This window comes from Filicampus tigris, chromosome 13 (genome assembly GCF_054856515.1).
Source record: "Filicampus tigris isolate MCC_2025a chromosome 13, RoL_Ftig_1.0, whole genome shotgun sequence".
In the NCBI taxonomy this organism is placed as follows: Eukaryota; Metazoa; Chordata; class Actinopteri; order Syngnathiformes; family Syngnathidae; genus Filicampus; species Filicampus tigris.
The window spans coordinates 3227986-3515506 of NC_141229.1; the positions used below are offsets into that span (position 1 = coordinate 3227986).

At 42.7% G+C, this 287521-nt stretch overlaps 9 protein-coding genes and 2 long non-coding RNA genes across 32 annotated transcripts in view; 3 read left to right on the forward strand and 8 right to left on the reverse strand.

The window, feature by feature from the left end:
- Window positions 1–8287: 8287 nt before the first annotated feature.
- Window positions 8288–24869, reverse strand: plppr3a (phospholipid phosphatase related 3a). Of its 2 annotated transcripts, none has more exons than XM_086050157.1 (9): window positions 24378–24869; window positions 20417–20520; window positions 20063–20248; window positions 19364–19493; window positions 18240–18435; window positions 17551–17608; window positions 16160–16333; window positions 13105–13932; window positions 8288–12830 (listed from the first exon to the last, which is right to left on the reverse strand). In XM_086050157.1, exons 2-9 carry the CDS (start codon window positions 20495–20497, stop codon window positions 12063–12065), a joined length of 2421 nt encoding a protein of 806 aa, XP_085906283.1. In that variant the 5' UTR covers window positions 20498–20520; window positions 24378–24869; the 3' UTR covers window positions 8288–12062. The 2 variants fall into 2 exon arrangements, with proteins under 2 accessions (XP_085906283.1, XP_085906285.1); XM_086050159.1 differs by lacking the exon at window positions 24378–24869 and adding an exon at window positions 20605–24357.
- A 4952-nt stretch (window positions 24870–29821) lies between these two features.
- grin3ba (glutamate receptor, ionotropic, N-methyl-D-aspartate 3Ba) lies at window positions 29822–153637 on the reverse strand. Of its 2 annotated transcripts, XM_086049372.1 has the most exons (14): window positions 153407–153637; window positions 152981–153061; window positions 119882–120645; window positions 65422–66122; window positions 59021–59517; window positions 57874–58145; window positions 56599–56835; window positions 51814–51960; window positions 51195–51340; window positions 46290–46405; window positions 37256–37407; window positions 34881–35045; window positions 32659–32726; window positions 29822–32134 (listed from the first exon to the last, which is right to left on the reverse strand). In XM_086049372.1, exons 3-14 carry the CDS (start codon window positions 120458–120460, stop codon window positions 31198–31200), a joined length of 4017 nt encoding a protein of 1338 aa, XP_085905498.1. In that variant the 5' UTR covers window positions 120461–120645; window positions 152981–153061; window positions 153407–153637; the 3' UTR covers window positions 29822–31197. The 2 variants fall into 2 exon arrangements, with proteins under 2 accessions (XP_085905498.1, XP_085905499.1); XM_086049373.1 differs by lacking the exon at window positions 119882–120645.
- On the forward strand, window positions 61521–64682 carry LOC147137163 (uncharacterized). Of its 2 annotated transcripts, none has more exons than XR_015089284.1 (3): window positions 61521–61564; window positions 62005–62145; window positions 63834–64682. It is a non-coding gene; the product is annotated as an uncharacterized LOC147137163 (long non-coding RNA). The 2 variants fall into 2 exon arrangements; XR_015089283.1 differs by having other exon boundaries at window positions 61537–61564; window positions 61989–62145.
- A 13295-nt stretch (window positions 153638–166932) lies between the features above and the next one.
- Window positions 166933–178850, reverse strand: LOC147137164 (B-cell receptor CD22-like). Of its 4 annotated transcripts, none has more exons than XM_086049443.1 (15): window positions 178700–178850; window positions 176800–176873; window positions 176250–176645; window positions 175067–175339; window positions 173302–173562; window positions 172857–173120; window positions 172493–172789; window positions 171567–171854; window positions 170456–170713; window positions 169901–170188; window positions 168817–169086; window positions 168322–168360; window positions 168074–168152; window positions 167931–167979; window positions 166933–167615 (listed from the first exon to the last, which is right to left on the reverse strand). In XM_086049443.1, the coding sequence occupies exons 2-15, from the start codon at window positions 176846–176848 to the stop codon at window positions 167484–167486; spliced, it is 2943 nt and encodes a 980-aa protein (XP_085905569.1). In that variant the 5' UTR covers window positions 176849–176873; window positions 178700–178850; the 3' UTR covers window positions 166933–167483. The 4 variants fall into 4 exon arrangements, with proteins under 4 accessions (XP_085905569.1, XP_085905567.1, XP_085905570.1 ...); XM_086049441.1 differs by lacking the exon at window positions 178700–178850 and adding an exon at window positions 177207–177365; XM_086049444.1 differs by lacking the exon at window positions 178700–178850 and adding an exon at window positions 177082–177204.
- LOC147137165 (claudin-11-like) lies at window positions 178270–180324 on the reverse strand. The gene is made up of 3 exons (XM_086049446.1): window positions 180093–180324; window positions 179372–179548; window positions 178270–178965 (listed from the first exon to the last, which is right to left on the reverse strand). The coding sequence occupies exons 1-3, from the start codon at window positions 180307–180309 to the stop codon at window positions 178685–178687; spliced, it is 675 nt and encodes a 224-aa protein (XP_085905572.1). The 5' UTR covers window positions 180310–180324; the 3' UTR covers window positions 178270–178684.
- Window positions 180325–183345: 3021 nt separating this feature from the next.
- Window positions 183346–185448, forward strand: LOC147137166 (claudin-11-like). Its single transcript, XM_086048882.1, has 3 exons — window positions 183346–183698; window positions 184447–184611; window positions 184858–185448. Exons 1-3 carry the CDS (start codon window positions 183467–183469, stop codon window positions 185142–185144), a joined length of 684 nt encoding a protein of 227 aa, XP_085905008.1. The 5' UTR covers window positions 183346–183466; the 3' UTR covers window positions 185145–185448.
- A 2300-nt stretch (window positions 185449–187748) lies between these two features.
- Window positions 187749–215335, reverse strand: slc7a14a (solute carrier family 7 member 14a). Of its 5 annotated transcripts, XM_086048879.1 has the most exons (12): window positions 215246–215335; window positions 214988–215169; window positions 211126–211272; window positions 197435–197874; window positions 196751–196987; window positions 195212–195429; window positions 194295–194441; window positions 193847–194055; window positions 192971–193118; window positions 192115–192601; window positions 191765–192001; window positions 187749–190858 (listed from the first exon to the last, which is right to left on the reverse strand). In XM_086048879.1, the coding sequence occupies exons 4-12, from the start codon at window positions 197739–197741 to the stop codon at window positions 190593–190595; spliced, it is 2256 nt and encodes a 751-aa protein (XP_085905005.1). In that variant the 5' UTR covers window positions 197742–197874; window positions 211126–211272; window positions 214988–215169; window positions 215246–215335; the 3' UTR covers window positions 187749–190592. The 5 variants fall into 5 exon arrangements, with proteins under 5 accessions (XP_085905005.1, XP_085905006.1, XP_085905004.1 ...); XM_086048880.1 differs by lacking the exons at window positions 214988–215169; window positions 215246–215335 and adding an exon at window positions 214314–214422 and having other exon boundaries at window positions 211164–211272; XM_086048878.1 differs by lacking the exons at window positions 214988–215169; window positions 215246–215335 and adding an exon at window positions 214314–214422.
- Window positions 215336–219033: 3698 nt separating this feature from the next.
- On the reverse strand, window positions 219034–226051 carry LOC147137168 (eukaryotic translation initiation factor 5A-1-like). 3 transcript variants are annotated; one of them, XM_086049902.1, is made up of 5 exons: window positions 225932–226051; window positions 223466–223634; window positions 223236–223340; window positions 222046–222177; window positions 219034–221851 (listed from the first exon to the last, which is right to left on the reverse strand). In XM_086049902.1, exons 2-5 carry the CDS (start codon window positions 223625–223627, stop codon window positions 221789–221791), a joined length of 462 nt encoding a protein of 153 aa, XP_085906028.1. In that variant the 5' UTR covers window positions 223628–223634; window positions 225932–226051; the 3' UTR covers window positions 219034–221788. The 3 variants fall into 3 exon arrangements, with proteins under 3 accessions (XP_085906028.1, XP_085906029.1, XP_085906030.1); XM_086049903.1 differs by having other exon boundaries at window positions 223466–223637; window positions 225932–226012; XM_086049904.1 differs by having other exon boundaries at window positions 223466–223661; window positions 225932–225953.
- A 269-nt stretch (window positions 226052–226320) lies between these two features.
- slc2a2 (solute carrier family 2 member 2) lies at window positions 226321–235893 on the reverse strand. Its single transcript, XM_086049324.1, has 12 exons — window positions 235821–235893; window positions 235656–235751; window positions 234712–234920; window positions 233534–233658; window positions 232403–232518; window positions 231617–231779; window positions 230557–230663; window positions 230396–230476; window positions 229368–229472; window positions 228604–228705; window positions 228335–228538; window positions 226321–227804 (listed from the first exon to the last, which is right to left on the reverse strand). The coding sequence occupies exons 1-12, from the start codon at window positions 235833–235835 to the stop codon at window positions 227598–227600; spliced, it is 1530 nt and encodes a 509-aa protein (XP_085905450.1). The 5' UTR covers window positions 235836–235893; the 3' UTR covers window positions 226321–227597.
- A 1985-nt stretch (window positions 235894–237878) lies between these two features.
- Window positions 237879–287521, reverse strand: part of tnika (TRAF2 and NCK interacting kinase a) — a 60185-nt gene continuing 10542 nt past the window's right edge. Inside the window, exons 2-36 of one of the 9 annotated variants that reach the window (XM_086049563.1) lie at window positions 287063–287128; window positions 270700–270756; window positions 269159–269284; window positions 267404–267514; window positions 266512–266602; window positions 266019–266149; window positions 265885–265939; window positions 264490–264568; window positions 264033–264208; window positions 261165–261231; window positions 260878–261076; window positions 259347–259463; window positions 258282–258368; window positions 255962–256150; window positions 254317–254823; window positions 251633–251800; window positions 250673–250918; window positions 250458–250564; window positions 249596–249711; window positions 248947–249044; window positions 248814–248837; window positions 248334–248402; window positions 248062–248168; window positions 247782–247887; window positions 247565–247711; window positions 247202–247298; window positions 246945–247115; window positions 246718–246861; window positions 245667–245801; window positions 245470–245570; window positions 244067–244216; window positions 242568–242585; window positions 241252–241411; window positions 240650–240789; window positions 237879–240193 (exon numbers count right to left, since the gene is read on the reverse strand). In XM_086049563.1, coding sequence (XP_085905689.1) covers window positions 240110–240193; window positions 240650–240789; window positions 241252–241411; window positions 242568–242585; window positions 244067–244216; window positions 245470–245570; window positions 245667–245801; window positions 246718–246861; window positions 246945–247115; window positions 247202–247298; window positions 247565–247711; window positions 247782–247887; window positions 248062–248168; window positions 248334–248402; window positions 248814–248837; window positions 248947–249044; window positions 249596–249711; window positions 250458–250564; window positions 250673–250918; window positions 251633–251800; window positions 254317–254823; window positions 255962–256150; window positions 258282–258368; window positions 259347–259463; window positions 260878–261076; window positions 261165–261231; window positions 264033–264208; window positions 264490–264568; window positions 265885–265939; window positions 266019–266149; window positions 266512–266602; window positions 267404–267514; window positions 269159–269284; window positions 270700–270756; window positions 287063–287128 — 4446 coding nt within the window. In that variant the 3' untranslated portion in view covers window positions 237879–240109. The remainder of the gene's footprint in view (window positions 240194–240649; window positions 240790–241251; window positions 241412–242567; window positions 242586–244066; window positions 244217–245469; window positions 245571–245666; window positions 245802–246717; window positions 246862–246944; window positions 247116–247201; window positions 247299–247564; window positions 247712–247781; window positions 247888–248061; window positions 248169–248333; window positions 248403–248813; window positions 248838–248946; window positions 249045–249595; window positions 249712–250457; window positions 250565–250672; window positions 250919–251632; window positions 251801–254316; window positions 254824–255961; window positions 256151–258281; window positions 258369–259346; window positions 259464–260877; window positions 261077–261164; window positions 261232–264032; window positions 264209–264489; window positions 264569–265884; window positions 265940–266018; window positions 266150–266511; window positions 266603–267403; window positions 267515–269158; window positions 269285–270699; window positions 270757–287062; window positions 287129–287521) is intronic. The other 8 variants (XM_086049564.1, XM_086049565.1, XM_086049568.1 and 5 more) reach the window with 8 other exon arrangements.
- LOC147137171 (uncharacterized) overlaps window positions 257148–287521 on the forward strand; it is a 49472-nt gene continuing 19098 nt past the window's right edge. Inside the window, exons 1-3 of one of the 2 annotated variants that reach the window (XR_015089296.1) lie at window positions 257148–257542; window positions 257881–257980; window positions 263919–264661. This is a non-coding gene — a long non-coding RNA (uncharacterized LOC147137171). Of the gene's footprint in view, window positions 257543–257880; window positions 257981–263918; window positions 264662–287521 lie in introns of those variants that run through there. The other variant, XR_015089297.1, reaches the window with a different exon arrangement.

The window sequence follows — 287521 nt, forward strand, 5'->3', positions numbered from 1 at the left end:
GTAAATTGGAGGCGGCCTTCCACCCACACTCCTGAATCTGTGTGTGGCAAACAGCCCCCCACCCAACACACGGGGAGGGAGTGCTTTTAAAAATAGCAATAGCACTATTAAAAATAACAATGTATTCAATTATTTGATTTCTACAATGATTCGGAGAGTTTGATGTAATATTTATGAATGAAATACAACGACATCCACCACACACGTTCACAGAGCTTTAATTTGCCCTGGGCCTCACCAAAATAAACTTGCACCACCTGCGCCACAACTTAGACTTGCTTTCACCTGGTCTAAAGTCTAGTCTATGTTCTGTCACCAAATTGTCAGGCATAGCAGAAAACACACTCAGTCCACCAGAGCACCGAGCGAGGCGCAACGCAATGTGCCAAATTACATATACAGTATGTATGTACCGTATGTATCTAGTCAAAGTTAAAGCATTTACTATGGAGATTAATTTAAATTGTATAAGGCACTGAAAAAAATAACTTAGTTAACTTAGTTTTATTTACTTGCCGTAGCAGCTGACCTCTGCTCACGGTGCAGCCAAACTTAGAAGAGAGTCATTGTTGCAAAGACAGACTTTTACGTAATTGTACTTAAAGTTGCTCGACGGCTCATGGGAAAAATCCCAAATACTTTGCACACTTCGCAAAGCCAAATTCAAATACCACATTAGCCGTACGTCTTTGGTGTTTCGTTCAACTGTTGTATTTTACGGGAAAAGAATCGTATTCAAGGATAAATGAAAGTCTTTTTTTTTCCACATTAATTCCAAAATTTTTCTCAGGTAAATACCATTTCCAAGCTTCGTAAAAAAAAATGTAGTTATAAAATACGATTAATCGCGATCAATTATGGAAAATGTTGCGATTAATTCGTTAAAAAATTTGAATCGCTTGACAGCGCTAATCCATACATGTTTTTGAAGCACCGGCGCAATGTGCCAGAATCAAGTTGACCTTTTTAACTGTCAGGGCGGCCACAGATCTCTCTTAAAGTGGAGAGTGGGAAAGTGAAGTTCCAAGTCTGGTCTCATGAAATTTGAATATTTGGCTCAGACAAAAGGGAGTCTTTGGGGTTGGCGGGAGCTAGGCACGGCGGAGGAGAAGGCTGGTATGCATTGTGCAGGGGATTTACGGATGTTTCCATATGGGAACTTGATTTGGGAGCGCCGCGTATCAGAGACATGCACATCATCACACGCCCTTCGGCCATTTTCACTGCACATACGAGTCTTTTTTTTTTTTTTTTTTTTTTGCCTTCACAATCATGATAAACACTGTTGACAGATGAGGGTCAGACATGCTTTTTGACAAACAGTGCAGCGAGGTCGTACGTGACGAGAAAGAGGTATTTGGTGCTTTTTTTTTTCCAAATGTGTTTATGTCTCGATTATATACGGCCCCCGACCGGCAGCCCTCGGGCCCAGCTCAGCAACTCGGCTTCTTATCTCCCTCTCAGAAGCCTCTGTGCATATGAATAAGCATTGAAGAAAAAAGATGAAAATGCCCCCTCCCAAAATAAAAATAGCTGAGAGAAAATTGAAGGGGGCGGGTGTGAAGTGTCAGAAGGGTTGGGAGGATGGTGGGTTGAGATAGGACCCAGAAAAATGACAAAATCTCTGCTGCTTTGCTGTCGGCAACACCTTAACTAACAAGTTGGATTTGTTTGGTGACCATGATCATAACTTTTCCCACTTGAATTGAATCCAGCGCCCCATTTTTTTTTAAACAGAAAAACAAATAGCACTGAACATACAGTAGTAACATGAAAGGTGAATTCAGAGATTGATTTCTCAATATATCTTTGAAGATAATTGCTTAACATCAAAGCCCCCCCACCCTGAAAACATATTTATAACGTGTTTTAAAATACAGAAAATAGCACTCTATAATATCATATTTTATAAAAACGTATAGAAGGAACATTATGAAAAAAAATGAAATGATTAGTTCATTGCGGCTCATTCTGCTGTGTGTGACCTGGCCATTGGGGGCAGTAGAATGCAGACACGCACACGCAATCCAAGAAGAGTTTCACATCTACTTTAAGAGAATATAGTATATAGTCATTCGTTGCAGAGCACAAAGAACATCCAATGAACACCCTTATATAAGTGGTTTGGCACACATGGATTTACATTTGTGGCCCCCCACCCCCCATACTTTATAAAATATTTTTTGAATTTTTTGGGGGCGGGGGGCACTTATTAGAGGTTTATCCCTGCTTATTCAAGTTATTTTTTAGGTTCGAAAACATTTTTTTTTGCAGTGCAATTATATCAGGTGTCATGATATGCATATTTTCGCTATTTGTGGGCCGGCCCAGTTCTATCCTCTGCAAATAGCGGTGGTATACTGTATGCCTGTGATTATTATCAAACTGTCTGTCTACACGTGTTATCTACATGTGTTAATGCAATGTTGATGTGATGATGTTCCAACATCCATCGCTCAAAGGTTATAAACAACACAGCAATCCATGCTATCCGTTAGCCTGTCTTTAGCGTTGTGCATTGTGTGTTAGCATTAAGCTAGCGTAAGGTAAAGCTGTGTGGCCACTTGTTAGGACTTAACTTGAGTTCCATTCATTTTGCTCAAAAACTATTTTGTGGATTCAATCAACCGAACTTGCATATTGGTGTGAATATCAAACACAATTTAGTCATTTGCCATTCTTCTGTCTTAGTGATGCTTTTCTGCCACCGCATGCGAATGCCAAAAAAGTACAAAGGGAAGAAGATGGAGAATAGAGAGGCTTTATCCTGCCGTGTACACATGAAGCAGCTCATTACTAAAAGTGCACAATCCTCCAGTTCCCACACAAAAACACACCCACACGAGCGACTGGAAAAATAATAATAATTTGAGATGATCCGCACACAGCTGACATTTTACACCCAGCAGGTTGACAGCAAACAAGGAGACATTTTAGCATTTTCTGCTGGATGCCGTCCGTGACACTTCACACACATCTCCTTCAATGTTTAACGAAGGGAAAATAAATGTCGGGTCAATTTGAAAAAAATGGAATTATTAATCGGCAAGTATATAAAATGAGGCTTCAAAGGCATCACAAATCAAGCCATTGTCTCCGCTCTCAAATGCTGCGGGGGCGTTTGCTGAATGCGCAAAACCAATGCCTGCAAAAAAAAAAAAAAAAAAAAAGGATGGTGTTTGAGATGCGAAAATGTCCACTTAAAGCCTCTGGTGGCTGGAATATATTCCATTGGGTCATTGAGAAGCGCTAGCAACTAGCTAGCTTAGGAGCTAACAGCTAATGACTGCTAAGTACCTAACAGTTACGATGGATAACCACAGCTGAAGTTCTTATATAAAGGGGAGGTATCGTGCAAGGTATCGTTTTGGCCACGCCCCCCCCGCCCCAAAAAAAAACAAATCAGGGAAACGGAAATGATGAAAGCAGTTTTTAACACTACATCTCATCTGATCTTCATTTCAATGCAATTACTCTATATTTTTGTGGTTAACATTTTTTGCACAGACAAATTCCTGGCGTGTTTTAGCATTTTTGGCCTAAAAAGGTGATTGTGACTCATTCCTTTCTTTCCTTCCACCTCCCCGTTTTCAACGTGCAGCCATCTTCTGCTTAGTCCCGTCTGTTGTTTGCATTTTGTCTTTGCTCAAGCGCCTCGCTGCTCATCAGCCTCAATGAGTCAGTGCAAGCGTCTGCTCCAATTATCTCTTTTTTTTTTTTTTTTTTTTTTCTTTCGGAAATCCTACAAGAGTCGGATACATCGAGCCATCTCCCGTTTGTCACACATACGAGATGGATCACACGCTCCGATTTGCTTGTTAAAACGACGCTCCCTTGCCAAGCACGAGTATAAAAGTCTCGAGTGTCGTTTGCGTTCATGCGACGACTCCTTGTCGTTTTGATGGCGACATGACGACGACGTCTCCACCCCCCCCCCCCCCCCCCCCAATGTCTTGATGGCGCGGAGCGAAAGTGGGTCAGATGATTTTTAAGCGAGAGCGTAAACCTTTGCCAAGAGCTTCCGTGGAGACGTCTGGTCTATCTGACACCCTTCCTAGACAGGAGCCAGGCGAGTAAGTCCAGGAGAACAGCATGGCGAGATGTAAACAATCTTCCATTTTTCTTCCGATTCAACCTTCTGGACTTTTGGAGTTCAGTGGAGCTCCGTCAAACTTGGCTGCCATGAGCAAAACTCAAATGATTTGCAATCAATCGCAGTCCGTCTTTCTTGCATATGAGGTTCAAGTTTGCTAACAATCGGACAAAATCTAGTTAGGAGAAGGATGGCCAAAATGACCCTAAAATGCCTGCTTTCAAGCAAGTATGACAGATTTGCGGTGTCTTTTCAGGCTTGGCTTCTTGAGACGCGCCTACCAGAGGTGTCAAATCCGGGGCCAGAAGGTAAAAACCGTGCCGCAGTTTGGCTGTCGCCACAGGTGCTTCGGGTTAACCGGCAGGTAAAAGAGCTCTCCGGAAGACTCGTTCACCGAGTTTGCAGAGTCGTCAAACTTTGCTGTCATGCTCCACCCACACATGACAAAAAGTAAAATATTTCATAATTTACCCTCACACATCCGTCAAGTATACGAGGTTGATAGCGATGGCAAAAAAATGTCATTGATTGTTTAGAAGGACCCCTGAAATTTTCCCAAATTACCATATGGTTAAAGCCAAAATGGCAGACTTGGTTCTTTTGATGCATGACTTTTGGATACATTTTTGACACACATTTGTAGGTCTACTCGTGATAGCCATGCCTACCAATTTTCATGATGCCAAGTGAAATTATTATCAGAGTTCATTTTTGACCAGTCATCGTACTTATAATGAAACCCAAAATAAACAAAAACCAAAATATTTCACAATTTAGCATCACCCGTCCGTCTCGTGGCCTATACGTGGTTCAAATTTGGGAGTGATCAGGCAACACCTTTAGGAGTCTAAAAATACTTTTTCCCTCTGTCTTTTTAGGCAAGGATTATTGCGACTTTTTTTTGTGGTGCTACTCATGATAGACTTGCCTACCAAATTTCAATTTATCATATGTAACAAGCATTGAGGGCTGAAATGGCTAAATATGTCCCGAGGAATAGTTGCTTCAAACCAAAACAGCAGACCCCTCGTGGTGTTTTCAGGCGTGAATTTTTGAGACATTTTTGTGGGTCTACTCATGGTAGGCTTGCCTACCAAATGTCATGTTGCTATGGGAAACAGGCTTTGAGGACTGAATTTCCCCCCAAAATCCAGAGGGGGGCTGAAGGCACTCTTTGCTATCTTCCATCCGCTGTAACATGAATAGGTGAGGCGGGATAAGCAGTGCATGAACGAGGTCATAGACATGATACACACCCGCATATCGGGGCCCGGGCCCAATTAGTTTGCTCTGATAACTGTGTCAGTGTATTACTACGCACTGTAAGGCCTTGAGGGCATTGAAGTCAAGCACTGTACAGTCTTACTCATGCATGTGAGGCCACAGTCGCATCAGACCAATCAAGCTGAAATGCAATAGAACTCTTCTCTTCATGTATGTGTGACTTGAAAGATCAAACATTGAATACTTTTTGGTAGAAACGTCCACATTTTGCAACGTATAGAACTCAAAAATGATCTTTGACTTGGGTTTCTCAGTAGGTCTGCTCGGCTCGTTTTTCAGAACTGTCATTGGGCGGAACGGGTTGCTGGCGAATACATTTCAGTTATTCGTCATTTTGTTTTGTTTTCAGTTTGTTTGTGGCTAGGTGGGATATTTATTGACATCATACCCGTCGAGTTGTACGCTTACGCCGTCATTTGTACAGGTGGAAACGACTCGACAGGTGTGATATTTCCATAAGCTAGCACGATTAGCTTGCTGAAATAAAACCGGAGATTTGCTGTTTGGTGTAAATCTGCAGGGTTTGAAACTCCTTGAAAGGAGCAAGGTGCCTCGCAGGGTGAAGAGCGGCCCATAAAAGAGGCTCCCAGATGGACCGTAACAGCCTCAATAGGACATTTATCACCTGCGCCCGTGTCGGGTGAGTGCGCCGGCTTTTACTCAAGAGCGCAAGCATTTGACATTATTGTCGGCAAAATTGCAGACGGGGAAAAATGTAGCGCTCATAGTGCTAATTTTGAAGAACTGCTTCTGTTTGTAATGAATGATGACAAAGCATGTACTAACAATATCTCATTAAAATCATTTTTTGTGTTAATCGTGCTGACATACAGAGCAGGACATGAATGAAGAAATTATTCGATTCAATTTGATCATTAAAACAATCGAATGAATGGATATGGCTAGCATTCATCAATTCTTTCGATTGGCTACAATTGACCCCAATGAATTCTGCCCAGCAACACGGCAGCCAATAGATGGCTAGTATTTTTGCTTATTATTTGGCTTTTTCGTGGGCGTGATGTCATCGCACATTATATTCGAAATAGGGAGGAAAAAAATGCTCAGGTTTAGCTTTTAGACTTTACAGATCAAAACCTTCCTGAGATGCTCATGGAAAACGCTAAATTTAAGGGGTTGGCGTCCAGTTGTGTTCATTTCAGAAATAATTCAAGTTTTTAAAATCAGACATTATTCAAGTAACCCCAAAATAAATGTGGTTACTCTTTGTTAAGCGCAGTTTATTTGCATGAAAAAAAAAAGAAAAATCCCAGCGAGAACAAGCTAACATGTAAGGTAAAAGAAAATGAATTCCTTCTTGTGCAAAATGGTGCGAGGGATTGTTAACGCGTGTCTGTAGTAACAAGAATGTGGAATAAAAGTGAATGCAAAATTTTGACATTAAAATTCAATATGTTATGATTTTTTTTTTTTTTTTTTTTTTACAGGACAAGGTTAAGAGATTGAGGTCATGTCATTCTTATTTTTCATAAATATTTCATGTTTAAACAACGTGTTCTCTCAAAATACAAATCGTGTACATTTTTTGCGCAAATCCTACAAAAAATCCACACCTGAGAACATGCTCACATATAACACAATACAACATTTGTTCCGAACTGTACAAAATAGCTTCCATGGATGAAAATTGTGCGTGAAAATATAAAAGCACTTGACGGTATATGTTGCACATCGTATCATATTGGATATAAGAAGAAAAACAGCGCATCAATGTCTTTGTTCCCCGTGCTAAAAATACTCCCCCAGCCCCAAGATAAATAAATAAACCAAGAAATAAATGCAAAAATGACTCCTTGCATTGATTGCGCCGACGGTAAGAAGGACGGCGGTGACCCACTTTGTATCGCCTTTCCTCACTTGGGAAATGACGAACGGGAAGCAAAACGAGACACGGGACTTTACGATCATCTCTTCAACAGGCCGACACCCAAAAACCCCCAACGCTTGTTCTGCACACCTGAAATGATTATCGGTGTACACACACACACATGCGTGCGCGTGCACACACACACACACCCACGCACACGCACAAATGAGTCATGGCGGGGCCGTCTGACCTCATCCTCAGGCCTCCGTCCTGCACACCATCTGCACCGTTGGCTCTTTGCTTCCGAGCCCTGAGCACACAGTGTTGCATACACACGCGCGCACACACACACGCGCGCGCGTATGTGCACACATGCAGAAATAAAATCTGTGAAATCTGCATGCGCGGAGCAGCAAAAAAATCCACCCGACTGACTGCTGTCACGAGCCAAACAATGACACACATCCGAGTTGACACAGCTGGAGTGCACACATGATGGATGGATGGATGGATGATAGAGAATGGATGGATCGATAGATGATGGATTGATAGATGATGGATGATGGATTATAGCCGGATGGATGATAGACAGGATGTGTAGGTAGATAGATCGATCGGTCGATCGATACATCGATAGATAGATAATCAGACAGATGGAGCGATAGATGGATTTCTTTGTTTTGAAGAAACATATTTATTCCTATTTTACATTAGATTTGTATTCATTTTGAATTGTTTTATTATTATATACTCACATGTATACTTTATTATTATTATTATCATCATTATTATCACTATCAATATGTTTTTGTATCAAACTCATTTTCAACACAAACGATCATCCTTCCTTCCATTAGGTTTTCTATGCATTACAAAATAATTTAGTTGCCAAGGAAAGGTCATTTGGAAATGCGTATTAAAAAAACAAAAAAAAAACCACCACTTAATGATTTCTTTGTTTAGGAAATTGAAAAAAAAATAAAATAAATAAAAAAGATTGACATGTACGACCAGCCGAAGATTACAAAATGTAAATGACAAAGTAAGACAAAGGTGGAGTCCGAGTTAAGAAGTCGTTCCGTTTTATTCAACAGGATTATTATTATTGTCACACATCAACACATATAGAAAATTTAGCCCGTAAGAAAAAGGGCTGAAAAGGATCAATAACAGTAGTCATAATATTAAGCACGGTTTTTTTTTACACTCAAAAATGGGACGTACGATACTCAATAGCACTAAAAAAAATGCAGCAATGGCTTGTTAAATAAGGTAAGGGTGAAGACCTGAAGAAAAACACGCACGCTACGCAAAGTGAGGCGCTCTCGTGAGAATTTAGTAGGAAATAGTCCAAAAAAGTTAAGCAGTGCATTATGTTCGAACTGGATGATTTTGGAACAAGGTGACTGTCGCACAAACCACGAAAAAACACAACAAAATGCAAAATTAAAAAAAAAAAAAAAACTATATGTGCTATCTCAAGGAATTTAGAATTAAGTCAGATTCACTTCTTACAAATAATGTAATTGTAAAAAAAAACAAAAACTCAAAAACGGCTTTTTCAAGTGACCTCCAAAATACGTCTGTTTTCCGCTATGTGCAATTTTTGTGCACAATCCGACTAAAAAGACCCAGCGAGAGCAGGCTCACATGTAACGCCATCCAAAATGCATTTCATTCATACCCATTTGTACAAAATGGCTTCAGGGGATCGGTAAAAAATGTTTTTGTGTCCACTGTTCATGAAAATATCCCAAAAATAAAGCACTTGTCGACGGATGTTGGATGAAACAATTCGCACGAAGTGAGCTAAAGAGTTAACTTTATACAACAAAGTTGAAACGCAAAGAATGGTCGTCCAGCAGGAGGCCGATTAATCGTCATCTTCTAGATAATGTATTACCATAATCTACTGGAAATATAGTTGTTGTTTTTTTTTACATGAAATAATGTAAATTATCGAATTTGATATCACAGTTGATTTTAACATTAGTTTGCATGAATTTGGCTTTAAATTGATTGTGTTTGTTTTTTAGCACCACTTTCCAATCAAAGCAGCTTTAGTTAATGATGTTTTCTTGGTATAACTACAATGGCCAAGGTTTGCTGGAATAAAAAATTGTTTTTCCTTGAAACACGCAAGTTGTTTGGCGTGATACGTTTGTATGGATGAAAGTCTAAAATCTGGACAAATATTGAATGAATTGGACGAATCGGGACTAGTAATGAGTCGCTTTGCCCAAATCAATAAAATGACTCAAATACACGCAAAATAATTTTGTCGTTTTTCTACTCAGTCTAGTGAGGAGAATTATGCCTGTCATAATAAGTGTGTTGACTGATGTTGTGCTCACACTTGCAATTCAGGTTTAAGGTTAAGGTTAGAGTTCGATGTTCAAGGTTGGAGTTAGACGTTCAGGGTTAGGAGATCAGGATTGGGAGTTCAGGTTGGTGTTTGATTATGAGTAAGGGTTAGCGTTTATAGTACAGTTTTAAGGATTAGGGTCGAGTGTTCAGGTTAGGATTTAGGGTTTAAGGTTTAGGATTGGGTTTTAGGTTAGATTTTTAGTTTACAGGTTGGAGGTTTAGGGTTTGAGATTTGGGTATAAATTATTTGGTTTATTATGTAGGTTTAGGGGAAGGGTTCAAGGTCATGGGGTTTTGATTGGGTTTCAAGTTAGATTGAAAGGTTAGTGTCAGGGTTAGGGTATAAGGTTTAGGTGTTTAGGGTTTAGGATTGGATTTAGGGTTTAAAGGCTAGGATCAAGTTTGCAGTTAGGGTATATGGCTTTGGAGTTTAGAGTTAGGATTAGGAAGAGTTAGGAAGTTTTGGGTTAAAGTTGTATTTCGTTTTGCAGGTAGAGTTTTAGGTTGCAAAGTTTAGGGGCTAGGGTTAGGGTTTTGGTTAGATTGGGGTTAAGGATGATTTTCAGGTTAGGCTTTAAGAAATTGGAGTATAGGTTTAAAAGGGATTAGGAGCTAGGGTTGGGGTTAGGCTGATCCATCTGGATTCAGTTGATAATAGCTTAGGTTGAGTTTCAGGGTAGGAGTTAAAGTTTAAGATGTTGGAGTTTAGGTTAAATAGTTTTGTTTAAGGTAGCATCTACTGTTAATGTTTTGAGGGTTAAGGGCGAGGGTCTAGGGGTGGGGATTAGGCTAATCCATCTGGATTCAGTTGATAGCATCCACATTTATGGTGAGGATAAGGGTCTTGAGGTCTTGGGTTGGTCTTATATACCTGGATTCAGATGATAGCACACTTGGCCAAACAAACTATACTCTCCCGGCAATCTTACCGGAGAGGTTTCTAGCCGAACCACAAGTGAAGTGTGAACACGGCCCTAAAACCCTCTACATAAGACTCAAAGACCCGGGCCGAGGCAACCAGCTGAAGCTAGATGGTTGCATTCGGTGAGCAAGGTGGTTGGTTTGAGGCCATAAGCCACTCCAGGATGCCTGGATTGTGATGTGCAGCTTTCTTTCTCCTCCTCGCACCCGCATTAGCATGGCTCAAGCTTCGCAGTTTGAGTGAGACGACTCCCCAGAAGGATTGCAGGCTCGGAAGTTAAAGATCCACAGCAAAAACTCGTTACGGGAGCAAACAAAAGCTGTCAGCCAACAGAAAGCTGCAGTCGTCTTTAGGAACGCTGGCGTTGCCCGCGGTTGTTTTGTTTTCCTCGTCCTTCTTCGCCCTCTCAGAGGAAAACAGATTGAGCAAATCTGAGGCCTTTTCGGAGTCCTATCTCCTCCTTCAGCTACAGACGCTTTTCCCTCTCTGGCGGCGACCAGGCGGGAATTCTTGTTCTCTCTTTTTCCTCCTTGTGTTTGATCTCCTTTCCCTTCTGACAGCTGACAGACGGAATAACATCGAGTCGCTTTAGCTGAAGTGTTCCCATGGATTTAAATCAAAGATGCCATCCTGGATAGGAAGTCCTTTAAAAAAAATGTCCACACCCTTCACAATTTGACCTGTTTTCTTTTTTTTTTTTGGAGTCCTCGAAATAAGAGCCGTCCGATATAACAGCGGTCCCCAACCAGCAGTCCATTGGCTATTTGATACCAGGTTGAACAGAGAGGCCGAACAAAAATATTTTTGGGATGACCGCAGTTTGAAAGAACCTCTCGTTTCAGATATATTAAAAAAAGTCGGTCCACAAATGAGCAAAAATCTGTCCAGTACAAACGTCTTTGGAGAGCTTCTTCGGAAAGGGAAAAAGACCAAATGATGAGACAGGAGAAGACCCTACAACTTCCAAGAAAACGAAAGCTGCTGTCTGACTGAGCGGCGAACATTTGCCAGTGTTTGCGAAGGTAGGGATGTTGCGTTCTCATTAGGGTTCATTCAAGGTCGCAAACGTTCGCCAGACGGTTGCCAGACATTCGGCGGATGTTCGCCTGTACTTTTAGAACCACTAAAACAGTTGGTGAACAACTGGCAAGCCTTTGGCGAACGTTTTGCGAACATTTGTGACCTTGAACAAACCCTGCTGTGAACGCGCATTTTGCTACCTTTGCCAGCAGTCGCTAATGTTCGCCTCTGAGTGGGAAAAGGGATTAATAGACAATATCAGGCTTTCCTACTTTTAAAAAAATGTGTTTATTCGTACAGAAGATAACCCTAACCCCTAACCTCTGTGAATCGTGATTTCCTGCAATGCCGGCGACCGAAACAAAGTGACTGAGTAGATTGGACAGAGAGAAAGTAACACACTTTCAGTGTCATTGTCCCCCAAAACTGCAAGATGGGAACAGCTAATTGGTTTGACTTGTATATTCAATAGCTTGATTTTGTTTGTTTCTATGCGGATCGGTCCAAATATTGCTTTACGCGAAACCCTCCTGTTAGCGAACACGGCACTATAGCATCCGCTCATTCTGCAGTGCCTTGTAGTAGTGCTCCTGCTCTGCATGGCTGCGAGCTGACACGGAGGGCCGGCGGGGCAGCGTGGACGAGCGGGACAGCATCTGGTCGTCCATCAGCAGGTCGGGGTGAGGCGGGGGCGGGAGCATGGCTGAGCACGAGGGGTGGGGAGGGGGCGGCGGCGGCATGGAAGAGGCCGGGAGTGGAGGAGGGGGCAAGGGGGATGAGGAGCTTAGCGGGGACACCTGAGAAGGCGGGTGGGACAGGAGGGACGTGTGAGGGGGCGGTGGCGGAAGATGGGGCGATGACAGCTGGGGTGGGGGCGGCAGAGGGGAGGAGGAGGTAGGGTGCGGCGGGGGCGGGAGCTCCGGACTTCCGCCGCCCTGCGACTCCTTTTTTACCGGGAGCGTCCGGTAGTCGCGGTAGAGCGGGGCGCTGTCCTGCCCTCGCAGCACTCCGCGGTGCTTATCCAACGCCGCTGTGTCGCCGGCCATCAGGTTGCCGCTGATGGTGTTCCTCCACTCCCACGGCTTGCCGTTGGAGGCCGTCACCCGCACCACTGGGTGGTGGGGTGCGTGGGCGTCGATGGTGACGATGCTGCCGCTGCCGGCAATGCTGCCCGGGTTGCTGCCCATGCAGCTGTCCCGGTCGGAGGGGATCCGGTAGTAGGGCGACTCGGAGCAGTTGGAGCCTCCGCCGGAAGAGGAGCCGCCGCCCTCCAGGGGGGATCCGCCGTGACTTGGCTGCTTGGACATTGCCATCACCTGCAAGGGAACATCAGGAAGGAGAACACTAATGAGATGTTGTTGAGTTTGTTTTTGGATCATCTGGAGTCTATCCCAGGGGGGATTTGAGTGAGGGGTAGGGTACACCCTGCACTTGTCAGCAGTCATTCGCAGGACATTTTACACTCTCATTCTCATTCACACTTCTGGACGATTTAGAGTCCTAGCGACCTGGAGAAAACCCACATGAGTACATGGAGAAGAAACTCACAAGAAACACTGATCTGATTGTGATTTCGCAACTCAACCTCACCTGAGTGACCCTTTGCTGAGCGGGTGGCTGAGCAGGCTGCGCGTTGGGCACCCTGGGCGTGGACACGGCAATGGGCCCCACGCTGGGCTCCTTTGCGCCGCTCCTCTCCGCCTCGGTGAGCGACAGCCACTTGGCGCGGGTCTTGGCGCTCTTGGGGGAGACGGGCGGCGGGCGCGTGGCCTCCTCGGGGATGTGGACCAGCGGAGGAGACACAACCATCCGGACCCCGGTGGGCGTCGCCGTGCCTTTGTTGGCTTGCACTTTGGGGTAGAGAGAGGACGGCACCCCCATGTCGCCCGTCTCATCCGTCGCCTCTGCCACCTCCGTCCCTTCCTCGTCCTCATTCTCATCCCGGGAGCTTTGACTCCTCAGCTCCAAAGAGCGCTGCTTCCACTCCGACGCCAGCTGCCGGGATCTTTGCGGGTCCAGGGGCACGTGGAAGGTCATGTGGCGCTGCGAGGCGGGCGGCTCGTCGGAGGGCGAGATGGGGCTGTTGCCGTTGGCCACCCGGGGCAGAGTGTTGCTGAACGTCACCATGGTCTCCTTGCCCATGGGCCCGCGGGTGGCCAGGAGCTCCACGTCGGCACTGGCTCGCTTAAGGGAGGCCAGGGAGGCTTTCTCCCGCCTCACCTTGCTGCGCGTCCCCGAACCCATGGCCACGGCCAGCTCCTCGCGGCTCTCCGATACCCGCGGCGTCTTCCTGTAGAGGGAGTCGTGACTGCGCTGACTCAGCACCCTCAGGGTGTCCTTGTGCGGCGCCGCCGACAATTTGGGATGAGGCGATGCGTCTTCTTCGGATGCTTTGAAGTTTGCTACTGCGTACACGGCCTGGAGGGAGATGGGCATGGCATCAAGGGCAAGGTCAAATATTTGCTGAATATGTGCTTTGCATTTAATACAGAGCAGTGATTGTATTACAGTTTGGTTATTGGGCTACGGGGCAGGGCTCAATGAGCCCTATGAAGTCTGCCTAGCGACATGAACTCGTGCAATTCTGTTGTGTCATTTTTGGAATTGTAATTTTTTTAAAGGAAGAAAATTTTGTGTAATTTAAAAAGCACTTTCAAGGATCAAGGAGTTCTGTAATTTTCATTTGAGTGGTGGAGGGCTCACCATTTTTCACACGGTATTAACACACATTTTTTGAAAATAGTTTTCATCTTCTTAATTATATTATTTCATATGTAAAAGAAATTGAATGCTTTATTTGTGCAGTTTAGTCATTGCTGGTACCTTATTTATTTTTAAAAATATAGAATACAAACCCAATGGAATAAAATTTGCTAGTTTAAAAAATAATTGTAAAAATGTGCAGTTTTGCATTGAATGTGAAATATTTTTTTTTCCCAATGTAAATATTTATTTAAATGTATATTTAAAAAACCCATAGGTCACTATTTGTACTATTGTACCAATTGTTCACTTATTTATTTTTTTTTAACAAAATAGAACAAATAAAACGAAAAAAGGAACAAAATGTGGAAGTTTAAACAAAATCACATTTCTTTTTATAAAACTAAAATTAGAAAAATGAAGGAAATTTATACCCTACAATAAACGCTGATGTCACCATGATTTCATTTTTCCTTAAGGGGAAGCGAAAAGTTCCTTTGCCTCAAAATGTGGAGGACAAGAGGGAAAATCTGCAACAACAACTCCTTTTTTCTTCTCCTTCTTCCGTTTCTCCTCCCTAAACTCCAGTGTGAAATTGCTGCGGCGAATTCTTATCCGATTACTGCTTCTCTCTCTGTCGCTCTCGTAATAAGGAAGGCTAAATATAGCTTGCCGGGAGAGAAAAAGAAAGAGGAGGTGACGAATAAAAGAGTTTGTGTTGGCGCACACAATAGGACAAAATACAACTTAAAGCGCTTTCTTTAAAGAGATGGCGTCCTTATACATCTGCCAAACGCTGGCTCGCCTGACCATCCCCGTGACATGTGACACAAGCTGCATCACAAATGGACATGTAGACTACCTCAGTGTAAGTCTTGCTGGGTTTTTTTTTCGTCAGGTATCGGAAAGGCAAAAACAGCATAGGCAATTATGCTAACAGGCTAACGAATAATAGCTAACGTGAATAATGAAACGGTGACACTGAACGGAAATGATGAGAAATTTGTTGATTTTTTTTTTCAAATGTTCACACGAATGTCTGTATTCAATTTGAGATGTTCTTATGGAAAATATGGAACTGCGCCAAGAATGGGGAATTCTTGGAATAGCACATATTGTAGCATGAGTAAAATCATAAAACGGCTACAGTAATTTGGGAATTTTGGAATGTGGGCAAAAAGAGTTGCTGAAATGACCTGAATGACTTCATCATTTTTAAGCAGTCTGATTGTAAAATTTTGCCATTATTTTAGGAATTTTGTAATGCAAAATGTGGGAATTTGTAGGAATGTGTTTCAATTCCATACACAGTAAACTGATAGAGGCCGAATCCTACCCTCAATAAAATGTGATTAATTGATGCCCAAATTGATGCAAATGTTTATAAATCTCCAAAAGTAATAGTTTAAAACATAAATTCAGCACAAATAGGATACCAAAAGATTTTATTAAAAAAAAAAAAAAACGAAGTGGAAGTGTGGCAAACACTGTTCGTAACGTTCACTAACAACCCAGCCTAAACCCGACAAACTACGCTCGTCTCTTATTGAGACGTATCCCTTCAACATACTTCCTTGACACTAATTATTGCACTACTTTCCAATTTAGACAGGAGGTTTTTTTTGGGGGGGGGGGGGTGGCAAACTGAACTGTAAGCACGGTGGCAAAAAATAATATTTCTGGAATATTTTGGGAAATTTTCAGATGGTTGCGAATAGGTGAGTTTTTTTTTTTTAGATTTCACAGAAAAATTTGCAACCGCGTGAGAATGTGAGCCGGCCATTCTGCGAGAGGCAGGGCTGCGCCACTGTGGGAGTGGTGACAGCCAACTTTAGTCATGGCCAATCAAAGCGGAAAATTGTAAAAAGAGCCTATTGTGTCGTAGTGGATTTCAAACCAGCTGTGCAGTGGAACGAGCGAGTTAGCTTCTGCACTGACTGACCAGGTAGACGCCGATGCCGGCTCCGATCAGGTAGCCCACGTAGACGTCGATGGGGTGGCTCCGGTGCTGGGTGATCTGCGTGAGGCCGGCCAGGCCTGCCGCCATGCAGAAGGCGAACACCAGCAGCGGCTTCAGCAACTTCGTGGTGGCGCCGATGCTGGCGTTGAAGTACATCTGAAGGCACGCACGCGAATACCAGGACGTACAAGATCACAGTCATAAAATACAATAAAGTACGGTGCTGCCAGAATGTTTAAAAAAAAACGCAAGGAAATCAAATATAAATTCAATTCGGTTATCTATCCATTCTCTGAAACACGGGTGTGCTGGCAATGAATTAAATCAAAACGAATAAAATTAATACAAATACAAAACCACCATAGTGAAATGTGAAAATGTGCAAATGAAATGACTAAATGCAAGTGGAGTAAAATGAATAATAAAAAAATAAGCAAAATAATCAAAAATAAATATGACTGCGTATTAAAACTAAATTGAATAAGAAATAACTAATCCAAGATTTAAAAAAAAAAAAGAAGCTAAAAATCGATGAATAAAATGAAATAAAATAAAACAAAAAGATGATCAAAGAAATGAAAGGGGTAAAACATTCCACAAAAATAAGAAAAGCAAATATGTCAGAAAATATGGAAATATGACAAAATAAAAGTTAAGAAAATACATACAGATACATAAATTATAAAATAATAAATAAATAGAGAAATAAAAATAAATACAATACCATCACACATCATGAAATATAAAAAAATAATAAAGTGAAATAAATAACTAAATAAATCACTTATTTCCTTGTTGAGCTGAAAAATGTGCAAACTTACATCGATAATTGTACTCAAGTCGTGTATGCCATTTCCCAAACATGACTGCTTGTTTGTTTGCTATTAAAAATCATCAACAATAGATTCAACTAAATAATTCAACAGCAGCAACCACCAAAAAGCCAAACGAAGAATTAAGTCAAACTGTCGTCTATTGCAAAAATGTTTCCGCAATGACTGCACGTCTGTGCTGCGCTTCCGAGAAATAAAATACAATCCAAACGATGTCAAATGATTTCGCGTTGACGTTCGCATTGTGTTGACAATAAGCATGCGAGTGTTTGCCGTTGCATCTACACTTCTACTGGAACGCAAATGGTTTGCTGACTGAAAGAACGCTGACTTTGCAGAAACTTCAAGCTGCCGTTTCAGCACTTTTGCAACACAGCACACACAACAAAATCCTCTAGGATCATTTATCTTTTGCCACGCAGTTTGAGCAAAAATCAGCAACGCCTTACCGAATGACAAACTACATTCAATTCCTCACGTGATGCAAATTGATAAAAGTAGAAGAAAAAAAAAAAAACAACAAAAAAAAAAGAGACTTACGGAAATGTAGACGGCGGCAAAGCCAGAGAGTGTCGCATGCTGGGATGGGAAAGTTTTCCTGCAAGAGGTAAAAAAAAAAAAAAAAAAAAAAAAAGAGAGTGTATTAGCAGTTAATGAAAAACCAGGTTGTGCAAAGTCAAACATGATCAGTGGGATTGTTGCAGTGTAATAAGGGCGCAGTGCATTTTTTGCAGGATCGGATTAGCCCGCTATCCGCCTGCATTAGCAATAATCTTCATTGTTGCGTTACACAGGAAGCAACACGCATTCGAAAATACACGTTTGCTTTTCTGTCTTCTTACGATGACAAAATGAATCAGGTGACAGGACGTTATGTCCGTAATGCAAAAATACGGAGGAGTTGTATTATCGTAATACGTACTGATCATTTTTGAATCTAAATCTTGGTAATGTGAACCTAGGGGTAGGACTTCTTTCCTACTCCTTTTCAGACTAGCAGTACAAGTGTTTGTTTTTTGTTTTATTTTTTGGGGTAGGAATACTTATACTGTGGATTTTTGTTCTGTTTTGTATATATTTTTTTTTTTATTGGACTGCATGTTCGAAATAAATTTAAAAAAAAACAAATTCAAATTCAAATGGTGGTTTGCTGTCCAGTAGTTTTGTGCCATCCTTGAATGGTCATTTTTATGCACATGAGCCTTTTGCACTGCTGGTTTTCGTCCTACCTTGCGGACATGATGGCGTACTGGTCTTTGCCCATGCAGATGTCCTGCGTGACGTAGGTGTTGTTGTCGCAGGCCACGCCCGGCGCCGTATAATTGGGCTGGCAGACGGTGAGGAAGAAGGGGGCGTGGTAGCCGGTGGCCAGCTGGATGACATCTGTCACCAGCGCCGTTGCTAGGAGACCGAACACGTGAACACCTGAGCGGTAGAAAGGAAAGGAGGGAGGTGTCAAGGTCATCACTGACTTACACAGTGCTCGAGTAAAAAAAAAAAAACAAAAAAAAAAAAAAACAACAAAAAAAGCGTCTTCTGTTGTTTTATCACCTGAATGCACAGACAAAAGCAAACTAATGAAGCAAATCCATTTGCACTCCAAAGCGCCAAAGTGGGCCTGCAGATATTTACCATCATATCACGCCTCTTTAGCACTTGGTCACCCTTCATTTAACGCGTCTAATTAGTTCATTACCCGACTCCCAAAAACAGGTTAAGTGAGCCTACCTTGACACTTTATTAGGGACGTCAGTGCATATCTTTTCTGACGACTTTTTAAAAAATTGAATACAAAATATTTTGAAATATATATATATATATATATATATACACACATAAAATAACGTGCCTATTTCTTTTCACAGGTCTTGCCCTCCAGGAAGGAGTTAAAAAAATAGATTAAAAAATGTCCCCACACCAAAAAATAAAACTACTATTAAATGCAGTACAATTAAATCGAAATAATCAAATTACATGTATTAAAATGTATTATAAAAAAAATGAAATCATCCTTTTAACATTTTTTTGTAATTCATGAATTGTTAAATTAATACTACTCCTACAACAACAAATTCTACTACTAAAAATAAATTAATACAAATGAAAAAATACATGAATACAAATGAAAAAAAATAAAAACAAAAAATGAAATAAATAAATAAAACAACAATAAATAAAAAGAGACCAATACAAAAAGAAATTGAATTATTATTATTATTATTATTATTAAGCTGCTGCGACCCGACCCCGGAGAAGTGGCAGATAATGGATGGATGGATGGATTATTATTATTGGTAAAAAAAAAAAAAAAAAAAAGAAACAAAAGAAATGTTTCAGATGGCATATTACTGACCCACAAAGCGCACGGTCCTGCGCAAGAAGGAGTTGAAGCTGCATCCGCCAGCGTTGATGCTGCCCTCCGTCTTGGGGCAGCTCTTGAGTTTGGACTGCATGCAGTACATGAGACCCTCGCCCATCATGATCTGTGGTGAAAAGCCGGCAAATAAACGGGAAGCGTTAAAAAAAAAAAAAAAAAAAAGTAATAATAATAAAGTCAAAAAGCCAAACATCCATTTTAAAAGTAGGGCTGATGGAGAACGACGGCTAAAACGCTATTGATGTCGCTGATCGCTTCCAATCAGGGTGATAGATGACTTTGCTGCTTCTTTCCATGCTGCAGACGGATTAACATTGTGCGCGTGTGTATTGACTGAGGCCTACAGTGTGTGCAAAAGTGTAACAAGTTTGCATTCAGCAAATGCCATCCATTGATTGTGTATTTCTTGTAGGGGTTGAATTGTTGCCTCTGCGCAGCTTCGCTATTATCATTGTCTATTTTCTGCTTCTCATTCCATTTCCACACAGGGATGTTAGCATGCTAGCATAGCATAGCGTAGCTGAATGTGAAGGGAAAAATGTGATGCAAGACTAGAGTGAGATGAAAAGTACAAAGGGTGGGTATTGAACAGACAATTGCGAAAAATAGCACACAAATTATTATTTTTTTTTGTAATGAAAATGTGTTTTTCTTTTTTTGCGAAGCTCTTCTTACCGACGCGGCGGGTCCAGCGAAAGCCAAACTGAGCAGCATGAGCAGCGGGATGAGCTCGTCGCCCGTCTCCACGTAGGGCATGGAGAGGTCGCGGTCGTAGCAGCGGAAGCCCACCACGGCGGGAGACAACACGTCCGTCAACTCCAGGAAGTACAGCGACACCAACGACGACAGCACGATGGGGAGCTGCGCCGCACAAGCAAAGTGACTTTGCGACGCGCTTGAATTGCTTTCCCTCCGACGATAATTCAGTCAACGTTTCCATCTCAGAAATACTTCAACCAATAATAATTTAAAAAAAAAAAAAACGAAATGAAACGATGACTCATTAAACCACGAGCGCGCTGAGGTTACCTCCACAAAATAGAAACATGGTAGCAGGGTCATGCTGTCTTTAGGGGGTTTCTTCTTGGTTCGGTTTTTGGGGGACGTCATCTTGGGGTGGGACCACTCGCAAGCTGGTTTGGACAGGACACGAAGGGAAGTGTTAGTAGAAATACACGTGCGTGGTTGCGTGTTGAGGCTGTGGGCGGTCACCTGACCTCAGGAAGGAATCCCAGCCAAAGACACACATGGAAGATGGAAAACACGTTTAAATATTTACAAACACACACAGACTGGAGTGATCCTGACATCTTCTTCCCTATGTCCTCTTCTGACTTCCTATCACTTTACTTTCTGTCCTTCTTTCCCGCTGAAAGATCCTTTCCGAACATTGTCTTCCCTATCTTTTCCTAATATCCCCTTCCTTGTCTTTCCTAATGTCTCTTTCCGTAGGATCCCTCTCCAAATAAGAATAAGAATAAGAATGCCTTTATTGATCCCACAGTGGGGAAATTTTCATTGTTACAGTAGCAAAGATATAGGTCACACAGGGGCGGCGGCATAATGTGGCCATTAATGTATAACATTGACGGCAAACATTTAGAATCAAACCTATGTAGATATACGCAGTAACATGTGTATATACACATGTGTATACACACCAACCTACATCTACATAAAAAATATGAGGAACACTCATTTCGGCCTGTACATAGTACAGAGGAAAAAATACTCTAAGTGACAGTGCTGCAGTGCTGTAGTGAAATGTAAGGAACAGCATTGGATAAAAATAAAACTAGACTAACAGTAGTGGGGAATGTTGAGTATTGCACGGTATTACAGTAGTGGGGAATATTGGGTATTGCACGATACGAGCTCAAATGTTTCCTTCCCTACGGTGCGTTCCTAATGTCTCCTTCGCTGCAATCTCGTTGAGTGTTTCATTCCTACGATGCCTTTCCTGATGTCTCATTCCTAGAGTTGCCTAACGTTGGCTTCCCTTTGATGCCGTTCCTATGGTTAACGTCCCTACAATCTCTTTCCTAATGTTTCCTTCTCATGGCTGGCAACGTGTTCAGGGCGTACCCCGCCTACTGCCCGAAGACTGCTGGGATCGGCTCCAGTACGCCCGCGACCCTCGTGAGGATAAGCGGTTCGGATAATGGATGGATGGAAGTTTGATCCCTTTCCTAATGTCTCTTTCCCGATGATCCCTTTCTTCATATCTCCTTCCCTACAGTACCTTTCCTAATGTCTCCTTACCTGGGTAGGCTTAAGTTTGGTACGTCTCATGACTTAAGATCTCTCTCCTAATGTTTCTTTCACTGTGGTCCCTTTCCTAATGTCTCTTTTCCTACTATCTCATTCTTAATGTCTCGTTCCCTACAGTACTTTTCCGAACATCTCCTTTGCTACAATCCCGTTCCTAATGTTTCTTTCCTTACCATCCCTTTCCTAATGCCTCTTTTCCTACTATCTCATTCTTAATGTCTCGTTGCCTACAATACTTTTCCGAACGTCACCTTTGCTACAATCTCGTTCCTAATGTCTCTTTCCTTACTATCCCTTTCCTGCGGTGCCCTATCGTTGTTTCCTTTCCTCTGCTCCCTTTCCTAATGTCTCCTTCCCTGCGATCTCTTTCTCTACAACCAGTTTCCTTCCCTACAATCTGTCTCCCAATGTTTGTTTCCATATGGACCCTTTCCTAATCTCTCTTTTCCTACAATCCCATGTCTCCTTCCCTACAGTACTTTTCCTAACGTTTCTTTCGCTATGATCTAGTTCCTAATGTCTCTCTCTTTACCATCCCTTTCCTAATGTCTGTTTCCTACGATGCCCTCTCGCTGTCTCCATTCCTGTGCTCCCTTTCCCAATGTCTCCTTTCCTGCAATGTCTTTCCTGATGTCTCTTTCCCTACAACCCCTTTCGTAACGTGTCCTTCCCTAAAACCTCTCTCCTAATGTTTGTTTCCCTGTGGTCCCTTTCCTACTACCCCTTTCCTAATGTCGGTTTCCTTTCCTATGCTCCCTTTCCTAATGTCTCCTTCGCTGTGATCTCTTTCCTGATGTCTCTTTCCCTACAATCGCTTTATTAATGGATCCTTCCCTGTCATCCATTTTCAAATGTCTCTTCCCTTATTTTTTCCCCAATGTCTCCTTCCCATTGATCCCTTTCTAACATCGTCTTCCCCAAGGTGTCCTTCCTTACCTTTCCTAATATCTCTTTCCCTACGCTCCGTCTCCCAATGTCCCGTTCCTTATGAGCCCTTTCCCAACATCTCCTTTACCACAATCCCTTTCCGAATCACTACATAAATATTGTGTTCTTGCATTTCCAATAAATAATAATAAAAAACAAAGTCTCCTTCCCTATGATTCCCTCTACCTCTCCATCCTTCTCTCCTCTTTCCTTCCCGATGTCCAGTGAGCAAACATATCGGCAAGAAGAGGATGCCGAGATGGATGGATGGTCTCCAGTGTGGCGGAAAAGCTGCTTAGTAGCAGCCAAGCCCCCTCCCCAGTCTCATCTCAGTGACCTGCTCCACTCACACACACACTTAAACCTGCCCCGCTTTAAATCACATCACACACACACTGTCACACAATGTGCCTTTCTCGCAGAAGAGGGGCGGCTTGTTTATTTCCCAAAACAGCATTTGTTTCTCAGAGGCTCTTTGCATGAATGTGACAGCAAAATGTCGGTCGGCCGCTTCCTGCAAGACTTCAACCTTATGTGTGTTTGTATGCGTGTGTGTGTGTGTGTGTGTGTGTGCGTGGTGGACAGCATCACAGTATGTCAGTGTGCCAGGCAGCCCGAAAGACCACCAACCTGAGTGGGGGGTGGGTTTATTTTAGAAACCGACAGTGGAAGAATAGCATGCAAAAAAGCATTGCACTGCTGAAGACCAGACTGGCGTGGAAACAGGAGTTCAGAACAGTGGCATGAAACATATTAAAAGGTGATCGGTTCTGTATAGATGACTAAAATAATGATATCAATTAATTGATCAAGTCTATATTCTGAATGTCTTGATCCACTAACAAACTGGACAGTCAAAAAGTAAAGATGGTCACCATGTAAAGATATAGAACGTTTTTTTTTTGGTTTTCACGTAATTGAGTTATTTCACCATTTTATATATATATAATACAGCACACTTGACCATCTGTACCGTTGGTTGCAGGAGAGTTGAATAGACACTTTAAAAAAAGGGACTTCAACTGCACAATCAAGCTTTGTCAACAGTGCAGGTGGATATTACCGTAAATCATTCAGCACTTCAAAAATGTCCCATTAGCGTTGATATCAGGTTTAATCCACATGGAACGTTCATTTTTTTTCGCTAGCTCAACTCTATTCATGGGTCAGTTTGACCCGCTCTATGTTTAGTCATCCATAAACATGATTGAAAAAGATGCTCATTTAAATTTCTATCCTTCAAGGACTTTAATTAGCAATTAACATCGCATTTATTACCCATGTTGTGTCTGCTTCTTAGCGGCATCATAAATATTCCAAAGTCATTTTGACCTGCCTAATGTTTAATCATCCAAAAATATCACCCCAAAAACGCTGATTTTTTAATTTTTTTTTTAATTGTCATTAACATTAAGTCAATGATCACATCAGGGCCGTTCTGTTATGAGGGCTTTTGTACACCAGCAATGTTCACGGGTCAATGTGACCCGCTGTTCAATCTGCAGAAATATATGTAAATAATCACAATGCAAATTAAAAATAAGGCCAACAGAATTGAGTGCAATCCTATTCTTCCCCCAATTTTTTTTTTTTGTCCGATTTTTCCAACTTTAAAAACGTCATTTTGAGCCGCAGCATCACCCGGAGTGTTACAATTCCATATTGTGTAAATTACAATGGCAATGAGCCTCATTGAAGGCTAGCTAATGAAAGGCATCACGCAAGTTGCCAATGAGATCATCAATTATGGAAATGTGCACACACACGCGCACACGCACATACAGACGCTCACCTCTATCCCGGGGGCTCCGTGAATTCACCGAGTCCCGTCGCCCCCTTCCCCCCCGGCGTGCTCTGGCGTGCTGCTCCAGTTTGGCGGCTCTCTGCCCGTCCGTCCCTTTAATCCATATCCATGTCCCCTACAAAAACCCAGTTGAGGAGGGCGCTGGATTGGGATTAATCTTGGCTGGGATGTGAGGATGGTGTAAAAGGATGCTGATGGTGGAAAAGTCCCCAAAATGTGGTCCGATTGTGGAGTAAAATCTTCACGTGCTTCCACCGTGGTGGTGGTGGTGCAGGCAAGGGGGGGGGGGGGGGAATGGGGGGTTCTGGATCCTCCCCTTCTTCTTCTTCTATTATCATCCGGCGGTATTCCCAATCTTCCTGAGAATTCCAAATAGCAGGTTTAAAAAAAAAAACGAAAAAAAAAAACAAAAAACACACACAACAAAATTCAAGGAGGAATCTTCGGATGAGCTTTTTTTCAGCCGAGCGCCCCGGTGTCAGCTTTATTCGGGTGCGCAGTCACAAAGGCAGGCACGAGATGGGGGGGGGGGCGGTAGGGGAGGAGAGAGCGGTGCGCTGATGGTGGGGGGAGGAGACAGTCTGCTCCACACTTCTTCCATGAGACAAAAGGGGGCCGAGGGGGGGCGGGGTTCGGCGGAAGGAGGCTTGCGCGTGCATGTGCGCACAAGCATGGGATGAAGAGGAAGAGGAGGAGGAAGAAGCCGAGCTCCCGTCAATGAAGAAGCAACGCACGTGCATGTGTGGGTGTGGGTGTGTATGCGTGTGCCTTTTTCGACACCTGAAGGGCGTGTCCACGTGCACCACAGTGGACCCCCCCACCCCCCCTTTCTGCAAGAATCGTCAGGAAAGGTCACACTAAGGGGAAGTCTGCTAGTCCCTACGTAGGTTTTTGGGGGGGGTCTGGTAGGGCTGCTCGATTAAGCGATTTTGAACCGTAACCGAATTCTCTGGATAAAACGATGTTAATAACGTTCAAATCGGTACCTTCGATTTTTAGTTTTGGTGTATCCATGCCACCGTAGTTTCCTCTGCATTTCCGCCTCCTGCCACGAGCGCGCAGTCCGAAACAACAACATCCATGGCGACCGGCGATTCTGCTACGTTTGCTTAGGCAAGTGAGCATTTAGTTAATAAATCGGCCAAAAATTGATCCGTAGTATTTCTTCTTTCATTATTGGTTTAATTGAGAACATATCTGAAGTCGATTGTGTACGTAAAATGCTGTTGTTAAATTGACTGGCATTATGAGTTCAAAGAAAGAATTTAAATGAAAGACATTCAAAATACTTCATTTTTCATGATTTGTATTTTACAAAGAAATCGTAATTGTTATCGGAAAATCGGGTTTGAGAGAAAATAATCGGGATTTTTTTTTGTTAGGCCAAATCGAACAGCCCTAGGGTCTATTATGAGTTTTATATTTAATACAGAGCAGTGATTCAATTAAAATTGAGTATATGAGGGAGAGAGAGAAACTATAGATACAGGATGGATGGATTTTTCCAAGTTTTAGCGCAGTCATCAAGGGACCATTTTTAATCCTTTTGGGCCACCATATTCCAAGCTAACGTTAAACAATGCTGGACTGAGGAGGTGGTAACAGCAATCTTGTCAGTTTACGTCACAGTCACGATCAAGAGGGACTCTCAAGGGATGCCAAGACACCAATAGTGTGGCTTGAAATTCAGATTGGGAAAATAAACGCGTCCCTCGAATCCAATCTATAAACTTTCTGCCAATTAATTGAGCCTTTTGGGCAATCTTACTCAAAGCTCACGTTCGATAAAACAGACCGGTTTTGTAATGTTCGCGCTTTTCTATGACCAACAGCAAAACTCGAGATTCACATTAGGTAAATAAAAACGTCCATATGTTTAAAACTACACGTGATTTTCCATTTATCAGCGCAGTTAAGGACTAAGCCTTTTTGAATTTTTTGGGCCACCGTACTTCAAGCTCACTATCGACAATACTAGAGTTTGTCGCATCACTCTTTGTGTTTATACTACGGCAGTGACCAACAGGGACTCTTAATTGGGTGCTACGCCACTTGAAAGCGTACATCAACAGAAAAGCTTTGTACTTCCTGGTTTTGTTGCTAGGCAGAATTAACTGGCCAATGGCAAAATCCCTTTATGTCACGCATTGCCTTTTTCACCCATTTGGGCCACCACACAAAGCTCTTGCCCGACTGCCAACTACCACCATGACCAACAGGAACTCTTAAATGGGCTGTGACTTGTTACATCACTCGTTGCTAGGCAGAATTCGCTGTCCAATGGCAAAATCTGCTTAGGTCACGAATTTCACTTGTTCACTTGAATTTCGCGAGGCAGTTTTGAGGGGTCGAGTGCTAAGTCATGACTGCCCAATTGGCCGATTAAAATTAGCTGATCTCAACGCAGCTTAAGATAATGAGAGCAAAACATCGCCGTGTAGGCTTACGAGACACATTTTGCCATGAAACCACTGCTCTGTATGAAACATAAAATAGGCAGCGACCACCTATTCTTTGTGATTAAAAAAAAACAACAAAAAAAACACATTTCTAAAGAAATGGTCGCTACCCTCGGTGTCACAACTGGAGTGTGTGTGTGTGACATTCCCACGTGCACACACACACACCCTCCCGGACGGGATGCTAATATCTGCACATTCCCAAGTGCTTCAACACACCACCCAAAAATAAAGCACCCCCACACTATGAATGGGGGCGCCACATTTATCCCGCCTGTGGTTGCCAGGGAGTTTCTCTGTGAAGGGGGGCGGGGGGATGTGGTCTCCGTGGGCTCATACACACCCTCGCAGCCCCCACCCTAACAAACACACACACACACACCACATCCAATAAGGGCCTATGCTTGGTCACAGCTGGTCAGCGCTAATAAACTCATCACTCCTGTTTACCTAGCAGACAAAGCACATTAGAGGCCAACATATGAGAAGTGGCAGTGCTTCTAAATGCCAATCAAAAGTGAGCGTCGCCATCTTTGCGAAGGAGATTTTTTTTTTTGGCTATTGGATGTCATGAGCCGCTGTACCTAATAAAGTGTCCGGTTGCCAGAGCTGCCGCCTTTTCCCGTTGAGCCCATTTCAAGAGTAATTGGTTGGTTTCCTTGTGGATGGGGGTTTTCCGGGCGGGAGGCGGAGGGTGTACATTGGAGGATTCATGAATTTAATTAAAATTATTCACGACTGCGGCTCACACATGTGATCCAATTACATCGCCGAAGCGTTCTCACGTCCTTAGCAAGTAACTGAAATTTTATGACTGGGTACCAGATATAAAACACAAAGGGTTGTTTTTACCTGGTGTGTGTGGTCCCCACACCGTCATAGGTCCCGCAACGTGGCTGTGTAAAACATTTGTCCCCACCAATTGAGGAAAACAAGAATACGCACACACTTCACAGATACAAAAACACACTCATGCATGCGCAATCTTCACAGGGAATCTCCCGGTTCCATAATATCTGATGCCAGATTTGTGGTCCCCACTCCACGATCGATTGCATCAACATGTCCTCCCCCAAAACACACAGAGAATCAAAAACTTCCCAGAATAGCTAACGCATTCATAATATTGCGTGCCTGATTTGTGGTCCCCACACCACGTGACCGTCAACAAATGTTCGTCCCCAACAAGTGGAAAACCAAAACACACCTATCGCAGACACCGCCAGAATCGCTTGCGCATTCATGAATTGGGTTATGACTGATTTGCGGTCCCCACCCACTAGCGACCAGTGATGTGACTTTGTAAACAAACATTTGAGGCTCTACACACATGCGTAGCATTGGAAGTATTGCCTGACAGCACACCTCAAGCGCAGCTGACACATTTAACCGACCGCCAGTGAACACACGCACACAAACCAACACGTACACACAATTGTGCGATTGCTTGGCGACTGATTTCCCCTTTTTAGGGCCACCCAGCACATTTTCAAACAACAACAGCACGACGTTTGTTACATCACGACAAGCACAACACAATAGGGATGCGGGAGCAGCGACTGATGGGCCATATCGGCGAATAAACATCTGCACGTCAAATGTAGAACGGGACACTAAATCACATGCATGCTTGCTCTCTGTCCCGATGCACCGCACGCACTCCGGTCTCACATTACGGGAGAATCACTGCAAGGTGAAGAGAAGAAACATTGCTCGGGCGACACTCGGTGGTAAAAAGATGTCATTACAACATCATGATACCCTACAGAAGGACCTTGCTTCACATTTTGGCTTGCCTGATTTGTGGTCCCCACACCACCATTGGTCTCTGTGACATGAGTGTGTAAATAAGTGTTTGTTCCTACACAGAAGTGAATACCAGGACACAAAACCCCCTCACAAATCTACACCTTTAAAATAGAATTTATGTTATAGGTCGCCTGATTTGTGGTCCCCATGCCACAATAGGTGCATGACATGACTGTGGAAACAGATGCGTTCATTGTGTTTCATTCAGCTATGAATACAAGAACCTGCAAATAGACAAACTTCATAGATACCTTCAGAATAGCATCAGTAGCTACAATAATGATGCTCATTACTTGATGCATAATTTATGGTCCCCACAATGAAAAATGTCCCTATAAAGTGACTGCGCAAACAAACTTATGTCCTCACCAATTGATCAGTAATAGAAAACACATACATACAGACTTGTACCTTAAAAGTAGCATCACACCCGCCTGATTTGTGGTCCCCAATCTGCAATATGTCCCTTTGACAAGACTGCAGAGAAACTTTTATCCTAGTATAGCCATAAATAACAGCACACACGTATGTACAAAGCTCACAGTATTGCCCTCGCTATCATATTATGGATTGCCTGGTTTGTGGTCACCACGACATAACTGTGTAAACAAAGTCTTGTCTTCACACGGCCATGAATACCAGAACACACATTTTACAGAATACCTCCCAAATGAATACTATGTGCCCCCTGATTTGTGGTCCCCACGCTGCAATGAGTCCCAATGATGTGAAATTATGTAAATAAAACTCACCAAGCGGCGAATACCCGACAGACACACACCAGATTAGCCCCTGCACTCATATTATAGGTCACCTGATTTACGGTCCCCCAAACCACTTGTCCCCATGATATGAACGTGTAAATGAACTTTTGTACTCACATGGCCATGAATACCTGAACACACACCTCATCAAATATCTCGTGTATTTCATGTGTCGCCTGATTTGTGGTCCCCACGCTTCGACGGGATCCAATGACATGAGTGTGTAAAATGTTGTCCTCATCAGGTGACGAATACAAAAAACACACATACGACACTTTCGTAATAGCGCCTTCGATGGCATCGTGGAGACATGATTTGTGGTCACCCTCACCATATCCTTGGGCAGAATTTAATTGGGCATCGTGCAGATGGAGCAAATACAAGGATGAATGCTTAGAAGTGAGATATCACCTTTCGTATGTATAGAAATGTTTATTTCAAAACATGGAATGGCCCATCGCATAAAATCTCCATAAACGTGGTTACAATTTTCTCTATATTCCATTGATGAAACGTGTTTTTCGTCGACGTTGTTGCACGGCGCGCTTTTATCGTTGAATGCTAAAATAGGTTCTCATCCTTGTCAGTTATGAGCTGCGCTGTTCTCCCGTGTTTAAAAGCCATCAGGCGATGTCCTCGGGTCCAAACATGGTCGTAGTAGTACTGCAGTAGTATTGCACATGGTCAGCAGAAAATGGACCGAAGGAATCCACAAAGGCCTTCAAACGTCTCACTTTTTTTTTTTTCACCCCCCTTGAAAAATAGATTACTTCACAAAATGTCCTCCGTCACTTTGCAAGGCCTCCATAGCGGCGGGAAGAAGGGCAAGGGCGCCTTCTAGTGGTCAAATGCAGAATGACAATACTGTATTACCTCTGATAGCAAAGTATGTATATAACCCCCCCCCCAAAAAAAATTCTACGAGAAGAGAGGCATATGTTGCATTCAGGGACATGGTACAAATGATAAAAATCATAAATCATAATACACTCTATATCATTCTATTAAATATTTTGAATAAATATATAATAAACCCATCAAAAATGAATACAAAATTCATCCAGTGTAATTACTTTGATCATTTATGTAATTACATATGTTATTTGCAAAATTTCAAGATTTTTATCTGGTTAAAAATTCATCATAAAATATCATTCTAGGCTTCTTCATTTTTATTATTCTAATATTATTATTATTATCATTATTTGTTTTAATGGATTTGGGTTGGGAGAAGACATTATTTTTTGGTCTTTACTTTCCCACCCAAACAAAATCGTGTTAAAAATTAATCATTTGTGAACTTGGGAAATTTTCAGCACAATTTATTTCATTTATTTTCATGTTTCCAATCGGCAAAAGGGAAATTTTGCTAAATTGGTCAAATAAATACAAACTTGCATGAAAGCATCATTAGTTCAATTAATGATGTAACCATTTAAATTATTCAACAGTTCACATTATGGGAGGAAAAATAGGAATGTGATGATTATATTGGTCGAACTTCAAAATATATAATCAATAAATAAAATGAATTTAATACAAATTATTGTCATTTGTATTCACCAAGTCGCTATTAGCATTTTATTAGGTTGTGTGCTCCAGCTGCTGTGCTTCTCAAAGCTGGTGAAAAATTTGGGCGCATTATAGTCGATTTTTGGACTAAAACGCAGAAACGAGTCTGCTGTTCATAATTTTCTGTAACAACTAATAATGCCCGTCTTCCCGCGGCTACGCATTCATTCCCCCCCTCCCCACGAGAGAGCGCCTCAAATCAAATCAAGCCCCGCCCCCTGCGTCTGATTGGCTGGCTCTCGTCCTCTCCAAAGTGTTGAGAACGCGCGTCAGGCTGGCCTTCTGCCGGTCGAGGCTCAGAGTGTTCCTAGCCGACTGGACGGCGCCGGGCTGGCCGAGCCGACTTCGGTCCAGACCGGCGGGAGGAGCGCCGCGCGACTGGCCGGTCCGGTCGTCCGTCGGCGGGGGCGCCGAGCCCGGCGGGGGCGCCGAGCCCGGCGGGGGCGCCCGCCCTCGGTCCAGGCTGTTGATCGTGTTCAGCGGGGCGCTTCTCCCGAGCGCGGCGTTCCCGGGAATGGCCCGCTGAGGCTGGTTGTTGAGAGCCTGTCCGCTTCTGTCGGGCTGAGCGGCGCTGCTCTTGTCCGTGCTGATGGTTTGGACCCGCTCCCGCTCCCGCTCCAGGCCGCTGTCCCGGCGCAACGCCCCGCCGCGCTCCCTCTCCAGGCTGGTCTGGATCTCCGCCCTCCTGGCCAGGGCCTCCCTCAGCTGATTGCGGAAGATCTCGATCTTTTCCTGAAGCTCCTGGAGCTCCCCTTCCCACAGGCTGGTCTGGCCGCCCCTCCCCCCCGGGGCAGAGAGTACCAAACCCGAGGACGCCAGCGCCGAGACGGGACCCCCGTTGGCTTGGAGGCTCAGATTCCCCAGGCTGGGGAGACCCAATCCGCCGAGGCCCAGCCCGGGTCGGCCCACCATGCCGGGGCGTCCCCGCACCGAGGCGGTGTGGGTCCGCAGCCGGTAGCTGTGGAGGGTGTCCAGGTCAAAGTGCACCCGCTTCTCCTTGGGCTCGTGGGACGGCGACGAGGAGCTGCCGCTGTCCGCCGCCGAACTGGAGGCGGGGAGGGATTTGGGCGGGGACGGCGGGGGAGGCTGATGATGCCGCTTCCTGTGCAGGCTGCAGTTGTCCGAGATGCAAGACGAGGCGCTGGCGGACGACGGGAGGAGTCAAAAGTTAGATATACGGAACATATCGCCGCACATTTGCCGCTCGGGCCAAAGCAATGAGGGCTTTTCGCACTGCACTTAGCACCCGGCAACATCGTGGGAGGACGCAAGCCGATGTCAGGCGGGCCCGTCCAAAAGGTGCTGACAGAAATTGAGCAACCAGGAAACATAAGTGCAGTGTGAAAAGGCCCATTAGAAGCTGAGGTGCGCCGCTTCAACAGAGCAGTGCCTAGCCACCATCTTGTGGCATCTTGATGGCAAGAAACTAGGTTCAAAGTGAGCCCAGGAGCTTAATTTAGACAAAAGAAGTGCTTTGCCGCAATCTTGTGGCGTCTGGGGTCCAAGGAACTGTGCTGAAGTGAGTCGAGGCACTTCATTTAGAGAAAAGTAGTGCTTTGCTATCATCTTGCGGTATCCTGATGTCAAAATTGATTGAGATAATCCACCAACGATATTTCGATGTTTGTGAGGTTTCCAAATGCACCAAAGCAGGAAGCTACTTACTTTTGTTCCAGACCCGTCAGCTCTTTACCATCGTCCTCATACGCAGTGTGGAGAGCTCGGTGAATTTTCTGGAAAACGATAACACATTTTTTTTAAAAAAAGGACTCAAAACCGAGCACAATAATAAACTCGTCTGACTGACTGATTGATTTTTTGGTGTCTGCCTTGCTTACGTACGCCCGCACACAATGACAAAATAAACCTGACTCGGGATTTGGTAGCTCGAGGACAAGCCCGTTTTTGCAGGACCTCAGGAATGAAAAATGGCCTAAACCGAATCGCACAAATCATTATGATATCTAAAATGTCAATAAACACAACGGCAGATAATCGTGTCACGCCACCACGTTGCAACGCCGAAATACTGGCGAGGAGGACTTACTCAACGTGAGATTTTTTTGCTGGGTATCCGTGGCTGGTATCGGCACCCTTCAAAAGTAACCCGATACCTTGAAATAAAGGCGGCACGGGCCCGATACTTGCCACCGATACTCGGCCACCCCTAGCCAAGGCCATGACTGACCTTTCACCAGGATGAGCGCAGGTGCAAGAAATTGCAGAGTTTTTCAACGCGTTCTCCGAATAGAAATTTCAAGAGGGGCTTAACAATAGGAGACCGATCACTTCATCAGCTCCGAGATGAATCGAGAGATGAATTTATGAATTATGGAGAGCCATTATTCTCCTCGCGCGGCCTTTGAATGTGACGGCTCATAAAGCCTGCTTTACATTTTAATCAAATTATCCGGCGAGATCATTTGAGCTTAAACGCGCCAAGATGTGACGTAGCAGCTTAAAAACCTTTTTCTCGACGATGCAGCACGGAAGGGAGACGTGGCGCTTTGATATCGGAGCCGATTATGGGATGGATGCTGCAGGCCACCCTGAGGGGTTGCCCTTCTTTTGGGGGGGGCGGCGGTCGGGGCGAAAAGCAAGAAGCCTTGATGTTGTTGCCACCGCAAAATTTCTAATTATAACTCAAACCTACTGCCAAAGGCTTCTCATTTAATGGCGGGGCATGCGTGACTTTTACAACCTCCATTTTGTTGACTTTTTGTTGATGTGGCACACCATCAGCGCGGATCATTTCTCAATAAAAGCCTGCGCTGAAAGCTAGCACTTGAATAAGAAAATAAAATACCGCAATATTAGGTAGTCCTCACCCCCACCGTACAACACGATCAGACACAGGTGCACCGACGTCATGTTTGTAACTGTGATGTCGTAGTTTGCATTATTTTGGATTCGCTGGTAGGCGATCGCCAAAAGGAGCAGCCCTGGAACATTGCTGTCCAACCTCATTTACAGACAGTTTAAATGTCTTTCGATCCAAAATGTTAAGAATAGAAAATAATGAGCTACTGAATATTGTGTCATGGCATTACATAGTCATTACATTGTTATTACAACTGTTTTGGTGCATAATGAGTATGATGAGCGTACACAGTAAATGACTTCATCTTTAATCGTATCCATGAATAAAAGTATTGGAAATCATACTGAGCTAATGCATCAAGAAACTGCTTAGTTATTAGTGTTATTACAACAGCCAAGTAGGAAAAGTATATTATGACTAAACAAATGGTAAAAACACAGACAGCAAAGTAATTGTCTCCATACTTAAAATATTGGAAATCACACTGATTTAATGCATCAATATACTACATAGTTATTACAGTGTTATTACAACAGCCAAGTAGCAAAAGTATATTATGACTAAACAAATGGTAAAAACACAGACAGCAAAGTAATTGTCTCCATACTTAAAATATTGGAAATCACACTGATTTAATGCATCAATGTACTACATAGTTATTACAGTGTTATTACAACAGCTTGGTAGCGCTGGTACAACACGACTAACCACAGAGTAGATAATTTTGTCATTCGATTTTTTAATATGATATTCTATCTTTTATTGTGTAATAAGTGCCAAGGGACTGTTCTTAGCAGGGCTCGGTCCCTCTCGCCAAATAGTGAGAAACATAGCGTTAGACTAATTCAATGTCAAACATCTTCATACTTAAAAGTATAGGAAATAATAATGATCTAATACCCATAGTATCACATTATTATATTTTTTTTATTTCAGGATAAAAAAGAAAATTTCTGCTAAAAACTGTGAAGTAAAACCTGCACTGACAGGTTTAGGACAGTAGAGGGCGCACCTTACCTTCAAGAATAACAGCAGAGGCTGATGTAGTACACAAGTGTGTGCTCACCTGGCTGGTGTGCAGCCAGTACTGCAGCGTGTGTCTGCGGCGGAGGCGCGGGATGACCAGGTGGTAGAAGGTGTGCTCGCCCGCCAAGGTCAGCAAGGCTCCACCCACTCCCATGCACAGCAGCACAAATAGGCCCGAGAAGTGCTGGATGCCCATCTGGAGCGTCTGGAGAGAGGGTTGGGGGGGGGGGGGGCGGCCGGGTTGGCGGGGGTCGGCGGAGGGACAAGCGCACTTAAAATGGAGCTCGGCGCATGAATGAGCATAAACGAGAGCTGAGAGGGAACAAAAGGAAGCAGTCAGCGGGGAGGCGCTAAAAAGGAAAGTGATTAAAAGTTTGAGGAACGTTTGCGTTGGTCGTACTCTCCACATGACTTTTCTTAGTCGATACCAAAGACTGCAGCGGGTCGAGACTATGTCTCACCCCTCCCTGGTTTGGACTTGCTTTGGTTTTAGTCTTGACCCGCCTTGGTTTTCATTTTGGATTTAGGTTCAACCGGCTTAGTGTCTTGACTCGACCTGCTGTGGTCTTGGTCTTCACTCATCTTAGTCGCCACTTGGTTTTGATTGTCCTTGGTCTTCATTTCGAGTCAATCTCAACCTGCTTTGGTCTTAGACATGACACGCTCTCAACATGCCTTGATGTTAGCCTGGTCTCGGGTCTTGACTTGATCTCAATCCACCTTGGTCTTTTGTCTAAATTGATGTGGTCTCAACACACCTCGGTCCCTTGGTTCTTAGCCTGGACTGTTTTCAGTCTTAGACTCCACTAGTTCTTAGTCTTGACAGGCTTGGTCCCCTGACTCGTTCTCAAGATGCGTAATGTAATCTTAGCCTCAAATCATATCATACCGACGTGGTCTTGACTCGACCACTCACTCACTTTTCTTGGACTCACTCTTGACTCGACATGCCTTGGTCTGAGATTCAATTTGCTCCCCTTACCCTTGGCCTTAGTTTTTTTGTGCGTCCAACCCACGTTGATCCAAGTCTCAACTTGATGTCAAGACTCTGGCCTCGGCTTGGATTGGGTTTCGACACGCCATGGACGGGACGACATCATCCCGCCTTGATCTGAAGCTCAACTTGATCCCAATCCACCGCGGTCTTAGTCTGAATTTGGTTTCGGCACTCCTTCAACTACTTAGATTAGGTCTCATGCTGTCTTGTGGACTTGGTCTTGACTCACTTTGGTCTTACTCACAACTTGGTCCGAACACACTCTGGTCTCAGTCACGACTCGACTCGGTCTTAGCCTCGACCCGACTTAGTCTTGTTCTCAACTCCTCTTAGTCTCGGCAGAAAACCTGACTTTGTCTCAAGCCATTCCCAGACACACAAAAACAGAGACACACGCACACACCTGTCTGCCTTCTGTGACATCTTTATGGGTCGTGGGAGGGGAGGCAGCATCCTCTAAAGTGCTCTCATCAGGTTCCCGTCACCGAGCTAATAATAATAATATGTGCGACGCCCCTGTGATGCTGGCTGTGCAATTAGCCACGCGCTGACTCGGCGATTTTGTCCGCCAGGTGCTTAGCGTTTTCGACATCCAAAGGGCAATGTGGCACTAAATCCCAAATTGTTCCTAAATTAGCCCAAACAACAACCTTAACCCCCAAAGGAAGGAGAGAGCCGCGAGTTGTTGTTCAAGGTTCAGTTATCAAAGTCGAGTGCAGTAGCTCAGCAGATCCGGCGGATGACTTGACTATACTGCTAATATGATTTAAGAATCTATGCTAATAATAGAATACACGAATAATAAAGTGGATCAAATATCTAACTATACAAATCATTAAATCATCAAGATTACAGTTCCTCACTAGATCAGCAGATGGCACTATGGTGGAAAAAGTTAAATAATTAAAACACACTGAAGGCCCAAGCCTCAAAATAAAATAATCGCTCAAACTAAACAGTATTTTTAATAACTAAATATAATATAATAGCTTTATTATCAAATAAAAATAAAATAAAATAAAAACTATTTAAAAAAACGGTACTTTGACAAATAAACATTACAGTGATATAATAATCATAATATAAAATACCATAAATGACAGAACAATAAAATCTAAAATACATAAGCTAATATAGACTATTATTTATTCAAATAATTCTATGAATATAAATAAATACAAATGTATAAAATATTAAAACACTGTTGCCGAAAGAGTGCAGGAAAAAACGGACTGGACAAACACAAACAAAATGTTGCCTGCATCCGCGCGCGTCTACGCGTCCGTCTCTGTAATTGCGTGCGACAGTTAGCCAGAGGGAGCATTCTTTCGAGGAGTGTCGCTTTTAAACCCGGCGCACGAAGACGAGGGCTGAAGTCCCGGCGGCGTCCCCCAGCGCCCCGCCATCCCGTCACTCACCTCGGTCACGGCGAAGACGCGCTTCCCGCAGGGCACCACCTTGTACCATTTGTCGTGCAGCATGTCCATGAAGCCGTCCGACTTGTAGCGGCTCACGAACTCGGACACGTTGCGGGTCAGAGGCGAGCCTTGCGGCAGGCCTATGCCGTAACCTGGAAGAGACGGCCAACAAAACGGTCTTGGGAAAAACACAGTGCACGGACTTGTAGTTTTCCCAGGAAATGATGTACGGGCTGAGGATTTGTGGTAGGAATCTAAGCGCACTTGGGAGTGTTCTGCGATCAAGCAAAAAAAAACCCAAAAGCATCATGACCACAACTTTTGTCTTGGTCTTGGTCGAGTCTTGGTTTTTAATTGGTCTCAGCCCCTTAAAGTTTTGCTCTTCTCAATCCTTCAAAGTTTTTGCCTCGGCCTTGATTTGGTCTCAACCTGCCCTGCTCTTAGATTTGATTCCGTCTCAACCTCTTGAAGTCTTGGTCTTGACTGATTTTCAAACCCTGAAAGTGTTGGTCTTGACTTGGACACAATCCCAATCCCTTAGGTTATTGATGTGTACTTGGTCTCCACCCTACCCATGTTTTGCTCTTCACTTGGTCTGGCCTCTTAAAATCTTCATCTTGACTTGGTCTCAACTGGTCTTGGTCTTACCCTCAATTTGGTCTTAACCTCGTCTTGACTCCGTATCAGCCGCTCAAAGCCTTGGTCTTGACTTTTCAAAGACTTGGATTTGATTTGGCGTCATCGCCTTAATCTTAATCTTAATCTTGTTTTAACCTTAACTCGGTCCAAACCCTCAAAGCCCTGGTCTTGACTCAGTTCCACGCCCTTTAAGTCTTGCCCTTGCGTCCATGAAGTCTTCGTCTTGCGTCCGTCTCAAGCCTTCAAAGTCTTGGATTTCAAAATTATGCTTTGATTTGGTCTTGACTCCCCCAAAGTCTTTGCCTGGACTAGGTCTCGCCGTGTCACAAAGTATTCCTCCTATTTTAACAGTTCAACCTTGTCAAATGACTTTTCTCTCCTGAGTCCTACTTATGTGTGCTTATTATAACATTGCTAAAACCAAATAAAGTAACGGTGACCTAAGACTTTTGCACTACACACTATGAGAGAATTGTTGAGCCTTGGCGGAGGTCGATTGTGCTTGTGTGTGGCCAGCCATGCACTTTGACCATTTCCCGCCAGCGTGTGACAGCGAGGTTGTCATGTCGAAAGCAGCTGAGGCCTGCTGTGGTAGTTCCTGTGGAACAAAACCAGTCAGTCGGTCGGCCTCAATTAGCTAAAGGGCAGATGCTCTCTGAAATAAGATTTATTGGCTCACGAGGCTTCAGCTAGAATCCAAATCAAGCACTTTGCAGCCAAGTGTGGTGGGCACACACACGCACATGAGCGCGCACACTCACACACACAGTAGGTCAGTGCAACATGGTGGCCTTTTCTCAAAGCATGCTGGGCGGATAAAACACGCTGCAATATTCCAGCGCCAAGCACTACCGCCATTTTTGTTTTTCCACTACTACGGTTGTTCTCTGAAGATAATCTGTGCTTAAAAAAAATCTAATAAAAATACTGCTTGGTCATAGTCTCGGCTCTGTTTAACCTGCAATTGGGATCAATTCGCATCTGTTGTCTGTAGTCTCGACCCGCCTCGTTCTAAAGTCCTGACTTAACACCTCAAAGTCTTGGTCTTGGCTATTTAAAGTCTTGGGACTGACTCAGGCCTTGTCTACACGTAGCCGGGGTTTTCTAACAACCGTATATTCCTCCCCGCCTGCGTTGGAATACACATAAAAAAAAAACGCATCCGCACGTAACCGCGGAAGTGCGTTTTCAAACGCACGCCAAGCCTCTCGGCGGCAGCAGTTAGCCAAATACTGTCCATTCGGAAGAACGTCCGCCCTTTGACGTCACTTCTACGAAACCAAAACGCGGGGCGCCAAACCCGTTCAGGAGAACCGACAAGAGGTAAGAATTGCTTTTAAATTTTTCGCCGAGAAGCAAATAAGTAGGCAAAAAGCGCATCGAGAATGGCTATAACCAACGCAGCGCTGTGAGAATCCATGTTGACTCTGATGAAAACACAAGTCGCACCGTGACGACGTAAATCTCCGGGTCTAACTGTCTACACCAAAACGCGGATCCGAAGATTTCCGGAGATATCCGCAAATCTCCACTGCGGCCGGAGTTTTGCGTTTTCACTGAAAAAACTCCGGGGACGTGTGGATGATAGGGCTAACCGCAGACTTGTATCCGGCGTTTTCAAAAACCCCCGGCTACGTGTAGGCAGGGCCTCAATGTCATCCCCTCAAAGTATTGGTTTTGGCTCCAGTCTAATTCATAACTTGTTAGCTCTTTAAAGTCTCAGAAGTGACTCTGTCTCCTCCCTTCATAGTCTAGGTGTTGTTAATTGGTGTTTGGGCTTATCTAAGTGTTTGTCTTGACTCCATCCCGTCTCCTTAAAGTATTGGCCTTGACTTCATCCTGACTCCTAAAGTCGTAGTCTGGACTTTGTGTCAGCTTGTAAATGTCTCGGTCTAGCATGGATCTCTGCTCCTTCAAGTCTTGGTTCTAGACTTGTCAGTTCCCCCAACTCTTGGTCACGACTTGGTCTCAACTCCTTTAACGTCTTTGTCTTGATTGAGTCTCAACCCTTCCCTGTCTTTGTCTTGACTCAGTCTGGGATGAAGTGGTCATTTGGAGTAGTCCAACCCGAGTACTTATGCGAAGGACAAAGATGCCACGCTGGGAGACCGCCCTCTTTCTCTGACACAAACAACTGCAGGATGACCTTTGAGCGATGGTCCAATGATGAATGGCTATTCAAGTACGTAGACATCTGGCATGGACGTCAACACGTGTGCGGCACGAGAGATAAAATATTAAATAATTAGCAGATGTTCAGTTCCTCTAGTCTGCTGGATCGGAACACTTTTTGGCAGCTTGTTGTAATGCTGTCTTAAAGCAACAATGTACAGTGTCCTCTGACGCAATTACCGCTTGTATCTTCCCCATTTCAGTCTACTGTTTATCTCCATCATTCCTTTGCTTCCTCCCCCCCCACTCCCCCTCCTCGCTCTCTTATCTCCCGCTCGCTTTGTCTCATCCCGTCTCCTCCTCCCGCATCGTCACAGCAGACGGACGTCACGGTAACGGTCGTCAGCCTCGGTGTGCCCATTTATTGAACAAATGATGGAACGCGGGCAGGCTGACACTTATCATTCCTTATGGACTATAAAAGCCACACAAATCTCCCCGATGGCTACGCACACACTTCGGGTTTCAATATGTAAGACTTCTCAGCGGGCCCACTAATGGGAAAGAACATTAGGTAGACTTGCACGATCAAATAATGGTGCTCAGGTTTGACTGCCACTGTTAAAGACATGTTTATTGTTGGGATCATCATTTTGACCCCTTATGTGAAATCATTATTAGGAATACCTCTCAAGTCTGACGTAGTGCAATTCTACTCAGGACATATTGTATTTTTCAAACTGTATTCGAACACCCGTGTCTTTGAAGTCACAAATGTGCATTCTGTATATCTTTTTTTTTAATGCATTGCTTGTGCGTAGGGACATTTTAAGCTCGAAAGGTCACTAAAACAGATTTGGCTAAGGGTTGTTACAAGTGGTGTCACGAGCAAGTCCGGAGGAAGGAAACTGATCCATTTTGTTGGACAAAGAGCAGGGACAGAGATCACTCCTAAAAGCTCTATGTGCCTGGAATATAAGAGCAAAATCTTGATCGGCAGCTCTAGTTCCTGCCGGAGATAGAAGCAACATTTCTGAGACCAGACATCATCCTGTGGGTCCCCTCTGTCCAAGTCAGGGATCACCAACTCCGGTCCTCGAGGGCACCAGCAGGTTTTCCCATCTCCCCCTGCTGTAACACACCTGATTCAAATGTTCAGCTCATCCGCAAGCTCTCGAGAAGCCTGATAACGATCCTGATCATTTTAACAGGTGTGTTACAGCAGGGAGAGATGGAAAACCTGCAGGACAGGTGGCCTAAAGGACCGGAGTTGGTGACCCCTGGTCTAAGTGGTCATCATGGCGGAGAGCACCGTCCCCCTCGGGTGTGAGAAATGAAAACAGCTTACAAATGAAAAGGGACAAATACACCGGCCGGATGATCAATCATCATCGGGCACTGCGGAGGTCAGCCGCACGGGGTTCAATCGAGCTTCTATCCAGCGCGTTCCGAGGAACGTGGGAGTGACCGGGACAAAGGTGAAGCCGGCATCCGAGGGTTTGACGGAGGAGGCGGAAAAAAAAAATGTTACTGTGTGGGGAAAACAAGGATCCAAGATGTATCTGTCGGTAGAGAAACATCCCTACCATTGGTTTCTCCACCACAAGATGTGCTAGGAATAATTTAGCGAAACATCAGTCAAAGGTGTCTCCCGACTGGTGATCCTAAATAGTATTGTCGGAGGCGCGTAGGCAAAAAAAAACTAACTTTGCAGTTAGCCCTTACCGCTGCTTAAATCTATGTTTATATATAATTTACAGTATTTTTAATGGTGTCATTTATTTTCAGTGATTATTTTTTAATTCATACTTAAAAAAAAAAACAAGAGGTCCGCTGTACTGATAATACGTTTGTTTTATAGAACCTAAGTACATAGTTCATATACAGTATCCTAAAACACACAAGTTGGTTTGGTGCCTCGTCCAACAACGTGTCAATCAACACGAGGATAATTATTCCTGTCAAAACAGATTGTTCGATTCCGTTCAGTCTAATGGATCTCATCAGACGGTGCAGTTGTCCCCAATGAAGTGTCCAGCGGCATCTGGCAAAGACGGCTGTACGTAAACAAGCGCGGCCACCGGGACCCGACGTTGTGCTTCTCCTCACGTCGCCGGCAGCTTATCGACGACTCCGAAGCATCAGGAAGCACTTAAAAAGCAAGCCGCTGACGGCCAGACAGCGCCATCCATTTGACTTTTTTTTTTTTTATCTCCGAACGGGGCGTGGCGATGATTCATTGCGACCATCAACATGCAGAGCAACATTTCCGCCATACTTCTTCATATCGTCTTATATTATCTCATAATTGTTTTGGGAATGCAGACCATATCAGTCTCTTGGGTTTTAGGCATCCATTCACGCGTCCATTTTTTTTTAAAGCACTTGTCTGAGTTCGTCTTGAAGGTGAGCTGGACTAGAGGCTCCTGGCTGACTCGGAGGCTGGACCGGTTTCCAGCTGGTGCGCAGGTAACATAACGACAATCTGTCACATTCACACTACCACCTATAGACGATTTAAGGTCTAGAAACACTGAAGATTCGAAATTGTCCAGAAGGTATAATTGTACGGACGCATACTGCTGGCACACCGTAAAGGAAAACATTCAATATCATGTTATTACATTTATGTAAGTATGACTGCTTTATTTCTAAACCTTTGTAAACACTTGGACTCATTTTCTGACAGAATTATACAAGAGTACTACGATTTACGTAGAGACCTGAACCGGAAGTCAAACTGATCAGGTTTTAACGTGGAAATTTATCATGTTATATATCGTGATATTGAATTTTTCCCTTGTAATCATTTTCACGTCTTAAAGTTTCATGTTTCAAAGTGAGAAGTTTGCCATTCAAACATAATTTTCACATTGGAACGTGATCATTTTCAGGTGCCGAAGATAATTCTGACTTTTTAGCGTTGATAAGCTTCGCGATTTTGTGCGATCATTTTCACGATTTAACGTCACAGTTTTCACATTTTAATGTGATAATTTTCTCATTTTAAACGTGAAAATGATTACGTTAAAACATGGAAATGTTCACGTTAAAGCGTGCCAATTATGTTAGAGCGTGAAACTTAGCACTTTGAAACGAGAAACTTGTCGCGTTAAAATGTGAACGGATCACATTAAAATGATCAATTTCACATTATGTGATTAAATCTGACTTCCGGTTCGGACGTTTTGCGTCTTATAAAATCAATGTGACTAGCAACGTAACGACACTGCTTTTCTATAATACTGTTTAAAAACATAAGGACAAGAATTTAAAAGCAATCTAAGATTTCTAAAGTTTCATTTCGTTGAATGTGGAATCCAAACTTATCACGTTAAAACCTAGCTAGGGGCTATAAGAAGCCCCCGGCCTCGTTGGGGTACCGGCACGTTCGGGAGTCCATTGAAAATGAACGGAAAACAGCATTAATACATTGTGATAGTGATTCTTTTTTTTTTTCCTTACGCTTCCGTATAATTATGAGTGGTTGTTTGTCTATACGTCCCTTGCGAGTGTCTGTCACCCAAAGATTTGCTCCAGCTCACCTGCGACCCTAATGAGGATAAGCACTATCGAAAAAAATATGAATGGATCCAATACGTCTTGGCGCTTATATAAAAGTTAAGCGGGCAAAACTTTGTGTGGGCTTTAGATGTGCGAAAGGAGTCTCTAGACAGGCCCCCTCGTCTGATGGATGACTCCCTCGCAGCACAAACAAGTGTGACAATAACATTTCAAAGGTTCATATTTCATTTGTTTACACGGTGCGGATGCAACAAACAAAGTCAAATGGCCCGATCCACGTCACCTTTAAAGTCGAGGTTTTCAAACATTTTGAGTCCAGGGACCCTTTCAGAGGATACATTTTCCCCAAGCACCCCCCCCCCCCCCATTAATTCAACAACATAACTATCATATTATTAGCATAACAGAGCATAGTTGCCGAAATCAGGACTGAATGTTCTCAGAAATCAAAAACTAATTCGACAAAAAAGAAGAGAAAAAAAAATCCACTTTAGGAATGACTTCCTCAAATATTGGGACGCATCCTACACGGCTTCCCTCCTTTCACCAAAGTAGTTACCAAGAGGCTAAATTGCATTTCATTCAACTTTTCCCATTAAAAGTCGTCAGCAGGCGAGACGTGAGCGGCCTGATCAACAGCGGCATTTGTCGGAAAGATACCCCCCCCCCCCCCCAAAAAAAAAAAAAAAACCCAACAAAAAGGGCGCTGATCGTCTGTTTATTGCAATATAATTAATGGGCCTGCTGTCAGAGTGGTCTCCCCCTTGCACCTTTTCAGCATCGAGGAGCCATCGTCGGCCGTCTTTTCGCGGCACAAATCATTGCATTAATTCCGGCCGCGTCCTCACCTTCTGCGCTCTCCCTTCTCCCGCTCGAGGTGAAGGTTTGTCTTGATTAGGCGACTCCGTCGGCCGCCTCTTTTATCACTCAAATGAAAGGCGGCCCGTATCTCCACCGCCTTGGCCACGTTTGCACTTTATTGTTCTCCAGCTCGTGTTTACCGCCTAATCCTCGCCGTCCCGTCCTCGTCTGCCTTTTCGAGCCGGTCATCGAGCCCGCGGCCAGCGAGTGGCGCTCGCTTGCAAAAGCCGGACGGTCCTTGAGGGACGGCGAGAGTCGGGGTCTTTCCCAGTCCACGCTTTGATCGACGCAGTGATGTGTGGTCACCCAACGCTCGGGATCCCGCATTGATAAAAACTCATTCGATGCCAGCCCTTTTAGAGCATTTCGACATTTTCAAGATCCACTGAATATTATGTCCCATGTTTAAATCGAATCTAGCAAATGAAAGAATCAACTCTCTCCTTCCACCAGGAAAAAAAAATGATGCTACCTTTTTCTGTTCTTTTATAAACAGCCGTAGAAAAAAAAAAAAAAAGGTAGGTGGCACAAAATGTGCTGATCTCGTATCTGAGATGGGGCAACGATGCCCTCTACTGGTGGTTGTGCATCAGTGAAGTTGTTGCCTGGTTTGAGATTTGCAGTGGAGCAGCATCAGACGCTCCCACACCCACCCCCCTTGAAAAAATACGGAACTGACTGGTATGCTCGTCAATGGCAGTGGATGTTCTCAGGCTTCCTACATTTTTTTAAAAAGAGCATTGCATCTAGTGTATACTGCGAGACACACACACACACGAAAACAAAAAAAAAAAAAAGAAAATGGGACGGCGGGCCGCAAATGGCTCTAGTTGGGACACCACAGCTTTAAGCGATATATTTTTGTGGCTCAAATATGTGGTTATGAAAGATATGAGACAAAGTAGCATCTATTTTTCCAGGTTGTAGCAATGATTGAAAGTTGAGCTGGGCGGAGTTTCAGCGCATTCAATGGACACGCCCACTGCAATCGAGAATGGAGAGAATGGCTTGATTTTTTTTTTTTTTTACTATTTTGAAGCCTCATTTTACTATATTATTATTATTATTATTTTTTTTTTAAATCATTCAAATGTAGCAGAGTTGTTAACCATTCATACTGCGTTTATTTTCACTCAGGGACTTAAAAAGGAATATACATTTGATTAAAAAAATATTTTTTCCCTAAAAAGTTTTTTAAAATGATTTTTTTTTTTTACTATATTTTCATACTGAACCCAATGCTAACATTATTAGCATCACTTTCCTTTACTTCCAACATTTTCCTGTGTCGAAAAAAAAAAAAAAGCCGAAATTACCTCACCCTATGGTGGTGGATGACCCCGAAAACAAATTCACAGTTCGCTGTGCACGGACGCCGGATGTTTGCGCGTTTGTGACTCGTGTGCGAATGTTCCGGACGTTGCCGATGAATAATAGATAACGACTGCGTACTTTTAGCCCGCAGTGCAAGTTCATGCGGTGAATCACTGCTGCCAGTCATGGATATAATACACTATTTGATTCCCATACACCCCCCCCCCCTTCTACCATCTCTCTCACCGCGTGTGTACGTCAAGATGTGTGTTGCGCGACAGAGGCGGCCTGTGGTCTTCCAACACGATGTTGGTGAATAATGTACAGGTCATTCCACTATCCAGGGACATTACTTACCGTGTGTGTGCGTGTGTGTGTGTGTGCGAGACCCACATCATCCCGTATAATTCCATATGGTTACATATACTGAAGGGGTAGGATGGTAAATTTTGGGATGTTTTTTGTAGAGATGATTTTGTTTAAAAAAAAAAAAGCAAAGCATATTGTAGTTATAGAAAATAAGATACGGTATTTTTTTATATAGTGTTTTCATGTGTTGTGTTACGAGTGTGTTGAAGCACACCTTCAATGGCGAACGGCTTGCCCACCGTCAGCAGCTTGCAGTCTGCGTCGATGGACACCTCGAAATCCAGCAGGGCTTTGTCCATGATGAAGGCATCGAGAGCAGGAGGATTTGTCCTTCACCAACAACACGCGCACACACGCGCGCGCACACACACGTCATACGCGTTAGACAGGGGCGTGTCACGGATTTAGCTTGATTTCAATTTGAAATACTGAACCAGCCAATATTTTAATGACATTTCTAAAAATAAAGAAAATAAAAAAGTGTTTTCTTCCAATCACAGTTTTTCTTGAACCATTTTTTTTACAATTCAAATTCAAGATTTTTCCCAAAAAAAAAAAAAATAATAATAATAATATTCAACTTTCTGTGGTTAGTTGAATAAAAATGTAAAAAAGAGCGTTTTCAGCATTTTTTAAAAGAAATTTTGGGGTTCACAATTTTTTTTCGGGTACTCATAGAGGCTGCCGATACCAGCCACCGATACTTAAAGTAAATAAAATTTGACAAGTCTTCCTCGGCGGTAGTTTGCGCTACGCTGCAGCCGTTTGACACTTTGGCGAATCATCATCTGTGAAGGATTTTTTCCACAATTTTTTCGTGATTGTCTTAAATGTAATTTTACATATTAGAAGAACTTGAGTTATTCATACTCTGTATCAGTGAGTACTCAAAGAGTGAATACTCACCCTGGTATTGGTGTGAAAAAAAGTGGTATCAAACATCACCCAAAAAAAAAAAAAAAAAAAAAAAAAAAAAAATCTAATCAGCCCGTGCTGAAGGAATCTAGCGAGGCCAACACACACACACACGCGCACGCATCATATGAATGTGACATCCCAGAATGTCAAAACACAGCTTCACTAAAGCGTAAATATAAAGTAGACGCCATTAAGTGCATCCTAGTGTAAACACATATATCATTTAGTTAAGCCGACAGCCTCTGTGGCAGGCCGATAAGACTTTGGACACACTGCCAAAGACTCTTCTTCTTCTTCTCCTATTGATCGGGCTGAACCTAATTGACCTCTAATTATAGAGCGCTCCTCTTTGCCGCCGAACAACGGGCGGCTGGAGATAAGTGTCAGCGCAACAAAGTGGATTTAAAGCGTCTAAACGCGGCACAGACGTCGGGTTAGGGGAAAACAATCATGTTTTGGAAGGACAACGACATGAAACACACGTTTACATTTCTTATAAGCCCGCTAAGCGCTCTTCTTTGTGTGTCGGCAGGATTATGTCATGGCTACTAAATGAATTACAGAACGCATCAAAACATGATGAACATGAAAAAAAAAAAAAAAAAAAAATCAATTTCAATGAAGTGGTGGAGCACATCTGGACAAGTGTTAATATTTATTTTTTTTATTTTTTATCATTTTCTCCCTAAAAGTTTTATGAATTATTATATTTTGCAAAATAAATAAATACATTTTTTTTGTTTATTTAATATGTCGCTGGTGTCAGACGGGAACCTGCTTATGTCACAATTTAGTATTTTTTTCACAAATCGATACTATCGGTCAGTCCACACGTGTGGCTGTTATTTTTACCGATTATCGACCACTCTAAAGTGTTGAAAATGGCTTGCGCTCTTTGACGTTGTCATGGTAATGGTTGAACAAACATGCTGTTTTGGGGGTCTCCTGAAAAGTCAGGATTTCGCCTGACCCCAGTGAAATACGTATTTTAAAAATGTACCTTGTGTTTGAAATTTGGAAAATATTGTAGCAAAAATTTCTCGTGACTTTTTAAAAGCTGATTTTTGGTTGTTCTTCATCGAGGATCGAATCAATATTATTTTTAGTTTTTGTGTGACAGTTTAAGAAACAAAATTTTCTAAAACTGGTCATAGATGGTTTTGAAATTTTGTCATTTAAAACAACTCCGATTTTTACATTTCTTTTGACATAAATAAAAGAAAGATTTTTTTTATACATTTTATTTCAAATATTGCATTTTTTTTTTTTTACATTTTAAAAAGTAAAAGTAAGTTATAATTATTTCCATTTGCAATTTCTTTTTCTTTATTTGTTCCGCTCCGACTCACATTCTTCTTTCTTTCCCCTTTGTTGTATTTCCCCGCCATTTTCTCTTTTTCTTAAAAAAATCTTTGAATCCAAGAAGTATTGGCAGAGACTATCGAAGCAATCAAGACTTTTATTTCCGCTTGTTTACAATGCTTCACCTACAAGTGCGAGGAGCTACTGCCTTCTTCGCCGCCCGGCGTCTGCTGGGCGAAGAATGCTTCCCGGAGGAGATATGGAGAGGAAGGAAAAGTGAAGCCAAGTGAGAGAGAAGACTGAACTGAATTGCAGATTTGAACCGTTTACTTCCATCTTACGGGAAAGTGAGATGACCCGCTACTGGATGAAGTGATGGCGATTTGAAAAGCGAACTTGTTTACATTCCACGCGAGTGACGACACGCACGCTGTGACAGAAATAAAGCGGTGCCTTGAGATACGAGATTAGTTCCTTCTGCAAGCATGCTTGTATATCAAATACGCCCCATTTTAAAAAAATAATAAAAAAAATTAAAAGCATTTTCGTTTTTTATTCTATGTCGCTCACAAACATTTTTTTTTCAATTCCAGTTATTTCGTTAGATTTCGTTAACTACAATAACCTGGATTATAACCGTGTCAGAAAATGTTATCAAGTACTCATCAATTTTGTTTTTTTGTTTTTTTGTTGGTTATCAGGATCACGTCACAATTCACGGGGGTGGCGCGTGGGTCGAGGAGAAAGCCAGAAAATCCGAAAACAGTCATTTCAATCATCAAGTTTGGCAATGTTTACAGCCAGACAAAAGGCTGACTTTCCAGAGTTGGTTTTTTTCCCTTCTTTTTTTTTTTGCTGCGCTAGCAGAGCAGCGGTGTTTTATTGTTTACCTCTAGCGAGGCCTGTCAGGCACAAAGAAACATGGGGGAGGGAAGAGGAGGGATTCTTCTAGGACATAAACAAACTGACGTTAGCCGATGCGCCACCTGGGTGACGCGCATCGCAATGCGCACGCTTGACTGGAGGATGGAAGCCTTTGTGTGGTTTTTTTTTTCCTCCAGGCGGACGCACGCTCGTTTGATGGCAGTCTTAAGGTCCAGACCGGGGGACATGTTGTCCTCTAAGATCCGATTGTGTTGTCGTCGTCGTCGTTTCCATTTTCCAACTCACGGTCGCTCGCGCGGCCTTTGTCGCCTTTCGCCCGTGTCAACAAGTCGCTACGTCCGTCTGCGACATTTTTTTACTCAGTTAGTCCAAGTTACAGCAACATACGACGACATAAGGCAAAGATAATCCCATTCAAACATGCCCCACCCTCCCAAAAATCGGCAGATTTTGGTCGATTTTTCTCTCTGTCGTAAAGTTAAATAAAGTAGGAGAGTATTGTAAAACAGCCCAATGTTGTGCTTGTAATTCATATCGTTGTTGTTACGTGCGTTTAAAAAAAAAAAAAGTTATTTTACTCATAATTATTTTTAATCGGATGATTAATCGGTTCGCATAATTTTATTCTGTCGAATATCGGAATCAGCGTCGGCCTGAAACTATCCATAATAGTCTGGCCAAAGATTTAAAAAACAAAAGAAAAATAAAATAGAAAATACAAGTTTTAATTGCCAACAGGTTTGAGTTGTTACCAAGTTTATAACCATTTTGGATTTTTCATTATCCGGTTAGTTTTTTTTTTTCTTCATTTTTGTGTATTAAATTCAGTTAGTTTTAATTCGTTTTTACAGCAAGTTTGTTAGTTTTTTTTAATTTATTTATTTTTATTTTTAACCAAAAAGGCTTCATTTCAGCTGAGTTATGAGTTGTTAAAGTTGAAAAAAAAAAAACAAACAAAAAAAAAAGGTCACAATAAGTATTGTGTAATAAAGTGATGTAAACTCCAATTCCAAAATGACTGTATGGCCAAACACTAATATTGAAAAACAGGTTGATTTATCTTATTGACCCATCTAATGGAATTAATAATAAATAGATGATGATGATGAACAGAAGAAATAAAAACAACTCGTTCACCCCGAAGCAGTCCAGACCTTTTGCTCATCTGGCGGCCTTCAAAAGTTCCCCTTGTAGCTTGAACCTTCCGATAATTGCTTGTGGCTTTTTTTTTTTTTTTTTTTTTGGGGAGGTCCGTTATCATTCCAGTGGGGGCGTCTCAATTAATGCAGTAAACCTGAAATAATTTCATTTAACCATTTGCGTGAACCGCGATAACCTTTTTTTTTTTTTTTTTCTTAATTTATTTTTTTTTTATTAAGGCAAGCGTCTGAGTTTATCATTTGTCCCGCGCGCACACACATCTGGTCTTCACCTTGTCCCTTACTTGAAGGTGAGATTTGTGTTTGCTGGCTTTTCTTCGTCTTGTGTGTTTCGGGGGGCAATCGGAGGGCTCATCTGTACACAAATTTGCGATTGTGCGTGCGTGCATGCATCCTGGATGAAAGGGCAAAACGTGGCACAAGCTTTTGTTATGCGCCTGTTGCTTTTTTTTTTTTTTTTTAAATACAGATTTCCATTAAGGAGGCGTGACATCTTTGTTTGTTTGTTTGTTTGCCGGCCGATAAAAACGGGAACGCGCTGTGAATTGTTATGCAGGAGCAAAGCTGATCTTGCACTCCAAAAACAACAACGGCAATCAAGGTTGGAGTCATGGCTGGGTTTTTTTACACTTGCTAACTAGTTCAAGTTATTGGTCAATCTAATAGACTTACTAACAGATTTGTATCGTATTGTATTTATTTATACATTTATATCGAATATGTTGAAGTTATTGGTCAGCGTAACGTTTGCAATTTGAAACCGTTTGCAGTTATTGTTCGGTCCCGCGCGCGTAGTGTAGATCGCAAGGCCCGTTGTGAGTTTTTTTGGGGTTTTTTTTTTCGGGGTGTCTCACTTGAGCATGTGCACGCCCTCGGGGGTGGTGGGCTGGTTGAAGCGCCGCATGTAGTCGTGCATCTCGGGGAAGCTCTTCTTCATGTAATCCTCGGCGCTGCTCTCGCGCACCGTGCCGAATCGGAAGCCCAGCGACGGGTGGTGCAGCTGCCGCGCCGAGACGCCGGAAGAGGCGGAAGAGGAGGAGGAGGAGGAGGAGGAGGAGGCAGGATGGCACAGCAAATCAAAAAAAAAAAAAAAAAAAAAAAAAAAAAAAATCAAAGCACATCTGGAAAGTTTTCACCGCACACTTTGTTTTGTTGTACCAGATTCAAGTTATGTTTTTGTCTATTAGATTTCCTAAAAGAGTTATTGGTCAGTCCAAAACAATTAGACACAGGTTGGAGTTATTGGTCTAATATACTTTCCAGCTACTGGTTAGCATAATTGGATGCTAACTCAATAGCTTAAAAGTTATTGGTCAGTCTACTGCCCTTTTACTTAAAACATATTTGAGTTAGTGGTCAGTCTAACGCTATTGGTTAGTCTACACTACACTTAAAAACAGGTTCAAGTTATTCCTATTTTTATTATTATCAATATACTTAGAAAAAAAGGTTTGCGTGGGTCACTAGTCTAACCTTATCGTCGTGGATTCCCGACACCTGCTCGAAGGTCTTTTCGCCAACCATGACGGCGGCCAGGTTGGCCGTGTAGCTGGACAGCACCAGGAGGCAAAAGATGGCCCACAGGTTCATCAGGAAGCGGCCCGTCCAGCATTTGGGAGTCTGAAGAGGGGAGGTGACAGCAAAAGCCTCACGAGGGCCCAGGACTTTTCTCCTTGACCGTCGTCATCATCCATCGCCTAGATCGGTGTTTTTCAAACTGTGTGCCGCGGCACATGAGATGTTGTCAGGTGTGCCGTGGGAAATGATCTAATTTGTGCGGTCTGGCGCCCGGCAGCGTAATCCTGTCTTTACTACGTTGTAGTACTCTTCCATACCAGCAGGCGGCAGCAGCAGAAGCCGGTGGACGATTGTCTTTGTTTAGAGACAAGCGAATTAGTCACGCATGTTTATCCAAACAGGCCCATGTTTCACACTGAGTAAGTATCAATATGAAACATTATAAAATACTTTTTTCTTTGTGTTTATATAATTCCTATTCAAGACGATATAATATGACGTCATTCTTCAATGTTAAAAAATGCTTATATAAACAATATAACACTTCTGTTAAAATTAGCTTTTTTTTTTTTTTTTTCTCAAATTCAGCTGCCGGTGTGCCGCGGAATTTTTTTTCAATGAAATAAATGTGCCTTGACTCAAAAAAGTTTGAAAAACACTGGCCTAGATCGCCAATAACTGGCAATAGGAGACATGATATAAAGTATGCTGTGGATTATTTCTAGGGGTTCGCCCTGTTTTTCTATTGTTTGAAAGTGATGATCGTGAATTACTGGTTGAGAGGATGACAAGTCTTGACTCCAGTCCGAAAGACTTTACACTGGCTCCCAGTTAGTTGTAGAACCCATTTTAAAATGATTCTACTGGTCTATAAATCACCCAGTGGTTTGGGTCCTGAATACATGAAAGAAATGCTCATGGAATATAAACCTCGCAGGGTTCTGAGGGTCAGCAGACTCGGGTCAATTAGTGGAGCAAAATGTCCAAAGTCAACATGGTGCATCGGCAGTTTGCGGTTGTGCTGCACGCAAATGGACTAAGGTGTCAATAGAAGTGAAGTTAGCCCCAAGTGTAAATGCTTTTAAGTCTTTTAAGGTTAAAAACAATGCTCCCCCCCTCCCATACCTATGATTAAGGTCTTTAAGAGCACTTCGATAATCCATTTTTCCAAAATCATGCTCTTGTGCTTTACCTTCTTTTAGTCATTTTAATAACTACTTTTTATTTCTCCACTGTATTTTGTTTTTCAATGTCTTCAATTTGTTTGACTTTAAATGTTGTTTTGTACCCGTGAAGCACATTGAGTTATCTTGTGTATAAAGTGCGCTGCCTTACCGAGAAGAGTGGAAAAAGTAAGGACAGAGTTTTCTTGTTCGAAGGACACTTTTTTTTGTTGTTTTTTTTTGTCAGGGAACCTTGCAGGTATTGACACAAGTTCAGTTCCACACTTAAACCTCCCTATCCTCTTTACAAATCCCACATTAGCAGCCAATTAAGTTAATTGAAAAAAGATGGCCTGGCATATTAAAGGAACTCCAGCAAAGGGGAGCTGTTTGGAAGGCACCTCGGAAACATCTCTCCATGAAATTGTCAGCCTCGGGGATAGAACTGGGCTCCACTTTACGCCGCCCCCAGCCCACCCCTGAGAGCCAATAATTTATTCCACCAATTAAAATCCACCTCGCGTAAGAAACGACGGGACAACTTTCTCTCGTTGTAAAGACTCAACACTTCGGCGTAAACCCGGGTCGTAAGCGCTTATTACAAGGTGAAATGATGGGAAATTTCTCTGAACAGCAGAACATTAATCAGCCCCTGACCTCCATGGTGGCCTTATTGTAGTGATGTAACAACAAAGGTCACCTTATCTTAAAGTAGACGGGGGAATTCACGTTTGTTTCTTTCGTCCTCCAGGCTTCCCCTGCAGCAAATACACTTAAAGAGGGAACTACACACAAACATTTTCTTAGCAGGAATACTTTTCATGAGCCCTTACTAGTCTAAAAACTTGAAGCGGATTACTATTGCTTTATTGGAATAAGATTTAAGCAGGTAATCTATTTTCATCCACCTATTATGGCCAATATTGCCCTCTACTGGCAACTGAAATTGACAAAAAAAAAGTGCCCTTGGGTTCGCATTCCGAACATCGGGGCTCACCTGGTTTCGGTCACGTGACGTTTGCAATGCGAACCCGAGGGCATTTGTGACATCAATTTTAGTCGGCGGCTAATGGTGGTATTAGCCAAAATGATGGATGAAACTGAAGATGGACGAAAACGGATGGATTCATCTGCCTAATTTTTATTCCACTAACACAATATTAACTCATTCACTGCCAGATATTTTCAGACCTTCTTTTACCCTAACGTTTGAAAAAAATATGAAAAAAAATATGTAAACAAATTCCTGGGACTGAATGGCTGGACGATGAAAAGACAAATAAATACGTCAATGGCAGTGAATGAGTTCGGCTCGGCCTCGATAAGAAAGCGACTGTTTGGCTCAGATGCAGTGCAAGCGACGCTCCGATGAGATCGCTTTCACGGGTGGCGGGATTGCTAATGGGGGGGCAAATCTGTTCATCGGCGAGGATCAAAGGCACGACCTTTCAATTAGGCGAAGGTCTCCCTAATAACTCGGCCTCTGTTGTCGCTCATCCCCGAGTCATGCGCAAGGCTTTCTCTTGGGACGCGGGGGGGGGGGGGGGGGGAGGGATTGCGTGTTTATTATGATGGCTTGCCAACTCACGGCAGGGCGTTCGGGTGAATGACATTGATGCTGCAAATGTGGATTTGAGAGTGTGCAACAGACATAAAGTGGATAGGAATTGAAAATGACCTTGCGTTCGGCAATATGGAGGCCAAGACGGGAGTGACAACATTTGGACTCCAATTATCCGTTTTATCCACCAACTTAACCTAGTAAGAGACATAGGGAAGAAGTCTCTGGAGGGTACCGAGGTGTCCCTAGACCAGTTGACAGGCACGGTCCCTCCAGAGAGTCCAGGGTTTACGCTGACCGGTTGAACATGCCTGGTTGAACACAGCTCCCTCTGGAGGATAATATTGAGACTGATGATTAAAAACTACAATTATGAGGATGCAGAGGTGTTTCCAGGCCTATTGAGAGGCACGTTCCCTCCAGAGAGACTATTTGGATATGCCCAGAACACATAACCAGGGAAGTGACCCGTCTCTGGACAACTTCACCAGTTTCATTGGGAGGATAAGACTGCAAGATTTGAACCAGAACTATCTATTTTCCTTTGCTTATAATTGTTGTAGTCACGGGTGTTCCCAGGCCAACTCAGGGACATGATTCCTCCAGAGAATCCTAGGACCATGCCAACATCTCCTACCCGTTAGACAATCCGAAACACATAACCACAGAGGCGGCTTGGCTTCGGTCAGCGCCATTAGTAGGATAACATTAAGATTGACTAGATTCAATTACGCATTCCTCAATCCATTCTCTTTTATACTGGTCGGAGTCATGGGGGAAGAAGTCTTGGGAGGATTTCAGGCAAATTGAGATACACAGCTCCTTCTGAGAGGCTCCTACGATTTGGATATGCACAGAATACATAACCAGTGAGGCAAATTGTCTCCGGGCAACTTTTTCCAGCTCTACTGGTAGGAGAACATTCACAAGATTTGAAGTAGAATTATCCATTTTCCATTCCATTTCTTACTTATGCTGGTCATGACATTATGGGGCAAGAAGTAGCGGGAGGATACTGAGCGTTTTTAAGGGCCATCGAGGGCGATAATCCCTGAAGAGAGTCGTAGGTCTAGGCCTGCGTCCCCTACGAGTTGGACCTGCCTTGAAAACCTCCCGAGGGAGGCATCTGCAGAGGACAGATTCGTGAGATGCACCGATCCACATTGATTCATTCTAAATCTACCTTTAGACTTCCTTCCCGGTTGACATGCCCCGGAGACCTTCGCCAGACAGATGACTGGGCCACGTCAAAAGGTCTCTCTCAATGTGGACAGAGTCCAAATTGAGGATCGCTGCGATTCACATTTGATAGTCAGCACTGGGCCAAGCGACCTTTTGAGGGACTGAAGTGCATAAAGTTTTACATTACCCACGTTCCTCAGAAGCACATTCTTTTAGGAACTGCAAGGTTTTATTCACTTCGGCCTCAAATCTGTCAGGGAACCTTACGGCCTGCTCGTAAATTATAACAGTGATACATTTCCCAACGACAAAGTGGGAAGAGAACATTGGTCTGTCCCGTTGACACGACCATGACCACCCTCCTGGTCACCCTGGGCCAATTCAGTTTCTCATCTCCGCTTACTCGATTAACCTCTAAACCCATTGTGGACAGCCTTTTGTCAGCGCTCGCCTTGTTTCTTTCTGGACTCTCACCTGTCTCAAACTTTGCGCGACTCTCTAGGAGTGTTGACCTCCACTCCGTTTTCCCCCCCACCCCAACTTCATCCAGCCCAATCATGCCGGTCATAACTCTTCCAATCCCCGTCGAGACACTTACCCTTGCATTATCCTCCCCGTGGCTCCCTACTTCATCACTGTCTCACGTCTAACCTCGCCCTCAATCAATCTTCTTTGCTCCCCGGTTTATATTTTTGAGTCATTTTGTTGCAAAACCCTTTTAAATCCTCTTCTGAATTACCTTAACTACTTTTGCCCTGTTGCCATTCTTCCATATTTTATCCCACCCGCTTTAAACAAAATGCCCATCGATCAAGGAGATGATTGCAATGTTACCTTGGTGGCGACGGTGCGGCCGAACAGGATGGCGTAGCAGAGGTTGAGGGCGGAGGAATAGGAGAACACGCGCACCCTGTTCCGCCCGTGGGGGGTCATGCCGAAGGGGCTGTTCCACTCATACAAGGTGAGGAAAAGTGCGGTGAGGTGCAGCGTGACGAAGATGCCCACCCACATGGACCAGTGCAGGGGCCACATGAATGCGCCGATGGGGGCTGCGGTGTCCCGACTGCGGACCTGGGAGCCAACAACAACTGTTTTGTAGCATGTGTCCAAAAAGTGCACTGCGGTTACGCATTTGTGGTCATTACGTAAAAAATAAGAAGCTCTCGTGACTTTTTTTTATCATGTTTTAACTCATTCTTTGGCAGCGATTCCATTTTGGAAGCGCAATTGCAAGCCCAGTAGTGCTCACTGTGCCGTAAAATAGTCCAGTTACACGCCTAACTTTGTGCACCATTTTACCCTGAAATCCTTGAGAGAGCTGTTTCAGTATCTGCATCATATTTTTACCACCAGCCTGAGGTGTCTTGTCGGTAAACACAGCCAGCCGTAATTAGCTTGTAAAACCCATCCACATAGTTTTCCATTTTACACAATTTCTCTACTCGGGAAGGGCAAGGGAGTTTTTTCCTTTTCTTACAGACAGATGAGCCTTTATTCTGAAATGGGACCCTACTGTCGCATCGTATTATACATCGCAGTGTGTCAGCCGCACGGGGGGGGATGTTAACAAATCAAATGAATAACGGCAGCGTGTCTCGGGGCTCCGCTCAGACGTCTCCTCCCGTCCGCCGCTCCGAGACGTTACGGCGTCTTAAACTGCTGCTCGTTTTTTGGAATTTCCATAATTAATAGGCCCGGCGTAAAGCGAAACTAATTATTCACTCGCTAATGAACTCCTGTTGGTGGATGAGAGGGGCCAAAGGGTGAAATCAAGCGGCGGGGGTAGCGGATCGCATTCGCAGAAATGACTGAATGTTGACGAGGGGTTCAGAAATACACTACTGTATTATTTTCATTCATAAAGGTAAAAGAAAAAACAAAAACAGACTCTGGAAAGTACTTAATTAAAAAGAATTATTTCGATACAGCAAGGAGTAGGATGAATGGAAGAGTCGGAGTGAAACAACCACATCGCTGGCCGAATCAAAGCAGGACAGAGGGCTGACTGGAGATGTTAGCACATTGTAAGACATGCCCTGGATTCCCCGTCATCATTAGTATGCCAAAAATACCACAAATTGAATTAATGATGACCCCGAGCCACTGTACCAGGATGCCCAGGCTGGTGGAGTAGAAGGGCGAAGTGAAGTCAATGACTCTGCTCCGGGCCGAGTTGATGGAAAACGAGGTGACCGCCATGTCCGCCGTGCCGCTCCTCAGGTCGCCCACCAGGCCGGTCCAGCGGCCGCTGCCGCTCATCGCCCCGTACTTCCCGTCGCCGACGATGTAGAGGTCAAAGGTGAAGCCCATGTCCTCCGCCAGTTTCTCCAGCAGGTCGATGCAGTAGCCGTAGCAGCACTTGCGCAGGTCCTCCGGAAGGCCTGCAATGGGAAGACGGTGATGTGAACTGAATTCCGATGAAGCTCTGAACAGTGAGATTAATGCTGACTCTCATGTTACACCCTTTTCACACTGAGCTGGTGCTGGTTTGTTGCGGCACTTGCAGCCTTGCAAACATGGTGCCAGACTACCACTACCTCAACGCAGGTCTCGAGTGAAGGCTCGTAGGTCAAAGAGGCGAGGGGTTAGGATTCAAAGGTTGGTGAAAGGGTTAAAGGTTCCGTGTTGGGTGTAAGGGTTAGCGTGAACAACCCAATAAAAAGTGTCCCGTGAAGGTTAGGGTTTGGTGTTGGGTAAAAGGATCATGGTTTCAGGATAATGATAGGGTTAAGAATAAATTAAGTGGTTGAGTGGTATGGATTCGGTTTCAGGGTTAGTAATAGGGGTTAGGATTAGGATTAAAGATTTTGGTTTGAGGTCGAATTTTAGGGGTTAATGATAAGAGTTAAGGTTGAGTAGGTTTAGGGGTTGGGTGTTAGTGGTACAGTTTAGGGTTTGTGGTTGGGTGTTCGGGTTAAGGTTCAGGGCTGGAAAAAGTGTTAAGAGTTTTGGTGTTAATGTTTAGAGTTAAGGATTAGGGTTAAGAATTAAAAATAGGATACGGGTTTGGATATGAAGGTTTAGGGTTGGGGTTAGCATCCGCGATCTTGGTCCAGACCCTCAGTTCGGGAAACTTTAAAAAAAAATCGAGTGAAAGTGAAAAAAAAACAACAAATGGAATTGATTTGGACCAGCAAGGGGGCACTCTAATGAAAATTCAGGGGTCAAATCTTATGAGGTATTTGGACCCAGATCTGTCAAGTCTATCGGTGTGTGGTCAATAACGGCTAAGGAATGAAATTGAAAGCAAATTTACCGTTGCCTTCCCAGTCTGCTGCTGTTGCATTGGGGTTATGCAGCTGGTTGAAGAGTCCTTGTATCACTTCCGATCTGTTGGTCCTGGGGTCCAGGCAGAGCTGTCCGGCAGGACACAGCCCATCCTCGTCCACCTCACGAGTGAACACAAACGGGTGCTCCACCAGGGTCACCACCCGCAGACGGTGCCCCTCCACTGAAAGCCCGGGCCTCCAGCGACCCCCAGCGTTAAAGTCCCCTTGACCGTCACCTCCCCTCACGCCGGCGCCGAGACCTTGACCCTGGCTGCTGCTGAAGCCTCCCACCAGCCCATGGACACCACCCTCCAACTCCAGCCTGCCCCGGGACCACTGGCCCACAGTGACCCATGCCGGCTGGCCCAGGGCGCCCCTCTTGAGGCTCCAGACGTGGAAGAGCTGTGAGGAAAGTATTCTGGAGAGGTCAGCGTCCACCTGGATCAGGCCTGTGGCCCCAGTGAAGGAGGTGTTGGGGAAAAACCTACAGTAGACAGATACAGTAGATATAGAGACAATACAAAAAATACATTTTTAACACATTAAAATGTATTAAAACACATTTACATTTATTACACTTGTGAACACAAAACAACCGTCATAAAGACGCTGTAAACATATCTGAAAAAAATGCAAGTATATATTGTATTGAAAATACCGTACATAATGGCGTTTGTGTTTTAGTGTCCTCCGGTCATTCAATAACCGGCAGAAAAACGCACACGGCGAGTGTGGCTCTCATTCCCCACACGTGCCGGCATTACTGGTAGTAAGTTTACTGGAAAAAAAAAAACAACCCAAAAAGGATCACTCTGAATTTTTTCAATGTAGCGGGGTCATGAGCGACGAATCGTGATATAATGGGTTAAGACTGTACTTTATTTATCGTCATGGGAAAAATTCACTCGTCCTTTCAATAGCTCAGATTGCTCACATATCCATAAAAATACACTGGGAAAAAAACCTTAAAAACAGGTTTGGGTTAAAGTGCCACTGGAGAATAAACATCCATTTATTTTTTTGGTCGCCACTCACTCACAGGTCACATATACAAACCGTTCACGGTCACATTCACGTGGGTTGGCAATTTAGAGTCTTTAATGATGCTAATATGCACGTTTTGGGAATGTGAGAGGAAGCCGTAGTACCTGATAAGAGAGAATACGCACACTACACAGGAGCCAAGATTAAAATCCCGAACCTCTGAACAATGAGGCAAAGGTGCTAACCACGACACCGCCATCATCGTCAAAAGCATCTCTGTCTTCTAAAATCAATTGCAAGAACCTCGTTTGACCACCCTGTCGGTTGTGATGAATAGCAACTTATTGGTATGTGGGAGGAAGCCAGGCTACCTTGGGAAAGACGATGCGATTGCGCACGGGAAGACCGGAGCCGATATTCGAACCCCAGAACCACAGAACTGAGACAGTCGTGCTAAACACTTGCGCTGCCAGGAGAATAAACAGGCTGACGTTAACCAAATGAAGGAATGGAAAAATGGGGAAGAGGCAATCAAAAGGTTAAACCGGATATTGCAGTGGGCCACGCTCTGATAGCGGAGCTTTAGCGAGTCATCTCAGTTGGGGGAATTGCATCTCCCGGAAAGTCATAATTAAAAGTTAATGTGGAGCAGCGCGGGGTCTTCTCCGAATTGGAATAGTCCGTACCAACAGGACATTGCTATGCGCCTCACTCATCCCGGTGGTTTGCACACGGGGCTCTTTACAGGGAAATACATTCGGATGAGCAATTCTGGTGGGCACACGAATCTGCGTATGGCCTCTTGAACCGGGTGGGCAATGTTAGCTCGCGTCTTAGCGTTTCATCTGCCAGGCGGCGTCTTGGCGTGAACACGTATGAGTAATGTTTGATCCCATCTTGATTGGTGTTGGGTCACTGGAAACGGTGCGCCGGGTTGTTTAAATGCTAAAGAATGCAGGGATCACCGCGTCGGATATCTGCGGTGAACCGTGCGCGGACTGGCGATGATCTCCGGCTGGAGATTACCTCGTCTTTCCTCGTTTTAGACTCCCCCATCGCGGGCTCAACGCGGGACTCGACGTGCGTCGAATGTAATCCCCTCCCCATTAAGTATGAGATATGCTTTGTGAAATAAAAAGATTAGATTGATCACACGGGTCATTAACCTCAGCTCCGAGTCTTCTTCCGTTTGCGAATTCCGCCGGTTGCTTTCTCGCACCCGGCGTCGTTATTTACTTCAACAGTGCAATAATCAATTTATATAATCTGTCTCCCGCAAAAACCTTATTCCAAATGCACCTGGTGTCATCGCCGTCGCCTGCCGCTTATGTTTCCTCATCAGCCGCCTTGACAATAAAAGTGCGAGTGCTCCCCTGCTCCGGGATGCTGAAATCACTCATGGTAATAGCACGGCTGAATCATCATATAGCAAAAGACAGATGATTCATCAAGGCGGGCCACACTGCTGTCCCGCATGCGACAAAGAAATTAAATCTCACATCTCTTCAAAGTCCCATTTCTTCACTTTGCGAGATTCATGTGTAGAGGTAAGTGTGGAGCCCTGTTTTTTTTCAGGATGCTTCTGTGCCGGGACGCAGGCAGCACTCTTGTCCCGTACATGACAAAGAGACTTATATCCACTTTTGGAGATTTATGTGAAGAGACGGGTAGAATCTTTTTTTCCCCCTCCCAAGTGTGTTTTTGTTCCAGGTCGCACATCTGGTCTCTTGTCCCATATGCGAAAAAGAAATTAGAGCTCCCGTCTCTGATCAAAGACCGTTTTTTTTTCTCCACTTTTTGAGATCCAGGTGTCAGGATAAGAGTTGAATCCTTTTTTTTTTCCAGTTTGCTTTTGTGCAAAGTCACGGACAACACTGGCCCCATATGTGACAAAGAAATGAAAAGACATCTTATTTCTCCACTTTTTGCGATTCAAGTGTCAGGATAAGCGTTGAATCCTTTTTCCCACAGTATGTTTTTGTGCCAGGACACCTCTAATGGATGAGTGCATGCGCCGGGGCATGTTGATAAGTGTCCCCGGCAGTGTCGGAGAGGGATGGCTGCCTGTCAACGACACCTGGCCGGCCCGTTGCCACGCTCAAGAGTGAATGTCAACAAAGCGGCCCTGGTAAGTAATGACTCTATAAGAGAGTCTCGGGCATTCGTCTCGCCTTCTTATCGCTCAATCTTCCTCCGGAGGGAAAGTTTACTTCCCTCTGGGATGATGCCCGACCGAGCTTGCTTTCGGGGCTTTTAATCTCTGGCAGGGATGGAATCCGTGTCCGGCGAGATGGCAACGATTTCGGATTCCCCTCCATCAAGACATTTTTCTTTTTTTCCCAGGGCTGCTTCAACTTCATTGTGCCTTAATTTGTGTTTTTCTTCCTCCCCTTCCGGCTTGCCGTGTCCTCCGTGTGTGTATTTTCTCTTTAATGCTCTCTTGGGAATAAGCAACGGCGTATTTTATGATTATTACAGGCGGCTGAAATAGAACCGCAGCCAAACTTTTTCCACTTTTTAAGACTATAAATTTATTCTTGGCGCGGTGACTCAGTGCGCCCCCACCGTACCTCGCGCCCCCCTGCCTTCAAATTACCTTCTTCTCTAGCTTTATCGTTGTCTTCCTCCCCGCCCGGGATGTCCGATACCACTTTTTTTCCCCCGATTTTGACTGCTCACGGATACCGGGGCCGATATCACTCGTACTTTGGATGCATACATTTTCAATGATCACAATGACAGACGATCGCGACCAAAGATTTTTTTCTGACGCATATGATGATTCGAAGGGAGGTTAAACTGCAGTACAGTGCCAACCACTGGTGACGAGGACTGACCTGATGTCAAATTTGCTTTAAGTATCGGCAGTACCTGATAATTTTGAAATAAAGGCTGGCATCGGCTCGACGCTAATACCTGGTGTCCTAGGACTGGAATGGTACGTCAAAATACCACGGGTCAGTATGTACCACGGTTTTAAGGTCACTTCATAGAAAGGAACATGATGCATCATTAATCATAGTTTCTCTCCTAATGAAGAAATAAGCAATGCAGTCCCTTCGGCGAATAGTTAGCTTCCATAGAGTAGTCGCGAGTAGGTGCGTTTTGGGTGAATTGCAACTTCACCGTATTCCCTTTCACACAGCCACCGTCGCCACCTTTTGATTCTACTTCTGTAGCCTGGAAAGTTTGCAGGACAACTCCTAAACGTCATTTCCCCGTTATTTTGTCGACAGCTTGACCGACTACTTCCTCCACCTCTGGCAACGGAGTCATCCGCTCATATTGCTGTGTAACCCTCAACACTCTCTTGACTCGTTCTAGCCCGTGGCCTCCTACTCTAAATTGTTTTGCCGCGGCCCGCGCTCACTTTAACTGCAGACGACGGGGACTCTCCGGTTAGCGATTATGTTGTTGATGGTGGCGCTCAGCTGTCGTTCGCATCGCCACTGATGCAAATCCTTCATCCCTCACCACCCGAGAATGAGAGCGAGAGGAAAAAAAAAAAAAGTGGATGGGATGCACGCCGTTTCATCCATTGTGACTTCTTAAGAATAACCCTCCCGTCAACTGTCAGAGCGGCGGAGCTGGTCCGCGCGGTGTCACGTCGACGTTTCCGCGCAGCGCTCAACGGCACCGGGAGCTGTGTAAACATGACAGGGTGGCAGCTTTGTTCGGCTTTAAGTGGAAAATGTTAATGGCTTAATAGGTGGCTCAAAATGCGCCCGCGCCTATGCGTGCGTGTGTGCGTGTCAAAAGACGGCAGCCCGTCAGAAACCCCTGGAAGCTGTCAGAGGCTGTCTTTTACATCTGCAGGAAGTGAAGGAAAAGCGGCAGAAGCAGTGACAATGACACCCCAGCGTCTCCCTGACACCCACCCGTCCCACACTACCATTGAGCCCACGCCGCTGTGGAAAAATCGGGGTTCGGAAATGGAGCCAGCAGCAGCAGCCGCACACCAAACCTGTCGCTCAAAAAGCTAATAGGCCTCGACACATTTACGCCGTATGCCACTTAGAGCAAAACAATTTAAAAACATTGTTTTTTTGGGAGTGTTTTAGACATGTGGGATAGGATGTTATATTTTGGTGCATGTTTGAATAATAATGATATCATACAATTTGTCATAAAAGTCCTTTTCATTTTCATATACTCATTGCCCCCAAAATGAGACTTTCCATAAAAATACATGAACTGACGGCGTCATTAGAATATTTAAATACCTTCTAAAGTCAATTTTCATGAAATCAATTTGAAATTTCACATTTTGAAAACTAGATAATGAAACTCCTATTCTAATATAATTTTCATATAATTTTGGTGGGGGTTGATGTAAACAAACAAAAAAATCATACACTAATAACATACACTACAAATAACGTGTTTTCTTTTTGTGTTTAAATCAAGAATCTCTTCCATTTTGATCAGATTTCATATTATTGTCCTTAGAAATAATTTAGTGTACATTTTAAAGTCAAGTTTCATCCAGCCATTATATTAGAGAAATCAAGCCTTTTGGGTGTAAAAATAACCATTACATTTTGATAAAACATGATGCGTAATTATGTCATAAAAATAATTAAAAACAGTTTTATTTACGTTTAAAAAAACAAAATGAAATTAACTTTGCATGATGATCATGCGCATTCACATTGCACTAACCTTTTGATAAAATTTTACATACTGATGATGTTTTAATTCAATTTCAATTTGATAAAGGTAAAATAAAAAAAAACATTTAATTTGAAGAAAATCATGATGACAATCTATGCATGGATCACACAAATATTGTATTCCTTTCCATACATTTGAAAAAATATACATCAAATTTGCATTACTTTTTGATATTATTTCACATATTGATGACAGGATTATTTTTTAAAGTGAACTTAATTTCATATTGAAAGATTTCTTTATAAAGCCAGCTTAATTATTTTTCCCGCTATTTAGTTTCATGGGAATTTTTCACCATGTATTTATGACATCATTAAAGCGCAAGTCAACCCAAACATATTTTTTTCAAGAAAATGTTTCCAGCCGGCCCACGAGTTGAAACGCGGCATTCTGATTCATTTTGCGTTTGCGGAATATAAATTAAACAGCAAAATGCACTCGTTTTTAGCCATCTCCGGGGGCGGCCATTTTGTCTTCTGTCGACTGAAAATGACATCGCGACCGCTCACGACGACCAATCACGGCTCGATTATGTTTTGGTCAAAATACACGCACTGGTAATCCCATATAACTCTTTTAAAATAATAATAAAATGAATTTATATTGATGATATAAAAACGGGTAAATAATTCATTCAAGATGAATGAATAATCATGGACTCATTCAATAATAAAACAATTAGTCATGAGTTTTCCCCTGTCCTCTGATGTGTGCGCGTGCGTGCATTTACCTGGACAGATAACGTCCCGACGAAGGCGGTTCCCGTCGCGTTGGTCCGTCGTAACAGTTAACCGTGTTCTGCAGCAGCGCCAAGTCGGGCCTGGCCACGGCCGCCACGGTGACGGCTCGGCCGATCAGCTGCAGCGCATCGCGGATGTAGAAGCTGACGGGCTTGCGTCCCACTTCCCCGTACGCCAGCAGGCCGAGGGGACCCCCCAAGGTGTGCAGGGAGTCCGGCGACAGCGGGTAGCCCATGATCCACTGCAGGGCCGGCAGCGACGGGGCGAGCCGCTGCGCCGCCCGCAGCACCGAGGAGAGACACTCCGGGTCCGAGCCCAGCAGGAGGACGCTGGAGACGGGCGCGGCGGCCCGCAGTAAGCGCGCGGAGAGGATCCTCAGGACCTCATCCTCCCTCTGGTCCTCCCGCCGCTCCTCGCTGGCTTCGCCCCGCCCTCCTCCGCCAGCCGAGACGTGGGTGAGATTGACCACGTCCCGCAGGTGCCAGGCGGCCCCGCTGTGGGTCTGCAGGTGGGACAGCAGACCGTCGCTGCCCTCCTCCCAGCCGGGACACAGCACGGCCGCGCCGCCCCAGCTGCCCTCCTCCGCGCCGCCCCGGTCCCTGTCCCCGTTGCCCCCCCGCAGGACGGCCAGAAGCAGGCCGCCCAGGGAGGACGGGGGCACGCGGGCCGACATCTGCAGGTGGAACGCGTTCTGTCGGAGAAGGACAGGAAAGAGAAATATGAACACGGGTCTTCCTCCTGTTCTTGCTATGGTATCTTTTTAGTGTCAATCTGCAATACGTGTGAAAATGTCATTTTTCACGCAATAATAACCCCCCAAAATCGGATTCCAGTTTGTGTTGCGTGACTGTACATCAGTACAATCTCGCTCCTCTGAGTCTACTTTCCTGTCAAACTATCGTTCGGATTCTCATTCACACCCATGCGGACGACTCAAAAGACGCCAACAGTCCCGATTTTGGAATATGCGGGAAAACCGGAGAAAAGGATTTCCCTGGATGAGGCCATCCGAAACATCATTTCAGGTTATGGCTGGAACACATCTGACATGACAACTGTTATTATCTGGAGAGCGTTGATTCACTCGAGTGTCATTTTAAAATGCAGTTGCGGTGTGACGCAGAATCAGAATCAGTCACTCGTAAAACCGTGAAGATTTTCCTTCCTACTGCAAAGGCGTCGATGCAATTTTGCGCATTTTCAAACAGTTAAGTGACGTTACTTTTGTAACCAAGCACGTCTGATTTAATCAGAAAGAAAACATCTTCAACGTTTTTTTTGTCTTAACGGCGCGGACCAAAACGGGCCGTCAAAATGTGAGGATTCATGTTGCTGATGAGACGCCATCATTTGCCAGGTGCGAACCTTGCAAGGCTGCTGAAATGGAGTGGATCAGCAAAGTCTTAACCGTCATTAGGCATGAGATTTTCCCTCATGTAACATTTGCCTCGCCTAATTTCGATTTTTTTTGTGTCTTTCCAAAGAGGTCCGCTCACATGTAGCAGCCTGCTGTGGTAAATTTCCGTTGCGGACTTGGGAGGACGAATATACGAAGCAGGTTCCAAAGACAAAGACAAAGCGATGGATTGAAGAGAGTGAAAGGAGGCCCGAAGAGAGACAGATTCATAGATAAGCAAGCAGACACATTGCGAGCTGAATGACATCAAATCACATTAACCGTGCCGTTTATGAGCACGGGTGGGGGGGGGGGGGGGAGCAAACAAATCGACACTTGCCGCAGTTGTTTGTCACAAGGACTGGCGCAAAAACAAACAAAGTCAAATGACTCAAATGAGGAGTTAGTGACCCATACTGAATGTTTCACATGCTAAACCAGGGGAGCCCAAATCCGGTCCTCGAGAGACCTTATACAGACGGTTTTTAGATGTCGCCCTCCTCCAACACGCCTGATTCCAATCATCAGGATCATTATCAGGCTTTTCAGAGCTTGCTGATGAAGGGCCTATCTGAGAATGATTTCAATTTAAGGAAAATGCTCAAATTCGACCCGATTGTCGGTATGTGTGTAAGATTCCGCACTTTGTTGTAAGCGCGCCTTTTACGGAAAATGCGGAAATAACTTCCTTCGGTTGACCCCGCTCAATCGTTTATCGTCAATCGTCTTGGCCGAATTTGGTGTTGAGCGCACACATAACGATTTGCCATTATAAATATCAGACATTTGTCATTTAGGATTGGCGTCCCGGACTGTTTTTTGATCAGCTTGGGTAGGCGAAGTAAAAAAAAAAACAAAAAAAAAAAACTTACACACCCCACACCAAAAGATAATCACTCAGGATCATCTTGAGACATCCCACAATGGGGCCTCAAAGAGGGAAAATGTTCATATTTGGTCCAATTGCCAACGCCCTTTTTTTTCACAAAACAAACTTGAGCAAAAGCCAATCAGTCAAAGGGTTGAAGTGAAATGAAATCATGAAAAGAAAAACAACCACAGTGTGTGTGTGTACTCCGCTTCATCGTCACTTATTCCAATTCCCTGTCACAGCCGTACTAATTTGTCATCGTAAATATTGATCAGCATTAACATTTATAACTGTTGGCTCTGATTGTTTTCCAAACAAATAAAAGTGGGGTATAAAAAAAAAAAACAAAAAAAACTCCCACAACACAGGATAATCGGTCCTTCCGACGATCAGATGGAGGGAAAATGCTGAAATTCAGCCCGATCGCTATGCGTGTACCCCGCTTAATCCGCCGCATCGCACGCGGCTTGGCAGGGTGACAATCGCGTCCACAGTTCTACACCCCAGCGACAACACTGGCTCGTTTCATACGCTTCCAAACTGGATAACACTGTTGTCCTTGAACGCAGCACACAGATGGAAGTCCTCCCCCCCCCCCCCCCTCACTGCCAACAACGCCTTCCTTTGGGGATACTGACAATATCTCATCCTATCAGCGCTCCGGGCAAGGTTGATCTTTCATATATAGAAGAAGTCCAAAGTTCATCTTTTTGAAGCCCCTCGCTGACGGGATTAGCATGCGGCCGACGCACAACAACAAACGTCGGCAAACACATTCGCCCATAAGTGTCCGTGTAAAAAGGCGTGATTGAACGCCCGTTGTGTAGATTTGCGCCGCTTGCATAAACACCGTACACACACACGCGCGCACACACACACACTACTCATATACTCATATGTCACCTGTGAGTCTTTAAAGATGAAATATTCACACAAAAGTGCAGATTGGACACATTCATTCAAATGGAAATGTCCCACCCGGGAGTAAACAAAAGCAGCCCGCCGCCGAGTCTCTTAAGAGGGAAAAAAAAAAAAAGTGACTGAAGTGTGCCGAGACATGCTTGATTGAATGCAAAGGTACGAATTTATCCTCGCCGGGTGTGTGAATAGAACGGGACGGGAGACAAGATGGACGTCTTTCAACTGAGAACACCACCAGTGCTTCCAGCATCACCGGTGCTGCAATCATCAAATGAAGGTGGAGGTGCCGGATCCCGGAATAACATTTATGCCCCACGTGCTGATTTACGGCGCTCGATGAAATTCTCGCAAAACATGGCCAAATCTCACAGCTGCCGTGTAAAAAGTTAGACCTTTTAACTACATATATACAGTAAGCTGTTAAAATGAATGGAGCGAGATGAGATGAGATGAGATTTCCGGACCATATCAAATATTTGAAGATGGCACTAAAAAAAAAAAAAAAAAATATTGAAAATGACACAATACTTAACAGTAAAGTGCAAGACCTCCGGCAAGGTATAAAAAAAAAAAAAAAAAATCAATGGAAAAATCACATCTAAAGCCACAATTGCTCCAGTCTATCTGCTGGATCTGTAACTGTAACAAAAAGTTATTTAGAATACATTTACCCTTTTTTTGTTTCTTTTTTTTCAAAACTAATATAGAATAAATATTCTTTTGGCTTTTGATTTTCTTCTGTGAAGATTTTTCTTCACTTTTTTTTTTGCCAATCTAGCAATTTTTATTTTTTGTTTATTTTCATACTGCAAATTAATCCAGATTTTTTTTCATGGCAATGTGAACAGTACAATTCTGATTATTTTAAAATCTGGCTCAGGCCTTTTTTTCGTATGTGGGTGTAATCCGAACTGCAGTCTGGTCACGCCTTATCCGACTACGTCATGAAAAGGCGACCGACGTCGTTTAATACATATTAAGTTTTGAAAATCGATGAACAACCGTGTATGTGATTTCAAGATCAATCGTGATTTGTTCCATAATCGCCCAGCCCTACCATAGCATAAGAAAACACCTCAGGACAACACATCCATCCATTCTCGAAATTCAACTTGGCATAAAGGCTAATTTACTGTATGTGAAAATTGTACAACAACAAAAAAAAAACAAATGTGAATAGTTTACTCCAAACTGTGGCAAAAAGTTAGCATCCAAGCAAGCTGGTAGACGCTGTCTAAGAGTGTTAAATGTCCCTGACCTCTGAGCATCTGTATGCACGCTAGCCCTCATTTCTTTTTTTTTTTTTTTTTTTTGCCGTTCTCAGGTAAAAGTTTCATCCGCAAGCGCAAAGGCTCCAAAGGAAGAATGCAAGATAAGCAAGTGAGGGGGAACGTCAGCATTATTCCGGTGTAAAATCAAGCGCAACGCCCTTTTCTCACGCAAATTAGCAGCCTTGGATGCAAGCCGTTATTCTGATGAGCTGGACTTCAGGCAAGGTCCTCGGCATGAGGGAGGCAGCAGCTTAACAAACACGCACACGCGCACAATTAAGACATTTTATGTGTTGGCTATGTCAAAATGTTCATTTCCAAAAAAAAAAAAAATCAATTTACAGAATACATATTTGGCCGAACAAAACGTCCGATAACCGATTCATCAGCCGATTATTGAACCCTCCTATTATATTGCGGGTCAAACTGACCAACCCTAACCCTGAAAAGAACACAAACTGCTTTTTCCTAAAAAGAAAAGAGAAAGGACCTTACGTTTTAATTGTACTGTGAACACAGTTTTATCAATTCAATTCATTAAAGATATTACTCAGAGCGGTTTGCAATTTCTTTACGATTCATTTCCAAAAAAAACTCCTGTTCCAGTTTATACAAAGGAAGAGCACCTGCATGACTTGCATTTTTTTTTTTTTTTTTTTAACCAAACCGTGACCTTAAAACCAAGCTATGCACCAACCCTGATTTTTGGCGGACCGTTACAACCTCGGGAGGTTAAGAAAGTCTCATACACAAGCCCCGCCCCCCCCTCCCAGTGTGAGCACGGTAAACCCACGAGGATCTCCGGGCTACATGGAGCAAGCAGCCCGACACGGGTGCGGCGGATCACGACACGAGGGAGCAGCTCACGGTTACTAAGCTCATTCCTTATTTAGGCGCGGGCGCGTGAAGCTTCAACCCGATGCACGCGCACACACAAATAGGTTCCCGAACACCGCCACACAAAGCAACCCCGCAGCACCTGCACTTTGAGAGCTTATTAAAGGTATGAAGTGGAGGCTTAGCCTTAAGATGTGGCGAGTGGACGCGGAGGGCAAAGGCAGGCCTCAGGTGTGCATCAAGCTGGGGATCACTTCAAGACGCTGACCGCAGCTTTGCTTCATTCCAGACACACACACACACACACACACACACACACACACACACACACACACCAGAGACGGCAAAAGTGCTCAATGTACTTAGAGCAGATACGAAAATTTGAAAAAAATCATCTCGACTCATCAGGAGGGGGCAATAAGACAGCAAATAAGCAGTTGTTTTCTTGGCTTTATAACGTAGACGCCAGTTCAACTGTTTGGCATCACACTATTCTTAACGCGTTTTGTTATTTTCAAATTGAAATAAAGCTGAGCCGTTGCTCCCTACACTGATGAGATGATAGAGAAAGTCATTGAGGTCTGAAATAAAGTAAATTTTCTTTCTATTTTTGCCAGTTATTACGTCTATTATTTTTATATAAATTAGCCTACTGACATTTAAAAAATATTTTTGGGTATTTTTGGGGGGGCGTACAAAACGGCATTTTAATGGAAAATGCATACTGGAGGTTTACCACATTTTTGGGTCATATTTTTTTTGTAAAAATAAAATTATACATATTTTTTTAAGTGCATTTCAATGGGCGTCAATTATGTATATGGAAATTTTTTGCTATTCGCGTGCCGGCCCGGTTCCTTTCCACGCGAATAGCGGGGGTCCACTGTACTCAAGTTAAGTACGGATACCTGAAAATTTTATTTACAGTAGGGCAGTTCCGATCAGTGTTATATTGCCAATCGTAATAACAATCATCCCTGAGATTGGCCAATACCGATCACCTGGATTAGGTGCACATTTTCAAGCTTTTCACCAAAGATGATTTTCAAAAATCAATTAATCTGCCAATTCTTTATTCGATCAATTGATGAATCAGATTAAAATCAAAACATTCCATCCAAATGACCATCCCTCTTCTATATAGAAACAGCACATTAAAAAAAAAAAAACGTATACATTATGACTCAGTGACTGGTTTGTGTAGCGTGCAGTATTAAGGAAAGGGGAAGGGGACGCTACATTGCACACGGGCTGATGCCTAGTTGGCTGCAGAATGCAAAGTACGAGCTGTGGGCGATCGTTTTTTTCGTCGTCGGCAACGGAGGGCATTGATCGACGTATGCCGATCACGTCCTTTGCCACGGAAATCCGCCGATCGCGATCGGTGGCCGATCAATCGAGGAGCCGCTGCTTTACAGTGACAAAATATTTGCACTTCATTACTTCTCACCACACACACACACAAAATAAACACACACACACACACCGCTGGCACGAAGAGTATGGATGGCTGCCCGAGCCTGTGAATAGCTGCTCGGCTTCCTCCTCGGACCACAAACAAAGCCCGTGATGAGGAATGAAGGGCTCGGGATTGAAAGGGTGGAGGCAGCATTCCAAAACAACACTCCGGCGAACACATTCATATTTCAGCAGGTGTACATGCGGCGGCGGGACGCACAAGATAGCGGCTGTAAATATATGTTGGAGATGAAAGACGGACGGCCAAGACTGATAGGTGAGGTTTAATATCCGCACTTGTGAAAAAAAAAACGGGGCTGATACTTTGCAGCTTGAATGACAAGGAGAAGTGTTTGCGTGCGTGTGTGTGTGTGTGTTTTCGCAGCAGGGTGCGAAATCTGATTTCAAACACCATAAACTTAAGATAATGCAACACGGGCCACAGTGTGAGTGCTACTTTTTTTTTTTTATTTTTTATTTTTTTTAATAAAGTAAACATAGAAAACAAACTTTCAAGCACTCAAGCTTTTCAGGTGGTGTTAGGACAACAACATATTATCACACTTTAGCCAATCAGAAACACCAAAAAGTCATTTTTGGAATTAGATAAGTGAGGTACAGGTGAAAATTTGGGAATTTTTCTTCCCTTGTTCTAAAAATCAGAAAAGGGTTAGATTGTCGGATGTTTCTGAAAGATGATCCTGAGCAATTATCCTTTGGTGAGGGTTGCGTTAAGGAGGCTACACACATGCCAACAATCGGGTTGAATTTGAACAATTTCCCTCCCTTATCATTAATGTCAGCAAAGGCCTAATTCCCAGACGTCTCAAAGATTATCCTGAGTGATGATCCTGTGGTGTATAAAGCGAGGTACACACTTACCGATAATCAGGCTAAATTTGAGGATTTTTACAACTTTGTGATGAAAGGGAGGTAAAGGTCTGATTCATAGGATGACCCCCAAAAGATGATCCTGAGTGATTATCCTGTGGTGTGTGGTGTGAAAAGCGGGGTACACCCATTATGAAAATCGGGCCAAATTTGAGGATTTTTCTACCCTTATGATCAAGGTCTTAGAAGGCCTAATTCTCAGATGTCTCAAAGATTATCCCGAGTGATTATTTTGTGGTGTGGGATGTATGAAGCGGGGTACACCAACAATCGAGACAAATTCAAACATTTTCCCTCCCTTGTGATTCTTCGTCTAATGTCTCTGAAAGATTATCCTTGGGGATTATTAAGAGTGATTTTTCATATCTGTGAGCTGTTTGGAAAACTTTACAGCACTTACATTCAAATCGTGAGTGTTAAATGTGTTCAGCATTTCAGATAAGTCTTGTGTGTGGTCAACACACCGTGATTGTTTTTTTTTTTTTTTTCCAGATTGATGTTCGACTGAACGATAGACAATGAAGCTTGCTGAGCACAAAATTTGAGCTTTGTCCCTCTCTTGTGATCAGTCAGCAAAGGCCCGATCCAAAGATGTCTTGAAAAGATTATCTGAGCAATCATTCTGTGGTGTGGGGTAGTGTTCAGCAGTGATATTTTTTCCTCTTCCCTGATCAACTCAGAAAGCAATCAGAAAGGCAAGTGGAATCTGATCCAACCTGCAGACCACAAGAGGATATTTGACAAAACAATCAGCACACTTGTGGAATAACAATCCATTGAAGGGGTGCATTGTTTTGTCCCCATCCCAATAAACAGCCATGATTAAGCACAACCTGACTTGCTCGCGCCGTTGACGCCGCCGCAGTGAGGAGGACGCCTCAGTTGACCAGACAGTTATTTGGTGTAATGGCATGCAAATAACAATGTTGTTTATTAATTAGTCGACATCTCCTCGGTGCTGGAGTTGAATACTGAAAACTTTTTTGTGCAACAGACACGCCAGCCAATTACCTGAACGAAAGGCTCTTTTTATGGAACGACAATATATTATGTGTCGACGTTGCCCATTTTCACCTCATGATGTATTCATTCAAATCCTGGAACGCAACACGTCATGAAGTTTACAGAATTTTGTAAAAAAAAAAAAATAAAAAAAAAAGTGCTGACGTTGCATCAGTTATGAAGAAAATGTAATAAAATGCTGCAAGGTAAAAAGAAAAAAAAAGGTCACAACAGGTGTTGTGTAATAAAAACAACAAAAGATATCCATTTTTAAAAATGTCAACTTGCATCAGGGAAGCCATCCATCATAAAAAGAAATATCCCAGACAAATCATGTCAGTGACTCGAGAATCAAAAGTCAAAAGAAAACAGAATTATTTTTTTTCCCCCTTTCCGAAAATGCCACAAAGACGCTGCCAAAACTTTGTCAAAATAGTAATTGGTGTCGAAGAAGTCCTGCATGTTGAAGTGATGCATCTCGACTGCGAGACATGCTTTGTATGTTGGGGAGGAGCCAAGTTTAGCCTGGGTTATAAGGAAGTGGTGGAGAATCTTCACCATGTGGAAGTACAAATAAACGTATTTCCGGTGCTCAAATTTTCATTCAGTCATTTTTAAGCAAAATGTATTAAAATGAGCTTGAAATTACGTTTGACTATTTAGGGATCAGAGTTTGTGGTTTATGAATGGTTCAAACTATTAAAGGGGGCGTTTTACTAATTTAAAAAAAAAAAACCACTTAGTGTCTTCAACAGTATTTTGTGCAAAGTTGTTGTCAGCAAGACCTGACAGACGTACACGAGTAAAATGATCTGTGATTAAAAAATGATCCATCTCTGGCTACATCTTGCGCCTTTAATTACACTTGCAAGGAAACCACCACGCCCGAGGAAAAGCAATTGAGTAGAGACGGACAGCATGACTGACAAGGTGTCATCATTTGCCACGCTCTTGAAAGGCACACTCACCGTGGGCATATCCACCAGCAAAAAAAAGCTAACAACTGGGAACAAGACTAGCACATTTTGAGGGGGGTGTCAATTACCTTTTTTGTTTTTTTTTTAACCACTATTCATGGCAGGGGATCTGTAACTGAATAATTATATTCAATATATCAGAAAATGAGCTTGAAAGCTGAACTAAATGAGTTTTACTGACAATAAGTGGCCTCCTTTTCATACGGCGAAAATGTATTACGTTACATAATACAACGTTATTAAATAATGAGGTGCTACACACAGCAAAACAAAAACAAGTATGATTTACACTATTTGGCACCAGACAAAAAAAAAAAAAAAAATCCAAACGGCATATGCAAAAAATCTCGACTTCGCCAGCCATGCGTCGATGGGACGCTGAAAACGATGAGGAGCAGATTGCGGCGTCTGGTGCGCGTGAGGTGGCTGTTAGAGGACGGAAAACAGCAGGCGGAGAGCGTTAACGCACGCTCTGAATTACGTTTGATTGGACCGAATGGACGCCCGGCGCTCAGGCTGCCCGGGACAATTTGGCGGCGGCTGGCGGGTATGAGCGCATAGAGTCCATTAAAGGTAAGGAGCCTGTATGGCGGAGGAAGATGCGATTGCCTTGTAAAAATAAATAAATAAATAAATAAATACACACACACACACACACACACACAAACAGCGCTACTGAGTGATGGCGGGTAAAGCCGTAAAATGGCAACGGGCTCTCGTTTGCCCCTCCGGGCTCATATTTTACACGGGAGCACTTCAAATTGTGAGAAAGGGTGAGTGTAATGCTTGCAATCCAGTCACAAGAATCTACTGTGACTAAAACTACGCCTTAATAATTGTAATCAAGGCATGCATGTAATTGGGAAAGTATTTCAGGCACTTTAGTTTCACATTAATCAAATTATATCCAACAGCTAGAGAATGCACTTGGTGAAAAATAGCGCATGAATGCAAGTGAGATGACACTTATCCATAGAATGTATCGAATTTTTTTTTTTTTTTTTTTTTTGGTTGTAAGCTTTTTGGTTCCATTGTAAGCTGAAAAACTCAACTATTCACTGTTTTTGTGCTCGGGCCATTTGGCGCCATCTGGTGGCATCTTAGCTCACAGCTAGCATAGCTGGTCAAACATGAATTTAACGTCATGTCGTTTAGGTGTTCAATTGAGTCAAGTAATTGACAATAAAGAGAATGGTCTTCGAACCATTAAAACATGATGTGATTGTGAATGTATTAGTTTAGCTAGCTAACACAAGTACAGCTAGCGTGCGAATACGTTGTGACTGAGCAGGACTGTATGACTTGATGAACAAGTTGCTTAACCCAAATGATGACTCGACTCGCTTGAAACTTGAGACTTACTTATGACTTTCACATATGTGACTCACTCCCAAAGCTATTTCCGATGAGAGTCGAGCATATGCTAACATGCTAACAGTTGGTATGCTAAAACATAACAAGATTGCAACTTTTCTCAGAAAAAAAAAACAACAAAAAAAACATTTCACATCTAGTTTCAATGTCAAGATTTCAACATTCATCAGTTGAACTGAATGAATACACCCAAAAAAACAAAAACATGATGTGCTCATGATGGGCGGACTGGCTTTTAATGAGCCTCCCAATGTCAAGAGAGTGACTGAGTTCGTCAGCCGACATTAGTGCTGAGTGCACAGCCGGCGTCGGTGAGATGCTTGTCATCTCATCAAGATGTCTCGCCGTCGCTTTTGTCAGGGGCTCCTTTGATCGTCCCATTCGCCGAGATACGAGCCCGCAGCTAAAAAAAAAAAAAAAAAAAATTGCTGAATGGATCTGCATCAGCAAGCAGCCTCTGACTACGCTATTTATGCTCATAATAGCTCCTGTTATTTATTCAATCAGGTTGTGTACATTGTTCTATTAGCACAGGTGATTGTGCCAAAAATTACTCTGGCAGAAGAACTCGAAGACTGCAGACTCTGAAATGTATTAAAGTAAAACCTATTGTTTATTGATAGTTAAATGCAATCCCTCTATTTGATAAATTATTGGCACAAGAGGAAAAAAAAACTAAACGGGAACAAAAAAAAGTTTCCTTTTTTTATTAACTTGCATGGTGCTCATACTGAGCAGAAAAAAAGCCTGGAAACTAAATGACCTGTATGTGTTTTTTTCAGATACGATGGCAAATTTTTGAACACCAGAAGCCGGTTGTTTTTAGGCTGGAGCTAGGCAACATTTTCGCCGCAAATCGCTCTTGGAGCCGCCACCATCAAAAAACTCGCGAACATCACGCTTCTCCAAATCGTTACGTCATGATCGTTGCTCCCTGATTTACGTTCCTCCGTGTTGCTACTGGCCCTCTTTTTTGCCGCCTCTCAATCGATCAGATCTCGACCGTGGTTTTGGGGTTTAAGGCACCAACAAGATTGCTCCAACCAGGCCAGTTCTGTTAACATTTCTTCCGCCCCAGGTACCGCCCAACATTCGGACGCCAGCCTCTAGGTCTCGTTGCCCGATATTTCTTGCACGGTCCCGATTCCTCCTGGCTCAAGCTGAGTGCTACCCTTGTAAGTTACTTTGGGGGCTGACTTTTTGTTTTTTGGAGTTATGTCCAGTAGGCTACATACACCTGAAAAATCTACTTAAGTATGGAAGGAGTGGAGCACTCACGTCCGGACATGACACGTTTACATGACACGTTTTTGTTGTCGACTCTTACTCCTTGGCATTTGACTCGGACTTGTTTCGGACTCCGCAAATGGCCTCGCACAATATTTTTATCGACTCAACCGGGTCCAACTAAGTTTTCATTCCTGAAAATGAACGTCCTCCTTCAAAAGAAACTTGAAATCAGGTTTTTCAGATGATCAGATTATTATAGCCACCTCTCACAGTTTGGTGCAGTTCTCCTCCCCGCTCCCCGCTGCCCGATCCCCCCCCCCCCCCCCCCCCCGTCTCTCCACCCAGAAGTCGACCACCATTAATAAATCAAAGGATTCCACGTTATCTAAGAGCGTTGAGCATAATGAAATTCCTGCAATTTTGTGGTTGTGAAAATAGTACTTTTTCTGTCTTGGGTTTAACTTTTGATTTCATCTGGACTTGGACCTTTGAAGACTCGAACTTGACTCGGATTCGATAAAAGGTGGATTACCACAGCCCTGAAGTACGGTTAAAAAAATGCATTTCTACTTCGTTCCTCCCCCTCACTATTAGCGAGTGATGGGAAGCCGAGTGATTGATTCCGGTGTACAGAGGAAGGCTAATCTGACTTATGATTGCCATGCGTTAATCGCATTTTCGCTCCAGATTCATCCAAGCGCTGCGCAGCGCCGGCGTCCGATTACGTCGTACATCTGTCAATAACAGCCGCCGCACGGTGGACGTCCTCAAGACCCTCCGACGGGGCTTCCAATTTTCCAGATCATAACTCCCCACTGGCAGTGAAGATGAGCTTTGAGCATTGGCAGTAATCATCACAACATCGTGTTAAGGGGGCAGGGGTGGGGAAGCAAAAATAAGCTGTTTTGGGTGTTTCCTGGCTGCTGCCAGGATTGTCAGGGTGGAAAATAGCCTCTTGCTGGGTTGGAACGGCGAGGACCAGCGAGATGACAACATGATTTAGTTTAGCAAGGAGGATGATACAGAGCTCGGATGCAAAGTGACGCCATGTCAAGAACAGTCAGCCTACAGGGAATGGAACGGGAAGGCGCATCATGCTTGTAATGGGATGTTGAGAGCTTCGGGGGGGGGGGGTTATTGGCGGTGGCACTTGCAGCCCATTTTTAGGGCAGGGTTGGGCACACGTGGCTACCTAATGGGCGACTCGTAAAAAAATAAATAAATAAATAAAAATAGATGAGAGCTAACGTCATCAAAATAGCAACAGTTGATAACAGCTCCGTTCAAGACCGTGAGACATATAGCGTTAAAAACTGTTTTTCACCGTTTACATTTTCCCTTCCCCCCTGAATTTATAAGAACGGAGCGCCTTGGTTTGCGTCAGCAGTTATCCGGTGCAATTATATATTACTTAGTTCTAATTACTTGGCCTATTTGTACCACTAGAGCATGCAGTTAGCAAGCTAGCTATGTCCCCGCCGCGGAAATGAATATTTCCTGGACGCCACAATTTACAGAATAGCTCAGTGTTGTTATTTATATTCCCTAGCGTTATGGAGTTTGTGTTAATTTATTTAATGTGTTGTGGGTCTACGTTTCACTGGCAGGAAGTATGTGCTCAAACGTCATGTGAGAGCCCCAAGTGAAAATAACGTGCGCTGCCGTGTTTTAATAAACACTCTCCGACGTGTTTAAGTGGACGCACACACCGTCACAACACCGAGCGAGGAGGCGACGCCACGTATCAACCCGCCGCCGCCCGTCGAGAGGGGCCTCCTGCCGGGGGTCAGCTAGGATAGTCTCCGGCAAACCCGCAAATTTAATGAGGATAAGCGGCATACAAAATGGATGGGTGAGTGGTTTTACCGTTATGTAAAACTACTCCAAGTCTATCCCACCCTTTAAAGGGCAAGTCAACCCAAACATATTTGTTTCAAGAATATGTTTTATGGAGGACCACTATTAAAACAAGGCAATATGATTAATATGAAATATGAATTAAGCAGCAAAATCCATCCGTTTTTTTATCCATCTCAGGGGGCGGCCATTTTGACACTTCTGTCGACTGAAAATGACATCACAGATTCTCAGGGCTCAGATAACGACCAATCATAGCTCATCCTAAAAAAAACAAAAAAAAAAACAGGTGAGCCGCGATTGGTCGTTATCTGAGCCCTGAGGATCTGTGATGTCATTTTCAGTCGACAGAAGTGTCAAAATGGCCACCCCCTGAGATGGCTAAAAACGGGTGGATTTTGTTGACACAAACACAATATTAATCAGAATGCTGTGTTTTAACTAGTGGCCCTGCATAGAACATATTCTTAAAAAAATATATGTTTGGGTTGACTTGCGCTTTAATAAAAGTGGCTATTTGACCCATTTTAAAATGCCTAATTCTTCATTTGAACAAAAATATTATTTGACCATTCCACCTCCTTATGCTTGTATTTTTTTCTTTTGTTGTTGTCCTGTGCTTTCTATTAATTGCCTTATGCACGGTACGAGTTGTGTCAAATTAATTGCCCCTCTGGAGGAGCAGAAATAGTTTGAACCAAACTGAATTGAAACAATGTACCAACTGCAACTCACAGCTATTCACATTTTCGTTCAAGACACACATTTTCGTACAAGAAGTGACTTGGTCCAAATCTTCTATTTAGCAGGGAAAATGCATGCTTTATGCTTTAAGGGTTTTCTACACTGGTCTGGTTGCATAGTCTATCCCTAGTTTAATTAAGCTAACACAGTCGTAGTAAAGTCAAAATTAAATATTTGTCTAAAACACATTTGTAGCTCATAAATACAAAACAATACAAAAAAAAAAAAAAAACAGTAAGCACAGTGCTAACTTAGCGTGCCTTTTTGAGACGCAAGGCTACATATACCGTATTAGATAAAGTACCCCGCTTTCTGTAATAAAACCAGGCTGTTTTGCTCAATTCAATCACTGTATTTTTCATGGTAAAAGGCTTTTCAAAACGCAAACAAATTGGACGTCAAGCCAGAGTTTTTATTGTCCAACAGTGAATTTTCTCAAGCGTCACCCCTTTTATCCGCCAGCCGCCCATATGTGACCACCACGCTCTTCCCATTCATTCTAATAAAAACACACCGAAGAAAGCAGTACAGTTGAGTGACTACGGAGTGGAAGGGATAATGTGGCAGGCTCTGGGTTTAAGAGTCTCGCAGCCCGGGGACGGACTCGGACCAGTGAAATAAGACAAGCGAGCGATGGAAGTCATTTAGCGGCGGCGTGTTCGCGCCCAGTCGAGGATGATTGCGACGCGGGGCTATGACCCAGGATGGATGATCCGGCCGTGACTAAACGACCCGACACCTCGATATTTGCGACCACCCACACGCTCTCCGCCGAAGAGGCCTTTCATCCATCTCCATGAGCCCGGCGAATGACGGAAGAAGTGGAGTGGCTGGCGGTGGACGGAGAAGAGTGAACCATTTCACGTACAAAGCGGGACATAAAAAGGGGGCTAATTAGGGACGTGGCGGGAAAAAAAAAAAAATTGGGAGTGAGAGTGACAGAGACGGAATAAAAAAAAAAAAAAAAAAGTCTATTAGACGCTAATCTGAATGCAAGGCCGTAAGACGTTTGACAAATGGCACCCTGTTAGCGGCGGAATTGTCTGGCTAATGTGACGGCCGGTTCAGCCAGCTGAAGGGGCCGTCTGGGGTGAATTTATCCGGCCTTGCGAAAACATCCAAATGCCTTATCTCCATTGTTATGTTAATTAGGGTTAAAACCCAGATTGGCGCACATTTGTTTCAAGATTGATTCCACTGCATCGTTTCAGTTTACTGGTTGAAGCAATCAACCAGTGCAAGTCCATATTTCCATCAAGCCACTTTCTCCATCGGGGGGCTATCTAAGATGACTTGGAGGCAGATTATAACACGGACTGGTCGGCAGTCAATTAAAGGCTACATAGAGACAAACAACTATCCAGACTCTCACTTACGCCATCGCTGAGTAGGAACTGGGCACACACACTCTTGATGACTATGAATGATTTACAAGCCTTAATAGCATTTTTCAGGTTTAATACATCCAAACCATCTACTTCCGTGCTAACAAATCAAGCCTGGATTCGCCTTTGGAAATCTTTTTAATCTTCCTTCAATCTTAATTCAGGATTACGTGCGTGTTCCACTGGCGTCTGATAAGCATGTTGCAGGCCTTTGGTTATGATGCGACACGATATATCACCTGCGAGAGTAGCCACCGACATAAAGTTTAATTTCACCCCGCCTACGAAAATGATTCAGGGCATCAACTTATTACCTAGCCTGTCCTTACCCTAGGAAAATTGTTTTGTGTGGTGCATAAAACACATGCAAAGGAAATAAAATCCAGCATGTAAATGTCCTTGGGGGGTCTGCTACAGTACGTGTCTGTGTTTTTTTTTTTTTTTTTTTTTTTCTCTAAGCAAACCAATCTGTTCTTGCGCAATTTCTCATTTGTTCTTGACACCAGGGTTCCGTTTTCGTCAGAGAAAGGAGAAAATGGGGCCGACAAGGTGATTTAAAACAGATGCGGGGGAAAAAAAAAAACCCTGAAGATTCAAGTCCTTCTGGTAGGAGACAAATTTAAATAGGAAGCTCTCGTTTGTCATTGGAACGACCGCCAACATGGTGATGTTGGTTTAACACTGGCGAGGCGAGAAACGACAACAACAAAAAAAGACCATCAGATAGAAATATCCCAACAGTGCATAATTGATGGGGACCTGTCCTAATTGCATTTTAACATATATCCCCCCCCTGTTTGGGCTCGGCGTGCCCATTAAATCAGAGCATCTGCAAAACAACGTCAAAACAGATCAGGAGACAAAACACCAGGGAGGTGTGGAAGACGTTATGGGCCAAAAACAACAGTCAGGCCCTTCTGGCAGATGTTAGGGGTTGCAAAAAAACAAACTAACACGGCACCTGCTTCCGCAGCTGTGGCCCACCATGCTGACGGTAGGCACTGCGAGAAAGACAACCAAATGAAGGCTGTGGGCATAAAAGACGAATAACAGTAAACTTTCACTAAGAATTTTTTCCCCGGCGCTGCTAGTTTTCTTGGGCGGAGTATTAAACTCTGGTTGGCAACAAAAGTTAAAAAGAAGAAATTGGACAGCCTTCGGGACAAAAATAGGGCCTGGAAAACCACCACCAAAGACACGTTAGCAGTAGCTTACAATAGTGACGCTAGCGTCATTACGAATCCAATTGGAGGACACGCCCCGCTGCAATATGATTGGCTGCTGCGTTGCTGGAAGGATATGACGTGTTGTGTGGAGAACTCGAGTGTGTGTCGCCATCTTAGCTTACCGCTCACGAGGAACGACCGGAATGCAGACGAACCGAACCAGAACTGCTGAACCAAACGATTGGGACGGTTTGCAAAAACGGTTCCATCCCTAAAGTAAAGTTATCACCTCAAGAAATACTTAGTTCTCCAACTACCAAGTACCACCGTCATGACCAACATTAAAATACAGTAGGGTAGAAAGCCTTAGCGTTCATCAAAAACAAGGGCTTCTTTCTCTAAAAAGTATGCTTCGCATTATTTTAAGCCACTGTAACATTATGGTCGGTTTGACCAAGAGAAATGTGTCATAGGCATATTTTTTTGGTTAATGTTCAAATTCTTGGTTTTATCACTTCGTTGGTATTCCGCTATTGGTGTACAAGCGCATTTTATGACATAAAAAAACACGTTTGGTTTGGTTAATTCATCATAGTTGTCCTTTGCTGGCTCCCCGTAGCACAAAGGCGAGGCAAACATCCATCTTGCGGATCTGCCATTAGCAGAGTTTGTTATTAAACTGTGAATAAACCGGGCTAATGTTGTTCCGATGATTAACTTTCAGTGTGGGATTACTTTCAGGGATGGTCTCGGCACAAATTAAAGCTAGTTGGGCTTCTGTTACAGCCACGGTTGTAAAACAAAAGCAAAAAAAAAAAACCCCAAAACAGACCACCCAAAAAAAAAAAAAAACAATAAAGGGGGAAATATACAGTTTATTTATCCTCCGGTGATTTGCAGAGAGCGTGTGTGTGTTTTTCTTTTATGCAACACGTAGTCTGACATTTAAACATTTACAAATATATCAGGGCACCGCTGCACTCGTGTTTACTGCGGCGGGTTTCAAACCGGTGACCTTCACGTCACGCTGTGCTTTTCATCACAGCTGCGCATAAAGCAAAAGCTGCATGCTAATAGCTAGTTGGCGGTAAATAGCTCTCGGGAGGCAAATGTTTTGTCCTCCATCGTTGGATAACATAACAGCCATTTTTTTTTCCACGGGTGGCGCCGTGGTTCCCTCGCAAGTCGCCTTATGTTTGGATGTCTTCTTTTTTGGAGCGTGTCAGTGTGAGAGGCTGGAAGAAAACAAGCATGCCAGTCAACTTTTTTCCAACCTTCGGTTTGATGTCCTTCATCGTCAGAATAAGACTGCTGTTTTTCCCCCCCCTAAAAATACAAGATTTGCCTGCGTATAAATGACCGAAATAAGCAGAGGATAATAAGCTGTCGCTCCGCTCACTTAAGGAATCCATTAAATAAACAATTTTTGCGGGCTTGCGTGTGTGTGCGTGCGCTTGTGAGTTAAAGTGCCATGCTTACCATACTCGTGGGGAATTAGCTTGATGGAAAAAAAAACAAAAAAACAAAAGTATGATTACTCCCCCAGTAAAAAAAAATGCACTTAGCGTAGCCCGTGAGCCTGTGTCTCCTCCTCAAAGCGTCATTAGTCATTTTGATGACTCATCTCACTCACAGAGGTCTAATCGAATTGTTTACAGCGCACTCTCTGCCTTAACATAGCCGCAAGCAGGAACTTATGCAAACAGGTAAAAAATACGCTATTGTTTCATTAGTCTTGTCCCCGACCGAATCGAAAACAAGCTCATTGAATTAGTGGAAATTCAACCTCTTGCAAGATATGTTATTACTATTTCTATTAACTGCAATGGTTCGAAGGCCACAAAAAAAAAAAAAAAAAAAAGACAATTCTTTCTCATAGAAGACCCAAAACATGGGAGAGACAAGCGGCGCGAGAGTTATTTAAGTTCACTTATTTGAATATTATTCATATAACTACAAGGAATGTATCTTTGTTCACCTATGCTAGTGACGTATAATGACAGGCACAACAAATAAATAAGGTACGGTTAGGTACAACTAACCTGTGTATCCATCGATATTTAGGTATATACAGTGGTGCTTTGAGTTACAAGTTCAATTCACTCTGTGATCGTACGCTTAACTCAAATCATATGTTCCAATTGAAATGAATGGAAATGCCATTAATCTGCTCCCGCCGCACTCAACAAACAACAAAAAATTGGTAATGAAGTTTTTTTTAATAAGGACAATTGCATTCTATAATTTTGCACTTTATAAAAACAGAGTGACGTAAAAAAGGTTAAGTTATTGAAACAGTTTGCGCATCATGATTTAACGCTTCACTTGAGTTCATTGTGCAGCTGATAGTAAACGTCAACTGGGATTGATATTAAACAACTGGAAAATTATGCACGTTATTCTTAGTCCTTGGGGTATTTTGAGGGAAGCGTGACACAGACATGTTATTGTTAAGACACCTGGAACGGAGGGGAAAAAAATGCATAATATGCCTTTAAGTGGACTCACAACAACGTGACGCTTCTCGGTTGAGAAGTGTCGTGCCTCAACTAACTGCCTCTTTGGAGTCTGAAATAACAACAGAGACCCCCCTCCCCCAGAAAATGCCATCACATATTTGTGATACCTTGTTTTTTGCACCGTCAAGTGGGAAAGTTGGACGAGCCCTGACGATAAATGAGACTCCACGGGCAGGCGCAAGACCCCCCATTTCTGCAGAAATGTAATCACAACACCATCATTGGCCATTTGGCCTCCTCCCTTTGGGATACGGGGAAAATTAAGTCTCTAATCTGGCTTTCTGGTACCTCGGCTTCCGTATTAATTGCGGCATCAAGTAAATGGGGCAAATCTCCGCATTAGGTCCTAATCACTTATCTGCTATTAAAAGCTTCTAGCCAGAGGGTATAATTGGAGGAGTTCATAGTGGTGGGAAAATAACTTGGTGTTATCATCAACAAAGGCGCAAAGGGTGGCCCATATAGAGCGGGGAGGAAGCGATTGCCATTTTGGAGCTAAATAAAGGGATTAGATAGAAGCTTATCAGCTGCTGGATGTTGACTGTATGCAAGCACGCATGTAAACGTGCATGGATGTGGAGCAAAAACGGGGATGGAGTGTGATCTGAGCTCAGTACAATTTGGCACAGTTTAAGCACTCATGTTCATACCTGAGGTAGACTCAATTCCCGCTCGCAGAATTGATAATAAAACTGCATGCAAGAGTCATGCTCAAGGCTTCACATTGTCTATTAATTAGTTTGTTAGCAATCTGTTCAGGCCAAACATTGAGCACTCATTTTGCTCTACTGCATTCCCCTCAGATTAGAGTAGCAGCAGTTTACTAACCAAAGCTGTGTGAACAGTTGTGAGTCTTATTAAACATTTACAAAGCTTCGTTTGTAAATGTTTACATGCACTTTAAAATGGCAGCCTTGTTGTAAATACAGTTTGCAAATACAAACACAAACCAACTAGCAATCCTAACCTATCCCTAAACATAAAATCAGAACCCTAAACCTGAACCCTAACCCTAACCACGTCCTAAACCAGAAATTTAACATAAACCTTACCCTAACCAACACCAGAACAAAATTAACTACTTCCCCCCTTGGGATTGAGTTCATTCAAAATTAATGCTCAATGTAAACACTGAATTTATGGGGAAAAAATACAGCCAGGGAGAGCCTCAGAGAGGCTGTTAAAAAACGTAGACGTTGCGTTTGTATCTTTCTTTTAAAACCAATGGCTAGCCATGACATCTGCTAGCCAGCAGCTAACGTATATTGTGTTGGATTACAGAATAGGCAAGCGCTTTTTGTCCCTCATCTTTCAAATTCGAATGTGTTCTGTGCGGGAAACCCAATAGTCACAAATGAGATTGTATTCCAAGTGCCTCTTCTACTAGCCAATTCTGACACAAAAGTACATTTTGATATACTTCCTCTACCAAGCCACGGTACCTGAATTTTCCCCTGCGAAAATGTCATACCGCTCATGAAGCCATTGCTTTTTTGAAACCATTACTTACGGTATGCCTTGAAACCGTTCACCGGCCCGTAGCCTACTTAGTGTGGATATATCAATCATTCGAAGTATGATCGTGTTTGGCTCGCGTTCATTTCCGTTGCCCAGTGACATTTGGCCCTGCATGCTTCTGACAACATGAAGAGTAATGATCGCCAATCTGTAAACGTACCCCCCACCCTCGCCTCTTTATCACCGCCCCTCTTGCATATTTCGCTCGCAATCAAACATGAAGAGCTACCATTGTAAACATTGATTGATGCTGATTGAAACATGTAAAGGGCATCAAAGAGCGGCGAGCGCTGGCTTGTCAGCGAATGCAAATTGGCTTCGCAGCACGTGTGTGTCCGTGTGTGTGTGTGTGTGCGTGTGTGTGTGTCCTCTCAGATAAGGAGGATCACATCACTCACAAAATATCATAGATAATCACGTCCAGATTAACGACCCCGCTGTGATTAACGCGCGCTGTTTAATTAACTCCACTTTAGGTCACGGGAGCTGGCTGGACGTCCCCCCCCTGCATTGTAAACGAGGAACAGGTGCATCATGGGAAATAGTCCGGGAAGGAAGTGGGTTACGTTTCGTATTAATCTCCCGCGATGCAATTTGCAGGCTTCCAAAAAGGGATGAATTATTAAGGATGTACCCTCCCAAAAAATGAAGACTATCAAAATAATAAATGGGGAGGATGCGTGTACTACTGTATCCATGTACAATAAAAGTGTGTGTGTTTTTGTGTGTGCGTGTGTAAGCAGTTTGCCGAAGCAGCAGCAGATTATGCCAACACTGCTTATAATATGCATGAGCATGCGTGAGCTGGTATTATGTTAGCGATTATACGCTCCTCTCACTATCGGTGGCATTTCTTTTGAAGCTTACTTTTTTTTTTTTTTTTGTCTCGCGCGTGAAATTGGACACCCTATCGCGCCGGCCGGCACGTCCGCAACCAAACAGACCATTTCAACGTAAAGAATGGCTTACTTTCGTGTAATTGTTTGTCAATAGTACACTAATCGGCCTCTCGGCTTGTTATTAGAGTGTTCAATGAGGAATATAAATAAACCGGCACTTCATCTTGTCATTTTCAAATTAGCGTTGTCAGTACATTCCAACACGCAATCGATCCGATATTTTGCGCACGTTCATGTTTGTGTTGCGGGGAATCTTGTTTTTCCACATCTGGACGAAAGAACGGGTTATAACTTTAATCGTATCAATTCGTAGCTGCTATTGTTCAGTGTAGTGAAATTGCTGAATTGATAACCAAAACAGCAGCACCTACAGAAGTATGATTTCGAAAGTGAAGACTTGTCACATTTCTTGATGAGTTCCCTTTGCAGTATTAAACACGATGTTACCTTACGTGGCGATGGTGTTTATGACGGGCTATAGTGAGGCAATACACGTACACAAACATTTCTTTTATAGTTTGAGCCTCACACTATCACTTATCCATGCTGCGATCACACTGAAACTTGTTTAGGCACACTTTTAAACACATTGTAAATCTGCGATGTAGGGGCCACGCGATAGATGAACCGTGATACAGCCGAGCATTATTGTGGTCGAATTGTTGTAGTCGAGTCGTCTCGGAAAGTGGGCTTTGATTTGTTGCGAGGCAATCTTCAGCGTTTCAAATCCGAGCCAACCATTCAAACATAAAGATGATGCAGCATGTTATGATATTGTCGGAGCACTTGCTCCTGTCACTCACATTTCCCGGAGCGTTCTGACAAAGTCGGACCCTCCTCCCAACTGCAATCTTCGCATCACACTCAATCCTAACTCGACGCCAACAGCAGCCATTTCTCTTAGCGTCTCCCGGCCGCTACCACGGGTTGACATTTGTAAGGAGGCCGCTCAGAGGAGGGGAGTATGGGGAGTCTATGGAAGACGCTTTGGGCCATCCGTCAGGTTTCGAGAGCGAGGCAGGGAAATCAATGTCTTTGGCGAGCTTGTCCTCATGTTTAAAAAGCTGAGAGGGGGGGGGGGGGAAGAGAGTGGGGGCATCTCACTGGCAGGTGGGGATGCGTCTGGGAGGTCAATGGAAGCTAGGAAGCATTTGGAGGCTCGCTTACAATCAGATTAAGCGTCGGAGCTAAGAGGGCGCCTGGAAAAATGACACCCTCCAAAGACATGTGGAGCCAAGATGGAATTCTGAAAGATGGCCAGAAGATAAAATGACATTTACGGATCACAACTTCACACATCTTTCATTATTGAACACAAGGCGGTCGATGCCTGGCTGCCTTGGTACTGATACGTTTGCTCAGCCAGATGGAAAAAAAAGAACAACCACAAACCAGGAGATCAGCTTCTTCGTCTTGTTCGACGAGTTTCATCTTTCATCAAATAGGGGCACTCCTTCCTAATATTAAATAAACCCCTCATCCATAGATGCCTCCCTTTTTATCATCAGGGGAAACGGGTAGTACTTTGGGGAAAAATGAAATCCTTTCTAGATGCTGTTATTCTAACCCTAGCCTAAATGGCAACTCCTTATTCGAAACCAGAATGCCAACTCTTGACCCACAACCCTGACATTAAACCTAACAGAACCCGAAAATCCTAATCCTTTCACTAAATCTAAACTTGACCAGAACCAGAACCTTAACCAGAATCCTAATTTAACACAAATTCTATTACTGAATCCTAAACTAAATGACACCCTACCCGACTAACAGACACCCAACTTTTTATAATGAGAAAAACTAAACCGGTAGCAACTTATGACATTTTATTGTTCTAACCCCTTAACACAAACCGGTGCCAGATTCCTATCCTCTAACCCATAACCTGAACCCAACCTAAGTCTAACACGGAGGAGAATCCAAAACTATCCATAACCTTGATCAGAACCAAAATCTGAACCTTAACCTGGACCCATAACCCTCAAACTAACCCGAACGCGAATCAAATTCTAACCCAGACACCTAACCAGAACCCTAAACCAGAATTCTAAACCCAGAACAGTAATTTAGCAGAGGTGGGTGCTTCGAAACCCATGACAAAACCGGATCAATGTTTGGCTGTTTGATTACTGCGCACCGAAGTGTCAAACCCTCCACTCCTGTAGGTGACACTGTCGCACATTCCCCCGAATATGGTAGTGGCAAAAAGAACTTCCCTGAGGGCTCATTGGAGTACATAAAGTCAAAACAATAATCATAAAAAACACAATGGCAGAGGCAGCAAACAGATTTCCTGCTCGGGGAAAAAAAAAAAAAAAATGACCCGATGCCATCTGCAGTCGCAATAGAGATGCTCTGCTCATGTGGACGTCTGGTGGTCAGCTTTTTACAGGGACTAAAAATAGTCCCACAGCAGAGTGTCATAAATGCTAAGCAGGAACACTAAAGGAACACGAAAGAGAATCATGCGCACGACAGTGAACAGTGATTTCCATTTCCCAGCCTGTCATGGTGTAGCTACATTACTCTGGGAAAAGAGGGAGCATTACTCGCGGCCGGCCCTCCGCCGGCTCTCAGCAGCCATCCCATGCAGGTGGGGAAATGAGCAGCAGCGAAGCGATAATAGGAAACGAGAGAGGGCGAGCACTATAAAACCCACAAAAATGGAATAGCAGGCGGGCACAGAGAGAGTAAGAGCGCGAGGAGAATGGAGTAACAACAAAGGCGAGGGAGAGACAAGAAGAGGCGGAGGACAAGGCTTGATAAGAGAGAAGAAGGATGGCAATGAGTCTGGAAGGGGGCCCACTGTGCTCGGCCAAGAAATCTGGAAAGATGACATCTCTCACCTTCAAAAAGGGAAGAGGCTGTTGTTGTTGTTGTTGTATTGCTGGATGCAATTCAGGACAGTCTGTTCACAACTCTGGCCAGCAAACCTCATGGAGATGGCAGTGGTCAAAGTTAACAGCTGATCAGCTGCTAACGGCTAAAAATTCGTATTTCTATTCGCATCAGGGTTTGGTCTCTAACCTACGTGGGTATTGAGGCTTCACTATACATCAAATTTTCCAAGCAATTACCCGGCCTACCTGGTTTTACAGTCCACCAAGAGAATGCTAACTGCAAAGCTAACAAACTTTAAGTAGCTGGCTGGCTAACGATCACGGCTTGAGTCCATATTGGCAAATAAACTTCACTTATTACAAGGGCAGTGTATCAGGCAAGTTACAGGAAAAGTAAGTGACTCTTGCTTTAGCCGAACGTCTACCCCGTAAACACAGTGCAGCTTCTGGAGTCATAGCTTAGCAATTTGCTTATGGCGGTACATTTAACTTACAAACGGCTACCATGGCTAAAGGTCATAAGGAATAAACTGCATTTATGACATGTATGATTATGGTTACTTTATCAATGTTTGGTCATAAATATGCTCTAAACATAAGGAAGGGCAGGAGAGGACGGATAATCCATGCGAATCGCTAAGCTAACTTAAATGTAAAGCAGCACATCAAGAGAAAATGAGCGCTTAGGTGATACACGTTAACGGGAGTCTGGCTGGAAACCTCGTTACAGCTGGGTACAAACGGTATATTAGAATGCAGGTAGCCTTGGCATTGCTCCACTGGCTCCCGTCGGCAATCCCATTCCTTATTTAATGGTCTGCGCGCCTCTAATGAACCACATTTAGACCACACTTTATGGTCTACGCTTTCCGCTGTAGTTTTGATGGCCCACGACATTACGTGCGCCGTTTGGGAATACCCGTAGGATCGGCGCATTTTTGATCCGTAAGAGGCCTTTTCAAGGTCAAGTTTGGAGAACATGCATTCATAGCATTAGCGTTGAGACTATAAAATGCAAGATCTGGATTATTCGAGAATCCACACTGTTGGACCAAACCCATCTACAATTCATCAACAAGTCTGCCTACTCTGTGATTGACGCGCAACCAGTTCAGAGGGTACCCCGCCTACTGCCCGAAGACAGCTGGGATAGGCTCCAGCACGCCCGCGACCCTCGTGAGGATCCGCGGCTTGGATAATGGATGGATGGAAGTCAGCTACCTTTCACATTTTTCAGACACCCTGCAAATCTTGCATTGACTCTGTCGATCATGCCCTAATCACTTCGCGACTGGACTACTGTTGCTACAGTAAAATTTTTCCAGGGCAGAAAGTAAAGCAGCACAGGCTTTCCTTTTCATGTTCATCTTTTCATTCAATCTTGCTTGTAATCACAAGTTTTCATTTTTTTTTTGCCTTGTGTATGAATGCTAACATACAAATAAGCTTGCATAGCCTTCAGTGCCACAGCCCCCCTTCGTCTGAAACGCTTTCCCCCCCACTCAAATCCGCTATGCCGCTTCCCTGGACACGTTTTAAAAAGTCCTCGAGCCAATAACATAAACACACATAGAGAAACATACGGTATGTAGATACATTTTAATCCCCCCCACAAGTACTGTTGAGCACCCTAGGGGCCCTTGAAAGGCCCTACACAAATCAACATTATTATTATATATATATATATATATATATATATTTTTTTTATTCCAATACAAGGATATCCAATTCAATGGGATTCCTCCCTCTCCTTACATTGCCATGACTCGTATCAGTTGTTGCAACTTGTCTCACCGCAATCAGATTAAAACTGGGCCTTAGTAGAGGTCCGTTTTTCCCTTCGGCGAGCGTCAAGCTCTTCTTGTTGTGCAGAGGCTAATTAGAATCTTTACTCGGAGTCAACACAGTGAAACCAGCCTTGGAAATATGACAGATTTTCCTCTCTTGACCATGTTATTTTCTTCCTTTTATAAAAATCCCTAATAATGTAATTCTCCACCAAAACAATCTGTTGCGCTTTTGTGAGCAAAACACAATTCAAAAAACCACATTGCTAATCGAAACACATTCAGCTTGTGGCTTTTGCCAAATGTACCTGCGGTGTCCGCGTTGCTACGAAGCAATGTCACTATTCTAGCCTTTGCTAAGACGTTAAGAGCTTTGCCTTGCTGGATTTGGTGACAACATGTGCTACAAGGATTTTTTTTTTTTTTGCGGGGGGTAGCAACAAGCTGAGAGAATGTGACTTCTTGCTGCATGTTGTAAAGAAAAATGCAAATTACCCTGGAGACTCAGATAAACAACAGGCAAAAGATTCGATGGATGCATCTGGCCCACGGGGATGATGTCAACTGCATACACAACTGACATCGCTGTTGGACGCTTTCCATTACCAAATATTCCACTCAGTGCAGTTCAGCAATCAGAGTCAATCGTGCTGAACATGGCCAAAGCCGTTGTGCCCATTTATATGTTGCAAAAGCACTGATTTGTGAGCATGTGGGAAACTTTTGACCTGAATGTGTTGGTTCATTTTATGATGTTAAATTGTTGGACATGTAAAATGTTAATTTATTAAGAGCCGTGTTAACAAAAGGGGCATTTCCAAAAGGAAGGATTTATTTTAGCGAATGTGAAAGTTAATGCTGGAAAAAATGCTTTGGAGCTCATTTCGTTTCATAGATATAAAGCAAATCCAAGAAGAGGGAAAAAAACACCTTTCAAATTTTAAATCTTTTTTTTGGGGGGGGATAATTTTAATCTTGAGGCCATATAGCCCAGCCCTACTTTCCCTGGTCCAAATCAGTTTATGGGTTTGAAAACCCGAACCGGATTCAGTTCATTTTTTCACAAATGCTCACAAATGCCAAGTCTGATTCGGTTAAAACAAACTCCGGTGCAATAGTGATTTTAGGACTGAGGACTGAGATCATTTCTGGAAGTTGGTCTCAGTCCAGTTCAGTTCCAGTGTGACCAAAAACAAGGACCTGCATTAGTAGTAAGTAGTAAGTGGTAAGTATAAATTGGTGGTTTGGTGATGAAGTGCTGCCTCCACGAGAGAAAATATACCCTATACTTTTAGTGTCCCTACTGGGAGCTTGCATTTACATTTGTAGACTCAGGGCTCAAACAGTAGCCTAATCCGGTGCTTTACCCAGTTGCCATAGTAATGGAAGCTGTACACTCATTGGCCCCACAGCAGAGGACCTAAAAACGGGCTAGGTTTGGGTAGTAATCAAAATGGTGGGGGTAAGGTGTGCTGTGATTCTTGATCCTTGGGCTATTTTGTGAAACAAATGTCACACACACACCTGGGAACTGATTTAAACTTTAAATAAACTTAAAAAAAAAAAAAAAAGCCCCTAGTATGGAGCCCCTAGTCATTGAAGCTTTCAAGCACACACACAGAGAGCGCATCCTAGCGTGGCAGATCACTACACGCACACTTACAGACACTTTACTTGCGACGCACACAAAAGTCACGGTCGACTTTACAAAGCGAGGCATCTCTGGGCAAGGTTACTTGTACAATGCATTCACGCTCTTGTCAATAGCAACACAGAAAGAGACAGACAAAAAAAAAAAAAAAACCCTAAGACATATAGATACGGTTTGAAAGATTCCAATGCGCATCACCGCTCTGTGCGCAAAGGGGAAGGAAAGGGCAAAAGAAACTGCAGTTTGTTGATTTCCTTTCTGCGGTTCCTTTGAGGACACAGGAATCACAATTGGAGCGCCGACCAAAACAACCATAGCGCGACTTTGTTAAAGAGTTGGTCTCGAATAGCGGGTAAACAGAGAGAGAGAATGTCATCTTTGTTATCTCTTATCATACAGTGGTTATTAAAAGAAAGAAAGAAAGAAAGAAAGAAAGAAAAAAAATCACAGTTGGGCAAGGGTGAGGCTCACATTGGGTGCAGTATGGGAATAAAAAGCCAAATTCGAAAACTGCTCACAGGACATTGCTATATAGAAGATTGCGAAAAAAGTTAAAATAACAAATAGCAGGTAAACGCACATTCAGTCTATTCTGATTCTGATTAAAAGTATGCTCTTAATGTCGGAAACAAGTGCCAAAGCGACAGTTTGAACTGTTGTATATAACAGGTAAATATTTTGAGATAATCATGATCTGTGTTTTTGTTCTATTTAGTTTTGTTTCAGGTTATCTTGTTGCATGTGCATGGCTTGACTTGCTCGTTCGGTTTTCATTTCCCCCTGTGCCTCGTTGTCTTGCATTTAGTTTCCTGGTTTCTTTGAGTTGTTAGGCACATTTATCTACAAAATATGTTTCATACTTTTTGTGCTGCATTTTAACTGTCATCAAACCTGTACCTGTCTACACAAAGTCAAACCAACTTGATGTTTTGGCATTTTGGCACCAAGGTGCGCAATGTGATTATTGCCAAACAGCCCCAGTAATCCTGATGCGTCTTAACCCATTAAGGCCAAAAGCGCCTGGCTCAACAGCTCCCCAAAACCGTCGGTCGTCTTTGGAATTACCCTTGAAAACCTGACGTTTTCCCAGAAATTCAACACCTACAAAATAATTAATACCTCAGCCCCTATAGCAGACAGAAACACAATTCCAAAAGAATTTGAGAGCTTAGACGCGGCTTTCACACAGACTCGAGTTTATTCATCTTTACTGTTTCAATCGAAGAGGTAAAAATAAACTGTCAGTGCAAGACAAGCACTACGTTTAATTTAAGAAAAAAAAAATCGAGTTGTAACTACAATCCCCTTTTTTCTTTTACAAAGACGTCGATATTGTCATTATCTATAAACATATCTTAACCATATATCAGGTTTGACTGGTTCAGTGCACAAACGCGTCGTCTATATCAGTGCTGTTACCCATTTAAGAACTCCCGCGGCCTTCGCCATTATCACTCAAACGAATTCCGGAACATCCTCCTTGGGCTTACGACACCGTCACGTGTATATCCTGGTGCATTTCATTGGTTAAGAGACAGAGAAATAAATAATAAATAGAAAATGACGTATACGCTCTCCCGGCTTTAAGGGTAGAAAGACGCAACAGCGCTCCCGGCTCTAGCGGTAGAAACGCGGTTATGCGTTCCCGTCCTTAATGGGTTAAATGATCACTGTTGGCAAACTCTGAGGACTGGGCAATTCCCACCCCTACTGAACACCCGAGCAGGCCTGGAGCGCAGTAGATGAACAACAATAAAGCAGAAGCAATGTTTGCTTGTGGAGAAAGCCCACAAGAATTGATTCAAAGGGAAACGCTTGGAGAAGATAAAACGTTTTAGGCCGTAAATGACAACGCACCGGAAATGATGTGTGTGTTTGCCGCCATATAGCCACGCGGGGACGGAACGCCGGTTGTAAACAGATGCGAGCGCTTGGCTGACGTCGTTAAAAGTCTGACAGGACAGAGAGCACGGAGAGGTGGAAGCACGACCAGGCACTTAAAAGGTATCACAGCCTTCGTGCTAGAATAAAAGTGGATGATCAGAGTAAATGCGGGTTTCAAGGACACTTGATAGAAGTCGTTAAAATGAAAGACGGCATGTTGGAACAGTTTCACTGCGGAATCTCTCTGTCAACTTCTAATCCCTACCCTCCTTCCCCATGGTTTCCCCCTTCATCCGTGCCAAAAAGGCTCACAGGTGGAGGAAGGGATAATTGAAAAGTTGTCACACTGTGACTTAAGTAGGGAGAAGTTGACAGGAGATGTTTGGTTTTGCCCAAAATGAAGGATGAAGGCTGCGTCCACACAAACACAGATTTTTAGAAATGCGCCCAGATATCTCGGCAATTGGCTGCCGACCAGTCTGCGGCGGAGCCCAAAGTCAACTGCGATAGGCTGCAGCTCATCCGCAACACGATCACTTTTGTTGGCTCGCATTATGAACTTTTGGGTAAACCTATAAAAGCTGTGGAACTGCACATCACATTATACCTTCATCTTGGAGGGAGGTATCGATTTTAAGGGTCCTGTGATTGACTGGCGACAAATCCCGGGTGTACCCAATTCTCTTGCCAATAAATCATCTTAGGCCGGGGTACACGCAAGAAGGAAATCGGGCTGTTTTTGGACTGATTTTGACTCTTCCCAGCAAAAGACATCAAATGACAGATTATTTTATAAGACGTAAGATCGTCCTTTTAGATTACGCTGGGGAACAATTTGAAAAAAAAAAAAATCTGTTGAGTTAAGGTTTTTTTTATGATGACTAAAGCTAAAATTGGCATGGTTCCAAAATTGCAGTCATTTTTTTTCTAACACGTCAAGTACATAAAGTTTTCCACTGCAAAGTTGCACCGCTTCTGTAGTCAAGGGAAATGGTCTTGCCGTCACTAGACCGCCGCGTTGAACGCGTCAGTCGGTAGAAGAAAAACAAAATTGAGGAGCTCGCGGGCCTCCTGCTACCCGTCTACGTCTGTGTGGGCAAAGTCTCCCTGTGTTTAACAATGCAGTGGAAGTTTTAATCTTAGAAGAAAGCAATAAACAGTCAGTCTCTGTGCTTGCCGGATTGGGGAGGGAGAAAGGAAGCCTTATCTACTTTAGCCATCGCTGCTGTCCACTGGCTCGTGGTTTAATACCCACTTATGCAAATGCTTCCCCTACTCCCCCGATACACAACGCAGCCACGACAACACTTTGGCTACGTGTGTTTTCCCCTTTTGTTGCGGTTGTCCCCATGCTCATCTTTTGGGTCAGTAGTCGTTTTGCAGTGCCAGGTAAAGCGGGAGGAGAACGAATACTGACAACCGGGCAAAATTTGAGTTGTGACCTGATCTGGATTATTTTTGGGTGGATCTCTTTCACATCAAAAAGTTGATGTGCAATGCGTTTACTCTTCGCTACGCTTCCTCTGATGACCATTGCCTGCATCTAAGCCGCGGTGTACGCAGAATCATCCATCAGTTTTCTTCTGTTTATCCGGGGTCGGGTCGCAGGGGCTGCAGGTTAACCAGGTAAACCCAGATTTCCCTCTCTCCGGGAAATTCGTCCAACTCTTTCAGGGGTATCCCTAGAGAGAGTCTCTCCGGCATGTCCTGGGTCATCCCCAGGGCCTCCTTCCGGTGGGACGTGCCCGGAAAACCTCTCCGGAGAGGCGTCCAGGAGGTATTCTAATAAGGTGCCCGAACACCTCTCCATGCCACGGGATTGAATGATTTAAATCCATCACTCAAGAATCTGTCAGGCAGCACAGTTCAACGGTGTGCTGTATTAGCAGGCAACGCACTAGTGTAATTTTGACAAACACTTCCGGTCTAGAGCTGATAACTATTTCACCCAATATGGCACCCTCCTGACGTTGATGAATTACTCTGTTACATTTTTATTACACCAACGCAATATTAAATCAGAGAACTGTGTTTTGACTGCTGATGACACAATGTATGAGTTAGGCTGAGCTATCGACTCTGTGATTGTGTCCATTTGGCCAGTCACCAGTCCAAAGAAAGTCATTTTTGGAAATGGTGCAATTACAAAAAAAGTGGACAATCCGACACAAGTGCCGATAATTGGGCCGAATTTCGGTATTTTCCCTCCCTTACGATCAAATTCAGCAGAGGCTCGATAATTGGAGCGATTATCCTGTGGCGGGAGGTGTTTTAAGAGTCTCCTTTCCTTCCTGACCTGCTCTGAAAACGGTCAGGGGCAGACTATCGTAAATGTTAAACCTGTTCAATATTTATGATGGCAAGTGCTTATGTGTGTGGTCAACACTGAGTTGGGACAGGTCACAGACGCTGTAAAAAATGTGTGACTTTATTCAGTCAGAATTCCAAAGAAAGTCACTTCTGTGCTCCAAACAAAACAACGTGGAGAATCTTAACACAGATAAGATAATTGGGCAAAATGTTAGTATTTTCCCTGCCTTTCGATCAATGTCCGCAAAGGCTTGATTATCAGAGGTTTCTGAGGGACTATCCCGGGCGATTGTCCTGTGGTGTGTGATGTGTTATGATTCACTTTTCCTTCCTGACCTGCTCTGAAAACAGTCGGGGACTGACGATCGTAAATGTTGAACCTGTCCAACATCTACGATGGCAAACCCTCATATGTGTGGTCAACACAAAGTCCGGGCGAGACACAGACTCAAAAAGTATGAGGACCCCAGATTTTGAGTATACCACGCATGAGAACAGTAAGTACACACATGCAGATTGTTTCCTCATCATGCGTAGGGTCTCTCTGTTAAACCTCGGTACACATGTACCCTGTTTCTTCATCTCTTATCTTCCATCATGCTGCCCCCGCTCCTCCAACTCACCTCTCTCCCGGGCCCACCTTTTGTCTTTTCACGGCCATCTTGAAGAGCTTCCGATCAATCGGGGCCACTCAGCGGACTTTGTTAGCGAGCGGCCGTTGTGTGTTTGTGTGTGTGTGGCAGCACGGAGCCGTGCCCTCAAGGGGCCCCGCCGCCTTTGTAATTAAATAGCCGGAGGACCGGATGCCTGGAAACTCCCGCGTACGCCTCCCCGCCTCCCTCCCGCTGATAATAAGCCTCCATGCGAGTCGCGTGCGCCGCGGCAAAACTAATCACTTAGGCGCACTCAATCTCAGACATGCAATCATAGAAAAAAAAAATGCAGCAACATCATTAGGTTTGGGGGTGTGGTGCTTCCACTGCTCACACTGGTGAGAAATAACAAAATACCAATCATTTATTGTACCTGAGGCTATTTTTCAGATATCTGTACTTGAAAATCTATTTTTGGACTACTTTTACTAAACCGATATCTGTGCATTTTACTCGTTACTTTGTAAAAATAGGCTTGTTCCTTTTTTCAATCCCAGCCAAGGGTGCCATGATATGAAAAAGATGTAAAAAAAAAAAGAGAGAGGTAAAGTCAACCTAGGTTGAGGTTTTGAGTGATTGATTGAGAAGTGATTCGGGGAAGCAAAATATTCATCCAACCGCGGCCTTATTCAAGAGAAATATTTGATGTTGTCAGCTCTGAGAATGATTTGTGGTGAAATGTTTGTGCCTTTTTCCAGCCTCCAAACCACCATCTTCTGGAATAAAAAAAAAAAAATTCTCGCTCTGATCGGGAAAAACACGTGCAGCGGGGCCTTAACAAATTTCATTTGTTCCGCGACCACGTTCAGAACTCAAAGCACCCGTATCGCAAACTTGAAATGAATGACAAAAAATGGCATTAATCCGTTCCAGCCTTCTCTATGAATCATACAGTAATGATTAAACATTTAAAAATAATTTAACGGTTTTTGTCCTGGGGACAGTAGACGGCAGACAGACAGATTATAATGTTCATTGAGATGCCTCCACTCCTTTTCACCTCATTGGTACAACAGTAATATTTAGCTGTTGTTTGCAGAGCATAAAAAATATATGACTGAGAACTCTTATACTGTCCGTCTAAATGTTTTGCCGCACCGTTAAGTGTTCAATCAATTGTTTAAAGGTTTATTTTATGACACAGATGCTATTTAGTGTTGGCATTGCGTTTGTTTTTCTTGGTACCAACACAATGCAATTTTACAGAAAATTTACAGAAAAATGGCTTTGCGGCCAGTGGAGTTGTTTTTTTTTTGGGCAAGTTATTAAAAGCGGCATTGCATATAGTTAACTGTATTTTTTTTTTTCACAGTTTGTAACAAAATGGTTTTAATCAGTACTGTGTATGTCTACTTTTACCATTCCTTTTTGACAAGTATTTGTCCTTTCAATACATTGTGAGTACCTTTGCCACCCTGTCTGCTCATAAATGCTCACCTGCAGAACAGAGGAAGGACGTCTAGCGGCGCCTGATGAAGTCACGGTCAATGGAAACAGACAGTGACTGGTCTATGGGCCCTGTCAATCCCAAGGTGATTTACGCAAAGCAGGAAAATAAGTTGTTCAAGCCGGGATCAATATTTCATCCCTTAAAGTGCCAGCAAAGGAATTAGAACTGACCGGTGTGCAGCTCGCACCGTGTAACCAGCAGATGCTAATGACACTTTTCAGCACTGTTTTTTTTTTTTTTTAGGATACAAAATGGAAGAGCTGGTCAGGTGACACATCGGGAACAATGAAACGATTGCAGAACGTTGTCACATTCCTCATGGCCTCGCAACACTGAGCTTTTGGCGTATATTTAGTTTATCGATTTGAGTTTGCATCCTGGAGACTTGGCCATCGACCTCGCTGTCAAGCAGCATCAGGGATGTTTTGGAGAAAAGAAAAAAAAAAAAAAAAAAAGACGTGAGCTATTGAACAAAGAACAGCCAAGTAATGATAAACTTAGGAGGAAGAGAAACAGTGCGATTTAAACCACACAGCGCAATGAGAGGTTAGCACACGTAGGAGTGTCTTCTAGCCCATTTTTAGGGGCGCTGAAGCACCCTGAAAGAGAATAAAGGCACCCCCCCCCCCAAAATTTGAAAGATCACTAGACAGCCTGCATACGTTGTTGCTAAAACGTGACTGGCGATTAATCGACCTCAAGCTGTAACTGTCATTGCGGAGTGGTGAAGTCAACGTGTCAACTCATCACTTCGACCCCTACTTGGTACTGAACCGTCATTTTTGCCGTGCCATTAAACCCCAAAGTATACTTGTAAATAAGCGTTCAGGGAGTGAAGGGATCAATTCGTTTTGAGGCTTTTCTGGCTTACCAGCCCAAAAAAATAATTATAATAAAATCGAGCTATCGCTTCAAAATACGACCGGTTGTGTGCGCCGCTGGCAATCTTTTCCAACTCTTCTGGGATATCTTGTTCAAGTCAGGTGAATAAGATAAGCGAACGAATGCCCGAGAAAACTGAAAGTGCTACAATTGCTCGTGCCAAGCGGTGACTCCACTAGGCGATGCAGCTACGGAACCGAAAAGTCAAGTAAATAGTTGCCAACTCGTGTTTGCACACATTTTGGTGGCAGGCTCCAGCATCCACAAGACCCCAACCAATATTTGCATTGTAACCCAACGGGGAGGACGAGTCCACTTTGTGAAATAAGCAGAGCGCAAGAAAACATTTTCAAATCAAAAAGTATTGACAATAAAACATGAACTGCAATTGCAAACAGCAAGACCTGGCAGATCATCGGGCGCTGCTGGGAAAAACCTTTGGCGGACGACCAGCGGGTCGCAACTGCTCCGGGCGAAAGCCTCTGATTGAGTGTGACGAAAGCGAGGGCAGGGAGCGACACAGCCAGTAGTATTTTTTAACCCAAGAAGCTGCAAGCTCAAAGCCATTTTAGCCCTTACGTAAAAAGGCTCTTTAAATGGTGACGAAAATTGTCACCTTTCCAAAAACCGAAGGGGAAAAAAAAAAAAAGACAGTCAAGTAGCAATTTGTGATATACACTATTGCCAAAAAGCATTGCTCACCTGCCTTGACTCGCATATGGATTTAAGAGACATCCCGTTTTTAATCCATACGGTTTAATATCGTCATCCTCTTAAAATAACGGCCTGTGCGTTGGAGGAGGGAAACATCGAAAAACGTGCAGGGCAGTGACACTCGAGACGCGAGGTTGGACATCCCCGGTATAAGGTCGTCACCAAGACGTTGGTCCAAACTTTTCGACTATGACAGCTTCAACTCTTTCCGCAAGGTTTAGGAGTGTGTCTCCCTAAAAAGCCTTGTCAGGTCACACACTGAATGACAACGCCTCCGTCCGTCTCTGCTAAAATTCATTCCAAGGCGCTCTGTGAGTTCGACATCAGAGTTTGCTTTTTGCACTGGTGCGCACCCAATCCAAAGTTATTTTCACTACAACTCAGGAGTCAACGATTTGGACAATCATGGCCCACAATGACGCGATGTGCGTCGTACTCCCGGTCACCGTCTTTTCTTACAACAAAACACATAGACACGAAACAACTCTTGTGCGGGTTTATTAGGCCTCATTTTATTCCTTGGACGGGTTCCTCCCACTCGTGTCGCTGTTCACGCTCGCTGAAAGTTAATTAGTTTCATCTGCCTCTCGTCACTTTAATCAGCCACTGTCGGTCGGCACCGCTCAGTTTGGCTGGGTCTCTCAGTCGAGTTGCTGTCTCGCAGCCTCCCTCGCGCGCTCCCACCTGTGCGGGGCTTTGCTTTAATCTCATCCTTTCGGTGATAGCGCTTTGTTTGGAGGGTTTCGTTCGAGGTTTACGTTCGTCTCGAGTAGCTGTACCACAGAGTAAATTGAAACTCAAGTGTTTATCAGAGATTCTTAAACGGCTTCCACTCAAACGTTTCAGGACCGTCTGTGGGGGATTTGCGTTCGATTGTAATGTTGGATGGCAGAGTTCCTGGCTTTTCAATCTCTAATCGGTCATACTTCCTTGTGGTCTGACCTGTGTTGAGATTTGCTCTGATCATGTCCTTCTGGTGATTGTTTTGCATGGCATGTTGTGTTTCAGTTTAGCCTGTTTACCACAGACCGACAGAAACCATAACCAGAGAACCGTTTCCAGTCAAGGGTTTTTGAGTGCTCTATGCAATCTTTTGCCCATTTAGCCATGTGCAATCACCACGTTAGGAGGCAGAGGCCCTGGTTCTCACTCTTTAATTAGGTGTTTGATTGGCGTTAAGGGCAGGTCCAAGCATCCCTTTGTGGATCCGGCTGGAAAAGAGAAAGGCCTTCCCCAGACAGTTGCCACAAAAAAATGACCGTCACTTTAATCAGTCAATGGTTGGCACCAGACTCCGTCTCTTTCAAAGCCAAGTGCCGGTCTTCCCTCCCTTGTGCTTTCACATCTGAGTCCGGCTTTTGTTTAATCCTGGCCTTCTGGTGACGGTTTTGTTTGCTGCCATTTTGTGGGTTTAGAATAGTTTTTTAGTTTTGCCTCCACTACCCACTACCTCTGCGGACAAACACTATTACCAGCTTTTCAGGGATGACATTTGACAAGGTTTTCACGCCATTTCGCCACGGTCAGGCACAAGCATTCCTCTCGGGGCCTGGCAGGAACAGAACGGGGGCCTTCCTCGGAAGTTGGTGAGCGCCACTTTAATCGGTAAACAGTTGGCACACTTCCTTGCATTCTGTCTTGGGCTTTGCTTTAAGCCAGTCCTTCTGTTGGAGGGTTTGTGATGAGTTTGAAGTTCTGCTTCATCTACTTGGACTCTTAAGAAGTGCCATTACCAGCTTTCACTCTTTCAGGGTGACTTTTGACCACATTTCTGGCAGAATTGATGTCATTTTAGCAATTTCCAATCATAATGTTGGATGTTTTTTTTTTTTTTAAGATTAGTGTAAATTAAGCACTGTGGCTATTTCTGTACAGCATAACTGATACATACATGATTGCTCCTGACGGACTATAAGCACAGACAAGAGCCCACACACAATCTCACAGGGCGCGGCAATGCTATCGTTCCAAATACTAAACATCCGACGTCAAAGAGAACATCACTAGCCGAAGGGTTGTACCCTGCAATAAAAAGCTATTTTAATTTGCAAAGTTTAGATATAAACACCAAAGTTTTGCCTACATAAATGTCCCACAACAGCAAGTCGCGTCTCTGGTATTTCTTCAAGAAGTTTCTCCATGACAAGGTCATGCTTTCCAAGTTTACCCAAGCATCCAAACAACATAAAAGCTCCATAAAACTGTCCAAAATGTCTCGAAGCGGACTCACTTTACATCCAGAGAGGCACGGAGCCTTCTGTCTTTCCGTAGAGATTTCTCCATGTACAATGTTACTGTTAGATGAGAGTGATTGATTGGGAGGCTTCACCTCAATTCCTTCAAACACAATAAGCACACCCAAGCATCCGGAGAACAGAAAAATGGTCTTCCATCAAACACTTCAAACAAAGCTGGAAGCGCGTAACTGTCAAAACGTGTCTTAGAAAAAAGCCCTTTAGTGCTCTACGTTATATTTACACATCCTTCCTTCTGTATTCATTTCATACATTTTCAGGTCTCAGGTTCTGCTGGAAGAAGCCTGTGAACATTCGCATTCATCCGCGTCATTTCATTCCAGGGTACTGAATGGATCACAACTGGACTGTTACGGTTGTCTTGTCAAGCTTACGAATATGGACCAAAAAGTAGACATGAAAGCAAATGTGGTGTTGTCCATTTTTGGTAACAATTGTGCTCATCAGGGTCATATGCAAGATGGGCTGTATTCCAGCGGACTTTGGGTGAGAGGCCTGGTACACCCCTAACTGGTTGCCAGCCTCCGAACTGCGAGGTACTAAGACCTCGTCGACCGACAGTGCTGCTTTGAAACGAATCATTTTAGAAACGGTGTTTACCAATTAAAGTAAAACAAACGACATTGTTGATAGTGATGCAGAATTAAAATTCAGAGGAGGAACGAAAAACTCTTCCATTCCGTTTCGCCGTAGCGCTCCTAATCCGGCAACCTTTGCTCGGAACACACCCCCCTTTTTTTTTTTCTTTAATCAGCCTTAATTATTAACACTGCTAAGCTTTCTTGGCGATGTTACGCAGATAAAAGATGTATTTAAAAACCTGTTGCGACACAGCTGAATAACATTTGGAGAGAAGGAAAGGGTAGAAGGAAGGGTACTTCTTGGTGGAGATCAAAAGTGTGGTTGAAGTAGGTAAAATGTATACATATATATTTAAATTGGGAAAAAAAAAAAAAAGCTAGTCTTTTGCTTAGTGCAACATATTTCATTAAATAATATCAAAGGAGGTTGCACTTCAAATATGATAGAACACCGACGCCTTCAACATTCCTTTGCTGCCTCTAACTCAAAAAATCAAGTTTGCACATTTGATATCAATATACTGCTTAAAAATTGCCCTTGAGTGACTCACAGTAAAGTTAAAAGAAATTAAAAAACTGAGAAGTTCAAATGATTTCAGACAAAATAACTTTTTTTTTCTTTTTTAAAGCGGAACTAAACCCAAACATATTTTTTTTAAGAATATGTTCTATGCAGGCCCACTCGTTGAAACACAGCATTCTGATTATTGTGTTTGTGGAGTTAAGCAGCAAAATCCACCCATTTTTTTTTTTTGCCATCTCAGGGGCGGCCATTGTGTCATTTCTATCGCCACACCCCCAGGGCTCAGATAACGACCAATCATAGCTCAGCTTCAGAAAACAGGTGAGCAATTTTGCTGCTTAACTCAGATTTCATATTAATCATATTGGCTTGTTTCAACTAGTGGGTCTGCATCGAACATATTCTTGAAAAAAAAATATGTTTGGGTTGACTTCCCCTTTAAGAATGGAAATTGAGAATCGTTAGAAACCAGAATCGAATCTAAGAACCGGAATTGTCCAAATTCAAAAGAATGAAGGAAGCCGTTTTGATTAGCCATTATTCAAGTCAACTGTAACCACACCCACAGCGGCGAAGCCCTCTCACTCGCAGATCTGCCGGCCAGCGCTTCAAAAAAAAAAATCAGAAAAATCGGGTACAACCCGCCTCCGCTCAGAAACTGTAACTGCATGTCCATTCAATTTCTCTGCTTTTGATTTTCAATACATTTGCCAAAATGTCCAAAACATGTCTTTCATATTGTCAAATAAGGGCGATGCATGTACAACTTTGAGGTGAAAAATGACAAGTCGGGTATCCGACAACCCGCCTATAAAACGCATCTCCTGCCAAGCGTCTTCCCATCAGCCCATTCCACGCCAGTGCATCCATGCCAGCTCACCCTTGTGTCACCACCAGAGTCAGAATACAAGCTTCCTCGAGCCAAAGCTCAACCTGACATCTCCTTCATGTAAGTACACGCCAACATTCGCCGCATAAGAAAAAAAAAATCTTGCGCAGTCACTTGCAATGAAATATTAAATCATTGTTGCTTTTAAAAAAAAAAACACAGTTTGCTTCTTGCGTAAAGTACTTAATATGTGATTGATTCTCCTTCTGTTTGCTCAATACACTCATATTGCTTTGTTTAGCTGAATGCTTCTTGTTGATTTGTTGCGTTCTCTCCCAGAGCTGGGAAAGTCAAATAAATCTTATTGTCTGATGCATTAAAGTAATTCATGCAGTTCTCTCGCCTCTTTTTTGTTTGTTTAAAAGAAACGACGTAATAGAAAGACAAACATACTCTGGTTCGCCTGAGTCGAGGTGAATTATTAAGCACAACTTGCTTTAGCGCTACCTGGAGGACATTTTGTCCTCAGCCATGAAGGGTAATAAAGACGGGAAACTCACACCGTCTCCTTTTTGTCTTGGAACTCTTATTCTTGTGTCACTTTGCTCTTCTTTATAATCACCAATTTCCTTTTGCTTTTAACCCTCCTCCTTGGTGCTCGCGGCGATTTTATTTTCGATCCGCAAGTGTTGCATCTGTGGCTGATAAATTGCGTTTGTGCGTCGAGGTGGTGCACGTATGAATATCAGATTGTCAGTTTTAGTGGTCGGGCTGGGAATGTCTGTGCCGCTCTGATTTATGGAGACGCTTCCAACATGGAGGTCGGCAACACAAGAAAGAGAGGACACGGCGTGGATGAGTGGTTCTCAAACTGGGGTTCCTGCAAATTTATTTGCTATAGATTGGGTTTTATCAGTTGAAAAAGTACGTACCAGCATATGGTGCATTGGGCTCAAGTTAAAATTTTCAAAACCAGTGGTTCTCATATTTGTACACCAAGTCCCACCTCAGAAAACACCACGATGACAAATTAGTAGGCTAGTTGGCAAAACTGGGCATCGCCTAATCGTCACAAAGTTCCCGTCTGCGTATTTAGCCGAGACCACGTGGCCCCAGTCCGTCCCTCGTCGGCCAAATCGGCGTCCGGAACTTAATGTTCACGTCACACGCAGGTGCCGCACAAGCCGACACGCCGCCAAATAAAGAAAAAAAAATATCACCCAACAACAACAGACAAACACACACGCACAGGTTGGCGATCGGTGAAATCAAAACTACGGCGCGCATGTCATTGCGATAGATCTTTGGAATGTTTAAGAACCTCCTGCGTAGTTGCCCTCGCTTGTTGAAGTTGCGAGTCGTGATTTAAGCACGCTTTAAACAAACACGAGGACTCCAAAGTTAGCCCAGAGGCGCTACGTCAGAGTTTATTCCATGCGAGTTAAGGGTGCTGCGCTTAAATTTGCAGCGGCCTTAATGAGCCTTGCCGAGCTCATTGCAAGGCTCGGCGAAGGTCGATTGAAATCTGACTCTTGCTGGATGTGAGCGAGGGGGGGTGGCCTCTATTATTATTCTGTTTTCTTAATACTCATTAAATCTCGCGCACAAAGTGGCCAAGTCATTAAGTAGGGCCTGCTAAATGCCTTCATTTGGAGTGGTAAACTTGCGTGGCGCGTATGGACTTCACCGTACGGTGGTGGCTATGGAACACATAGTCGGTCATCAGTAGTGCTAGCTTCATGTAAATTAATTATAAGCAATGGAAGTGTTTTTTTTAAAAAAAAAAAAAAAAAAAAAAAAAAAAGAAAAATCGGATTTTGTCCTGACAAAGCTAGAACGCTGGCCCTCAATGATGTCAGTGTTTTTATATCCTCTGATTGGCGGGTCGGGGCAGAATTTGTTACAGACGACTAGCAAAACGTGGCTCTAGCAATCTGTGCACATTAAAACTAGGGCCTGACCAATGTGGATTTTTTTTTTTTTTTAGGCCAATTTCAATATTTGGCAGGATAAAATATTGATAACTAATTAATCGGCGGATTCATCTTAAAAATAATGAATAAAATCAGTTCTTTGTGTGGTCCCAACAATAAATAATACAGATGTAAATTATTTCAAAATTATTATTAATTTATATAAACTTTAAATTATTTAAAATATATATACATTTAAAATTTCAGACTTCCATAGCGCTAATACCGGCCAATTAATCGGTTGGGCCCTAATAAATGCATTGGAAAAAAAATAACCTTTTTTTTTGTTTTTTTTTTAAAAACAAACTGCCAATAGCACTTTCCACGAACAATTTGGGTCGGCTTATATATATTTTTCAATGTTATTAGATAAATACTGATTGTGCTGTTGAACTGCGAATTGGCTTATTATAAATGGTTTCTACAATTGTGACGTGATCGTAGTGGCATTATGAGATCTCAGGTATAAAATTCATGACCCGCCACAGCTTGGTTGCACCCAGCAGAGGCGTTGTTGAGTCAGTCTTAATGCGTTTGCTGTGCTAAATAAGCAGATGACGACGTCATTTATGATAAATTGAGCTAAATCCATTCCGACCTCCACCGTGGCACCGTTATTCTCCCGGATTTGACAGTGAGATTGAAAATGGAGTTGAGAACATTCAGAGAGAAATCCCCCCCATTCCAGAGTGTTTACAAACCACAATCCATTCTTGATCGGTAACTTGCCTCGTAAAGCCCATCAGTTGCGCTCCAGTCCGGAGTATAGCCAATTTTTCTTATTTTTGTGGCGTGCCAAATAAAGTGGACGTTGACTTTATTGTTGTATGATTCAGCTAGCACGTGGGCGTAATCGTCCGTGTGCGTGCTTCCTCCTGTCTACAGCTTTTGACAAACATCAGACTGGATTTTTCACGATGGGTAGGCTTGAGCTCACACGTGACCCTGATCAGAACGAGCGGTAGAAAATGGACGGCTGCATGAATGAATAGCTATTCGTTCACGGATGTTTCTGTTAAAATGTCGGGAAGCGCTCTTGAAAATTTTCGCCAGCTTTGAAAGTTGTGTAGATATTCATCTCCACAAGGCAGTCTGAGATGTCCGGCACTACTACAAACCCCCTTTTTCAAAATTCTACTCAAAGCAATTACCATACAGCAGAATTGACACCAATTACCATGTGATGCGGACACTTAATACCAATTACCCAGAAAATAAATGTGCTTTTTACCGATTTGCCGTGACGTTTATTGTAGCTGTGACAGGTTTTTGTCCAATCTCCCCATCGCATGGTCCACAATTAAGAATTAATCGTCTCAAATTACCATGTGATACGATTGACACCAATTATGGTGTCATATATGCACTTAATCTCAATTACCGCAGAGAGAAAAATCTGTATTTTACCAATTTCAGTGACATTTAAAGCCATGCATTGCTGTCCCGTCTCAAATTGTGTTTTCCAAAGTGGGTCATCGCATTCTAGACAATTACGATGACTGATTGCTCGGTTTTGTTTTTCACACCCGAGCCCCGTACCCGCACATCCTTGCTCGTGTTGAACTAGCGAGCCCGATGCAAGCGCTGAACCAGTGAAGTTAGATTGCCTGAACGTTAAATGTTTTGTTGCTTTCTGGTCGGGACATTTTTTTTCCCATTCAGTACGAGACTCTTTTGGGTGAACGGAATTTCAACATCCCCCCCCCCCCCCCCCCCCCCCCCATAAGAAAAGTACGTTGAGGCCAGAGGGGGGCATTCCGTCAGATTGAGGGACCGGTCCGACAAGATCCTTCCTCGTCGATCCTTGTTCGTTGCGCAACTGACGGTTGAGGTTAAGAACCCAGAGAAACATCTGCCAAAGCCGCAGATGTTGCGGACTTGGCGTCCCTGTTGTATATTGTGGTCCTTTCATCTCCTATAGCAAGTCCAACATATGTTCCCTCGGACTGAGGGGAGTGGAGTTGGCTGCGGCTGAGTCTTCATATTTGTATACGTGGCAATGGTACGACAAGACAATCATAGCTACGTATTCCCCAAGCTTTTTGACGCCAAGGACCGGTTGGTTTTATGACAGATATTCCGTGGAACGGCAACCGTCTGTTCACGGGGATTATATTACACACGGGTAATATGACAATACTCAAAAGCACATATTCTCACTAATCTGCGGAAAACGAGTTCAAGGGCAACTTTCTTCTTCTACTCTTCTCATGTCGTTGTGCGTACTCCGCCTATAATTTTATTTCCTGTTTGTTCTTTCAAGTTATATTTAATGTTGCGTTTTCAAGGATTTTTTTACTGTCATACCAACACACGACAAAGTACGCTACCTGAGGTCCCGGTTTAGCCGAGTAGGACTTGGGAAAGTTAAAAAAAAAGAGAATAATGAATATAATATAAATGCGATGAAGGGATAAGGGTGATGATTACTCACGATTTGAATGTGCGCAAAGGCAGCAACGGCGTGGATGCATCAGAATGAAAATGCAAGAGGCTTGAATTTCACATGATATTTACAAGGTCATTTTAACAAAAAAAACAAACCAAAAAAAGTCGTGTTGAATAATGAAAAGTTCAACGAGCAGGGATGAATAGTCATGAGGGTGTGGTACTTTTAAGCGGTTGAATAAATACTATGATTTAAAACCAATGAATAACTCGTGACCGAGCAAAATATTCACGATTATTATTATTTTATTTTTTTCTCCCATAATCGCCCGGCATTGTACGTTATGAAACAATATGAAGACAAGAGGATCAAAATCATCCATTTGTTGGGGTTTGTGCCATCTTTCTCTTGTATTTCTTCTGCACGGCTTGCTTTTTGGAGCTCTACCCACTTTCCCGCCTCCCCCCCCCCCTCCGGGGCTTACCCGTCTTTTTTGGCATTGGCGGGATGACGTGCCCGCCCGCCATCTGCCGGTATCTGTTTAATTCCAGCCCGGCACATGTCTCCATCACCTGTCCTACCCTCCCCGTCTGCACGCCTCTGACCTGTGACCTATGGGAGTTGCGGATGCTCGCCGCACTTATCGCGACAGAGCAGCTGGCCTCCACCGCCCGTGTTGCGCCTCGCTCCGGCGCACACGGGTCTGCTGCACAAAGTCAGGAAGGGAAGGGAATTGTGGGAGGATGCAAGGGGAGGGAAGTAGAGCACAAAGTCCACGTGGATGTGTGCGTGCCGTAAGTGGCGATAGCGGCCAGGTTATCGGCCCGCTAATCCTTTAAATGGCACATTTGGATGAAACTCCTCAATGGAAGAAAAAACCTGGAAATGTGACAACTGCTTCCCCAGCATCCCGGCGATAATTTTTAGCCATCGTCGACGTCCTTTCTGGATAACTGCGGAATCCCTTCAATGCCCACATCCTGATTCCTTCCTTTGCTGCCTTCTTTCTGCATCACCAGGACAAGGACGAAATTGGTTCTACTCGTGAAATTGCGCAAGAGGATTTTTTTTTTTTTTTTTCTTGAAGCATACTCAAAACGTTTATGTATGAGAAATCTGATATTGTTTAGTGTGATATTGATTTATTGCTTGTGTTTGTTCAAAAAAAAAAATACATGGGATGAGGACCTTGAAAAATAATAATCGCATTAAATAATAGTATTGAGGAAACAAAATCCCAATTTGATTATTTTGAATATTTGGCATTTTGACAAAACAAAGCTGAAAATGGTCGAAATTCCAATTGGTTCGATTTGATCTTTGGTCAATATTGTTATTCGTGCTTTCCCTTCTACTGCGATTTCTCCAAATGAGCCATCCCTTCCTCCCACACCTGACTTTATCAACTGATAAGGTCTTTACTCGTTTCCGAGCTCTATAATCCCCGATTATTATTCCTTATCTATCCTTTTCCTTGGTGTGTACTGTCGTGATCATTTCCTCCCTCCCAAATCCTCCGGTCCCTTCATAATGCCTCATTTCCTCGCGTCGCGTCCGGATTCCTCCGTCCATGTGCTCCGTACGTTGCTCTTCCCCTTGTTGTGCTTCCATCATCACGTCCCTCATTTCCTGTCCAGCTCATTCCAAGTGATTTCATCCTATTCCGCATTTTCCCCCCTTCAGATCTCCTTCCCGCTTTTCCTCACACTTTTTAAATTAAGGTGGCATACTGGAACATTTCCACATGCATCCCGGTCGCCACAAAAGTGTCAAAACAATAAAAGGACAAGGATAAAATTAACATATAGCAAAACTACTGATTACAATTAGTTCGTTTTATGTACAAAAGACGTAATGTCAGTTAATTTAAAAAGAAACGTAACTGCATTTTCATTTACTCACTTTTATTCTTTGGCTTTTGACTCAGCATGAGACTTTGACTGTTTTTTGCGCTTTTTACTGTCTACTTTATTAATGTATTATTTTATGGTTGCATGACTTGTTTTTGCTCCATGTACAGCATTTTTTTTTATACAGCGGCGGCTGTTTTCAAGTGCTCTAAAAATACAGTTGAGTTAATTTAAATGCATTGCATTTGATGGGAACGTCGCCCCTCCCAACTGACGTCGCTGGTCGTCATATCAAACTCTACTCCACTCACTTCACAACAAGCACTTTGGCAGACAAGTGAAAGGTTCTTCAGAAAAGAGGCATCAAGCTGTTTACTGTCAATCCCAGTTGACATTTACTCTGAAACTAAACAAAAAAAAACAACAAAAGGATTTGCAAGTAGTGTACTAAGCAATTAAGCAAACACAAATGGTGGAGCAACACATGTAGAGTTTGTATGACAATTCTCACAGGCATAGATTCTGTGTTGTGCGAAAAACAACTAATATGACTGCGGCAAAGTGAGTCACTGAGAGTAGTGATGACTTCTTGGTTGTCTGGGTTGGCAGACAGTTCAGCAGATGTGGATGGCCCACCTGGCACTTTTGTTTTTTTTTTAAAAATACTTTTATTATAAATACGGCTCTTGAGCACAGGATTATGCCCACTCCAGAGCTAAACAATAAAATTGAATGTTTATTTTTGCTTTACAATGCCTTCTTCGGAATACACTACGGGAGGGTACAGAAATATCACGCTGGTGTGAAATGACTTCAGACATGCTCCACGGACCAGAGGGGCGCACACAATGCAAAAGAAGAAAAAAAAAAGAAAAAAAAGCATAAATAAACACCAAAAATTGAACTAAGGGGTTCAGACAGGCCCACAATACGCTGTCTGCCATCCCTGCGCGGTGCCATTAACGCCGTCGAGACGCCGCCGAACTGTCACCACGCCGCTAATAAAGAAGAAGACAAGGTGGGGGGGGGTGAACAACATCGCCACACTGAGCTATTTGCATTTAAGTGGCGAGCTCGGCGCAAACTGTCACTTGGCTCGGGCCTGAGTTTTGGGGGTTGACCCCCCAACCCCATCCCCCACCCCTCCTTCCAACTCTTGGGCGCTTACTGGGCTGTGCAGCAAATCCCCCTCATCATCTGAAAGAAAATGTGAAAGGCAGCATGCAAGCCTCATTAGGCTTAGTAACTCATAGCACTGCACAGCACTGTGTGTGTTACATGTAGATATGCAACAGTGTGCGAGCGCGCACATGCGTGTGCGCCTCCTACCTCACAGCCACAATGAGGCTTTTTTTTTTCTGCGGGGGTCTACGGATTAAAATGTCATTTCATTCAAGGGATTTTTTTTTTTTTTTTCCTGCAATAATTTTCATTTTACTAGTGAAGGGATGTCATTAAAAAGCCTATAATAAAAATAAAAGAATGACTGAATGGAGGGACACGCGCAAGGGGTGGGGGTGGGGGGGGAGTAGTTCCCAGATTAATGATAAAAATCCTGATTATTACATTGAAATAAATTACAGCTGTGTGAAAGGTGTCGGGTTAAATCAGAGGTGAGGAGTCGTTTCTTTTTTTTTTCTTTTTTTTTTTTATTGTATCCAGGACCATGCTAAATTTATCACCTTAAAGCGGAAGTCAACCCAAATATATTTTTTTAAGAATATGTTCTATGCAGGCCCACTAGTTGAAACACGAGATTCGGATTAATATTGCGTTTGTGGAATACGAGTTAAGCAGCAAAATCCATCCCTTTTTTTTAGCCATCTCAAGGGGCGGCCATTTTGTCACCTCTGTCTACAGAAAATGACATCACAACTGCTCAGGGATCAGGTAACGACCAGTCGCGGCTCAGCTTCAGAAAAAAGGTCAGCCGTGAATGGTCATTACCTGAGCAGTTGTGATGTCATTTTCTGTAGACAGAAGTGACAAAATGGCCGCCCTCTGAGATGGCTAAAAAAGGGGTGGATTAACTCTTGTTCCACAAATGCAATATTTCTCAGTATGCCTTGTTTCAACTTGTGGGCTTGCATAGGACATATTCTTAAAAAAAAATGTTTGGTTCGACTTCCACTTTAAGCAACAAAATTCACCCGTTTTTAGCCATCTCTGGCGGCAGCCATTTTGTTACTTCTGTCAACCGAAAATGACACCACACACCCTCAGGGCTCAGATAACGACCAATCATAGCTCGGCTTCAGGAAACAGGCGAACCGTGATTGGTCGTTATCTTAGCCCTGAGTGTCTGTGATGTCATTTTTCGCTGCGTTCTTCTCTGGTGGAGAAGTACAGTCATGGGACTAGCGACGTTCTTGAGCGATGGCTGGCATCTATTGGCGAACTATGTTACTACCTGATTCAACGCTCGCAAAAGGGTGCGCAAGTCCCACGGGCCGTCAGTTGCCCACCCCTAGCTCATATCGTAAAACCGCAGCCTGAATTATTAATAAGACATCTTCACTGAAAGGATATTTGCCATGTAGCGCATCAACAACAGTCGCAGCAAACGAGCCACAAAGGCAAATAACGCGCGGTATCGCGAATTAAGACTGTGAAATGAAGCCTTGTGAAGAATTCCAAGGGTGCACTTTCAATAGTATTAAGTGCGGGCGTGGGCGTAAGGAGACGGTAAAGAACACATCCTCGGTGGTAAAATAATGAATTCTCGCCACAGCGGCCTCGTCTCTTAATCACATTTAGCAAATCAGGAAGAAGCCTTTCCGGCCGTCCCTCCCTCCCTCCCTCCCTGCCTGCCTCCTTTGCGACGCGTTCTCGCAGCCGCAGAAATGATTTTAAGCGATAATATCGGCAAGTCAAAAGGTGTTCGGCGAAGCCGCACTTGAAAGCAGCGAGATTGCAAAGGTATTCTTTTTTTTTTTTTTCCCCCCATTTAAAGCGACACGTACACAGTTTGCGCGTCAGCCGGGAAGGTCGATTCTAAACGCGATTTCATTCACTGGGGGGGGTCAATAGAGGTTACATTAGCTTTAACGTCAAATATCATCACGGTGCTCAAGTGGGAATTTTCCAAGGCCGGATTCTGTTTTTTCCCACCTTCCCCCCTCCTCACTTTTTAACACTCGCGCGTCCTCTGTGTCAAAAGATAGACAGCGGAGATTTACAGTTAGGGGTCACACACCGCTTCTAATTAGCTTAAGTAGAAAGGGAGGGATAAAGCGCTCGCGGGCCCGAATGCGTCGTCCCACAGACTGACAACAGACAAGCATGTTTTGCTTTGCCGCCTCTCTGTCCTTTTCCGTCTTTGTCCCGGTTTGACGTTAATGAGAAGTTTGCGTGTCGGATTCCCGATAACGGCTCGAAAAAAAGAGTGATGCTGGAACAAAACAACATAAATAACTCCAAATCTGATGGGGGACTCTTCAACATGCAAAATTCCACCATCATTAAATCCAGCCTTGGCATCTTCGCAGATATCACACGTGCAGAAAATCAGTCCATGAAGTCGCGGCCGCCACAAAACCGATAATCACCGAACCGGACTTCCAAAAATGAATCGATGCTCTTATTTTCTCCAGACTAGGTTGCCGTAAATCGCATTTCTTCTGCGTCAATTATAAATTCCGGAATGCGGCAGCGAGGCTTCTCAATGAGTCAAACGGAAGATGATTGTAGCATTGTTAGATTGGGCGCCAGTTAGTTTCGTAACAGATTTCGGGTTGCTCCAAAGTCAAGGTTTAAAACTTGAGGTGATGGTGCATTCTCCACAGGGTCCCAGTTAAGATTTGAGTGACCATAGGCAAATTCGAAGTGATATTCAAAATAACGCAGTTAGTACACATACGCAGTGAAGACCAAAGTATCTCCTCTAACAACCCAGGCTAACTGCAGCTCTGACCTGAACATACAAGTACAAAACTTGCCTCGCAGTTAGAGATTCATCACTTCGACCTAGTTCCTTGACACCAACGGCTACTTTCCTAATAGAGACTGACTTTGGCGCCACCTTGTGGCATCTTTTAGAAAGATGCGGCAAAAAAACTGGGTGCCGGTGCCTTAAGTACCTCGGAGCTCATATTCATCAAAATCAAACGGGTTCTGGATGTGCGTTGAACGGGCACGACGTGTCAACCTGCACTTTTAGCCATAGGGCAGCGCGAACGGGGACTAATGGCACACAGAGTGCAGCACTCAGTGGGTTTGCTCAACAGAGGCTGCCCATTGTTGCTGCAACGTGATTGAATACATACACGGAGGACGCAAATGTAATTCCATTTACAATCTCGAGGATTCTTGCTGCGGAGGGAGTTTGGAGCGGGAAACAAAACAATCTCGTCTGCCAAAAATCTGCTCCGTCACAGACCGGTCCAAATACGAAGAGACGGTTGTTGTTTTCTTTCTTTTTTGGATGTGGAGAGGATCTCCCAGGAGTTATGGAAATTCTGGAGATTTGATTTTTTTTTTTTTTTTTTTTTTTTTTCTTTGTGTGCGTGGGTGTGAGAGCGGAGTGCATGTTTTTTTTTTTTTTTAGGGGAAGATGCCCACAGCGCTCACTCTGGAGGCTTTTGCTGTTTAAACGTGGAATTGTGAAGCGTGTTCACGCACATGGGACGACTGCTGTCAGGTGTGGAGGGGGGGGGGGGGGGAGTCCATGGCAAGACACCAGGAATGACGGGGCCTATCGGTTTAACGCTGAAGCAAGAGCCGTGTTGATTTTCAGCTGTAGCCGACAAGCAAACGGTAGTGTCAGAACGCGTTCGTCCTGCTTTTTTAATTATTATTATTATTTCTTTTTAATTATGGAGCTTCAGTCAATATTTAAAGCGGAAGTTAACCTAAACATATTTTTTTCAAGAATATGTTCCCAGCAGGCCCACTAGTTGAAACACGGCATTCTGATTCATTTTGCGTTTGTGGAATATAAATTAAGCAGCAAAAGGTACTCGTTTTTAGCCATCTCCGGAGTCGGCCATTTTGTCTTCCGTCGACTGAAAATGACATCGCGACTGCTCACAATGAGCAATCACGGTTCAGATTCAGAAAACAGGTCAGCCGTGATTGACTTTTCAATCGTGACACTTGAATAAATGTCAAATGACACTTAAGTTAAAAATTTGGAAACGCGTGCTTCAGTTTTTTTAAATCTATATTTTTATAATATTAAAGTATCGCAATACGTATTGGATGCGCAAGCCAAGTATCGGGATCCGTATTGCATTGGGGCAAAAGTGTATTTTCCCAGCCCTGCAAGTGACATAGAACCTGAGGCCACTTTGACATCAAATTCAGTAGACAGCAGACGACGGTATAGCGAAAAATGTCAGCGCCCTGAAGAAGAGAACAAGACCAATTTTGAAAAAAGAACAATTTTGCCCAGAGTTCTCAGAGTTAGGACTTTTCCATTAGGATTGATTTTGAATAGGCGCACCAAGTTGCTTGGTTCAAGTGCAATCATATGTAGGAATTACCATGTAAATAAGCACCGGATGTGTTTTGTTGTCAATTTGACAAATCTCCATGTGAGGGTGGAAAAAAAAACAACCAAAAAAACCCTAAAGCTCTCTAAGAAAAACACCAAGTTGCGTCCGCGGACACGCAGACCTGCTGTGCTACACTTTGGGACCAAAAACAAACACAGAAAGGTAAAAAAAAAAAACAAATTTTTTTAAAAAGCAAAGCTTAAAAAAAAAAAAGAAAAAAAAAGGCTGATGCATACAGAAAGTGAAAAGAGTGATGGTTGTTTCTTTTGCCCTGTGGCTGTGTGCCAGAATCCTGCAGAGCTCAAAGTCCTCCTTGCAGCTGGAGGAAGCTCTCAGCTGTGTCCTGGCTCACCCTTTGCCATCTCTTTCCTCATCTCACACCTCCCACCTCTCTCTCTCTCGCTCGCTCGCTCACTCGTTTCCGCACTCGCCGAGTGACCTCATCGTCGCGTTGGGGTGACTTGTTATTGAAATCGGATACGACTAAAGTTCATCTTTAGACATTCTCATTCCTCTCGCTGTCATCTTGAGTTGCCTCTTCTTTGGGGCGTGTGCACGCGCACGAGTGCGTCTGTGCATATATAGTCACGTCGCGGATGAGCGTCGGTTCCGTTTCCTGTTCTATGGTTAGCATCTCAATAGTACTTTATAGGCTAAAGCTACCAGTTAATCCTTTAGGTGCTCACTGAGCTGAAGTCTCGCGAGATTTGCTGATATCACGGGTAACAACGATTTATAGTGGATCCTATACATAAATTGTGGGCATGTGGAGTAGGACACACACGCGCGCACACACACACACACACACACAGCCGAGCACCACGCAACCCAAACACATAAATATTGGAACACACACCGCGACAGGAAGCAGGCGCCGCACGACTCGGCAGCGTCAATCTATCTGCAAACTCAACCGTTGGTGTAATTCACTCGGAGAGGAAACTAAACACCTCATCTCGCTCACACGCTCGCGCGCGCGCGCACGCACACGTAGTCAAGACTCTGCAGAGACAGCTTGAAGGAATAATAAGAATACCGTAAATAAAGAGGCTTCTGCTGGAGGGGCTTGAGAGTTCAGTGCGAAGTGAAGGTATTAAACATGCATGCATAGTGGCCTGCAGGTTCAGCTAGCGCTGAAAGGACACCGAGGTTGATGTCATAACTTTTAAAACGGTAGTGCCGGGGCACAGGTATGCTGTACAAAAATCTCACCGCAGGAACAAAAACGTCACAAAATGTTTGACGCGCTCGCCTTAATTTGCTCACAAATGTCATTTGTGTTCATTTAGTTGAACTCAAAGCTAGTATTCCGTTTTATGAGTGGCGACATTCATCGCGCCTTCTGCCATCTAGTGGAAGAGTATGGCATTGCTCTGCTTGTCAGCATACATCGCTGGCATAGATGAATGAATAAAGAGACCTACACAGTAAACGTGACTATAATCAAGGAAAATTATACTCTACAAAAGACTATAATCGGGCTCAGTTTAAAGAGAGTTAAATTTACACTTAAAAGAGAGTAACATTTTACTCAAAGTTGAGATTAATTGTACTCCAAACGATTAAAACCAACTTCCATTTGATGAGAACGTAAGTTACACACCCACATTTTACACTGAGTGAAGAGATTTTGATTCATTCTGAAGATTTACTCCCGCTCTAGTGGCCGGGGGAGGCAATTGCACTCCAAATTGTTTCAACACAACTCAATTAGAGGACAAAATGTAACTCTGTCAAAAATACTCTGCCAGTTTTACTGTGTATTACTCGCAGTTGATAAACATTTCAAAGTGGCTCATTTCCCGTGCAACAGCCGATGATTGGACGTGAATCACCACCGCTTTAAAAACAACACTATCGATGTGAACGTACTCAATGTGCTTATTCGTGTTGCAATATCCGATAAGACTCCAGTGCATTGATTTCCCTGACATTGAATGCACTTTCTAAGCTAGCCAGCCTTTAAGCAGCAACAACAAAAACAGTTTGGAGCAGAGCAAGGTGCAGCAACAAGCAGCATGCAAACCGAACGTTTTCGAGAAGGACGCGCGCACACGCACGAGCGCACCTTAGTGACAAGTGGCTCGGTGTCCTCCAGGATGGAGATGAAGGGGGTCTCCAGGAAAGAGGAGAGGAACTCCACCTGGACGAGCTCCTCGCTGGAGCGCGGAAAGGCGAGCACGGCGCTCACCCCGCGCACCACCAGCTCCTGGCAGGCGCACCGGGACAGCGACGCCGGGTCCCATCCGGCCGGGGAGCGAGCCACCACCTCCAGGCTCAGGTTGTAGGGCAGCAGCGGGAGGCTCCGAGCCGGGTTGCCGCTGCCCGGCGTGCTGGAGGTGGTGGACGAGTCCGAGGTGGTGGCGGCTGCCGCTGCGGCGGCGGCGGCGGCGCTCTGGTGCCGGAGGCTAGCTAGGGCGCGGTTGAGCGCGTTCTGTATCCGGGCCGGCTGGCGGGCGGGCAGCAGCGCGCCGAGGCGCACCGTGTGTCCAATCCGGGCGAGGATGTGGCACGACGGCGGCGGCAGCAGGCACGGCTCCGGCGACGAGAGGGCGCCGAGCAGCAGCAGCAGGAGGGGGAGGAGGGAGAGGCGCGGGGGTCTCCCGGGGGCGAGGCGGTGGGTCCAGGGTCCGGAGAGGGGCACCATGCTGCAGCTCCGAATCGCGACGCAGGAGGACTGGGCTCCACTCTGCGGGAGATGGCATAGCTCCCCCCTTGGCTCCCGGCTCCACCGCTTCACCGGGACTTGATGCTGCTTCTTTTCCCGCTCCTTTCTCGCGATTTAGTTCGTCTTCCGCTCTTGTCTATCCTGCGTCTCGCCTGCGTAAAGTTCTTTGAATGAATACCCACCGCCCCCCAATCAATCAATCAATAAATGAATAAATAAAAAAGACGCGCAGCTCGAAGCAGCCCCGCTTCTTTTTCTGCTGTCTGCTGGAGTCGGGCACACCAGCTGCGTGCGTGCGTGCGTGAGTGCGTGCGCGAGCGCGCACGTGTGCCGGTGCGTGTGTGTGTGCGTGTGTGAGTGCGTGTGTGTCCTCCCGCCCGCCAATAATGTAACCTCTCACGGAGACTGCCTCTTGTTGAATTTTAATGGGGGAAAAAAATCGGCGGGTAACAGAGGGGTTTTGTTCATTCACGACGGGCAAGTAACCCCTTTTTGTACAGACATTGAAACAATATTGCAAACCTAGTAAAGTAATGCTTGAAGTCAATATTTTTTTAAACAATATTCGTAGGAAATACAAACAATCAAATGGAAATGAGAAAGATTAGTCCAGTCTCCATGAAGGACTAGACATTTTTGCAGTCTACTATAATGTGATGAAAGTCAAGGTAAAGTCGATTATTCGATCATTGAGGGACAGTCTATCAGTCATAATAGTCAGCCTAATGTAAAAAAAAAATAAAAATGTCATGTCAGAAAACATCACCCAAATTTACATGGATATACAGGTGCCCACTTCAACCTCAGAAAATATCTGAACGGCCACCAATAGTTTGGATTTTACGTACATCGGGTGTTTTCTTCTCCAAAGAAAAGGTTTAACGTCACTTAAAATATTTCCACTTATGACCAATCCAACTTACGAAAATATCAGAACGATTGCGCCAACATTTTGGATGTTGTAGTTTTTTCCACTACATAGAAGCTTCATGTCAATGTCCGAAAATTGCAATCAATCTCCATGAAAATTTATGTAAACGTCTCTACTTATGCCCACTTCAACCTCTACAAATACTAGAACTATTGCCCAATATTTGGGATTTTAATCGCCGTTAAGCATTTTCATCTCCAAAAGGCTTAATGTCGCTTCATGAGAAAAATGCTTAACGTCCATAAAGAGTTTTAGACTTTAACGACTCAGCCTCGCTCATCTTTTGTTTTCATTTCACTTATGTGTTTCATGTATACATTTCTCCAAGCGCTCGTATAGCATACGCCTACCGTCCACACTGACGAGAGTGTCATAAAGCGACAAGCGTCGTGTCGTTGGTGGTGGTTGAATCACACAACTTCTACTCTCTCGTTAGCGCGCAGTTGTCGTTTGCGCATGACTGGACATAACATTTTGCCGGCAAAGCTGGGAGCTTCACTTTTGCGCCGCTGCCCTCGTTCCTCGCCGCCGGTACCGTGGTCCCGCTACTGCCGGTATGAATATTTGAAGACGAACGGCGATTGGAGTAACCAAAGTCAGCGAGGCTTACCGTTGTCCTCATCCACAACCAGCTTCTTTTTTTTTTTTTTTTCGTACCGTTCAATTCTTAGCAGGAAATGCACGCACTGGAGGAGTTTCGTGTGGCAGTTAAGAATGCTAAATACGATGACGATTTGCCACGTTAGTTAGTGAATGAGAAGTCGTTTTAATTTGACTATAATTTAGCGACAGTATGCAGAATTTCACTTGTTTATTTACACCTATGACAGCTCAGAATATTAACATTTTGCTTAGAACGTGTATGCATGTACAGCTGGCGATGTTTTTATGATGGCGACAGATTATTTCAATTTCCAGTATTTCCTATGGGGAAAAAAAATGACTCTTGGCCTGCAGTGTCGCACACAGTGCAGCTGAAAAAAAAAAAAAAATCTATATAAGCTTGGAAATTGATCTTGGAACTGGCTAGAATTTGACCTGTGTAAAAGATGCATGCACACACACACAAGCACGCACATTGGGATGTTGGTTGTTTCACCTATTGCGACCTATTGCCCGTCAGCTATATTGTATCATATTTCATAGCCAGGTAAAAATAAAAATACACCAGTACAGTGGTACCTGGACTTTTTGTCATGTCTATCTGTATGACCAGACAGTAGCTTACTATTCAAATGATCTTTGGTAAAAATCATCCCTCTTTGGCCACACCTTAAGCCTCTAATTAAAATGTAAAATATTTCTTAACGTGTCACGGCGAGACAATACTAGCCAATCAAATACTGAGAAAGAAGGTGTGCATATGGCTGCAACTACTGGTGGCGACATGACCATTCCCATCAGAAAAAGTTGATCACTGTTCTTGTTTTCACTGACTGGACATTCCAAAAAAAATACAACAAACCGGTAACCTTTCATGTTTGGCAATACTCCATCAGGAATAAGCCACGCTAGCTATGTAACCGCATTGGTGTTCCACCATGCTCATGAGCCGGGGGTGTTTCTTTGGGCAGAGGCTACATTCAAATCTTGCTCGCAGTTTGGAGATTGCTACCTCAACATACCTTACGTTTAAGTCGTTTTGTTTATGTTTAGTTTCACATGAATCTCCAAATAGGCGTGGCAAAGCTGAAGCTTTTTAACCCTTGTTCATTTTGGTTTGCTGACATATAGCTAGCGCTCATGTTTAATATATGTGCTTACAACTGTGGTATAATTTATACAGATTTGACATTTTAATAGGTTTCTTGATTTTATTATGACGTGAATTAATAGTTGTCCAGGGTATCGTTTGGAATTCTACTTGGAATGCACTCCACAACACAAGTCAAAAATTGACCGGGCAACGGGTTTGTACCTCCAAATACTCCAAAGTTGGGTCACTTGCCCGAATTAAGGCAGTATGGTCTTTTTCTGTACTTACCATTTCAACTACTATAAAGCGACATACAGTGGTAAAGGGGTGTTAAAACGGCATCCAAAACAAAAGACTCTTCCTCAGGAGGATAAGGCTGTATTTTCCTGGAGAAAATGAACTGTGTGTTTTAACTGGGCTCTCCTTTGCGAGATAACAGCCAGCGTTTAAGCACTTGCACGCCGCGCTGCCAGGCTGGCCGCCGTAACGCTGATAGCCCGTCCGCGTGCCAAAATATTTTGCTGAGATTTATATTCCCACTTCGCTACTGGGCGTCTTTTTCTTTCAGCGCGGCGGACAGGGCCAGTTTGCAATAAAGCCGAGGTGGAGTCGGCGCATGCTAATTTGGGCCGGGGACAGCGCTGGCTGTGTGTGTGTGCGTGCGCGCGCGTGTATGTGCGTCCTCCCGAGTCATGAAAGTGGAACGTGAAGTGTGCACACAGCTGCTGGCGATTCTTGGGAGGTCCAACTAAGAATGTCAGGCTTTCATCTGTGCAGGTTTCTTTATGCATGGCTTCCCATCTACAGATTTTCGCATGTCAACCTGGAATATTTTATTTTCATGTATTATGAATTTTCATCGTTTCATTTCGGTTCATCATAAAATAAATAAAACCATGGCTTTATTTTAAACGTTTTTAACAAAATTTTATCTTACATCAAAGTATATTGAAATGTGAATATCATAATACAAAAAACTGCAATCCTCAACAAACCACTGAATTTATTTCATTGAAATGTTATTCTTTACTGTATTCTTTATTTGAAATGTATATTTATACAGTTTAGTGTATCTTGAAAAATAAATTACCAAAAGATTAGAATATTCTATCAAATAAATTATATTCTAAAATAAAATGTAAAATAAGACAATAAAAAAAAAAAATTAAAAAAAAGTTCAAAATTTCAGGAGACAAACGTCGATACAAATTTTATGTTGGCCACTTCATCAAAATATCTGAAGTTTTGTTAAAGTGGAAATTGGCTTTGGCGCATTTTCAAGAAATAAATAAGAGTTCACAGAAGTAATTATCCGTTGTATATACCCCCAATTTAAAAATATAAGTAAAAACAACTCAGCAAATTGTTTTGGACCAAAATTCTTGCTTTTCTGCGCTAACCAACGTTGTTGCCATAAATCGCAATTTGAAGCAAAAGAATACAAGCTGTGTTGTATTTAAAGTGGATGCAATTAATATGAAAAGACAATCATATGAATTCAAATGAAATCAAATGCATTTGTACATGAGAAATACTCTACATGAAATTAGTCAGAGCTCGAGTCTTTTCGACACTCACGGAGGTGAAGTCCTGTCTGACGACATGCATGCTAGCATGCAAAGAACCCAAATATGAATTGCTTACACAAACCGAGTTCGCCAAACAGATGCTGAAAAAAAAAATAGCATGTGGGTAACGCCATATATACAAAGCTACCATTACAGTCTATGAAGTGTCGCTCTTCAAAGATTGAGCATACTTTCACTTTATGTAATTGTTCCCATTGGATCCTTAATAAATTATGGATTATGGATGAAACTGTACTCTCCTTCCACTGTATTATTGAGATTCTACACCAGAGGCGTTCACTCATCGATTTCTCAGCTGACAAATATTTGAGCCTCGGCGGAGGCCCACGCCTCCTCTTTCTCCCGTTGTGTGTGTCTGTGTGTGTGTGTGTGTGTGTGCTCTTGCTGCCTGATCGTTCGTAGCTTGTCATCTCCGGTGACGCTTCCAGTGATACTGTGTTTGCCTCACCCTGTGGCTTGGGACACACACACACACATGTCCTGCTCACTAATATTCGCGCACACACAAAGCACTCAAAAGTCTCACACACTACTACACGCACACACAGGCACACCTGGGAAGTCATTTCACAGCCTGCTGGGCGACTCGGCGTGTGTGATAGCGGCCCACTTAAGTGACAAATCTAAGACAGTTGTGGCAAAATGTGTTTTCTTTTTTTTGTTTTTTTTTCTTGCCCCCCGTGCAGCAAAAAGGTGAAAAACTAACACCAGGCATTTTGTGCGTGGGGAGCAAAAGCAGCAACATTAATCTTGAATGGATCTGCCCTAACACACACACACACACACAGACACACGCGCTAAACTTGTTGAAGCAAGGTAATATGGCCGTATAAAATTATAAATATAGGCTCTGTGCTGCGTGGTGAAATATTACAGGCTATATGAAGTTTATTGCCAGGTTTGTCTTGGTGTCGTGTTGGGCTGCTGTAGCACAAAATGTCAAATGTGCTGCTCAAAAGGTTTGTGTGAGAAATTCAAATGTCAGGACACCTGAAAAGCTTGTAAAATTCAAGAGTAGGAGCCAAAAACGCCTGTTGCTCGCACTCCTCACTCGACTTCCTTTCAGATAACATCAAAGGATTAACAATGGGTCTTTGGGTTCCCATTGACCTTTTGAGCAGAAGTGGCCTCTTACTTGGCATATTTTGCAATGTCCAGTCCCTACAACTAATGCTACTACTTTTAGGCCTTGTCTACACGTAGCCGTTTTTTTTTTTTTAAACAACCGTTCTATTGTTTGTGTTGTTTAACTAAAAGGAACTCTGAGTAAAAATGAAGATTGCTACGTTAGCTTATCATGCTAACGTTGTTCTTTGCTTTGCAAATGTATTCAGCTGTTCTGTTCATAAAAGCGTTCAGGTGTTGTTCTTTTGGTTGTGTGAAGCACATTGAGTTGCCTTGTGTATGAAATGTGCTACTGAATATGCATGCAATTGCCCAGCCTAGCTCGCCGTATCTGTGTGAAATATTTTAACATTTTAGAGTTAATGACCAAGTTTGGACGGTGTTTTGAACTGAATAAAATGTAAGTGGCTAACTTTGGACGACAGTGAATAATGTTAAATTGTGAATTGAAACACTAGCCGCACAGCTAGGTTTTTATGACGGTGACAGTTTGGACTCTGATCTCAACAGAAAGTCAAAAGGTGCCACTGCAATGTAAGCCCAGATCAAAGATCCCGTCATTGGCTATTGGCTATCAGTATCTGCAGGAAAAGTAACTTGAAAATGCCTGTCATCATTACTGAAGCGTTGAACATCTTATGTCCAATCTCCTGAACCGGTGTAAAGCTCACAAACTGCCAACTTCAGCTCCTTTGCCTTGAAACCTTTTTTTTTTTTTTTTTTTTAACGGTCTATGCTGCACAAATTAAGACCGAGACCTGCAGAAACAATGCTGAGCACCATTAAATGTGCTAGGTTAAATGATACCTGCAGTTTTAGAGGTGAATCTGCATTAGAAAGCTCTTTCCCAGAACACGAAAGGCACATGAGGAAGTGGGCAAAGTGACTACTTTAAGATGGCACAATGAAAAAAACTAAAATCTTCCATACTATTATTGCTTGCGTATTTTCTGATAAAGTGATGCATTAATGTGAATCGGAAATAGTACGAAAAACCTCAGCAATATAATTACAGCATGTAGGTCTTTTCAAAACAGAGCTTTTTATTTTCCTTGGAGACAGTGACGTAATGTTTTTTTTCATGTCGTTTACAGGGAAGAATTTGAAGTGCTACTCGCTGCATGACATTTTTTTTTTTAAATTTTTACATCATAAAATAACTTGAAACGAATTAGACTCGACTATATTGAAATCGACAAGCAACAATGATTCTGGGACAGTGTTCTTGTGAACATTGTGGGTTTGTCATCCTGGGGCTGCTTTGCTAAATCCGACACAGGGCGTCTTAAACTTGTGCTGGGTGCAAAGAATTTTCAAGACTATCAAAGTATTCTGGAGCAAAATGTGCTGCACCGAGTCTGAAAGCTTGGTCGTAGTTTCAGGTCACGGGTTTTTCCCATCAGGGTAAAGACAGCTAATCAAAAGCAAGAATGGCTAAGAACCAACTGTCGGACTTTTCTGAAGAGTCCCAGTATACCTGTAAATATTAGTAGACATCTGTGAGGGAAGTTTAAAGACAGTCTGGAGAAAGCACCTTTAATAACCAAGAATAGTGAGTTAAAATTCCTTCGGAGACATGCGAAAAGACTCGTTGAGAGATTTCATTCTTAAAGCTTGTAAGGCAATTGAGAACGGTTTCTCATTTCCATAGCCGCCCTGGAGGCAATATAGGGTCAATGTTTTGCCCAAGGGCACTCTGACAGTGGACAGCGAGAACAGGGATTGAAACCGCTCACCCTTCAGTCAGTGGACGACCTGCTCTACCAGCTGAGTCACAGCCTCCCAGACTTACAGAAATGTTTTGATTGCAAAGTTGATTTCTTATGATTTTAGTAAGCCAGGGTCCTGGGCAGCAACCCCATTTCAGCTCTCCATCTGAAAGTTTGTAAACCTTGAATTTGATCAATCATTTCTGTACAAAATCCCACTAAATCCTGGTTGCACAGGTACACCTCAAGGTTGAGTGCTTACAAACTCAGACGACGTGACGGTTGGCGTCGGTTTCGGTTTAGTTTGCCAAAATGACTCTGGCGTGTCTTTGTGTTTGTGTTTCCCTGGAGGAAACCAAAATTGGCTTCTTGAATGCATGAAGAGCTGTGGATTAAGGAAGCACAGCAGCACGGCGAGCAGTGAAAATGACATTTAATAACTACCAGAACTAGAGAGAAAACAATAATTGCGGTTATCATTTTTGTTTGGAAGCAAGGTGACTTGGTTGCATTTATTCCTCCCTCACATGGATATTAAGGCTTATTGTGTGTTAGACGTCATTAATGCCCAATAACCTTCTGTGTCACATTTCTTCCCTTTTTTTTTCCTCTCGTCAGGATTAACTCATTCACTGCCAGTGCCGAATTTGTTTTTTTCCCCACAGTCGAGTCAATCAATCGCAGGAATTTATATTTCTTTTCAAAATTTTTCAAACATTACGGTAAAAGAGGGTCTGAAAATGTCCGGCAGTGGATGAGTTAATACGTTATAAAACCAGCTATGGTAATGTTAACATTTCTCTAGGCTTGTAATTAGGGCGGTGAGGTCGAAATGCACTCCCACCCATTCGTCCCATCATTTAATGTCAGTCCAGCGACCTGGGGAAAAGTCCGCTTTGATGGGCAGTGTGGAACGGTTATAGCTTCTACGTTCACACACAGAGACCCAAAATAAACCATTAAGACACCTTTTGTATTTCATAAACTTTACAGATAGGGACAATTGCTTTCAACACAAATGGACGTGAGCTCGGTGTGTAGGGCGTTAAGCTTCGCAACCCTGTCCAGGAATCCTCGCATTCCATTTCACACAACTGCTAATCTGCTTCTGAGGTCAGATCGCGCAAAAGGTTGCCCTCTTAAAAAAAAAAAAAAAAAAAAAGCCTCTAATTAAAATGTAAAATATTTCTTAGCAGCTTTGGTCACTGGAAAAATAGTAAAGCTGATAGCTAGATCCCCCAAATAGTCGAATAAATCACATTTGTGACTTAAAGAGAAACCAAACAAAGATGTGATGCCATCAGCGTCTGGTATGACGTTAAACTAAATGTCACACAGGGACAATTGCTTTCATCACGAGGCGGCGGGAGTGAGTGCCAAGTTTTAAAAACTTTACTTCATGTTATGGATCTGATACTACCTCCCAAAGAAATAACTAGCAAGAGATAAGACCACCACCTCAAAACAATCCAATTGTAGCAAGGCTAGAAAAAGAAGATGAAAAGTATCCTGCAATACTTGTGCTATTTTGACAAAAGCATGTCACAGACTTGCTAATAAGACACATGGGAACTCTTAAGTTGGGGGTGGAAAAAATACATCCGGTGAATCCAGAAAGTATTCGCGGTACTTCTCTTTTTCCACATTTTATGATTCAGCCTTGTCCCAAAAATGCAATCACTCCAGACTGACTCATCATTTTTATGTAATTTTTTTGCAAATGTATTAAATGAAAAAAAATATTTAGTTACTGAAGAGAGCGTGAAGCTCTAATTTGAACTCAGGCGAATCCTGTTTCGACGGATCATCATTGCCAACGTGTCTACAACTTAATTGCATTCCACCTGTGGTAAATTCAGTTGATTGAACGTGATTTGGAAAGGCACACACCTGTCTGTATAAAGGTCCCGCGGTGGATGTCAGAGCGCAAACCAAGCATGAAGCCAAAGGAATTGTCTGTAGACCTTTGGGACAGGATTGTCTTGAGGCAAAGATCTAGCCGAAGCACAGAAAAAAGAAAAAAAAAAAAAAAAAAGTCTTCTGCTTTGAAGGTCCCAAAGAGCACGGTGGGCTCCCTCATTGAATAAATCAAAGCCTGGAACCACTGAGATGCTTGTTGGGAGTTATGTGTAGAATTTTGAGGGGGGGGATGAAGGGACTATTTTGACATGATACTGTATCTTAATATTTGGTTAAAAAAAAAAAAAAAAAAGAAAAGCGAAAGAGTATGAATACTTTCTGGATGCACTGCAATATGGCTCATTTGAGTTCAAAAGTCGAAAATGGTCATAGAGTGGAACTTTTGTCATAGGACCAGCCACGATATTGAATTGAGCAGCACTTTGCTGTCAAGGAGGTCGCTTATTAGCGCTCTCAAGTGTGATTGCTAGCACAGCCGCTGGGACGTGGCGGCCTTGGATTGTCCCGGAACCAAGGTTGTAGTTAACTGTACACGGGTATCCCTTCTCCTTGGATGTATCACAGTACATTCTTTTACTACTCTTACCCTGAGTACTTGTTTGGATTGTGTACAGGATTAATAGGAAGAATAGAATTAAGCAGGCATCAGGCAGCCAATTAAAGGAGCTCTTGATCTGCATTAGCGAGGTCGTTTTTGTGTGTGTGTGCGTCCGTGCGTGTATGTGTTTGTGTGTATGTATATATTTAGTATGTGTGTGCTTGTGAGCCTCTCTCTTGTTCAATCATCACCTGTTGCCCTCTGGCTCACCGTTTTGTGTTGTGTGAAGATTCAATTCACGTTTTTCCCCCAAAGTAAACATTTTTCAATCAAAAATTCCCCATTCATTCCCAAGGAGACCGAGATGCCCCACGTTGTTTATCATTAATTCCAAAGGCATATTCGATTGACATCGTTCCCATTTGAAATTTCAATCATTCGGCTCATTAAATTCACCTCGAGAACAATTTTCAACTTGCCAAAAATTCCCAGTGACCACAAATTCAACATCTTCACGATTACAATGCCCACAAAAGTTGCCCTATTTATTCTCAATGACATTTTGAACAAACAGATTCACATTGTCCCCATTTGACATTCCAAAGATTCACCTCATTCAATGCGCATGCCAAAAACTCTCATACCAAAAATTCAACATTTTCCCAAATAAAGTCCCCCCCTCCAAAAAAAAAAAAAAAAATTCACTCGATGACACGTTCAACAAAAACAGATTCACGTCATTCCCACAACAAATTCTAAATGTTCAACTCATCGAATTCCTCCATATCATTCAATATCACTCCACATCATTCAAAATCATTTCACGTTTCAGTAGTTTTTCCAATGAGTATTTCAGCCTTTCACGAGCCGTTTCCACCAGAAATCGTACGTCTAGTTTTAGATTTTGCTTCTTATCCTGCAACAAACAAACAAAAAGCCTGCAACCTTGCAACTTGCACGACGCAAAGCACCAGCCAAGGGGTTGAGTCGACAACATTTCCAGCAAGCAGTCTCTATGTGCCTGTGTGTCAATGTAATCCTCAGTAATCTGTCAGTACAGACCTTGGTGGCAAAAAGCCACTTGTATAACCTTTTAGCAAAACGCTCGCTAACAAGACAGCGGAGAGGGAAGGAAGACTGCAAGATGGCGTGAGGAGGAGGGTGGCGCAAAAGGTTACAGGCGGGTGAGAGTCAGTTCACAAAAGGGCGAGTGGTTTTTTTTTTTTTTTTGTTTTTTTTTTTGTTTTTTCTGAATTGTCCCGGCCGCTTGCTGCGTCTTTAGTGTTGAGACAAATTAACAACATGAGTTCACTTGCCGCCATTGCTTTCATCCTCTGCTCCCACTGATGTACAAAGACACTGGTCTATGGCGGGAGACTTATCTGGAGGCAGCAGCAGCCCCTACTGTGTGTGCGCGTGTATATGTGTGGATGGCGCATCTCCGGTGCTATACACTACACATGTCTGCGAGATTTGTCTAAGTAGCTAAGAAGAGGTTTGAAAAGCCTGTTCATGATTTCGCACGAAATAGAAATGCATTGTACAGAGGAACCTGCAATTTCGAATGCTCTCAAGGTGAGGAAACGTCACCAATTCTTGTGAAAGCTAACCGGCATCACCTCCTTGGCTGGTGTCACCGCCTCGCTTGGTGTTGTGCCGGTCCACATAAAACTGTGTACACAACAGGGGTCACAAACATTTAGCCCGCGGGCCTGTTCTAAAAATAGCTCACTAGTGTTGAGACGTTATGGAGCAAAGTTGTAGAATTGATCATCGGAAAATGTAGAAACTGGCAGGGATTGAGAGAAATAAAGTGTCACATCAGATTGTTTGTCCTTTTCCTAATTATCGTAAGAAATCATTGACCTGATCAGAGTCTTCACATAATGTCATTAATTGTTAATAATTTCATAATGTGCCTGTAGCTCAAAAGCAAAGTGTGGGGAGTCTCTGTCGCTGAAACACTTGGGCTCAGTCAGTGAATGGTGCGATGGATCATTGCCAACGGTCTCTTATTGTCACCCGTTTCCTCTTCGTGGTCATCAGCTTCTTCCTTGACAATCGTGCCATGTTTTTGTGGTTTAATGAAAAACAACACAGTTCAGTAGATTGTATGCGGTGGCGTAAAATCTAATATAGGATGTCAGTTTTCAATTCATCAAGTCATCAAAGACTGAGTACTGGTAGCTGTTGCTTTTTGGACTTAATAAATTCACTGAATTTTTTATTTTACACTTAAAATATGATAGTAAATAATTTAAAAATATGACTTAGAGGTTAAAGTGTTGAACTTTCAAGGTTAGTGAAAACTAAAATTTGGGGGGTTTACTTGAAAACGTTTTTATAAATGAAACTCAATGAAAAGATAAAAGTGAGGTGCCACTCGTGTTGCTGTATAACTCAATGTTGATGAATGAACTTTAAGGGTTACTTTTGGAATATAATATTGAGTTTGGTCTTAATCTGTCTTGAAAGTTGTGACATTGATTGCATATTATCAACAGAGAGCATTTAACAGCAATTTCCATGTTTTTATTTCTTTGTTTGGCATTCATTGACTGTAGTCATGCACTATTTTTATTTTATGCTATTGAAAATAAAAGAATGTCTGTCTTCTTATTTCATTACAAGGGAGGATTTTCACGTTATCTTGCGATAACTAACAAGAGGGAGCATCAAGATGGCTGTTAATTGGCATTGTGCCTTCGTGTCTCGAACAGGATTTTTTTTCTTATGCGAGTAAGTGTTCTTCCTGTCAATAAAACATAACCAGATTCTTAAATATCATTGAAGGGAAAGACTGCACAATCCAAAACACACTGAGGCGATCATGACAAAGAAAGGCTTTTTAGTAGTGAATTATTTCGCAAAAAAATATGATTTTAACAATTGAATACAGGGATGAAATATTAAAATGCAGCAAAGTAATGTTAAAGCGACGTTGCATGTTAGTGTTTGAAAATGTATTTTTCAAGTTTGATGTTAATATTTGATTCAGTTGTGTGTGTGTGTGTCTGTGTGCGGTGCAACGATAAATGAGCCCTCGAGTCCCCATGGCAGTCTGGGGTGAGCAAAATTTGGGAGCTCCGTTTGAGTTTGGAAAATTGGAGCATCAGGAGTGGATTTTTTTTTTTTTTTTTTTTTTTTTGGCATCGATCTAATTCTGCCAACATGGGGCGCATCAGGGTTCAGAATTTAATCACAGACAAGCTCGGACCTTGCGGAGTTGATATTTTATTATTTTGTGAGTTTTGGTGTCAATGCACCGGCCACACGCAATGACAAAAATGCGAAATTCTTGCCATTAAGCCCCACCTATCTGTCTCATAGGCGTGATTCAAATTTGGTTGCAATCCAAACCAAAATGGCAGACTTCACGGGTCTTTTCAGCTTGGCTTCTTGAGACATTTTTGTGGGTCTGATTATGATCGACATAGCAACCAAACATGTCGCCAAGCGAAAATGTTTTTGGTCTGCTTTTGTTGAGCCGTTTCATACAAGCGACTGTCTGCACGTGACTCTAAACTACAAAACTCATCTGCGTGGTGCTGTTGTTCACATGAAAAGCGGCCGCTCTCCTCATTAGAATGTCGTTTGCATATTAAACATCTTTTGCAGAAAAAAAGAAGCCCGTTACCATTTTCATGATTGAATTCACAAAGCCATTACGGCTGTCAAGGTGAGCTTTAAAGGAACCGCCGTTTCCCTGGAATCAAGCGAGCGAGCGAGGCGAGATGACAAATGGGAAAATAGCGGTGCTGATTAGCACCAACAGTCTTCCGAGGTTCTTGAGTGTATGATCGTGTTTAGAGCAGTGGTAAAATAGCAGGGGGGGGGGTTCCCCCTCATTTGAACACGGGTATGGAAATTGTTTGAACATGTATGTCCTCTGGTTCACCTCCCCAGGAGACATGCAGGGTGGAGGCAGGTGACGTGTTGATCAGAACCTCTGACGATCTACCAATCAACGTAGCCTGCAGCTAATACCCAAGAGGATATATAATTCTTTGTTTACATGGTTGCACGCTTGGATATAGCTAAACGGCATAGCTCATTTTCATAAATATTTCTTGTGTTGTCTTTTGGGAAGAGGCCTTTATTTGTACATTTGAAATAATAAATAAATAAATAATATACATATATATCAAATCAAATAAAATAAATCAATATTACGGATCCAGTAAAACCTGCTCCGTCACAGGATCCAGGTTCCTGGTGACGCTTACCACTAGATGGCGGCATTCTTATTTAGTTTGAGACGGTGTGAATTTGAAAGACGACAAACGAACCAGGGAGCACGGTACTTGGTTTCAGCACATCCTAATTTTTGTTGACAATTATCGAACGTTATCCTCTGTAATCCTGCTTTTTATTCCTACAGAAAGCGACGGTATCCCGATTTAACAATTGCAGTGGAAATATTCCCTGCTCAAAATTGGCAGCCAATTTTTGTAGCGGAAGGTGGGTGGTTTTGTCACATCACTGAAAATGCTCGACCCACTTTATGCTGAAGGCAAACTAAAGCAAAACACATTGCCAGCAATAGTAAAAAGACGCTCTGAGTAATATTGCATTCATGGAATAAGAATCGAAGCATTAACTCGGGTCAGCTGCACACCGGACGTTATATTGACAACAAGGCTTGGTTAGGACAGACCAGCCCGAATTGGTGTGGAAACACCAAGCCTCGTTGCATGAACTCATGAAGCCTTCTCAGATGAGAGGCAGAACGTTTTCTAAAACAAACAAAACAGCCCAGCTGCGATCGATTCAATGCCCTGAGAAAGAAACAACCTTGATGAATGAGAATATCCACAAGCATATATTGAAGCTACAGTTGCGAGTTGCCTGCTATAACAGCGCGCCATGAACCGAATGCGTCGGCTGCCAGATTCCTGAGAGCGACGAATGTACTCGTTCGATCCTGTGTAAACCAGGGATGAAAAACGCGCAGAGGGCATGAAAGCAAGCGTAGCGAAGAGTAAAAGTGTTGAACACAAACTTTTTTTATTATGTAGCCTTTGCACATACAATGAAATGAGTTTGTCATGGTTGAATATTTACGAACGCTAGGATTTTCTTAGAAAATAACAGTAGGAATTGGCATGCACACATCACATTCTCACAAATTTGCGAGAGTGAAGACCTAAAACTGGGTGCCCCCCATAAGTACACAAAGGCAGGTGCAATGTTTGAAAAGCTTTTTTTTTTTTTTTTTTTAACTTAATATTTTGTAGACGTAAGTAAACGGCAGGGATATGAAAAGAAGATATGGACATTCAAAATATAAGCAAGTTTTGGCATCTTGGAATCAGTTTGCTGTTTGAGCTCTTCCCAGTGGACTTCTTCAAAAACGGGACTTCTCCCACAAAGTTTGGAAGCAACTCCAGCAGAAGAAGGTTTAACTGTATAACAGCAGTGTTGGAGCAAAACTCCTCTCAGGCGATGGGAAAGACCTTATTTGCCTGGTCCGCCTCATTCTTAATTGACATTCGGCAAGGGGGGAAACTCATCCCTAATTAGGTTGGCGTGCTCATTCCCAGATCCGGAATGAACTAATCAATGGGCCGCTAATAGGCTGTCAGTTAAAATCTCAAGCCATGGGACAGGCCAGGGTTGCCCGGGGAACGCCTTTGTCCCTAAGGCGATGTGGATGAGGGGAGCAGGGGTGCTAACTACAGATGATGATGAGATCTAATCAGAAAACAACGTGGAATGATTGTTTATGCACTTTTGAACCTTCTCAAGGTAGAAGACCGTCAGCTTCTTCTTGTTTCCCAAAAAATTGTATTGTACTGTATAACAGAATGCACGGAAAAGCATCAAGGACCCATTCTGAAAATTCAACAAGAAGATGGACATTTTTGGTTTAAATTGCAAGGATTTTTTTTTTTTTGCCAACACTGTTATGCGGCTGGAGAATAGCATCAGAATTCGATTAAATGCCTATTTTCTTAGACCGGTAGTGTATTATTTGTTTTGGAAAGGCAAGGCAAGTTAATTTGTATCATCTTCATACACAAGAAAAAAATGATAGTGCATTACATAGGAAAAAGATAATCATGCTTAAAAACAAAAATAAACTATTTTTGTGTTTTGAAAAAAAACTGAAATGAACACTGAAGGTTACATTTATCGACATCTTGAGTTGATCTCAGGTGTCCAGGAAGATTTTCTCACAGTTGGAGAGCACATAAAACAAAGGCTGCTTCACTTTGTTTAAATATGCTTCTAGAAACACATAAGCCTGTACAGTATAGAACGCTGCCAACTACCTGCTACAAATTTTTTTGTGTTTAAACATACTTGGTCAACAAAGACGATTAGCCCCGAAAAAGAGGCTGCGAGGGCCTGTTCATTGCAGCTTTAATTTTTTCATTCTTTTTTTTTTTTGACATGGCAAGAAAAACAGATGAAAAAGCAAAACACTCACAAGCTGTGGATCAAAGGGAGCTTTGTGTCATGCTCGGGAAACTAAGCTCCTTGTCGACTCGGCGATTTGTTTGTGTGCAAAAACTGACATCGGTGCTGTTGACGTTTACTTAAATTCAGCCTCACTTTGGCACAAACTCGATTTCATTGGCTGTCAGAAATCCCCCCGGTGGTTCCCGTGTTTGACACTGACGAAGCGCTTTATTATTCACGACACACGGCAGGTGGATGGGATGAATTATTCACTCTTGAGCAAACATAAACAAAACGGCAAATACAGCTGTGATGACTGCATGAGTAACTCAGCGGTTCATTTTCGACTATAGACGACGACAGGAAACTGTCCGCCTTTCTTCCGGCGGGCATCATTAGGAATTCACAGCAGAAAATGACGGCGGCTCATAACAATTGTGACTGGCTAGTGAACCCGGCAGCACATTCAGCCATTAAAGAAGTGCGTAAATTTGATCTAAAAGAGCAGGTGGAGCCCAGAAGTAAATGACGCCATAAAAAAAGAGCATTATAATTTCTTGGATTTCCCTTCCCCTTTTGGTTCAGTCGGTCAGCAAACAGTCAAGTTGAGCGAGCAAAGAGAGGCAAAGTGCTGACTGAGTCTAAAAAGAAAAAAACCATCCCTGCAGCATTCGGAAGTGGTAGAGAGGATTATTACCTTCACACGCTAAAATGGTGTGATAAAAGGATAAATGTAGTAAAAGTAAACCTTTTCAATAATGCCCACTTTTGACTGACAGAAAGGCATTAAGTTAACAAGAATAAATTGGCCCTTAGTGTCACCAAAAGAAAATGTATTACATTTGGAACAACAACTATGTTAATGAATGAAGTTCAAGAAACCAAATTTCTGGGAATAATAGTTGATAGGTTGCTCAAACTTTTTGCCGCATGATAACAGGTCATTATAATTTAAGGGCTCGGAGGTTTGGTCAAGCGCTGCCACGTCGCATATAAACAAACTTTAGATTGTTCAGAATACGGCAGTGCGTTGTGTACTTTGTTGTCCATTTTCAAAAAATGTTAATACGTTGCATGTTTGTCTAGGTTGGTTGAAGGTAGATAACCGATTTCCCGATTCAGTGCATAAATATATAAAAACATATATCATAAACTTGTTCATAATTCATGGTTGATTTGCCTATAAGGCCAAAACAGTTATGTATGATAAATGTGTGATTGTAATACAGAATAACTTATAGCTTGTGTTTGTCCCAAAAAAATTACATGAAAAATGAAGCTTGAAAAAAAAAAAAGGATAATATAATAAATCGGAATCACAATATTATCGTGGGGGGAGGGGGGGGCGATTTCAAGTAGATTACTTTCAAAATTATTCAGCCCTACTTTAAATGCAAAATTATGTCATGTTTGTCTTTAGACCAATCGTTTGACCTCGATTGCTATTCCACACAATCGACAGAATATTTATTTATCTTGTCCATCCCTGGTTTGAAGGCATTGAAGCCAACGAAAAGGCGAAAGTCAGGATCTAAAAAAGTCGATGTGTGTGCGCTAAAAACACTAAAGAGCACTTAAATTAGCACTGAAGCATGCTCTTACACAACTTAAATTGTCCAGGATGTTTTGCTAATCTAATAGAGCACTCAAATAAGCGAGCAGGCACAGCCCAGCATATCATCTCAATGATTTTAAAGCTATCACCTTAAGGTCAAACGGCAATATATTGTTAAATAACTGACAGAGAGAGCAAAATGAAGTATTGCTGGCATAAGCGGGCAGGAAATTTCCCAAGTTTAAGTTGGGCTGACTTGAGTTTCTTGCCTGCGCTTTCTCGAGCATCTTTATTTCATGTCATCCTCGTCTCATTTCATCATCCCACGCCTTTGATCAGCAATATTTGCCCTTTGCAGAAATTCTTTCTACTCCTTGATTGGAGCTAAAAGCCACGCTACAACAGGCGGAGATTTAAATCAATACGATATGTAAAAATGACCCCGAAAAGCATGTGCTTGAGTGTGTTTTAATTTCATGCCTTGCGGGTGTGTGGGGTAATAACATTTATCGGTAATTTACAAGGCAAAAAACGATTAGCGCCACACAGACGTCCTTCCCAGATTGACCAAAATACCCACCGGGCGGCAATGCGGATGTTCTGCGGGTGAAATATTCTCGGATCTGATCGTTGCTGCGGCGCCGCGGAAGATCTACACGAGGAGTTCCACAGGTTAATGTGTCCCTGGCTAAATGTGAGCCGTGACGATCGCTCGCCGCGGCGGCCGTTACTGCCATTGTCACGGGCGAGCCTGCACTGTGCTGAGGTTGCAGTGCTATATGTCGGGGATTAACATATATAACATATATTTGATATAAGCCGCTACGGCCTCGCTGCGGTGTCTGGGAAGAGCAACGGCAGCAGAGGCAGGTCCCAACCTGAGCGCGGGCCAGCTGGCTCGTAATGAGCGCTCCTCTAAGAGGCTAATGGAGGCTCATCTTTGTCTTCTTTGATATATTCAAATCTAATCAGCCACGTTCCCCTTGTAGGCCATTTGTTCATGCATTAACACGGGAGCCGCTAATAAGCTGGGTGACAGGCAGAAAGGCCTTCTCTCATTTTGAAACGAACGTTTTTCTCACTGACAGAATATTTTTAATAGTCTTGCTAAATAGCACGCGGATGCCTACATCATCCAATATGTTTGAAAGTCTAATAATCACCTTTTGCCGCCGTACAAAATACATTTTAAACCCTCCGCTGGTTCGAGAGCGGCCGTAAATCTACTCAATGACCGTGATCCACGGTGGCGAGGGGAATTGAAAAGTTACTTTTATGTATTCGCAGATGTTAAGACGAATAGACGCCGCGCAGAATGACGCCCGACTGCAGATCTACGAGGCGCACTGGAGCCCTTTGGCTTTTCCCGTGGTGTGACTTTACAAAGTTCATCCCGGTGTCACGGTTGTAGTTTTCTCATTTTGACTGGTTTTGCCGGTGATGAAAAGGGCAGGTCAAGCCTGATAGGCGTCTAACAGAGGCGCCGGGAAATTGGAAGGCGGCTTGTTGTGACGCATTATGGACGGTGATGGATACTCCCGATCATATTTAACGTAATGATCGATGACGACATGACGATTGAGTGATAAGGGGTCTGTATGACATACATGTTTGGTTTTCATCTGACAGAGGGTTAGGGCTGGGTTTAGGGTTAAGGACAACTGTTTTTGGTAACATACTTGGTTTTCATCCACCACCCGCAATTTCAGTTTCCCACCCATTACGGTCTCTATGACAAACCAACGTGGTTTTAATTCAAAAGAGGAAATATTGACTTTAGATGTTGGTTCATCGATGCCATACCATAAGTGATAACACTGTACATATCGTCACCGTCTGTGAGGTACATATTTGATTTTCATCCCACAGAGGCAAGATCCCAACTGAAGCATAACAGATAACAGTAGCACACATCAATATTTGTTCTCCTTGCTAATGTAAAACTACCTACTTTGCTTTCACCCTCGGACTTTTGCCCCGTGCGAGCTTATCGGTGGATATTTTTAACTGAAACGTGTCAGCCAATCGTACAAGGGGTACCCTGAGTAGCAAAATGAATTGAGGAGTTGCGTTGAGAAATAATTAAGTTATACTGTTTTGCACTCATTTGAAGGTGTTTTTGAACAGATATTCTTTAAGCGAAAAATTCCCCAACACAAAAATAACTCAATTTCTCCTAAACTCATCATCTGATTGTCAAAACCCTTGGTGTGTTTTTGTTGATGGGGTCATTCCAACCTGACTCTGTAATCTTGCTAATAAATGGCACGATACATACTTTCATCCATCCATTCCGTATCATAAGAGTTAAGATTTAAGGATACACATATCAATATTTTCTCATTCTGTCTTTATGAGGAACAGGACATACTCGGTTTTCATTCAACAATGTCAGTATTGTATTACATTCCCGTCATACTGAGATGTTATGATACATGCTAATATTGAGATTTTCCCTCCTAAAGAACCGTCTTTACAAAGTGCATACTTGATTTCCATTTCACAGAGACAATACGAACATAGTATGGTAAGAGCCAACAATTCATCCGTCCATTATCCATACCGCTTATCCTCACAATGGACAACTGTTTTTATGAGGTACCGTTTGTTGACATAATGACCAGAGATTGTCTGGTTGTTTCAACTCGTCTATTCAGGAAACGGAATGGGAAAAGGTGAAGTAATAGCATCCGTTAAATCCTCAAGGCTTTTGGATCATTTAGGTCCCTTTGTGCCCTCAACAAATCGACAACAGAGAAAACAATTCAATCGTGCTGTCACCGAAGGTCTTTGTGCGCCGTCTATTTTACTTCCTCCTTTACTGCGTAACATTTCTCCCGGCTTAAGTCGGCATCCCGGCGGAGAGCGGCGTCCCCGACAAGACGCATTCGCGCCACAGATCTATATTGCCGGCTCAGCTTTTGTCCGGCTTAATCACCGGCTTACTCCCACATTACTCATCGTCTTTTGTCCTTTCGCACCCTCACTCACATTTGAACCTTTTCCCTCAATTTCTACTTTGAATCCCTCCTCCTCCCGTCTTCCTTTCGGCCAGCCTTCCTTACGGAGTCACATGAATTTACCGCACTTAGTATATTCGCCCTCCCGACCTCGCTTCCTGTCTTTTCCCGCTTATTTGCTCTCGGTTGCCTTACTCATCCCTTTTCTCCACCGAGCCACCCTCGCCTGCCCCCCATCCTCTCGCTCCCTTCATCCATCCTTGTCACTTTGCTTCCTTTTCAACTTCTTTGCTTCAAACGCTCTCATCGGCATTTCTCGCCGCTCTCCCTCTGTTAGCGCTAATGGTACGCTCCCGTGCTTATTTCTTCCTCCACCGCACATCCATTATTCCGCCCTCTCCCCTCCCGTCTTTTTGCTACAATCCCCTCTTCTCATCCTGTACATTTCTCAGTGTCTCTCCATCCATTCTGAGTGATGGCTCTATTGATCCAGTCTGTGATGATATTGCCCAAGGACGACCACAGGGCAGAGAGCCTCTTTCAAAAAAAAAAAAAAAAAAGTAGCCCACCTTGTTCATACGTGCTGTGCCTGTTTTTTTTTTTTTTTATGAACATCTCCAGTACCTTCCAAATGCTTCTTGTAAGATGAAATGTCTGAGGGAATTGATGGGATGTAGAGAGACCTCTGGGGATGTTTTTGAGTTACCCTCTGGGCCCCAAACATAACTCTACCAAGAGGTTGAGCTACCGTGAGGAAATGGACGATTTGACTGCAGAATACATCCAATTTTCTCGACCGCCTATCCTGTCGAGATGCCATTGAACTGATATTGAGATATCACGCTGGCTGCGTGAAAGCCAACTAGGTGAATCACTGCATTATTAATGACAACTTTTGCTGCAGAATCCATACGACCGTCTTCGATAGCATTGATGGTCGGGGAGTTGGGAGGCCATGGCAGGTGACTTAGGTTGAGAGGCTGGATACATCTTAAATTGAGCAGGGGGAAGACAGCTATGTGAATGACTGGTCAATGACTACCTTTAAATGCAATCAAGATTCGGGTTAAGGTCAGGATTCCTTTGGAATAACCCGTTTACATGAGTGAGCAGACAGAGTTACTGCCGCATTTGAACATCCCGATTTAAACGGCGACGCACGGACAATAAAACGCATTATTTCAATGTCACCAATCAAAGGAATGAAGCTGACGATTTTCTCCTCGCTCCAAAAGTGTGCTGCGCCTCTTAAGTTTTGCCATGACCGTGATCGTTTACCTCTGTTTGTTCCAGAGAGTTGGTTGCGCACCAGACGTACAGACTTATACACACATATACAGATTGACCCCCAAAAAAGCAGGCCCCAACTTTCAATAGACATCATTAATTCATTTTTTTTCAAATGCAACATGAGGTATATAACTACTTTAGTGTGTTTAGAACATCACATTAAAATATACTCATTGGCCTTTTCTTCTTCAGAAATCCATTCCAAATTTCCAAATCTTTCAGGGCCCGTTTTTTTTGGAGTCACCCTGTATGTACGTCTGTATACGCACTGTCATTCTCACCATATAGACAGAAAATAACATCAATGTATTCAAGTTAGGCTCGCCTAGCGAGTGGCAACATAAGATGGCCGACGGTGGCTTCACTTCTTGCTACGGCGAGTAGCATCGCAGCTGATCGCCACGCATACAAGTATTTCCCGTACTACGAAATAGTGGAATGCGCAGAACCAAACCAATGACCCATTGAAAGGAGGTGTTTATATGACCCAACACTCAGAAAAGGGGCAACCCAAAGGTCGTATTCGGGTTTTTAAAAACCTGAATGAGAGCATGTTTAGGTTTTTGCGCGCGTTTACATGGCCTTTAAAAACCAGAGTACTGCCAATATTTGGCTTTTTAAAAGGGTTATTGACCGCATGTAAATGTAGTCACTGCTTCCTTTACTGCAGAAATCCTACAGGCTTTTCTTCCTTGTAACAGTCTCATTTAAGTGCCAAATGTTTGTTGGGCTATTGAAGTATCAGGCCATTAGCGTGAAGGGCAGCTCCTCTATATGAATGTAGTGTAAACATTACTTATTCTTTCCGAGAATGAGTTAAACATTTCCAGAGACTTTTATGAAGTGCGGGCCAGCCTACTACGTAAATCGTGACATTACAAAGCCCTTTTTATTACAGAATTTCCTGCATCGATATTTTACTCTTGTTCGTCTCACAGGTCAAACATAGAGTTAGGCTATTGCTAAAGTGCTGGGGAGTTGCTTGAAAGCCGGTTTGGCAAATCACTACAGTGATGACTGTACAATCCATCAAATGATCTTCCATACCATTGAGGATCAGGGACTTTGATGCCGATTCCGTTGATTTTGGACAAGAGGCGAGGTATGCATTGAACTGATCAGGACGAGGACTAAAAGCCAGGCCAACTGCATTAAACACTACTGTGTCCCTCACTATGTAATCATAACTTCATTTATTGCAGAATTTCTTACTTTGATTTATCTGCGTTTAACTTGCAGGTCGCACATATTCAGACCCTTATCTGAAGCTTTTTACTGAAGTGTTTTTGAGGTTTTGCGCCGGCTAACTAAGCGGAGTCATTACATAATTGAGGCCAGTTTTGCCTGAAGTATTGCTGCATTGATATTTTCCCTCTACGTCCATCTTGCAGCGCCGACGTTGTCAGAGTCTTTTCTCAAGTGCTTCTTGGTGTATTTTGGAGTTGATTAAGTTAAAGTAGCTATGGGAATCATTACACAACTGATGCAACCTTTACTGCAAATTCCACAATATTTCTCCTTTTGTTCCTCTTTGGGGTCTAACATTGGTGTCCTTCGGGGCTATGTGACTCACTGCGTTTCCAATGACCCATTTACGACGAGATTGCTACCTCAAGTTTTGCACTTAATTGTCTTGTTGGGTCAACGTTTTCAGCGTCTTGTCTCAAATGCTTTTAAGGTAATGTTGAGCAGCTTGAAAGGCGGTTCTGCGACTCACTACATTTTTGGTGCCATCTTTTACGAAATGGTTCCTGCATCGATTTTTGCCCTCGTTTTAGGGTGTTATTGCGTTGTAGTCCTACTGCATGGAAGGCAGTTATGTGAATCACTGCATCTGGTTTCGAGTGACAGGTTTCACCCTCTGTCAGGTTAAATGATCAGCGACGCAAACGTAAATCCCCCGTTAAACTCGGTGTCCTCTTTTCCATGTGGAGCGGAAAACGAAAGCGCCAATTGCTCTTCTTCCAGTTTTTTGTCAGTGGCCGCATTCTAAAATCGTCCGCTGTCCTCATGGCCAGACATCTGAAGCCATCAGTCTGTGCTGGTGATAATTCCTAGCACCTCTTCCTCTCTCCAAGCTCTTGGAATGACTTCTGTACTGCTGGCTTTCATGACCAGGGGGACAAACGGTGGGATGGATGCAGATGTTTCCACGCGAAAGCAGACTGCAAGCTCAGCTTTCTTGCATTTCGGCTCATATATCATACACACGTACACACAACTACAGATGCAAACAAGACCTCGTGGAAAGACAGGGCGAGGAAAAACCGGAGGAACGGCTCTTATTTTGCTTGCTCGTTGAATATTTATGTCCCTGACATTGTGTGCTGCACAAGCTATCTGTTAAAATGACTGAAAATAAGCCCGTAATGATGACAGTTACAGGGAAAGTACCGTAGTTATTCAAGAGCGGTTGGGTTACAGCGTTCGCTATCGCCACAGCACCGGCCCGTGGTGCGTTTAAAAGTCTCCCTCGGCTCACATGGCCGCCATTGAATCCAGTTCAATGCAAGGTGGAGCTGTGAAACAAACAACCGTGTACTCGCTGAAGCATTCGATGACCAACAAGCTGGGATGAATCCAAATTAGCTACACTCGACAGAGGGGGGGAAAAAAAAAAAAAAAAAAAGAAAAAGAAAAATCCTGGGTTGGTTTTCCTAATCTACTTTTTGTGTAGCTGTCGATTTTGAGCAGATTGGGTTGCCTTTGTAGAATTCTGTACAAAACCACCTAATTTCACTGCAGTTTGTGCAAAACGACCCAAGTGTTAGAGGTATTCATTTGACCGAAGTTTTGGGGGTCAATTTGGGTTATTTTGAACCCAACTGTTTTTAGAGTGAGTGACTGGTATACAAATCCTGGTCAGGTGGCCCGCACACAGAAAGATGGGTTGCATTAGGTTGCAAATTTGCTTCTTCTTAGAAAATATTGGCGATAAAATTGTCATTATTTCTCACCACAGTTATATTGATAACCTGGTAACCAAATTCATGGTAGCTTTCACAAATCAGTATGGGTAGTTTTTACCCCTTGTTGTAAAAATAATCTCGACGAAGCATTAGGGACGTAACGATAACGGCGATATTGCGATATGAAGATTGCAACGGTATCGTCGTCATGTTAGGATATTAAAAGCAGCACATCACCATCCAAAAACATTGCTTTTCAGCTGCTTTAGACGAACACAGCAAGGTGAACACGCAGATTATGATACTTTGCGCCGCTGAACCAATAGGAGCACACGACAATAGCATGACTGGCAAATCCTATTTTTTTGTCACTGCTATTTATCTACAAAAACACAACATTGTGTTTTCCCTCAATATCGTGAGTTTTTTTTTTGTGAGTTTTAATACAGTATTAAAATGATTTTTTTTTTTTTTTTTTAAAGATATTCCCAACCTCCCCACACTATTGTGAAAGTTATCACATTGTGAGGTTCAAATCGTGATATCGATAGTGACGTTTGGAAATCGTTGCATGCCTAACCAACATGCTGCGTCAAGTCCCCAACCCAATTCTGTGTATGAATAACCCAAAATTAGCTCAGTCCCTTTTTGGCCCAGTGTTAGGTTCGATATTTCACGCATTTGGGTTGCGTTGGACCCAGCAGTTTTAAGAGTTTGTACAACTGCCTGTACTGAATGTACACATTTAACATGAAGCTCAAATGGATTCCGTTTCACAATTATTAAATGAACCCGTGCACGTGTGATGTTATCAACATGCGTTTGCTGTTGCTTAAGGGAGAAATCGAATACGTTTGTTTTGCTGCTTAATTTCACACTCAATGGGTGGGCAGAATTTGCAATTAAAGTCACTTTTCCATATGTCCTGTTTAAAATGAAAAATGACAAATTGCGTGCCTTCTTTAGACCTAGTTCGGACAGATACATGAGGTGTAGGGGCTCGTATTGTAAATAAACACGTGAATTAGCCGCTCTGCTAAAATCACAGTCGGGCAAAATTTCCTTTTGGCTTGCTCACATACACATTTTGGGAAATAAGCAGCTAATAAAAGATGTACTTTGTTTAATTTCACACTTGGTACATGGTCAGGCGTTGCAGGGACCCAAATATTTGCAGTTAAAAAGTCCCTTTCCCATAATGCTTCCCCTTTAAACCAGCTTGACCCACAACAATTGAGAAGACCTCCAGAGATTCCGTGGGCAAGATAATTGCTCTGAACCACAGGTGACGCGGGCTATCGTTCCTCGGATCAGATAACAGCGCATGTCGTAATGGAGCGGAGGGGCGGTCACGCAGGGGGGTGGAAGAAGAGAAAGGGAAATCCCTCCATCTTCACCTTCAAGCCTGGAGGTGCATACAAATGCTGCGCACAAATAAGCTTCGCTAAACCAATAACACAAAGTGAGAGCGCGCATAAATTCTGGGAGTTGCTCCTCGCTTGTCCTGTGAAGGTCAACAGGCTGCCGCTTCTTCCTATCTGCATGTGCACGCGGCCCGCTCGGTCCTCATTCTCCCTCCGTTTCGCCAGCTCCTCCTGCTGCTATCAGAGTCGACTTCTGTGCACTGCCTTGAAATACACCGTCAGCTTTTGAGTATCCTTTACATTTCTCGACTGGATTGCGTCCTCTGGTTTTCACCTCTTTTCATGTTCTTTTGTGTTTTGGTTTTTTTTTTTCCCCCTCGCTTTTCAAGCCCGGAGGCAGCGAGGTCAGGAAAGACAGCTTTATATCTCTACTGATGGAACGGATAAAACAGACAAGAGCAAGACTCCCCCTGAGGTCCCCTGAAGTTGATGCACTCACAAAGTCCAAAAATCAAGTACACAACCTCAACGACAGTCGGTTAAAGAAAGATCAACCTGTTAATTAATGGCAATTTCTCAATTAGTCACTCACCTAAAAAAAAAAAAAAAAAAAAAAAAAAAAAAAAAGAAAAAAAACCTGGTAGATTGCAACATATCGGTGTAGTGCAGTAATACAATCGGTAATTTATAATTTGTGTGTGTGGAGCTTTGTTTTCTACTATTCCATTTATCATTGATAAAATATTTTCGCATAAAATATTTTACAATATATATACTACACAAGCATTATTTGTACCGTGATTTAAAATAATAATTTGGAGCCGATATTCATTTTCGGTAAAAAGGAAAACAGTGGCGACAAAAATTAAAAAAAATAAAATTAACCTTGTAACGAAAGAATGTTTATTGATCAATTTTTCAGATTTATATTTGTGTTTATTACTATGCATTTTTGACAATATTTTATTATTATATTTATATACATCCAGGTTATAAGATTCTAACAAAAGGTTCAGGGAACACCCAGGGTTGTCAGCATGTCTTAAAAAGTTAAATGAAAACTTAGCTCCATATAGTTTTCTACAGTAAATGAAGTCCTCCAAAATGACAGAAATGTTCATCTCTCACATATCTTTGTTTTGATTTCAACACAGTTTTAAGTTGATTTATTATCAGCCATCAGATTTTTTTTTTTTTTTTCTAAAAGGCCAACGCCGATATTAGTCAAAACGCCAAATATCGGCGCCAGTAATCGGTCCATCCCTACTTCAAATGAACAAATAACCTCCCCTTGCTGCTTTTTGAGTGAAGACCGACAACTCTGAACGCCGTTATCACTTTTGATACAACTCTTTCATTGTACTGTATCTCTTTGGTGCAGCTAATGACGTGGACGCTAGGTACTTCAAAGGTTGTTGGACATGCTGAGGCAAGGAGACTACTGCGGAATATAAATAAATAAAAATGAAAATAAAATCCCTTCGCTTTGAACCTTCTCCCTGCGCAGCGCACTGGCCAAAACATCTCACACACTAATGGGCGACACGCTTACATTTGTGACCAACGAGAGAAGCTTTTTAATCCTCGGATTTCTCTGCGCGTGTGTTCGTAGTGCAGCGTGTGCATGCGTGTGTCTGTCAATAGCGTCTTAGCGGTGCTGCTGCACTCCTCCTGAGAGCTATGGCCCAAGAAATGAAAATGTTCCATCCTCTTTTAACCTCGGGCTGGCTCTGTCCTCTTGCCGGTGTCAATAACCTCAAACGCACGCACGCACGCACGCACGCACGCGGATTCAATAAGACCCTTGAAACGCCGCCCCCACCGGTGCCTGCAGGGGCTGCCCCGATAGTGACTGATGGCAGGGGGTGCGGGAATAAACCAAACAGTCGGTGTTTATTTGAAAAGTGTCTCCATTCAATCAACGATACAACATGAAATCGCACTTCGATGGAGGTGCGTGTTGGGTGGTAGAAATGAGCGCAGAAACAACAATTCTTCGTTGCGACTGACAGAATGCATTTCGCGGAGGGTCGTATTAATTGAAAGTTCAACGTGACGGCGAGTCTAATTCAAAAACGCCGCATGGCTTGGAGAGTGCCGCTACATTTTCATGGCTGCGTGTTGCCACCTCTCCAAAATGCTGAGATTTGAATAATCTTCCCAAGTAAACTCATTTGGAATGCGTCGTCAGGTTTGGACAGACTGTGCATTTTCACGGCTTGATTTTAATACTGTGAATGCAACAGACTTCTAATCACGAAAGATATTGCAAATAAACTGAGCCAGGGAGTAGAAAGTGGCGGGGGATGGCTGGTAGGAAGGTTGAGGATAATAGCGTAGAGTGGGTAGCTAGATTGGAAGATAGTTAGGTAGAAGAGAAGTAGGATACGTCCATAATTAGGTAGGCCAGGCAAGTAGGTAGGTGCTCTGTTTAGGTGAGACCGGTAGGGTAGGTTATAATCTCATTCATGCGTCACACTTTTGATTGGAACAAATTATTTTGACATGTACAGATTGACCAAACATACCACAAATGGTAGTAGAAGAAAAAAAAAAAAAAAAAAAAAAAAAAAGAATCCGTAGCGACATACGTGCCAACAATACATCGCTTGGTCCGTTTGCATTTTAAAGGTTTTTTTCTACATTTGCGCTGTGACGTCGAGTTAACGCTTCCTAATGGCGCCGTAAATGTACCAGTTCAGTCTTGTGCGTGTCATGTCTTTGGCTCGCTCTGCTTCAACTAGCTTCTGGGAATAACAGAAACGTGTATGCTGACGTCACAGACATGCGCGGTAAAGATGGGTTTTTTTTCTTCAGAATAAGTCTTTTCATGCGCACCGATCGGATTATCAACCAACAAAAAACACCCCTCTCGTTCGGAATAAACTTTTTATCGGGACAGCTCGATTGGGGCCGGAATATTCCGAACGGGGTGCGTGCATGAAGCATTTTTATCCCGATCAGCCTTTTAATCTGAATAAATGTGTCCATGTAAATGTAGCCTGTGAGTGGGTAGATGCACAACAGTGATTGGATGTTACCTAGCAGGGCAGGCACACACACAAACACATGCAGCTTCAACGGTAGGTAGTAGGGCTGCAACTAAGTATTTTCATATTCAATTAATCTGTCATTTATATTTCGATTAATCGATGGATTGGATTTTCTAAAAAAAAATTTATGCTGATTTTCCATCCCAATAACAGGACATCATTTCAAAACGGCAATGAGAAAAAATGCATAAAAAAAAGTGATTATGATTAAGATTATCACTGGTTTGGTCCATAACATTATGAAAAAGGCAAAAATGTTGATCCTTGCTTTCCAAAGTAAAGCAAATGTTTGGAAAAGTATTATGTTTGGTTAAACACAAAAGATAATCAGTCTGCTTTCACAAATCTGAAATGTTAGGAGGGTGGATTTGGACAATCAAGTCAATCAAGGTCTCCAAACGATTAGATCAAAACAGTTGTCGATTAATTTGATCATCGATTAATTGTTGCCCCTCAAGTAGGTAGGTGTAGGTACTTCATTGATTCCAAGGGAAGTTTGCATGTGTTCAACTTCTAAGTGGTACTTTTCATTCACCAGATTGCACATTCAACCATCACCATTCAACGCGTGGCCTGGCCTATGTGATTGCCTGCTGTCGTCCATTTGCGCTGCAACGTGATGTAAACACTCCGGCAAGTGTGTACAGTGTGCTGATGAGTCACTGGAATGCGAGCAGCAGACTGAAAAGTCACATTTAGTCACAACGCACCAAATCCATTCACGAACGCCGCATGGGCGCATCACCGGCAGGCCTCACTCCATCTTGTGTTTAAGACAATTGAGATCATTGATTAGCCGTCAATCAAAACGCGACGGGAAATGCACCGGGGGGCCCGAGGACCTTCAAAAAAAACACCAAAAAAAAAAACCCCAATAAAAAGTATCGACCGATCATTGTCTGCAGCGGAGCATTAGTTCCAAAAATAATAATTTATCTCTTAAAATGACAACTAATTAATATTGATCGTCGCAGCATTTTCCACAAGTAAACATGTATTCTTGCTGAAATCAATAACATTTTAACTGGCCTGGCTTTCTACTGAGTCAAGGTCGGCCCTCTTCAAAAACAGGCCGCTGAGTAGCTGGGTGAAAAGACTTGTCACGCTTCATTTGAGTCGCAACGTTGCAAACGGCAACCGAGGGGTATCAATAAAGTTATAATCAGGCCTCGAGCCAGATGGATTATGTTTATGATGTGTTTTAAGCACCGGGCCGAGACAACAATGCTCTTCTGAGGTTGTTTCTGTCACCGTGATCCTTTTTTTTTTTTAGCCCTCAAGCAGAAATATGCCAGTGGATAAAAAAAAAGGTAAATACAATGTTGGCATGGTGCCAATTATGCATTTTTTTAATTGCTTATATATAAATATATGTAGTGGGATGCCTGGACTAAAACAGTCATTGACGTTGCAATAACTTTAAAAATGATTGACATTTATGGCAACAATGTTAGATTGCACAACAAAGCAAGCAAGTTGTTTGTGCCAAAACAATTCGCCGGGTTGCTTTTACTTATATTTTTAAGTCGGGGGACCATTAAAGGCACACTAAATTCTGTAAACTCTTATTTCTTTGTTGTGAAATCAAATGCAGGAAAGTCAATTTTCACAAGAGCAAAACTTCAAATGTTTTTTTGAATTGCCCAATTTTACCAAAGTGTGTTGCTTGGAAATTTGAAAGTTCACCCAGACAAGTGTTAGCTAACAGCGTTAGCTTCTGATAAGCAGCACTTGACTACTCTGTGATTTTGTCGACTTGGTGGTGAAAGTCTTAGTGTTTTGGTCAGTCTAGTGTACGAACCGCTTCCTTCCAACTTTACATGCTTTTAATGTCTTTACGGGCACTTGGTTTCCCCCCCCCCCCAACAACTTGGGCTTGGCTTCCGCAAGTAGAAACAAGCATCCGGCCGTAACGCTAGCTCGCCTGCAAGAGGACGAGAGCCAGGGGACATATTTCAGAAAATTGACTTTTTAATATCTTGTACAAAAATAGTTGGGTGCCCACCCATCAAGTGTGAAATTGAACAACCAAGTTAATCTTTTGTTACCTGCCTATTTTTCGGAGTCCTTGTGCACTTCCACCCCACTCTTCCGTAACAGTGTGGCTAATTTACATAACAATGGCAGCACGACAGAGTTTCTCCGCCAGGGCTGCTAGGAATGGTGAAGATCCAGAGCCACTTTCAAGTATCCCAAAAAATTTAAGGAAAACTAACACTCTATATATTTCGCTTTACAAAAATAAAGTAGAAATATAAATAGAATGTAAACAAATGATTTAATGCTTCAGTTCAGACTGCTCCTTCTGGTGTGGCCACCTTAGCCTCTGGGGGGCAGTATAATGCAGTCAGGCCGTCATATTAATAAGAGTCACTACTACTTACTCTAAGATGTAATATTAGTTTTCTGCAGAGGAAAAATATGCCTGTGTGCATTGTGATATTTTCTGTCTACGCTGGCTACGTTTGCGCTCGGATATCTGTTGCTAAAAGGGCTGTACCGCTACGACTATTGATGCTAATAGTTAGCCTGTCGATATTGTTTTCCAAACTGGAACTTTCGGCATTAGCTCAATGTTTACAGATGTAAAAATGAAGCACACAAAATACATTTTAAAAAAGAGAGAATTACATGTTGTGTTTAAAGCAACCAAATGTGTTCAGAATGCCCCTGTTAGCGTAATGCTTCTGCCTCCAACTAATTAAAATGGGTAACAAAAGCCGTACTCGCCATTGACCTCGCAGTAAATGGGGAGGCACGAGTGTTAGCTCATTTGGCATTCTGATTTCAGCGAGACAAGAAACAGGGTGTGTAAGATATACCGTAAATTTTGATCCTTGTGGAATTTTTGCCAAAGTGTGCAATAGAGATGAAATTAAGTCACCCAGGAACTGTTTTAAATTGTGACAAGAAAAATCTGCTGTATTTCTCCTTTAAACAACATGTGAAACTGCTTTTAAAAACGTCCATTATTCATTCATTCATATCCCTTCCTTAGGCCGCCGATTTGCCGCCATGGAGTTACCGGGAATCAATAATCCCGCGGCGGAACATCTTGGCATCAAAGAGAGGAATTTCTGCCACTGTAAAGAATATCAAGTAGAAGTGCACGTTTTTTTTTTTTTTTTACTGCCTCATGCCAATTAATTGCTGCGGATCGAGTCAGACATAGCACATTGACGCAAGCTTTATTAAGCGTAAACATGTACGCATTAACAATATTCATTTTTGATGAATCGCTCCATAAACGTATTAAGGCCCACAAATGTTAATTCAGACGTCATAATAAAATGAATTATTCCTCAGAGGATGAGCAGACTTCGGGGTTTTAAACGAATTTGAATGGAAAATAAACAAGATTTACAAGTGTTTTGCAAGCAATCAAGTGATTGTCCTCAAGCAGCATAAAGACGGCAAAACTTTTAAATAATCTAAAAGCAATATAATGTGCTTACCGCCGTTACGACTTGAGGAGGAGCTGACCTCTTCGTCTTCCTCAAAATGATTGTTGCTCTCTTTGTTCCCTCGAGTACTTTCTAGAATGAGGAGACAGCACAATTTCATGAATGGCTTTTAGCGTCCAAACATCCACTTCCAATTCTTGCTCCTTTATTTAAACGCGTGACTAGATTCAATGGAAAATCAATGAGAAAAAAAAAAAAAAAAAGATAGCATATCATAGCAAACACATACAAACCAGATCAAATGTCAATACGCCATCGAGAGGCTGTGAGCAGCATCGGCGATCATCATAAAAGAAAGCGTATAGGAAAAGCTATGATTCGATGCTGCCATTAAGCAAATGGTCCCATACTTAAATCTTAATTCACGCAAACAATCTTTCGTTTCATTCCATTTAGGTCAATAGATAGGATAAATACCTATTCCCAACGCTTCATTTGTGAACACAACCCTGCTCTCCTTTTAAGGTGCCGTATTAGCTTAACCACTGGCTAGTAGCAGTTGTGCTTAACGGCTGACAGCGGCGTGATGCAAGTTGACAAGTTGCCATCGTCCCGTGCTTCTGTGCTGACGCTTTCTGCTTTCTGTTTTCATTTTTATTTGATTTGATTTTTCTCAGTCTCCTTGGTCCGCTGGATGGGCGGAGACTCCGGCTCGCACCTGCTCTGCGTTTTCATTAATGAGGCTTTTAAGCGCTGGAGATCGAGGGAAGAACTACTGTCGGGAATGTTGTTTGTCACTCCTTCTTCGGACGCTAATGACAAGCTCCGAAACATAAGTTATAATAACAAGCACCAATAGATTGAGTCATTTATATCTAAAGAGTGTCTAAAAATGTAATTTAATGGCCGATAAGAAAGGAGTAATTGGTATTTTAACATGTTGCAAAGTATCGTCACGCTTCTGTTACTTTTTTTTCTTCCTCAAATCAAACAGTAGGCCATTTGATTTTAAGCATAATTTTGTAAAAAAAATTAGTTTGAAATAAGTGTTTCAGTTCAGTGCTTGGCATTTTGGAGGGTTCAAACTGTTGTTATAGACAATTCAAACATGTGATTATACTGTCCATTGTACAACTCGAGCCCCGGCCTCTACTTGTACCTTAAGGAATAGAGATTGTGCAATGATTTGCTTTCCAAACTGTCTTGTACCTGCCAGTTCCAAATCAGTAATTAGTATCTATACTTTGGCCACAATATATTTTTGAAATGCGTTACCCTTGTCTCGACTGAGGCTCTGTCGATATTCATCAAACAAACATGAGCATTTGTATGCTGTTCTAAATTTAACCTAAGTTCAATAAATCAAAAGTTTGCGTCTGAAATGAAAAATCAACGTTATTTTTGCAATCTAGCCGCAATGTGTTATTTCTATTTCTCTGCACACTGTCCACACCGGCGCTTCCGACTTAACAGACAATTCATATGCTGGCACATGCATGCATATCAGCATACGTGCATGCTCCCGACTCAAGCCAAACATGCACACAGCGTGTAATATTGCAATTGCAGGCATGCATGTATCGGCACGCACACACATGCACGCAGGCTAAGTAGCCGGTGGCCCTCGGCTCGCCCGTCTTTATCAGCCTGAGCCGATGCCGACTTAAAGCGGTCAGGTATTCAAAGGGGGGTTTTGGCTTCCAGGCGGGGTAGTCATTTTTTAACAGCGGTTACAAAATTGAGTGAAAATTCAAATGTTAGAATCGGTGACTTTGTGTTTTAAAACCGTCCGCGTTTCAAAGCGGGGTTTAGAAGGTGGGTTCAGCTTCCGAGCAGTGTGGCCGTTTTTGAACAGTGGCTATAAAATGGAGTCAAAAAAGTGCAGTCCTGAGATTGCCTCAGCACGGGAATTGATCCCAAACTTTGGGGAGCAACCCATTGAGCCACATAGACATCTGCAGTTCCTAATCAGTCAGGCTTTTTCAAAGGAGCATTTAAGGTTTCAAAGGCGATCTCCGAGCAATCACGATTTCTGACGGCTGTCCCCAAATTCAGTTGGAAAAAAATCCGCTGTCGGGATGTGTGACCTCTGCTTTTTAAGCAGAGGCTAGCAAGAAAACCACTGCAACTGACACTGACGCTATCAATTTCATATGAAATTCTGCCGGTCATAAATGATTGACGATGCTTTTTCACATTCTGTGCACAGCATTCAAACTTTTCTCACTCAGAATCTTTCCACTCATAGTTCACACGTGTATTGCAGCTTCACAAAGGCGCTTTTTTTTTTTTCTTTCTTTTTTTTTTTATGACGACAGGTGGTGCAAAGTTACACTCTCCCGGAGGTCTTAAAAAAGCTGATTGCATTTGTGTATTAAATTTGACGTTGGATTGAATTAGGGAGAGTTTAAAAAAAAAAAAAAAAACTGCCCGGCAATCTCCAACGCGAGCACAACTCGGCAAAGCGCCGCGGTCGCTCGCTAGCGCGTTCACAAATCCCTTTTTTTTCTTTCCTGCCTCCCCGCCGATTAGGCCTGCACGGGAGCGGGGGAGCTGCAGCATGGCTGTTTGAGCTACTTCATCTTATACGTACGTGAATGGTCATATTTGGTTTGTAAAAAGAGAATATGTGGGAAATATCGTTGATGGTTTACTAATCGTTAGGAGTATCATTTCTCCCTGTGAAATAAACAACCAAGTCGATCCGCACTTCATCCCTGCTGTTACATAATAGTGGGGCTCATTTACATACAATAATAACCACCCGCCCGCACGCCAGGATTCTCAACCATCGACGCGTTCAGCGCGGCTGTTGTGCGTACACTTGCCGGCGAGATAACGAAAGGCGAGAGGCAGCCTTACCGAGCAACAGAGAAGCGAGATAAAACTCGCTGTTACGCACACACACACACACACTCAACGCTGAGATTCGGAAAAAGTGGGACCTTTAGATATAGACAGGTGTGTGCCTTTCCAAATCATGTCCAATCAACTCCATTTACTGGAGGTGGACTCTAATTAAGATGTGGCATCATCTCATGAAAGTAACATTTTGGAGTTTCAAAGCAAAAACTGTGAATACCTATGTACTTGTGTTCTCTTACGTGGTTTTTCTAATACTTTTTTTTTTTTTTTAAAAACGCTGAAAATGTGAGTATTTTCCTTTTGTTGTTTGGCTCCTGAAAAAAAAAAAAAAAAATGGGGAATGGGGGTCGTCCAGGTCTCCACTTTTTTCTAGGCAACTGCTATGCCGCTGATGAGGATATTTTTCCAGACTTAAATAAGGAGCGAGAATTGATGAGAAAATTAGCGAGCGCTTGTGTGTGACTTTAAAGATTGTTCAAAAATAAAAATAAAAATAAAAAATACAAAAAAACGAAGCAACGCCACTTGATAAGTACAATGGCCGGTCACAGAGGCAAATCTGGATCTTACATCATCACAACTCTTTAAAAGGACAAACGTACTGAGCCCAAAATTGATCTGGTCAGTGAATTCATCAACCACAATAGTTGTACTCAAGCTTTAGTCTTTTGAACATTTTGGACAATCGCATCTTTGAGAAATTTGGTGCAGAAGAACCTTGATTATTCAGTATGTTACTAATATTTGCATTACATCAAATAAATGTATAAATCTATTACTTAATGAGATAAATTGAATCCATATTTTAACTGGCCAATTTTGGCAGGGAAAAACGACAAAATTAATGCACAAATTTCACAATGACCCTTGGTGAATATGGGACAATTCTCATAGAAAAACAGAAAATTGAAACGGAAGAATGTGTGACTTAAAAGGGTCCTGAATTTTAACAGCGGTTATAGAATCGATTTAAAAAAAAAAAAATGTAAATATCAGATCGGGGCACCTGGGGTTTTAAAAATGTCTGAGTTTCAAAATAGGGTTTCAACAGCCAGCCAGCGCTGGTTTTCTCTGCACAAACCCGAGTGAAATTTCTCCCATCATCTGGCCTACTATTTTTAGCGGGTGCTAATCTGCAAACGTGTCACCTTTTGTTGCTCCGTATCACGCACCAATCCATCTCCTCTTCCTCCCTCAAAATTCCCCGTTTTGCCCTCTCACTTCGGTTCGTCTCAGTTCAACAGCTCCCCTCGTGCCTCTCAGCCTCGTCGAGAGAACTCCCCGCAGGCCCGGATCAAACGGTGAATCACCAAAAAGTCCTTGAGAAAGCCCCGACTCAGGCGGCGGTTCCGCGTCAGCGCCGCGGCCCTCTCGCATCGTTTTTTTGTCATCCCCTCCCGACTTCCTCTTCAGACAACACCCACTCCAACCCTTCAATCCCTAAAATCGACCTCGGCGCGCTGAAGGCGAAAGGAATCAAAACGCGGCTGTCCGCGCGCAGTGGCCAGGAAGTCACATTATCAGATCTGGCGTGTGAGAAATGTTTGACTCCCATCCCCTCGATTCTATAGAAGCCCTCAATTTGCATTTACATAAGATCATTTCCATTATCGCTTACATTGTCGGCGAAATTGACACGCTATAGAGAAAAGGATGAAAGCAAAGTGGGCCAGCTAGCAAAACGATGAGCCTGTCATTTGAGGAAGTACGGAAAGCTGCTTTTTGTATGAATATTCCGCGGAGTTCCGAGATACGACTTTAATTTGTTCCACGAACATACTTGTGTTTCAAGCCATTAATCCTTTTTAAGCCTCCCCCAAAAACGATGAAGCGGCAGATTATCAAGATGAAACCATGTCTAAATAGTGGCGCGGCAGGTCTAACGTGATTTTGATTCGTTTGATTTGCGCAGACAGGCAGAGCCTCACTTGTCATCGTATTTCATTCCTAAATATAACAACGGCATCATTGTCCAAATCAATTCATTGAACACATCATTATTAGAGATAGACCGATATGCTTTTTTCAGGGCCGATACCGATACCGATTATTAGTACGGTAGTCAAGGCGGCCGATAACCGATATTCATTGTCAGTGACAAGGAAAATATTGGCATCAAAATCTAAAGAAAATGTACTCTTAACTTTGAACAATGTTTCAGGTTTGCATAATGGTGATTTTTTTTTTTTTTTTTTTAAATTGTTATTACAAGAATTTTTTGCCAGTATACATCTCTGTTATAAAAATGCTAACAAAAAGTTCAGGGAGCACCCTGAATTGTCAGCATGTCTTAAAAGGGATAAAGGAAAACTTAAACAATAGCTCCATGTTGTTTTCTACAGTAAATGAACATTTCAAAATGTTAAACTTTCACATATCTTTGTTTTGATTTCCACCGTTTTAAATTGATTTAACTATCGGCCATCAAAGTTTTAAAAAAGGCAGATGCCGATATTCGTCAAAAAGTCAAATATCGGTGCCGATAATCGGCCCGGCCGATAATCGGTCCATCCCTAATCATTATTATTATTATTATTCTTTGGGAAGGACGAGTATCGATATCAGTATCGGGTCTATACCAGCCTTATTTTAAGGTATCGGGTACTCGTGGAGGCTCCCGACACTTATGGCAAAACAAATCTGACATCGAGTAAGTCCTCCTTGGTTGTAGTTGGCGCTATAATTTGGCAATTTCACACATCAGCAAATAATCATCTGCGACAAAAAAAAAAAAAGGTTTTGATCACATTTTTTGTCATTAATGTATATTAAAGAAGATTTTCAAAAATATGTTCTATGCAGGCCCACTCGTCGAAACATGGCATTCTGGTTAATTTTGCGTTTGTGGAATATGATAAGCAGCACCCCTTTTTAGCCATCTCCGGGGGCGGCCATTTTGTCACTTCTGTCGACTGAAAATGACATCACAAACCCTCAGGGCTCAGATAACGACCGATCATAGTTCAGCTTCGTTAAACGGGTGAGCCCTGATTGGTCGTTACCTGAGCCCTGATTTTTGGAAAATCGTACGAGCACGTGTCCGAATCCCCGTGAGAGAAAGCGAGAGCGCGTGATTGGGAGAGTGTGACTAACAAACAGGCGCGAGTCAGCGAGCGCGCGAGTGCGCGTATGCATCAACTCGAACGGCAATCAAATGCTCATCGTGGCATGTCTGGAGGGGAGGAACTCTTTGCAGCCGACGTTCAAGCAAGGCGACAGGATGCGAGAGAGGAACTCATGAACTCACATTAACAGCACACGCACATACACACGAGCGCGCGTTGGGATCCACGAAGGCCTGACTGCCTTGCTGACTGGCAAGGTCACGCAGCTTTTCGGACGCCGGCGAGAGCGCTGAAAAGGCGTCAAAAGGAGAATGCGCACACTCGCACAAATATGCGCGCCTGTGGGAATAGTTTGAAGGCGCGCGCACGCGCACACGCACGCACGCACACGCAAGTCCCTTCCATGCACGCAGAATCTGCTGACTAAATTGGCTTACTTAAAGCCAAACAATCTTTTATTTTCGGTGTGAATGTGCCGGTAAGGCGTTGCTAAGCGACGCGTTTGTCAACATGACTGCAATTTCGAGTAACTCGTCGCTTTTTGGCCTCTGCTCACAGCGACTAAAAAGTTACTTTTAAAATCAAGAAATCAGTGAAGCACATTTGAGGATTATTTTAAATGCAACATCTGTATTTTGAAGACATATTTCCCGACTTTTGTGGCATGTTTTCCCACTTTTAACACTTTTTTTTTTTTTTTTTTTTTTTCGAATTGACGGCTTATTATTTTTAAAAATTTTGAAGCATTTTTCTTGCAATTTCAGTCATATATCAGGGTCATTGGGAATTTCGGGAAAGTGTCGTGATTTCCAGGCCGGTCAAACCGCGATTAAGGACAATGAACTTACGGAACATGTCAGCCACCTTCCGTCCCCCATCAACGAATATTCCTTGGCAAAATTTTGATCCCAGTACGTCCCTGGTCGTATATTGTATTTTTTTTTCAACTTTTAACGTATCGTTTTTCTGGCTTTTGCACACAAGCATGGAACCACCCAAAGAAGAGACATCATTCCACACAAATTCATCAAAGTGCGCTGAGGGCTTCGAGACTCGTCTGTTTGACTGCATTAGCCGAAACAATAGCGCAGTCAATCCCCGCCGCGCTCCCTGGAGCTAAAGGACGAGCGTTTGACTTATCCCAAAAAATGTCCAAGGGGGAGGCCAAAGCTTTTGTCTCATCCTGTTTCCGTCCGTCCGTCCGTCCTCGGCCAGGTCCACTAATTGAGAAACAGCGAAGTGCGGCACATGAGTAATGATCGTCCCAGGTCATTGAGTAACTCCCCTCGCCACGCTAGTCCATTAGCGCTAATCTTATCTGTGGAATATTTTTGAAAAGAACACAATGTGAGACGCAGCTATTTGGATCAGGCACGCTCGGTGGGCCTTGAACGTCAGCACTCAGGGAAAAAGTCGATTGGCCTCTTTTAAAAAAAAAAAGGCGTCGCAGACCGATGGAGCGTCAAGATCTGTCAGCCTTGCGCACGTGTGTGTGTGCAAACAATATTGACATCACATCATCGGCCGCAATCGATGCGATGCAGGCCAATAAATGCTTGCCAACACATCAGGTAGAACCGCAGCGATAACAAGCTTTCCAGGATTTAGTCGGCGCCCATCTGGATGTACAATGAGCCCCTGCTGGAAATTCACACACTCACCAATTTTTAGGAAACAACAAATGAAACAAATCAAATAGGACCACACACTTCCGAACCAGATGTATGACAAAATTGACATTTTGGACATGGACAAAATACGTACGTGCGTGTGCAAAATACGTGCTCTTAATATACAGTATTTCATTTTTCATAATAGATTTCATGATGTCATGTTGCGTGTATGAAAGATCCACTATCCTGCCCGGTGAAAGCGCAACCAAGCCATGTCTGCCATCTAGAGGTGAATGGTGATATTACAACTTAAACTTATAGACAATACATATTCGCAGCCTGAAATGTGTTTTCAGTTTTTTTTTTCCAATGCATTATTTTAGGGTTGTTTTCTCCATTTTTCTCCAGGATTTCTTTCCACATTTACACCCCGTGCTTCACGAAAAACATAAGTTGAATCTTTAACAACATTTCCGGGGGTTTGAGAAAAAAAAAAATATATATTTTCATTTTTTTTTTTACAAATTTTTATTTTGAAAATTAGTCAAGGGACCACTTAGAGTGTAGTCGGGGCCGCTTGTTGCCCATCCCTGCCCTAAATTTACGCCCAAGTTTCCCCACTTATGAGGAATATTTTTTAAGCTTCCATGGAACATTTGTTCAATTTTTGAGGCTCAGTTGAACAAATTTTGTGGCACATTTTCTTCAACTTTTTAGGCATGTTTTTCTGACTTATGAAGCATGCTTTTCTCATTTTTAAAATGTCTCCAACTTTTGAGGCCCATGAAACACTTTCCTACATACATTTTCACAACATTTGGGCCACATTTTCAAATCTTTTGGGACACGTTTAACCGAATTTTAACGCATATTATTTCATTTGCTTTCGAGACGTATTTTTCTGACTTGTGGGACATTTTTTTCAAGGCCTTTTTTTTTTTTTCAAAGTCTTAAAGCATATTGCGCTAGTTTTTAGGCATATAATTATAAAGCATATTGTTGGAATTTTGAGGCATTTTCTGCCTTTGCGACATGCTTGTCAAACTTTGCATCCATATTTTTCTACCTTTTGCAACACATTTTTCCGACTTTTGAGGGGCATTTTTCCAACTTAGTTTTTTTCATGCGTGCTTGCACTTCTGCTGAGATTTGTCTGCAATCCGTTTATTTTGAAAAGCAAAGTTCATAACCCAGGATGAGTGTCGGTATTTCACATGGATGGGGGCGGTCACAGAAGCAAGGCCTTCCTATTTGATGCGTCTGTTGCTGCGGCGACGCTCGTCATAGTTGTCACACGGCATGGATAAACAATGCAAATGTTTGGGGCCATTAATAATGCTTTAATGAGATGTCTTCATTAAGTGCATAATGCGTGAAATGCAATTAAAAAGAACACGTTGCTTTGCATGTGCCCCCTTTCACACACGCACACACACACACACACACACACACAGTCGCGTTTTTCGGCAAACGTGGGGTCCTTGTGAATGCATTAATCGAGCATATTAAATGCGCATCGCGTAGCATCCCGTCCCGCAAGCTGCGTGGCAATTTGGGACTGTGAAAGAAACATCTGTGAGCATTTGGCCAAATAGAGCACTTACATCTTGCTCATCGAGGCTTTTGCTGAGCAACACAGATATTTTTATGGCCTATTTTTCCAACTTTTCAGGTTTATAGTACAAACGTTACAACTTGTGAGGCAACTTTTTCCAAATGCTTGAGACGTATTTTTCCAGCAATTGAGGCCATTTTTTTCTGACTGTTAGGCATTTAGAAAAAATGAAAGGAAAAAAATCACTTTTGAGGCACTTTTCGTAACTTCCGAGTCAAAAACGTCAGGCATATTTTTTTAACTTTGTGGTATATTTTTTACGCATGTTTTTCTGACTTTACAGGTAGATTTTCCCACTTTTGAGACATATTTTTGGATGTTTCGGGCATATTTTTCCAAACCTAAAAGAAAGAAGAATTTTTTTTTTTTTAATTCGACGTATGTTTTGACTATTTTTACATCATTTTTCAGACTATTTAAGCATAATTGAAAGCTACTGTGGTGTATGTATGACACTTTTGATCTGTGTTTTGAGGCAAAAATCTCCATACTTTCAAGAAATACAAAATACAAAATTTTGAGGCATAGTTTTTCCAAATTTTGAACCATGTATTTGTGATGCTTGAAGCATGCTTTTCCCAACTTTTGGAAGAATTTTGAATTCAAATTGCAGCCTTTGCGATTTGAATATGACATTCTATTACAGTGTGATGTCGATTCAAAGTTGATTAATTGTTCAGTACCTGGAATTTTGCCAACTTTTGAGGCATGTTTTTTGCATCTTTGGCGGCATCTTTTTTTCAACTTCCAAACCTACTTCCGCGGTGACGCCCCGCAGCTAGCGTTGTTAATTGATACTAATGGCCGACACGGCTGGAAGGAGGCGAGCGACGACGCCCGCCCGTACATGCACACGCACACACACACGCACGCACACATGTGACGCAAGAACCAGCCACAAATCAAGAGGACGACTTGGCTGGCTCTGCAGCAATATGCTACCAACGCTATGTGTGCGTGTGCGTGTGTGTGTGTGTGTTGTAAAGTCACACTTAGGATGCTTGTTACTGCAGATGTACATTTTTACGGGATCTTTTTCTCAAAGTGTCAGCAAAAACACATGCCAAATGACTATAAAATAACTTTGCTCTGTTATTTTCTCTCTTTTTTTTTTTCCCCCCCCCCTTTCTCCTCCGACATCTGCTCGTCCAAATGTCTTGGAAAGGAGCGTGTCTAATCGTCGGACGCCCCCCCACCCCCACGTGAAAAGAAAACGAAAAGAGTTGAATGCAAGTCATTTGGATGAGTGCTGCTTCTTATTTGTTGGCCGCAGGCAGCGTCTGGAAGCGGCTCTTTTGCAATAAGGGACGGCGCGAAGCGGGCCCTGGCGGCACCCGTTCAATCTCCCGCTCGTAAATAATTTGTGGCGGCCGCCGCGGTGGCGTGACACGTATATTATGGCCGGCGCGCGGCGGCCGGTTTTGATTGACAAGAAGTGAGGATGGGCGATTGATGGGTGAGATGCTCAGTAGAATGTGGACCTCAGCCAGGCAAGTACGAAAACAACACCGCGGTGGAGGCGTCGCTTACAAGCAGGTAACGGTGATGGAGCAAGAACAACGGTGTCCTCCACAGTCTCCACTTTGCTGCCCTCAGTCCCCTCTCGGCTAACATTTGTCTACGGTACCCTGAATTCAATACAAGCTAATGTTAGCCTAGCCTGTGCCTTCGGTCTGGAAGCTGCAGTTTTACACTTTCTATCTTCTACTTTGTTAGAGTGGCCCTTAATCTCCTCTTGGATGACATGTGTCTCATTTGAAGTTAATGCAAACTAGCATAAGCACAGCTCTGGATTCTCTAAGTTATGGTCCACAAGCTCTAGTTTTCTACATTGGCCCTTAGTCTCCTCTTGGATAGCGTTTGTCTCATTTAAAGTGAACAGAAAGTAGCATAAGAACAGCTCTGGGTGCTGCAGTGTTATAATCCTCAATCTCCATTTTGCCCCAGTGGCCCTTAGTCTCCTCTTGGATAACATTTGTCTTCTTTGAAGTCAATTGAAGCTAACATGTGCCTTAGCTCCGGACGCTGATGTATTATACTCCTCAGTCTCCATTTTGCTTCAGGAGCTCTTAGTCTCCTCTAGGATGAAATATATCTTTTTTTTTTAAGTCAGTGCATGCAAATCGTCATCGCCATGTCATAGCAATTAAGCCCATAGTCTCCTCTCTAATAAAATTGTTCTCCATAACCATATTGGACCGTGGCCTAATCAGGTAAAAGAAATATTCGGAAAAAAATCTGTAAATGCGTTTTTATTTCTTTAGTAGTTTTATGCATTGCCCCACAGGAAACCTAACAGTTAACGCTAATAAGTTAATACTTGAACTGCAGGAGGCTTTGAAGTCACGTTAGCGACACTAGCTTTTAAGCCCTCCCTCAGCGGCGCGCTGACATTGCAGCGCGGATGATTTTATCGGCTCGCGGGCTTTTATATAAATACATCATTGTTGCATGTGTGTAGACTTAAGACGCGCTATAGATCATTGCGGTCAAGCATTCAAGGCAGTCGGCCGTGTAAACACACACGCTGTCACGCTTCACCTCTCCCGCCATCCGCCTGCGTGGCGCTCGTACATCTCACCGCACACACACACACACACACACACACACACACGGAATGGAGAATAAGTTGGGCGGAAGTAAGCGGGTCATATCCCACTATGATTCCCGCCGCAGTTTGTCTGATGCGGGAAGAGTGAGGCGGCAAGGGAATGGGAATATTATGCAAATTAGGCCGGGATTGTAACCGTGGTGATGACATGGAGGGAAATGGTGGGATTTAAGACCACCCGCGGGGGTAAAATTATACATATACACACACATATATATGTACACTCATGCTTGAAATTGTGATTTGAAAACTCTAAATCAAAAGTGCGCCATGCTAGAAATCCTTGTTTCAAACCCTAATCCTGGCTTGAAGTTATGATTTGAAACCCTAATTTTAAATTTCAGTGCTGGTAAGAAACCCGATCTTAGAGCCTTACTTTGAAACCCTATGTTTGGCTTTTAAAGCCCGATTCAAACCCCCCGTGCATGACTGCCCGTTCTTGTCAACGTTTTCCTCATTTTTTTTTTTTATCCACCTATGGGGCGGCAACAATCGTGCCCCAGGACATCCGCCTGCAATAAGCGGCAGGGCAGTTCAGATTGCGACGGTATGAGTTTTTTTTTAAAGATACAGTTGTCCCAAAAAAATGACAAATAAAATGCCACGCGCGCCTCCTTCTGGCACGTCATTCCAACGTCAGGACAGTGTTGCCGGCGGTGGCAAGAGGAAGATTGATTGGCAGCCACATGGGATGAGTCACATGCCGCCGGTGTGATTGACACGTGCGGGCCTTGGCGGCTACTTTTTCAAAATGGTCGCATTTGCTGATTAACAAGGAGGATGAGGAGGACGTAAACGACCATGTATAGTAAGGCGTTTTTTGGGGGAAAAAAACGACCATGTATATAGTAAGGCGTTTTTGGGGGGAAAAAAACTACCATGTATAGGAAGGCGTTTTTTGGTGAAAAAAAACAACCATGTATTGTAAGGCGTTTTTGGGGAAGAAAACTACCATAGAGTAAGGCGTTTTTTGGGGGAAAAAAAAACTCTTGACTAATCTTAACATGTATTTTTTTGTCATCAAGGACAACCGTAGTCTGTGGTTAAGATCATGTGCCTGTTTTTGTAAACGCAGGAGAGAATTTAGTTTTTAATGCATTAACGTATGTAATATTTGTACCTATAGGATTTGTTTTCGTGAGTAAAGACGAGTCTTTATTAACCTCAAGCATTTTTGCAAACATCAAAGACCATTTCATCTTTGAAGTATTAGTATTCCTTTTTTTTAAATAGAAAAGCCTTTAATGAACCTGACGCACATGTTTTGGTAAAAGTCTAATCGGTGAAACAAACGGGTATGTTTTGTAAACATCAAAGACAGTGACATCATCTTTTAGCCAGTTAAATACATCAAAGATGTGAACCTAACCCAAACATCTAAGACATTCAGACTAATTATCTTAACCTCAAACACGTTAGTCTTCAATTAACATTTACTTTCATCAACCTACTAAATGTATTTATAAACCCAATAGATTTTTTGGCAACGTCAAAGAAATTTCACATTTTGATCAACATAGCCTTCATTTGGTCAAACATCAATGACAGGTTGGAGTACTTGGAAAAATGATCAAGAACCCAAAAAATGTACCGGTGAACATTTGACCCTCCACTAGGATTCAACTCCCCAAAAAAGCTATTTTTAAAAACGCACATGTGACTTTACAAGAAGCCTGGAGATTGCCTCCTCAGTTGAAAAAGAAAAACTGCTGGACTATTGCGCTCCCTGCTGGCGGCGCTACGAACTGGCCTTGTGTTTGTTTGGCGTGCTCTATTCATGCTGCCGGCACATATCCTGACCCGTCTTGGTTTCTGGGCGGTGTCCTGCCCGTACCAGCATCTCCGTCTATTTTTGCAACACGAGGTGGCCACAGATCCGGTTGATGCAGCGGCTGCCATGTCTGTCTCTTCCAGCTGGGCCGAGAACGTCGCTGTCTGATGACATCACTGGTCATCTGTGATTTTTTTTTTTTTCCTTGAAAGTGTCCTGGGGTTGGAGGGAGGTTCTGGCCTACAGACTCGCCCCCGTGGACTGACACATATTAATAAACTTTTTGGTTTGTTGTTTTCCAACTAGAAAGTGCACAAATGTCGAAAGTGTCAAATCAAAAACACAAGTTAATTCTTGTTGTTTTACTTGTTTACGTCAATTCCATTTGCTACCTATATTTGCATTTGTGGCGGCGTATGGCAGTTTAGCATTTTTTTGAAGTCAACTCGCTTAAGCACACAAGTCAGTATTCCCAAACTCTTTTGTCTTTTTATTTTATTTTATGGACTCTTGTTTTATTTTGTCATAAAGTATTAAACCAAAAAACTCTTACTGAATGTGACTTCTCTTTCTAGAGTTGGCAGTTTGTTTTATTAGAAAGCTGGTGATGTCTTAAAATGTTAAAAGAAAACACACATGCAATGTGAGATCCACATACTTCTATCAATTCAGGGTGTACTCCGCCTGCTGCCCAAAGATAGCTGGGATAGGCTCCAGCACGCCTGCGACCCTCGTGAGGATAAACGGATCGGATAATGGACGGATGGATGAATGATACAAACGTTTGTTTGGCAGAAGGTCTTGTGACAAAAGTCATACTTAATGCGCGAACCTCACATTCGTTATTTACACCGGTGGGACAAAAACATGAAACCTTTTTTTTTCCACATTTGTTTGCAAGTCACGGTAGCCTTGACGACAGCAGAGTGGAACAATCATCGTATAAAGTCGAACATTGTTTGTAAAGGCATGTAAGGTAGGATAGTGCAGGTGTACCAAACTAAAAGTGAGCAATCAGATTGAGAAGCCTAAATGTTTGTTGTCGCTGTCGTCTTCGGCCCACTCGCACGGCCGCTGGCGCCAGAAGTGGACCTGAGCGTAGCTCAGGGGCACCGCGTCGTCCTTGCTCATGCTCTCGCTTCTCGTCTAGAAGAACACACTGTGTTAAGTGTCGGAAATATTTCATAGAGTACATTTGTTCAGATATACTTACATACATATAAATACATATATGTACGCACATAGACTATATATTATATTCTATAAATTGATCAAAGCCTAAATATTGACTGACGGATGACTTCTTTATTATGAAGTTGATCTAGTGTTTTCTTTTTTCAGTGCAATTCCAGTTTGGACTAACATATTTCTGCAAAAAAAAAATTTAATCCATTTTTTTTTAAATTGGTGCTTAATAGTCACGTAAGTCATCTTACGTTGAATGGCTGTTGAATGACTCACCTTTCCAGCAGAGAAAATGGCGCACCTGCTGTAACTGGATTTTTTAGCTCTGCGGAAGGGGAAAAAAAAAAAGGGCCACACATACAATGTTAGGCCATGTTTGATATCTACCAATCACGATAACGTCCACGTTTGAGACTCACACTCTGAACCAGCAGATGAAAATAGTAGTCACGACCAAGATCACACAAACCGGAGCGAAGATAAACTTCAGGAACCAATCTGCGGGGACAACAGACTGACCATTAGGAACGGTGGTACCGAGACTTACGAGTCGAGCGTGCCCGAGATGGATTTTTTTGAGCCCCCTCGTCTCCCATCGTTAAAACTCATCACGTTATGTAAAGTAAGAAGAGACTTGAGTACCATTTTCGACTCGTACTCTACCCACCTGTGTTGAATGTTCTTATCTCCGTGGCTTTGAGAACGTCTAAAAAAAAAAAAAGTTAAATTCTATTAAAACAAAGGATTTAATACATTATGATTAATAAGAACACCACTATGTAACTTAAAAAAAAGTAAAAAAAGGAACACATTTTAACTAATGTGTATGTCATAATTGTTTTTTTACATTTAAGTACATTGAATTTGGAACTCCAAGCAGGGTTATGCATCCGTGGAATTATAAAATATTTTCAACTAATTTTCAATTTATTTAATACTGCCAATGGAAATATAAGCCCAATTATTTTATTGATTTCTTTAATTATTTTTACATCAGTTTTTTTCATCAAACAAAGGCAACTATATAGCCTAAATATTTCGATCTGATAAGCCTGCTTACTTGTCTTTATGGCTACAAACAAACTATTTGTATTTAAAAATACAAAGTATGTTTGCTTCGCCGTAAGGTTGTCCTGCGTTACTTTTCGACATTGAAACTCACTCAGGACCTTGACCTCCACCGGGGATGACCTCACCGAGCCCAGCTCGTTGATGGCCGTGCAGCCGTAGAGGCCGGCGTCGGCGGGCGTGAGGGACGTTATGGTCAACGTTCCATTGCCGGTCAAGTTTTGGGACCACGGGCTGTTCACCTTCCACCACATCACCGACTCGACAGGCGGGTACGAGTCGGCGTTGCACTTCAGCATCAAGTTGTCATTTTCGGCCATCTCCGGAGAAGGATTAGCTGTCACCACCGCGTTCTTGGGAGAATCTGACGTAGAAACGACAATAGGAATGGTGTCCGGGGCAAAAATTAAATTTGCGGCGCCTGGAATATTTGCCTCCGCTCAAATCAATGGGGTGCCTCATTTAATCGTGTTCATACTGCACAATGTTAAAGTGTAGAGACTACTCTTCACATGCCTCATGACTACATACATAAAGAGCATTTTTCCTCAAGGCGCTCAAATAGATGCCTGGCCTCAATGAAATCCGCATTTGTTTTTGTAATGTATTATGACAACTTTGCATGCTACAGGGTGTTGAATTGTTACGTGATGTATTTTCACACACTGCTCGTAAAAGCACAAAACTGTAGGCCCTAATCAGGACGTCCTCAAACAGTGGGCCCCACGCATCTAGACACATTATTTTTTCACAACACTGCTCCTAAACAGTGTGAAAAATAAAGTCCTCAAAACAACATTTCTTCAAGTAGAGGCCTCCGTCAAATTAATGCCGTGCCTCAATGGATCACAACTGCCGCCTTTTTTTTCATGGAAGGGATGATAGAGCACAAGGTGTTTAGACCACCACTCACGATATACTTTTTTACATTTTGTCGCCACTACCTCAAATAGGAGCCTCCACTGTAATTGACGCCGCGCCTCAATAAATCAAGTTTTTACTCCCAAAATTGTTATCTTGTTTAATTATTACTACTTTTATTATCATTTAATTTTCACAACACACAAAACGTAATCACCACTGTCACAAATAACCTCCAAAATAATTGACACCATACCTCACTTAAGCCCGAGCCGTTTCTTAAGACGGTGTTGTTTAAAGAGTAAGCAATGACCTACACGTGACTTTCAAAGTCCGTCGGGTGCTTCGTCTTCCGAAGCCATTGTCGGCCTCGCAGGCGTAAACGCCGCCGTCTGCCCAGGCGGCGTTGAAGGTGTGGGACAGCCTGTTGTTTTGGAGCGCGTTGGCATGGGAACTAGCGCCAAGCCACACGGGCGACCGGTCGTCGGACACCCTGGTCAGGGTGAGGCTGGAGAGCGGGTCGCTTTCCACCGAGCACAGCATGGAGACCAGCTCGCCTTCAGTCACCTTGGCAGCCATGGACAGCACCGGGTCGGACGGACCGTCTTGGGGAAAAATACGACGGTTGAATGACAGTGTCAAATATCTGTATGCAATGTCCATAAGATTCCTTTCATGAACAATTTCAAAGGTTTCAAATGTCAACATTTTATAAACATAACATATCCATCTGATTTGGGGGCATTGTCTCAAATATTTACATTTGATTTATAAAACAAACATAACTACAAAGATGTGTACTTATCTCTAAAAATTGTATGGAAGGACTTTTTGCATTATTTCCTTCTTCGCAACGTCAACATTGAACTCACTGTGGACCTTGACCTTTACCGGGGGTGACCTGGCCGAGCCCAGCCCGTTGGCGGCCGTGCAAGCGTAGATTCCGGCGTCGGCGAGGGCGACGGACGCCACGGTTAAGGCTTGTCCCTCGGACACATTTTGATCCGCCTTCCACCATATCACGGACTCGACGGGCGGGTTCGAGTCGGCGACGCACTGCAGCGTCAACGCCGTGCTTTGGGCCAGCGCCAGGGACGGCCTAGCTTTGACCGCCACGCCTTTGGGAGCATCTGACAAGGAGGATGAGAAAATGACCAAATTCAACGCCACCAAATAATTCTACAAATAGGCTGTTAAGACCACCTGAACACTAAGAGATGCAGTGACACTGCACATGTTCTCATTTGTTTGTATTATTCCCAGCAGGCCCACTAGTTGAAACACGGCATTCTGATTAATTTTGCGTTTGCGGGATATAAGTTAAGCAGCAAAATGCACTCGTTTTTCGCCATCACCGGGGGCGGCCATTTTGTCACTTCTGTCGAGTGAAAATGACATCACAACTGCTCACAACGACCAATCACGGCTCAAATTGAGAAAACAGGTCAGCCGTGATTGGTCGTTGTTAGCCGTTGTGATGTCATTTTCAGTCCACAGTAGACAAAATGGCCGCCCCCGGGGATGGCTAAAAACAGGTGCATTTTGCTGCTTAACTTATATTCCACAAACGTGAAATTAATCAGAATGCCGTGTTTCAACTAGTGGGCCTGCTGGGAACATATTTTTTTCTAAAATATGTTTGGGTTGACTTCCGCTTTAAATATTGACTGAAGCTCCATAATTTAAAAAAAAAAAAAAAAAAATTAAAAAAGCAGGATGAACGCATGCATAGAAGATATTCTTGAAAAAAAATGTTTGAGTTGATTGCCGTCTTAAATGTTCAATTGTTTTCAGTCACGATATTCTTCACAGCCATCGCTTGTGATGACGAACCACTTAATCATCAGTACGTCAAATAAATGCCATGCTTGGATACGTTTTTTTAGTCCACCGGTAAATACATCACACAGTATAAATACCATCCGCTCTAAATGAGCCTTGTTTCCATCCACTGGCTTGTTTCATGAGTAAACAATGACTTACACGTGACTTCCAAAATCTTCCGTGTGATTCCTCTTCCTTCACTATTGGCGGCCTCACAGGTGTAAACGCCGCCGTCTTCCCAGGTGGCCGTGAAGTTGTAGAACAGGACGTCGTTTTGCGCCGTCCTGGCAAGTTCGGTAGCGACGGACCACACGGATGTCTCGTCGCCGGGCGTCCTGGTCAAGGTGAGGTTGGCGAGCGGCAGGCTTTCTGCCGAGCACCGCACGTAGACCGGGTCGTCTTCAGTGACCTTGCCAGGCATGGACAAATGCAGCTTTGTCGGACGGCCTTGGAGGGCAAAAAATAAATAAATTACCAATATGTTTAGGGATAAATCCCTCCCCACAAAAAATGGATTACTAGTATCTGCCAGCCTGTTTATATGTACACACAGTTGTTTCCAGACCCATATGGGATTTTCTTAAGCCGATACTCATTCTGACATTTGGTAGAATTAAATGATTATACTATCAGATTAACTGACAGACATTTAGCCTAACGTTTGAAAAAAAAATAAAATAAAATTCCTGGGATTGAAAGGCTGGCCTTTGAAAGACAAATGAATTCGTCAATGGCAGTGAATGAGCCAATCAGAAAATCAATTTAGTTTATTAATGAAAAAAAAAATGAATAAAATAACTAGCTTCTACTTCCAAGTGCACTCAAAAAACGAGTGAAAAGTTTATTACCGGTGGCTGACTATTTTAGTGGTAAATGAAATCTTGACTTTGAAAACCACGCTCAACAATCAAACCGGTAATCGGTCCATGCCGAGCTCATTCCAACCGGGAACATTTTTTTGTTTTTGTTTTGAAGAATCCAGACATTCAACCCCAGGTACATATTTGCGTTTCTATTTTTGGGAGACGTGGAAGGATAAAGGAGGGTCTGAAAATGGCTGACAGGGAACGACTTTAGCGACTCACTGGCGGCTTTGATGCACAGCGGGTCGCTGTCCTCGCCGACGCCTACTTTGTTGATGACGCGGCACCTGTAGCACACGCGGTCGCCCGGCCGCGCGTCGCGCACCATCAGGAAGTTCTCGTTCTCACCGGACAACATATCCCACGAGCGGCCGCCGTGGCTGAGCCGCGACCAGGCGTACTCGATGCGCCCGGGCTTGGGGTTGGCGTCGGCGGCGCACCGCAACAGGGCCATTTCGCCCTTTTTGACCACGGGGCTGCTGGAAGCCACCCTGGAGAGGCTGGTTTCCCGCGGCCGGTCTGCAAAGCGGAAGAGAGGCGTCAAGCGCAGGCCGGCCGACGGCTCCCATAGACGCTCGAGACTCACATTCCACTTCAACGAGACGCTCGGCCGATGTGGCTCTCATGTCCTCGAAGGCCGCGTTGAAGGCGACGCACGTGTACCGTCCCATGTGCTCGGGCTGCATCGACAACACCGTATACTCTTGCCGGGACGCCACCAGTTTGCCGTCTTTGTGCCACGCAAAGCTGTCGGGCCAGGGGTTGGCTCTCTTCACCTCACACGACAAGGTCATGGCCTGGCCCTCCATGAACTTGGTCTGGGAAGAACGGAGCTCGACAGCCGGAGGGTCTGAAAAGACATTTGCGTTCGGTCCCCTTTGTCCAAAAGTTCCCTGAGGACGTCTGAATGAACTAGCCCGTTTCTAAAGTAAGCGCCACGCAGGCCCAGGGCCCATCGGGCCACCATTAACGTCGGAACCTGTTGTATGTGAATGGACATTCTTATTGTGTGTAGCACATGCGTGACTTACATTTGATGTCCATGTACACAATAGCCGACTCCTCCCCTATGTCGTTTGTGACAACACACTTATACTTTCCGTTGTGCTGGATTCCTACGGACCGAACAGTCAAACGGGACCATTTCACCAGCGGCTCGCTGTCGTCATTTCTGAACCACTTAAAGGTGGGGGCGGGATTTCCATTGCCGGTGCAGACCAGCGTCATGTCGTCTCCTTCTCGGAAGTACGTGACGCCTTCGGGGAAGCTTACGCCGACTCTTTTGGGGCCGTCTGAAATGGGGAAAATCAATTAATCGGGCTCCCGAAAACCCCCATCGAGTCAGACGACAAATGAAGTCTCCCGACGAGGGCTTTCTGGATCCGCCACCAGTTTGGCGGCTTGATCTCGGCATGGCGGCATATTATCCTAAAAACATTTTCAGACGAACTTAAAAAGTCGCCACGACTGTCTATGATGCCTCCGCTATATCGCAGATGTGGGTTATGATAGTGGGTTATGATAGTAAACAATAACTAACGAATTAAACTCACATTGAAAAATGTTCAAAATAAATGCACACCAGAGTGCTTTTAGAAAATTGATATGACATTTTACATTTATAAAACTATAATTATATAAAAAAAATGCTCTATGCACGTTATCATACGAGAAACTATAGCATTTAGGTATTATTGTCCAGCTGTGCACAAAAAAAGTTCAGTCGTGTGTAAATTGTATTTTAATTGATGACACCGCTCTAAAAACTCAAAATTAGAAAAAACAAAACTCAAAACTATTATGAAAAATCATAAACTATCAAAGATTGTATTCTTTTGTCTTTTAAAGCGGTCAACCCAAAACATATATATTTTTTAATAAGTTAAGCAGCCAAATGCACTAGTTTTAGCCATCTCCGGGGGCGGCCATTTTGTCCTCTGTGGACTGAAAATGACATCACAACTGTTCACAACGACCAATGACGGCTCAGATTCAGAAAACAGGTCAGCCGTGATTGGTCGTTGTGAGCAGTTGTGATGTCATTTTCAGTCCACAGTAGACAAAATGGCCGCCCTCAGAAATGGCAAAAAACGAGTGCATTTTGGCTGCTTAAATGATATTCCACAAACGCAAAATTAATCCGAATGCCGGGTTTCAACCAGCGGGCCTGCTGGGAACATATTCTTGAAAAAGACTCCGCTTTAAAGCATTTTTACAATCCATTTTTCCAAACTATTTTTCTTGCACTGGATGTTCTAATAATCATTTTAGTGAGCTACATTTTATTTCTCCACCTTTTAAAATGTTTTTGGTCTTTTTTTGTAAATGCTTTTAAATGTTGTACTTTGAACTATGTGAGGTACATTTGACTTCCCTCGTGTATTACATGTGCTATATAAATAAAGCTGCCTTGCCATATAATAACCCTGCGGAGTACCGATGATAACATAATCCTAAAGGTTTATGAAGAGTTGTCGGATCCAGAATGATTCGTTTACAATCTTGAATAACAGCTTCTGCCGTGCCAAATGATCAGTTTTTCATCTGGAAAAAAAAAAACCTGCTTTTCCACATTTTTTTCACCTAGCTCTTGGTTTTAAAAAGGCAAAACATGTTTATTTTCATATCGACAAGGTATGAAATTACGCCTTTGAGTATTACTAACAGTAAAAACGCCTTTTTACTTTTGTATTTCAGATTCTAGACTCCTTAACTTTTCATGAGCTTAACCGCCTAATTGGCCGCATCATGTTTACCTTTCTGTCACACTTCCATTCGCTGGAGACGTTTTCTTACATGTTATATTTAAGGTGATGTATTTCCTCAGATACTTGTCAGTGTTGCCCTTCTCCTCGCACCCGAGCTTCTTGCCGTCATTCCGCCAAATGGCATCAAATTTGCCCACAGTTATGTGATTCGCACTTCCCAGTACATTTAGCTGGGTTGCCAGGTTGTGGCCCAATAGCTGCGGCGTCACGGGACAAGTGACGTTAGTGAAGCACATCGCATACGTAACGGCGTTTTCTTCCAACGTGGGCGGTTGCTTCAGTTCGATGGAGCAGGGATTGTCTGCAAGGTGGAAATGCTTGTTGTAGAAATTAAAAACTTTGTCGTGGACATCAATGTATTTATTTACATGGTGTCAGCACTAGCTCTGGAAATGTGTATTCTCAAGGACAGACATTTTTGAACGCTTGTGGTTGTGGGCACCATTTGTTCAATATGTTAAGAATATGAAAGTGATATATGAGAATGAGTTTTTAAAAAAAAATTTTGATCCTTTTTAAAGGTAAGCCAACGCAAACATTTTTTTCAAGAATATGTTCTATGAAAGCCCACTAGTTGAAACAGGGCATTCTGAAAAATATTGCGTTTGTGGAATAAGTGTCAATCCACTCATTTTTAGCCATCTCTGGCGGCGGCCATTTTGTCTTCTGTGGACTGAAAATGACATCACAACCGCTCACAACGACCAATCACGGCTCAGGTTCAGAGAACAGGTCAGCCGTGATTAGGTCGTTGTGAGCAGTTGTGATGTCATTTTCAGTCCACAGAAGACAAAATGGCCGCCGCCAGAGATGGCTAAAAAAGAGTGCATTGCTGCTTAACTGATATTCCACAAACGTAAAATTAATCCGAATGCCGTGTTTCAACTAGTGGGCCTGCTGGGAACATATTCTTGAAAAAAAAAATATGTTTGGGTTGACTTCCGCCTTAAAACAGCCTTTGTTTGTGAGTTAGTGAAATTGCTGAGCTACGGCTACATGTTGGTAGTGGAGCATGTTGCTGTTGTTGTCGTCATCGTTTTTGCTTTAGTTTGCAATTTCAATAACATTTTGGGGTTGTGGGATTTTATTTGAAAGATAAAGACAATTCTAGGTGCCCTCCAAATTCTGGACTGTAGTGTACATCACATTAAAATAGTGATCCAAAACTTTTCAACGGGCGTGTCCATGTACGTAAGATGTCATCCACTTACCTTCCACGCGGACAACAGCAGAAACCTCTACCCAGCTCTCATCTGCAGCCACCTGATATACAAAACTGTATTTGCCGCTGTCACTTTTCGTGACGTTGCACATCAAGAACATCAGTGAAGTTCCGGCACGCCATCGAGAAGGTAGGGGGTCGGGGCTTTTTGTGCGGCCCGCAAAGTCCGGGTGGACGGGCCAGCGATTTGTGTCGGAGCTGACAATCACAGCGCCAATAAAATTGTTCTGCCGGGTGCTCCAGTATGCGTCCTTTATCCAAAACCAGTTGGAAAGCGTCACATGGAGATAGGGGCTGACCGTTAGGGTCAGTTCAATGCAGGAGCCCTCTTTAATGGAAGGGCTTTGGGTCGTTACTTCTAAGCGACTGCCTAAAAATTGAGCACCTGTGGCAGAAAATGCACATTTAAGTTTCAGTACTATATATATATATATATATATATATATATATATATTTTTTTTTTTTTTTTTTTTTTTTTTTTTAATCATTATTATTATTAGTATTATTATTATGTTAAGGAGAGAGGGAGGGAAAACTACCTGTCAGGAGAGACACCAACAAAAGGAAAATCAATGTGTGCCGCTTCATTCTGCGACTGCACCAACACGCTTCTCTGAAACATTCATATGCACAGTTCCATTACAATCACACAAACACTACAAATCTCAATTCCAAAGAAGTCGGTACTTTTTAAATAACAATGCAATACAATATGAGACGATACAGTACAATACGATGCAATTTTGCTTTTTAAGAACACTCAATAAGCGTTGGTTGAATTCTTCATTGGAATGAAAATAGCAATACTGCCCATGACTCACTCGACGCTTTTAAGTCGGCCATTTCTTTCGGCTGCTCAATGACAAGGCACGCTGAACACATTGAATAACAGTATAGCGTCGAGAAAAAAAAAACAATTGGACGATAGTTAAAACCAGATAGTTACCAGGAGCTTCGGCAATCTTTTCCTGACCTCTGAGCACATCGGCACATTCTGCGTCTTGTCGCGACTTGCATGCAGCATTTGGAAGGGAAAACATTGCTCTTTCATCCTTTGCATCACAGCACGTGCATCCGGAGAAAAAGCCTTGTCACTTCAAAACCAGGGACACAATGTCCGTTTCGGCCCAAAGTGGGCATGGCCAGACCAAGCCTTTGAAGCGTTGCCTATTTTGCAAAACTGTCTGCGACGAGACACCATCACTAAAATAAGAATTCCCACCATCTGTTTTTTTAAATGGCAGGTGTGATTTCATCTCTTTCTGATTAATATGTAGGAAATGGTTTGGGATGAAATAAATCCAACAAAACATGCAATGTCTACGTTAAAGAGGTCAAGGCAAAATGTTCTCGACAATAACATGTTCTATGCGCTGCTATAATCACGGCATCCTTATTAATATTTGTGGAATATCAATTAAACAGTTTTCGGCCATCTCAGGCACGGACTTAGACGTGATTGGACTAACAATGCCGGCGGCAAAATTATTTCTTGAAAAATTAGCAGATGTTGTCAGTAACCGTGACAACGTAAGATGGCTGCCCTCCGGCTTCAGCCACGAGGGGGCAGTTGATTGTCCAATCATGAATAAGGCGGCCATTTTGCCTCTTGAGTTTGACTGAAGACGTCATCGCTGTTGCTCTCTGTAACAACCAATCGCAGCTCGTTTTTCCAGCGTCACGGGTCCACACTCAGAAAACGGGATTGCAAAACTGATCAGTCAATGTCTCTGACTAAAATTAGCAGACATCACCGGCATAATCATAAAACAAGCATTGAATCCGGAAATAAAAGTCAGTGGATGATAATAAAGTGAAATACATTATTATGGAAAATCAGAACAAGACATACCAACAATTTTGGGAATATGTGAACGTAAAACGTAAAATTGTGCCTTGTCAAACAATGTCAAACAATCTCTCCATCTATATATCGTCACCCTCTTAAAAATAATGGCCAAACGTCATTGTTGCAGTTTTTTTCCGAAAACATGAAAAACTGAACCACATTCTGATGATCTTATATTTATTGATAATTTCATTTCAGGCGTAAAATTGAATGATCTGTTTCACTAAAGATGCAGCCGATTTTACCAGAGGTGGCCAGCATCCTGAGGAGATGTTTAACCCGTTTCAAAAAAATCGAATTTTGTCAAAATATGACTTAGGCCATATTATCCTGCGCCATACGCTGTCATGTATGCAAATATCGAAGAAAATGTCATCGACGTAAACAAACAATTAACAACCATAAACGCAGGTGGTTTTTGATTTGACATTTTCAACAACTGTGCAAATTTTATTCGGAAAACAACAAACAATATTTGATTCATAACATTTGCCGCGAGTCCACGGGGGAGGAGTGCCAAGGCCAGATCTCCCCTAGTACACTTCCAGGGAAATCACAGATGACCTGTGACCTCATCAGAGTTCGGTCACCTGGGTCTGGTAGGAAGAGACGGACACGGTAGCGCAGATGCCAACCAGCTCTATGGGCCCCCAGATTTGGGGAGAGGAGACGTTGTCTTCTTCCTGGCGCAGGCGAAACAGCTCCCGGGCCTCAACGCCGGTCGCGATGCCGACGGCCAAAAGTGAAAAGGCCACGCCGGCCCACCCGAGCCGCAGCCCGGAGCAGATCTTCATCTGCTCTGCGGCGTTGTACACAGCCACAGGGAACCACACGGTGGCAATCAGCCCGCACAGCCCTGTGACCACGAGCAAGAACAAACATAGTGAAATGACGCCATGGTATCGCCAGGCGATTGTTCCATTTAGCGTTAGCATTAGCTGTGGTGCATAAAGTAGGACCTAACCCAGGCTGAATTCATTGGCTGAAATGAGCTCTTTCAAAATCAGCAAAAAATGTTCCTTTTTTTTTTTTTTTGATACATTAGCACATTAAAACATAAGACAAATATAATGGCATTCAAACATAGATAATAACAATAATAATCAGCCAAATGTTACCATTTTTTTGCACAAATTATTCAAATGCCTGGGGGTTTTAATTGGAAAGTTTAACGGTCATTTGTGGATTTAAGGAAAAGACATATTGAGGGAGGAAAAATTGGCGTCAACATCCGCTGGGCCAAAGGTCACAAAAACGCTTACCGGCCACGAACAGCAGGACTCCACCGGTGACAGTGCACTTGTTCATCCAAGCGCGGAAGCGGGTGCACAGCCAATGCGGACAGTGAAAGGCGACCGTCGCCAGGGAGACCGTCACCAAGGCCATCAGGCTCAAGACGGAACTCAGGATCATCAGGAGTCGACTCACCCAAATGTAGGCTGCACAACAGAAAAAGAAGTGGAAAAAGAAAAAACTAAGAAACATCCAAACTTCAATATCAATAAAGGAAAAACGTGAGGAACAAAGCAGTTGCATCAGATTAAAATAGTTTCACTCAAATGATATATAAAATCAAATGACTACAACTAAATACATAAAATTCATCAGTCCAAACGTGAACATTTAACAGAAATGGAACATAAATTATAGAAATATATAGTTTATATTTTGGGGTAAAATCATATTATGAAATTAGGCAATAGACCATAGACAATAGATAGAAAAATATACGTGATATGCAAATATGTAAAAAAAAAATTTAAAAAGTATACAATTAAATATGTAATGTTAAAATATATTTAAATATAAATAAACGTATTAAATTAAATAAATTGAATTATGTACATGTGTGTATATATATATATATATATATATATATATATATATATATATATATATATATATATATATATATATATATAAAACGGTTTTTTTTGTTTGTTTTTTTTAAATCAACGAAAATTATGATTGTCATTATTTTACCATAGGGGGGTTGGTCGCAGAAATGAACGATGTCTCTGACGGCGTCATACAGGCAAAAGCCCCATATGCCATCAGTGAACCCTGGGTTCTGATCCAGGCTGCAGGATGACGAATAGCAGGCATAAACCCAGGATTGAGTAAACGTGGCATGCATGATCCCCACCACGCCCAGCGCAGAGCCAACGAGCAGCGGCATCTCACGAAAAATGGCCAGCATGCTCAAATCCCGCCCCCCCCCCCCCCCCCAAAAAAAAAAAAATCTGATGAGGTCAAGGTGAGGTCTAAGTACAGTTTTGGCTGGCGATGATTCTGTGGGTCAAAACAGAAAAAAGACAGGCCGGGTCAGATGTACTACAAATGGAGATGACGTAAATAAAGAAATCAATACTTAAACAAATACACAGTGTTGGTCATCATTTTAAAAAAAAATCAACAAATAAGGTGAACGGTAAACGTTTTTATGTCACATTAACACATCCTACCACATTCAATGCTGGTCAGTACTTCCGTAAATTAGTACAACCCCATTTAAAGTGTCAATTAACTTAAAACACACTCGTGGTTCAAAATAAAAACCTTTAGACTTCAATCTTTCAACCATTGGATGATGTTGTTATTATATTTAATTATTATGTACAAAAAAAATAGCATGCAAAAGGAAAAAAAAGAAGCTCTTCTTCATTATTTTGTATGATCGGCAGTTTATTAAATGAACTGCACTTTCAAAACGCGATCAACTGCAGTAAGCCGCTAGATGGCGCCAAGGAGCTGCCTAACTTGCCTTGTGGCAAAGTGAATTTTGTTGAACCAAACAAATTTACTAAGCAAACTCATAGTTTTAGACACACATACAATGCACAGAAAATAATTTAAAATATATTTAAAGAAGAATGTACATTTTCCCAAAAAATACAAATAACAGTGCTAAGGTAATTAAAATTTTTTTTTTTAAAAAGGCAACCGCACCAGCGTTTCCACCTGGGTAACAGGCAGGGGCGGAGCCAGAATGTGGCTAATGGGTTAGGCCTTGAAAAATCAGGGTTGGCCTGAATATTAATTAAAAAAAAAAAAAAGCACAACCAAATAAAAATTCAAAAATATATTAATAATTGACTAAAAATTCAAAAGCATATATTTTTTTCATGAGTCGTCTCAGTGGGTGGGCAGTCTGTCAATGTGGACCCCCAGGCCCACCCATAATAATGCTTTTTTAAGTTTGAGCATTGCTAGTCAATCTGCTCAGCAGTGTTGGTGCTATTAATTTGGCTCTAAATAATAATCATCATCATCATCATAATCATAATAATAATCATCATAATTATAATAATAATAAAAATCTTTTAGTTTGAGCATCGCTAGTGAATCTACTGAGCAGTGGTGGTGGTATTAATTTGGCTATAAATAATAATGATAATAATAATCATTTTAAAAAGTTTGAACATTGCTAGTCAATCTGCTGAGCAGTGGTGGTGATAGATAAATAAATACATGTTAAAAAAGTGAACATACTCACTTTTTCCTTGTGGATAAGTGGTGGACACTTGTCAGGTGTCGAGCTGTAGAAGAACGCAGGTGGGCGCACGACCATCGGGACATCAGAATCCATTGGGCAGGTCCTGTCAGCGTTCCATCGACCAATCGCAAATAAGATCGCAAGGCATACTGGGTAATGTTGTTTTTTTTCCCCCTCTCCCTTGGCGAGTTTACCGGCTGCTCTTCTAATCCTCGTGACAAAAGTGCGAATAAACGTGGTGACTCGATGAGTCATCATGTAAGTGAGCATGCAACTTTTCATTCCGGCAACATTGACTGTGTTAATATTGTCATTTACATCTCGGATTGATTTCATTTATAGTTGACTTGTTCCCGAATGCCAAATGATTAGTAAGCCGAAACAAAGCCATGCGTTATGGACACGTGGTCACGTGCTTCGATGATTGGACGAATGGATGTGCCTTGTCATGTTTTTTTTTAACACAGTTTATCGGGTTCTGTGCTTTCCGATATATTGTCCGACTATGGGACAGCACGGGCTCTTTGGACCCCATTTTCTTCTCCAGAGAGAGTGGCCGCTTCCATCTTTCAGACATGTAACAATATTTACTTTTTTAAAAAAAAAAAAAACAATTCTGATCTGATGGAACAAACTCAAAGATCCCAGATTTGACACGTCTAACAAATGTTGCGTCTTTATCTGAGAATCTTGTGGCTGTAACATTTGAACAATCTGAAAGTAACAGAAATCATTGGAAAGCTACAAAAGATGCTGAGAATGAGTAGTTCGTTCTATGACGCTTGTTCGGATTGTTATCAGGCTTCTGAAGAGTTTATGTTGGGGGGGGGGGGGGGTCGTTCCACAAACGTGGGCCGTAAAATTGGAAATCAGCCTCAACGTGGGTTTTGGTCTCCATTGCTGGAACTGCTAAAAGGCAATTTACAGGGGACCTCAGGGTTAGGGTTTCAAAGTAGGGTTTTAATAGGGTTGGGGTTTCAAACTAGGCTCTGTGTTTCAAAGTTGGCATTCAAACTAGGGTTAGGGTTTCAAAGTTGGGTTTCAAACTGGGGTTAGGGTTTCAAAGTAGGTTTTCAAAGTACAGCTAATGTTTCAAAGTAGGGTTTCAAATTAGGTTTAGGGTTTCAAATTAGGGTTTTAAACTAGGGTTGGGGTTTCAAACCATGCCAAGTGTTTTAAAGTTGAAGTTCAAAATAGGGATGGGATTTAAAGTAGGCTTTTCAAATCAGGGTTTATAAATTGGGTTTCAAATTAGGGTTATGTTTTCAAACTAGGATTAGGCTTTTAAAGTAGGTTTTACAAATACCGTTAAGGGTTAGCTAATTTGAAACCCCAACCCTACTTTGAAACCCAATTTGAAAACCCTAACGTATCCGAAATAACCCCATTTTTCGGGTTATTTTTCGCAAAACAACCTAAAAAGTTGGGTCAAATAGATCCAAGGAGTTAATCTTTCCATTTTGAACCAAGAGGTTTTAGAGTGATTTGTTTTTGTTTTTTTTTTTTCCTTTATTTTTGACACGATCGACCGTACAAAAGACGTTGCCTATCTTGTTCCTGTGTCGACCAGCAGGAGGCAGTATAGCTTTAAAGTGAAAATCTGAAAACAATCTCGGCTTCAGACTTGTCAAAGGGAGGCGGCGCGAGTGATGACGGATGAGTTTCTGATTGATTGAAAAGTTTGGGCCATGTCTTTGGCTTTGTGTCCCCCCCCCCCCCCCCCCCCCGCCGAATTTTCCGCTATACATAGCAAAATCTTTGTGAGACGCTTCACTCCTCACAAAACGGGAGCTCATCTTGGATTAGGCCTGCAGCTGTTTTTGGGGGATTTCCAGCTCATTTGATTTTGGGAGTCATCGTCATGGCCAAGTTTTGCGCGCTGCTGTGCGGTTTTGTGCTGTGCCTGCCGGGCTGGTTGGGCCTCTTGTTGGCCACGGCCAGCAACGACTGGCTGGTTCTGTGCAGGCACACTCAACTGGCCACTTGCAGGATGTTTGACATCGTCAGGACCAAAGGCCCGTGGGCCGAATGTTCCACCACCGCCTCCAACGGAATGCAGACCTGCTTACCCTTCCAGATCTTCGACCTGCCCGGTAGAAAAACATTTTCCCGCTGAGGGAAAAAAAAAAATATTATTTTGATTTTTTTCCTTTTTTAATTTGATGTTTTTTTTTTTTTTTTTAGGGGAGGGGGGCATTATTTCAAGTAAAGTAGGGTTTCAAATGAAACCTAATTATGTTATGAACACAGTAAATGTCATAGAATATATTGATTTTACCTTAAATGGACTGTATTTCGTCCCGGTAATACTTGAGAGTAAAATACTCTACCTTAAATTCTCAGAGTACTTTTTACGGTGAATTTTACGCTGAATATTTTACTCTCAAATTACACTCTGTTTACTGGGACCAAATAGTCTTTTTCGAGTAAAATGTATTCCACGAAATTTACTGCAGTTTGCATCTTGATTCTGTTTGTTCAAATTAAGATTCATATTGTATTGTATTATTTTTAAAATCGAACTATTTTTTATTTGATACTTATTTCTCTCAGATATTTGATTAGATTTTAAGTGTATTTATTGTTTTTTTACTTTTTATTATTTATTTTTATAGCGGATTTTAAAATGTGTATGCATAATTTTGCAATACATTGAAACTTTTTTTTTTTTAAGAATGTATAGTGCATCATTTCTTTCGCATCAACACATTAGTGCTAAGGTGAATTTCATGTATTTATAAATATTGTTTCTTGAATGACACTAATTCCATTTTTGCTTGACTCTCCACATTTCCTTTTTTGATATTCAAGTGCATTTTTTTTCACATTTCTGTCGTGCAGTTTACGCCCACGTGACTCGTGCCCTGATGGTCACGGCTTCCATCTTGGGCCTGGTTGCCGTGGTGATGGTTGCCATGTCCACGCCCTGCATCCGCCTGGGCGGCGGCGCCCAGGCTTCCAAGAACAAGAGCGCCGCCGCCGGCGGGGTCCTCGCGCTCATCGCCGGTAAGCGCTTTTGCCACCTTTGGGCCGGCGGATGTTGACGCCGATTTCTCCTCCCTCGCGCCAAACTGCGCGTCCGCAAATGACACGTCAACGTTCCAAAATCAGCCACTCAAAGCAATGCTAAAAAGCCGCAATATTGGGAACACCGCTCATGAAGCGCTTAAATCAAGAGCGACATCACGTGCAAAAACGCTCCAATCATCTGCATGGCGTCATTTCACTACGTTTGCTCTGGTTTGCGTTCAGGGTTGTGCGGGCTGCTTTCCACCGTGTGGTTCTTCATCGGCGAGAACCTGAACGAGCAGGTGATGTCCTTCGGCTTCGCGTTGTACGCCGGCTGGGCGGGCGTGGTCTTGTCCCTTTTGGCGGGCGTGGTCCTGACCTGCTGCTCGTGGTCGCCGGCGGCGACGTCCCGCCCGTACCAGGACAACGGCAGAGTCCACTTTTCCAAGATGGGGGCGGAGGCCGTGCCGAGCGCCGCCCCCGCCGCCATGTCCGCCTCTTCCAACCACACCAAGAGCGTCCACGTCTGAGGTCAGGGGTCATCTGGGATTTCCCCGCAAGCGTCCCGGGGGGGGGGGGGGGGGGGCGTTGGTCCTTCGGACTTCTCGGTGGACTGATTTTATGAATCAACTTTCGCTTGTTGTTTTCCAACTAAAGATTGCGCAATTGTTGAACGCGTCTGCGTCGATTGTTAATTGTGTTGCTTGTTTTTCCGATGTCCTTTTTTGTTCGGTCAGCTTGCTCAAACACACAGTCAGTATTCTTTGTGGTTATTTATTGTTTGTACGATGTCTTGTTTTGATTTTCCACAGTAAAGTATTTCACAAAGAGTGACTGCGCCTTTTCTTCCTGGCTTGCCGTTGACAATGTGTTTGTTTTGTGATGTCTGGAAATGTTAGTCAGAGACCTTGACTTGGATAAGAAAGCACGCACGCATCGGGAGATACGGCCGTGTTGTGTATTTATGAACTTGAAGAGCCTAACCCAAATTCAAAACCTTACTTTGAAAAACAAACCCTGATTTAAAACCCTACTTGGAAACCCTGACCCTAATTCAGAACCCTACTATGAAACGTAATCTCATTTGAAACCCTAATCCAAGAAAACTGCACTTTGAAAACCTAACCCTCTTTTGAAAACCCTAACCCTAGTTTGAAACCCTACTTTGAAATGCAAACCCTACTTTCAACCCCTAACCCTAGTTTGAAACCCTACTTTGAAACGTAACCCTAGTTTAAAACTATCATTTGAAACACTAATCCAAGTTTAAAACCCTACTTTGAAACCCTAACCCTAGTTTGAAACCCTACTTTGAAACGTAACTAGTTTAAAACTATAATTTGAAACACAAATCCAAGTTTAAAACCCTACTTTGAAACCCTAACCCTCCTTTGAATCCTTACTTGGAAACCCTGGCTCACGTTTAAAAACCTAATTTGAAACATAATCTAATTTTAGGCCTCCAATTAGAAACCCTAACCCAAGTTTAAAACCATACTTTGAAAACCCGACCCTAGTTTAAAAACCTAATTTGAAACCTTAACTTTCCTTTAAAATCCTAATTTGAAACATAACCTCATTTTAAGACCTTAATTCAAAACCCTACCATACTTTGAAAACCTGACCCTAGTTGAAAAACCTCATTTGAAACCTTAACTTTTCCTTTAAAATCCTAATTTGAAACATAACCTCATTTTAAGACCTTAATTCAAAACCCTAACCTCAGTTTAAAACCATACTTTGAAAACCTGACCCTAATTTAAAAACCCAATTTGAAACCTTAACTTTCCTTTAAGAAACATAACCTCATTTTAAGACCCGAATTTAAAACCCTGACCCAAATTAAATCTCCTACTTTGAAACCCTATTCCTATTTCAAAACCCTACTTTGAAACATAACATAACCGTATACTTAAACATATGTTTAACTTACTATATGCCAATCAGAGAGCGGACACAGTGCCTTTTTTTTTTTTTTTTTTTTTTCCCCTTTTGTATTTGCAATAAATAACTTTTCCTTGTTGCATGAAAACAACAACAGCACAACTCGGCAGAAAAAAAGTGCACCCCAGAACCAGTTAACAACTCACGCACACACACACACACACACACACACATTAGAATCCAATCATAATAATACAAGTCATTAAACACGCACACGCACACATTTTACATAGTACCCCAAAAAAAAAAAAAACAGCAGAGGAAAAGAATACAGGATATCGAGGAAGTTATTATTATGCGAGAGACGACAACAAACGCACCAGCACAGGAAGAACACGGGGGCGGGGGGGGGAGGGGGGGGCAAAATCAATATCGTATTAAAATATTCTCTGCATGTCTTCCTGCTTCTGAAGTCGCTGTAGAAAAATACTTGCTATGTGCTCTTTCGGTTGTTGTTTGAAATTTCAAAATTCGGAGCCGGGGCAGGATGGAGTTTTTTTTAGCTAGTTGGAATGGCTCGAAATGGAACTTTGTTAGCGCCAACGGAGGGGAAGCAGGAAGCGGGCGCCGTTTCTCGACACTTTTTCAAATTCCCACTGCACATTCGATTCCAAATGCTTGAAATGCAAATGTTGTTTTTATCACCTACGTCAACGACGCAATTTATTGGAATTATTGGAAATGTTTGCGTAGCCTACTTATGATATAATTTGCTAGTTTATTCAGTGGTCACAATTTGTAGCTTTTGCCAATTTGCACCAAATCTTTTGATATTTTGTACTTTTTGTCCGATTCACCAATTCAACGCCTAAACTCCAAGTGAACTTATTGACAAGCGTAACAATTTGCGAGTCTATCAATGTGTGTGGTTTTTTTTTTTTGTGTAGTTGACTAATCTAGTGCTTAACAAAATTTGATGTGATTTTCTGTGGTGGCGACATTTTTGTACGATTTTTTTTTTGTTTTGTTTTTTTTAATAAAGATGTTACGTTTTCAATAGAGACCTTAACATTTTGTCCACTGCTTTGCTGAATTCTTCAAAAATATTCAAAGCCTTTGTGTTACTTTTTGATTTGCCGATTTCGCACGTCCCTTTTTTTTTTTTCATTTCATTTTCATTTCCTGCTAAATTCTCAAATGTGTGGAGATCGTTAGCTGGTGTGAATGTTGTTGTTTTTTTTTGTTACGACTGCGTGCAGTAGGACAGTGACAGTCTCGTGCATGAATAGCATGCTTCACACTCAGCGCAAGCTTACACTCGTCTGTAAATGCGCACACACACACGCACGCGCACACATACGCACGCACACCATTTTTACAATCCAGCATCTCAGGCTCGGCAACGCCTGAATTTCGTGGTTATTTTGGCTGAGCTGCGACTGCCTTTGGCTGAGTTGGGAAGTGATTAAGGTACACAGGCGGAGCGTTATGTGGAGCGTGTTATGGTCCATTCGGAACTTCGGTGGGGTCACGAAATGGAAAGGGGGCGGGGCTTTGCGATCATGTGATGTGGGCAGAGGTAGGGAGGGGGTTAGCGTGGCATCCTTAGGTTTAGTGCATTCGACAAATAAGGCTTCACCTTTAAAAAGGGAACAGATGCAGCAAAGAGAGGTGCACGGGGACGAGGTGCAGGGAACACTAAAAAAAATAAATAAATAAATAAATGATAATAATATGTCAACACAAGGTCTGCAACTTTGAATCGGTACATTCTCCAAATGCATACACGGAGATCCTGGTCGCGTTAGTTTCGGTGACGCATCACCGACACGACACTAGAACATGCAACGGCGGGGAGGGTGCTACATCTATATTTACACAAATATTTAAAAACTCGTGTATGGAATAATGATGTCTACGCCCAATGGTCCTTTTGAACAAATTAGGAAAAACTTCAATACGGTTCTTTGCCACACTTCAATTCAGTCGGTCTTAAACATGCCCTTGCGTATTGTGAAATTGTCTGTCATTATGTGCTGCCCCACTGTTTGTGTTCGAATAGCCGTTGCTAAAATCATATATGAATGACATTTCAATTCATTTCAATTGGGAAATACGATTCGAGGGACGATTGAGAGTTCTGGGTTACGAGAAGCCAATGCTCAAAAAAATGCAGGAAGTCAGCCATTTTGGGCGATTTTCAGGGGGCCTTCAAAGAATAACTTGTGCGACCAAATTTGATTTTGGTAAAAGATGAATCGGGCAAATAATTTAAAAGTATATATACTTACAACAATAAAGACATAAATTACATGCAGAAAATTTGACAGTTTTATAATACCTTGTCAAATAATAAGTTTGCGACAGAAAAATCAGAAAAAAATTGGTAGATTTTTTTTTTTCCGATTTTGAAGGGTTAGAGGGGTTGATTGAGTTTATTTATTTTTATTGTAAAGTGTTAATGTGTTTTAAAAAAAATCTTTATTTTTATTGTAAAGTGTTAATGTGTTGATTTTTTTTCAGACCAATTTAGCTAATATTGGACAATTTACTCAGCTGACCCCACTAGAAAGATGCACAAATTCCAATTTTTGAACTCTAAGAATTCAATTTTCTGTCCTTTCAGATAACTTTTTAGAATACTTGTGACAGTGTGGACAAGAACTGCTCTTTAGGGCAACATCAATATTTCGAATTCCCCAAGAAAAAAAATCCAAGCATTCCCAAGTTGGAGCGGTGGAGACGCCAAAACGCAACAAGAAATGTCTTTCAAAAGGCATGCACACGGAAAAGACCGCAAGGAAGCAAAAACCGATGACATCTATTGTTCAACAAAACCTCGTGCACGGGATAGCCAGTGCCACATGCAACAAACACGGGACACAAGGGGAACCAAAAGCAAAGAAAAACAAACATCCCATCACGGAACAAGAAGGCACTATCGCAAGCAAACCGAGTCCGAGTACAAAGTGTGAGAACATCGAAACCCGCTCTTCATTCCTTTTCGCTCGTTTGGGAGGAAAACCGGGGCTGGGCAAAGTGGACAAAATTAAACACAGTCAGTCACATTTAGATCATTAAAAGTCTTGCAAAAGTTGCTGCGTTGACTTTTTCTTCTCAAATCGGTTACTATTATGAATCGAACTCATTAATGCTTCTTGATTGATTTACTGTAAATAACAACATGAAAACGAGCAGCAAACTAAAGAATTTAAGTCAAGGGTAACTAAATAAGTGGGTCGTCAACTTATTGTGAAAAACATGAAAACATTTGAAATGTAGGTTCAAGGTATACATTTTACAATGTTATATTGTCATAATGAAATTAATTGAAAATGATGAGGGTGAGCATCAAAATTAATTTTTTGAAATGAATGTATGAATTGATCTGTATTTATTGTTTTATCCCATTGCTGTTTTTTTTTTGGGTCAATCAAAAAAAATTGTATTGAAGTCAAATAAAAATTGCTGATCCAGTAAATTTAATTTGATTAAAAATAAATTGGCTGTAATCAGAAATTACAACGTATTTATTTCCGCAAATCAATTAAAAATAAAATTATAAATAAAAAAAACAAAAATATGATCATATAATTGATGAATTAATAATTTCTTATAAATAATACAATAAATAAGCCTGAATAAAAAAATAAACATGTTTGAAAAATTCATCAGCTATGAATGAATTAAATTTAAAAAAAAATCAAACATGGCCCTTGATCAAAACGTTTGCCCATCTCTGGTTTAGCCTTTTTTTTTTTTTTTTTTTTTCCAGAAGATTTTTGACTCCGAATGAGACGTGCTGCTGACTAGCAAACTAGCAAAGTGAGCAGCGTTGCATCGTGCCCGCTTCCACGCTTATCTCCCGCCATGTCTGCACTTTGCTATCAGTGTTAAGAGGGTATCTTTTTTTTTTTAGTGGCGAAACCCGGCGAAGGGCGTGGGGGCGGAGGGGGGGAGGGGGCGGGGGTTGTGGGGGACAATCTAGCCCACGGAGTCCACACACAAACAGCAAACCACCCACATGCTGACATGCACGCTTGCCCGCCGACCGTCCGGCCCACCGCTGGAGGCAGTACCAAAAGTCCAGCCCTTCAGAAATCCATTGGGTCCTCCTCCACCAGGGCGGCGCCGGGCTTCCGAACGGGCGTCCCGTCGCTCTCGGGCTGGGCCTGCGGCGCTCTGCCCGCCGCCTCCGCCGTGACCTCGGGCGGCGGGTAGAAGTCGTCGTCGAAGCCGCAGAAGCCCTCGTCCACGCCTTGGTCGTAGCGCTGGTAGGTGGAAGCGTGCGCCTCGTTCTCCCGGGCCGTGATCTCCAAGGTGCTGTTCCACATGCCGTAGCCGAAGTAGATGAGCACGCCTGGCGGGGGGGGAAAGAGCGGGCAACTTTTCAGGAAATCAAAGAAATGTCATCTTGCTTCACTCCATAAACAGTTGGGTCAAAAATAAACCAAATTGAGTCCAAAAGGGGCCGAGCCAACTTTTGGGGTTATTCATTTCACCCCAAATTTATGTGAAATAACCAAAAAGTTGATTCCACCCCAAAGGTTGTGTTGCTCCTCTTCTGACCCAATTCAGGCTATTTTTGACCCAACTGTTTTTAGAGTGATGAGTTACCAAGCATGAGTTGGCGTTTTTACCTTCTATTGCTATCGTATATACCGTTGTGCACCGTTTTTTTTTTGTTTTCCAAACAGGCCCGACTAACACTTGGGTCAACATTTTGGGGCACAAGAAACACCCACAAACAAAAACGACTTTAAATTTTTTTCATATTCAAGTATTCATTTTTTAAAATATTTTACTAAGTATATACAGTACATATATATACCCATTGTGTGTGTATATATATATATATATATATATATATATATATATATATATATATATATATATATACATACAGTACATACACATCCATATACACACATACATATGTACTGTACATATACACATGCGGTACAGTACATATACACATGCATTTATACACGTCACACATGCAACACATATACACAGATATACATAAACACATATACATACATACACATCCATATACACACATACATATGTACTGTACATATACACATGCGGTACAGTACATATACACATGCATTTATACACGTCACACATGCAACACATATACACAGATATACATAAACACATATACATACATACATATCCGTACATACAGTACTCACATACGCAAAGTATATATATATATATATATATATGCATACTGTACACTTAAGCAAATCAGGTTCCTCACCTACGAGACACCATATGGAGAATCGTATCCAGGTGATGGCGGACAGCTTGAGCATGAGGTAGATGTTGACCAGCATGGCGGAGGCGGGCACGAAGGGCACGCAGGGGGCCATGTAGGGCAGCCGCTTGGGGTTCTCCGGCTGCTGCAGGATGATGACCACCAGCAGGGCCAGCACCGACACCAACGAAATCAGGAGGAGCAGAGCCCACCAGCGAGCCTCCCCGATGCTGCTCGCGCCTGCACAACGTTAGCCACGCCGTTAGGTCGCATTTGAATACAAAAATGTCAAGTGTAAAAAATAAAAAATATATATTTTTTTTTTTTAATCCGGCGGGATCGTCCCTCCTTACCAAATATGATAAAGGAGCAGAAAGCGAACATGAAGACGAAGAGCAGCAGCACACACACAGTGACGGTCTTCCCCGTAGCGGCGGTGGGCCGGTCCATCTTCCCCGGGAGTCCCAGTCGAATCCTCAGGGTGTAGTAGCGGGGCCCCAGCAGTTTCTTGAGCCGGCGCGTGGCTCCGCCCTCCGACTCCTCGGCCTCGATGCCGCTGCCCATGTCCACGGTGCCGTAGTTGGGGTGGCCGGCGGCGTAGGCGTTCTTGTCGGGTTTGCCGATCAGCATCTCGTTGTCGCCCAGGGACGGCAGGTTCTTGGCGCCGCACGTGTTGGTGGTCTCGTCGGCGTCGTCGCGGCTCGGCGAGCAGGCGTCCTTCTCGCACTCGGCCAGGACGCCTTCCTTCCTCTTGACGTTCTGCTCCTCCGACAGGAAGTTGACGAAGCCGTGGATGTCGCCCTCGGGCTGGTAACGCAGCAGGAGCACGCACAGGCTCACCTGCACGGGTCCACCACGAGGGAGCGATCACTTTGGTGGCGGCAAACTAAATTCACGTGGCACGGAATGTGCCGCCCAGAATGAAACACGCATTTTTTTCTCTTTTTTTTTTATCCGAAAGGAGAGGGCAGCAAGAAAATGTAACACTGTGGGAAAGGTGCAGGGTGTGATGTTTAGAGATGCTAATGAGGCTAAGATAACGTTAGCACGTGTGTTTATTTTCAGCATTTCTGACCCACACTAGTGTAGGAAATCGTAAAATCCATGCAGCATTTAGCGTATGGTTCGAAACTAAAGGCGGAGACTGTGACATTCAATGCTACTAAGGAGCTAACAAGCTAACAATGAAACCAAGGCGTTGTAGCTCACCAGCGTGTAGGCCAGCAGTGTGCCGATGGACATCATCTCGATGAGATCCCGGAGGCTGACCAGCAGGGACAAGAGTGCGGCCAGGAAGCCCGACACCACGCACGCCACAGCGGGGGTCTCCGTGTACGCAGAAACGTGGGCCAAGAACCTGCGTGAAAGCACAAGTTGAACAACATGTTCCCGTTCGCTGGAAAATTCACCAATTTGTTTTTGTGCTCAGCTCGCAGGAATTGAAATGTTGGCTTTGGTGCCATTTTGTAGAATTTTGGTGCCAAGGAACTATGTTGAAGTCAGTTGAGGAGCTTCGTTTCGGAAAAAAGTAGTGGTTTGCCACCATGTTTTGGCATCTTGGTGCCGATGAACTATGTTGCAGTCAGTTGAGGAGCTTCATTTCGATAACAGTAATTATTTGCAGCCATCTTGTGCATCAGAAATTTTGTTCAAGTAAGTTGAGGAGCTTCATTGATACGGAAGAAGTGCCTTATTGCCATCTTGTAGCATCCTGATGCCACACAACTATGCTGGAGTGAGTTGAGGAGTTTATTTTAGACCAAAGTAGGGCTTTGCCGCCAACCTGTGGTTTCTATAGACCATCGTAAACCTTTTTGGAGGGAAAAAAAAGTAGGAATGTTACAATATCTTAAAAAAACTGAGGTTTTCCCCACAAAAAAAGTTGGAACGTTTTTGTGACCCGGCAATGGACCAGCCGTTCGGGAAACTACCCGAAATTCCCGATAGCCACCACGCCTTGCACTCGTCCCTATATGGAGTTTTTTCAAATTGATTTCTTAATGAATGATACGACATAGTGATGATGATTTTGGGGAGCCCCGAGCCCTGTTTGAGAACTCCAAAAACAAGACGACGGGGACTGACTTGAAGAGGAGGCCGTCGCCCGCCATGGCGTAGATGACCCTGGGCATGGGGAAGAGCGAGCCCAGCAGCGAGACGGTGAGCCCGGCGATGGAGCCCACCGCCACGATGTACTTGGCGAACATGCAGCCGTGCATGGAGAACATTTCCATCAGGGGGGCGTCGGCGTCGATCTGGTCGTAGGGGACCATCAGGGTCAGGATGACGGAGACCTGCCGGCAAAACCAAGACCGCACGTTTACTCGTAACCACTATAGGAAGGTCCGCCATTGATATTAAACGGGCGACCGCCGGCGATTCCGACTAAAGCTCCCGCCACGGCAGTCTTCTTCGGGGGCAGCCGTTGCCCCTGGCAACCATCACCCAACATGTCAGACTCACAAATAAGATGCAGATAGTTGCAGCGCGGCGCCCGGGAGGCTGTAGGTGCGCGGTTTCCACGGAAACCTACCGACACGTACGCCGTGAGACACGTGACCAGCGAGGCGGTGATGGCGTACGGGATGGACGTGTTGGGACTTTTGGCTTCCTCCCCCGTCGTGGCGATGATGTCGAAGCCGATGAAGGCGTAGAAGCACGTGGCGGCGCCTTGCATCACCTGCGGCGCCGCGCAGCACAGAGAAAAAGAGCGACATTAAAAATACATGTAAAAATGTTTTTATTTTTTAAGGTTTCTATCATATAAAATACCAAATGAAAATCAGCACAACAGTATAACAGTATAATAAAATACAATAATTGAAATTCATTAAAGTACTGTATACTGTTTTGTCAAACTGAAAATAAAATTACGTACAGTAATAATGGACTGAATAGATTTTTTTTTTTTTTTTGTATAAACCGTCAAGCCGGAAATAATTCAAACAAGCAGTACATTTTGAGTTGAAGAATCGAAGCATGGAGCTGCCATTGTGAAGTAAACATTTTTGACTGGCAAACTCGTTTGAACCTACTTGTAAGCTAAATGCTAAAAACGTAGCATTTTTTCCCATAATGCCACGGCCCCATAGCATAGCCCCATTGTGGGGTAAAAAAATGGTAGAAATGCGGAAAGGACATAAAACCGTAAAAATGACTTTAAACAATGTTTACTTGTTTAATTTTCGAATGTGTTGGTATAATGTAGGCTAAATGCTAAAAAGAAGAAAAAAAAATCTTGCGCATGCGTGAGTCAATACCCCGTGGCATTATGGGAAACCTGCTATATTTTTAGCACGTAGTCTACGTGTCTGAACGTACTTTCAAATACGTTCGGACTTATTTGCAAATTTTCTCATCGACTTCGACAGTTTGGCTGTGAATAATTTCGAACAAGCCTCTCTTTGTTCAAATGCAAGTAATAGCTGACAAAATGTTCTTTTGACGCACCCCCGACCAGCCGAAAGGCAGAAATCTTCCGTGGTCCCAGTTCTCCCCGTTGACGAAGAAGAGGCCGGCCACCATCAGGAAGAGCCACACCAGCAGGTTGATGACGTTCAGCACGTTGTTGAAGCCCACGGAGTTCTTCACCCCCAGCGCCACGATCACCGTCACCAGCAACGCGATCAGCAGCGCCAGCAGGTCCGGATACGACTGCTCTCCTTTACCTGATCACAACAACACACAAAACAAATCGCAGTCACATTTATCAAACGCGTTCAAACTAAGCTCTCAAGTAATTGTAATTGCTTACTTTCAAATGTTTTGGACTAACTACTCATGATGAGGTTCCTTTGGTGTTTTCATCAGAATCGCTTTGTCATCATGAAAATGGCGCAAAATGAACTTCTGATTAGTGGCCAAACATTTAAGACACGTAGCAGTAGAACACGTCTTTTCATTCATTCACTGTCGGGCGTTTTCAAAGCAGAGTTCAGCATATACACAACCGAACATACCAAAAATAAAGACTGTCTTCCTTCACCAGAAAAAAAAAACAGTTTGTAGCTTTTTTTCATTCGTTGCTAGGCTGCAGTAGAATATGGGTTGGTTTCACCAAAAACACAAGTTTCAGAGCAAAAAGCAGAGAAAACAGGCATTTTGTGACAAGAAAAAAGCAAATTATGGTCATATAATTTGGCTTTTTTGACACCTAAAAATAGAAAACAATAAGCATGAGCCTAAAAAGGGGGCTTTTGGCCCCTAAATAATCATTTCAAGTCATGCTCATAAATGTTGGGACATCAACACAATTCTCATTTTTTTATCCCTAAAAACCACTACAATGGATTTGAAATGAAACGAGAAAGATTTAAGTGTTTTAAATGTAGCTTTTTTTTATTTTTATTTTTAAGGGACCAAACGTAATGGGACAAATGTGAATTGGTGACTTGACCACTGCATATTTTATTTCTATGCCTAAAAATAAATAATAAAAAATAAAAAACTCTTGCTTTCTCCCTTGTGTTGAATTTTGAGAAAATAGAAAATGGTTTATTTTGAAATAAATCTAGCACAAAAAGTGACAAAATTGAAGCGCTTTAAGACACTGGGCTTCAGACTAGTCCCCGCCCAAAAAAAAACAATTTTCTTACTGCCAAACATTTCTTGGATGGTGCTTTTCAAAACTACGTCAGGTGTTACAGTTGATTCCCACTCGATATTTGCTGCTAATGCAGTGCTGCGGCGCAAACAAGAGCGCGAGCCCGCGCGATACTCGCGTTGCCAGGCGACTGGCCCGCCACATGACAGCACATCCTTCAGTTTTGCAATTAAAAAACATGAACCGCTCCCCACTTGTCTGACCATCTGGGAAATGACCGTGCCTGTCTTCTAATATTCTGTTTGCGTGCTACTGAGGCCAAATTGTGCGTTGCTTTGCGGTATGACATTTAAAAAAAAAACTCAATTTAAACAACATATACGTCAATACACACATATACGTACATCAGGGGTGGAACTGACTCAAAACTCGCCGCCCCAACTCACCGAAGCCGTTGAGCGTTCCGATGTGCGTGGTCATGAAGCCGCTGATGCTGTGATTGGCCAGCGAGTCGGCCATGCTGCTGAGCGCCGAGGCGCCCGCCGCCGTGCCGATCAGGTACTCCAGGATCAGGTTCCAGCCGATGAAAAACGCCACGCACTCGCCCACCGTCACGTAGCTGTACGTGTAGGCCGAGCCGGTGGTCTTTGGCACGCGCACGCCGAATTCGGCGTAACACACTCCTGCCGCATGGGTTGGAATCGAGGTTTGGACAGACGCTCTCACCGCTTACGGGCAATTTACGATTCAGACGGACGAACGGTAGCTAAAGAAGCATTTCTTGAGTCCACGGACAATACAATGACGGCATATAACTACTGTAAATTTACGCTAATCTCCATTAGCATGCCCATGGCGTTTTCTTTTTTGTTAGCATTAAGCTAGCGGCCTTTCGTTCGACAAAGTTAGGTGGTGGTGGGACGCTGACCTAAATTTACAATCTAAATATTTGTCCCAGGAAATTAGCCCAACCGTCATGGTTGGAATACGTAACGACGATCTTCAAAAAAAACAAACACAACTTATAAGCGATTCAGGACACAAAGAGGCTTCCGGAACAAAACTTGTTGCCTAAATTAGAGTGTCTGTATTCGATCGGACTGATGAGGCAGCCGGAAAAAGAGTCTTACCTGACAAAATGGAGGCCACGGCGGCGATGATGAAAGACACGATGACGCCGGGGCCGGCCATCTCTTTGGCCACCAGGCCCGACACCACGTACATTCCCGTGCCCACGCAGCTGCCAACGCCGAGCGACACCAGGTCCACGGTGGACAGCACGCGGGCCAGCCGGGTGCCGTGCGGGCCCGTGCCCGACATGGCAGAGTCCAGCATGGACTCCACCGGCTTGGTTCTCAGGACGCGCGACGTAAAGGTGTGCCACATGGGGCCCCATTGGACCCGCCGGGGGTCCAGCTTGCCCGCCATGCCACTCATGCCGACAATTTGCAGTCAAAGAAGAAATTTTTCTTTGGCGGTTGGATGTGGGGGGAGAATGTTATTCAGAAGGTGAGATCACGGTCTTGTCTTGGTTCAATGACGTTTTGGTCCCCGCATGGTGAGAAATGATCTATAAAAATAAAATGTAAAAAAAATGTTAGAATTTTTGCATTCTGACTTGGAGTGTTTGAGCTAAACCGACTGCTTCGAACCAAAATGGCCACACTCAAAAACAGTTGGGCCAAAAATGATGCAAATTGGGTTGAAAGTGGACTGACTTAACCCAAAAAGTGGGTTAGGGTTCAATGCATAAACCACCAAACAACACAATTTTTGTGGATGTTTTGGACAAAATACAAATTTGGGGGTTGTTTTATACAAAAAAAATTGGGAGGGTTTAGAAAACACAATTTGGGGGGATCGGTGAACAACTTTTGTCCTAGTGTACAACTGAACAATTTTTGGGGTTGTTTTGTGGTGTTGTAAAAAAAAAAACTGAATGTTGGGTGAGTCGAATCCCCTTTTGACACAATGTTTGTTTTTGTTTTTTTACCGAAAAAAAAATTTGGGCCAAAATAACCACATTGGGTAAAAAAATGGACTGACTGAACTTTTGAAGTACCCCAAAATTTTGGTCAAATGAATAAACCACAAAACACAATTTTAGTGGGATGTTTTGAACAAAGCCCAAATTTTGGGGTTGTTTTATGGAAAACAATCAAATTTCTGGGTTATTTTGTGGCGTTATGAATGAATAACTCAGTTGGGTCAGTCCCCTTTTGACTCAATTTGGGTTGTTTTTGACCTATTTTTTTTGGAGTGCAACTTCTCTGTTTAATTTCAGACATGGGTCCCATCAACGTTTTCATGCAACCACTCCGTGAAACTGTTTATGAGCTTTTTCACACTTTAACACCACGTTCTGCCCACTTTAGACAACATGCACTGGGGTCAAAAATAACCCACATTGTCAAACATTGAATCAAATGGAGAACTCACAAATCAACCCAATTTTGTTTTTTGTACAAAATAACCCATTTTTGTGAGTTATTCATTTGATCTTTTTTATTTATTTATTTATTAGTTAAATGAGTAAGCCCAAAAATTTGGGTTTTAGGTTGTTGTTTTTTGTTTGTTTGTTCAAAACAACCCAAGCTGATGTCAGGCTCTGATACCCCCACCAACTCTCAAAAACATGCACCTGACACTTGCTGTTGAAAAAAAAAAAAAAAAAGGAGAGTGCCATTAGCTCCAAATTGCACGTCTGCTCTGCTCTCTTCACTTCAGCTCAACCTGCACTCACGCAGTTTCGTGAGCAAACACTCAAGTGACGAGCCGCACGCCCACGTCGCCGCTCGCCACTGTAATATCAACCACTCCGTCCATGATCGCTGTTGAGAGCACCAATTTGCCCGCCACGAAAACATTGATTTACAAGCCCCGAGTGGGATTTTTGATTCGGTTAATCGCGAGCGGGTTGAGTTGGGGTCAGTGTTGAGGACTAGCAAGGAACTTCCAGGAAATAACCTGTGCCGTGCGAGAGAGAACGACAAGACAGCAATGTAATAGGAGGAGGAAGGCAGCTAGAGAGTGTGTGCGCGTGCCTGTGTGTGCGTGCCTGTTTGTTTGCGTGTGTGTGTGTTCGTGCGCGTGTGTTTGAAAAGTCGCACGTGGGCCAAACAAGGCAAGACAGCGGGCGGCAGGTGTTCCATCCGCTTCCCGCTTTGTGAACAGAGCAGATAAAGGTTGGCGCTGCTTTCAGCCAAAAGGGCGGCGGGAGGATTATGTCCAAAAGGCAAACAATTAAGGCTGCCATTTACAAGCAAGGTACAAAAACCTCCCGCTACACAACACAATTAACACACCGCACCCCGCAAAAGTGTCCACGTGGGCATTACTGGACCGCGTCCCAAGGACGACCATTCCTTGAAGATTTCAAACTGGGTAAAATAACATATTGTTAGCTTGCACGTCACATGGCCAAACTCAGAAAAACAGGTGTTACGTACATCATGTGTTGATGTAAAATGGACACATTTATATTTGGTTATTTTCATTAATCCATTCACCAAATGTTAACACATCTGTCCTTTTATGTACGAACCTACACAAGCGCGCGCGTGCGTGTGTATGAGTGGGTGTGAAGTGGACGGTCATTAGCCTTCAGCTGACGTCAGTGCTAACCACAGACAATGGGGCAGACAGAGGTGGGCAGCCAAAGAGCAATTCATGAATATAAAGGCGTGTGCGTGTGTATCAGTTACAGTGTAGTGCGAGGGAGCGAGTGACATCACGTCAACAGTAAGGGGGGGGGGGGGGGCGGTCATTACAAATGATGTCAAGTAAAACAGTGACATGAACAAGACATTGCAAGAACCCCTAATCGATCTTGAAACCCTACATCGAAACCCGAATCGCTGTGTGTAACCCAGGGGCGGAGTCTTGGATGGGCCTGGGTGTGCACAGGCCCACCCAGATTTTGCCACCCAATGAGATTAATGAAAAAAAAAAAATATTTGAAAAATTGTTGTCATTTATTCTGAAATTATTTTTGAATTTGTGTTTTTTTACTGTATTGAATATTAAGAATGGCATAATTGTGCTTGTCAAAGGCTGATCTGAACTTTATATTATTCAGTTTGTCATTTGTAACCCTTGTTTGAAACCATCATTTATTTCAAACCCTATCCCGGTCTTGAAACCAATACTTTGAAACCCCATAACCATTACTTGAAACCCAAACTTGAAAACTTCAAGCATGCTTGAACCCCTATTTAGGAACCCTAACCCTTGTTTGAAACATTAGACTTGTCTTGAAACAACAATTTGAAATGGCAATCCTTACTAAGAACATTGACAGTATAGGGACCATTATTTGAAGAATTACGGTGGTGTGTAACGTTAGCAAGCTAGGCTACATACACCAGAAAGTGCACTCTGATGTGAGGATGTCTTCGGGGACGGTGTGCGCGTGCAATCTGCCGTTTCTAAATTTGTCTTGTTACGTAATCCTCGACTACCACTCGCTCACGTTTTTGTTTTTCTGACTTCCTCATCATCAAATGTGACATCTGACCGACACATTCTGATCCATAAAAAGAATGAAATCCTAATTTGAAAATCCCTAATGATAGTTGATCAATTAACCAATTTGTAGAAGCCATTTTGTATAGACTGGTCCTGAATACACTCAAATTGGGTTGAAAATAACCAAATTTGGGTTACAAATAGACCTACCAGCTACTTGGGTCAATTTGACCCGATTTGATGGTTTTGTTTAAAAAAAAAAAAAAGAAACAAATTATTAGTACAAAGTCCAAAAAGCTGGGTCAGATTGACCCAAGTATATCAGGTTGGTCCACTTTTGACCCAAATTGGGTTGTTGTTGTTTTTCTTTTTACCAAACAATTTTAAGAGTGTACACCCTGGACCGATCGCCAGCCCATCGCAAACATTGATGCATATGGCCAATTTAGAGTCTTCAATGAACGGATGTTTTATACACTCTAGAAACAGTTGGGTTAAAAATAACACCATTTGGGGTCAAAAAAGTGTGAGGGTTAGGAAAACAGAAAACAACTCCACAATTGAACCAATTTGCGGATCAGTCCATTTTTGACCCCAACTGGAGTTATTTTTAACCCAATTGTTTTTAGAGTGTAGGGCATGAAAAGTTGCAATTCGAACCCAGAACCTCAGTATGGCGAGTCAGACGTGGTAACCACTAGTGACGGTGTAGCGTTTCTTTTTCTCTTTTTTTTTTTTTTTTTTTTTCAGATGGAGCACCTGTGGCGTTTCGGGGGGGGGGTTGGGGTGCTGCAGACGTCTACAGAGCCGGAGAGAGAGAGAGAGAGAGAGAGAGAGAGAGAGAAAAGAGAGAGAGAGCGCTGCAGCCCTGTCATGAGGGATTAGCCCACTTCTGCACTGTGACACATGACGTCAGGCGGATGCTATAACGACGCTATCGATAGACGCGCATCACGACATCGATTCAACTCACCCGCGTGCCAAAAAAAAAAAAAAAAAAAAAAAAAAGCTCCCGCCCCCGTCTTCCCGCACTCCAACGCCGCCTCCCTGCGCCTCCTGTCCGGTCAAGGTGAGGCGCGCGTACCCGGCTGTGCTGCTGCTGCTGCTGCTGCTGCTAGTGGGGGTGGACATCAACACGCCCGCTGCAGCATCACCTTCAGACGTTTCCCGACGTGATTTTCGCCGGGTGGAAAAGCAAAACAATGGGGGGGGGGGAGGGTTAGTTGTGAGGAAAAAAGGTGAAGAGAAGATTGTGGGAGAGAAAGAGGAGGAGGAGGAGGAGGAAGGGAAGGGAGCGTGGGGGACTCACTGCGGCATGGCTGGATGAAACGATGCCCGCATCAGCAGCAGCATCTCTGGGATGGAGGAAGAGGGAGGAGTGGGGAGGAAGAGGAGGAGAGGGAGGAGTGCACGGTGGGAGGGAGGGGACGATGATGCAAAAAGCTTTAAATCATTCACGAAGCCGCGCGTGCATGTGTGCATGGAGTGTTTTTTTTTTTTTTGTTTTTTTTCCATCCGCTACAGCGGATATTGAAGCGATTTGCGGTCTTATGACTGCTCGTCAATGCATTTACGTGCGCCCATGGGTTTTGCTTTGGTCGCCGATTGTTTGCCGGCGAGCGGAATGACGCCAAGGATGACTTGGATGCGCGACGAGAAACTTTGCGCAAGGGAGGGGCACGGGCGAAGGGGAAAAAAGAGACCAATTGCGGTAAGGATCTGGAGCGAGGCGCGCCACCTTCTCCTTTGTGAATAACGCAGGCGACGTATAGACTTTTATTTTCTTTCTTTTTTTTTTTTAGGTGTCTGCAGGATCAAATAAAAACATCCAAATAAATACAAATGTTGGAAAGCTGAAGCTGGAAATGATGCGAATAAATGTGTGGCTGGGTGGCTCTGTAATTAAAAAAAAAAAAGAGAAAAATGAGCCACATTTGATTTTTAAAATCAACATATAGGCCAGGTAATAAATTAATTAATAATACGTTGCAATTTTAATCAAAAGAAATAACAAAACATACATGTAAAATATGTGTAACTATTTCAATATGATACTTGCTGATAACCGTTATCAGTCTCCACCTGTGCCATGTGACAGGAAGTCCGCCATTCTGATTTTACTTTGTAATTTGGCGCTATTTTTGGCCTTTCGCGAGGGTCATATTTGAACAAACGCCTCCAATTGATCAAGTCGCCTTCAAACTTTCATCCGAAGACGTTAAAGGTCAAACATTATTGAACGTTTTTTTTTTTTTAATTTGGTTGCACGCTGTTGCCATGGCGATGCGCTGCTTACGAAGAAAAATGATGCTGTTTTTGAGGGTCCAAACCTGGGCGAAAACTCAAAGCTTTGCACACACATCAGCCCTAGTAAAAAACATAAATTTTTTTACAAAGTTCTTTTCCGAAGTCCCAGTTCCCCAAAAATGGCCAGGATTGCGAGGGAACCTTTATAGCCTCTAGTTTGCTTTGTTTTACTCTGCTCTCTGCAGCCAGGTCGGTATTGTAAATAATAAATCCGTTTTTGGACAAGCGACTCACCACCCAAGTATAAAGAAGGAAAGGACCGGTCATAATCCAAAGCATACCACATCTTTGTAGAGGCTATATTATGATTGAAGTCTTTTGAACGGTGGTGGCGATCAATAAGAGAACACATGCAGCCGTGGCAACCAACAACCTGCCAAGTGGATGCTGAAGGTCACAAGTTGGGTGGGGTGTGTGGGGGTAGCCGCTGACATTTTGGTTTTGGGGGTGGGGGCACGCCTGATTGATGTTTAATGACATCTAGGGGCGAGAAGACGTTCATCGGCGAAGGCAGCGGCCGTCAATTAGTCATCACATGAACACGTTACGCTCGGCCATCGAAGCCACAGACAGCAAATAGACAGTTTTGATTTTTTTGTTGGGCATAAAAAAAATACTTTTTTGAAGTAACCAGCCCCGCCCACCCCACCGCCCCCCCTACATTTGCACAATACTTTGGAAAAAAGCTAAGTAAGGAATAATGTCTAAAAGTTTGTATGACAACAAATTGACCAATAAATGAACATTTTTGTGGAAAATCAGACCAAAAAAAAACAAATATAACCCCCCCAAAACTGTAAAGTTTTCTACTAAGTATAGACCACAGCTTTTTTGTAAAAAAAAAAAAAGAAAAATGCTACTAAAATCAAATACAAAACAATCACACTTAATTAGGACTAAACAAAAAGATTTTTTGGCATTTATAGTTAGCATAAAATCATACCAAAAAGCAAATACTCCTGGGAACAAGGTTTTTGTTTTTCTGGGTAAACAATATTAGCAAATTAGCAATTTTTTTAAATACGAAATTGTGAGTTGTTTTTTTTTAGCTAGGTAATCAAACCAAAACACAGTTCAAATGAGTAGTTAATGAAAAGTCATCCTTTTTTTTTTGTACAAAATGCTACTAAATTTGCATTACAATTAACCTACTAAAAATAAACAGCAAACAAAAACTTTCAATCCCATCACTGACATCAAAACGACTTCCAACGTTAATCAGCACGTAGCATGTCAGCGGCGTAAAACCACGTACATGTGCGCTCGCTCCCACCACGGCGGCGGCGCGCTAAACGTCGCGTGGCAAATCGTGACTGGCGAGCCTCCGACGCGCCCTCGGCGGGGAGACAGCTGCGTGACCTGAGTGCCACTTCCCATAATGCAATGCTGTCTGATGTGGTCACCAGGCTACGGGGCATTGCTGACCCTTCGCAGGGGCATGAACACACGCACACGCGCCAGCTCTGTGTGTGTCCAATATGATCTACACTTGCATGCCTTAAGAGCACAAAACAGCCTGTTCACGTAATAGGTCTAATTCGATGATTTCGATCGGATTTCCAAAATGACAAATTTCTTCTAGCACGGAGCCTTTCGCCCAGACTTACTGGCACAACCGCACGCCACACACTGCGGCTTTTTTGCTGCGGAGGCAGACAGTAACGTGACAAACGCCACAGAGGAATCAACATATTCAAGTTAGGTGCACTTAGCGAGTGGCAACGCAAGATGGCTGCCGGTGGCTACGGCGACCGCGCGGCATTAGCAGCCCAGATGATTATATTCACAATTTAGCATTGAAGCTAACAGCTTATGTTTTTGGAATGCGCAAGGAACGGGTAGTAAATGCCATCAATGGGGATTTGAACCTACATCTTCTGACTTAGCGGTTAGCGGACCTGCTAACCACTATTCCGGCGCGTGCAACTGTTCCTGTGCAGCTGCACACGCATGCACGCGCACACACAGACATTACCTTTGTTTTGTTTGTGTGCTATAGAGCCCGAAGCGCCGCTAATGACCACCTCAGTCAAATGAACACCTGCAGAACATTATGGGATGGCCCCTGGCAACCACGGCAACATACACACGCACACACACACGTAATGAAAGAATGACCCATCGGAAAGTGAGATTTTGTTTGGAAAGCCAGCTCCAGCCGCCCGAGATTTGAAATGACTATTCCCAATTATGTTGTTGAAAATGACTGACTGATGCTTTTGATTTTTTCCCCCCCTTCGGTTATTTGCTGAATTTCTCCTGAAACCAAACAAACTTTAACTTCCACAAAAATAAATCAAATTCAAACCCCCGCTTTTCATGGAAAACACTTATTGGGGTATGCCTGATTATTCATGAATATTTTGGGTTTAAAAAGAAAAAAATCGATTTTATTTCCTCAAAGTGCAACCACCTGACGAAATGAAATTGAGCAAATGCGACACAAACGTTTTCAGTGGAGTAGATTTTTTTTTCTGATTCTTTAAAGATGTTTCTATGATTACATTTCTATTGTCTCATGTGCAGACGTTTGAAAAAAAAAATAAAAAACAAACCCTGAGCGACGCTTTGAGTCTGGCTCCTCGCAAATAAAGGCTCAGCAATAATAGATGAGGCCGACATTTGCACCTCGAGCGCATGAGTAGACGAACGCACATGCGCCAATATCACTACAGAGATGGACTATCTGACGGTTTTACGATCAGGAACTAGAAAATAGAATAGAAAATTGCCAATCATTTTATGCAATTTTACTGGAATATTATACATTGAGATACTTAGGTCTTTCTTTAAAAAGATTGGTTGTTTTGGTTTTTTTTTGTGTAAATTTGTGCAAATTTTATCAAACGTACCAGAGGTATCGGTACTTAGTATCGGCATTGGTGACTACTCAAGAGTTGCGCACTCGTACAGGTATCGGTTTGAAAAATGTGGTATCAAACATCCCTCGTTTTATGCATACATTTTAAAAAGGTATGCATAAAACTAATGTATACCAAAAAATGGTATCTGTATTTGTATTTTGTATTTTTTTTTCAAATTCAATCATCTTTTGATTTGTTAATAGCAAATGATGAAAAATAACCCCAATTATTTTACATATACATTATTTGATCAAATAATTCATTAATTTTACATTTTACATATGCGTTTAAAAATGTTGTAATGACTTTGATAATTACTTTTAAATGGTAAAATGCCAAATAATGAAACAAAGTAACTGATCCAATTAATTATGTCATGAAATTAAAAACGTATTTTTTCTTTTTAATTCATGTGTTCATTTATTATATAATATAATATAGGAAATCCAGCCGCGGTCAGACGTGACTCATATCGCAGACGTACACACTAACAAACAACCTCCAGCGTGGCCGTTTCGACGTGGGAGGCTGTTAGCGGTCAGTGTGAGTCAATTGAGATTCAAAGCTCCTGAAGGAACAACACTACGGTCACTTCCTCCTCAAATAACTGTCTTCTTTTTTGGGGGGGTTGATGCTTTGAGGAAGGACGACAGAAGAGCTGTTGCGCTATTAGCTATTGTGCTAATGGACAATGGCCAACGCCATAGACGGGCTAGTGAATAGCCTCAAAATATTTTTTTTTGCGCATTGTAGATATGAGGAGTTGTGGGTGTACATTTTTTGTGCGGGGTGACTTGAATCCATTTTGTCGTACGGCTGCAAAAGCAAAATGCGGACAATATGAAGTCATGTGAATACATTGTGTACGTGCCGTATTCACACATTTCATTTTTGCCACATCTTTATTTTTTTAGATTCTTTTTTTATACATTTGCTAAAATTAAATGGAAAAAAATAGTACCCATTTTCATTGTGTGGTGTTATGTGTATAATTTTGAGAGAAAAAAACGAGTTGAATCCATTCCGGAATAAGGATGTAACAACGAGATGTGAAAGAAGTGAAGTGATGTGAATACATTTCAAATGCAAAGTATTCCCAACACTTCATTTTCTCCACAACCTGTATTGTCTTGCATTTTACACAATACAAAACATGAAAGAATTGAAGTGATGTGAATATATTCTGGATGTACTGTGTTCACATACTTCATTCATGCCACATCTTTTTTTTAGATTATTTTTTATAATACATTTGTGAAAATTAAATGGAACAAAAAAAGGGCACATTTTCATCATGCGGTGTCAGGTGTATAATTTTGAGAGGGCAAATGAGTTCAATCCACTTTGGAATGTAACAACAAGATGTAAAGGAAATGAAGTGATATGAATACATTTCGGATGCAAAGTATTCACAACGCTTCATTTTCTCCACAACCTGTATTATTTTGTATTTTATACAAACCAAACGTGGAAGAACTGAAGTGATGTGAATACATCCCAGATACACTGTACTCACGACACTTCATTTTCACCACATCTTTTTTAGACATTTGTTGCAAAATTCTGAGTGAAAAAAAAATAGCATGTTTTCATTATGTGGCATTGTGTGTCTAATAGTGATATACAAAAATAATGTCATCCATTTCGGAGAAGGGCATAACTAGATGTGGAAGAAATGAAGTGATGTGAATAAATGTCAGATGCACTGTATTCACAATACTTCATTTTCCCCACAATTGTTTATATGGTATACATACACAGTGCAGAGGTTGTGAGTTCAAATCTGTTTTTATGAGACAATGTTTGGGATTAAAGCTGTGGATGAAGTGAAGGGATGTAAATACATTTCGGATGCACTGTATTCACAACACTTCATTTTCTCCACATTTTTTACAGATTTTTTTTTTTGAAAATACATCTTGCGGAAAAAAAACATTCACTGTGCTTTTACATTTAGAGACTTTTGAAGAGGGGAAATGAATTGAATCCATTTTTGAATCAGGATGTAAAAGGACAAAATGTGGAAGAAGTGAAGTGATGTGAATACATTCCAGTTGCACTGCATTCAGAACACTTCATTTTCACCACAAGTTGTTTTATTGTGTTTTTTGTGAATACGTTCACAAAAAACAACATTCAGAAACACTTTCATGATGTGCTGTGGCATGTATAATTTTGAGAGTGAACATTTTATTCAAACCATTTTGAAGTGAGGCTGTAACGACAAAATGTGGTAGAAATGATGTGAATACATTCCAGTTGCACTATTTCCACAACACTTCATTTTCTCCATAATTTTTTATTTTCTTGTATACATTTGCAAAATCTGAATTAAAAGTTTGAAGCACATTTTCATGATGCGATCATGTGTGTATCATTTGTTTATTTTTTGGCGACTTTACAACATGCCAGTTCACCTTAATGGTAACAAACTAAAATAACATCGGCGTTGTGCTGTTATAATACTGAGCAATTAATTTCTGAACACAAACGGTGGAGCAACACATGTTAACGGTTAAAAGAACAATACTGACAGGCATATTTTCTTCATCCTCAGCAAAGAATTACTAATATTATAACTGAGATTGACTGAAATGAAGCTGTATGTTTTTATGACATGAAATATTACAGGGTGTGATTTCTTTAAAAACAACATCATTCCAAAAATGTTGTTTTTTCCATTCGGGAGCAACTTTAATTCTTGCTAAGAAATCAGACAAGTAGATTTCTTTCCAGCGCTACCGTATACAACTCTTTTCCCACCTCCTGAAGGCATCACGAGAAAATGCGCTTGTGAAAAAATGTTTAGTGACATTTGACATCATAACATTTGGTTTAAATAGGCAAACAATGTCTGAGTGCTGATCAGTGTTCTCGGAGACCAGAAAAGGAAATCCCTAGAGGTCCGAAGAATGGACTCCGTGAGGGTCAAAGTTCACATTCGAAACAGATGCTTTTCATTTTGATAATCTCAAAAAAAACAACATTTAAAGGATGAGTAGTTTATGTGTAACTATTTGCGGGATTTGAGTTATTGAATTGTTTTTGTGTTGTTGAATAGCATTTTAGTTAGTATCGGGGTAGTCTGCATTACTGAATAGTTTTTGTGTTAGTACAGTGTAGTTTTTGTGGTAATATCGATTTTTTTTTTTTTTTTGTCGAGTAACTTTTGTTTTAATTGAGTAGTCATCGACTAGTATTGATCGCTTTGCTGACTAACAAAAAGGCATCAATTAAACCAAGCCCCTTGTTTTACTCTTGAGCCGTTTTCATACTTTTTAGTGTATAAGAGGACATTCTTAGCACCTGCACACACTCACAACTGCTCAAAACCGAAGGAAAAAAAAAAAAAAAAAAGCCAGTGGAAACTGAATGCAGATCAAGTTGTGTTTTTACAAATCTAATAAAGGGCGGTAGTCCCAAGCAACTGATTGGATTACGAGGCAGGAAGTGACGAACATGTCCGAACACGTGGTCTGGTGACGGCAGCCCACAGGAAGCGTCTGACCGGTTGCTGGCGTGTGGGCTGGAGCCATCCAGGCCGAGCTCAAATCCAGATGAGGGAGATCGCCTTACGCCGACGAAGTTTTGCAAAATGCGGTCAAAATACTTTCTAATACTCTTAACGCTTGGACCGAATGTAAATAGATTGATGCTTTTTTTTTTTTTAATGCTATGATAAGCAATGACTTCTCAGCCATGTCGTTTGCTTGCCATGGTGTGAAAGTAATGATTTCGATTGACATGGAATGTGAGAATCAAATGTTCTTTGCTAACGACAGATTCTGTAAGAGTTTGCAGATTGGTTGGTCTTTAAAGGGGGGGGGGGGGGGGGGGAAATCAACCCAAACATATTTTTTTCAAGAATATGTTCCCAGCAGGCTCACTAGTTGAAAGACGGCATTCTAATTAATGTTGCGTTTGTGGAATATAAGTTAATCAGCAAAATCCACCCATTTTTAGCCATCTCTGCGGGCGGCCATTTTGTCACTTCCGTCGACTGAAAATGACATCACGACTGCTCACAACGACCAATCACGGCTCAGATTCTGAAAACAGGTCAGCAGTTATTGGTCGTTGTGAGCAGTTGTGATGTCATTTTCAGTCGACAGAAGTGACAAAATGGCCGCCCCCAGAGATGGCTAAATACAAGTGGATTAACTCTTATTCCACAAACGCAGTATTTATCAGAATGCCTTGTTTCAAATAGTGGGTTTAAATGGAACATATTCTTGAAAAAAAAAAATGTTTGGATTGACATCCCCTTTAAATATACAATAAATGTATTGTAGCAGAGGATAACGCATCCGTAAGAAAACGGCAGCAAAGTCACAAATGTTCCACTAAATGTGTGGCGGCACCACAAACAAACCACTAACATGAAACGACACACACTAGTGAGACAAATGAGGCTCGGAGAGGGATCGGCGAACAACAGATGGTGAGGATTATGTAAGGTCTTTATCAAGATGGAGGCCGAGAAATGAGACGATAAAGGATGTGCTCAAATAGTGGCCTCCGCTCCCTTCGCAATTAGTCGCCGGATGTTTGAGGAGTAATAACGCTCGGCCGGCGCTATTAATTGAAGAGCACGTTTATCAGCGTGATTGTGTTTACTTTGCTGGACATGTTGAGCGACACGGCGTCCAAATATTGAAAAAAAAAAAAAAAAAAAAAAGCCTCACTCGACGCTTCAACCATGGAGGAGGCCACAATTTTTTGCGTCGCCGCACACTTCCGAACCAGATGTGTGAGAAAAATGCCATTTTAAATACGGGCAAAATACGTGCGTATGTCATTTTTTTTTTTTTTTTTTGAACCAAGAGTATCTCTTTGTATTTTAATACACAAATGCATATAGAAAAAAATCCATCCTGCATGTCATTCAAAATCCCGAATTAATAGGCTGGCTGACTCACCTGTATAAGACGGAGCAGTAAAGTTCGCCCTCGGTGACACTATTAATCATCGAATCCATCCTTTTTTAGGGAGGAAATGAATTTAGTAACTCTTGGTGCAATTTAAACGAACTGTTAACGGTTCTTGTGAGGGAAAACAATTTGTGTACTTTTGAGATCAGGGTTGTAGCGGCAAATTCGCTTGAAATCTTTCATAGCGTCTGTACGCAAACTAGGCGGTTTGTGTTTCATTTTAGTGATCATAAAATCCGCTTCCTACTTTACCTGAACGACGCCATTTTCTTAATCCAATTTGGTCCTACCCGCTCTTCTTCTCTGGTGGAGAAGTACAGTCTCGAGGGTTGGAGTTGCTCTTTCACGACGTCTGCCATCTAATGGTGAAGACTCTTATTGCAACTTCAAACTGCTCACCTATCGGAAAAAAACAAAATGAATCATGGGCCGGTGCGACAGTTGACATTTGCCTGCTAGGGCTGTGCAATTAATCAATAATTAATTCAATTACAATTACGATTATTACACTCCACGATTACAAAATTGGCATAATTGTAAAAAAAATATATATTATTATTATGCATTTACATCCAGCACACTATTACACAAGGAAATCATACTTGACTTTATACATTTGCACCTTTAAAAAAAAAAAATTACAATAACTAGTTTTATAAATTTTGTTTGGTCCAAAAGGAACTTACACATACATAATTATAGTGTTTCAAAGACATTTATTTGTCTTTATATTTCTTACATTTCATCATTTTACTTTGTACGCAAAAAATGAACGATCATACATAATTATAGTGTTTCAAAGACATTTATTTGACTTTATATTTCTTACGTTTAATCATTTTCTTTTGTACGCTAAAAATAAACGATCGTTTGAATAATCGTGATTTCAATCATTACCAAAATAATCGTCATTAATATTTTGCGGATAATGGAGCAGCCCTATTACATGCTTTTGATTTTACATGGAAACCACCAAAGGCAGGATATATTGGATCTGGCAACTTCCAATTTTTGAGTGTGTCTCCCTATTTTAGTCTGGGGGGGCTACAATAGGGCTGTTGTTGTTGCCAGGCATGGCCGCTGAAGGATCGTTCTGCCTAGCAACCGGATGTTCACCTGCCTGCTGTCCAATTCTCTCTCTTGGACAACATGTGTAAATTTGAACTCACTTTAAACCACCAGCCACGCTCTGGCCCTCAAAGATTGTCCCCCCTTTGGATCTCTTTTTTGGAAGGCGACTAAAATGGGAGCTCCACAGAAGTGTGTTGAAAATAAACGGAAGAAGGCCGTGTGCTTTTTAGCCTTTGATCTTTGACAGAAGAAGCATCTTGTCAGGACAGAAGGATGAAGGGCGGGATAACAGACATCGGGCCAAGATAAGCAAGACCACCGTTGTGCTGTGTGTGTGTGTGTGTGTGTGTGTGTGTGTGTGCTACACACATTCTCTCTAAGTCAGACACACGGTAGTGCAAAACATGTTTTCAATTTGAATGGGAGGTCAAACAACTTCCTGATACAAACACGCACACACTCGTAGATCCACAAATTCTACCAGCTGTACATGCAATTAAGTTATTTTATCCTATAAAAACAGCGGCCAAAGCAACCCCATCTTCAAACGTCAGCTTTAATGGCACGTCTGCTTTCGTAAAGGTAATTGCAGTCACGCACGATGTGGATAGAAAAGCTTAAAGTGGAAGTCAGCCCAAACATTTTTTTTTTTCAAGAATATGTTCAATGAAGGTCCACTAGTTTTCTATTAGTAAATCGGCAAAATCCACCCATTTTTTAGCCATCTCAGGGGGCGGCCATTTTGTTACTTCTGTCGACTGAAAATGACACCACAAATGCTCAGGGCTGAGATAACGACCAATCATAGCTCAGCTTCAGAAAACAGGTGAGCCGTGATTTGTCGTTGTCTGAGCCCTGAAGGGGTGTGTGATGTCATTTTCAATCGACGGCAAGTGACAAAATGGTCGCCCCCAGAGATGGATAAAAGCTCTTCAAAGTCAGCCCCAAAATGTTCTTTAATATGTTTGCAGCCCCACTAGTCTAAACTTGATATTCAGATTAATATTGTGGTTGTACGGCAAAATCCACCAGTTTTGATCCATTTCAGGGGGCGGCCATTTTGTCACTTGCCGTCGACTGAAAATGACATCACAGTTGCTCAGGGCTCAGATACCGACCAATCACGGCTCAGCGTCAGAAAAGAGGTGAGCCGTGATTGGTCCTTACCTAAACAACTGTGATGTCATTTTCAGTCGACGGAAGTGACAAAATGGCCGCCAGGTGGATTTCGCTGCTTAAATCATATTCCACAAACGCACTATTAATCGGAATGCCGTGTTTAGACTAGTGGGGGCACATACAACAGGCAGGAACAGGAACAGGCCTGCGGGTGAGTCATGTGGTCCTTGATGGCATCACATTCGTGACCCGTTTTAGACGTGTTTCCCAAAACAGATATTTTTATTGCAAAAGAAAAAAAAAAAGAAATAAAAATATTTTTGCCTGATAACATGACACATTTATTGACAAAATATTGCTTTTCTTTTTCCCTAATTGCCCTTTGGTCAAACTGGCCTCAACTTCAACACAGTCAACTTTCCAAATGCCGTGTCTGCTTCTTAAAGGTAATTTCAGCCAGTGTGATGAACTACTTTATGACAAAAACAACTTTAACACGCGCAGCATTTTCCTTTTTTCCCCAATTGTAACTTCATATAGGGCACGCGCGTGTTCCCATTGAAGCAATCAGCGAGCGTCAATTCGCGTACGACTCCGACTTGTTATCTCACGAGGGTCGATATTTAGACTTCATAAAACGGAAGAGCGGGATGTTGGACAAATGAACATCTCAGCGTGACAGGTGTTTCCCAGATGTGAACGGTTGCGATGTGAAAAGCAGACGACGAAAGAAAGCATAAAAAAAGCATTGGCAGACGGCCGTGAAGGTGAAGGACCTCATCGAGTTATCAATCGAATTGAGCTCGAAATGAGTTTGAAATCCGCTAACGAGAATGTTTCGCCTCTCTGGGAGTCAGCGTCGGGTTCTCGCGCTCCCCCCACCCCACCCCGCAGCGAGCCGAGCCGAGCCCAACACCCCCCGCGAGCGGACCCCGGCCCACGCTGTTTTCATAGCCGCTCCCAGTCCTCCTGCGTCCACAAACACACTTGTCCAACATATGCGCCGCATTACATGCGCCCACACACAAGCGCGCGCACACACACGGACGGCACCACCTTAAGGTTGTTGACTCGCTCAGCTGTCTTCAAAGTTTAAGAATCAGTAAAGATGAGCAGCCATGAACTGGGCCCGAGCAGCCCCCTTTTTTCACAGCTAATGCTCAGAATTATCATCAAACTAGGACATTACGCTTCATGAACCAAAGGAAAAAATTGATCTTGATAACATCTAATATGCTGTTTTTACTTACTTTTCAAACAACGTCCCAACTTCATTGGAATTAGGCTTCGTACAAGCCTTGGAATTTGCCCAAAATAGTTGCCTCCAACCAAAATGGCCGACTGCCTCTCCAATTTTCACCATGGGTGGACAGAAGTGCTAAGGGGAGCTAATCAAGTTTTTTTTTTTTTTTTTTTTTTTTTACTGATTAAATAACTTGTACATGGGTGTGGTTTTTTTGTCTCTTAAAGCGGAAGTCAACACAAACATACTTTTTTCAAGGCATCCTGATTAATATAACGTTTGTGGAATAAATGTTAATCTACTTGTTTTTAGCCATCTCCGGGGGCGGCCATTTTGTCTTCTGTTGACTGAAAATGACATCACAATTGCTCACAACGACCAATCGTTGACCTGTTTTCTGAACCTGAGCCTTTAAGAGTGAGAAAATGTTTACTTTTTTTAAAGTGATGTCGCTATATGCAGTATATATATATGTGTGTGTGTGTGTGTGTGTGTGTGGGGCGGGGGCGGGGGGGGTCTTTGAACTTCTAATATGGAAGTGCATCACATCTTTGTCTTAAATTTGTTCAACTTTCAGTGTTACTCGTTTTTTTTTGGACTACCTCTTATGAGTTGTGAGATTTAAAATGGATTTTATATGTTATTTTGCCATCTGTCATGAGTTTCCTGGGAGACGCTTACTCGGGTTGGCCCGCTGCTTCACTCGTCCTGCCTGATCGCAGAATCACCTTGGCCAGTGGATGCAAGTGGACGCAAGTGGACGCAAGTGGCCGTCGGGCGACGCCGTCCCGAGACCGTCGTGTCCTCTGCAGCCGCCGAGCTGGAAGCGCCGTCCTCATCATCGTCATCATGGTTCTTGGATACTGGAAGCATAAACACCGCGTTGTTGTCTCCATCCCGCTCCCTCCACTCGGACAAAGTGACTTGCTTCGCCTGCACCTGGATCGGGATCGCTGGCCCCGTGGCAACTTTCATCCCTTGGAACGCTCTCCTGTCCTGGTGCAGATGTCGCTGTGGCTGGGTGCCCAAGGAACTGTGGTTAACTTCACAAAGTCATCTTTGATCTTTGAAGTTGCATCTTTGAACAGGTCTGGCCTGGATTTTTTTTTTTTTTCCCCCTTCTTTCCTATTTTGGGCCTTTGAGCTGCCATCTCAAGCAAGATTCTCTGTCTGTCCCCCGGGGTGATGAACTTAATCAGTTTGGTCATTCTGAACATGTTATAAGAGGGGAAGTTCATTCTTGCACTTGACATGGAATGTCCATTGTTGATCCCTTAAAAATGTACCCTAGCATACCGTATGTTAAAATTCTAATTAGGGATTGGCACAACTGCTCTACTCGCTCTGTCAAGGAATTTCATTTGGTTATCACGACTAATTTCAGCTAACACCCAAAGTAATCTGGGTTCCGAGTCGTCTATTGATAATTTGTCTTAGTTTCCAACTACTTTAGAATTTGGTAAAAGGCACGGCCTTGGTTTTCACAAATGCCCGGCACCTTGCCCCAAGCTCGATATTTTTAGCACGTTTTTGGAGAATCAAGCCTGTTGATGTTTCTGAGACATGGCTGAAACCTTTGACAAATGTTATTAATCAAGCTGGACACAATGTTTTGAGACGTGACCGTAAAGGTCAGGGGACGCCAACATGTCTCGGAGATGTTACAAGTTATCGTTTTCTGCTCAATTTCCATTCCTCGTCAGTTGGAAATCTTCCGGTCCGGGTTAACTGACTTCTGTCAGCCATCAAAAGCCAAACTGACTTGTTCCTCTTCTGAGCTAATCCAGCGCCAGTGCAACTAAGCTCTAATTTAGTTCTATAGCAGCCACCAGTAAGCCGTAACAGAGTTGTCTTTCACTTACAATTCGATTATTGTGACAGTTAGCCCTATTCGCTTTAACATGTACCTGTGGGATTCATTTCAAGCTCAGTTTTAGACTAGCATAGCATAGCATTGCTAACATTGTTGATTTGTTGCGTTTCCATTCTGGGAGGATCACCGGCTGTTGACAGGAGGGTTTTTTTTGTGTGTGTGCTGTGCTCTTTTCTGTTCTATGATGTGCACGAGTTCTATTATTGTATTGTTATGATGTACATTGTGTTCCGCCTTCTTTGCCAGCTCACCCTTAAAAGAGACCAGCTACGGTAAAAGAAAAGTTGTGATTGATAGGCGAAAGCGATTTTCACAGGACGATAGCGACCCAAAAAGGCCTAAAGCGGCAACTCCGGTCCCCATTGCAACAATGTAACCTCGTCGCCAGAGTGTCTGGATCAGCGTGTCCTTGACATTATCGCAATGTGTTAAACAACATCTTCTTGAGAGACGATAACGCATTTTTAAAACGTTTCCAGGAGATGAGTGTATCAATTGTGCGACGGTCATGCGGTCCTATACTGGAAAGTGTGGGAGGAGAGCTGACTAGACGCCTCTTCGGAAGACGATGACAGCAACACATCAAGTATTTCCTCAACACTCCCCTGAGTTGTCTTTGTTTTTGGTGGGAAAGCACAAGTAAAAAATATCAAATGTAACAATATGTACCCATTGGGAGCACATTAGAAAAGATGTTGTAAAGAGGCTACAGTAACAAACTTGAATGCGCCAAGTAAAATCCTGAAATATTTGCACTTTAGTCAAATTACTTTTTGTGTGATATTGTCTGCATTCAAATTTCAGAATGCTCATCGGTATAGTAAGATATACAGTAATGTGGTTCTTCTTTTTTTTTTATTTTAAAACTGAAATAATTCAAATGTTGTTTTTTTTTTTTTAAATATATTTGAAAATTAGGTACGAATATGATTAGAATACAGTCGTATTTTTCCAATCAATCAATCAAATTTAAATCACAGCTAGCCTAGCTAACCCCTTTGCCAGCTTGGTCTCAACCTCTGCTAGCCTAGCTAACACCTTTGCCAGTTGGACGTTCACCTCTGTTAGCAGGGCAAACACCACAGCCAGTTGCCCTTCACCTCCTTTAGCAGGGCTAACACCACTGCTAGCCGGGCCGCCACCTTTGCTAGCTGGGCTAACACCACTACCAGCCTGGCCTCCACTTCCGCTAGCCAGGCTAACACTACAGCCAGCTGGGACTCCACCTCTGCTTACCGGGCTAGTACCAGTGCTAGCTCAGCCACCAGCTCAGCTAGCCTTACATCTGGACCAAAAACAAAGTCAGATGGAACTTTACCAACAACAGCCAGACCACGATCAGTTCTTGAGACATCTTGAAAGCCAGGAGCTCCTCCACCCTCAGCAGTTTGGATTAAGAGCCTACTTTTGTCCAAAATTCCAATATTTTTATGTCTCTTAAGAGAAAATAAGTTGGTGTGCGTCATTTCCTTAGGCCCGGGTTCAGTGTATTAAAGTTGGTCAAGATAAATCTCCATTTTTAAGTATGAAAATGGGTATTTCACCGGGCTCAATGCATGGACCTTTGTTGTTTTGTCTCTTAGACAAATGACTTGCCCTCAGTCTGTGCTGATGTCAGTAAGACAGCTGTAGCGGATGATGTAGTTCTCATGCACCTGCCAAGACACCACTATCTACATCTTTGGTCAAGGTCAGGCAGACATTTTCATACACACTTGCAAAATGAAAAATACAAACTAACAGAATTTAAAAACTGGTGGATTGGTACTTGAACCCCGATTTAAATTCAATACTCTTGTCAAGGAAGTATCAAAAACAACACAAAGGAATCTGCTTTAAATTACCGTAGACATTATATACCTGGCAAAGCCACCCTACTGTACATGCATGCTGATTTTTATTCTCACATCTCAGAATGTGAGTTTGTCATTTGCAAGTGTAGTAGGCCTATATTGTACTGTAACAATGCGACCGAGTCAATGTTTTAATGTCATATACATAAATGCAATATTGGATTACTGATTATGTCGTGGGCTTTGGCCTTTTTATTTGATGTATATTTTACATTTTATTATGCATCACAGCTACACGCTTGTAACTGTTTGACTACATTGTCCCTGTCAAAGATTTTATTTTTTGATTATATTATCATCATCGTTCTGCTATTTTCTAACACTACTAAATGTGAACTGAAGTGTGACTTCAAACCCCAAGGTGCTGTAGTGGCGTCACAACACTACTTTTATTATATTCAGCACATACATGATGGAAAAGTTACAAAACTACCGTAAACTCGTGAAAACTGAAGCATAGTCGAGCTTCCAGTCAAACGGTTACGTAACAACCCTCCCGCACATTCGATGTATGGAGGAATCCTGAGGAAAACTTTCAAAGTGTCACATTTCCCATCAAATGATTATTAAACAACAACATCGGAGGCGGGAAATGCACACTTCCTGCCTGTCAAGAAAAAAAAAGAGGTTGCCTGGGAAAAGCCCATCAATGTCCCTTTCTACAATAAACAGCCCAGGTGCTTCAGATCTCTGCGGGGGTGGGTGGGGGACACCTCAAGAATTCTCCTTAAGTGGTCATGAAAAGAAGAAGCTTGAAACATTCTGTGTTTAGTTATATTTGAGGGCAACAAATTCATGTTTTTGTCACATTTGTGCGCAAGGTCCGAATGACATTCACGTCAAAGCCTACGAGTCTAAAAGCTTTCATTTTGCTGCCACCTAGCGCACAGCTCCAGGATTGCATTTCGGTTGTTGTTTTTAAGCCAATCAGATGTCAGGTTAGTCAGAGTAGACAAATTCTTCAAGTTTTCAGAAAAAAAGAGACATTGGGGGGAAAAAAGTAATACTAATTATTACGTTTTATTCCTCCCAGTATGACGAACAGTTTAGATGGTTTTTTTTTAAACACTCAGTCACATTTCCAGAGAAAAACCATTATGACCAATTACAAAGATTGAAAATGTGGTCCAAACAACAGATATACAATGCATGCAAATATAACACACAAGGATCGAGTTTTTGGAACGTCAAAACAGTAAAAGTACAGTCAGGGAGTAAAAACAAAAAAAAAACAAGCAGCAGCACTGAGATCAATGCTATGGAATCCAGTGTAGAACATAAGTAATTAAAATGAATATCCACCAATGCAAGAATTGGCTTTGAAAACTAAAAAAAAAAAAAAAAAAAGTAGCCTTTGACAGTAGCCTGACAAATTAATACTAAGCCCTGAGAAAAATTGTCTCTATAGTTACTGTTCATGACTGAATGTAAGCTTCCCCACTCCCCTGTGGGTTTTAACTGTTTAAATAAACGTGAGGGTGGAGACAAAAAAAACGGGGTTTTTTTCAGGTTTTTTTTTTCTTTTTCCAAGCAGGATTCATGGACGAAACGTCACTATAAAGCCTTTGAGGAATCAGTGGTAGAACTTGCTGCCTGATTTGCATAAAAACAGTTCTCGTCTTTTTAGGACAGTTGAGGCCTAGAGGCTAGCAGTGATCCAAACAAAGGCATGTTGCAGAGGTGAATTTTAATGTAACTTCTGCCACCTAGTGGAAAAGCATGACATTGTTCAGACTGTTACTATTCATTACTGAATGAATAAGGATTTATTTTTGACCAATGAAAGTCCCTGTAAAGTGAATTCTGAGATTTGTTTCTGAATACTTGATTGAGGCACTCAAATCGTGCAAAAGACTAGAAGGAATCTCAAATGATCAGGCATAACATTAACAGTTAAGGTAAACAATGGCTCTCACAAAAGAATTAATTTCATCATCACATAATTGTCGATTACCGGTCATTTACGTGCCCTTTGCCCTAATCAGTAGCAATTGTGAATTACTTAGGTTTTATCATGCAGTTCAAGCATGTTAGCTTGCAAGCTAGCTGGTGGTTAGCGCTTTATGTCACGGCACAGAAAGCCGTGCGGCGACCTGATGGGATATATTGCAGCCACTTTAAGCAGATATATGTTCATGACTCAAACATGTATGGGTGCGAGAGCATGAGAAAGACGGCAGATGAAGTAGCGGCCCTTTTCCAGTTGGGAATTATTTCACTTGTTTAGTGGACACGTCAGCAGTGGTTGAGATTAAGATTCATTTCATATACCTGATTTTTTTTTTTTTCCCCTCAAATTAGGCAGGGGTGTTAACAATACTTTTTCGTGGCGTGTCAAATTTATGAGACATTCCTTTTCACTTCACAGAGACTTTAATTTTATTTTTGCAAACGCCTTGCTGAGGTTGACGCACGCTTCAAAGCTTTGTTTGTTCGATTACGGCATTTCCTTTGCAATGCGTACGAAGACATATGACCTGAACCAATTTGCTTTTCTTTTGAACTCGGGCTATTGCTATCCGATGCTTTATCGACAGTTCTGCCCATCTTTTTTTTTTGGATGGTTCAAAGATTTTGCAGTACTATTTACGCAGATACTGTCATCCAATCTACACCGGCAGAAAGACGGAGTACTCTCGGGTTTTACCTAGCTAAAATGCCCCGCCCTTGCAAAAAAAAAAATTAAATTAAAAAATGAAATAAAAACTCAAAGGCTGGGCTGTGACCCTCCTGTTATGTTATTTCATACAGCAATAATGTCCCTGGGTCAATTTGCGTGTGCGTCTCAAACGAAAAAACTAAACAAAACATCCTATATAAACATAACTCTGCTTGCAAACGTGTGAAATGAACCAATACAGAGTTAATTACACATTAAACTGAACATAAGTTTTTTTTTTTTTTCCCACTTTAACACAATCTATTTGAAACACAACATAAGAGGCGGGGTTAACAATATTCGCAGTTGGTTGAGAAAAGAAAAGAAACAGTCTCCTAGTTGGTTCCAGCACGGAAACGTAAACATTCAGCCAAGGTCCAACAACCGGCAACACACCTCAAAACAATTAAAAAATGCACTAAAAGCATTAAAAGGACAGCCAACAGACAACGCAGCCCCAAAAGTATTCTACGTACAATATGTAGCATTCTCCCTCCACCCACTAGCTAAAATGACTAAAAAAAAAAAAAGACCCCCCACACTTCGTTGACTGTGTTCTATTAACTTTTCAAAATGAGAAATTAAAACTATAACAATGACTCGTCAAAAAATGGTCTTAAGTTAAAGCAACCTAATATAAATGAAAAACTCTGTTTAGTCAATGGTTAACGTTTAAAGAACAGTTTTCACAAATGAATTGATGCTAATGCCGCGTTTGTTTGTCACCATGTCTAATTTTGGAATTATTATTAATGTTGGAGTCTGAAACTTTAAAAAAAAAAAAAAAAAAAAAAAAAAAAAAAAACATTTTTTGGACTGACCTGACATTAGTCAACCAAATTGTGGAGAAAAAAAAAAAAGTATTTTTGTGGGGTGTCTACGAATGGTCCAGATATGTAATAATAAAATCCCATACTTTCCATGTAGATGCTATGCTAACTTCATTGACTGCCAGTCACTGGAGCGCAAGAAGCAGGCTTTTAAAAACGGAACCTGCCCCCGATCCAGCTCCACGTGTGAGGTGATGCGGCAGGGACGCCCGTAGCGGAAATGTGCGATGGAGGCAGGCAGCGTAACAGCAAAAAGGAGAGCCCAGCTTAATTGACCTGCGACTTTATGCCGATAACTTGCTCCTCACCTATAGCCTTCAACACAGTAACCTAGAGGACAAAAAAAAAAAAAAAAAAAGCAGATGGAGATGACATCTGGGCTCTGTAGCATTCAAGGATGTGATTCGTCTTGCGCTAATGCAACATTACGTCGTTATACTCGACTTGAGCATAACAGCAATGTCACCAACACGTCGTTTCTTTGCAAAAAGACGCGCAAAACATTCAAAGATGAAATAACTTACATAAAAACTGTCATCGGCGAGTATTCTCTTCTCTATATCTTTGCCCAAATCACTGTCCGGCAATCTTAGATCTTCTCTGGTCTCGGCACAGTCGTCCATCAGGCTCAAAAAACCGTCATTGTTACCTATGACCTAGATGAACCAATGCACATGCACACACTTAAAATGGACAAGCAAAACAAGAATCCATTTTCTCAAACTATATTTAAAATGAACAGGAATGCCGTTAATTTCATTTACACGTTTTTAAAAAAGAAAAGTAAAACATAAAAGTGTTGATTAGGGAAAAAATTTTATTTACCATATTGCGACTTACAGGTTCCGCCCGACAGAGACCAAATGCATCAAATTATTAGCATAGCTCCCCGCTTACTTCCCATGGAGGAAAGCATACCTGTACCCATTTTGAAAAAGATCTACCCATTTATATGGTTTTTTTTTTTTTTTTTGCCTGTTATTATTGCCCTAAAAGAACCCGTCAGTCAAGCTTGCTGGCCAAGACGGAACCCGCTCAGCAGGTTTCCGAACCTGTACATTATGTTCTCACACAGGAATGACACACCCTGTCTGTCCTAATTAAACAAGGCAAAAAAAAAAAAATCCCTTTATTTACACCCTGTTAGGAACAAGATATGTCTGCCCTAATTAAACAAGGCAAAAAAAAATCCCTTTATTTACATAAAAAATATATATACACATCTCTACAGAAAATTTCCATAAGCCATCATTGTGGAATTTTTCTTAAAAAAAATAAAAAAAAAAAGTAAAAAGCACTTAAGTGGCCTCAAAAATCCTTCCTAACAAATTCACAGAAAAAAAACTACTGAGTACTTGCGCAATTTATTTATTTATATGGAACATTTTAGCAAGTTGAGGTTCTAACAGTCGCATGGTCAATCCGCAGCATACACAGCAAACTTGTTTTGCGGGTTTGGTCACGTGACATTGAGACTGCTGGCAAGTTGTGACGTTAACGTCGGTCGCCAGCAGAGGGCGATATTGCCCAAAATGGCGTCCCGCCTGAGCTTGAGAAATTCACCTGTTGAATTCTTAGCCCATGACGGTTAGAATACTTTGCGTTTGATTAGTGGTGGAATGTACAACGTATTCAGCAAAAAATAAATATATATAAACATTTTTAATACTGGCTTCTTTTAGCCTTGGTATATGTGAAATGGCCAACATCTCACCTGGTAGTCTTTTCGATTCACATTGGGGACGTTCATGTTATGAGTCGATGGACAAATATCTTCATACTTCTTTCCAGTGAAAATGTCAATTCCAACAAGGTGGACCTATGAAAAACATGCATGCTTTTGTTTTAAACATCAGGTGAGTGCATTTGGTACTGAATTGTTGTGGGAATTGTGGGGTCACTTCATTACACTGGAACGGATCCCATTTGAATTTGTTTATTTACCTTGGCATGCCCATGCTTGCCAGTCTTGGAGGTAGACATGTCAACAATCTTACAGGGACGCCCTTTAAGCATGACATGGCCGTTCTTCCTCAGGGCGGAAGCCTGCTGTGGGTATGTGGCTGATGCCCCAGATTCGCCAGAATCAAAATCTTCATCCGCCATGCTTATCCTGCTGTGGGAACATAATGGGTGAGCTCTGCAAGACATGTCCAATCCAAAAAAAACAAAAAGGATAACAGCAAAAGTGTAGAAGAGCCTGACTTCTGTAATCATTTGAAGTGTCTTTTGAAGGCAAAGCCTGGACCAAGTTTTATTTTGCTTTTAGATTTAATATTTTTTAATTGAATTTTTAAGTATTGTCAAGCAGAGTGTTGGAGTAGTACTGAACTGTAGGGGTAAAGTGTTAAACTATTTTGCAACATTTGTATTCCATGTTTTTAATGCATGGCTGAAAATACACCCAGTGACATTGTTGGGCGCCTAAAAATGCACCCAGTGACATTTGTTGGGCGACGTGGACGAGCACCCTCCCCCCAGCACCACTATATAAGAACTTGCAGAAAATTATCTGGAAAAAAATGTGTTTGTCAAGCTTTAGGTGGCTAACAATAGCTTATGCTAGACTATTACATAATGCTGAGTTGTAAAATAAAAAGCATCCTGTTGCAGACTGAGAGGAACGAGGTTGATCCTCACGTAGGCCAGCGTGTTCTAGCTCAGCTGGCTCAAACTTGTAGGGATGGAGGAGCCTCTGCTTTTCAGAATGGATCAGTGGCATTTGACTGACAGTTGACGGTGTTGTTTTAACGTATTCAACAGACATGCTCACAGCATTGGAGAGGGGAGAGGGGAGAAAGGAAAAAAAAAAAAAAAAAGAGTATTTATTTTAACCATTCAAATATGGCAGGGTAGTTAACCTTTACTGCAGTGTCTTAAATTTAGAAGTTATCTATTTTGCTTCGCAGTGACTTTAACTAACAGACTATTAAAAAGCAAACGTACGCTATACTAGGTTTAGGCAGCACAATGGGCCAGCAACTTTTTTCTTGCCATCCACATACATGGAATGCACTTATGCCGCCCCTCCTAGCTTACTTGGCATTGCCACAGGCATGCAACTCAAAAGGAACGTGTTGCATCTACTACCTAAGTTCAGATCTACGATGCTGACTGTACAGCTGTTTATTGTGGGCTGACATATTGATACAACTGAGCCATTATTGAATGACTGGAAAAAATGTAATGCCTTCTGGTAAGATTTGTACGACTGGTTATTCCCTTAATTGCTCAAACTCTGTACTCTGACAAAAATGTTTTGCAGTCAATAAGTCAATAATAATATAGTCAAAACGTGCTCATCATTCAATATATTTTTTATATAAGAGGTACATCAAATCCAAACCAAGTTTTAATGTTTTTCATCCTTGAGATATATGGAGATGAAAAATGCAGTGAAATTGTTGTTCTTAGTATATTTTAATGTCTACTTTTTTTCCCTTTTATATTTTGGGACAATCTCATGAGGTTTGTCTATAACCGTTTCTGTATAACAAGTTACCATGTTAATATGTTTTGTACATTTGGCTGAAAGAAAAAAAAATGTATGGCAATTGTCAAAATGGCTGCCGCGTCCATTTTGTGACGTCAGCTGCTGCACCGGGAACGAGTGACGTGACTTTTATAAACGCATCCGCAGTGCTGTCTACGCACAACTTTCAACATTTATCTTTTAATAGTTACAGTAAAATGGTTATCATAAAAAAAAACTATTCAAAACGGCGTGCGTGTGTTGCGCGCATGCACCACTTTAATTGGATAACATCGAAAAGGAAAACTATGAAATTGAGATTACTAGATGGCAATATTGAAAATGTCATACTTCCCATTGAATAAAGTCGTGTTTTAGAATAGTCCTGACAAAATTCTCACAACAACTTGACGTAGAGGTATCGTTTTTCATCAGAAGAAACCACATGTGTGTCCCGTCACATTAAACTGCCCACACTTGCGTTGATGTGGCAAAAATAACAAGTGTTTCAGTTTTATTTTTTAAATTGGTACCGATGTGTAACCTGACACCGCCGTCGATGTTCCACATCTCAACGAAGGAATGTGTTAATAAGCGTAATTTTGAGACTTTTATCAAGGGTATTTGTGTTTTCTCATCGTTAAATCACGTGGGGGCTACTGAGGAACGTTTAACATAAAAGCTGCGTTTGACTGGTGAGCTAGTCATTAAAAACAACCCCAAAAAGGAACATTCTCTGCCTTGTTGCGTTGGGCCCACACCCAAAAGACTTGACACGAGTTACTAATTATTATCCACAGCCAGTTTTCCCCCAATGAAGCCCCTTCCTGGCTAAGTTACTCATTAACACCTCGTGGAATCGCTATCTCGTTTGAAATTCGCCGATAAGGGCGATTACGTTCGCTTTCCGAGTGACACCACAAACAATGTGACCTTACCTTGGTGATTCGCTGACGTCAAAACAAAAAGGGAGCACGAATGGCCTGCGCAAAAGTTTTTGTATGGCGGAAGTGCAGGTAACCGCTCACGTGATCAGTGTGCAAGGGGCGGGGCCAACACCTCAACCGCTTTCTGGAGAGCTCGTGACCATATTAGGACAGGTGACAAAAATGGATGGCGTTGACGTTATTAAGAGTCGTGGAACATTTGTTGCGTTATTTAGCCAAAAGTTGCATTATTAGTAGAATAAGGCCACAAGATTACGAGAATAATGTCACAACCCTGGTAAAAATAGTCATAATTTTGCAAGAACAAGTCACACTCATACAGTAATACATGTGTAATATTGTAATATTGCATGGAGGCGAGGAACGCAACACTATTAACAAATGATTACAAATACAACTTTATTCTCATAATTTGACCTCTCCCCACTTTTCTGTGTGGCCCTAATTCCTTTCAAAACCAAAGACAATAATACTGGCAAGCTGGAGGTAAATTGTTGAGAGGCTCCTCTCAAATCATCAAACTTTAACCTCAAGGAGGCGCTGGAGTTACACAGCCGGTGTACAAATACTGTAGTATTGTAGTATGTTACTGTGCCACCAATATTCTTCACGTTTATACATCATGAATCCCAGCAGTTTTCAACACTCGATCCACGTTTCTCAAAAGATTCCAACTTTGAAATATTAAAAAAAAATCATCATTCCCAAATGACCAACCTGTCCTGTAATTCCACAATTGTCAAGAAAAAATCAATTGAAATGAATAAAGGCATTTTTCAAATTTAACTCATCCTTCCACATTTCTCAATTGCTCTCTTCAAACTTCAACATATTCACCAAATCCATCTTGAAAATACTTTTCACTCCCCCCACATTGAAACTTTCTTTTCAGTTTCCTCATTTTCCATGACCATATTCCCCAAATCAAGGCAGACATTTGACATATTTATGTCCTCATTCCACATTTCTCAAGCAATCCATACCAAACGTATCCCTCTTCAAACTGTTCAACTAATTTAGGTATTTTTGTTTTTTGTTAGTATTCCACATATTCCATGACAAAATTCCCAAATTAATGAATACATTTTAAAAACGTACCTTTATCATTGAAAGGGGAAGTGAACCCAAGCATATTTTTTTCCCAGAATATGTTCTATGCAAGCCCACTAGTCTAAACACGGCATTCTGATTAATATTGCGTTTTTGGAATATGAGAAATCCACCCGTTTTTAGCTAGCTCACGGGCCGGCCATTTTGTCACTTCTGTCGACTGAAGATGACATCGAAGTTGCTCAGGCCGGCCCGTGAGCTAGCTAAAAACAGGTGCATTTTGCTGCTTAATTTATATTCCACAAGCACAATATTAATCAGAATGCCGTATTTCAACTAATGGGCCTGCATTGAACTTATTCGTGAAAAATATATTTATATTTGGGTTGATTTCCCTTTAAGTTGAGCTTTTCTCAGTCTCATGATCTCACAAAAAAAAAAATCAATTTGAATTAATGCCACAGTTCAGAATCATCTCCTCCGTATTCCCAACGAATATAGGAATGAAATTCTGCGGTTGAAGAAATATTGCGTGTCACTCTGCAATAGCATTTGCATTTTTGCATTTGAACTTACTATACCAAATGACTAACTCGCGTACGGGCCATCAAACATGCGTCGCTGTTTTGAGCTGCTGCAATTCGACGTCGTCGGCCATGGCGTCGGCCGGCGCCTTTTTGCCACCCTTTCGGAAAAGGTCGGCGATCTCCTCGAAGCTCTTGCCCTTAGTCTCTGGCACTCGCAGGTACGTGAACGCGGTGAAGCCGAAAAGCAGCGCGGCAAACAAGATGAAGACGTACACGCCCAGCCAGTTCTGAGGAGTCAAAACGTTACACAGTTACGTCCCAGACCACTCCTGCCATAATTGAAATCCGCGATATAAAAATACTTTTCCATAATATACTGCAGATGGCCATGAATAATTTCCCCCCGAAAAACTAGGCTGTGCTGGAATTCTTCCTGTTTCATTCTTATTTTAAATTTGTACCATCTCAAACTTAATAAGTGTGCTGCCATCTAGTACTTGACTGTGGAATCACACCCAATATAAGACAGAGTTAGACCAAAATACAGCTATTAATTAAATCCGCAAAATAGCGTACCATTATTTCAGGGATAATGCAAGTACAGCTTCGGCCACCTGGGGGCAGTATAATGCGGTCATGCAGACACAAACAAAGTTCAGTTTCAGAACTACCGTGACTCAGCAAGCTTCTGTAGTAGCCATACATATTGATGAATAGTATTCATCCAAGCTACTTTTAAAATGAAAGAAAATAAATAAATAAGAAAGAACATAACATAACATAACATGGAGAAGTGATGCGGTATGAATAACCCTACCTGTATGTAGGGAAAGGTCATGCCTACGATGAAGTTGCTGGTCCAGTTGCAGCAGCCGGCGATGGCGATGGCCGCCGGCCTGGGGCCCTGGCTGAACAACTCGGCCACGATGAACCACGGAATGGGACCGGGCCCCACCTCGAAGAAGGCCACAAAAAGGAAGATGGCCGACATGCTAACGTAGCTCATCCAGGTGTACGCGCTCTGCAAGGGGAAACGGCAATGCTAGTGGTATTCTAATCTCCTGCCGAGGACAGAAATGGACAAACCTGCAATTTGAGGCCGACCGTCATGGCGACGGCGCAGAGGCACATGCCGCCCAGGCCGGCTAGCGTCAGTGTGCGCCTGCCCGCCCGGTCCACCAACGCCACCTGGAACACACAGGTAGTGTTACTACTCAGTCATCATAGCCACACATTTCACAACATACCATAATTACGACATGGAAAATGTGTGCAAAAAAATTATCATCAAGTAGTTTCTTATCTGCAATGACGTAGTTTGTGTTATCGAGTAGTTTTTGCATTATTATTGAGTAGTATCTGTGTATGAGAAATTTTTAAATAGATAGACAGAGAGAGAGAGAATTGTGTTTTTGTGTTTCTGAATAGTATTTGTGTTACCAAGGAGTATCTGTGTATCGACTAGTTTTTGTGTTGATGTTATTGAGCAGTACTTGTGTTAGTTTGTGCTGGAGTCATTTTTGTATTACCATCAATTAGTTTGTCAAGTAGTATTTGCATTATAATTGAATAGTTTTTGTTATCGAGTAATGTTTGTATCAAGTTGTTTTGTGTTTATTTTGTTTGTTGTTTCGGATGCTTATTTGCCAGTAATTAAAGTCTCAAATCTTTTTGAATATGATGCCACAAGCTTAGTTAGCATAGCTACTGTAGCTTTGGGTAGTTTTGCCCATTGCTCTTTGTTGGTTCTTCACATTGTCATGGTGGGATGCTGTGTGTAGAATTTTGAGGGAAAAAAATAATTTAATCAATCTTGGAAAAAAGGCGGTAAGACAATGAAAGTGACTCACAGACACCAGAGTGAAGATGGTGTTGACGGCACCGACGCCGATGGTGGCATAGACGGGCTGACTGACGCCGGCCCGAGCGAAGATTGCCGTGGAGTAGTAAAAGATCTTGAACAACAGAAAGTGGACAGTTATTGATATGACTCAAGTGTAAAAATAAGTTCAAACCGCACGACCTGTCGAACATTCAGCGATCCCGCTTAAGGTTGAGAACAAGCAAAACGTAGGAAGTTTTGTGCACATTTCGAATTGAGAAAAAGGGGGAGTTTGTTTATGTTTATTTGGGTTGTGGTGTCTATTTCAGATTTGCAAATCCCTATTTATTTGATCGAAACCTAACGCCTCGAACGTACTCTCAAATACGTTCGACGGTATTTACCAGTCAAAATGTTTTACTCCACGTTGGCAGTTTCACGCTTCTGTACTTAAAGTCAACCCAAACATATTTTTTTAGCGAATATGTTCCCAGCAGGCCCACTAGTTGAAACACAGCATTCTGATTCATTTTGCGTTTGTGGAATATAAGTTAAGCAGCAAAATGCACTCGTTTCTAGCCATCTCCGGGGGCGGCCATTTTGTCACTTCTGTCGACTGAAAATGACATCACAACTGCTCACAGCGACCAATCACGGCTGATCTGTGTTCTGAATCTTAGCGGTGATTGGTCGTTGTGAGCAGTTGTGATGTCATTTTCAGTCGACACAAGACAAAATGGCCGCCCCCTGAGATGGCTAAACAACGAGTGGATTAACACTAACGCAATATTTATCAAAATGCCTTGTTTCAACTCATGGGCTTTGCATAGAACATATTCTTGAAAAAAAAATGTTTGCGTTGATTTCCCTTTAAGCTCTTCATTAAAAATAACAAAAAAAACCCAGTAAAACTCTCATACCGTATCTCACAGCAAGCTTCAAAAATGTCAAAATAAGGTAAAAAACAAAAACGGTCCAAACTCGAAAAAACGAGCCGCACAGTTCCCCAAAAAGCTCAAGAAAAAGCCCAATTTGATGCCATTGACTGTGACTCACCGCGTTGATGCCTGACAACTGCTGAGACAAGTGCATCATGAGGGCGACAAACAGCTGCCGCCTGTACACCGGCGAGCAGATCTTGGGACAGAATACACGAGATCCGTGTCGAGCTATGCGGAAAAAGTGCACGTGTAAAAATTCCAGCGTGGGAGACCAACCAGAGACGAGATGGAGACCCGAGACACCTTGTCTGCCTCCTCCTTCTCCCGCCTCATCTCGTCCAGATCGGCCGACGCGTCGTACGCCCCCTTCAGGCGATACAGACCTGCCACAGAACACGCCAAAGGAGAAGAATCTTTTTTATTTTTTATTTTTATTTATTCAAAACCAGTTGAGATAAGGTGTTTATTTGTTTATAGTCTGTTGGGAGGAAAAGGCATTTATTTGAGCTGATGTGTCTAATCTGAGGTGAGGTGTTTATTTAGTCAAATGAGGATTCTATTTGAGATAAGGTGATTTGGGCAAAACACAATTTATTTGTTGAAATCCTGTCACTGGGAAAAGGAGGCGGTGACATACTGTAGATCCGACGTTTAATTGTTTAAAACATTTGCTTGCGTTGATGCGTCTAAATGAGGTGAGCTGTTTATAGGTGCAAAACGTTATTTGTTCCAAACCTGCTGGGAGAAGAAGGAGGCATTTATTTGGGCTGTTCTTTCTATTTGAGGGTAGGCATTTATTTATTCCTGCTCAGACTAAGAGGCATCTGTGAAGTAGGGTATTTATTTGGACAAGCCCCGACTTTCTGTCCCTTACATGTTAGTATATGGAGTAGGCATTCATTTGAGTTGAGGTGACCCTTTGAGGAGAGGCATTTATTTGTTACAACCGGTTTGGGCGGAAAGTAGGTGTTTGAGTCGATGTCTCCATTTGAGGTGAGGCGTTTATATGTGCAAAACTCAACTTCAAACCTGTTGGGGGGGTGGGGGCACTTATTTGAGTTGAGCTAACTATTCGAGGTGAGGCATTCATTTATTGAATTTCGATTCTAGTTCATTTGGGAGGAAAGGAGCCATTTGAGTTGAGGCTGAGGTGTCTATTTAAGGATTTCATTTGTTGGCAGTAAATTAAGCGGGCGTATTTTGGACTTGGGGCATCTACTTGAGGCACGGCATTTATTTGTTTAAAACCTCTTGTGAGTGAGGAATGCCTATTACTTGACAATAGTCCTTGCACACCCTGTGAAGTACAGCTCCTCGCCACGTGTTCTTCACGTACTTTCCTGAGCCTCTTGTTCCTTTCCCAGAAGGATGTAGAGGTAGCGCGGGCTTTCGGGGCACAGCGGCAGCAGGAGGGACTGCAACACGGCGGGGGCCCCCGAGAGAGCCAGTAGGAGGGGCCACATGTCGTCGTTACCCAGGATGAAGTCCAAGCCGATCACCTGCCGACCACAGTCGCGTGTTAAGGCCCTGATGGACCAAACCGACGTCGGAGGTCGTGAAAGCGTCGTGGCGTCTTTAAGCGCCGCCTGTTTGGTGTTGTGGCCACCGTCGTAGTGTCGTAACCCGTCTGTAAGCGTCCCGGGGGCGTTTACGTGTGTTGAATCGGCGTCGCCAGTCGTGACATTTTGGTCACTCTGATTGGCTGTTAGCTAGCAAATCAGCGCGCGGAGCGCCGAGGGGAAGTGACAAATGCGGAAAAACAGTGAGCACGCCTCCGCTGCCTTAATCTTCTTACAAGTGCAAGGGCGAGGGTTAACAATGTAAGTATTTCACAATACCGTGTCAAGAACGTGATGGTTTACTTCGCGTGGGAGATCATCGTGAGCGGAGAATAGAGCCGAACGCATTGTTTACGTTGTTATAATCAGCCCGGCTGGAGTTTTCTAACCATGAGAAATGGTGACTACCGCCGCCGATGGTTTATTCCTCCAGCGTGACGTGCCGAGAGCCAGCCGGACGCCACGGCGGGTAAGCGTCTGTCACTGTTGGCCAGCGTCTTTTTGGTCTATCAGGGCCTTTACACCAAGGAGATATCGTGTGCGTGTGGGCCCCAGCCGCCTACCTGGCTGATGAGGATGCCAATGACAATAGCCAGCTGGTGTAAAGTCCCCAGGGCCCCTCGGTAAGCTTTGGGCGCAATCTCGCCAATGTACATGGGCACCAGGCCGGACGTCAAGCCTGGAAAAAACACACACGCTCGAGTTCCAATTTTGAAACCATAGACGGGGAGCGGGGGTGGAATAAAAACGACAGATGAGTGCGCAATTTTGTCACAATTTAATGAGAATGAATGTGTGATATTCGGAGAGAAAAAAAAAAAAAAAAAGCACATTTCTTACGGGAGTATGGGGAATATTAATGGAATAATTATTACGAGAAAAAGGTTCTAATCTGACAAGAATAAAGCTGTGCTATGAGAAAACAAAAAAGTACTTTTACGAGGATGAAGTAGGTACATTAGGAGAAAAAAGTATAACGAGAATAAAGTTGTAATATGATAAAAAAAAAGTTGCACTTTAATTAGAAAAAAAAATTGTCCTATGAGAATAAAGCAGTTATGTTATGATAAAAAAAATGTTGTGCTTGAAAATATTGATATTGCGCTGCAAGTAAAAAAAATCTATTTCTACAGGGATAAAGTTGTACAAGAGTCAAAACATCCCAAATGTTATGGGAGTAAAGGTGTCATTTAAAAAAAAAAAAAGTTAAATTATTTCAAGAATAATGTTTTATTTTTCGTGGTGAAAAAGTTGTAATATGAATTGAATAAAGATGTAGTACAGTGTTACAAAAAAAAAAATGTAGGCTTATGAGAAACAAACTATTTTTGTCAAAAGTTGTTAAAAAAGAAGAAAGTTATTCAATACTGAGAAAAAAGTTGTAATGCTGAGAAAAAAATAGTACAAAGTTTTATTATTGTATTGTGGTGAAAAACTTTTTAAAAGGTACTAGAATAAAGCAGTTATACTACAAAAAAAAAAAAAAAATTTAAGTTATCCTAAAAATGAGAAAAAAAATTATTCAGGGAAAAACAAGAATAACAAAATAGTTACATCAGGAGGGAAATGTCATTTCCTATCGATAAAGAAGTTGGAATACGTTTTTATTTTCCAAGAATAAAGTTGAAAAGTTCGAGAGTACGTAATAACCACGAGAATACGTCGATGTCAGAAGGCGGGTTGGGCGGTCTCACCGCAGTAGAAGCCCATGATGGCGCGGCCCGCGATGACCATGACGTGAGGCTGCCACATCTTGCACAGTCCCATCAGGAGGCCGCCAGCCACGGCCAGCACGTTGACCGCCAACATGCCCTTCACCCTGCCGCCAGATTCATACAATCGACGCTCACTTCATAGCTAAACATGTCCCAAGCAAAAAAATGAACATTTCTTCTTCCTGACACTTATCAAAGTCCCTGTTCCCAAAGGGTGACCTTTGTAAAGTTCTTGTTCCGGACAAGAGGCTTAAGTTCGTGTTCTGGCATGGTGACTCTGGCAATGTTTGTGGTCCACTTTTGGCAAAGTTCTTGTTCCTAACAAGTAACTTTCATACTGTTTTTGTCCCTGACACCATACCAAATTTCTGGAGCTAGACAAATGACTTTCACATAGTTCTTATTCCTGAGAGGTGACTTGGGAAAAGTTTGTGTTTCATTTTTGCAAAGTTGTTCTTGGCAAGCGACTTCAACCAAGGTTTTGTTCCCGAGTAGAAGCTAAAGTTTGATCAAGTTTTTGCTCGTGACACCCAAGCAAAGTCCTTCAACCTGACAAATGACTTGAGCAAAGTTCTTATTCCTGACATATGACTTCAGAATAGTTCTTGTTCCTGACAGGGGATTTCTGCAAATGTCTTGTTCCTGACAATTAATTTTGTCCATGTTCCTCACAAATAAATTGAGTAAAATCCTCGTTCCTGACAAATGACTTGAGCAAAGTTCTTATTCCTGACATATGACTTCAGAATAGTTCTTGTTCCTGACAGGTGATTTATGCAAATGTCTTGTTCCTGATAATTAACTTTGTCCATGTTCCTCACAAAAAAATGGAGTGAAGTCCTTGTTCCTGACAAATGACGTGAGCAAAGTTCTTGTTACTGGCAAGTGACTTTGGCAAAGTTTATGTTCCACTCCAGCAAAATTCTTATCCCTGAACAGTGACTTGAGCAAAAGTCTTGCTCTGGGCGGTTAATTTTGAAAGAGTTCTTATTACTAAAAATGTAATTGATAAAAGCTCTTGTTCCTGACACACAACCAATTATTACCGCGACTGGTGACTTTTGAAACATTCTTGTTTCCGACAAGTGATTTTTTTTTTGTTTTTTTTGTGGGGGGCGGGACAAAGTTGTTGTTCCTGACCAGCGACTGACTCTCACCTGCCTCTAAGGTCTCCCACAAATCCCACCAGGAAGGAGGAGAGCACACCACCGACCGAGAAGATGGCCACCGACAAGGACCAGTACATGACCACGGTCGGATGAACCTGTTCCTGCGCAGTGTCAGCCGTACGGCTGCCGTTTGGCAACATTGGGTCGGCTTCCTGGGGCCACACGCCCAGCGAGCGCCCATAGTGCCTCTCGATCACCTAGCGCGCCAAAAAAAGCAAAGTCACATTCGCACATGAAAACTACAGCCGCGCATCGTTACGCCAACACCAAACAGAAAACGTAGAGTACTGAGTTCAACTGAGCCATTCTAAATTAATTACAATTGCAGATCAATCACCCCCCCCCCCCTAAAAATCGCTTTAACCGAAATTTGAACCCAAATCCACGTCCAAAAAATGTGTGGTGTTAGCCACTGAGCCATCCAGCCAGCACCATTTCTCAACAACTACTTTCTCTTTCTCTTCTTTACTTTGAATATCTTCAATTCCGTTACATTTTGTTTTCTAACTGTGAAGCACATTGAGCTAACTTGTGTATGAATGTGTTGTATAAATAAAGCTTTCTTGCCTTGCCAATTTTACATTTTCAGATGTTTTATACCTCAAAAACGTGAGGTGACATACACAATGTATATATCTACCTTGACGACTCGATCAAGGCATTTTATCAATACTGAATTGAATGAATCGAATGTCAATCTACAGAATCGAATCGAATCTTGACGTTCTTAACGGCAGTATAGGAAGGCTAAAATTGTGGCCCACCCAAAAAATAGAACAAAACAGTGAAAAAGTAGTAAGTGCACACACTTTTGAACCCTAATCGAGACTGCAGTCAAAGCGGCCAATGTCCCCCCACATCTGACCTTGTACGCACAAATCGTACACACGTGTAGCCCAAACTAATTTCAGCTGCCCATTTGCCCAACTCACCCGCTGCGGGGCGTTAATGACTCCCAGGCTGTAGCCGTACTGCAGGGAGCCCAACACTGCCGTGGAGACGGCCAACGCCAACGTGGCCGTCAGCTCCTGGCGAATTTCAAACCAAATCCATTTTTGACAAGATGACGACGCGCTCTTACATGAATGCAAGCTTACCTTTCCCGGTTCCATGAGCAAGAGTCCAAGAGTGTCAACCAGCTGAGCTCAGGCAGGGGGGGGGAGAGCTAATGATCAATGTCCACTGACCACACGCACACACATCACGTACACAAGGACAAACAACACACATCCGTGCAGGTAGCGCAAGCACAAGACATCAAACTAATCATCCACGCACATATACATATTTATATATATTAGGGGCGTCACATTAGTGCATTAATGGCGATCAATTAATTACAGTCAGAGTTAAAGCGTTATTTATTTTTTTTTTTTAATCGCATGATCTAATTTCTAATCTCAAACTTAGCAAGGTTGCTGTTCCTGACAGCTGATTTCGGGAAGGATCTTGTTCCTGAGGTGATCTTTGCAAAGTTCTTGTTCCAGACTGGGAACTTTACGAAATTGGTCCTTGCAAATGGCCTTTGACAGGTTACTTTATTAAAGTGCTTGCTCTTGACAGGCAAGTTTTGCAAATGTCTTGTTTGCGTCGATGTATAACTCAGTGTAAAAGAAAAAAAAAAACCCCAGCAACCCCCAAAACCAAAATGGGGCAGAGAGGCAGTAAGTAAACACAAACGCTTCAGAATGTGCTGCAGAATGGGCCCGTCAGATAACAGGCAAACACGGCACGTTTCAATCAACTAAAAGCCCGGGGGGGGAACAGCGGCAGATGACACAATCACTCTTGTGTGGTTAATGATACACTCACAAGGTGAACGAAGTCTTAACGCTTGCAAAAACACTGCAGCAGCGTGGCTCTACTCTTACATTTGAGTCCTCAGTGTAATGACCCGAATGGCGCAAGGCACACGCTAGCACACATTAACACGCGTCATTGTTCCAAAGAGGTTACCTTGGCATTGTGTCAAGTTGTTGTGTCATGTTTTTCCAGCTGGTAAAAGGCTGTTTTGGTGATTGATTTGATATGACAGTCGGGGAAAGTCCGATCCGAATCTATCGGCACCCGAAGAATTCGGACTTGGTCTTTTGTCTTTTAAAGAGAGTGACTCCAAAGTGTCTGCGAACAGTAATTCTCGTTCCTTTACTGACAAAAACAATTGCCACAGTTTTGTTTTGGATGAGTTGAAGGAAATTTTGGTTCATCTGCGGTGGTTATTTTGTTTTACCCAGTGACACAACACTGACCCAAGGGAAGCATATAGAGCCTGAACCAAAGGGGTCCGAGGACTGACCCTTGAGGGTCCCACACATCATGGTCATTCAATCAGATCCAAAAAACGTAATAACGCCTTTCCTCCGAGTAGGACCTGAACCATTTTAGAACTGTTCCATTTAGTCCCACCCAAGTTTATAACCTGTCCAACAGTATATTTTGATCAACTGTATCAACACTAGAACTGACACTCTTCCTGAGTCAGTGTTCAGTCTTATTTAGTACTTTTGAAGAGCTAGTTCCAGTTCCTGGCAAAGTCCTCGTTCATGAAAAGTGATGTTGAAGTTCTTGTTCCTGCCAAGCCATTTTTAGCAAAGTTCGTTTTTTTTTTTTTTCCCTTAACTTTTCCTTGTTCCTGCAGGTTACTTTAAACATTTTAGCAAGGTCCTTGTTCCTGGCATGTGACTTGACAAAGTTCTTGCTCCTGACAGGTGACTTTCGCAAAGTTGTTTCTGACAGGTAACCTCAGTAAAAATCTTGTTCCTGAGAAGGGATTTGAGCAAAGTCTTTGTTGATGACATACCTAAAGCAACGTTCTTGTTCCTGACATATTAATTCATCCACCTTGTTTTTGACAAGTGACTCTCACAAATGCCTTGTTCCTGGCAAGTGACTTTAGCAAAGTTCTTGCTCCTGACAGATGATTTCAGCTCTTAAGATTGAAGTTATTGTTCCGGACAGGTTACTTACCAAATTCATTGTTACTGAGAGGTGACTTTCATAAAGTTCTTGTTCTCTTCAGAAGACTTTCACAAAGTTTTTGATCATGATTTCTGTAAAGTTACTTCACCAAATTAATGAAAGGTGATTTTCGCAAAGGTTGCCAAAAAAAAAAAACAACAACAAAAAACAACTCAAGAACATACACAGCAGCAACATGGCTCTACTCTTGCATTTATTTCACTTCCAGTGTCTCTTTTACAAAACAAATAAAATCCTCAAACAGGACGATTAGTCTTTTCAAAATAAAGCAGGAAGAAGAAAAAGGAAAACACACGCCAAAATAAAAACATTACAGTAGTTTTGTCTGCGAGTCCTCAGTGTGACAGCCAGAATGGAAAAACACACGCGCACACAGTGGGAAGACAGCTGGGCTCTTTATTGCTAAACCGTTAGCCTGTTGTGCATCTACAGCCGTTTTTAGTACAGTACACGACGACATGGTTGAGGTGTTGGTTAGCTCGTCTTCACTAGCCAAAATGAACAAAACAATTTCAAACAGGTTAGCGTGACGCGAATCCAACGCAGCTAAAACGATTTGTAGCCTACCCACAATGTATCCCACCGCACATCTGGGGTTTTTTTTTTGTTTGTTTGTTTGTTTGAAACGCCGCCCATCATGAAGACCAAAGAGTTGACTCATTCGTTTCCTTCGCGTGTTATTCAAAAACAACAGTGGCGGGGACGTTAGCGGGTTTTGTTTCTGACAATTTAGCAAAGTTCTTGTTCCTGTAGGTTACGTATAGGCAGAGTGCTTGATCCTGGCACGTGACTTTCCTGAGGTTCTTGTTTTCCCGACATTTTAGGATTACTTCGAATCGTGTCTTGACGGGTGACTTCACCAAAGTTCCTGTTTCTGACTGGTGACTGTACTGCTTATGTTCTTGCTTTTCACTGGAATGTTTTTGTTCCTGACAAGTGACTTTCCGAAAGTACTGGTTCCTGACAGCAAAATTGTCCTGACAGACTTTACCAATGTTGTTATTTCTGACAGGTGGCTTTAGCAATGCTAACGACTAATGACATTCCGAAACTTATTGTTGACTAGTGACTTTAGGTTAATTTTCCTGGTAGGTGAATTTAACAAAATTTCCTGTGCCTGACACTGTAGCCAAGTTCTTGTTCCTGCAGCTTACTTAAGCAGGGTTCATGTTCCTGACAGATAGGTTTACCAAAGTTTTGGTTTTCCACGTGTGAGTTTTGCAAAGTTTTTGTTAGGATGCTTTAGCAATGTTTTTGTTTCTCACAAGCGACTTCAGTTTACTCCTCACTGGTGACTTAAGCAAAGCTCTTGTTCCTGACCTGAGACTTATCTTTCCTAAAGTTCTTCTTCCTGACAGGTGACTTAAACAAAGGTCTTATTTCTGATTAGTGTGTCTCCTAAAGTTCTTGTTCCTGCAAGGTGACTTTACCAAGTATCGTTAGTGATAAGTGCCTTTCCTAAAGTTCTTGTTCCCGATAATTGCCTTTCCTGAAGTTCTTGCTCCCGATAAGTGCCTTCCCTAAAGTTCTTGTTCCTGATAAGAGACTTTCCTACATTTTTGTTCCCTGTAAGTGTCTTTTGTAAAATGATTGCTCCTGATGAGTGTCCTGGTAATTTTCTTGAATAAAAACTTGTTCCTGCTAAGTGTCTCCCCTAACCTAAAGTTCCTGTTCCTGACAGGCGACTATACCAATGTTCTTGATCCTCACATGTGACTTTGGTAAAGTCTTTGTTCCTGACAAGTGGCTTTCCCAAAGCTTTTCCTCTTCCCAGGTGATTTTAGCATGGTTCTTGGTCCTGACAGGTCACTTAACCAATGTTCCTGTTCCTGACACACCTAAACAATAAACTATAGTCACAGAATAATAACGAATCCCCTTTGTGGTGGTGGGATACGATTGTAGCAATATGTCAACTTGTGGCTGAAAACAAACCTGCACGTGGACACACACCACAGAATTTTCCCCCCGCCTCACCGAGACGTCCATCTTGGAACGGGACTCGCACACATGTACGCAAACATTTTTTTTTTTTTTCCTTGGACAGGCGTGTGCTGTTTCACACAGACGCTCTTTGTTGATTGACAGCTCAAAGTCTGATGCAGCACCTTTGAAGAGTGGAAGGATGAGAAAAAGGAGAGAGGGAGGGTGCGAAGGAGGTCGGAAGTGTGCGATTTGTTTCTTAAAGGGACGCGAACGTCATCTTTTGAATCGGCGGGAGGAGGAAGTGGAAGAGGAAGAAGAGAAGGAGGGGATCAAGTGGTCCATCCGCTGCCCGGGTGTGTTTGTTTCAAGTCATGAGGGCGGCGCAACGGGAAAAGGAAGGGAGGAGGCAAAGTGTGCAAAAAAGGAGGAAGACGGCAACAGCCAATCGGGAGAGCGAGGCTGGGCCAGGGGGGCGCGGCCATCACCAGTTCATCATGGAGTTCCTGTTGAGGGTCATGAAAAACACTTGGCTGCTGCCTCCCGAGCGCACTGATGCGAAGAACACCTGGCGAGAGACGGAAAAAGAGTCATGGCGTGTATGTAGTACCCGCCGACTTCAGCAACGTTCCTGTTCCTGCAGTTTACTGTAACAAAGTCATTGTTCCTGTGATGCAACTTGAGCAAAGTTCTTCACGACACATGACTTTAGCAAAGTTCTCGTTTCTGCGCAAAAAGTCGCCGTTCCTGAGCCACAACGGAATGCTTGTTCCGGACAAGTCACTTTTGTAGGGTTCTTGTTCCTGCACATTACTTTAGCAGTCATTGTTCCTGAGCGGCGACTATTAGCAGTTTTTGGTGTCTGCGGGTCAGCAAAGTTTCTTCTTCCCTGACTTCAGCAAAGACATTGTTCCAGACTTCCCGATTTAGTATCCTAAAGGAAGACATATAAAGGCTTCCCCCTAACAGTAACAGTTGCATTATTATTACCGGTGTGTGCATGCGTGTGTTCGCGTGTGCGTACTTTGTCGTTGCGCTCGCACAGAAATTTGAGTCTCTGGGCCCTCTTGTGCATGAAGACTCCGTCCAGGTGGCCCGTCTCCACCGAGCGGATCTCGATGGCTTTCTCGCCCCAGCCCATGATTTGATTGGAGTGGATGTAGGCTGCGGAATATAAATTCAACAAACGCTTCACTCAACCCGCCCAAAAAAATATCAGACATGTACGCATTTTACATTAAATGTGTAGGATTTTTTCTTTCTTCTTAATTTAGAATTTCTAGAAGAAAAAAAAAAAAAAAAAGGTTTTCCTTCAGTTTTTCCTCCTTAGTTTCTAACGTGGTGTTTAAAAAAAATACATTCTTTCCATATTTTTTGGAATTTCTTTTTGCATGTATTTGTTTGATTTTCAAATCTGTTCAATTTCCCTCATGGGATAAAGTTTTCTGGACAAGAAATATTTTCAGTATATTTCCTATATTTGAGAAAGCATTTGATTATAACAATGTACCCGTACGTCCACGACTAATATGTCAGAATTTTCGATTTTATCTTGAATGTTCACATCGAGCTATCGATAACGATGACGATATATTGTCCAGTCCTGCACCACACGCACGCACTTACCGACAGAGGTGGGCATCTCCCCCCACTGCAGCACGACGTCTTTGGTGATCCTGCCGTAGGTGTTGACGTAGACGCCCTCGTCCTCGTAGCACAGCAGCATCTCCATGCCGTCCGTCTTGGGCAACACCACGATGGCGTGCGGCGTCACCTGGCTCTGGATCTAACGTCCGCACGCACGCGCGCGCGCACACACACACACACACACACACATTTGAGGACGTTAAAACCTGTCAAATGTAATCGTAATCCCGATCCGATTAAAATATCCCAGTAGGGTATTTAAAGCCATATTTTTTGGTTTAATCCTCTGTAAGCGTGTTTGTTGACGCTAAGGCATAAGCGCAGTTAAAAGCTTCCTGTAATACATTTGGGTATGACATCAAAAAAGGGATTTGGGTTTTTATTCGCAGGTGTTTTCCCCATCTTTCTCGGCTTCACAATTATCTTTCGCCACTTGACGGCTCTTTGGCGTTCGTACCCATTTTGCTGTCCGATAATCCGTCTTCTCTTTGCTTCTCGATTCTTTGTTTTTAAATTCATTACAAGTATGATCTCGGGCAGGCATACAAGTCAAAAAGGGATTTCAAGTATTGTTTTACCATTTAAAAAAAAACAAACAAAACAAAACATTTCTATTCTAACAAAACACAAACACATTTAAAAAAAATAAACATCTGACAGGCATGAAAGTCAACATGTTTTTGTTTTGTAGATGTAAATGTACAAATTGGATTTTTAATACAATGTATTTTTTTTTTTTCCAATTAAAGTATTTTCTTCCTCCCCAATTAAAATATACAGCAGGCCTGAAACTGCCACACCTGTATAAATGCCAAAACCCAAATCTGGACATGAGCATAAATGATATGATAGAAATATGCATTAAAAAAAAAAAACATCGGATGAGTTAGTAGGATAGCCAGCAACACCAAAATAGACAGCAAAACGTGACAGTTTGAAACATCAAAGGACAAAATCAGTACGACACACACGAGTGGGTGACAGTACGGCGACAAAACTCATCTCAGCCCATCGCATACTTTATATTATTCATAACAAATGATAGTAATTAATACGGAAAATACTTCTAAAGAGGAGCAGACCACGGGTATGGAAAAGATGTATGGCGAGATGAGTTTCATCACATCCGTTATTCTTGACTGCTACTGTACGTTATGTCTACAAGTTGGCTGCACGTGGAAGCACAAAGCTGTGCTTCGACTAGGGCGCTTTTTGACTACGACTCGACACATCTACACAGCAACATCTATCGGCACGTCTACACAAGAGGTGGCTGGAGGAGGGTAGCGCGTCACCTTGGTCTCTTTGGCGCACTGAAAGACAAACAAAATTGGCAGGGAAGGAGCAGGAGAGAGAGGAGGTGGATGTGAATTGAGATTTGAGAGGCCCTGCTTCTAATATACACAACACACTTGGGGTAAAATTGCAGGCAGCCATGAAAGGCAAATGGGGATTTTATGTTTAAGGTTTGAATAATCATTGAAAATGTTTTTTTTTTTCTAAATGAAAGTGAAAAATGAAACAAACATGGTGTGAAACTCAACATGTGATTTTACGAATTATCTTTTTTTTTTTTAATGGTTAAGTAGTGTATTTTTATCCTAAATAAGTCATACAAATTGTATGCCATTTTTTTAACAGCGCAATTAAAGGGGATTTAACTTATTTCAAAAAAATAAATCAAACTTGAAAATCAAAATGGAATTGTAAATGTCTGAGGCAATATTAAGTAGCATTGTATTTATCATTAAAAAGTAATATTTTACGTATTTTTGTTGAATAAACAATTCCAATAACCCTCAACGTGAAAGACAAAATAGTATTTTAGATACTCATTTTTATATTCTTTTATCAAATAAAACATTTATATGAAATCTGACAATTTTAAGCAAAACAAAGTAATAAAAATTACATTTAGTTGAATTAATAAGCAAAAATTATAATAAACAGCGTGACATTCAAAATGGGATTTGATATGCTTTTTTAACGTGAAATATTTAATAACTATGTAGTTTTTTTTATTTAAAAAATAAACATTTAAATTAAAAATAACAGGCATTTTACAGTGTTTTAAATCCTAAGGAATATAGCAAATCTTTTATTACAGGAAAAAATGTAATGTAAAACTTCAAATGGAATTTTATGGGGGTTTCTAATATGAAAAAAAACTTGAAATGAATAAAAATGGAAATATCTAGCGGGCATGAAGCTCAGTGAGATTTAAAATCATTTTAAATTGTATTTTTTAAATCATTATACAAAATAAGCATGTCTCATTGTTTTTGTAAATACAGACAAAAACATATTTCATAATATAAAATAAACATCTGGGAGGCGTTAAACTTACACAATGGCTTGTTTTTTCCCCATAGACAGCTATATGATTTTCATATTGGTTACACCTCTAACTAGCCTAATACCCAAATTAGAATCTATGTCATTGTTTGAATCAAAGTAACGGGACACGCCAACCTGCCGGTCAAATGGATGTGTTCAAAATAAAACAAAATATATATATATATATTTTTTTAATATTAAGAGCCAATCCAACACCGCGTTAGCTCGCCGCATGCGACCAGTGACGGACTGACTACTCTTTAAGAGTGATTGCCTCGCGCTGGCCTATTGGCAAAGAGACGCCAAAACACGAAGCAGCAGGGGAGCTGACAGCCACTGCAGCTTTTTCTCTCGTAATGCGGCACACTTGGAGGTGGAGGGAGTTATTTCAACTCTTAAAGGGGGGGAACTTTCTTCGTAACAACATATTCTATATGCCTCCCGCAAGTCTACTTACGTGTGACGGGATGTAGATGTCGTACGGGTTGCCTGAGTCGACGTCGATGACGTGGAAGCCCACGCTGGAGCCGTAGATGACCTTTAGCCTCTGGCCTTCTTCCACGGTCAGGTCGACAAGCTGAGGACGGTGCTGCAGCTCGGCGAACGACTGCCAACGAAGAAAAAGGAGGCAAATTGAGCATTTTCCTAACACATAAGTGGAGATCCAACCCCTCTCATGTCTATTAAACACACTAACAAGCAAGCTGAGAGTTATGTTTGTATGGAATCCCGGGACATTTTAACAACACAAAGTGCCACGTGGGGGGAAAAAAAAAAAAAAAAAAAAAAAAAAAAAAAAATTGGCCCTTCAAGTCCCGGCATAATGACCGACAATAAAATACAGCTGCGTAGTAGGCCCAAGTGTTTGCATATATGACCTAAACAATCCTGGATATACTCAAGTACTTCCAAAAAGTAACCTAAATACTTGACATACAGTATTCCCTAAAAGTTATCGAAATGCATCTATGAAAATACGGCCTAAAAGTAATCTATTGAAATATGATCTAAAAATAATCCAAATACTCCTAGGTGTACTCAAATACTTCCTAAAACGTATCTGACTACTTCGAGATGTTTGGAAATACTCCTAAAGAGTAGCCTTAAATTAGGGCTGGACCGATAATTCAATGTCAATATGGATCGCGATTGACCATTGCGATCGATATCAATAGAAAATGCTTCAATCAAAAGTTCGATAGAAAAAAAATGAAAAAACAAACGCCATCGCGCCTCCGCCTCCAAACAACAAGTTAAAGCAACAAAGCCGAAGCCGCCAAACCGACGAATAAGAAGCATTTAAACCAACGAAGAAGTAGCTAACCCAATGGAGTATGCGTGATGTACTCAAATATGTCTTAGAAATTGCCTAAATACATTTAAATAAAAAAAATACTCCCAAAAAGTGACCTGAATACTCTTAGATATACTGAAATACTCACTGAAAGTTACCTACTGAAATAGTTCCTCAAAGTTACGATACACCTAAATACTCCTAGATGTAATCAAATACTTGGTAAGAGTTACCTAAAGACTCTCTACTCTGAATATTGGAAAATAAAAAAACTATTTAAATCATGATTCCAAATGCCAAGCACCTAAAAATTAAATATAAATTGTACCCGAAAAATGATATGAAAACACACAATTCTGAACGAGTCATTGCAAATGCATTGTACTTAAAAGTTAAATACAACTGAATTGTACTAAAGAGGTCCCGAAATGGATTTAAAAAAAACAAAGTTCAAGCTATTTTAACATTTAATTCCATGATTTTTTTGCCCGCACCACTAGGGGGAGCCCCCATGCCATTAGTGGTACAAACTAGCAGCACACTTTGGAGCGATGGCTGCGGCGTACCTTAAAGGCCATGAACTTGTGGTAGGGCTTGGGGGCCCAGGCGTAGATCTCCACCGAGTTCTTCAGCGCAATCACCAGGAACTTGATCCTCTCGTACTTCACTGGAACCACCACACGCGCAAGATAAGCATTCTCAAATCCCCATGTGCGGTGACGCTACGCCACGCTACGATAAGGTCCACGTTGCTCACGCTTACCGACTTTATAATGCACACATCCTTCCAACTCTCCGACGGTGATCCAGCCTTGCTTCTTCTCCACTTCCGGGTCGTTGTGCAGTATTCTGTTCCTCAGCCACGACAGGTAGTAAACGCGCAGCTTGTTCTTTTTCCCTGAGAGTAGTCACAAAGAGAGAGAGCGCGAGGTTTGAATGCACGAGTACAAAACGGAGCTCTACCTTTATTGGGCTTGATTTTTGTCAAACTAATTTACCTGGATGCGTTTGTGTTCAAATATACGTTAATTAAAAGCGTTATACAGTGCTGTCATGCGATTATATTTTTTAAACTAATTAATCGCAAAATTGTCCAGAATTGATCGCGATTAATCTCATTTTTCAACGGCAATTTTTTATGACGCTTGGAACCGATATTTGAGTAAAATCTTGGAATTGATGTGAAAAAAAAAAAAGTATATTTTGATTTCTTTTTTAGCTTTCTTTGATCCTTGAATAAGATTCTTTTCCTGCAAAATACAACAGTTGAATGACCAAAGATGTACAATATAGTATTTGAATTTGGCTTTGCAAAGTGTGTAAAATATTTGGGATTTCTCCAATGAGCCGTCGAGCAAATTTTTGAAGTAAAACTACGTAAAAGTCAGTCTTTGCGACAGTGACTCTCCTCTAAGTTTGGCTGCACAGTGAGCAGAGGTCAGCTGCAATAGGAATTAAATGAAACTGAGTTAACTGAGTTAATTTATTTTAGTGCGTGATAAAATTGAAATTAATCTCCATAGTTAATGCTTTAACTTTGACAGCCCTTTAATGCCACAACTATCAAAGCTATCTCCTAGCCCGTCAATTACGTTTTCCATTATGTGTTAGCATTAAGCTAGCGGAAGCATTCTTAAGGCTAAGTTATTTGGTTGTTTAAAATACACAAAGTGTAATTCTCTTTGTTTTGGTTAGTTGGGCATAAATCTAACAGTCAAATACTGAAAAATATTGAAAAATGGACAAAACTAAATACAAATGTACTATTAATAATCTCTTAAATTAAAAACTAACTCAACTAATATCAGACCTACCCGATATGGTAACGAGCACGTTGAGTCCCTCCAGCACATCCATCTGAAGAAAACGCCGCCTGGTGATCAGGTTGTAAACTTTTCCCTGGCCGCTTCGGTCGAGCAGCATGAGGCCGTTCTCCGTCCCCACCAGCAGATTCACACCTGAACACACGCATGCATATCGCTTGCACAAAAGTACCCAAATATTGGGCGGCAAGGGGCGGGGCTTAAGGTTCTAGACGTACCCCAGAGAGCGGCGCAAAGGATCTCCGAGTTGAAACGCTTCTTGTACTTGCGGATCTCGGGCGTGTCGCTGTGCGGTCGGATGTTGGTGGGGTTGACGTTGACCACCGAGATCTTCCTGGCTTCGTTGAGTCGGGCCTGCTCCTGCCTCAGCAGCTCATTGGCGAACATGGCTGCCACGGCAAAGATGACGTTGAGCAGTTAACGGCGGCGAAAAAAAAAAAACATCTTTTGGGATGATCGACGAAGAGACGCTCACCAGCTGCTGAGTTCTCGTTTTCATCGCATGGGGACGTTTGGTAGACGCGAGGGTCCACAAATGGGGTGAAGGACGCTTTGGAGCCGCCCAGCCCAAACTGCAAGATGGAACAGTAAATTATTGTTGTTGTTAGAATTTTATTCATAATTTATGTACGCATATTTTGAATGTGAATTCAAAACAAATTTAGAAATACAATTTTAGTAAAGTAGAAAAAAATGTCCAAGGACTGAATTCAACATGTATCTCAAGGCGCCTCTAGATTACTATTTCATTGCCTTGCATTAGTATTATTATGAATTATATTATATTATATTATATTATTTATGGAAACTGGAGTGCGACTGGATACGTTTCAAGGACCTCGGGCATGCCTCCCAGCTCCTGCAGTGCGCTGGGCGCGGCCACGGGCGAGCTGCTCCGCCGCACCAGGTCGGGCAGGTTGCCGTGGTTACCGTGATTCCCAAACCCGTTGCTCTCGGCGTGGCCGCCTCGCCTCTTCTCCTCGGCCTGGAGAAGACAAGGAAGGCGGTCGGTGGTTGACGAGGTGTTGGCGACGGCGCGTTACGGCGGCGGTCACCTCTCTCGTGACCAGCGTGCCGTCTTTGGAGTTGCTGTAGGGCTCTCCGAGGGAGTCCTCGCTCAGTCCTCCGTACGACTCGCTGCTGCTGCTTTGCACGGCTGGCCTGCAGCACAACACAACACACACACACACACATAAGCCCAAAATATTGACAAAGACCAAATGACAGTGATACATGTCGCGGCGTAGTCACTCGTGCACTTGTTGGCAGAAACACACATGCATGCACACACACGCACGCACGCACGCACGCGGGGTTGGACTTGGGCCCGCTCACATGATGCGAGGGATGTCGCTCACGGCCACGGTGCCGTCGTGTCCCACCGTCTCGCCGTCCTCGTCGCTGCTTTCCGACTCCTCGCTGGACGATGAGTAGTCGGTCACCTACATTGCCGGGAAAACATATATGAACTTGTATATACACGTATACATATACATATATATATATACGTATACATATATGTATGTATATATATATATACATATATGTATGTATGGAAATATACATACATATATGTATACATATACATATATATCCTGACAGCCCACCTTCACGGGAGGCCGGCTCCCCTCCTCGACCCTCAACTCTCGCAGTTCCTTAGCAAGGGCGCTGAGGTCCTGAAAAAGGAGACCAACAAAGACATTCAAGTTGATTCAACTTTTCCCACACTTCAAGTGAAGCAACACATAGGTTACCTCGCAAACATTTGGACCAAGGAGGCGCTCGTCAAAGCGTTTTTTTGGTTTTTTTAATTCTATCAATAGTGAAAGGACAACATGGGAAGGGTGGTAGTGGGAGCGTTCTTTTGACGGCTAAACCAGGCCATGCACGCCGGCGTGGGGTCCGGCTCACGTGCCTGCCACCTGACCGGTCACCATGACGACGGGTTGGAAGATATTCACAGATGGGCCGATGTGAGACATACACACACACAAACATCCTCTCTCTTGGCTGTGTGTATGTGTAACATCATGGGACTGGGGGGTTGTGGGGTCCCTCAGGACTGATGAAAAAGGGGGCTCACTAACCTCATCTATGGCTTTCTTATAGCTCTGAAGGATGGAGGGAGACAGACATAGAGGCAGAGAACAGGTTTCGCCATAGGAATTTCCTCCGCTTGAGCAAAATAGTTTGGAGTGTGTTTTGTGCGTTGGGACTCACCGCAGGCCTGCTGGGTCGGCTTGATTCGCGGCCCTCCCCCCGTTTCGATTTGGCCTCCTGATTGGCCCCCAGTGACGACGCTTCCTGTCTGCTCTGACCTGTTGGAGCGACAACATTTGCGCTTAAATTGAGCAGCGCTTGACGCGTACGTCCGTGGGGGAGAAAACTTTTAAAAAAGTAAAACATGAAAATATATTCATTTTATTGGGCAGTAACAGACTTTTAGTCTTGCTGTGACTTTTTTTTTTTTTTTGGGTCTGTCATAGCTCCAAGCTTCATTCTTGAAAATCTTAATCGCGGTATAACACAAATTGAATTGCTATCAAAAATTCGACTAAAAAGGATGCAGGGGAAGCTGTGCTGTCTCTTTTGTCTTTTCAGAAGGAGATCCATGCATATCTTAACATATCCCGGTAGCCTTTTGTTTGACATTTCCCTCTACGCTTCCATCTATCTTCTTCTTCTCTCATTTCCCCCATCTCCCGTTTCCTCCCTGGAGGCAGACTGACCGTAACAGGGCGCGTCGGACAGGTTGATCCGAGCAGAACTGAGAGATGGCCTCGGAAAACCGACTTGACATAAAAACAGTGCTCGGACAAATGTTTTGGGACACTTTTGGGCATTACAACTCCAGGAAGAGAAAACGTACCTCTCCTCTCGACCGAGCCTCCCTGGGACGAGGGCGAGGAGGAGGACGACGAGTTGGAGGAAGTTCTTTGTAGCATGGCGTCCAGAGAGAGCTCGGAACGGCGCAGATCTGGGTTACTACATTTATTTCGAAAAAAATTAAAAAATGTATCCAATAAGACACTGAGAGGGCGGCAAGAAAACAGTGTGCTGCAGCAAAGTGGAGACTCTGGAGTGTCCATAGCTTATGTACATCAACAGGCAATGCTAACAATAGCATCTGTACAACCAGCACATGTTTACATCCAAATTGAGTTTCAAATCTTATCCAAAAGGAGACTGAGGACAGCAACTAAAGTGGAGACCATGAGGTATGAAACTGCAAAAGTCAAAACTTAGACTGAGTAAGAGGCTAAGATGTGCAACCATCAGCGGTTTGTGTCCACATTGGGTGACAAACTTTAATCCGAGAGGAGACTAAGGGCAGAAAGCAAACTGGAGTTTGTGGAGTACACTAAAGGCAGCAAGCCAAACGGAGACTGTGGAGTACAAAACTACTGCGTCCATAGTTTAGGCATGTCAACAGGCTAAGGTGACATTACCATCTGTGTGACCAGCAGTGGTTTGAGTCCGCATAATCTGGCAAATTTTATCCCGACGGAGAACATGGGCTGTTGCAACAGAGTCGAGTTTGTGGAGTATAAAACACCAGTGTACAGATCTTAGGCACAGCAAGAGGCTAAGATAATGTTAGCGTCCATAGAAGATGACATTTTCTCCAACGGGATAGTGACAGCAGAAAGGAAACGGGCCGCTGCAGCAAAGTGGAGACTCGGGACTATAAAACTGTAGCATCCTGGACAAAGCCTAATGATGAAACTCACCTTGCTCGTATGAGCTGGGAGCCAGTTCGAGGTCCCAAAATGACACCTCCATTGGGGGAGTTCTTTCTGACCAAGGCTGGGGAGATGGAGGTGGTCCTCTGGGGGATCTGGAAAGACAAATAGGGTAATCCTCATTGTTAACTCACGGGAAGAATTACAACAAAACAATTCACGTGGGGGGGAAACTTTTCATTACGCGACAAGCAAGGTCTTACCGATTGGGATTCTCGGACCTTGGGCGGCAGGTCTTCCTCTCTCAGCCAGGCGGGCCTGTCCCGATCCCGGTCGGCAATGCGAAGTGGGGGTGTTTGGGTGTCGGAGGTCGGGTCTGAGTTCTGGCGGGGGATGTCGGGCCTGGGGGAGCCCACGCTCTCGCTCAGAGCCGATCCCGTCTGGTCCTGCAGGGACTGAGAACCCGACAGGGAGCTGGAGTGTGTCTTGACCGGAACCAGGTGGGCCATCTGAGGTATGGACGAAGAAATCGGGAATCAGACGAGTATACAGTAAGGCATAAAAAGACGGAGGACCAAGGAAGACTGTGAAAAAGGAACAATGCTGTCAGGAATAAGAACGCTGCTCAAGTCACCAGTCAGGAGCAAGAGCTTTGCTAAAGTAACCAGTCAGGAACAAGAACTTTGCTTAAGTCACCGGTAAGGAAAAAGGAACTTTGCTCAAGCCAGCTGTCAGGAACAATGATTGTTAAGATGTCAGGAAACAGGAACTTTGCTAAATTCACCTCCCGCCTTGCTAACATAACCTGCAAGAACAAGAACATTGCATAAGTCACTGTCAGGAACAAGAACTTTGCTCAAGTCACCAGTCAGGATGGAGCAGCAATGAATTCTACCCTCAGGAACAACTGAACAGCTTCATTAAGGTGTCAGGATCAAAAACCTTGCTAATGTAACCTATAGGAACAACAACTTTGGGTAAGTCACTTGTCAGGAACAAAAACTTTGCTGAAGTCCCAAGTCGGGAACAATAACTGTTCCAATCTTTCTTTCACATCGACATTAGGAAACAAATGTTACCCAAGAGGAGACTGAGGAGTGGATTAGGAAAAGGCAGACAATGAATACACAACATCAATGTAAATATTCTGTATAGTTCTGCTTGAAAAAAACGTTAAGAGGACAGAGGTAAGGTTAATTTTCAAGGCACACCCACACACACACCTGGGGTTCGACGGGACGGTGGGTGGGTGGAGTTCGGGCGGCCTGCATGCACCCGCTGCTGCTGAAGGACTCGGATCGGGGAGGGAGGGAAGGGTCGGGGATCCGGTTCGACACTTTGGGCTGCAGTGCCGGAGAGCTCTGTCTGTTCATCTTAGACCTCTCCTCCACCTGACACATACACACACACCAACATCACCCATAGCCCTAGGACCTGCATTTTATTTTCATTTTTTTGGTGGGGGAGGAATCTCATCCCCTGAAGAGTGGCATCAAATTTGGTAACCATCACAAGTAGACCTACAAAAAAAGTCTCACGAACCCATGCCCGAAAAGTCTACAATTTTGGTTCAAAATGGTAATTTTATTTAGGGTCATTTTCGCTATTTCTAGGGGTCAAAAACTAAATAAGCCAGCAAAGGCAGGTTTACTTAGCCATATGACATTTTTGTAGAGATGTCTACCATTGAGAAGTCTCAAGAAGGCACGCTTGGAAAGGTACAGAAAGTCAGCAATTCTGGTTCAAAGAGACCATTTTAGTCGTATATTTTTATCAATCAAAACAAATTTTGTTTGAATGTTTCCCAATTTGAACAACGTACACTAGACAGATTTACCATGCTAACATGCAAACCAGTTCTGTGATAGGTCATAAAGCCGAAAACTCAGTTTAGTCAAAGTCTCAGTTTAGTTCTACTCATTCACCCAGCAACAAGAATTCCAGTAGCCATATCTATCATCAGTGGACCCACAAAATGCCTCAAGAAACCATGTCGGCGAAAGACGCCATTTTGAGTCAAAGCGGCTATTTTGGGGACATGTTGACCATTTCCTTCATAAGCAACTGCAGATCACATCAAGATTTTGTGCGACTGCAACATTTGAAACCACTTATTCAACACAGACAAGTGCTGCAAACTGCGAGACAATTTGAGTTTTTGTTGTTGTGTGTGGGAGCAGATTGGTGGCAAAATTTGATGACCCGCCACGAATCACCACACTCTGCAAGTCAGATCCAAACGGTTGGATCTTGACCAAACGTCTTATGTGTGATGAATGTCCCGTGTGCCAACTGGCAGAAATTCTATAGATGTAAGCCTCCAAAGAACGCTCCCAAACCTCAAAATTTTTGAGAAATGACTTTGCCGGCTTTTTTTTTAGAGTCCCCCCTGGGTCATGTTTGCATGCGCAATGAGAACGATCCCCTTTGGAGGATTTCTTTTTTTTTTTTTTTGCAAATCCTCACAAGCTCATAATCTATTGGGGGATTATTCAAGATTATGACTAAGGTCGTCATTAGGACTTGGCTCTATTCATGAGTCACAGCTACAGCGACAGAGGCAGGGAACGAGTCCTGAGAAGGAAGATTGTTAGTAGTCATGCGGAAAGAACTATAAGGGAAACAAACTGGCTGCTTTTTTGTTTAATTTCTGTGGAGGCAGAGAAATGTTAGCATCGTCACCTACAGGAGAAAAAGAGAACGTTTTATAAGTGCGCGTAAGGAGAAAAGCGTTTGGGCATGTTTTCCTGGCTTGGAACCCAAAAGATTTTTTCCTCTGGTAAAGAGTCGAAAGAATATCGGACACTACAAAGACGAAAGAGTGAGAGTCTTGATGTTTGGGGAAAAGTGGTCCCACTAGCACTACTTGCCTGTCACTAACTTGAGACTTGACTCACACTAGACAGCATCTTCTCTGGTCCTCAGAACCAATTTTAACGAAAAGTAGCAGGGTTTTATCGGCATATCTTTGAGAAGACGAGTTTGGATGAAGACGAAGAAGCGGAAAGCCTCGGTCTTGGTAAGGCAGAGTAGCTCTTGACGACGTAGTCCCACTAGCACTACTTGCCCGTCACGAACTTGACTCACACTAGACAGTATCTTCTCTGGTCCTCAGAACCAACTTTTACGAAAAGTAGCATGGCTTTATCGGTGTATGTTTAAGAAGACCGGTTTGGAAGAAGACAAAGACGAAGAAGCGGAAAGCCTCGGTCTTGGTAAGGCAGAGTAGCTCTTGACGACGTAGTCGCACTAGCACTACTTGCCCGTCACGAACTTGACTCACACTAGACAGTATCTTCTCTGGTCCTCAGAACCAACTTTTACGAAAAGTAGCATGGCTTTATCGGCGTATGTTTGAGAAGACCGGTTTGGAAGAAGACGAAGAAGAAGAAGCGGAAAGCCTCAGTCTTGGTAAGGCAGAATAGCTCTTGACGACGTAGTCCCACTAGCACTACTTGCCCGTCACTAACATAAGACTTGACTCACACTAGACAGTATCTTCTCTGGTCCTCAGAACCAACTTTAACGAAAAGTAGCAGGGCTTTATCGGCATATGTTTGAGACCGGTTTGGAAGAAGACAAAGAAGAAGAAGCGGAAAGCCTCGGTTTCGGTAAGGCAGAGTAGCTCTTGACGACGTAGTCCCACTAGCACTACTTGCCCGTCACTAACTTGAGACTTGACTCACACTAGACAGTATCTTCTCTGGTCCTCAGAACCAACTTTAACGAAAAGTAGCATGGCTTTATCCCGGCGTATGTTTGAGAAGACCGGTTTGGAAGAAGACGAAGAAGAAGATGCCAAGGTCTTGGTAAGGCAGAGTTGCTCTTGACGACGTTGTGGTTCTACATCTACATCTATTCTACGGCGGGGGTGTGCGTACGAGCTGCAGCGGCGGCGAGCACTAACCAGTTTTTGGGCCTGCGCGGGGGCCTTAGTAACAACATCGGAGATGTCAGCGTGATTGGGCGCTGAGAGGGGCCTGCCTGGGGACTTCTCTTTCTGATGGCCTCGAGGATCTGCGGCAGGTTTCGACTGTCTGACCTGCACGGGAGCGGAAGGCTCTTTCTCGGGGTTACGAGGCTCCTTACGGGCTACCTTACTGTCTTCCTTGACGGCGGTCGGGCTGCGCTTCCTCTGACTGCGATTCTGAGCCCTCAACTCTCTGACCTGCTGACTTATCTCCTGCTTGAGCCCCGGGTCGAGGGGCTCCCCGGGGTCTAGCGCAATGCGGATCTGGGGGACATGGCCGGAGAGGATCTGGGCGCCGACGGACGGTGTGCGTCTAGGGGTTTGAGCTCGGGGTTGGCCGTGGGAGGCCGGGGAGGAGGACGAAGGTGGCTGGTTGAATGACTGATGATGGCGCAGGTTAGAGCGGGGCGGGTTAACGCGTTGAACCTGTGCTTGCTGCGGCACCTGGGAGTCAAAGTCAGAGCGAGAACATGAACCACAAGGTAAACACAATTCAGGGCTTAAGTCCCAGTCTCCTGAGGATCCCAACAGTTCTCCTGTTGATGAAGATGGTTAGGATACGAGAAGGCCACCCGGTGTTACAGCGTAAAGCAAAAGGTTCCGAAATATCAGTCTAGACTGGGTTGTAGTCATGGATGTTTCTTCGACATGTTACTGACGCTCTTGAAGAATCAATCCAATTCTGGTTGATACGTGCAAAGGCATACTCACAGCAGGGCGTGTTGTGACTGTGTTCCTCACTCTACTGAGGCTCCCGGCAGTTTTTTTTTAACCCATTCACTGCCATTGACGGCTATAGACGCCAAAGTTCCGTTTTAACTGGGCTGGCAGTGAATGAGTTAAAGAATATATTCTGACTCCTGGATAAAGAGTGGACTGCCATCCCACTGCAGTGTAGTCGTTATTTGTAATAGTTCTTAGTTTACCAAAAAATCCCATGAATAGCACGCACCTGTGTATAATACGCCTTCACCAAATCACACTTAAAACAGCACTTCTCTGTACAATTGTAAAATATCATCCCTTGATTTGCTGGTCTCATCTATCATCAAAGATTCAAAACATAATAGTGTAAATGATTTTAAGATTTAATTACTGTTGCTCTACGCCCTTTTGGTAATTTTAGTAAACTGTTTTTTTATTACTTTGCTTTTAATCCTCTGTGTTCATAACTTCTTTTAAATGTTGTACTTGTAATTACAGTATGTGAAGCATATTGAGTTACCTTGTGAATGAAGGGCACTATGAATCAGTGATTCAATAATTTTTTACAACCCCTAGGTACTGGCAAACAATTAAAAGTGAAAAATGTACGGTATCACGGTCCAACACCCCCCCCCCACCCCCTCGCCTTTTTGGGATGTTTTTTTTTGGGGTCAATCATGGGATTTTACAGTAGTTATTGTTGTATTGGTTTTGAATTTTATCTTGATTTGTCTTGTGAGCTTCACAGCAGTGTGTGACTTGGCTATCCTGTCGCTTTGGTTCTGTGACACATTTCCAAAATTGGAAAATTCCAAAATATCTGGCCACATATCACCCGGAATGTCTTTGTGTGCTCATTTGGCTTTTTATCACATACCTCTTTCGCCCAGGCCGGTTTGTCATTGGGATTAACGACATCTTTGTAATGGTAGAGCTGTTTCTTCTCCGCCTGCCGTCCCTCCTGCTGCTGTTGCTGCAGTGACACCAAGTAGGCCCTCTCCTGCTGGAGTTGCCTCTGCAGACGCTCGGCCTGCCGCTGCTCTTCCACCTGCTTGCGCTTGTACTCCTTGGAGGGAAGAAAAACCGAAAGAAACGTTAAGCCATAGCAAACACACAGAATTCAGAAGGGGGATGAGCGGTTGAAAGAAGGCCCAAAGAAGAAGGAAGCAACACCAACTGAGGTCAAAAGTGGAATGAAACATTCTGTACATATGGGTGGGCGCTATTCACAGGCAATAAATGTGATTTAAGGTGCTTATCCCACAATATCATTTGGTAAAAATGGAAAGTAATGAGATCTAGGTGGAAACAGCTCGCGGTATGAGGCAGAGCCAAAACACATGCACACATGATGAAGGTCTTTCAAAGGATTTGGCAAATTATATTTTCCAAAAGATTGTTCTTGTACTTTGTGCTCTTCTAGTAATCTTAGTAAGCAAATTTTGATTCATTCACTGCTTGCTTGCTTTTAAATGTCTTTTGTTTGTAATTGCTTCATAATGTTGTACGTTATAAGTATATGAAGTACATTCGAGTTATGAGTTAACTTGCTTCTGAAATCTGCTAGCTAAATAAAGCCCAGGGCTCCAGACTGCCTCTACATGGTGACATTTTGCCACTAAAATTTAAGATAATTTTTCATCCAACCGTGACAAATTTGTTTTTGTTTTTTTTAATTACTTTCTTGAAACTTTTTTCTTGCTGACAAACAGAATATAGTAAAGATAATACCAGAAATATACTAAAAAGGAATAAAATCAGTAATCTAGTGAAAATGAGTGGGATACAATACAATACAATTTTATTTATATAGCGCATTTCATAACAGCTAGGGCTGTAACAAAGCACTTTACAATAAATAAAACAATCAGTCAATTCACAATTCGCACCCCTAAAATTTCAGATTAGGGGCCACTGTGCTCCTAGTAAAAAAAATAAATGGTCTCAGGTCCTGCACTGTGCTTTTAATGATATAAATTTATTGTTTACTGTCTTTGTTTTGTAATACTTAAGACAGTGTAATGACACCACCTAGTGGCCATAAACATATAATTAGACTTGGTGACGTTTGGAAAGCCCAGGTTTTTTTTTTTTTTTTGGAATATATATCCCACTCCTTCGCAGAGTACCTTCGCAAGGAGCAACAATCGTTATGTTAGGTGACTCCAGTATGCAACAGCCTACGACATGCCCGTTATCGTGCATAGAACCATTGCCGTGGACGGCTTCTGGCCAAAGCTAGCGGGTTAATGTGGCTAATGCTACTGAGCTAATGTGGCTAACGACGCGACCATTTAGACTGTTATAATTGCAGGATACAAGCACAGAACATGTACTTTTCATCGTGAAACCGGCGTTGACAAGAACATCAGTGAGAGTAATAATAAAGGGTAATTAGGAGGCCACTAAGCTCTTCGGAAAGAGGAAATGAGATGCCCAAAGCAACAACGGACTACTGGTAAGTTTTATATTACATAAATTAGTAACGTACATTAAATCCGCTGAAATGCAAGTATGCCTTTTTTTTACAATCTCTAGTTACTGATAAACATCTGTAAAATGTGAAAAATATTCCAAATTTTTGTGGACCCTTGTACAATACTTAATCACGGAATTTTACATTAAGACAAACAGCATGTAGATGACGCCAAGACAATCGCTTTATTACTTTGACCTCAAGACAAACTCCGAATCGAGGTTTTCTGTGAATAAATAGTCCAGCGGATCCTCGCTAAATCCGCTCCTGTTTAGTTAAACACAAAGGTATTTAATTCTGTTGTATGTATGTCAACACAGGTGTACACGCAGGTGAACTGAACCTCCTTCCACGGATTGGAAGAGCATTTCATTCTCCTGCCCACCACTATACTTGATGAACAAAGATACACTACTTGCAGTAAGTAAATCCTACGTTACACACCATTTAATTAAGCGTGAGTGGAAGTGGAAGTTCATTTCCCACGGCGCACTTAGCTGTGCCCAGTGTGAAATGAACACAAGCCAAACATCAACTTTTTAAGGAAGATGAGAACGGTACAAACTGCAGCATATCCCCCGTAATAATATGCTTGGTCTCAAGGTGGAGGCACTCAAGAAGCAGGCAAAAAAAACAAAATAAAACACAACAAAAAAAAAAAAACTGTGGGAAACCCGCTGAAGGATGCTGCACTGGACGTGTCAACATTGAGCCAGTTTACCAGCAGTAGCGCCTGTTCCTGTAGAAGCTGCTGCTGGAGAATCTCTAACTGCCTCTGCTCCTCTTCCAGCTGCCTACGGATATATTCCTGAGCAGCGTGCGAGGGGGGAAGAAAAAAAAAAAAAAAAAAACAGCAGCAATGTTGACAATTGTTAGCGTTAGCGCGAGTGGAGGAAGCTGGTCGGACAGTTGGACAAACTTTTGTGCTCCGAGAATTTTTTTTGATAGCATTTACATCACTCATTTAAGGTCTTTAAACACACTTTTCAAATCATACCAACACATTTAAATACATAATGTATCGAGAGAGAGAAAGCGCAACATAAATAATCATGCCCAAAGCTGTACATTATAAAACGAACCTTCAGCCATGGTTTTCTGTAGGCGTAAAAAGCAGGATTACAGAGGATTTCACCGTCAATCATCGTCAGCAAAAACTAAGGCGGGTTTGAAATACTTCCTGTTTTCACTCTTCTTCTTTCAAATTTAGTGCGGTAAATACAAAGCAGGGCTCGACACTATGACCAATATGCTCGCAAACGTTTCAGTGTGTGCTGGTAAAAATGTCAACCCGTCCCGCTAGCGCGAGTGCATGTTTTCAAGGTCCTACTGGTACATTGGGGGTGGGGCGCAAAAAAATAAAGCGCAAGCGCTCAAACTTACACCGCAGCACGGCGTGTAGTATAGACTACCTTTTTACCCTTGGAAAAAAGGCGAATGCCCCCTCGCTGCAGACGGACGACAAATAACGGCCGCTCAATTTGTTGTAAAATCTCTGATGGTTACCCCCCCCCCAAAAAGTGCGACCAAATCTTGCGCTGTTGCGACCAACTGAACAAGTTGTTAGCACCGGTGCTACCAGTGCAAAAGTTAGTTTAGAGCCCTGCATAGCATACCACCTACCAGTGGCCGACAGTGGAATTACACCCCCAAATTAATGGGAGGCAAAACAAAATAACTTGCATAAACTGCACCCCAAAAAAAAAAATGACGTCAAGCACATCAGAGTGGGAGAAACTTGAGGGTTCCATTTTCTATATTCCTGCAGAATAGTGCTGATGCCAACCTGTTCTCGTTCCGCGTGCCGCCGCTCCTCCTCTCTACGGAGCTGCTCCATTTCCTCGTAACGCCTCCTCTGCTCCCTTTCGTGCTGCTTCCTCATCTCGCGCTCACGCTGCTGCTGCTGTGGGGGGGGCACAGACTTTTGATTAGATCATTAAGGCTGCAATTTGAAAAAGAAAAAAAAAAGGCTTCCATTGGGTTGGTCTTTTCTTTATATACTGCATATGTATACTTTAAAGAGGTGCAATGGTTAATCGAAAACTAATTGATTATTTTCAAGAATCGAATAATCGTTTGGAGACCCGGTATTTTAAAAGCGTCCAAATCCTTGAAATCTCAGCTTGTTGACAGTAACAATGTTAACATTCTCAGCCTTCTGTGGTCCTTCATGAAAGCTGTTAACGTCCATCATTTCAAGGTCATTTCAAGGTCAACAGACTGAGTTTTCAGGCATCAATACACCCAAAGATGCACATTATAAAATTCATTAGAAGGCTGAAAGATCGAGATATTCAGTAATTGCTTTCTAAACAGCAGGGAGTCTAAACTTGTTAACTGTTTTTTTTTTTTTTTTTTTTTAAACTAACAAAACTTATCATATCACAATATACAGAAATACTTATTCCCTAAAATGTAAATTAGAAAATGAACAGACAGCCGTTGCTTTCTCAATGTGTAAAAACGCCCGGCAAAAGATTGAGATATTCAGTAATCTCTTATCAGCAGGGAGTCTAAAATTTTTTTTTTTTTTTTCATAATAAACTTAATTCATCATCTGACTATCTGCACCAATATTCATGCCCGACGATCTACATTATAAAAGTAACCTACAGTCATTGCTTTCTGACAATACGACGGACGGGAGAGGATTGCGCTATTCAATTCGTAATGTCGCTCATTAGCAAGAAAGAAGCAGCCGACTTTCAATTACTGAGCTTCTTCTTCTTCCTCGTCTTCCAAATTGACAGTGTTGAACACTAGTGTTACTCCCACCGGTGGCAGAAAGTGGAATTACACCCCAAAACAATCATCACATACAGTATACTTTAGAAATAATCGGCAGATTAATTAATAAATATCTGCTAAAAACCGGTATTGGCCGAAATAAATAAATCTGTCCATTTTTTCCGATTCTTCTCCCTGTTTGTAAAGTTACACAAATTCTAAAAGGACAGAGTATTCAAAAACAGTCAAATGTTCTGCTTGTAATTCATAGTTATTGTTTTGTAAGCCTTAAGGAACAAGAAAAAAAAAAGTTATTTTATTCATTATATATTTTTCATTACACGGCCGATTAATCGATTATCTTCATTTTATCCTGCCAAATATTGGAATCGGCAACGGTCTCAGAAAAATTCCTAAAAGTTGGGCCATAGCATTAATAATGGGCATGACTTATACATGAATTTTTGTAGGCTAGCCCAGTACCTATACACTCTCGAATATCTTTTGTCCACTTTATTACCAAAACTCGTTTTGTCGATGAATCGACCTCAAGCTAAAACAGTCCCTTACGGCGCGTTCCAAACGCTAACCTCCTCCAGCCGCCGCCGCTGCTCCTTCTGCTCCTCGATGCGCTTCTGCCTCTCGGCCAGCAGCAGGCGCTTGTGCTCCTCGTTCTGCTGCTGCTCCAGCTGCTGCCGCCGCTGCGCCTCCGAGCGCTCCTTATTGGCCAGCTGCAGGCGCAGGAAGTCGCGGCGCAGGGTCGACTCGCCGGGGATGTTGATGATGGAGCTTAGAGAGGACGGAGACGAGGCGATAAAACGGCGGGCAAGGTCTTCGCAAAGACCGCCGGTGCCTTTGCTTGTCGGCCGGCGCTGACCTGGGTTCACCCGTGTCCCTTTCCTCGTCCTCCTCCTCGCTGCCGCTGTATTCGTACTCGGTTTCGTCTGATAGGTTAGAGACACGCGCGGGATATAATGAGTCACCTGCAGAGATCAAAGTCTTCACACGCTCGTTCGGTGAAACTCAGCACGCTTCTGATGTTGCCAGACCCTCGCGCAACTCAACCGTTCCTTTCCACCTTGAGGAGTACAAAGCTCAAATTTGTCAGCGTGAAGCGCAGAGGACAAGGGCGCAGACGCCCCAAATGTCGACATTGTGCAACACGTGCACAAACAGAAAGTTCTACTGGATTTTCCAGCGGTATCTGGCAGGGATGTAACGATTCACTCAAGCTCCGATGCGATTCTGTTTTCGATTTTCAGTTCCCGATTTTCGATTCGATTCGATTTTTAAAAAAATGGCTACCCTGCTTGTCTCTGTCCACTAGTGTGGTTCTGCAGCCATCCACAAACGCAACACGCAAATGATGTTTGGCGCAAAAGCACAATTTGATCTGCACATTCAAAATGTGCTATGCATCTGGAATGAAAAAGCCTTTAGAGACATCATTTTCTAGATGAATTTAATCAATTCGATTTTTCGATTAATCGAAGCGATTAATCGGGCGAATCGATTTTAAATCGGTTTTCAATTGATCGTTACATCTCTAACCAGAACACATTTTACCACCAGAGATTTTGTGTAACGGGGCCCTAAACAGTTGGATTGTAACGATTCACTCAATCCCGGATTCAATTCGATTTTCGATTCGATTTTTAAAAAAAATTGCTACCATGCTTGTCTCTGTGCACTCGTGTGGTTCTGCAGCCAACCACAAACGCAACACGCAAATGATGTTTGGCGCAAAAGCATCATTTGATCTGCACATTCAAAATGTGCTATGCATCTGGAATGAAAAAGCGTTTCCAGACATCATTTTCTAGAGCCTCAGAGGAGATCGAGCCTTTTCTGTCGCTGGTCCTTCCCTGGAATGACCTCCCATTGGTTGTTAGGCAAGCTGTCCATTTTTAAAACCCAGTTGAAGACATATTTCTTTTCTCTGGCTTTTGATCAGACCTGAAATTTTCGGCTCTTTTCCGGTGTCAATTGTATATAGTGTTTTATGTCAATTTATTAGCTTTATTTATATTTTAATTATATTGCAGTTATGTCTATATTTATTAATACACGTACCACAGCCTTTTATTGTTTTTGTTTGATTTATCGTATTGTAAAGTGCTTTGTTACAGCCCTAGCTGTTATGAAATGCGCTGCATAAATAAAATTGTATTGTATTGTATGAGGCTTGTAAGCTTGTAACAGATATTTACTCGAGTAAGATCTTGGAATTAACGTGGGAAACAAAAAAATATTTACGTATATTTTGAGTCAAAGGCATAAATGACTCTTTTCCTGTAAAATACAACTGCTGAGGAGATGTGAGGGAAAAGAGAAACGACTTCAAAAAGAAGGAATTTTTTTTTTTTTCCGATACATCATCAACCGGCCTGCGGCGTTTGTGTCGTGAAACGATTAATCTGCTTGGTAATGACGCAGCAGCAGCGTGTGTGGCGAGGCCATCATTCGCCGCGTTGAAAGCGGAACTGAGGTCTGTCACTGGATGTTTACTGCGTGACAAAATTGGAAGTGTGTAACGTGGTCCTCAGGGCTCCGCTGCTGCAATGAGTCTTAAAAACAAGCTTGTTTTCAAAACGAAAGAATCCATTTTGCTACCACCGCCTAACGACGCCTTGTTTCGATTTGTGTATTTTTGCCCATTTCTTAGTGAGTTTCTTTGTTTACGCTGAACTACCAAACATATTTCCAGACTGATTTTAGAGCAATTTTCATTTCACACTCCCAGAATGAAAATGATTTCGGAGTAATCCAGGAACTGACCAGTTTTAGGGCGACTGATTTTTGAGAGTCACCTCCTTCCAGAGTCCCTTTAGAAAATGACTGATTCTAAAGATAGTTTTTTTTTTATTCCAGGCTTCCTCTTTTTTCATTGACTGATTTGGGGGTCAACCTGGGCCAAAACCTTTTAGAAAATGACACATTTTAGGGCATTCTCCTCATCCCGAGTTCAGCGTAATCTCATTCCAGACTCCCTTGAGAAAATGACACATTTTAGAGCAGGGGTGCCGAACTCCGGTCCTCGAGGGACGCCGTCCTGCCTGTTTTCCATCCTTCCCTGCTGCAACACACCTGTTTCAACTGATCAGCTCATCAGCAAGTTCTACCGGAGCCTGTTCCTGATCCCGATCGTTTGAATCAGGTGTGTTGGGCGAGGAAACCTCTAAAACATGCCCGAGGACTGGAGTTCGACACCCCTGTTTTAGAGCATTCTCCTCATCCCGATTTCAGCCTAATCTCATTCCAGACTCCCTTGAGAAAATGACACATTTTAGGGCATTCTCCTCATTCTGATCTCAACGTAATCTCATTCCAGACTCCCATGAGAAAATGACACATTTTAGAGCATTCTCCTAATCCTGATTTCAGCGTAATCTCATTCCAGACTCCCTTGAGAAAATGACACATTTTAGAGTAATCTCAATCCAGTGTCACTTCTGAAAATGAGTGATTTGGTGAGAAGAGCACTTATTCCAGACTCCCTTGGCAAAACGACTGATTTTAGGGCGATCGCTTGAATGCAGACTACCTTGAAAAATTTTAAGAGTAATCTCACACCAGCCTCCATTTAGAAAGTGCCTTTTCCATTCCATCATTTCCGATTCGTCATTCGCAGACCCCCTTTTGGAACACAACACATCTTTGAGCCATCACTCCATAAAGCAAGACAAGCTTTCAACGTGTCACTTTTGGAAAATGAAAAAAAAAAAAAACGGAAGCTGGCTCTCACCCCTCTCGCCTCGCTTCTTCTTGGTGCGGTCGATGTGGTCCTTGAGCTGGATGCGGACCTGCCTCTCGTTGGGCAGGTCCCTGATGAACGGGTGCTTGAGGAGCTGCTCCGTGCTGGGCCTCTGGCCGTGGCTCTTCACCAGGCAGCTCTCGATGAACAGCTGGAACTTTTTCGACCTGACCACGCCGCCGTGGCGACAAAGACAGTTCGGTTATTTCTGCGCTCATGCCCTGGAGTATCAGCATGGCCACTGCACCGCATTAAAGCCGAGATTCAGAGGAAAAAGAACTAGGAACTCGAGATTTGCGCATCGTAGACATTTTTCTTGCATTTTGCACCGTGGGATGAGATTCAATGAAGTGGATCATGATTAAAGTCATTTGGTTTCTTTTTTTGGGAAGCCAAAATATTCAAAATGGCTCCCAGCGTGATGCAGCCGCTCGATGGGATTCCTCACCATTTCTTTGACTTGAGTCTCGGCGCGGGGTTTCGCGGGATGAGGAAGAGGGCTCTCATTGGGTGCATGTCGCACAGCGCTGCGGCGTCACACATGAAACAGCAGAAAGCAGAATAAATTCTTATCAAAAAAAAAAAAAAAATCAGGCTCTCACTGGATGTTGATGACAAAGTTTGAGTGTGTAAAGTCATCGTCAGGGCTAAATTGCTGCAATGAGTCTTAAAAGTGAGTAAAAAAAAAAAAAAAAAAAAGATTTTGTTACTACCGCCTAAGGATGATTTGTTTTAATCAGTGTGGATTTTTTAAATCAATGTTTTGCAGAGTATTTGCAAACTCATTTTCGAACAATGTCTTTCCAGACTCCCTTTAGAAAATGACCCATTTTAGAGTCAGGTTATTCCAGAGTCCATTTAGAATCTGTTTTAATTACAGATTCCTTTTAGAAAAAAATATTTACTTTGCAGTCATCCTATTGCAGGACCAGTTTAATAAAAACACAGACTTTAGAGCATTCTCCTTATTCCAGACCTCTTGTTGGAAAGGACTGATTTTCAATTTTCTCATTCCATTTAGAAAATGAGTTCTTTTAGAATAATCTCACTCCAGACTTACTTTAAAAAAAATTGATTTTAGAGCAATGCCTTTTGTTAATAGTCATCTCATTTCAGAATCACCCAAAAAACACACACAAAAACTTGACTTGAGAGTAATCTCCTTTTTCCAGATTCATTTTAGCAAATGGCTGATTTTAGAGTCCAGATTCCCTTTACAAAAAAAGATTAATTTTAGAAAAATCTCAATCCAGTCATCGATTATAAATGACAGATTTTAGAGCAATGTTATTCCAGACTACCTTTAGAAAAGGACACAGAATCACTTAAAAACAAAACTGACTTGAGAGCAAACTCCTTATTCCAGACTCCTTTTGGCAAATGACTGATTTTGAAGTATTCTTCTCATTCCAGACTCCCTTTACAAAAAAGACCATTTTTAGAGCAACCCGAATCCAGATTTTAGAGCAAGAGTCCCTTTAGAATATGCCTGATTTTAGAACACCATACTCTCATTCCAGAATCCCTTTAGAAAATGACTTCTTTTAAAGAAATCTCTTAATTCCAGAATAACTTAAAAAAAATAAAACACTGACTTTAGAGCAATCTCATTCCAAATTCACTTTTCTGATGAAAAAAGAGAAATGTTCTCATTCCAGAGTCCCTTTCAAAAAAATGACAAGCGGCAGTGTGAGTAATCTTTTTTTTTTTTTTTTTATATGTGTGCAAAAATCCTACTAAATCCTTACAACAAAAACAGTCTTTCATGAAAATCAGCGGCAAAAAGGAGTCCTTTATAACCAATATAGACCATATAAGCCCTTATAGCGTGGACGGTGCTTACGTGGTGCCCCTTCAGCCATCTCAATGGCCGTGATGCCCAGTGACCATAAATCGCTCTGCAACCAGAACAAGATATTAGTCCGGAGGGTGACCCCCAAGGCATGAAACTCGTCCCGCGCGAGGTCGTCCAAGCACCTTGAAATCGTACGTTGCATCGGGATTCTCATCGCAGGCGATCACCTCTGGCGCCATCCAATATGGCGTCCCGATGAACGTGTTCCTCCTCCCCACTGTGCGGTCCAACTGGGCCGAAACGCCAAAGTCCACTACAGGGAGAAGGCACCCGGAAGTCTAAACTACATTTAAATGTGCAATCATTTCACATATGATGATGGCTCATATGTCTGTTGCCGTCAACCTCGGCAAAATGTTTGCAGCTTAAAAAAGCACATACCTCGGGTCAAAAATCAATCAAATCGAAAAACAGCCCGGCCCTCGATGCCCGTTCAACTGTTTTAAAATTTAAGAATGTGCCAACTGTCGTTGAAAACGTGCGTCGTAATTGGCCATAACCGAGAAGTTGGCAGGTATCAGCACACACACACACACACACACACGCCAACACCCTTGAGGCCCATCCAATCGGCGAAGCCGTTTCGCCCGGTGGCTTTTACGTGACAGCACCCACCTAGTTTGACCTCGGCGTTCTCCGTCAGCAGCACGTTCTGTCCCTTGATGTCTCGGTGGATGACCTTGTGCTGATGGAGATGAGTCAGGCCCTGAACAAAAACGCGCGCGCACACACACACACACACACACACACACACACTCAGCGAAGGACGCCAGAGCCACGAGCCAAGTGGAGATGATTACCAGGATGGAAAGAGAGCCTCATTTTCAAGAGGGCCTCGCGTCCTTGTGTCGCCGACCAGCACTTCAATAAAAGCTTTTTATTTTTAATCACACCATGAGTGATTTGGTAAATATCGTCGCCTCCAAATCGGAAGGGAGTAGTCTCAAACTGTAAAGAACCTTTTTCCTCAAGTAGTGGCTGCGGGTATAAAATTACTCAACATATGGAAGTTGCAGGCGTCCATTCAGGGTGAGCCTTCTATTTGTGTAATTGCATTTTTATAATTTGAGAAATAATATATCGTCGCTGTCCTGTGGAAAACATTTTTTTCGTTTTCCTTATTTTTACGTGAATGGGTTTTCCGCGTCACGGACATCGCATTTGAAAATAAGATCCAAAATTGGACATAAGTGTTTTTCCACAGGACAGTGACGATATACATGATCGACAAAGATATACGGAAGGTCTCTGAACGATTCATCGATTATCAAAATATCGACTCATTTGATAACGGGTTGGTCGTCGATTCATTGATTAATCACTATACTGTGTATAAAAGCAATATGAAAGCAAAACGAGACAAGCTGAGCCTCGATGACAAGATGACGAGACGCGGCGGCGATACCACTGCCCTCCGCACAAACGGGCGAGATGCGCATCAGGGCGTCGCGGGATGCGCGCCCCGTCAATCATGAGAGGCCGGCGTTGAAATCTGATTGACGCTCACCCTGAGGATCTCTCGGCAGATGTAGGCCGTCCACTCTTCTTTCAAAGAGTTGCCCTTGGTGTTCTTGATCAGATCCGTCACCGAGCCGGCGCCGCAGAACTCCATGACCAACTGCGGAGAATAACATTACATTACTGTATTCATGACAGAATGACATAACAATAACAGGAAACACTGACACAGGAGATGCAACAAACCCGCTACGGTCACATTTGAAACATATCCATCTGAATCTAATGCAAAAAAAAAATACAAACAATTCTCAAGATAAAAAAAAAATAAATAAATAAAAATATTTCCCTTACCTTACCAACAACACCTAAACTCAGTTATCCAGCTAGCAGCTAACATTAGCATGCCAGACCAAAAAAGTCTCTATTTAGCTAGCAGCTAATGTTAGCATGCCAGATCCAAAAAGTCTGCTATCTAGCTAGCAGCTAATGTTAGCATGCCAGAGCAAAAGTCTGCTATCTGGCTAGCTGATAACGTTAGCATGCCAGGCAAAAAAAAAACAAAAAACAAAAAAAAAACCAATTGTCTAGCTAGCAGCTAACATTAGCATGCCGGGCAAAAAGGTAAGTGATGCTTTCTTGACTTTACCCACAGCCTCAATCGAAGCGCACTCTGAATTTCACAGGAGGTCATTACGTGATTGAGGACACGTTGTTTTTCCAAGCAATTTGACGAGGTTAGCGTCACATTTTTGTGAGCATTAACGGCTCGTGACTTGCCTTGTTTACACTCACACACTGCTCCTGAGCCCCAAGTGGCGTGGGAACGCGTTAAGTAAAGCATCTTAGCACATTTTCCGACAATAGCCGCCGTGCCGTCAGCGGGGGCGAAAATAAACACCTCCCACAAATAAAGGACTTTTTTTTTCCCCCTAAAAACTCTGAGATGGATGGGTGACAAAGAATCCTTTCATACTAATCTTTTTTCCTTCCTCCTATCCGTCCTTCATCCCTTCCTTTCATAATTTCCTTGTTTCCTTCCTTCCACCCTCCCCCCTTTCCTTCCGTCCTTCCTTTGCTCCTTCCTATCATCCATCCTTCCCCCTTCCTACTATCCTTTTTGCTCCTCTATACCTCCTTCCCTTTCATACAATTCTTGTTTCTATCCCTTCTTTCTGTCCTACCTTCCTGTTTCCTTCCTTCCTCCTGTCCTCTCTCCCTTCTTCCCTCCCTTTCCTTATTTGAATCCCTCCTCTCCCCCTCCCTCTTTCATACATCCTTGATTCCTTCCACCCTTCCCTCCTTCCTCCTGTCCTTCCTTTCATCCTATCCTTGTTTCCTTCCTTTCTTCCATCTGTGCTTACTCCTTTCCGTCCTTCCTCCCTTTCTTCTGTCCATCTTTTCCCTTCATCCTTCCTTCCTTTCCTAGTGTCCTTTTTCCCTTCCTTAAATACTTCCTTTCCTCCCCCTCTGCCTTCTTCGCTTCCTTCCATTCGTAGCATTCTTGTGTCCTTCCTTCCTTTCATCCTATCGTTCCTCCTTTCTCATGGCATCCTTGTTTCCTTCCTTCCTACTTTCCAACATTCATCCTTCCTTCCTTCCAAACGATCCTTCTTCTTTCCTACTTTTCCTCCATCCATTTGTCCTCCCTTCCATCATTCCTTCCTCCCTTCCTTCCTTAGATAAATTCACCCTACTTTTGGCCCACCCTGTATGATGTGTATACCAAGCATCATCATATTGCGCAACAGCATCATTGCGATACCCCCCCCCCCCCCTCTGCAGTTGAGTGACAACAGCGCACCCATAGCTGGTCGTCGATCCCCGGGGGATTCTTCTTGACGAAGGCGCCGTAGTAGGTGGCGATGTTGCGGTGGTGGCTGTACTTCTTCAGCATGTTGATTTCCGCTTTGATCTCTTCTTCCTCATCCTGAGGCGCGAACACGAAACACACACATACAAACACGCGCAGAGAAAGCAAAAGGCAACAAATTAGCATTTTGCAGCAGCAAATGGCACAGCTGGCCAGCGAATGACCCTCGATGAGCATGATTTTTTTTTTTTAATTATGCATTTGCAGTACATCAAAGTATGGTTTTGATGTTTTTGGATGACAGCGTCACTCGGTAGAACTGCAATTTTGCAGGATCACTGTGTGAAAGAAGCTCCAAATGGTCGTTTTCAGCCACTTTCTTTTGCGGGAATATCCCTTAATTGTCTGGGTTCTGTGTAAAAGGCACAGGTGGATGAATACCGGGTCTGTAATTGCGCTGATGTGACAATTTTGTGGGATCTTTGTGTGAAAGCGGCAAGAAGTGGTCGTATTAAGCCCATTTTTACACCTCTGCTTGAATATTTTCCTCCCTTTTTCGCCTCGGGGATGCCAAAATATCAGGACAGGAGTGTGACTTCACTCACTTATCCCACCCTGTTGTGTGAAAGCAATCGCTGGAAAACTACTCTTTAAGGCCCTTAAAAAAATCACATGTGGTGTGCCCCAGGGTTCAATTCTAGGCCCGGTGCTTTTTAACCTGTATACGCTCCTTCTTGGTGATGTCATTAGGAGACATGGAGTCAACCTTCACGGTCGCGCTGAGGCTACACAGTTGGACCTCTCCGCGTCTCCTGGCGACACAAGGCCAGTGGATGCAAAACTTTTACCTAAACTTACCGTCTTTTAATTGATCCACACAAGTGAAAAACCTGGGCATGATTTTTGACTCTGATTTGAATGATTTTGATAATAGCTCATGGCGAGATGCTGCGTCGCAGTTGCGTTAATATTCCGCCTGTGCTGGGTTCTGTGGAAAAGGTGTATCGATGCGGTGTATCTTCAGTTAGACTCTATTCCAGCAAATTTGCAGGATATCTGTGTAAAAGATGCTGTGAATGGTTGCCAACAGTGGTGTCAAGCTCGTTTCACTCCTCCTGCACGTTTTGCGTTTGAAAGCAATTGTCCTATCAAAACACACATGTGGATAAACGCCAGGTCTTAAGTTACAGCTCTGATCCGGCAATGTCACGGGCTCTCTGCGTGGGGGGGGGGGGGGGGGAACCCCCACCAGTGTCGTTTTTAGCTCCTCATTCATTCCCTCCTTTTCTGCTTCGTATGTGCACTGAGTAGTGGGTGTAGTCTCTAAATATAACCGAGATGCCGCTCTCCAGCGTTGCAGACACGCTTGAGACCACACTGCTGCCCTGATAGCAGCAGCTAATATTACCATGGCGATAGGCCTGTCCTCATTTTCCTCGCTGCCACTGACTCATCGCTCTTAATTAGATGACACGGTGGTATAATCGTGGGAGTTGGCGGTCGATGTGAGAGAGTGCGAGTGCGTTGCTTACCCCGGTGACATCCATGACCTTGATGGCTGCCAGCTGCCCCGTCTTAACATGGCGACCCTGCGGAAAGAAAAAAAAAAATACAGAAAAATTGGAAAAACTATTTTTTGGACGGCGATGCCGATTTTCGGCAGGGTGAAATACCGATTAATCAGCCATTAATTAAAAAAAAATACACAATAAATATATATTTTTTTAAATCACTAGTTAGTTGTGTACAGCTGCTGTAAACGGTTAAGAGTACAAAAAGGTCAAAACAATCAGCAAATATCGGCCATTTTGGAAGATGTTTGAATTTAATCGGTCGGGCCCTAGTACAATCCCAATCGTCGCCAATTAATTATGATCGAGGATGACTTGGGCAAATTCCTTAGTAGGAGTTTGTAAAACAATGGAATTTTTCAACCAAAATGAGAGACTTCCTCTTCATAGCCACCTCCACCAATTTCGATTGCTGTACATCGATGAAATTGATGGCAGGTAAAAAAAAAAAAAAATTCATGAAATGATCATTATATTTTCCGCTATGCTTTCCCCACATTACACGGCATAGGTAAAAAAAAAAAAACTGCTTCCAATTAGCCAAATTGGCTGCTTGAAGCCAAAATGGCCGACATTTTGTTCAATTTTGAGCGTGGCTCGCCGAGACTTTTTTCATGTACCGTTATGATTGACACATTAACCAAATTTTGTGGTGACCTGTGAAACTAGTGCAGGTGGCAAATTTTTTCCTAACTTTCAATTAGGTGCTAGTGACTGACCCCAACCTCTAAAATAAATACTTTCACCAGCATGCGTGGATGCTGACTGGAGCGTGTGCTCAGTGCTACTAGGTCAACGGGACATCCAAGTTGTGACAATTCTAATTCGATGGCTCGGCAGGTCAGAAAATGACCGGAAGAAGCGGGCCAGAGGTATCACGACGCCTTATCGAGGCTACCCAAAAGCCTCGAGGGGGTGCCGGAAGCTGAAGGGGGTCAATGCCGATGAAGCTAACGAGGCTAAGGAGGCTAAGACCACAAATGGCCTCGCTTCAACTCGTCTGGATTGAATTGATTAGCATTAACATGTCGGTTTTGTTCTCACATGTAATACAGCATGCATCTAAAGAGTACAGTGAACTACGGCTTGACTGTTATGGATTTCTTTAGGCCGATGCAGATTCCGATATTTGGCGGGGTAAAATTCTGATGACCGATTAATCGGCCAATTAAATCCCAAATTTTGTTTCACTGTTGGCGCCGGCCGATTAATAGGACATCTGATTCGACCGTTATTAGCTCGGCAGGCTATTTGTGTATTTTTCTGCGGGAGGAATGTTTTGATTTCATTATCTTTGTTTTATGTTGTAATGTGTAAAAAAAAAAGAAACAATCGGCAAAAGATCAGCCATCGGTTCATCGCGAGGTATATCTTCCAGACCCGACAATGAGAGATGAAAATATGCAGGGACCATTAAAAAAAAACGTTTTTTCCCAGTACTAAAAACTGAATTAAATGTTTAAACACCGCATAAAGTTACAGTGGCTAAGTGACAGCATTATAATGACAACATTATGGTTGTACTTTTTATTTTATTTTAAGGTGGTACTTGGCGTTAAAAAGTTCAAGTTTAAACATATTAAAACACTTTTTAAACACATTGTAATGTATCTTAACAGTGAACACATAAAAAAAAAATGCAAGCACAAATTGTATACGTGTGTGAGTGTCTGGCCGTGAGCTGTGGCAAACAGCAGCTGCTGCGTGAGTGTTTATTGTGTCCAGGAATTCAATAGATGGCTGACAAGTGCGTCGCCGACTGTGGCAAACAATTAAGTCCCCCCCCCAAAAAAAAAAAAAAATCTGCAATATTGCAGGCCCGTAATTCATGCGTGATCGGATCCTGAAGGGATTGCTGTAAAGCAGATGGCATTGTGGGGGTCTGACTCAAAAGCGCCCCCTGGGGGCTTCCACCAAACGGTCACCATGATAACGAGCCAAAGACGGGGGGGCTGCCCCAGTTAAAAGAGCAGCATGTTGCAAAGTTCGAAAGCGTAGCCATTCATTCATAAAAAATGTTTTGTTGTGACATTGTCAGGAAAAGGTGGCATTTTTCTACGTTTTTTTTTTTTTTTTCTTTTTCCCCGACATATTTCATACTTCTGTATGAACGGCTGACCTGAAAGTTATTAACTCTATTTTAGTTTTCTTTTGGGGTAAACGGAACAGCTGCTGATTGGCAACATTGGAAACTTAAAATCTCCGCAGCAGTCAAAAGGAAGCCGATTGACAAAACGTCCAAAACTGGCAGATGACAGTCAAGATTTTAATACGACGACTCATTGTCAGCACGAACAATCGAGTTTCAAGCAAAGCGAGCATGATTTTGGATGGGTCTCGTTCTCACGCCGAAAGAATCTGCAAAGAGGAAAATCTGAGCAGGAATTGCTCATTAGGATCAGACTGCCCCAATTCCACGGGCACAAGGGCCCGCTTTGTTGGGGGCCGACAAAAGGAATCGACGCCTCTGAGCAGCCAAATCTCGCTTGACTCGTACCCAACCAAGATCGGGTGATGTCGGACATCGTCAGATCCCTTCGTCTCCCGTGACCCAAAAGTCAATCCTTTTGTAAACAATTAAGACAAGATACACTCTAAACTTAACCTTATTGATATTTTTTGTGAGCATGAAAGTAAGTTTCGTCTTCAAAGGGCTTGGATGATGTTTTTTTTGGGGAAAAAAAAAAAAGTATGGCGATCAAGAGTGACACTTTTAAACACTGGAAACAATTTTTAGTCTTATCTTAACAAAATAAACATGTTTTGTAAAAACATTAAAAACGATTTAAAGACATTGAAAACATAGCACATGAGTTTTGTAAAACATTGAGGACAATTTATCTTTTAAAGAACCTAATGGACATTTCTTTGTGGAGCCCGATTAATTGAGTTTATCGGCCTGTTAGCTATTTTAAAATCTTCAATTTTGATAATGCCAATGTTTACTGGTTGTTCTGTTTTAACGACATACTGCAAGAGAAAGGTAACATATCAAATGCCCACAACCAACCCAGAATAAAAAAAAAAAAAGTAAAAATCGGTCAATTTTTGCCGATAATCATTGGAAAACAGTACAATGTTCTGCCTGTAATTCTTGACCAAAAAAGGCGTTATTTTATTCACTATACATACTTTTTAAAAATAATCGGCCAATTAATCGGTTTTCGTAATTTAATTTAGCATTGGCCTGAAAAAAAAATCCAGTCAGGCTCTTTTTTTGTTAACTTTGAAGATATTATTGAGTCTTTGATGAACCTAATATACATGTTTTTCGCCATTCAACAGTATCCAAATGTTCTTTTCTGTAAACATGGACGCCAATTTTCAGTCTTCAAAGAACACGTTTTGTAAACTTAAATTTGGTCTTCAATGAACCTCCCAAGTTTGTGTAAGCGCTGAAAAAAATGCAGTCGTCAAAGAAGCTAACATTTCTTTTAATCTTCAAAGAACACAACTACAACGCAGACTCAAATCCCGAAATTTGCGGGGAGACAGCACTGCCGATATTCATGAAAAGAGTTCACCCAAAAATTGCTTGACAACTTCCAGTGAGGATAACTCAAAAAAAGAGTCTGCATCCGTCCAAATCTCTGACATGTCCTCTGCGTGACCTTCAGACTGCAAAATCAAAAGCTTGGCATGCAAATGATCTGCTGCCAGCGTTCCCGGGCTTGAAATTCACATCTCTTGGTGCCAGATGGAACGAGAATGATACTCGCCGGGGCGCAGGCCTCCGCCGAGGCCAGACGATCTTAACTTGGATCGGCACCAAATTGTCCCCTTTCATACAGACCCACCACCTGTACATGCCTGCATCATGAAGATTCTTACATTTGCATGAAACTGAACGGGAGCTCGGACATTTTTGGTTTGAAGCAGCCATTTTGGGATCAAAGTTTGACAAGGTGCTACTAAGTACTTTGCCACAAATGAGCCAGAAGAATGTATTCTAGACCAACCAAATAATCCAATTTCATTAAATTGGCTTGGGAAAAAAAAGAGATATTTACGAGTAGGGATGTAACAATTAATCGAAAATCAATTTAAAATCGATTTACACTGCTTAAAATATGCATCGATGCAAAAAAAATGTAATCGATTACGCGAAAAATGGAGTGTTGCGTTTATGAACCCCGATATCTCAGCACTCACAAGCCCCATACAGCACCACCTAACAAAAGACATAACATACATAGGTCATTAGAGTATCGTTGTCGCTGTCATGTGAAAAACACAAAAGTTTCCAAAATTGGAGATGTGCAAAGTGTTTTTCACGGGACGGCGACAATATACTAATTTAGAGTGCTAAAAAAAATGAGTTCCTCCTAATCCTTAACGTTTTTTCCATTCCAGATGCATACCACATTTTTTAAGTGTAGATCAAATTATGCGCTTGTGCCGAACATCATTGCGTACTGCGTTTGCGGATGGCAGCAGCGCCACACTAGCGCACAGAGACAAGCATGGTAGCAATTTTTTTAAAAATCAAATCGAAAATCGGGAACTGAAAATCGAATCGAATCGGGGCTTGAGTGAATAGTTACATCCCTAGCTTCCAATGTCTTTCCAATATATACCAAACCGTGACTTTAAAACGGGGGTGCCCAAGTCCAGTTCTCAAGAGTCCCAATCCAGCCTGTTTTAGATGTTCATCAGCAATCTCTGAGAAGCCTGACAACGATCCGGATTATTTGAATCAAGTGTGTTGGAAGAGGGAGACACCTAAAACAGGCTGCATAGTGGCCCTCGAGGACCGGTGTTGGAGCCTCAACAAAAACTGAACTGTTTTTGCATCAAAATGTTTCTACATTTCAAAATGCAATGTCTGCAGAATTGGGATGGGGCCCCCGTGTTGGATTACATGACATTGTTTAGCCTCAATAAAGAGCCATAAAGTAAAAAGTGATCCCACACAGTATTCATCTTGGCCATTTTTCATCCCATTCAGTGCAAGTGGCTTTGATGCCCCTCCCCATCCTGCGCCCGTTTGTGACTCGCTGACCTAAATCTGCAGTTTTTCCCGCTCGCTCTTATCCCGCTGATTCCCTCTCATTATCCGACCCTCTTAACCCCTCTTTATGCCTTTCATTATCGCTGGCTTTCCACCCTCTAAACGCCTCGCTCGTATTTCCAGCCTCTCTTATTGTGTCCCGGCTCCGAGGCGACATCTCGGCGTGCGCGGACGCTAATTCCTGCAAAACAACCTTGGGCTCAGAGCGCGACGAGCAGATGCGAGGCGAGGCGAGGCGTCCAATCGCTTATTGTGACTGCTCATGTGCAGACGGGCAAAAACAAAAACGCAGCGCAGCTGCTTCCAGCCTCCAGCGCCGTCATCGTCAGCAACTTCACGGCAGTCACAACAACGCGTCCCGTTCTTGAATGCATTCAAGCTATTGTCGATCAAAAGTGTCGAGAGGAAAACGCGCCGCTCACACAAGCCGCCCGAAAGCAACGGGCAGGCCAGCAGGCCAGGTGGATCGGCGCGATAACGCCGCCGACTGGAAATGCGCGTTCCGCTCGGATGGCCCCGCTTGTGAAGCTGACAGCAAACTGATAGCCGAGTGATATCCAATCAGCCTCCAGGCGACGGCGTCGCACAAGAGTCGATATCGCGGAGAGTCAAAAGTAGAAATAGAGCTGCTTTGCCGCCGTGCCCCGCCCACACGCAATGACGCGGCGGGGGGGGGAAAAAAAAACGCTAATGTTTCACAATTTAGCGTGGACCATTTGTCGAGTATGCACTCGGACTGGACGATTATGGGAAAAAGTAATAGAATATGTTCTATGCACCCCCTTTTTAGCCATCTCTGGGGGCGGCCATTTTGTCACTTCCGTCGACTGAAAATGACAACACAACTGCTCACAACGACCAATCACGGCTCGGATTCAGAAAACAGGTCAGCTGTGATTGGTCGTCGCGAGTAGTTGTGATGTCATTTTCAGTCGACAGAAGTGACAAAATGGCCGCCTCCTGAGATGTTCATCAGAATGCCGTGTTTCAACTTGTAGGCCTGCTGGGAACATATTCTTAAAAAAAAAATATGTCTGGGTTGATTTTCCCTTTAAATCACGATTACTCATATGATTCGGCGATTTCGAAACGTAGAATTTATTAGTGCTGCACGATATTGCAAAAACAGGCGATATCGATATTATTAACCATCTTTAACATCTACCTAAAGAAATTACATTTTTATGATCTAATGAAATTTTTTTTTTTTTTTTTTTTTTAAATCATGCAGCAAAATAAGCAAAAGCTCAATGTGTTCCGAGCAATTCCCCTGCCCTAGATAATGTCAAACTATGGGATGGCGGCGCGTATCTGACGGCTCAAATTCAGATAAAAGCATACAATTGCACGGCGAAAAAATGATCGCATCTCTTTGCGATATGCATTTTGCATAGGCCATTCTCGCGGTGTCGATATTTTTTCCGATACATTGTATTCATTCACCGACTACAACTCAACCGATCCAAACCACCGTCCTCGCCTCACGCCCACTCATCGCTGCCGTAATGATGAAATGGGGCCTGCATTTTTCGAGAAATATTTCAATATTTCCGTGCATATGCCGCCCACTGTAAAGAAGTCGCAACGATTACGCGCGCGTGTGACGATTCATTTTTAGGTGGCTGCAGAACCAAAGATTTCTTCATCATTGGTAGTTTGACTTGAGTGGGACTGGGATGCCTGCCACTGCCTTAATATAACCTGCTGCTGGAGCGTGTGTGTGTGTGTGTGTGTGTGTTTTGATTGTTGATGTGCACGACCGTCCGTGCCCTTGCCAAGTCAGTGAGACGCACGCACGCACGCACGCACGCACCAGGACACATTTACTATGCAGGACACTTCCTGTGGTAGCTTAGCAACAGTGTTGGCCGGGCATGAAACTTAAGCGCACACGCACACAAAGAGGAAAGCGGGTGAGTACTTTGCATGAAAGCGCAGTGCCCTCGCATGGCATAGGAAGCGAGGTGAGGCAGAGGACAGGAAGGAAGGAGACGCGAGAGGAAGAACGGGAAGTGGCTTTTGTATGACGAGAAAGTTGGACTTGTTTATTCCCATGCTAGCTTCTCACACCATTGAAGCGTTTTTTTTTTGTTTTTTTCCCCCCCTCACAGGTCTCTCCTAAGGGGGACATGTTATGGATAAAAGACTTTTTAAGAAGGGCGGCGGCATGGTTGTCCAGTGGTTAGCACGCAGTAGGCACAGAGGGAACAGTTCACTTTAATCCGGCTCACAAAGTATTTTATGTGAATTGTAGTAGTTGTTACATTAATTTTGACTTTTTTTTTTTTTTTTTTTTTTAATTTGTGTATTGAAATTTATTAATTCGTCATTTAATAATTTGTTAATTGATTTGTTGGAAATACAATTGAATGGAAATGCCAGGCAGATTTTTTTGTTTTGTTTTTACTGACTATAATGTTGTACTTTCTAAAAACAGAGTAATACCATAACACTGGTCAACACATTTTTACTATTTTTTTTAATCAGAGATTTAAGTAAACTTTTTATTCTGTCTTCACTAGTGTTCAGCAACTAGCTAGTTAGCGCTAGCATCCCTTTGGCAATGCCCACGTAAATTAGCATTATGCTAACGGTACGCTAATGGTTATGCTAACTGTTAGAAACGATCCCGATCCTGAGTCAAGTCTATTTTCGAAATGTTGTTTTGCGCTGATTTCAAATCTGCCCTTTTTTTCTCTCTAGCATTTCAGTTTTTTCGAATAATATTAACATATAACAATAATCTAATATGTAATATAATGATATAGCCAACAATATTTATGAATTAAAGGTTAGGTTCAGCAACAGGTGGAATTTTTTTTCTGAAATGTCATATAGCACACAGCCTATAAATTACAATGGTTAAATCTATATGGCGCAAGCTTTTACAGGTCCAACTTAAAAACAAATACCTGACGTGCAAGAAAAAATACAAAAGACATTTTTCAAATCAGTTAAGGGACACAAAGGCATCTCTGGCTAAAACTTGCTGTTGACCAGTGTAATTCAACAGAATGTAAAGAATTAAACAATTTGTGCATCATGATTTAATGCTACAATTCTTTTAATTGTCCTGTTCCTTCTGTTGTACCCACCTTGGCCACCAGGAGGCAGTATCGTCTACTACTCTGAAGTATCTGAGTTAGATGCTGTAATGTTCGTCATTTTATTGGGACGGGGTGAACAATATCTACCTGTGAGTATTGATATATTATCTTTCTACATGTGTTGCCCCACCGTTCGTGTGCGTTGCTTCTAAACCCCCGACTATCGATGCTAACCGTTAGCATTAGGATGTCAATGGCGCAGTAAAACCCAGCAAAGTTGCAGATGGGGATACGATAAGAAATGATCCCGTCCAAGTCAATTCTTCACAATTCACCGAATAAAATGTGCATTTTTATTCATCCAAAAATCATGGAAATATGACTCATCTGTCACAGTGAACACACAGTGAAAAAAGACAAAGAAAAAGCAAAACACATTGGATTCTCACGAGAAAACGCTAAAAGCTTCTCCCTTCGGGTCCGTGCTTACACATGATGACCCAGAAAAGGAAAAACATGAATGAACACTTGCGCTCGCTAAACTCTCGGCGAGTAACTCTTTGTCAAGGAGAGGAAGTGGGTTACGCCGTAATCCTAATCCTAATGCATGCCATCCTGCTAATCCACACATACAAACAAAAACATGAGAGCAATTTTGCTGAACGGCATCCAAACGCAGGGCCTGTTGACGTGACAACCTTTGTGTATCGGCAAATTATGAGCAGGTGCAAAATGTGTGCGTCGTTATACTTTGGCTCGGATGAACGACGTTGGCTAACCCATAACGACACTACTTTAGCCACTCGCTAATTGTTTACAGTTATGACACTGTGGCATGGATTACTTAGATGACGCAGTTAGCTTGCTATGGCTAACAGAGGCAAAATACAAGAAGGAACCAAGACAACACTTTCCAACAAGATGAACAATTCAATTAGCATCAAGGCTAGCACTTGGAACAAACCTAGCATAAACTGATGATGATTGTCGTGACCACGTAGGTATGAAAATTTCGGGTGACCGCTCCTGTCGGGGCGGGAATGATAATTGTTTTTTCCATGCACCGTTTGGCGTATTAAAAAGAATCGGAATCGATTCATAGGTATCAATAATCGATATTTAAAGTTGAACTGAAAAAACTAAAAGTATGCGCATGTGCGTTTCTACGTCAGACGTCTGTGCTAGGCTAAGCTAATATGTGCCAAGACGGCGGAACAAGCAAAACCTCATACGAGCGGGGCAAAGTCAAAGTGTGAAATATAAATCTTTGCTCTTCCTTGAATTTTTGTTTTTTAAAAAAATCTACCAGTGTTTTACATGGACTATAAAAGGTAAGACAATGTAGTGATGCGTCGCAACCGAATCGAATCACAGGCCTCTGAATCGGAATTCAATCGAATCGCGGGGCCTCGAAATCGGAATCGGATCGAATCTTGAGGTACCCATAGATTCCCACCCCTAAACTCCTGAGACGATCTTTATATAAGAGGGCAACAAGGAAACAAGACTGATTAATTGGCTCTTTTAAAATCAGCAAAAAATAGCCCATCATTTTAGTAGCCAGAAAGGTATCAAAAATAATAGGTAAAGTGTAAAATTGACAATCTACGTGGGTGACTGTGACTTTTATTCGAGAGGAGACTGCGCGTTCATTTTCGAGCCCTTTATTCTCCAAAACCTTGAAACCTGGGCCGCCCAGATGACAGGAACACGCGAGACTTTCGTCCGATTTCTAGACAGGAAAACAGGCCAAAACTCATCTGAGCGTAACCGAGACGTGACAGCAATCGTTCAGCCTTCAACCCCCGGAGCGTCAATACCGAACTCCGTTGACCTTCGCTCCCATCGTGCTCCGAAAGCAGGTGGCGGGAATTACAGCCACTTTCGCCAAACGAATGGCCCAAAAACACAGTTCTGCCTGGCGGAACACAAAGAAATAAAGCGGCAATCAAAGTGGCAAGCACACCTCGCCGCAGTTAAAGACACCTGCAATTGCCCCCCCCCCCCCAACAACTCACACACAGCCAGTAAACACACACACACACACACGCACACTGCTGTGGAATCGGTGAAGCAGTAAATAAAAGTGACAAAGGCCTCCATTCCAATCTAATAGTGCCGAGGAAACACGAGAGGCAGCCCGAGGCGGCTCACAACAAGGAGAGGAAAAAGGGACACGTTCAAAAAGGAGAGCTGTGACAATATGGAAGAAGCGAAGAGACTTTGAAGGAAGACGAGAGCCGCGGCGTGTAAAAGCAGTCGGGAGGCTTTTTTTAATTTTTATTTTTTAATCGATGGCGACAGGTGTCGCTCGGTGTGCGGCGAGACAATGGGCACGTGTTACGGTGGCACGAAGCTAAAGATAATTAGCGAGCCGGCGTAACATTAGCTAAGATGTATTTTTTAGCGAATACGGAACTAGCAAAGAAGTAACACTCGCGCGGACGTAACAGCGGCAGCAGTAGCGTTTCTTCCTTTTTTTTTTGTTGTTGTTGTTGTCTGCTCTCGTCTTGCTTCACTCGTGTGTGAGCTTTTGAGATATTATCACCATGTCTTCCCAGGGTAGTTCTAGCAAAGTATCGCATCAGTGACCCGCTAACTCGTTTGCACACGCCGGGTCGCAAGTGCACTCCGCTCTCTAATTCACTCACTTAGTAACTGACCTATCCACTTATCCACTTATCCCTCACTTGGAGTCAACCTGCCCGACGTCTTTAGAGGCCGGCCGGGAACAAAAATGACAAGCGCTTTCTGTCCGACGCCCACGTCCGCAGAGCGGGGCAAAAGAAAAACGAGAGGAGAGCGCAGAGATGACGAGGAGGGTGGCGGGCCAATTCGGCGCACAGGCGGCGTGGCGCTCGCCTTGGCGCTGGAGGTCAACGCAAGAGGTCAGCTGAGCTACTTCGGCGGCGCAGCGACGGAGCCGTTGAGTGTTGTTCGGAGACACGCGGCCATTAAAGGGAAGAAGTCACACTTCATTTCACCATAACAAAAGACTGAAGAGCAACGAAGCCGTAATCGCAGCTAAGACTTAAAGTAGCGAGACGTAATAATAGCAAAGATGTAATAATAGCGAAGATGTAATAGTAGCAAAGACATAATAGATGTAAAAGTCGCAAATAATTAATAGTAACGAAGATTTGATGGTAGCGAGGACTAATGCTAATAAAGACTTAAGCGTCGCAAAGACGTATTAGCAGCGAAAAGCAGCAAGGACGCAATAACAGCAAAGATGTCAAATTAGTACAAATTTAATAGCGAAGACTTAGTGGTCACTAAGACGTAATCGCAGCAAAGACTTAAAGTAGTGAAGACGTCATAATAGCGAAGACAAAATAATAGCAAAGACGTAAAAGTAGCAAATAATTAATAGGAACGAAGGTTTAACGTTAGCGAAGACTTAATGCTAACAAAGACTTAACAGTCGCAAAGTCGTAAGAGGATTAGATGCTACTTTTGATACAAATTATTTTGACGTGCGCAGATTGACCAAATATACCGGAAATAGCAGAAGAAGAAGAAGCTACAGCGACTGCCGTGTCAACAAAACATCGCTCCGTCCATTTCTACGTTAGCGTTATTTCGCGTATTTTTCCCCATTTGTGCTGTTACGTCGCGTTATAATTGAGCCGCAAAATGTACCAGTCCAGCATTGCGCCCGCATTATATCAAAATCTTGGACTTGATCAGGTCGGAATATTCCGGATAAAATGTCATCCAAAATGAGAAAAGACTAGACAGCACTTGAACGGTGAGTATTACCAATTCAAATGTGTGTGCGTGTACAGTGGATAAAGAACAACAAAAGATCCAAAGTGAGGTTATTGACATCAGACACGGCTAATTGGCTGGGTGACGGCGGTGCATTGTGGGTAAGTGGGGCGCGTGGCCTTGGGTAAGACAGCGGCAGAGAGGATGTAGGCTAATGAATGCGCTGCCAGGTGCGCGTGTGTGCGTGCGTGCGTGCGTGCGTGCGTGTCGCGGCAGAACGGGCACATCTGCTGTTCCCACGGTAACAAGCAGCATCCACCTCGGTCACGGTTCAGGGCTCATTCGTAAGGACTCCCGAGATTGAAGCGTGTGTTCATGCGTGTGCCGGCGTGTGGAAAAACAGCACAAACACGACAGCGGGGGGGGGGGGTTGCGGGGGTGCGGGGTCGGCAAACGACACGGTGTCAGTTGACTTTCGAGAGGCGGGCGGATGCCATTGGTGTTTGCTTGCCGTCCCAATGGCGTTCCATCTAATTACAAAGCGTCATTTATGGATCCATTTTTAGTATTGTCGTATGCGTGTCTCGGAAGTACAGTCGCTTTTTTGCGATTTTTACAGCCTCTTTGCTACTGTTACGTCTTCGTTTTTGTTACGCGTTTGCGATTGTTACCCCGCCGTTATTGTAACTTCTTTGCTACCGTTACATGATCGCTATCGTCATGTGTATGCAGACTCGGGCAGTTTCATTGGTCCACTTTGACGTGCTCAGTCATTTCATTGGTCAGCCGTAATGAGAGTATTGGTGAATCTATTAGCAGTTTGTGTCTCGTCAGTGAAAATTCCTAAATAAACCGCGGCGTATTAAACAAGGGTTCAAAAAGTAGCAGCTTATAGTCCGGAAAATACGGCACATACTGTTATATTTTTTTGACTGTTCCCTCTTAACTTTTTCATTACTGTTTAGGGATGTAACGATTCACTCAAGCCCCAATTCGATTCGATTTTCAGTTCCCGATTTTCGATTTGATTCGATTTCTTTAAAAATTGCTACCATGCTTGTCTCTGTGCACTAGTGTGGTTCTGCAGCCATCCACAAAGCGCAATACGCAATGATCATTTGATCGACACAGTCAAAATGTGCTATGCATCTGGAATGAAAAAAATGTTTCAAGCTTTTCGATCAATCGAATCGATTAATTGAGCCGCGTCGATTTTCGATTAATCGTTACACCCCTATTATTGTTACATCTTTGCAACTGCAACCTCAAGTTCACAGCTTTATTCCACTGTTACTTCTTCGCCACCGCTAACTTCTTTGCTACCCTTATTTCTTCGCCACGGTTAATTTTTCAGTAAGTCACCGCTTTTGCTTTTGCACTACTGTTACATTTTTATGACTTGTTACTTTGTCGCTATTGTTAGGTCTTCATTACTACTACTTCTTTGTTACTGTTGCTTTTTCGTCAGAAAGTGTGCTTATTATGCAAACGCCGATCACGCGAGAGGCCAACGTGTTTCCACGCACGGTTAAAGGCGGGAGTGACGTAGCCGGCCGGGGAGGCGGCATCCTTCACGCCAGTCGATCGCGATTGGACACGCTCGCCACTCGTCCTTGGGGCCATCAAGGAAGAAAGATGACTTTCCCCGCGGGAATGACTAGGCTGCGCAATTAATCAATTAGCCGATCAATAAGTCGTCTTGCCAGAGGAGTCGCACTGCATTTCGGGCTGTCGCCACAGCTTCTGTTCCCACCCACTCAAGGCATTTTTGACTTCTTACAAAACGCATAAGGAGATTGTTCTCGCAAAGGTGTCTATGATTTTCCTGCAATGCAGTCATTTTTTTGTTCTATTGAGACTTTTCAAGGTGGGAATAAAAGTAGTATTGATTCTCGTGCAGATAAAACTTTTTCAAAAAAAATCTCAATATGTTTCAGCTTTATCTCAATATTGAAAAAATTTGTATACTTTAATCTTGTGATTGTTTTCTCAACAACAAAATCATATTGTTTTCCCTTAAAAAAAATCTTAAAGACGGGGGGGGAAAAATACACAAATTTTCAAAACAATTTCTAAATACAACTTTGTTTTTTTTTAACTATTAAAAAATATAATTTTCAAAAAAAAAAAAAAAATAGTTGTGACCATTTCTATCTCTTTAATAAAAAATAAATAAATAAAAAAAACGTCCGTCCAATAAATATAATTAGTTTCTTAAAACAAAATCTGACTATTTTCTCAAAAACTTTGTAAAGAAATACACCAGTTAAAGACAATTCCCTAAAAACAATAATTGCCAAAAACGACATTTTCTTTCAAAGAAAAAACACACAAAAAATCTTTAGAAAAAAAAAAAAAAAAGGACTTTTACCTTAAAAAAACAGGACTACACTTCTTTCTCAAAATTTGTATACCTTTTAAAAAGCTTGAAAATAACCTTGCAACCTTACACTTTTTTCCTGTAGTACTTTCCCCCCTATTTCAGCGTGGCTTGAATACTCCAAGTAACATTTGTATTGAAAAATGGAGCGTCTCCACTTTTACAATACATCAATGAACGTTTATTTCAAGGCGAAACATTTGCACGATTCCCTTTCTTGTGAGAACGCATCGACTACGAGGTGCTGCCGCAGAAATGAGATGAGAAAGTACGAGCGGGAGAGTGGAAGATGAAGAAAGCCTTTAATTATTCAGCATTACCCGTGTTCTCTATTTATGGGCCTTTTAGAGCAGCCAGCGGAATCTATCCGTCCATTTCTATACACTATATGCATTCACACTGTGAGGCCCCGCAGGCTGCTCCCTCAAGAACCGCTCGCGAGGGAGGTTTCAACCCCCCCCCCCCCAAAAGTGAGGAAAGAAAAAAAAAAAAAAAATGTGATTACTTATTGATAGCGGGGTGAATGGAGAGAGCGGGGATGAGGAAGGAAAGCTCAAATGATCTCACATCAGACGTTAGTGCGGAGAGCGACAAACGGAAAGGAGCTGAACTACGCGCGCATGCATAACACACACGGTGGCAGTTATACGGCGCCGCCATCAAACGTCGCGTAAAAACTGAAAATGCCCTTATAATCCGAAAGATGGCTGCCAGGGGGTGTAATGAAAACCTGATGCTGAAATTGGAAAATTGGTTTTGATCTAACAGATGTGAGGACATCGACTCGAACACAATCGTTTAAAACGCGCCGTCCTTGAATCGGATCGAACCCATGTATCGAGATCCCTATAAATCGTCCTTTATTGGAGAGATATATATACGTATATATATACGTATATATGTATATGTATATATATCTATATATATATATATATATATATATATATACACGTATATATGTATGTGTATATATATATATATATATATATATATATATATATATATATATATATATATATATATATATATATATGGAGATAATTAAGTTCTGTGTATTCCTTTTCTCACACACAAAGCGTCTAAAAATGGTTCCTTGGCAGCGGCAACGTTTTTACTCGCCTAATACCAGCCAGACTGAAGGTCAATTTATCTTCTCACACTCTCCGATTGAGCTGCTCACAGGACGATGATCCTCTTCGGGCTTATGGATGCCGAGACGGATCCTTGTAAGCGTTTTTAAAATAGAATCCTTTCATTTTCGTCACTCCATTTCCGACACTTTTATTTTATTTACTTTTTTACACAGTATCTGCATGATGAGCAGCTCAGCCTGTTTGTGCCAAAAATTTGTCATTTAGTCAATAAATAGTGGAAGAGTGATATTATGGTGATAGGATGATTTTTTTTTAAGTTCCATTTTGAGGAAATAATTTGGAATGATGATTTGAACAAAAAGCGTGATAAAATACTTGCCATGAATCAATTTTCAACCAAAAAAATGTAATTGTTTTATGAATAGACAGATACAAATATAAAATATTGTACTGTATACAAACATACAGTAATATTATTTAAAAGAATGTAAGTGCTCATTATGGTGTTCACACCTTGGCCACTAGTGGGTAGTATAATAAACAGACATGTACATTTGATGATGAAACCCTGAAGAAGACTGTCACAAATGAGCTGCAGGAACTTTTTTTTTTTTTGCGGAGTTTAAAGAATATATGCCTTTGAGTACTGCGATATTGTCTGTCTCCATGTGTTGCTTCAGCTTGTGTTCACATTATAAGTTGAAAAGGTTTAAATGACTGAAATTACAGATTTTTCTCAGTATTTTTGGACTATCTCGTGTATTGTGGGGAAAAAAGGAGCATTTGCTCCTCCTCGCTCCAATATTGACTCCTCGCAGCATCGTACACCGCGAGACAACCAATGGCGAGGCGGCGAGGACACGAGGCTAGCAGGCCGTTGCCATCGGCACTCTGGGTAATGCATAGGCGCTGAATGTCAGCCAGTAAACGAGCTGTGACTTTCAGCCACGCTGCAGATTGGAACCGCCGCGGTGTTGCGACACGCTAACAGCTGAGCGCAGCCACTTCCTGCGTCCCCCCGCACACACTTCCCCTTTTCGGCCTGCTCGTCCCGACACACACACAAAGGACATGGCCTTACCTTGTACACTTGGCCGTAGGTGCCATTTCCCACCAGCTCCACCAGCTCAAAGATGCCAGCCGGGTCCTGAGAAGACAAATAAGAACATTGCGTCACTATTAGGACCATTTAGGTCTCAAAATTTAGGGAGTCGTTTTCCTTTTGTTATTTCCAGCAATTACAAATGAGACAGCGGTGGAAGAGAGGCGATTGGTGGTGTTTTGTTTTGTTTCATTTTTCCCCAAAGTAGGAAGCAGTGGAAACTGGGTGATTGTTGGTGATTTAGGGCAAACTAAGGTCCGCACAGAAGTAATGTATGCAGTGTAAGCTAACATGAGCAGGTATGCTTTATTTTTGTTGTTCCTCACAACAAGAGAGTAGGTAGCAGCGGAAATGAGTCGATTGATGGCAATTAAGGGCAAACTAGGGTCTGTGCAGGGTATGAACAGGGTATGCTAACATTAGCAGGTATGCTTTATT

Excerpts from the sequence above, each read along its gene's own strand:
- plppr3a (XM_086050157.1), bottom strand. The coding sequence starts at position 20,497 with ATGACGTCCCCCAAAAACCGAACCAAGAAGAAACCCCCTAAAGACAGC. Across the intron at positions 19,494-20,062 it reads TCGCTGGACCCGCCGCGTCG|ATCATGATGGGCGAGGGTCT; the intron begins GTAAGAAGAGCT and ends TTTTCACCACAG. Across the intron at positions 17,609-18,239 it reads TACGCCATCATGTCCGCAAG|GAAAACTTTCCCATCCCAGC; the intron begins GTAGGACGAAAA and ends TACCTCTTGCAG.
- grin3ba (XM_086049372.1), bottom strand. The coding sequence starts at position 120,460 with ATGGTGCCCCTCTCCGGACCCTGGACCCACCGCCTCGCCCCCGGGAGA. Across the intron at positions 58,146-59,020 it reads AGCAGACTGGGAAGGCAACG|GCCTTCCGGAGGACCTGCGC; the intron begins GTAAATTTGCTT and ends TTCCCATTGCAG. Across the intron at positions 51,961-56,598 it reads GCCGCACCGTCGCCACCAAG|ACTCCCAAATGCTGGACGGG; the intron begins GTAACATTGCAA and ends TCCCCTCTTCAG.
- LOC147137164 (XM_086049443.1), bottom strand. The coding sequence starts at position 176,848 with ATGAAGCGGCACACATTGATTTTCCTTTTGTTGGTGTCTCTCCTGACA. Across the intron at positions 170,714-171,566 it reads GAAGATTTTGGAAGTCACGT|ATGCTCCCAAAGGCGTGGCG; the intron begins GTAAGTCATTGT and ends CCTCCTTGTCAG. Across the intron at positions 168,361-168,816 it reads GGTGGAGGTCAAGGTCCTGA|ACGTTCTCAAAGCCACGGAG; the intron begins GTGAGTTTCAAT and ends TTTTTTTTTTAG.
- LOC147137165 (XM_086049446.1), bottom strand. The coding sequence starts at position 180,309 with ATGCTGGCCATTTTTCGTGAGATGCCGCTGCTCGTTGGCTCTGCGCTG. Across the intron at positions 179,549-180,092 it reads CTGCGACCAACCCCCCTATG|CCTACATTTGGGTGAGTCGA; the intron begins GTAAAATAATGA and ends TCTGTTGTGCAG. Across the intron at positions 178,966-179,371 it reads AGTCCTGCTGTTCGTGGCCG|GGCTGTGCGGGCTGATTGCC; the intron begins GTAAGCGTTTTT and ends TCGTGGTCACAG.
- LOC147137166 (XM_086048882.1), top strand. The coding sequence starts at position 183,467 with ATGGCCAAGTTTTGCGCGCTGCTGTGCGGTTTTGTGCTGTGCCTGCCG. Across the intron at positions 183,699-184,446 it reads CCAGATCTTCGACCTGCCCG|TTTACGCCCACGTGACTCGT; the intron begins GTAGAAAAACAT and ends TCTGTCGTGCAG. Across the intron at positions 184,612-184,857 it reads GGTCCTCGCGCTCATCGCCG|GGTTGTGCGGGCTGCTTTCC; the intron begins GTAAGCGCTTTT and ends GTTTGCGTTCAG.
- slc7a14a (XM_086048879.1), bottom strand. The coding sequence starts at position 197,741 with ATGAGTGGCATGGCGGGCAAGCTGGACCCCCGGCGGGTCCAATGGGGC. Across the intron at positions 196,988-197,434 it reads CGTGGCCTCCATTTTGTCAG|GAGTGTGTTACGCCGAATTC; the intron begins GTAAGACTCTTT and ends CCCATGCGGCAG. Across the intron at positions 193,119-193,846 it reads GGCGACGGCCTCCTCTTCAA|GTTCTTGGCCCACGTTTCTG; the intron begins GTCAGTCCCCGT and ends GCTTTCACGCAG.
- LOC147137168 (XM_086049902.1), bottom strand. The coding sequence starts at position 223,627 with ATGGCGGATGAAGATTTTGATTCTGGCGAATCTGGGGCATCAGCCACA. Across the intron at positions 222,178-223,235 it reads TGAATCGAAAAGACTACCAG|GTCATAGGTAACAATGACGG; the intron begins GTGAGATGTTGG and ends TGGTTCATCTAG. Across the intron at positions 221,852-222,045 it reads TCGCCGATGACAGTTTTTAT|GTTACTGTGTTGAAGGCTAT; the intron begins GTAAGTTATTTC and ends TTTGTCCTCTAG.
- slc2a2 (XM_086049324.1), bottom strand. Across the intron at positions 230,477-230,556 it reads GGGTCTCCATCTCGTCTCTG|ATCTGCTCGCCGGTGTACAG; the intron begins GTTGGTCTCCCA and ends TTCTGTCCCAAG. Across the intron at positions 227,805-228,334 it reads TGACCTTTCCCTACATACAG|AACTGGCTGGGCGTGTACGT; the intron begins GTAGGGTTATTC and ends TTGACTCCTCAG.